Genomic DNA, 243,793 nt, shown 5'->3' with positions numbered 1-243,793 from the left:
ACTTTATTTTATTCGATGAAAGGTCCCATGCCAGGACTGGCTTTGAACTCCTGCCTCAGTTTGCTGAGTGCTGAGATTACAGGTATGCACAAGTGGCTAAAATAGGTATTTTCAAAAAACTTCAAAGACGCTGGATGGTGGTGGTGCATGCATTTAATCCCAGCACTTGGGAGGCAGAGTCAGGTGGATCTCTGTGAGTGTGAAGCCAGCTTGGTCTCAAGTTCCAGGACAGACAGAGTGGTCACACAGAGAAACCCTGTCTTGAAACCCCCCTCCCCCTGCCCAAATCATCTAATCTTGATTCATTTCATTTTCTCCTCTCTCTCTGTTCCTTTCCTCCTCTTTTCTTTCTTTTCAAAAAGGCTATTTCTATCTTCCCCAGGCTGGCCTTTTTAAACTCCATGGGTCCAGCAATCCTCCTGCTTCTGCCTTCAAATGACTGGGGACCGAAGGGGCATGTGACCATGCCTCACACCATTAACATTTCTGATAGGTCTTATTACTCTTCCTCCAGGGCTCTTTACATATGCATATTTCTTCTACATAACTAAGTGAACAAGTGATTGCTCTGACACGGTTTTATAGTCACTGGTGAGTGAGAGGTGATAGGAGGCAGGTTTCCAAATGTATTGTTCTAAAGGTGGCCCAACATTGTTGGAAGGAAAGAAAATACTCTTTTGTAAGGAATAAGCACTGGACAGTTTCATGACAGATATGCAGAGTGCACATATGAATCCAAACAATTACAATGTGCTCTCAATATACTTGGATTATTATGTATGTCATTATGCAGTATACTTGGATCATTACAAATGTGTGCTATGGAGTCAGACATACCTGGGTTTGGAGGTAGACTTTACCACTTTCTAGCCATATGACCCTTAAAAAACTCCTTTGTCTCCCCACCTGAAAATTTGCCATTAAAAAGTGAAGACTGCTGTGAGGGCTGTTGTGTGAATTAAAAATTCACAATTGAAACCCTAGCTAAGACTTAAGTTTACAGCTCTGGCTCATTTGCAAATGTGGAGAAGGGCCACTGGAAGAGCATTAGAACTGCATGTAAATCAACAGGTAACATGTGGCTGAGGCAGGTCCCCTCACCCCCAAACCCACACAATCTGTAAGACTACATTTTGTAAATCTGCTAAATTATATTTGATAAAGAACCATTTTAAGCCAGATGACTGCAGTAACTGACAGAATTTTAATAAGGCGACATAGTCATTTAACACAGCCTTTATTTTTGTTTCAAAACAAAATTCCAGGAAACAAAATACTTAACAACAGTTGGGTAGAAATTAAAATAAAAATCACAGTCTCGAAGAATCAAAACCAGACATCTGCTGAAAGGTAGATCACTTGGCTTACCAAAAATAAAAGTGAAAAAAAGTCAATGTTAAAAAGGGTTAAAATTAGGTTTAACAGCATTCTATATAATGCTACATTCCCGAATTAAGAAAGGAGAGTTCACATATATAACTAAATGTTAAGTATTGAGAATTGGCTGAAATTCTACATATTTCATGGTAAATTATGCATGAAAGTTTAATTGCATAAACTTCCTGAGTGGCTCCCATGCTGCGTTAGGTCTACATGCTTAATATTCGTATTAAACAAATTATAGCTTTAAGTGATTGAGCATGACAGACCTTCAACTGCACTTTCTGATCAGTCACTCTATCCACTGTATCTGCTGAGGGTTCTGGACTACAAATCTCAACCTTAAACCTTAAATTATAGTGGAAAGAAATACAATGTAAAAAGCTAGAGAAGTGACAAGTGAGCGTTTTAGAGCACTGTCCCTTCAGAGCTTAGTCCTTCCCCGCCCTCTTGCCTGACTTTTAGCTTTGTAATAGTCTGTGTTGTTTTACTTCAGAGAAAACCTTCCGGAATCGGAGCTGTTGACCTGTACACTCTTTCAACCATCTCAGTGGAAAAGAACTTTAACCTGGATACTATTTTGGGCTCATTCACATGTTAGCTGTCAAGGTCCCTGATCAATATTTGAATTCATCCTTCATACACACAAAAAGAGATTGTTTCCAGGGTGGTCTGAGAGTATGGCTCCACACAAATTGCATACTAATTTTACTTAAAAGAAATTTTTACTATGTTCGAGTGTTTTCATTTTATAATCTGGATTAGATTTTTAAATTTTAACCCTAGAATTATAGTTATCAAATCAAAAGCCTTTGTTATATATACATATACCTTTCTATTACATCTTCTAAATAAAGGGAGAGAAAATAAATCCCTGATAAACTACAGATTAAAAAAGCAACCAAACAATCTATTCAAGAAAATGGCTTGCATACCACCTCAGAAGGCTCAGATTTTTCTTAATCAAACAGAATATGAGGTAACTGAATCACAAATGGATGGCAAATATACCTCAGGAATGCATTTATAAACGATGACTGAAATATAGTATTTACTAATATTAAAAATGTAGTATTACATGGTAAACATGTGAAACAAGGAATATCCAGTTACAAATATTTGCTGGGTTTTTTTAAGGGGGAAAGGAAATGTATTATTTTCAATGCTTAGAAAATACAGCAAAGAGAGTGAACTCCATAAACTACGGAGATTAGATAAGCAATTATCTAAACCCTTACTACCAACTATGATTCAAATGAAATGCATTCTGCCATTTTAAGATGACAAACTGTCACTGTAAATACCAGGCAATATTTTGACGATGGGTCACTGGCTAGGTCGTCAAGTATTTCACTGTGGTAGTTAAAGCAATTTCAACTCATAGCCCTTTAGAAACCGAGATGAGAAAGCATGGCCAGTACATGTGAAGTTACAGGCACCGGGACTATCTCACTTCAGTACATTTGAGCCATTTGTTTATTGAAAACTAACTCCCACCACTAAGTCTTATATTGCCACCAATTTGATCTCTCTCTTTGCTTTCCATTCCCAAATGCCCTAACTTTATTACACATAGGCGTATGGTTCTCATCGCTTAAACACAGACTGGTGGCAGAATGATGGTTCCTCTCATCTCACATGTATGGTGAGTGCTAGGACGAAAAAGGCAAGCCAGATTGAGAATCTAAACAACATAAAGAATCAAGGCAAAAAAGCAAGTTTCACAGGCAACATTTACTTGTGCACCTAAAACAGTACTGAAAAACGAGGTAGATAAACAAAAGTAACTGGACTGCAATTAAATCTGGGGTTTCAGATGATAACATCCCACTTTATAACCTTAGAAAAGCACTCTACACTCAACCAAAAAAATCACAGCAGAAGTGCCTTTTAAACTTTCACAGTTAGTTTTCCTGTCAAACTATTAGAACTTATGCTTGATATTAAGCAAGGAAGAGATGAAAATGCAGGGATATTTGTTAAGCTACAGCAAATTACTTTAGATTCAAGACTGCTTCTGGTATATGAAGGGTTATCAGCACTGAATACACCAGTATCGGTTTTACAGTCTTATGATGTTACACCCAACTTCACAGACACAACAGCAGTGCTTGATGGTGAAGTGCTCATGTTGCCATACATGAGGACACAACGCTGCTCATCAGATGTGCACTTGGAGAAGTAAACAGAGCGGCTGGACATACAGACTATCTCCCAAGGAAACTTCAAAAGACAGTGGTTAAGCACAATCTTTATGTTGATTACAAGAAAAAAAATGAAAAGGATAGGTTTACGTGCTTTCTAGAAATGAACAGAAGGCCCATTATATGCACTAGGCTCTTTGTTTAAAAAAAAAAGGGGGGGGGAACTTCTGAGCATTATCTGATTCATTATTTATGGGAGAGAAAAAGGACTTCAGGCAAGGATGGAAACAGCACTATTCTATGACTTAGCAAAATTATGAAATAATACAAAATCCCCATCTAGAAAACTAACCAATATTTACAATCAAAGTGACTATAAGTTGAATCAAATCAAAAAGTAATGAGAAAAAGTAAAGAAAACCCCACAGCAAAGTGAATAACATTGTTTTCTTCATTTCTGCATACTCCCTTTTTTTCTGTATGCTTTAACTTCTACACATTACACATACATAATGTATATGTAACATATATGTTAACCTAGATACTGCAGTCAGCATGGAGACAGCAGTACCCTATTCCCCATCTTCAAACTTTAGAAGATGACTTCTCTTTCCAGCAAAACCTGAAAAGATTTTAAGTATTACAAGGCACTGCAAACATCTGCAGGCAAACAAGAACATTGAATTATATGTAAAACTGAGATGTTTAACAAAACACAGAACATACTATGTAGAGCAGCCACTAGTAAATGGGATTGTCCATGTCATATGGGGAGCTTTCTTCATCCTGGGTTACACTGTGTAAAATGATTGCTAGTAGAGAAGATCCAGTCTTAAAACCTGTAGTATTTCCCCTTACACCTTGTTTATCTCAATGTAATTATACAAAACCAACTGCTAATGGAACAGACAGTTTTAAGGAACTATGGATTTTAGGAGCATTATTTTTGTACATGTGGAAAACACCGCAATGCAAGTTAACTGCACTACATGAATATCCTACAAATCATTTCAACTTGCAGAGCAATACCGTAGAAGCAATTTCAGGACTCTGGGCATAGGATCTGGACTCACCCAAAAGAGGATGTCTAGGAAAAGAAATTGTGGCTCTTACCAGTAGCAATCCACAGAATGCCTCCAGTAACAGTGACAAAAATGTGATGGTGGATGGGATCTTTAGGTAAGTAATGTAAGACAACTTTTAAAAGAGGTACTGACTGTCACAAAGTATACTGTATGAAATTAAAAAAAAAGTTTTTCTAACTTCCCGGCAAGCCCATGGGGTAAGTTTTTGAGGAATATGGAGGAAAATCTGTTAACAGAAACACTGACCACAATTTGGAATGATTACCAAGAGAATTCCTAAACAGGAAAACATGTATTAGAAATGACTTTCAAAGCTTCAGTGAATGTGAAGTCATTTGAATATGTATTCTTAGGAGTTGATAAATACCATGTAAAAGTTCTATTTGGGTTTCACAGACTGAAAATTAGGTAACCCTGTGATGAGCCTTTAAGATTACTGAAGTTAACCTTCCTAAAAACCAAAGGCGTACATTTTGACACTGCCTCCCTTCCTCCTAAAACTGGATAAAACCCAGTAAAGTGCAACTTGACAGTGAAATCTCTCAAATTTTCAAGAGGCTGACAAACGCATCTACGATCTAAAATGGTCTAAGACTATAGATATTAGTAAGAAATTATAACAACCAAAAAACTGTCATCAAAAAAGGTTAAAGGCAATTTAAATAATATCATCCTAGGGTGTACTATTTCACTGCAGGATAGTATGTATCCTACATTTCTTAGAACCCTGTAAAGCCAGTGTTTTATGTAAAAGTCTCAAAAGCTACAAACCCTAATGTGTCAAGTACATTTCACTTTAGAAGAATGGATTAACAAGTGTTAACCTGAATCTCCTTGTTTAGGATTACAAGGATTATCCCCAAGTGAGATTCACATCAGCTGCAATACTTAGCAAAAGAATGCAAGCCAAGCCAGTGCCTCTCAGATGCTCAAAACCAATGCAGTGTGCACATGAGAAAAGATAGCTACTTTGGGTTATTACTGGAACCCAAAAGCAGCTCTAGTAGCTGTAGGCTCAAGGAACTGTTACAGTTCTGTTTTTTCCTTTCCCTCCGCCTCACTTAAAACAAGCCCTCACTCCTACTGCTGTGATGACGGGAAGAAAATCACATTCAAAACGTTCATGTTCTGTACTGCTTGACAAAAGTATACTAAATTTATACATCAAAACATCTTCTGCAGCCAGTTACTGCCTTCTGTGAAAAGTAAACAAAAGACAGTTGTGACAAATCCCACAAGACTGGCTATTGGAGGGTCTTACCTCATCCACATTTGGGGAGAACCAATCTACATAGTTTTTACACACTTTAAAGAAAAGTATCATACAACTGCTGGTAGCAGCATAAAAAAGTGGGGCGAGAGCTTCTCAGCAACACATGAAAGTGTCCTGGAAATGGTAACACTCAAGCTGAGCTTATTAAAGCATTCTGAACAGTATTTTTTAAAAATCAAGTATCAAAGAGGATAGGATTTGAAGTGAAAAAACATTTCTGTGTGCAGTATTCTATGTGCAAACTGCACATTACTACAGAAAGATGAGCTGTATCAAATATCACACTGGAACAACACGAAACACAGTTGAAAGTAGACTCAAATGAGAGAAAATATGGCAGAACTCAAGAAGAAAGTTTAGTATTATAGGTGTTCTGAAAGTCCTCTCCCCTTACATCAGCATCTATTTGGATTCATTTAGGACCAGGAGGGATTGATGGTGGATTCTGCATTGGTGGAGCTGGAAATGCCTGCAAATTCATCCCGGGCTGGAAGAGTCCCCCAGATTGGGTAGGAACCACTACAGACTGCTGTGCTGTTCCCGAAATTCCTACCCACTGTACTGGATACCCTGTGGCCCCCACAGCATTATACTGACAAACATGGGGCATTCCATATGATGGTAATGGCCCAGGAAATGAAGGGAGTGGGAGTCCTTGTGGCAAGGGAGTTGGGACAGCTCCACGAATTTGGGAATGAGAAGAAATCCATGTTGATGTGTAGCCCATAGTAGATGGAGTATTCTAACAAAAACAAAAACAAACATAAAAACAAAAGATCAGTTTATTTGGCATATTCTTTTATCAGTCTATATTCCTATTCTTTTAGGCTCACTACGTCTACTACTACAATGAGTAGAGCATCCTTCTGTGAGTTATGCAATGGTAACATTCTTTACCGCAGCTCATTTTCTAACTGCCCTGCCTTGCAGTATAGGCATTTTCAGATGAGGAAACAGAAAATAAAATTGGTAAGTAGCCCAATACCACCAAACAACTTAAGAATGAGGCAGGGACTTCAACACTGTTCCACATAACTCTAAGGCCCATATTAACTCCCTGTTCACACTTTAGTCCCTACTTGACTCGTGCTAGTACTATTCTTTTGCTTTTACTTCATTTTTCCAGCCATGAATGTGCTTTCACACTGTAGGCAATAGATGAAAATAGCCCATCTTACTTATATGATCCTCTGGATACAGAGGATTACAATTAGTGTAACAAGGGGACCTGATGTATAGCAGATGTTCAATAGACATCTTCTTCATTTCCCCCTTCTAATTATCTTGAAATATAACACTTCTGTTATTTTTATTTTATTTTGCTTGTATGGGTGTTTTGCCTGCATGTATGTGTAACATGTGCATGCAGTACCCATGGAGGCCAAAAGAGGGCATTGGATCCCCTGGGGACTGGAGTTAACAGACAGAAGTGAGCAGCCATGTGGGTGTTGGGAATCAAATCTGTCTTCTGAAAGAGCAGCCAATGCTGTGAACCGCTGAATCATTTCTCTAGCCCTTCTGTTATATTCTTATACATTTACTTTTATTCTTGCATGTGTATGTGCATGCAGGCTTATATGCAAATGCAGGCAAGAGGTCCACTTGGGGTGTGGTTCCTCAGGTGCTACCCAGCTTGTTTTTGGAGACAGACTCCCTCATTGGCCAGAAGCTCACTAAGTAGGCAATGCTGGCTAGCTAGCAATCCCCAAGGCTGCTCCTGTCTCTGCCTCCCCAGTGCTGAGAATTATGCATGTATCACACACCCAGCTTTTTCACATGGGCTCTAAGAACTAAATTCAGGTCCTCATACTTGCATGGTAAGTAGTTTACTGGTTAAGCTATCTTCACAGCCCCCTTTTCTTCCAAATTTAAACTGAAAACAGACAATTGTGTTTTGGGCAGTACTGAAAAGATATATTCCTTCCTGCCTAGCTATTCTTAACAGATTATGTTGGGATTAAACACATGTAAAGAGATTTATAATATATTTATAATACACATAGGAATAATAATTCCAATAATGTAAATAATTCTTTTAGCAGTCTCAAATTCTGAATTACCAAGCTAAAACTAAACTTTCAATTAAACTTTTGTTAGAAACTTTCAATGTAAGTTAAAAGTTTTTAGTTTGACCTGAAAATGAATGGCAATATATATTGAGTTACAAAATATTTTATTTAAAGTTCAGCAATCTCAACAGTATTTCTTTCTGTTAAGTAAAATTAAATTTAATGCTTCTGATTCAAAACAGCAATATACTATGATCACATTTCAATAAACTTATTTTTATGCATATAGAAAATGATCTGATATCTAACATTTACCTGAAGTTGAGGACAACCATTTCCTGGTGGTGGGATTTGAAAGTGGTATTTTAAAATTTGTACTTTTTTCATTGGTTAAGTTATGTAATGAGTAGTATTGTTTTAAAAATAATGGTATGTTTTTTTAAAGACTGAATTAGAGAGGTTATAAGTCTACTCTTGAATATTCCTAAGATATCTCTGATTCAAATGCCCAAACAGGCAATCTTCCCCTACCATAACTATCTGTTCATGTGCACCATTTCAGTGATCAGCAGCCACTACCAACCAAGTCATACAGTCATTCAATTACCAAATTTTGTCTATTCTCTCTTAAACATTCCTTGGAATCTGTTCACTTCTGTTCAACTCAACTTCTCATCAACTAGACTAGTGTAACTAACTCCTACTGGTCAGAGAACACTAATCCCACCAAATTCTGTCTTCTTGCTTCAGTCAATGCTGTTCTCAAAAGAAACAATAGTTCAAATGTGATCCTATGAAAGACCTGGGCCATCATAACTGTCCATCTTTCTTAAAATAAATACACCATTCCTCACCATTACCACATCTGCGACCCCATCTACTCCTTATATTCACTGCTCACCACTCCTTGCTCTCTCTGCTTCAGCCAGCCTGGCTTACTCTCAGTCCTTTCATGTTTCTTTCCTCACATCAGGCTTTTGCATATGCTATTAACTTCTACTCTCTAGATCTCAGTCGATTATCACTTTATCAGGAAAGCTTTCCGTAGCTACTTACAATTGCATGTGGAGGTCAGAGAGCAACTTGTGGGAGTCAGTTTGCTCCTACCATGTGGGTTCTGAGAACTGAACTCAGGTAGTCAGGCAGGGTGACAAGTGCCTTTACCCACTGGGCCATCTGGCTAGCCCTCATTGACCTTTTTTAGTAGATCACATTTCTCTTACTACATGGTATCCCCCTATACTTTATTTGTAATTCTTAGTAAAATTGCAATTTAATACTGATTTAATGCCTTTATTTGCTTTTACTCACTAAACTTACGTCTAACAGAGCACTTGGTATACAATAAGTGGTTTGATACATGATTATGCAAACACAAACGTCTAAATAGGGCTACAGGACAGTACCATGCAAGAATAGTAGTTGATCCTCTACACAAATACATAACTAACCAAATCTAAAACACAAAACTAGTGACCATATATAAGAAACCCCTGTGATGGTGTAATTTTATTGGTGCTAGCTAACTTAATCTTCACAGTAATCCTGTGAGGATTATCCACACTGGAAATACAAGAACTCTGAGGCAAAAAGACATGAAGTCATACAACTAGTAAATAACTAGCTGACATCGGGACCCAACTCTGTTAAAAGATCTTTACCACTTTTATTTACACGTAATTTTCTGCTCACTCTTCTTGCAAACACCCTCTTTTATACTCAATAAACCACCATCCAACTAGTCAACAAAACCTCCTTCATACAGCACTCAGAATCTCTTACTGGCAGAACAAATGCATTTCTGTCTTGAAATGCCTCTAAAGGATCTCAGATTTTATAGTAATGATATTATCTGAGCATCAACTGGTACCAGGAATAAGACAAACACATACATCTCCCAAGCAGATATAGTGTTCACTGCTTGAGGAAGCCAAGTTTTGATAGTTTCATCCAACATTAACAATAGATACATATTTTTTAATATGTATCTCATGTATCAACTAAGGATACTCTTGTCTCAGCCTCCTGAGTGCTGGGACACCAGATGTGCATCATCATGTCCTGTTTAAAGAAAAGTGGTCATTTTTCTACCTTTTTTCTCATAGTATAGAGTGCACGGTACCAGATCCAGTGTGAGGCAAATGCTCTACCACTAAGCTACAAACTCAGTTCAATGAAACTCTTTTCAATATGTTCTTTACTTAACTATATTCAATGATGATATATATTATCAAGTATACACACAAGAATAATATACTCAGAGATATCCTCCAATTACAAGGGCTGAAAATCTAACACTTAACATTTTAACAGGTTTGCCTGCTTTGAAAAAATGTTACTTATTTAAAAAATTTGAACACAAAAAAGTACAAGGTAAAATAAGATCCAAATTCCACCATCCAGCACATTGTTCAGTGATTTTCATATTTATATATTCATAAACATGTGTCTAACATATAATTTTGCCTAAATTATATTATTCTATATATTCTGTTGAAAAATCTATCTTATTCCCATTCCAGAATACACTGTGGACTCCCACATATCACTTATATGTACATCTTATCTTGTATGCCACGTGTAATAACTGGCATCTTTTCTATAAACTCAACAGACCTCATAATATTTCACCTTCCACCGCCTTAATTTTTTTTCCCAGAGCTGAGGACCGAACCCAGGACTTTGCACTTGCTAGGCAAGCGCTCTACCACTGAGCTAAATTATTTTTTATGAACTAAACAAAGATAGTTCAGATACCTTATTGGGTTAAGAACATTGATGTGTAGCATAGGACACCTTTTCCTCAACACTTAATTCTTCTTGTACTATCAGATTAACCCTCTCTCCAGGTGAATTCCGTTTGAATATTTTATATTTTTAGAGAGGGAAGAGTGTAAAACTAGAGCCAGCAAATGTTGGCCCACCACCTCTTTTCAGAAGTCTTGTTTGTTTTGTAAGCACAGCAAACTGATTTGTTAAGGGAAACTAAGAACTCCTATGAATGGGAGGGGCTTCAAGGGAGGAACATTCCATAAATCAAACGGTAATAGAACAGAGCCACAACCATTTGCCTACCTATTTTCTTAGACTGCTTTTGCATTACAAGCAAGGTGATTCCTGTAACCCTGTGGCTTGGAAAGCCTAAAATGTTTACTAATTGGTCCCTTCATAAAAATTTGGCAACTCCTAGTCTAAAAGATAATTTGCTCAAAGACATGATAAATCTAGATAAGGATCAAAGTCTCAATATCATATTCCATACCATTTTTGAGCAGTAACTATAATCATAGGCTAAATCAATTGTTATAGCTTTTAATTTTTATAAGGAGGACAGAGGATAAGGGACTTACTTCATATACCTTGTTCCAGTTTTCTGTCTCTAATTTTTGTTGGCTTTGTTTGAGTTGGTTTAAACTCGGCTTACTAGGAAAATGCCCTACTGTTTCCTTTGTCCAATCATCCACCAACTTATGTAAATCATCTGTGAACATCCCCTTTTTACTGGCTGGAGATTGCTGGCACGATACTGTATTACTCTCCACACATAGGGCATCTACAAGAAAAAACAAAACAGGAAAACCATGTAAAGGAATTGCAACTGGTAAGTAGATAACACTCCTGTTCTTAAAATTTTTAGTGCATGCATGCGTGTGTGTGTGTGTGTGTGTGTGTGTGTGTGTGTGTGTGTGTGTGAGAGAGAGACAGGACAGCCTGCAAAAGTGAGCTATTGGCCGGGCCATGGTGGCGCACACCTTTAATCCCAGCACTCAGGAGGCAGAGCCAGGCCGATCTCTGTGAGTTCGAGGGCAACCGGGGCTACCAAGTGAGTTCCAGGAAAGGTGCAAAGATACACAGAGAAACCCTGTCTCGAAAAACCAAAAAAAAAAAAAAAGGTGAGCTAATCTCCTTCCACCATGTGGGTTCCCAGGAATCAACTCAGGTTATCAGGCTTGGGAGCAAGTTCCTTTGCCTACTGAGCCATCTCCTAGTTCTTTGAGCAACATATACGAGATAAGGGTAACCATAAATTATAGTTGACTTGAGACTGCCAATTTAAAGCTGTTCTGCTAGTGTAATCACTAAACTCTTCAATACTCAAAAGTTTCTTAGAGCTTGGACATCAAATTAAATGGTGTAAGTCATGTATGCTAAAAAGGCTCTCCAAAAAATTAGTATAACTTTAATCTTTTTATATGCTTCCTTGAGTAGATATTTGGAGGAGTTACAAAAGACTCACATGTGCTTATAGAAGCCAGGAAATTAAAAAGGGGCCACTAGGGAGAAGAAAGACCTAATAGGACAGAGAAAGAAGAGGGTTATGTGAGAAAATGAGGAGGGGATGGGAGAACAGGGAAATGAGAGGGTTGGCGGAGGGAAGAACTACAATGAGGATGTTTGAAAAAGCTATATGGAAACTACTGTCATAAATTTCCATATGCACATACACATGTAAGAGTTTAAATTAAGTTACCCTTCACAGGGACTAATGTTCCTCTTAGAAGTCATAGGCTGTCAAATAAAAAGGAAGTGCCGAGTATGGGATATCTCCCCTCAAATTTTTCATCAGAGGGATTCCAGAGACACCCAAATCAATACAACCTATTACCATTGCTTTCGGTTGTCCAATAGAACATAATGGTGATAATCCTATTGCTGAAGACACCACACACTTTGGTCACAGGACTTGGAGAAATCAAGCTGGTACTGACTTGGAAACTTATTTCCTGCTGGCTAGTTTTCATACTACAGCAGGTTGCTAAGGAATAAAAGTCATCAAGAGTTTTACCCAGCTGTGACCCCTGCGAAGTACAATAAGGACTGGCCTGGCAAGTATAGTAGTGGTATAAATGTTATGGGAGAAACCAACCACTTTCTGCTCAGATTTAAGGTCTTTTCCACTAGAGGAAACTCATGCCTGTTACTGTAAATCTAGCCAAGAAACCTGGATGGGGAGCTCAGAGGTTCTAGGGGTGAACACACTACTATTATTTTTCTAAATGGACATAGTATTAAAACAACTCCTAATAATTTACTGCTGTACCCATACATTAATGCAGCCCTCAGTCCTCATCAGGGAAGCATCTTTCTGTAGTGGATGGCAGTTAATACAGAGATGCTCAATTGGTCAAATTGAGAGAGTAAGTATCTGTGGAGTGCCCAGCCATAAATGGTACATCTATGCCACACACCTCCCCTCAAGGCTCAGAACACTGCAGAAGAAGGGAAAGAAAGATTCTAAGACCCAGAGGTTGGAGAAGATCTGGGCCAAACTGTCTTAGACATGACAAGATCACTGCATTCACAAACTCACAGCTGGCTGTGGTTGACTACACAAGACCAATAAAAGATCAAACTAGTCAACATTTCAGAACAAATGTGGGAGGGGCACTGTAGTGGTTTGAATGAAAATGGCCTCCATAGGCTCACAGGGAGGGGCACTATTTGAAAGGATTAGGACTTTATGAGCTTGTTGGAGTTAGGTGCAGTTTTGTTGGAGGAAGTGGCTGGGCTTTGGGGTTTCAAACGCTCAAGCCAGGCCCAATGTGTCTCTCTTCCTGCTGCCTGTGGATCCAGATGTAGCACTCTCAACTAACTCTCCAGCACCATATCTACCTGCACACCACCATGCTTCCTGCCCTGATGATAATGAACCAAAACTCTGAACACTAAGCCAGCCTCAATTGAATGCTTTCCTTTATAAGAGTTTACTGTGGTCATGGTGTCTCTTAACAGCAGTAGAACTTTGACTAAGACAGGTACTCAAACTCCCAGGCCTAGCTGAGGATCTATTAGCAACTAGTGGTTTCTAAAAGAGTGAATTTTCTTTAGGGGTGTAGTTCTTGGTAAGTTGACAATGCTCTTAGTGGATGGCCCCACACACATGGCTAGCACTTATTGGACTTTTGGGTTATTTAAAAAGGGAACATTAAGTTGGAAAAGGAATGTAAGGGGATCTAGAAATAGTTGGAGGAAGGAATGGGTCAATATTATTGGAAAACATTCTATACATTTATAAAATTCCCCAAAATAAATAAAAACATTAAAAAATACCCATAGGGCTAGAGATGTGCCTTAGTACTTAGTATAGCTTGTGAAGCATATATGGCCATGGGTTCAAGCCATGCAGGAGGAAGAGAAACAGGAGCAGGAGCAAGAGGCAGCATGATCATATAATGATAAAAATGGAAACAATCTAAGTAATACAGTAAAAGTTTTATTTTTATTTATTTATTTATTTTTAAAGATTTATTTATTATGTATACAGTGTTCTGTTTGTATGTATGTCTGCACACCAGAAGAGGGCACCAGATCTCATTATAGATGGTTGTGAGCCACCATATGGTTGCTGGGAATTGAACTCGGGACCTCTGGAAGAGCAGTCAGTGCTCTTAACCTCTGAGCCATCTCTCCAGCCCAAGTTTTATTTTTAATGGAGAAACTAGACCCAGACAAAGTAACCAATCATATTTAAGTTCTTCCAGAGTCAGGCGTAGAATGCTAATGTATTTAAACAAGGTTCAAAAACATAGAATCACATCTTATTTAATTTTTTACTAATATTTCTGTTTACGATTAAAATTTAAGAAGAACAAGGCATTGTAGTATATGCCTCTACTATCAGTATTGGGAAAGCTGAAGCAGGAATATTCCAAGTTCAGAGCCAGCCTGAGCTATATAGTAACCTTTTCTAAAAAAATATAAAAAGGAAGGCTGAAGAGATGGCTCAGTGCTGAACAGCACTGGACCTGGGTTTGATTCAAAGCACCTACATGATGACTCACAACTGTCTATAACTCTAGTTTCAGGGGATCTTATGCCTTCTTCTGGCCTCTGCAGGCACCAGGCAGGCATGTGATACACAGACATACATGCAGGCAAAACACCCACATACATAAAATAAATTTACAAACAAGCAAATATAAGGCAAGAAGACAATGAAATATCATCAAAATGCTGAAAAACTATCAAGCAAGAAGACCATACTTTCAAAAAGGAAGAGGACCCCCCAGATAAGACTACGCTACAAATTCCTCGAAGGAGATTGACTTTTATTCATTTAGAGAAATGAATACCAGTTTCCTGAAGGTGAATATTAACCTATGAAGAAAAAGGAAGCATGTCTTATAAGAAATGTGTATGTAGTAGAGTTAAAGTCAATCAAACAGTAGGATATTTCTGGGGGACCAACTAATGAATTTTAAGAGTTCAAAGGCAGATAAAGTTGGTTCTACGCATGAAATTAGAAATGAATAAAAAATGTAAATGTGATTAAGATTTAAGAAAAAAGTTATAAAGACAAACTACCACATCTCTGTATTTTACTTTATCTTTTCTCATTTCAGAAACCTAATGTTATAATTGAGGGAAAACTGAAATAAACCCTTTAGCATATTTGCTTTTAGTTGACTTTAATTTCAAAGGTCACAGTTGGCCAATATATTACTAGTTTTTTCTACAGATGATACCTCGGATATGTATTACAGAGGTTAACAGCTGTCTAACTTCCTTTCTAGCGACATGAAGCCCACTTTTGCTGAAAGGACTAGCTTTACACTTGGGTCTACAAAGTTCAATAGTGTTCATATTTTGTTGATGCTGTTGTTTTTAGTGAATAAATTATGAATTTATTTCACATTACCCAAATAATAGTCATTAAAAAAATTGGCCATCCTGTGATGGCACAAATAATTGGCGAGTTATTACGCAATACTGACTTTTCTCTGGATCCTCATATTCTCATATGGAGAAATGATTCCACACGGAAAAAGACATATATACACACATATACATACATATATATACACACATATACATATATATATATATACACATACACACACATACACACACACACACACACACAAATAAAAATAAACTCTTTATAAAGTAATATATAAAGATCAACATGGAAGTATTTCAAAGTTTACCTGAATGATCAACAAACTTTTAAACCAACTCTAAATATAAGACTAGTATTTCTCACTGACTGGAACATTTTAAAAACTATTTAGGGAAATATACTGTAATTCCACCTGTTTGTTTTCCAAATGAAAACATAAAACAAATAAACTTAGTTATTCTCCAAAATCTGTCAATGATAATCATCATTATTTCACTAAAGAACATTTAGTACCAAAAAGACAGGAGTATTTTAGATCAATGTGTACATCATTAAATTATTTCAGCCTAATAAAAAGCAACTTGTACTGCCACTGTTTTTCTAATTTTGCTGTTCTTTGATCAGATTTTATTTCTCTTGAGACAGGTTCTCATTGTTTAGCCCAGACTAGATTTGAAGTCACCATCTTCTTGCTTCAGTCTCCTGAAGTGCTTCAACTCCAGGCATGCTACACTATGCCCAGATCTGATTCGTTTTTTAAAAACGATTATGTTTCTGATTGGTTTACCTTTCACAACAATTAAAATGATTACATTTGTGACTGGTTTACCTTTTACAACAAGGACATTGTCGGAATGTGTCAAGGATTGAGGACGGCCTCGGAGTTTACTTTTGAAAGATCGTGGCCGACGTGGTGATGCAGGTGGCAAAGGAGTCTCTGAAGATTTCACTTTGCTGTCTTTAGTTGCTCGAAGGCGTTCATATAGCTCCTGCAGCTCTTTATTCTGCTGTGTTTGAAGATTGACCACCTCCTGAATGTGTCTGAGTAAAAATTATGCAGAAAATATCTTAATAACTTTGGTGTCATAAAGATAAACTCAGAAACTTTGTAATGGTATAAATAAAGCTTAACGAAGCATTAATATTAAAAATGGTGGAATGTAGAGTATTTTTTTTTTTTGGTTTTTTGAGACAGGGTTTCTCTCTGCAGCCCTGACTGTCCTGGAACTCACTCTATACACCAGGGTGGCCTTGAACTCACAGAGATCCATCTGCCTCTACCTCCCTAGTGCTGGGATTAAAAGCGTGTGCCACCACCACCCAGCTCAATTTTTTTTTTTGACACAAGACTTCACTAAGTAATACTGGCTAGCCTGGAACTCACCAGGTTAGTGTCTACCTCCCAAAAGCTGGGATTACAAGCATGAGCAACTAAGCCTGATATCAAACCCAATTTTAACAATTATCTAAAAGCTTTAAGAATACAGACCTTTTAATGGTATCCCACAGAAATATCTCTGTGTGTAAAAAGATAAGCATCATTTACATAATTAAACATGGAGAAAACGGAAATATCTCTCAAGAAAGGATTAAATAAACTTGGACACACTCATACACTGGAATTGCATGCAGTGATTTTTTTTAAAAGATATGAACATTTATAGACAACATTTTCAAGTAAACAATTTATAAAATAACATGATTTTTTTTACTTTATTACTGTAAAGAACAAAAAAGGGTATGTACAGAAAAAGAACCAGCAAGATACATCCCAAACAGTTCACAGTGAGTACCTCTGAGAAGTAAGGTATAGTATGAGAAGTACAAGGGGTCTTTTGGTTTGCTTTCTCATTACGTGATTTGAATATTACCCTATGTATCACTTCTTTTGAGATAAGTTCTCACTATGTAACCTTGCTGGCCTGGAACTTACTATATAGAGCAGAGATTTTGCCTGCTTCTGCCTTCTGAGTACTGGGATTACAAATGTCTGTCACCAGGACTGGCCTTTATTTTTAAATTTTAACTTTTAAAATACAAACCCCCCACATCTATAGATTATTCAAACTAATTTAGGTTAAAAAAAAGCTCAGCTTACTATTATTGGTCTATAGTATCTACCAATCCTCTGGTAAAATACTATGGACAAACCATAATGTCAAAATAACACTAAAGTGCTGGGGATGTAGTTCAGGGGTAATGAAACAGAAGAGGAGAACAAGTATTCATTCCCTTAGCCACTGGGCAGGTTTTTAAACACTATTAAAATCAGTTAAAGTAGCTACTCTTAGTATTAATGATAAATTAACGTTCCTATTCTAACTCCTCCTGATATTCATTTTCCTATTTAAAAAAAAAAGCCCAGTTACTAGGGGACTATGTAGTTTGACTCCCTAACTAGTAGCTCTTGGACTCTTCCTTGCTGCCCTGGTGGCTTTGTGTACAAAGACTGTCAGTCAGCCAGCTGCACCGCTCTTAGGCTAGCACCAGCAGTTTTGAACACCCCACAGATGCCTTGAGAAAACTACACAATGAACTCAGCTGATTGCTCTAGCTCCTAGAGGTGCAGCCTTAACTAAGACTGTTCCAAACAGTGTGTACTCAGCTTTTTGCTATCAAAAGCCTTGCAGAGCTCTAGAAGACTCTGCAGACATTTTCATCTCTCCCTTGCAAGGCCAAAAGGAAATAACTTCTGGTGGCCTACCAGAGGGACTGCTGTGGCTGTGGCTAAAGGGACAGTGCTATGAAAGATATGCTGTGATTGGTCCAAATACTCCTCTGGCTTTTTAAGCAGGTCCTGTGCCGTCTTCTCTGCTGTAACAACACTAGGCCCAATACAAACCTGCTTCTCCTGGGCGGTCTTGTCTTGCCTACCTTCAGTAGTGGAGGCTGGGCTGGTAAACACAAAGAAGCCAGCAGAGGCATGAGAGCTGACAGTCTCCAGGCCTGAACTATCAAAGTGGCCAGGCAACTGGTTACTTGACAGCTGAAGAAGAGAGCTTGTCAGCAGGCTGCGCTTCAAAATCAGCAAGGCTCAACTGCCTGCCAGCTGAAGGGGTAGCTCAACAGTTCGAGAGAGGCCTGGCAGGGACTAAGGGGATGGTGGAAGTTGAAAGAGAGCTGAAGCAGAAAAGGACTGAAGGCTATACAAACCCAGAGAAAAGAAACTGCTGGTCCTGGTCACTGGGAGAATTTCAGAGAGCTGTCAAGACGTAAGCAGGAGGGTTTCAGAAATTCTACCCTAGGAGCTCTAATACTGGCCATTGCCAGGGGATGAGGAATCCTGATACCTAGGGCTGCCTATCCATTGTAATGCCAGCTGCTGCCAAGAACTAAAGAATCCCAACTTCCTGGCCTTATGTAAGAACTCCGGCACATTTAGAACTAAAGGTCTTGCTACTAGGTCTGCACCAGAGCTATAACTGGCCTGGAACTTGTTATGTACAACAGGCTGGCCTTGAACTCACAGAGATCCACCTGCCTCTGCATCTCAAGTGCGGGGATTAAAGGCATGCACCACTACACCTAGTCTTATTTTGGCTTGATTTTTAAAAAAGATTTTTGTTTTTATTTATGTGTGTGTTTGTATGAATATATGGCAAAAGTGTGTAGGTACCTATGGAGGCCATCAGAACTCTTAGAGTTGGAGTTACAGGTAGTTGTAAGCCACCTGATATGTATGCTGGGAACTGAAGAACAGAAAGTGATTTTAACCACTGAGCTATCTCTCCAATCCCAGAATAAAAAGACCCTTTTTGAGAATCTATGTTTTATAACCAAAATCAACTACTCATAACCAACACAGGCAGCTATAAAAGCCAACAGTCCTTTCAAAATGATTTAAAAGATTTGTTAGCCGGGCGGTGGTGGCGCACGCCTTTAATCCCAGCACTCGGGAGGCAGAGCCAGGCGGATCTCTGTGAGTTCGAGGCCAGCCTGGTCTACAGCACAAGATCCAGGAAAGGCGCAAAGCTACACAGAGAAACCCTGTCTCGAAAAACCAAAAAAAAAAAAAAAAAAAAAAAAAAAAAAAAAAAAGATTTGTTAAATCCCTGTAATCAGGAGGCTGAGGCAGTAGGAAGTTTGCAAATTTGAGGCCAGCCTGGGCAAGACCATATTTCAAACAATAATAATACTCCATAAAACAGAAATAGAATACTAACATCACAAATATTAAAACACTTTAAAAATAAGTATTGTACCATAAAAAATATCTGTATACATAAACTACATAGTACTGAATATATAGAAAAATTAAAATATATGCAATATAATATCAAACATGTATATATGTATATTTTAGTTAACTTTTAATCTTTTGCTATAAGAATTATTATTACATATATATGTGTAAAATATATGTGTGAATGGATGTCAGAGGAAAATTTTCAGCAGTTGGGTCTCTCCTTCCACTGTGGATTCTGGGGATTAAATTCTGGCTGCCAGGCTTGCATGGCACTTTTCAAAGTAGACCAATGGTCAAGTTTTTTTGTTATTGGTGGTGGTAATTTTGTTGTTGCTATGATGGCACATGCCTGTAATTCCAGCCCTTGGGAGGTGCAGGCAACAGGGTCAGGAGTTCAAGATCATTCCCAGCTTAATTTAGCAAGTTTAATGTTAGGCTGGTATATGAAACCAAATACCAACAAAACAAAACATAAAAAAGCACTCTACATGATAAAACATATTGCCATAGTACCATTAGTAAAACTTTATGACCTCATTCACTAAATAACAAGCTTTGATCTTAGAAGGATCTTATATTTTCCTAAAGATGAACTATTCTCTTCAACTACATAAATTAGCTGTCTACTAATAAAAGGTAAGAAGAGTTGTAAATTCTTACTCCAAGAGTCCTAAAAAACAGGACTGAAAAAGCATAAAGAAGTCAATACATCTTGGCATGAGCCTATAATACCAGCATGAAGGAGGCAGAAGCAGGGGGATTATCACAAGTTTGTGGTCAACGAGGATTAGCGCCATTGTTTATTCCAGGCCAGGCAGAACTGCATAGTGAAACCCTGTCTTAAAATGCACTCCTCCCCGGAAAAAAAAGAGCTGGAGAGATGGCTTAAAGTTATGAGTACTCGATACTCTTCCAGAGGACATGGGTTCAATTCCTAGCACCTGTACAGCAGCTCACAACTGCTTGTTAACTCCAGTTCTAGGGAGATATCCAACAACCTCTTTTGACCTCCATGGTCACTGTACACACAGGATGCACAGATACACATGCAGGCAAAACACCCAAACAAGTAAAACAATTTTAAAAACTAAAATAAAATTATTTCATATACAATAATTTTAGCATTCCAAAAACATTTTACAATAGCATTTATTATAGTTTTTAATCACAGTTTTAATCATTAAAATACTACCAATTCTCAATTAGCTACAGAACAAATATTAAGTTGTATAAACCCATAAACAATTAGATTTGTTACAGAAAAGAGAGCGTCCTTACTTTTCTCGTAATCTTTGAAGCTCCACTTTCAAGTCCTCGTCCTCAATTTCTGATTCATCATCACTGCTCATTGGGGAAGATGGAGAATAGAAAAGTGAACTCTGTGTTTGAACACAGGCTTGCTCTTCACGGAGTGGTAAATACTGGTCACTCTTTGAACCAGTTTTTGCCACTGATTTTCTATTACTAGCAAGAGTGGATGAAAATTCATTAGTACATGGCTGCTTCCCAGGAGACAATTCCTCCTTTTCTTTATCTAACAGTTCAGACCCAGAATGCACGCTAATTGTTGTGGTTGAAGTTTCTTCCAAGTTCTTTGCTGTAGTCATTGAAGACACACTGGTCTCACAAGCTGTGCTAAAAGAGAAGATGTCACCTTGTTCAGGGTCTCCTTTATCTTCTTTAAAAGTTTCATAAAGAGTTTGTAACTTCTGTGAAGAAACTGAAGCTTTAGGAGTGGGCATGGCAGGTTCCACTTCGATCAATTGAGACACTGCAGTTTCAGCAAAGGCTAGTGCTTGTTCACTAGCCTGGACTGTTGTTTTCTTGAATGGAGGTCTGTGATCTTTTCCAAAAGAGATCATTTTCACTGACTGCTGCTGAGGAACTGTAATTACCTGAGACATAAAAAAAGGGAAACTTGTCTGGTTTAAACCTCATGAAGAAATTCATTGTCAAAACACAGCACAGACAACTGGAAGGGCTGATTTGACATATATAATACTTGGTAATACCGAAACTTATACTGCCCACAGTCAGTCTTTCAGTTGGGACCCTTGGATAGATTAGTTTCCTGTTACTCAAATAAAATTCCACTGTGAAATTTGCTGAGATTCTAAAGGACATGAGATTAAATTGAGGCAGGAGAGACAGTTCAGCAGTTAAGAATATTTGCTGCTCTTGCAGAGGACCTAGGTTTGGTTTCCATCATCCACATGGTAGCTTACAACCATCTGTAACTTCAGTTTCCAGGGATCTGATACCCTCTTCTGGCCTCTGTGGGCACCTCACGTGGCATATACCCACACAGACACACATGAATAAAATAATAAATCCAAGTGGGAAACTAAATTGATAGAAATGATGACCCCCAAATGATTATCTATTTCTGTGTTCTTTTGCAACTAACATCCTTATATTCTTTAGATTTACCTTTAATGATAACTTTATAAGTTGAAAATATATGACCAAGATAAAAAAACTAGATATGAAATGATTTACAGCTAAAGTAAGGATGATTTACAGATCAACTTCAAATGGTGTCACCTTTTTATACTGTTGGGGATAGAAGCCTGGGTCTCATAGATGATAGGCAAACTTTCCCATGAAGCTCTATCTCTAGCCCTACTGTTTCCTTTCCTAAGGCACCCAATGATAAAGAGACAACCAAAGACACAAACCTGGAACCGACCCCGCTGAAATGATCCACTCATCGCTTTACATCTACTCAAAGCCCTAGTATCAGCTGATAACTCTCGTGGCAGCGGAATGGGATCAGGAGCAATTGCTGATCTTTTATCTTCTGTTTCCACTGTAAGGTTTGTCAAATTATAAGCAGAAAAGAGAAAAATCATTTTTTAAGACTAATTTGTTTACATTACCAAAAATGAAGAAAAGCAGAAAAAGTTTAACCCTTGCTAGATAATTAAAAGTGTTAATGTATAAGCAACATCGTTTAAGTCCCTAACTCTAAATCAGACATTGCAAGATTTATCCCGATACTTAGTATCTATATGAAATGAATAACTGAAAAACCAAATTAGTTACAAAAGGAAAAAAATAAAATGGCAACAACATTAATGGGATATTTAACATACATGAGCTACATGGAAAACATGGCAAGATTCAAATATGAACGACAAAAAAAAAAGTAGATGAAAAATGATGTTACCTAGTCTATGTCCCTGACTGTAAGCACACTACCTTGACGGACTTTTGATCTCTTGAAAAAGCTGGTTGACTGCCGTAGCCTGTATGCCCAGCTTTTTAATTTTCGAGTCCAGGATTTCCTGCTAATAGGATTTTTGAGACTAGGACAAGTAAAGCTTAGGCCAAAATATCCACCTCCTGTCTGCAGATGAATGGTTCCATCGCTTGACACAGCAGCAGGATAGGCCTCTGGATCCCCTGGAAGTGAAGCATCTGGGGACATCTCCTAATGGAGACAAAACCAAAGAAAACCGAAGTGGTAATAATTTAGGCAAGGTGAATAGTTTTTTGGCATACTGGTGTTTCTTAGATTGATTAATAATTAACCAAAAAACAGAAAACTATGCATTGTTTCAGTAATAGTACCACATCAGACTGAAACTGAAGCCTTGACATTTCTCTGAAGTCTTCAGATGAAATAAAAGAGACTATTACTTTTCTAGGCCAAAATATTGTTATCATTATATCAAATTTGTAAACTAAAATTTAAAATAAGTTATTTCTTTTATATATGCCAAATGACTAAAAATACTAGTTTTTTTTGGTTCATTAGACACAAGGTATCATGTAACTCAGGCTGTCTTTGAACTCTGGCTCCTACTATCTTTACCTCCCAAGGGGTGGGATTTCAGGTGTGTAGCACCATGCCTGGTTATAAATGCTATTAAATGAAATGTTAGTTTATTATCTTATTATTTAAGAGATAAAGATGCTTGATATATTATGCAAAAGAAAAACAAGATATTTAAAGCTGTTCGAGTAACAAAGAAATATGAGGAAATCAAGTTTCTTAGTTTATATAATCACCTAAAAATTTATGAAGAAATGAAGAATTACTGTGAATTCATGTTCTAAGAATTTTTAATATCAGACCATGTTTGCTATAAAACCTTCATCTTGTTGTCCTCCTATCCTCCCCAAATACCCATGATTACTTGCTGTGTCTAAATGAGTGCTTTAAAAATAAATTATCTGGGGCTGGAGAGATGGCTCAGAGGTTAAGAACACTGGCTGTTCTTCCAGAGGTCCTGAGTTCAATTCCCAGCACCCATATGGTGGCTCACAACCATCTGTAATGAGATCTGGCTCCCTCTTCTGGCCTGCAGGGATACATGCAAACAGAACACTGTACACATAATAAATAAATAAATCTTTAAAAAAATTATCTGTGGTAATTAATACAAAAACTTAGGGCATGAAACACAGATACTTTTGGACGTAAGAATGGTCACTAATGCCCAGTAGTGGTGGTGCATGCCTTTAATCCCAGCACTTGGCTTGGGAGGCAGAGCCAGGCAGATCTCTGTGAGTTCAAGGCCAGCCTAGTCTACAGAGTTCCAGGATAGCCAGGGTTGACAGAGAAACCCTGTCTCAAAAAACAACAACAAAAGAATGGTCACTAATAATAGAAGATTAAAAGTGAATATAAAAAGCATATAGGATGGGATGTAGCATTCATCTAAATGAAGACAGCCTTCCTACATGACAATAAGCATTATTACAACAAATCAGGAGTTATCAAAAGGGAAAATTTTGGACTAGAGGTGTTCGGTTGATAGAGGGCTTGCCTAGCAAGCACAAGGTCCTAGCTTTGATTCCCAGAACCACATAGAGAATTCATGTGCATACACCCATAATTATAGCACTCAGAAGGTGGAAGCAGGAGTATTAGGCGGAGGCAGGCCATCCTTGGTTATGTAGTAAGTTTGAGGCCAGTCTAGGATACGTGAAAAGCTACCTCAAAAAAAAAAGGGTGAAATTTTGAATAATCAGTAAGCAAGTTTCTGAAGTCTCATTTTGGGTTAGCAATACTATTTAAATTAGGAGAGAAAAAACTTGTAAAAATACTACATTTCAGAAAGTGCTACACTGATCCCATAGAAATGAGATATATCTGTATGTAGCGAATAGAACAAGATGGCATATTTACTATAAACTTTAGTTTCCCTGATCAAGTGAAATACTTATACACAACAACAGCAACAACAAAAATCCAGACATATACATAAGAATTTATGACTGAAGGAAGAAAAGGCAGACTGTACTATATGTATGAAATGAAAAGTTAACATGAGAAAAATAGGAATGAACAAATAAAATTATATTCATTCACAGATGACAAAATTTTATACACAGAAAACCCAAAGATGAGCATTGTGTAATCCCAGCACTCAGGAGACATAGGCAGGTGGGTCTCTGTGAGTTCAAAGCCAGTCTGGTCTACATAATGAGATCCTGTCTCAAACAAACAAAAAAAAAGAGAGAGAGAAAATTCAGGGTTAGAGCTCAGTGGGTAAAGCATTTGCTATGAAAGCATGTGGAACTGAGTTCAGATCCTCTGAGCAAAATATCTAGCTACAATAGTCAATCAGTGATCTTGCCACAACAGAATATGGTGAAGAGTGATTAAGGACATCTACTGTCGACCTCTGGCCTCCAATGTGCACTCATACATGCAAATATACACAAGCATACACATGCAAACACATCCATAAAAAGAGAGAGAGAAAAAGAAAATCCAAAAGAATGTACCAAAAGCTATTAGAGCCAACAAATAAACTCAGCAAAGTTCAAGGACACAATCGTAACACATGAATGCCGGTTGTAGCTAAGAGGAGTGGCTCACATCTATAATCCCAGCATCATGAAGATTGAGATAAGAAGATTGCCATGAGTTTGAGCCAGGCTAACCTGAACTATAGAGTAGATGGCTTGTCTCAAAAAAAAAAAAAAAAAAAAAAAAAAAGAAAAAAGAAAAGTCAGTTGCATTTCTATATGCTAACCAATGAGGAATCCTAAGAGGAATTTGTTATAGTTTGAATGTCCCCATCAAAATCATGTTAAAATTTAATCCCCATTGTGAAACTTTGAGGGGCAGAAACAGGCAGAAACTTTAAGAGGCAACAGAGCTATAAGTTATAAGAACGGCAAAGTAATGAGTTCCATGCCAGCTTCAAGCTACATAGTGAAATACAGTCTTAAAAAGAAAAACACAAAATCACTAAATCAAGAGAGGAACAAATACATGTATTATTTATAAGTTATTAATGATAATGACCAAAGAAACTACAATAGAAACTTGTTTAGGAAGTGTTTAGATTTACCATTCTTTTGAAATGCTTTTGTGCTTACATATTAATTGTATAATAGTTTACAAAAATTTAAAAAATGCAAAATAGCATATATATATAAAGGAATATATGTAGATGAATATTACATCTATCTATATCTATAAAAGGCATAATACATATGCAGAATTATGTTGGTACAAATATTCATACATTAACTAAAATCATATCTGGAAATGCTAACAGCTATGTTTACAGATTTGGGATGTGACAGATTTTATTTTGCATACAAATAGATATTATTTGTACAGCAACGATGACAAAAATTACTGTGGTAGACATTTAGAAAAATATTCATGGCATATGGTAAAATGAAAATTTTCAGTTTGCTGACCAATGTGTTTATAGCACAATATTATTTTGGAGAACATATGTGATATGCATGTAAATAGATCTATGTAATCTTAAGAAAAGTCAAGAAGGACCAGCAGCAAAATTACTAGTGGTTACCTCTGTGACTGAACAAGTAGAAAAGGGAAATAGGACTAGGAGTACGGCTCAGTGGTATAGCACTTGCATAGCATACATTTGATCCCTGAACTTAATATCTAATATTAGAAAAGAAAAAAAAAGACATGAAAAGAAAAAGCTCCTACATTATATAGGTGAGCAATCTCAATAAAAATCTAAAATACAAAATCTGAAACTTTCTGAGTACCAACATGATCCCACTAGTAGTGGAAAATTCCACATCTGGTCAACCTCATCTAAGGAGTTGCAATTAAAATGAAAGTGCATTAATAATACTATATAAAATTGTCTACAGTCTCTGTGTATAAATTAGATTTGGGTACCAGCCCCAAGATACCACATTTGGTATTTACAAGTATTCTAAAATTTAAAGATTCTAAAATCTGGAAACTTGTAATCTTTCAATCTCAACTGTTTTGGAGAAAATTTTTTTCTTCCTGTTCCTTCTCCTCTTTTTTTAAAATTTATTTTTATTTTATTTTGCTAATTGAGTTTATTCTTTGATAGTTTTATAGATGTTTGTAATGAATTCTGATTACTCCATCCCACTTTCTCTCTCATTTCCCTCCCATCCATATCAACTCCTCTCCTCCCAACAAGTTCCTTTCCCACATTCATGTCTTTACATTTAGTTAGGGGTCCACTGAGTTGAATCAGCACCATCTGTGTGACTGTATGTTTGGGACTTTTTGTTAGAGTCTGGTGGGTTCGCCATAGATTACACAACTGAAGACAATGACTGTCTCTTTCCTAGAATTTATCAGTAACCAATAGTTCAGCAGGGAATGGCCAGGACCTATGTATGAGCCCGTCTTACATTTAATTTGTTGTTTTGCAACAAGGTGCCATGTAGTGCAGGCTTGCCACAAACAGTTCGCAGTTGAAGATGAATTTGAACTTTTGATCCTACCACCTCTATCTCCTTAGTGCTAGGATTAGAGTATGAGTTACCATGCTTACTTAATTAAATATTGTACTGTTTAAGGTACTGGGGCAAGCAGCCTATCACTGGCCTATATTTCCGGTCCTTTTAGAGGTTAAGAAAAAAGTCATGGGATTATGGATGATTTTTGCTTTAAAAAAATAAGTTAAACTCATCAAAACATTAAATTAATACTAGAAAAGTGCTGTAAAGAAATAGACAACAGTTTTCTTTTTGTAAATTTTTCTTGTTTTGTTTTTGCAGTTTCTTCTTAAGTTGAAATCAAAAAGCATGTTACTCTTATCCACAAAATAATCTATAATTATATACAGTGTTTGCAAGTTTCAAGCTAACTCAGCAGAAGGCTCTTTTAAATAGACTCAAGACAGATCTGCCAATTTCTAAGAAGTTCTGAGTAGCTGCAGCCTAAGTCATAGTCTTAAATGTTAGTTACTTTGGAACATTTTAGGAAAGAGGGCATTTCTTTAAATTCATAGGCAAAGAATAAGAATTAGAAAGATACTTACATGTAAACATAACTCGCTGGGTACAGAAGTTATCACATTCAAGTCTCTTTTGAACACTGATATATTAGCAGGCTGATTTGCAGCCACATTGGACAGAATCTTAGAGCCTGTCTGTTGGCAATTCGGGGATTGTGCAGGGCTATCTTGAATCCCACAGTGACTGACAGCTATGACTTCTGGCATTGGATAGGATAGTATATCTTCAGCAGAGGAAGAAAATGGAGAGTCTATGCTTTGAGTATCTTTCTGACTCTCAGGATAGATGCTAGAAATGCTGTGCTCCTGATAGAGCAGGTTTCTTAATTTTTCATCCAGTGTTTTAATTCGGTTGTCTGCAAACTCCATTTTTGGAGGTCGTTCCCCATCTGATTCCAGGACAGTAGCAGGTAGAAGCATAGCTGGTTCAAAGCCAGGAGTCTGAGTGGCAATGACTGCCTTAGGAGAACTTGGTTCAGTGTTCACTGTGGTTTCTCCTTCTTGGGAAATGATCTCTGCATCTATATTTGGTTGCTTTACTGATAAGGACTGAGGCTTTTGATCAGAAGATACAAACACTGAAGTTAGAACAGCATTATCACCAATCTGAATCGATTCACCAGGATGGGTCATAAGCACATCAGCCAGAACAGTAGTTTGTTGACATGGATTTGTAGGTATGAACATGCCTGCTTGGCTGGTGGGTGCCTCACATTCAACTGGAACTGGACACACCAAAGTAGCAGAGTAATTGGAATTATCAGTAGCTGGTGCCATTATCTGTCTGTCATCTTTCACTTGATAGAGAATAGTTGGCTGCTCAGTTTCTACACTAGCACATTCAGAAATCTTACCATCAACCACATCCTTGTGTGCTGATTTGGAGGTGAAAAGTACATGCTGGTCTGGATTATTCTCTATAGTGAACAGTGTGTCCTTTGATATTTCCTGATTACCTGTGTTTCTTGAATCTGGAACAATAACAAAAGAATAGCTAAGTTATGATGAGTACAAAGTGCAAACACAAAACTCAAAAGGGACAAGAAAAGTAAGGAACAAATGAGAACCTATTTAAGAGTACACTTGTAAATAAGACCTAAGACATCACAAAATTCAACAGTCAAGAAGAAATGAGTTCTTGTTTTTTTCTCACAAATATTGAATAAAATGGCTTGTTATATAGCGATATTATGTCTTCTAAAATGCTTGTGAAAACTGTCATAAGCACAAAATATTCATGAAAACAAATTAATGAGACAGTCTATAATTTGTAACCATATCATCCAAGTCCATAGAAAACTGGCAGACAATAAAACTTACTAGTAGGCGTGGTGGCCCACGCCTTTAATTCAAGCACGCAGGAGGCAGAAGCAGGTGGATTTCTGTGAGTTCCAGGATAGGCTCCAAAGTTACACAAGGAAACCCTGTCTGAAAAAAAAGGAAGAAGAAGAAGAAGAAGAAGAAAACTTACTAGTAAATGGATGTAACCCAGGAACCATAGGCACAGAAGGCTGAAGGGAAGGAGGAGACTGTGCCTCACGATTTTTTATTGTTTGGTTGATACAAAATCGCCACCTACCAACTGGGGATGACTGAGGAGCAGATTCATCTGTAGGAAAGAATTATCAACAAATTATACACTAAGCAACTGTCAGTGTGTTCATATTAAATAAATAAATCAAGTTAAAAATTAGCTTGTGTTACATTTCCACTTCCAACAGTACAAGGATAATTATAAGCCATAAGAGTATTATCTCAACCTTGACAAACAGTCTACAGAACTAAATATAAGGTATGTATTAATAGTAACCAGAAGCAAAATTTAAATAAGTGGGTCATAGTTTCTCCATTCAAATCTACAGCTGTTGTTCTGCAACCTGATTATGCTTGTGCCTAAGTGGTATCATGGTGGTATATATTGATACAAGTATTAAAATTTACAGAACTATACACCAGAAAAAAGAGAAGTAAATGTAGCTTATGGCAATATGGAAGTTAAGTAAAAGAAATCCCTACATCTGTAACTTTCTCAAGTAATTTCTTTGGAACTTTACCTTACGTTGTCAGTCAGAAACTTGCTCAGATTTCTGCTAACCAACAAAGTAAGATACAGATGTATTCTGGCATCCTAATACAGTTGAACTAAATTTCAGGATAATGGTATCTGCTTCCATTATTCCCACCACCTTTTGCTTCTTCATGTTGTGTTAATTCCTTCTGAGGTCTTCATGTTGCTATGGTTCTTCTCCCCCTCCCAGACACTCTTAATATACCCATGACCAGGGCTAAGAAGAATGAAGAGATAAAGTTGTCAGAAAAGAAAACAGAAGAACCCCTATTTTAGTTTCTGGAAATTTATCTGATGTCTGATTTATAATGTTATCAGTGGCCAGAGCTGGTAGAAGTATTATCATCAGTGAAAAAGTCAAGTTCTGAATGACTACTAAAATATGAGGCAAACTTAGAACACAGTGATTTTAGTTAAAATACCTTTGCCTATCTCATGTCAAAGTAAACAGATTAGCAGTTAAAATTCAAACAGGATGTCAATCAGCATTGTGACTGCCTCTTCTGGTAACATACCATGTAATAACTCAGAACTAAATTACTCAGATAAAGAATCAATATCTGGGCTATAAATTTCTTTCAAGTGTGGAAAAACAATTTATCATCAAATTAATTTATTGGTTAATATCTTTATCTATGAAAGTATATCAAGTCTCCAAAATGCCTTGTTTCAAAAGTCAATGGTAAATTTTATTAAATATACTTACTGCTGGTTTGAGTGGATGCAGAATTTATCAGTACTTGGTCAGATGACCCTATCTGAAATAAAAATGAACAGGTAAATGATGATGTTCCTGACAAAGTCCCCAAATGACCTTCTTACTAAAAAAGTGTTCTTACTTGGTTACTGTTGGATTCCAAGGCAACAGAGTCAACACCAATAGATTTTTCTGCAGCTGAGTGGACATGAAGGATCTCCTGGGCTTGACTTACAATAGCCCTCAATTCCTCTACAAACTTTTCTTTCTCATTTTCCAGCACAAAGTTATCTTCAACCTGCCATCAAGTAAAAGCCAATGTATTCATGAGAATACATTTATTTTCTTCAAAATTATAATTTTTTTTGGTTTTTTCGAAACAGGGTTTCTCTGTGTAGCTTTGCGCCTTTCCTGGGACTCACTTGGTAGCCCAGGCTGGCCTCAAACTCACAGAGATCCGCCTGGCTCTGCCTCCCGATGCTGGGATTAAAGGCGTGCACCACCACCGCCCGGCCAAAATTATAATATTTTAATGGTGAATTCCATAGGAAAACAACAAAATAAGTATGTGCCACAAAAATAATTAAGACCAGTTAAAAGTATTTCATAATGCATTCAATTTTTCTGAGATCACTGATATTTGTCAGAAAAAGCCACTATACTTTGAAATATCTTAGATTTTATAAATTGGCTGTAATTTCAACTGAACAATATGCACAGAGTGAAAGACCTTGGAACACTCAGTCCTAAATGAGTGTCTTCATCAGGCCCCTCCATCAGGGCTCAGGAAGCAGAAAGACAAGACCCAGAGGAGATGGATGACACCAAGGAAACAGTGTCCTCCAGACACAACAGGACTGACACACATATGAACTAATGAGATGGTGGCAGCTTGCACAGGGCCTGCACAGGTCCAAGACAGATGGGGCAGCACTGAGAGGGGGAAGTGGACTCAACCCGACATCACAACCAAGAAGCTATTTCCAATTGACATCTACTTACAACGGAAAGATTACTTTTCTCTAACAGAGTCTTACAATTACCACAGTTAAGGGTAGGCCCTACACCCAGCAGTAGATAGCCAGCACAAAATGAACACAATGATGTTTTATACATTTTTTTTGTCTTGGCTTTGTTTGGCCATTTTTTGTTTTGTTTTGTTTTGGTTTTGAGACAGGCTCTTTCTACATAATCCTGGCTGTCCTAGAATTCACTATGAAGATCAGCCTGACCTTGACCTCATAGAGATCAGCCTGCTTCTGCCTCCATGTTCTGGATTAAAGACATGAAAGAAAAACACTATCCTAAGCCTAGTTATTCAAAGCTATTAAAAAACTAAATGTGGGTCTGGGTAAATGACTCAGTTGTTAAACTGCCTGATGTGTAAGAATGGGAACCTGAATTTGACTCACTAGCATACATATAAAAAGTCAGGCATGGTAGTGTATATCTGTAATCCAAGTGCTGGGGATGGGGTTAGGGGTGATAGAGACAGAAGATTTCTAAAACTCACTGGCTAGCCAGTCTAGCTGAATCAATGAGCTCCAGATTCAGTCAGAGACCATGTCTCAAAAAATAAGGTAGATTGCTATGGAACCATGAGAACCCGAGTTCGGATCCCAGCATACATATAACAAGTTTGGCATGGCTTCATATAAACCTGTAACCCCAGTAATGTGAGGAGACAGGAAGATTTCTAGGGCTTGCTGGCTGCCAGCCTACTTGAAACACACAAGCATCAGGATTAGGAAGAGACTTTGTCTCAAAAGAGTAAGTCAGGGGACGACAAAGGAGGACACCGCTAGCCTCTGCAGGTGAAGGTATGGTTGCATGTACCCGAACACACACTTTTTTTTTTTGCACATACATGACATATACAAACACCACACTTACACATTAAATAAAGAAATAATGTGGAGAGCGGTTGAGGAGGCCACCCAATGTCCTCTGTACTCCATGCACATACCCACACAAACATGTACATACACCACACACAACAACACACTCACACATTCAAAAAACAAAGCTGAATGTACTGAAAAACATAGCTTAAATACTTTTGTGCAGGATGTTAGATACACTAAAATTACTTAGGTGGCTTGATTCTGATTTAATCAGGGGCCTATGCAATGAGATTATCATTTAAAGATTATAGTATTATTTTAACACATAGCCAGAGATTAAAACACAGTGATTAAAAAACAAACAAAAAAATCCTAAAAACCTATTTTCTCAGATAACTACAATAAAACCAGAGGAAATGCAATAATTTATCCCTGATAATCAATTTTCCTCTGTGCAAGTAAAAAAACAAAAACTACACATTCTATCAACAGATGGGTGTAAATGAATAAATGGAGAGAAAACAGAGGGGGAAAAAAGCAAGTGGGATGAGAGAAAGGAGAGAATGAGTACACTAAGGGAAAACCAGTTCTGTCTTACTATACTTACCATATAGTCTGCAATATCCTCAGGTGCATCACCATCAACATCGAACTTGAAAGTGACCATCTTGTTGTTGTGTGTTTCCAGCTGACATTCCACCATGTTGTCTCCAGAGATTGATACCTAAGTATACACGTTTAACCAGTTTAAGAGAAGCAGTCTTGGCTGGGGATGGAACACAGCTGGTAGAGTGCTTGTCTAGCATGCACAAAGCCCTGAGTTCCATCCCCAGCACCACATAAACCAATCAAGGTGGTATATATCTGTAATCTCAGTACTTGGGAAGTGAAGGAAGGAGGATTAGAAATTCAAGGTTATCCTTGGCTATATATTAAGTTTGAAGCAAGTCTAGGCTATTATCAGACTCTGTCTAAAAACAATAAAAATGAAAATAAAATCACAACATTTTACAGGGAGTAACTAGGTGAGCTCACATACAACATATTCAGCAACAGTTACAGAACGAACCTAAAGGAAGAACGGGAAAAAGGATAATTAAATTATATCTCTGTACAAGGGACTATGTATTGCAGACATTTAAAAATAGATTCTTCAAATTATTTACTGGTATCAGAAACATGTACAAAATATATTGTTTTAAAAAAGAAAGGATATAAAACTATATATAAGTTTTTTGGTTTTTTTTTTTTTTTGAGACAAGTTTTCTCTATGTAGTTTTGGTGCCTGTTCTAGATCTCACTCTGTAGACCAGGCTGGCCTCGAACTCACAGAGATCCACCTGGCTCTGCCTCCCGAGTGCTGGGATTAAAGGCGTGCGCCACTGCCGCCCAGTCAAACTATATATAAGTTTTATTTTATTTTATTTTATTTATTTATTTTTTTTGGTTTTTCGAGACAGGGTTTCTCTGTGTAGCTTTGCGCCTCTCCTGGAACTCACTTGGTAGCCCAGGCTGGCCTCGAACTCACAGAGATCCGCCTGGCTCTGCCTCCCGAGTGCTGGGATTAAAGGCGTGCGCCACCACCGCCCGGCTATATATAAGTTTTATAATCCATCTGAAACATATATCATATTGGTTAGAAATACAGGTTTTAAATTCTGATCTGGTTCAGATCTGATTCTAGCATTTGGTAGTTGAATAATTTTATGCAAATTACTTCTCTCTATTTGTAAAGATGGGTATACTACTTTTGGAGGGTCATGATAAAAATAAGTACATAATATTTGGAACACCTACCACAAAATAATTCAATATATTTTTGCTAATATTAGTCACGCTATTACAGTGTTAAAATGTGAGACACTGAACATACATATAGGACAAAAGATGAAAACAAACTAAAAAGATAGAAAGAATAAGCTCTGATTCGTGGTTATAGCGATTTTATGTTCCTCCTTTTATTTACCTTACAATCTCCAAGTTTAATATCTACAATGTAATGTTCTCATCAGAAATTTTGGATGAAAGAGAGGTTAGTTTACAGAAGGTTTCACAATATTGTGCATTTACTTCCATAGCACTGTTCCTTCCTGAGTCTCTAAGACTTCTACACAAACTCTAATCCAGCCATACATACACACTGACCTGAAGGACAATAAGTTGAAATTTAGTCCCCTTCTCTGGCCGAGGACAGGAGGCTCTTCTCTGTTTCATCCGATCCTGTTTGCTATTTCCACTCTGGTTATCAGGGTTATTGGTGGTTTCTTTCATAGCTGTCACGTCTTGATTCAAGCTAGTGATTAAAAAAAAGGTAACTCATTTCAATCCTGATCATAAAATCTAAAGAAAACTTAATATTATAAAATTATAAATTTAAGGAAAACCAGCCAATGATTGTATAACTCTGAATGTACTTAATACCACTGAATTGTACAAGTTAAACAGTTGAATTGTATGATAGCTAAATCGTATTTTTTCTTAAACATTTGTTTTTATTTTATGTGCATGGGTGGTAAGCCTGCATGTATGTCTGTGTACCATGTGATGCAGTGCCTACAGGGGCCAGAAGAGGGCATCTGATCCTCTGGGACTGGAGATACACATGGTTGCAAGTGCTGGCAATTGAGCCACTGCTCTTAACTGCTGAACCATCTCTCCAGTCCCACAAATTATATTTCAATAAAACTGTTTTTAAAAGTTATAAAAAAATGAGGTATCATATATACGTGTCATACATTTTTATCACAGGAGTAAGAATAAAAGAAAGACACTGGTAGTCATAAGCCACTATGAAACCTTTTATTAAGGGATGTTCTTTTTTTTAATTTAGGAGCTACTCTTGATCAATTTTTTCTTGTTTGTTTGGAGATTACTAATGTATTCAAATAAAGCTTCTAAAATGAATACACATTCTTAATCCACAAAGGGGATAGACCTCAACAAAGGATAAGCAGACTAAGTGTAGGAGATAGGAATAATGCAGGGGGTAAAACAAGCAATGAAAATGAATGATATAAAAGTGGTTCAACATGATTAATTGTGACTAGTTATACCTATAAGTTCAAATCAGAAAAAAATATAAAAGACAGTACTAATGAAGTCATGTATCTTAGAAGAGAAACTACAACCACTAATTTACTAAACCAGCATAATCACTAACAGCAATCATAAGCATTTGTCCTTATACCAACATATAAGTATAGTCTTCACTCCTCATCAAGAAAACTTCTCTTTGCAACAGACAGAGCCTACTATAGAAATACAATTAGCCAGGCATAGTGGCACATGCCTTTAATCCCAGCACTCGGGAGGCAGAGCCAGGTGGATCTCTGTGAGTTCGAGGCCAGCCTGGTCTACAAAGCAAGTTCCAGGACAGCCAGGGGCCAGGGCTATACAGAGAAACCCTGTCTTGAAAAACAAAAAACAAAAAACAAAAAAAAGAAAAAATACAATCAAAATACAAAGTTGTAGAGCCCAATCCCATTTGGTACATCTACAGAATAAATACTCCCACATCTAAGGCTCAGGAAATATTGCAGAAGAGGGGAAGAAGAGATTCTAAGAGCCTGATGATCATGGAGTAAGTATCAATAGATCTTTTTTTCCCCAAACATATCTTTTAAATTATTTTTTGGTGAGTCCTTCTAAAAACTCTTCATGAACCATCTCTGTAGATATGTACAAAAAGAGACAAAAACAAAACATAAATTCTTTCTACATCTTCATGTAAAAGAATATACATAGGTACAAGTAGTAAAAGGTTACACATTAATGTTCATAGGGGCTAAGGATGTAACTCAGAGGTACAGTGCTTGTGCAGCATATAAAAGGGCTGGGTTCCATCCCCAGGGCACCCTCCCAATAAACCATTCTCCTGGAGTTCTTAAAATATAGAGAAATGACAGTAATAAGTAATAATCATTAGAGGATAAAAAAGAGACAATTTTAGCTCATGAAATAATACTTTACACATTAAAAAGTTTCTTTAAAGTACTAGCTTAAGACTAGAGAGAGAGTTCCGTGGTTAAAAGCACTTACTGTTCTTGCAGAGGACCTGGATTCAGTTCCCAACACCCACATGTTTACAACTGTCTTTAATTTTAGTTTCACTGAATTCAATGCCTTCTTCTGACCCCTATGGGCACCAGGCACACATGTGGTGCAAATACATACACGTAGAACACTCATTAACATAGTAAAATAAATATAAAAAATAGCTTTTGGAACAAGATGACAGAAACAACTTTTCTTGCTCATTTCCCCCAAGTACAATTTTAAAAATTCTGGAAATAATAAACTATACAACCATAGGAGGGCAACCAAGACTGAAAAACCGAAAGTAAAACTGGCTAAGAACCCCAAAGACTTGAAAAAACAAACAGCAGCTTGACATTTCCCAATTAGCTATCCAGTGACAGAAGGCTTGATCAGGCTCAGTCTCATATATCCTAGTATAGACACAAAAGAAACTCAAACCTAATGTCTCCTGACTTTAGCCCATTAGCCAAAGATAGACTCCTTCCCCAGTAGAACTGGGAGGAGCCTCATCAATAGAGTATGGACTAGAAGGATAGCCTAGAGGAAAACTCTACCCTTTGGTCCCATGGTGGTATTCAATGGTGCCAGGTGAACAAAGCAGACCAGAATAGTACAAGAACTCTAAAACTAAATTTTCATTGGAACCACAGCCCATTAAGAGCCAGAACACATGCACCTAAACACAGGGAATGTCTTCTAAACAGAAGATTTAATTAGAATCCAAACTATCCTTACATAATGCCTAAAATATATAAATAAAAATAAAATTCTAGTTATACCAAAAAACAAACAAATATGAATCAGAAGCTAATTGAAATAGAAAAAAAAACAAACAAATGAAAAACCAAAAAAACCAACCAAACAAACAAACAAAAACAAAATACCCAGGAAAATCACAACTTGAATGCAGACAGACAATCAACAGGCATAGGCTTCCAAGATAAATCAGATATTGGAATTGTCAGACAAGCCATAACCAAAATATTTCAGTAGGCTAGGGTGTATGGAGTTCAGGGATAGAGTACTTGTCAAGTATGCACAAAGCCCTGGGTTTGGCCCCCAACACAAAGGAGAAAGAAATTTTTTTTTGGTTTTGTTTTGTTTGTTTTTTTTTTGAGACGGGGTTTCTCTGTATAGCTTTGCGCCTTTTCCTGGATCTCGCTCTGTAGACCAGGCTGGCCTCGAACTCACAAAGATCCACCTGCCGCTGCCTCCTGAGTGCTGGGATTAAAGGCGTGCGCCACCACCGCCTGGCTAGGAGAAAGAAATTTTAAAAATGGAAAGGGAAGCCAATTTCAGCAAAGGTCTGAGTGGTAAAGTGCTCACCTAGCATATGCAAGGACCCTGTGCTCCATCCCCAGTAATGAAAAGAACAAAAACAAAACAAAACAAAACTTCAACAGGCAATTGAAACTGCATTTGAAACAAACGAGAAAAATAAAGTCAATGAGAAATAGGAAATTAAAAAAGAACCAAATGGAAATTATAGGACTAAACATAGATTGCAGAAATAAAACTTCACTGAATGGGAAAAATGGTAGAATAAACAAGACACGGAAAAGAATCAATAAATTTGAAAAAATAACAGAAATTACCCGATCTGAATGATATATAGAAAAGACTATTTTCAAACTACCAATAATACAATTACTTATCTTGTTATAATTTATTTTATGAGATTAGCTAAAATTTTACTTTACATAATTTTTCATTTACTTTGTAGAACACAATACTATAAACAAAATAAAATATGGTCAATAATTTCACAATCTATATGATCACTAAATATTTAAGGAATAAAATTCATCCCAATTTTATTAATCTTACACATAAAAGATGAGTCTATTCAAGGGACTTTAAGCATACAATGACATGTGTTAGCATGCCACCACTGATTTTTAGGTACTAAGATGATACTTACCTTCGAACAAAATCTGGATTTTGAAGAGCTGCTTGTTGTTCAGCTCCAACTGGTTGGGATACAGGCTGTAAAGAGTGCAGTAATAACATCTTATGATAACAGCAAAGTTCGTGCTAAGATACAATTTGCTATTTCAAAAACCATCATCGTTATATTTCATTTTAACTTTGTAAACCAGATAAAATGCCTTTATGATGCAGTGCCTATATCAACCCTATTACTGACATTAGTACATCAAGTATCTCTTACTCAAGATTTTTTTCATTAAAAGTTAACAGTGTTTTAGCAATCATGGTGGTGTACTCCTTAATCTCAGCACTCCGGAGGTGGATCTCTCTGAGTTGGAGACCAGCCTGGTGCGTAAAGTGAGTTTCAGGCCACTCAGAGCTACACAGTGAGATCCTTAAAAAAAAAAAAAAAAACAATAAATAAATAAATAAATAAATAAATACCACTTAACACTTTTAATTCTTGTTTGTGTTAGTTATCACAGAGAACAGATGAATCCTGAGTTACTTCAATTCCACAAGAAAACAAATCAATGAATCAAATGTCCTTTAATTAAAGAATGCAAATACCAATCCTACTGAAAAATAATTCTAAACATTTATGTAATCTATCCTTTATGAATTGCCACTAGCAACAGAAAAGAATATTAAAACATAAATCTAACAAAAATAATTATTCCTTACCCAATCAAACTTTCTATGATGACTCCTCATGTTCTAAAAAATTGAGTTCCTTCAGAGGGCAAATAAATTCCTAAATGAACTGGTCCATTCCTGGCTCTCTAATTTCGTATCTCTTCTTTAAGCCACACTAGACTGGAGTTCCTTTCCACGAGTTGAGTTCTTCCATACATTATGACTCCACTTACATTCCTCTACTTCCCCACCCTATTCAATCCCTCCTTAGTCCTGTCCATTTAGAAAATATTTGGACAAATTTTCTATAGAAAAATATATACAAAATACACATTTATACTATATACATAAACACATATAAAATGTATATATACCAGGATCTTTAGCAGTGGCTTCCAGAACAAACCAGTAAAATTGCTCATATCTTAGTTAGGAAGGATGGAGATACTTTGGGGAAATTACTACTTCTCACACTGGACTTACAAGATGAATTTTACTGTGGCAAAAAGCAAATAACTCAAAGAGTAATAGGGTGATATCACAAAAATAAATCAAAGGACCACCAATACCCAAATCTTGAACAATTTGCTGTCAAAATAAGTAGTAAGAATATAGTCTATTCAATAAATGAGTTCACACTGATATGAACAAACAAATAAGGAAAAGGCAGTTCTAACTATAACAAGGTAATTAATGAATATAAGAAGGGATATGGAAAAATAATAAATGGATGCTAAAACTAGTAAAAGTTAGATGAAGGACAATGGAATTACATAGTTTCAAAATGTATCCTTACAGATTGCTTTTTAATTATAAAGGCAAACGTGGTAACTTTACAGTGGCAAAATTGTAGAAACTCCCATCTTAACCACATAATCAAATTTAATCCTCTGATGTTGAGACAAACCAGTATGATATAGAAAGAACAACACAACCACACTTACAAGTTATTCCTGACCCCCAAAAAATCGTAACTTGAACTAAAGAGAAGGATGATTTGGACAGAATCAAACTAAAGGATATTCTACAAAAAATAAGTGTTCATTCAGAGAGATCAAAGCAATGAAAGATGAAGGCTTGAGGAACTAGTCTAGATTAAAGGAAACAAAAGAGCTAAGACAAAGAATGTATGTTTGTAAATTAGATCATGAATCAAGGTGGGAGAACTTGCCAATAAATACATCATCTCAATAATTGTTGAAATTATAATTATATGGATGTGTTATGCATGTACTACAAACAATAATACTGTTAGCCTTAGGGCTCTTAATTCATATCCCATTTAATCTCCCTGATGAGTTCCACAAAAATAGTCACTCCAAACTTTCCAGTAGTTTCTCCTACGTATATGTACTCAAAGCTTTAATTTTTAGTATTTATTGGCTATTGGGACTTTGTTCTTATTTTAGAAGACAATTTCTGTTACTTTTAAGAGTACTAGGTGGCTGATGGAAGATATATGTGTTTACTGTTATACTGGATTAGTCTTTTATAATTTTTAACTGCATGAATATAGTGGATCAATGTTGTAAGAGAAAGATAAACAGTAACTTTTGCTATTGCAAACATTTAGCACTGACAGCTCGATACTTTTTAAAGAAGCATAGGCCAGATTTTAGATTTTAAACACATCAGAAATTAGTAAGATATTATCTATTAGTTGGTTTTTTTAATTTAGTAGTTGTCCTACATTTCAACTTGAAATTCCAGGTTACAGTCCATTATGGTGGCAAGGAATTTAAAGTAGCTAGTCACATCACAACCACAGTCAAGAGTAGAGAGACATAAATGTGTACATGCTTACTTGTTTGTGCTGAGCTCAATTTCTCTACTCTTACAGTTCAGGACCTCTTGCCTAGGGAATAGTAATTCCCACAGTGGGTTGAGTCTTCTCATAGCAGTTAATAATTGAGACAATCCTCCAAAGATATGCCCATATAGAAAATAGTTTAGAGTTCAGTTAAGTAAACTATCTACTAAAACAAAAATGTCTTCATCCACTGGAAGACCATAACATAACCCAATAGGCATTGGGCAGTTAAGTTTTTCCATATTTTTATAGCTGTAGCAGAGATAAAGTATTAAGGGTATCAGCATCCTCCTGCTTCCATCTAGCAACATTTGGCAGTATAGAGAATTATCTTACTTTTTAGGAAGCACCAACAGAGACCCAATGAGAGCTGAAACAGAGACAGAAGACTAAGCAGCAATAGATTAAACTAAAACATATTAGCCAGATTATTGTGGCTCAAACCTGTAATCCCAGCACTTGGGAGGTTGAGACAGGAGGATTAAAAGCTGCCCTGGACTATATATTGAGTATACAATAGTGAGATGGTGTTTCAAGAAAAATAAATTTACTTAATTTAAACAATAGAACAGAACTAAAAGAAATGAATAAGGCATCCAAATGAGGGAAGAGCACAATTTCAAAAGAGATCAAAACAGGCATAGGAGCTGAGAATATAATTCAGTTGGTAGAGTGCTTGCCTAGCATGCACAATGCCCTGGGTTTGATCCCAGCAACACATAAATGGGGCATGGTAGTATGTTCCTAGTGCTTGAGAGATAGACAGATCAGGAGTTCAACATCATCTTCCACCATATAGGGAGTTCAAGGCCAGTCTGTGTTACATGAAACTTACCTCTTAAAATACATATTGTAGACTGGAGAGGTGACTTGGCCATTAAAGGCTACGCTTACAATCAAACAGACGAAGATGTATATTGCCTGAGGATATAGCTGAGTCAAAGAGAATGTGTCTAGCATGCATAAAGCCAGTTTGATCCCTAGCACTTCAAAAATGAATGAATGAATGAATGAATGGATAAGTAAACATGTAAATCATCCAGCCAAAGCATTGGAAAGAGATAAGAATATGAAACAAGAAAATCTAAAACATTAGTAGCTAAAACCTTCCCAAATTTGGCTAAAGACCCATAAGACTGAGGGAGTTTTCAACAGGGCATCCACCCCAAATCCATCCTAACATGCATTAAAATTACATTTCTGCAACAAACAAACAAAAACAAAGCAAAACAAAACCCTGAAAATTTACTAGCAGTTAGAAACAAAACTGTGGAATCTATATCCAAAAAGAGGATTGAAAGAAAACTAGGAGAATTTGTTTCTATCAGATATATTAAAGAATGACTAAATGAAGCTCTCCAATGACAAAAGGAATAATTAAAAAAATGCTTGGGACTTCAGAATGGGTTTAAAACTAAGGGCAAATACACTATCCATGTCATGAGTATCTTAAGTCATATTTAATAGTTGAGATCTAAGTCATAATAGCATCTACTATGCATATAAAGAGCAACGTTTGAGAGAACTCTAAAAAGTACAAGTAGGGGCTAGGGAGAATGGCTCAGTGGGTAAAATGCTTGTAGTGTAAAGCATGAGGACTTGAATTAGAATTCCCCAGGACCCATAGAAAGCTGGATTCAGTAGGGCACATCTGTAACCTCAGCATTCCTACAGTAAGATAGAAGGAAGAGATAGGAGAATACCCAGAAACTCATGAGCCAGCTAACCCAATGTATGTGTGCAGCAACAAAAAACAGAGTCTGTCTCAAACAAGATAGACAGTGAGGATGAATAACTGAGGTTGTCCTCTAAATTTGACACACATGCCATGACATACCACACACACAAACACCCATTTGTACACACACACACTCAGCAGTTCAAAAAAATAAAAGTAATAAAAAGACTTAATAGACACAAGTTTTCAATGTTCTACTTGAAATACTAAAATATCAAAATCAGTAGGGAATAATAAGAGTATATGTATATATATAATACATATAGTCATGTAATAATAATTAATTTTTTAAAAAGTCCATGAATTTGAAGGAGAGTGGGGGGAGTAGATGTGAGAATTTAGAGGAAGAAAAGGGAAGGGAGAAATGTTGTAATTAAAATACAATCTCAAAAATAAACAGAAAAAAAGATTACATATATACACATATACATATATATAAGCAGTATTACAGCAATCCATAAGAAACCCAATTATAAGGCATAATTATACTCAAAACAGTATAAATAAAACAAGTTTTAAAGTCCTTGTATAAGGAATCCACAGGCAGACAGAAAAGAGAAACAGAGGAAAAGAGAAATAGAATAAAAGAAAAATCAAATACTTGAAATGCAAGACTTAAGAACCAACATATAAATAATTAAAATGCTAACAGTCTAAACATATAAATTAATAGAACATGGCAGAATAGATTAAAAGAACACAGACTGAAAAACAAACTACATGTTTTCTATTTTTTTTTTCATTTTACTTCAAAACACAAAACAGATAAGTTGAAAGGAATGAGGAAAAGTGCATCATGCTGATATTATCAAAAGAAAGTGAATATCTACACTTCAAAGAAAGAAAATTACTAGGCGTGAAAGGGGACACAGATAAAAAGAGTGATCCACAATTTTGTGGATCTACCAAACAATAAAGCTTCAAAATAGATTGAAAGGCTGCTGTGGTATTCTTGTTACTGTCCATCTCAATGCCCTTGAAATGTTTTCAATAAATCTGTTTTCTTCCTTAAAAAAAAAAATAGCCAGGCAGTGGTGGTGCACACCTTTAATCCCAGCACTCGGGATTTAATCCAGCAGAGGCAGGTGGACCAATGAGTTTGAGGCCAGCCTGGTCTACAGAGTAAGTGCCAAGACAGCCAGGGCTACACAGAAACCCTGCCTCAAAAAACCAAATTAAATAAATAAATAACTGGTCTATAAGAAGAAATACATGAATCTACTTTACTTGAGTATTTCAACACTTTTTCTCAGCAATTAATAGACCCTCTAGATAGAAAATTAAACTGGGTGGCAGTGGCACATGCCTTTAATCCTAGCACTCGAGAGGCAGAGCCAGGCTGGTCTCTGTAAGTTCAAGGCCAGCCTGGTCTACAGAGAGATCCAGTCTCAAAAAACCAAAAAAAAAAAAAAAAAAAAAAAAAAAAAAAAAGAAAAAGAAAATTAATAAGGATGTAGCAGAACAGAACTGCTATCTCTCATGAACTTAAGATTCAAAAATTCTCAACAAAATAGTAGTAAATTAAATCCAGTATTTTATTGAAAATGCCATACTATGTCCAAATAAGTGTATGCCAAAAATACAAAGCTATTTCAATATTTGAAACCAATTGCCAAGTACGGTGGCTTATGTCTGTAATCCTAGCTCTCAGGAGGCTGAGGTACAATGACTGGTAGACGTTTGAATGTGGTTTGGGCAAGTTAGTGAACTCCAGACCAGCCAGAATTACAGTGTGAGACCCTATTTAAAATAATCATTAGTGGACTAGAGAGGTGGTTCAGTGATAAAGAGCATTTACTGCTCTTCCAGAAGACCTGAGTTCAATTTCCAGAACCCACACTGTGCAGCTCACAACTGCCTGCAATAGTGATGTAAGAAAAATCAGTTGTCTCTGTATATGTCAGCAATATACAGTTTCAAATGGTAATTAAGAAAATTATTTCCATTGGGCACGTTCCGTGTAATACAACTTCTTGTGAGATGGAAGCAGAAGATCAAGAAATTAAGGGCAGTCTGAGAAACCAAGTGAAATTCTATCTCAAAATAAAATAAAAGCTAGGCATGGTGGCATAGGCTTTTAATCTTAGCTATTCAGGAAGTGAAGGTAGGAGAATCACAAGTTCAAAACCTGATTCACTTAAAGAATGAGTTCAAAGCTAGCCTGGGCAACTTAGTGAACCTCAATGCTATGGAATGGTCCTTCTATATGATGCTGTGAATATGTATGATAATAAAATTGTGTTGGCCTATGGCAAGACAGGATAAGGCTAGGTGGAGGAATCAAACTAGGACTCAGAGGAAAAGGGGTGGGGCCAACACAGAAGCCATGAGCTGCCCAAGAAGCAGGATGCTGGAGGACTGGTAAGCCACGGACCATGTGGCAATAAATAGATTAATAGGAACGAGTTAATTTAAATGTAAGAGCTAGTTAATAATAAGCCTGAGCCATTTGCCAAACATTTATAATTAATATAAGCCTCTGTATGATAATTTGGGAAGCAGCTGCTGAGTATTTGGGAGTTGTTGGCGGGAAAGAAATTCCCCTCCGATTACACTCCAGTCTCAAAAAATATGGGACTGAGAATGTTTGCCACACAAGTAAGAGGAACTGAATTCAAATCTGTAGCACCCACATAAAGCTGGGTGTGGCAGCAGAGTGTGATGTAATCCCAGTGCTTCTATGGCAAGATGGTAGGTATAAACAGGAGAATCTCCAGAAACTCCTGGGCCAGCTAGCATGACTTACATAGCAGTGAACAACAGAAAAGAACCATCAGGTGAAGATCAAAATCTGAGTGTCCTCTGAATTTCACATGTACATCATGGTACATGCCTGCCCACACTCAACAGACTTAAAACGTTTTTATAAGTTAAGGCTGGCATGTAGTTCAGTGATAAAGTGCTAGCCTATCACGTGTGTGTAGCCCTAGACTGAATCCCTACTATCACAATAAATAAATGAATAATAAATGAACAATTTTAAAAGAACTGACAAAGAAACCATGTCTTGAAAAAGAAAAAGGAAAGAAGTTATAATTTTTTGAAGACTTCAGAAAGCAAGCAGGCTTATGAAACAGCACGGCTAGGGCCAGTACACTACTGTCAAAATAGTCTGAGTAAATGGTCCTTGGAAAACTGAATATGCACGTGAAGAGAGTGAAACCAAACAGAGTAGATCAAAGACCTGCATTTAAGAACCAAAATTCAAAGCTCCTAAAAGAAAATTTACGGGGAAGTATTCATAATTTTGAATTAGGCAATAGCTTCTTAGGTATGACATGGAATTCAGAAAGCAATCAAACTGAATTAAGTCACAAAAGACATCATCAATAAAGACAAAATACATGCAAACTGGGAAAACTGTAAGTAATACATGTCAAAAGTCTAGTATTAAAACTATATAAATAATTCTTACAATTAAATCATATAATTGAAAAAAATTAAAAGATGGGCAAAACATTTCAGTAGGTATTTCTCTGAAGAAGTTAATATATAAAAAGGCCCTAAAATTATATGAAAATGTGTTCACGACCAGTGGTCTTCAAAGATATACAAATCAAAACCACATGGAGACTGCTTTTCATACCTACAAAAGAGGGCCATAATCAAATGGTTTTGTTAAGTATGTGGACATGTCAATGTGTTTTCAATAAATCATGCTGAAATAATGGGATATCAAAAAGTGAACATTCATCTTCACATCATTCATAAAAATGGATTTAAAATATACACAGACATTAACATAAGACACCCCACCCAAAAAAAAAAAAAACTCATAAAACATTACAGAGTACCTTTGGAACATAGGTACAAAGATTTCTTAGGTCATATAAAGCAATAACCACAACAACTAGTTCTCATCAATTAGATTCCTCAAATTAAATACTTTGTCTCATAACTGAGAATGGGCAAACCACAGATTGGAGAATATATTGTAAAGCATGTATCTGAGAAAGGACTGGTATCATGATGAATATATAAATAACTCCTATAAGTCAATAAAAAGACAATAGCAAAATAAAATGGACAAATGAACAAAAGGCTTAACAAAAAAAGTAGAGAATGACAAATACATGAAAGGTTGCTCAATATCACAGCATGTGGAAAACAAAAAGTCAATGAAGGGCTGGAGAGATGGCTCAGTTGTTAAGAGCACATACTGCTCCTGTTGAGGTTCAGTTACCAGCACACACATCAGGCAGCCTATAAACACTAGTGACTCCAGCTCCAGGGGATTTGATGCCTCTGGCCTCCAAGGTCGTCTGCACATACTTGCACATGCACACACATACACATAATTTACAAAAAATATTTTTAAAACCACAATGAGACTCATTAATTAACATCCACCAGAGTCATTAAAACTAGAAACACTAAACTAGACATAGTGGCACGTGCCTGTAATCCCAGAACTTGGTAAGTTGAGGCAGGAGAATCACAAATTCAAGGCCAGTCTCAGCTATGTAACAAATTTAAGACTCTGTTTTAAAAATATTTTTTAAGACACCCTATGTTGGTCAGTGTGAGGAACTCTCAATACATTGCTGATGCTAGTGTAAAATACTGGAGGCAATTTGGAATATGTTCATTTCTTCCTTTCTTTCCTTCCCTTCATCCCTCCCTCCTTCCATCTCTCTTCTTGCTCACTGCCTTTCTCTTCTCTTCTCCTTCTCTTTCCCTCCCTGCCCCTCTCTCTCCCTCTCTCCCTCCCTCCCTCCCCCCCCCCCCCCCGCCCCCTTTTTCTTTCAACAGGGTCTCACACTGCAGCCTTATCTGGTCTGGAATTTGTTAAGTAGACCACGCTGGCTCAAACTCACAGAGATCTATCTACTGTTTCTGTCTCCAGAGTGCTGTGTTTAAAGGCATGTGCTATCATACTTGGCAGATTTTGTTAAACGTACAATGATAAAATAACATAATCACTTACTCTATGTCCCAATGAAACATATCCCTAGCTGTTATCCATAACAAATAAAAATATGCTCACAGAAAGGTTTATATAAGAATGTTCAGAGCAGTTTTATTCATACTAGCCAAAAACTTCAGAAAGCATTCAAGTGTTAAAAAATAGTTGATGGATCAACACATTAAGTATATTCATAACTAGAATTATTCTACAGTAAAACATTGAGCTACTTTTATACAAAAATGGCTCAATATCAAAAACATATTCAATAAGAGAAGCCTTACCAAGTATATATTGTATGATCTCACTTATATGAAAGTCTACAACAGACTAGACTCATCTATGGTTTAAAAAAAATAATGGTAGTTAATATTAGTATGGTGTGTAGAGGACTTACACAGAAGAGGCATGAGGGAATTTTCAGATGTAATAGATGTAGAATTATATTGGCAGGCAAGCTGTGACCTATAGGACAAATCTGGTGAAACATCTGTTTTTGCAAACTAAGTTTTATTGGAACAGAGCCATGTCTGATTGCTTACAATTTATCTATGATTGCTTTCATGCATATAATGGCACAACTCAATAGTTGCAGCAGAGATTGTATAGCATACAAACCCTAAATCATTGTCTAGATTTTTACAGAAAGTTTATCAATATGTGAACTATATCCATCCTGACAATGGCTTTGGTTACATATAGGCTTTTTGGTTGCTTAGCATTTGTCAAAACTTACTGAATTATGATATGTGCCTTTTAATGTATATAAATTTAAACAAAAATACTGAGTCCTAGTTAAGGATTCTTGTGCTGCAGTATTATGAAAATTATATATATATATTATTTTAACTTTGAAATGCATCAGAAAAATAAGATGGCAATAAAACAAAGAAGTAATACTCTGTATAAAGCAGGCAAGGTACAGACTTCAAACTCAATCTGATTATCAAAGTAGTATGTTTGTAATAGAGCACATATAACAAAAATTCATGATAAATTTTAAGTGGTAGATATCAGGGTGTTAATATAATATTTTCACCTATTCTGTATCTCTGAAAATTTTGAAATAAATTGCTGGTTAATATTTAAATTATGGAAGAGAAATATAAAATATATGAAATCTGCCCACAGAGATATATTCTGATTCAAAATACTTTATGAACCCATTTATTTCAAATAACTCAATCCTGGAACAGTATGTCCTGTGTAAAGAAACTACTATTGGAAAGATAAAGTTTTCCCTATTCTTGTTTGGGCTCAGTGTGTACACATTCATTTTCATTTATGTCCTCAATGAACAGGGAATTTTATAAAACATACAATATCTGAGATAGCAGCTGTTTGGAATAGGAATACATCATCACTAGAAAATAACTCTTTTTTTTGTTTTGTTTTGTTTTTGAGACAGGGTTTCTCTGTGTAGCTTTATGCCTTTCCTGGAACTCACTTGGTAGCCCAGGCTGGCCTCGAACTCAGAGATTGGCCTGGCTCTGCCTCCTGAGTGCTGGGATTAAAGGCGTGCGCCACCACCACCCAGCCGAAAATAACTCTTATAGCACAACAAACCCTTTACCAATGGCCTGCAAAGCATTTTATTAACTCAATAATTAATTCAGACTTCCAGATACCTCTAAAGCAGAGCAGAAGAGAAACACAACAACAAAACAACCAAAACCCAGATTCTCCATTCTTTCCTTTAACTAATTAATTAAATCAATTACATGAGTTAACTTTACTAACATTCTGATTCTGGCAAGGGAGGATAACTATCTAACAAAAGGGCTGTGCAGTATGATTGTGTTCACAGTCTCTGAAGCCAGGTAGTCTGGGTTTAAATGCAGGCTACAGGGGATGATATTTAACCTCTCTGATCATTACCTTCATTATTTATAAAATGAGAATGATAATAAGACTCCTATGACTGATATGAGGGAAATAAATGTAATGCTTTTAGAATGAGGGGTGCTGGAGAGGTAGCTCAGTGATAGAGCACTCATCTACCCTATGTGAGGTCCTGTGTTCAATCCCCAGCACCATAAAAAAGAGCAAAAAAGAAAAACTGACCCATTCAAAGAATGGGCTTGGAATCTAAACAGAATTCTCAAAAGAAGAAACAAAAATGGGTAAGAAATATCTTAAAAAATGCTTATGGACCCTAGCAATTAGAGAAATGCAAATCAAAACAACTTTGAGATTTCATCTTATCCCAGTTAGAATGGCAAAGGTCAACAAAACAACCAACAACAAATGATGGAGAGGAAGTGGGGACAAGGGAACACTTGTTCACTGTTGATAGGATTGTAAACTGGTCCAATCACTCTGGTAATCAATGTGGAGAATCCTCAAAAAGCTAAAAATAAATCTACTATATGATCCAGCTATACACTCCTTAGCATTTATCCAAAGGACTCAATGTTACTCCACAGACACTTTCTCAGCCATGTTCATTGATGCTCTATTGACAATAGCTAGAAAATGTTAACAACCTAAATGTTCTTCACCTGATGAAGGGATAATGAAAATATGGTACATATACACTATGAAACACTATTCTGCTGTAAAGAAAGATAAAATCATGGGTTTGAAAGTAAATGGATGAAACTAGAAAAGAGTAAGGCAACTCAGACCCAGAAAGACAAACATCACATGTACGCTCATTTGTGGTTCCCATCTCTAAACCCTTAGATGTGAGAATACAACCTGGAGTTAACTGTAGAAACCAGGAAAGTAAATAGGGTGCCTTGTGTGTGTGGGTGGGGGGGGGGGGGCAGGTTATGAGCAATAAGAGAAGGGAGTAATAGGATACAAGTGATCTGAAGGGGGAAATGGGAAAATGGGGGGGGGGGTTCTTTAATTAGTTAATAGGATGGAGATAAATATGGGAAGGAGGATAAATAACGGTAAGGATGTCTGAAAAAGTCATTATTTTAAGTATAATAAAAGGAATTATACTATCACTATCTACCAAAAATATTTATAATACCTGTAAGTGTGTGTATACATACACATATATAGTTCAAATATAATTTTCTCATCTGAACCCTTGCATCATGCTCCCTTGCAAGAGCCATGAACTATCTCATAAAAACCCCAACACTAGATATGAGAAGCCCTCTTTTGAGCTGTTGGTCAGAGTTGTCCAAGAGACCCCTAAAACATTACAGGCTATCGCTGTTGCCCTTGGATGCCCCAGAAGTGGAAGTCCCTATTGCTGAAAATACTAGGCACCTCAGACACAGGGCCCAGAGGCCCCTGGGTTGGAACTAATACGCAAATCTCCTTCCTGAAGACTAGCCTTCATAGTAGAGGCACCATGCAAACTTCTAACAGAGGGAAATAACCAACAGTTCTACTTGGCTATAACACCTATGAACTACAAGAACCAGCAAGACATGGTATTCTTAAGGGTGCAGTAGTGACATGCGTATTTGGTGATAAGCAACAGCTCTCTAATTGGACTTAAGGTCTACTCAGCCAGAGGAAAATCATGGCTGATACTGGAAACTTAGTCAACTACCAATCAAAATGCAGAGTTGTGGAGCTCAGTCACAATAATATATCTACAATACAACTGCCAAACATAGGCTTGGGAGTCATAGTGGAAGAGGGACAGAAAGACTGTAACAGCCAGAGGATCAGGGAGTTTGCTATGAGATTGTGCCTCCTAGGAATGTCAGAAGCTACACTCATAAAGTCTCACTAATATGACTGCCTAAACACGAGCTAAACAAGGACAACAACAGACATGCCAAAGTGGACAGGGAAAAAAAGCTTCAATGCTGGTCAAAGAACCACAAGCAACTACAGAATGCTGAGAATGGGTGACACAGTTTTCATTCAAGATGAGTTTTCCTAATACCAATGGTCAACCCTGAAAACATATACATACATGTAACATCATATGGACTGAGCATGTCGTATTAATGTATTTAGGAACACACACATATATACTATGGTGGTTTGAATGAGAATGGCCTCCACAGCCTCATATATAATTGGATAAGAAGCTTACATGGAACATGCTGTGACCCCAATGGTTGTACAAAAGAAAGTAGATGCTCAAGGCTGGCCGTGAATAAAACAGTCTGTGTTGAAAGCCTGTGTAGGTTAGCTGTGCTAAGGAAGTAATTTTGTTCCTGGGGATGTATCATACAGGGCAGCTGCTCAGGAACCTTCAGTGGGGAAAGTGGTGCTTCTATAGGTGGTCCTGAATAAATGTTTTGAATAGGGTAAGATGGCCATTCCCAGGACCCAATCACACTTTCAGAACCACCCTTTGGCTGCTGCTGACTTGAAAGAGCTTCAGATCATTGCAGAATACAATCTCGGTGAACATTCTCCTGTGATGCTTCCATATCAAGTTGTGAAAATCAAGGCTGCTGCTGAATAGTGGCTTGGAAATAAGAATACTTCAAATGCATCTGGCTTTGTGGCACTGAAGAACCTGGAGTTACACATTCCTGATGTACCACTGGATAGGGCTCTGACACTGACTGCACTTTTTGCAATGGCTGATGGGTCCCCAAATGCCTCCTCCCAATGGAATTAGAAGGGAAACAGGCTTTGCCAGCAGTGTTCTGTGTACTGCTCACATTTTGGGCAGAAGAATGATTTAACAAAATTTGAAGATGATTAACTGGCAAGAAACAAGAAGTCTGATTGGCAAATGGTGGTTTGACTATTGCCTTATTCCCATTTCTAGGGCCAAACTCAAGTTGAAGACCAAATGTTAGAAGCTGCAAAGTCATCTGTGAAGCAGGCAATGTCTGAGAAGTTAACTGTAGAAAGGGTTGGTTGTGAAATTCCAATAACTAACAAGTCTAAAGTCATGGATTGGGCTGAAGTTTGTCCATCTGCTCTAAAGACCAGCTGTAGTTCCTGGTGTTAGTGTAAAGAAAATTCAAATTGTAAATCCATATACTTTGTCCATTTTAATGAGACTGTTCCAAACAGACTCAAGAAATAATGCTATATGCTAAAATTTTCACCAAGTAATACAAAAGGACTAGGTACAATCATCAGGCATTCATTCTACAAAACTTCTAATACCATGAGTAAATGCTAGTTGAATAAATGAAAGAGATAGGAACAGTCCTAGCAATATATTGCTCGAGGCTTCTCATTTATTGCACTTACCACATAAATTATTCAAACCCTGGTAAAGACAGATTAACTAAATCTGACACTTTCACACAATCTGAGCACACGCTTCAAGAGAAAATACAAAGATTTTCAATATAATAACTAAAATAGGCAGGAGAAAGTTAACAGAAGTAAGTATAGGCTGGTTACAATCAGTCCTAGAGTTTGACAAATTTGCTCAATAAAAAGACCCAAATAGTTGCTGTGGTGGTTTGAATGAGACCAGCTCCCCTTGGCTCATATATCTGGACATTTGGTGCCCAGTTGGTAGACTGTTTAGGAAGGATTAGGAGGTGTGGTCTTGTTGAGGAAGGTGAGTCACTGGGGGTGGGCTCTAGGGTTTCATAAGCCTATTAACAGGTCTAGTCTCCCTCTCTCTCTGCCTCCTGCCTGCAGATCAGAATGTAGAACTCTCAGCTATAGCTCCAGCACCATACCTACCTGCTTGCCACACTCCTCACCATGATGAAAATGGAGAAACCCTCTGAAACTGTAAGCAAGCCCCAATTAAAAGCTTTCTCTTATAAGTTAGTTGGTCATAATGTCATGTCTTTTTACAGCAACAGAACAGTGACTAAGACAGTTGCTTAAGTGTGTTTTATGTAGTAAATGAAATGGATAGGCTACAAAAATAGTTAAGTGCACAATATGCATTTGTGCCTATTATTAATTTTTCTAATACTTGTTTTTATTTATGTGTATGTATCAGTGTGTATGTACACCCACAGAGGCCAGAAGAGGACATTTAATCACAAGGAGATAGAGTTACAGGCAGTTGCAAGCTACCTGACATGGGTGCTAGGAACCAAAGCCAGGTCTCTTCTGGAAGAGCAAGACCTGCTCTTCACTCTGAGCCCCTATATCTATAATTTAAATTATGTATGTATACACTAAAATGACAAATCAAGAGGCCATAGTCTCAAACATAAATAGTTATCTCTCTCTGGAAGGATAACAGCTTAACAGGTGATTTTCACTTTCTTCTTTATAATTTTATGAACGGGATCTTGCTATGTAGTTCAGACTGGCCTGGAATTTGCTATGCAGTCCAGGCTTGGGCTGAACTTGTGGTCCTCCCTCCCTAGCCTCCCAACTGCTGAGATTCTAGGTATGTGCTACCATATTCAGCTTGAGTGTTATTTTTAAATATGCAAATAAAACTTCCAAAAAAATTTAAATACATTTTAAACACATACTTATGCACTTAAAGTTAAGCATATGTTCAGCATACAGGATATGTTTAGAAAGAAATTAATTAAGCCACAATGTGAGCTCAATTGCAGATATGTATCATATCACTTATAAATACTACCCAAATACTCAACTGTATCTATAGACCAAGTTTACCCCCAGCATATTTTAAATGCTTCTGTCATTTTTCAAGTGCACATCTGCTTTCTCCTACAAGATACTGTGCTCTTTGAAGCTTAGAATAATGTCTTAGCTTACTTTATTTTCTCAGAAGGTAGTAGTCATTAAAAGTCTATTGACAGAGCCAGGCAGTGGTGGCGCACATCTTTAATCCCAGCACTGGGGAGGTAGAGGCAGGTAGATCTCTGTGAGTTTGAGGTCAGCCTGGGCTACATAATGAATTCTAAGACAGCCAAGGCTACATAGAGAAACCCTGTCTCAAAAAACAACAACAACAAAGTCTATTGATAAACTGGAACTACCCATGGGCCAATTTCTGAAAAGAAACCAAGGTTCTACATGCTAACTAGAGAATACCCATGATAGAGCCTCTAAACTATGTGACTTATGGAGGCTGGAGAGATGGCTCCGCAGTTAAGAGTACTGGATGCTCTTCCAGAGGACCAGGTTCAATTCCTAGTACCCACATGGCAGCTCACAACTGTCTGTAACTCTTCCTCCAGATTTGATACCCTCTTCTGGCCTACAAGTACCAGGAATGCATGTGGCACATAGACATACATGCAGGCAAAACACTCATACAAATAAATTAAAAATTTACATATTAAATTAAAAATACTTTAAAAAAATGTGTGTCACTTGCTGGGTGGTTGTGGCACACACCTTTAATCCTAGCACTTAGGAGGTTTAGGCAGATGAACCTCTGAGGTTAGGGCTATCCTGGTCTACAAAGTGAGTTCCAGGACAGCCAGGGCTATTCAGAAAAATCCTGCCTCAAAAAGAACAAACAAACAAAAAATGCATCTTACCTTTATCTGTGAGACCTTCTGGATAGTTAGTGGAGAAATTTGGGGCTGTGAAACAACTCCAAGTCCAACAGCACATATGGGCATAACAGAGGACTGACCTTGGACCACAGGCAAAACTGGGGACTGAGTCAACTTTGGCTGCTCCTGCAACTGGTAAATAGAAGAAAACAAATAAACTCTCCAATATATAAAATATAGTAGTAATTCCCTCATCCCTGAAATTTGCTGGCAATGTCCTACTAGTTGGTGAGAAGAATATATTTGCCTGGAACACTTATGTCAGCATACAGAATACTATAAACTACCTGAGAGTGAGTTGTCTGGTTTGAAGAATAGGCTACAGTGGGAAGACTTGAAGTATCTGAATGTAGAACTGGTCCAGCTACCGCCTCAGATGCAGTGTCACCTTTAACAAAGAAAATGAGCAAAAAGTAGAAGGGAAGATATGAAGACCAATGTTCAAGTGATATAAATAACAGTTAAATGTTTCTTTAATGTTTTTCTATGACAATCATAGTTTCAAATAAAAGATGCATAATTAATAATTAATACTTTTAAAAACAACTAATACCAGCATTTGAGAGATAAAAGCAACAAGATCACAAGTTAGAGGCCAGCCTGTGTTACAAGTTAAGTTCAAAGACAGTGTGGCCTACATAGCAAGGCCTGTCTCAAAATCAAACAAATAGCTAACAGGTAAAACTCTTTATGAGTCAACAAAATGTTGACACTGTGGTATAAGCAACAGTTTTTTTTTTCTTTTTCTTAGAACGCAAGGGATTAAACACAGGGTCTTAAACATGATAAATTCATACTCTGCTATTGAGGTGTGTTTCCATCCCTAAATTTTTCTCTTTTTTCTTGTTTTGTTTCTTTATTTGGGGTAGAGAGGGAAAGGGAGAGGGAAAGGGGAGAGAGATGGAGGGAGAGAGAGAATACTCATATTGTGTGCAGGGGTGTACAACCCTGGATACTGGTCCTTAGGACCATTGTTTTTTTTTTGTTTTTTTTTTTTTTTTGAGACAGATTCTCTCACTGGCTTGGAGCTCACCAAATAGGCTAGGTTAAGTAGTCAGCAAACCTTGGGGACCTGCCTGTCTATAGCACTGGGATCACAAGTGTACACCAGCAAAACTGGCTTTTTTTACGTGGGTTCTGGGTAAGGAATGCATGTCTTTGTGCAAGGCAAGTACTGAGTATCTCCTCAGCCTGACATTAAACTCTTGATCCTCCTACCTCAGCCTTAAGAGTACTGAGATTATAGGCAGATGTTACCATGCCTATCTCCCAGAGGCTTAAAATTTTCTTTATAAAACAAACTTAAAACCGGGCAGTGGCGGTGCACACCTTTAATCCCAGCATTTAGGAGGCAGAGGCAGGCAGATTTTGGTGAGTTTGATGCCAGCCTGGTCTACAGAGTGAGTTCCAGGACAGCCAAAGCTATACAGAGAACCTGTCTTTAAAAAAAAAACACATAAAAATAATTCCAGGAGCTGAAGATATAATTCTGTGGTAGATTATCAGTCTAGCATGCACAAGGCCTTGGGTTCTATTCCAATCACTGCAAAAAAGAGAAAGGGGTAGGGAACAAGAGGTAAGATGGTAAGAAAAGGAGAGTAGGAGGGGAAAGGAAAGGCAAGGAAGGGGGAAGGGAAAAGTGGGAAGAAGCAGCAGCTAGGCACAGTGGTAAATACCCATAATCCCAGCACTTAAAAGGGATAGGCAATAAGATCATGAGTTTGAGGGCACAACCTGGGCTCTATAGCAAGATCATTCCCAAAACAAACAAAGAAGAAAACAAGGATAACAAGGAGGAAAGATCAACTAACCCCATTTACCAGTCATTTCATATGTATCCTAACTAATATATACTTGCTGTTATGATTTCAGTAAAATATAAGTGTCATGTTCCACATCTCCTAGAAAATGGGTAGAAAAAAAAAGTACTTCCTTTGCAGAACAATTGGCTATAACTATGTAAATACTGTATTTTTACTTTTTTGTTTTCATTTATTTCTACTTTATTTAAATAATTAATTGGTTGTTGCTATTGTTTTAAGATGGTCTCATTATGTAGCTCTGGCTGGCCTGGGACTCACTCTGTAGACTAGGCTGGCCTCTAAATCAGAGATTTGCCTGCCTCTGCCTCCAGAGTACTGAGATTAAAGGCCTGTGCCACCACACCTCCTACTGTGTATTTTTTAAAAAGATGATATATTATTGCAAAAAAACTAGAGGACTTATGCTTTCATTCCAATCTAAAATCCTAAGGCTCTTAACATCTAGAAAAGTTCTTAAGAAATAAACTATATCTTTAGTTCTAAATTTTCATGGAGTTATATGCTAGATTACTACAAATGTTATTAATATCATTTCTCTGAATTGGAATAGTTGCGTAGTATAATCTTTCTGCAACTAGAACATTGGGCAAGTCACATCAGGATTTTCTTAAATTTATTTTGAGATGAGAACTAGTATTCCAGTCTGGCCTTGAACTAGCTGAGGATGACCATGAACTTCTAATGCTCCTGCTTCCACTTTTCAAACGCTAGGATAACTGGTAAGTACCACCATGCCCAGTTTATATATCAAGCCCAGGACTTCCTGTATACTAGGCAACACTCCCAACTGGAACAAATTCCTAGCCCAGCTTTCTTGATTTTAAGATAGAGAAATCTTGTCTATTTCAAAAGTTTTTTAAAGGATTAATAAAATTATAGATAACAGAATACTCTTAAAATACAAAAATGTTCTTTAAAGACAAAGAACTATAATTAGACATTTGTCTTTACAGTTGTCTTACCTCTAACAGAGGAGCACTGTGGCTGTGGTTTTCCCTGGAAAAGCTGCTGTCGAACATGTTGATCAACTTCTGTTTCTTCACATTCAGCCACAGTGTGTGTACCAGGAGCAGGTGGTGAAGTTAGAGTTTGCTGTGGAGGTAATACATTCCCCACAGGCTTGCACTGGGAATCCCTACGTTCCTCCAAGCATCCAGCAGGCTTCTTTTCCCTTATCTTTTTTATCAGTGTCACACGGTCCCTAATGGACTTAGCAACAGCTTTGGAATCACTTTCATGGAAGAATCCAGATTTGACCTACAAAGAAAACATAATAAACAAACTCAAAATTCTATTAAATAACTAATAATTAATAGCTTGTTTCTATATATCTTTAAAATTGGACATGTGTACATGTGAGAGCTTTTGACTGATACAAGAATAATACTTCAGGGACTGCAGCAACAGGATCTTGTAATGCCAGTTATAAAGTCTATCTCAAAATCCAGTAACAGCATATCCAGTACTGACACCAGAGACATATAGCTACCTAAAATGGTCTTTTGCCTTATATGAGCACATTATCTGATGATATAAGATGGAAATAAGCTTAACATAAAATGAAGCAGAAATGAGATTCTGAAATAAAAACTTAAAAAAATATCTTTCTGGAGGAAACAGAAAAGTTTTGATCTGTATTAACATCCCCAAAATAGGAATATAGTTTATTGAAAAAAATACAGATGAAGTTTGAAGCAGAGATCTACATTCTAAGCATGTATGCTCAGAGCAGAGTACTTGCTACATCTTACTAGGGATTAGAATAGTATGAGAACAGGAAAGGGTTCTTTTTGTCTCTAAGGAACAGAGATGAGCAGCAGAGAACATGATTTGAAGAAGTACCATAGCAATACCATGTTTAGCCCTACAGTCTGCTTGCTTGCTTGCTTTTTTTAATTTTTCACTTTTGCGACAGGGTCTCATGTAACACAGGCTGGCCCATACATAGTAGCCCAAAGTAATCTTGAACTCCTTGATCTCCTACTTCTCCCCTCTAAGTGCCAGGATTATAGGCATGCACCACCAATTCTAGCCTACAGTCTACTATTTAAAATTTGTCTTAAAGTTCTGCAGATCAGAAAATTCATGGTAGTTGAAAGATTATTAAAATGTTAATGGGACTGGGAATCCCAGCACTTGGAAGGTGGAGGCAGGAGGCTTGCCACGGATTTGAGGGTCAGCCTGGGCTATAATGTGATTACCAGGTCAGTCAAAGCTACATAGCACGTTCCTGTCTAAAACCAAACTAAAACAACAACAAAAAAATGGATGAAGTGCACATATCCAATTTTGCCCACCCTAAAGTTCCCAATAAACCCACCTCATAGTAAATGAATTTTAAAGTTACACATCAATAAAAACAAGGCTAGACATAGCAGCACACACCGGAAATTCCAACTCTGGGAGGCAAAGGAAGGAAGAGCTGGACTTCAAGGCCATTTTCAACTACACAATGAATTCTAGGCCCATTTTGGTTACATGAGACCCAGCCTCAAAAATAAATAAATAAATAAATAAATAAGTAGATAAATAGACAGATAGATAAATAAAAGGCAAAGGGATGGATTAAAAAAAAATTAAGAATACTTGAGAACCTATCCAAGAAGCCCAACATTCCAATAAGAGAAGTTCCAGAAATAAAAAATAGCAAATCATCTGATCCTCCTGAGGGCTAAAGATTTATTTTGTAGATGTGTATGTTTATATGAAGGCCAAGGTTCTCTCAGTGGTCCCCAGGAATCCTCCTGTCTTCACATACAAAGAGCTAGGGTTGCAGAGCTATACCACACCACCTTACATAGGTGCTGGAGATCCAAACTCAGGTCCTCATGTTTGTACAACTTTATCAACTGAACCATCGCCCCAGCCTCCAATTTTATTTCAACAAAGGCAGTACGATACAGTTCTTTACAGTGGGCATGCAAACTTAACACAGCCTGCTAGGAAAAGTACTTTGCAATGACATGACAATATAAAAAAGGAAAACAGGAGTCTAGGAGATGCCTTGGTCAGTAAAGTGCTTGACATGCAAACATGGGTACCTGAGTTTGAAATCCCAGCACCTGTGACAAAAGCAGAGCATAAAAGGACACACCGAGCAAGGTGGTGGTGGCACACACCTGTTGTGGGATATTTGTACACCGTGTGAAGGTATATTGCTGTGACTGGTGTAACAAAAAGCTGAATGGCCAATAGCTAGACGGAGAGACAGAGAGGACTCTGGGAAGAAGAAAGGCAGGGTCACCAGCAGACACAGAGAGGAGTCAGGAGGTGCAAGATGGAAGTGAGGTAACACCATGTGGAACACAGATTAATGTAAGTTATGAACTAGTTGAGACAAGCCTAAGCTAAAGGCCAAACTTTCATAATTAATAAGTCTCTGGGTCATTATTTGTGGGCTGACAGTCTCAATGAAAAAGTATTGTTACACACCTTTAATCCCAAAGGTAGAGGTAGGTGGATCTCTGTGAGTTGAAGGTGAGCCTGGTCTACAGAGTGACTTCCAGGACAGCCAGGGCTAAACAATGAAAACCTATCTCCAAAAAAAAAAAGAAAAAAAAAACCAAACCAAAAAAAAAGTATACACCTATAATCCCTGCACTGTGGAGGTAAAAATACATGCCTGTGCAGGCATACATATACAAATATACAGCAAGAGAGAAAGCACACAGAAGAATATGAAAGGAAAGAAAGCAACGAGAAGTAGAAAAGAATCAATCAATCAGGATATGGTAATGTGTAAGGAAAGCATCACTAAGATTTACTTACCATTTCATATGCTACTTCCTCGGGTGTATCTTTTTCTAAATTGAAACTGAATTCAATAGCTTCATTGTCTTTATGTTTGCCTTTTAATTTTTTAGGATCTTCAACCCAGAGTCTTAGAGCCAGGGATGAATTTGAGCAATCATCTTCCTCTGCTAACTCCACCCTCAGTCCAGTATCCTCAGCAAAGAATGCATGGTTTAGTAGGTCCTTAATAGATAACCTAATAAACAAAATATCTCATTATCAATTCTTCCAGTCATAAGCAAGATATGATCCTTTAAATAGTAAAAGTTAATTGCATTATAGTGAGAATCTTACATTTTCTATTAAACCATTAATTATTTTACTATAAAAACTACATCTTATAATCAATTTATTACTAAGGACACAAGAAATGTCAACTTACATGCATATAGAATGATCTTAATTAAGGATTAATAACCAATAACATACTTGATAACGAAGTCTAACATACATAAAAGTATGCCTAAGAGAAAACTGTTAGGTAGATTTATTAGCTTGCCTTAAGCCACTGGTTTATATTACTAAGACTAAAGCAATAGATCTTCAACAAAAGAAACTAAAAACATTTCCCAGATATATAAATTCTAAGGTGAACTGGAAATCCAAATTCTTACAAATGTTTTAAATAGACTACTTCAATTAACAATTATCCACTCAGAAGCTGTGTGTGATAGCCCACTCCTATACCACAGCATTTGCCAGCCTGTGTTATATAGTGAGTTTCAGGATAGTCTGGGTTACAGAATGAGACTCTGTTTCAAAAAACTTAAAAAAAAAAAAGACAATTATTTAATTAGTGTGTACTACATTCTTTAGAAGAATGTCATAGGTGAAGCTAATGTGGTTCAATGAAGGACAGTAGTTTCTTTGTTTTTAATTTGAGGCAGTGTCTCTCTGTGTAGGTTTGGCTGACCTGGAACTTGCTACATAGACTTTAACACAGAGAGATCAGCCTGCCTCAGCATCTCAAGTGCTGGTAAAGTGGTATGCTACTATGTCCTTTTTTTTACCTTTTCATACACACACACACACACACACACACACACACACACACACACACACACACACAGTCTCAATATATAGCTCAAGCTAGCCTCCAAATCTCAGTTCTTCTGCCACGGCCTCCTGTGTGCTGGGATTACAAGCATGCACAAGCATACTCAGCTCCAATAGTTTTCTTGAAGTACTGAACTCTGATTTTAGGCTATACTATACCAATAATGGATATAACCCTAGTTTAATATCAGAGACTGGCCACCTCTGAAGAGAAGCAAGAGGATATGGCTTCAAAGGATTCTTTTGCAAACTTGGGCAAGAAAATTTTTCCTTCACAAACTTTTAATATATGCACATTATAATTAATCTGTCTATATCTATTATATCTATGTAGAGAGCCACAGCTGTAAAAGACATATGGATAATGTGGTGGTTTGAATAGAAATGGCCCGCCATAGACTTATGTGTTTGAATGCTTGGTCATACGGAATGGCACTATTAGGAGGTGTGGCCTTGTTGGAGGAAGTGGGTCACTGGGGGTGGGCTTTGAGGTCTAAAATGCTCAAGCCAGGCCTAGTGTGACTGTCTGCTATGGATGATTGATTGATAAATAAAACGCTGATTGGCCAGTAGCCAGACAAAGAGTATAGGTGAGACAAAGAGAGAGGAGAGGTCTGGAAAGTGGAAGGCTGAGACAGAGAGACGTTGCCAGCCCCAGCCATGAAAAGATGTTAAGATACCGGTAAGCCACAAGCCATGTGACAACTTATAGATTAACAGAAATGGGTTAATTTAAGATATAAGAACAGCTAGCTAGAAGTCTGAGCCATTAGGCCAAACAGTTTAAATAATATAAGCATCTGTGTGTTTATTTTATAAGTGGGCTGCAGGACTGCCAGGGCTTGGCGGGAGCTGGAGAGAAACCCTCCAGCTACAACTGTCCCTTTCTGTTGCCTTCAGATCTGGATGTAAAACTCTCAGCTTCTTCCCCAGCACCATGTCTGCCTGAATGCTGTCATGCTTCCCACCATGACAATAATAGACTAAACCTCTGAGCTGTAAGCCATCTCCAAATAAATGTTTTCATTTATAAGAGTTGCCATGATCATGGTGTCTCTTCACAGCAGTAGAAACCCTAACTAAGACAGGTGCTAGAAGGAAAACTCCAACCTAAAGAGGTTAACTACATCCAAGAAAACACAGTAAATAAATAATCCCACACCACCTCCCCCGACACACACACACACACACACACACACACACACACACACACACACACAAACTAACAGGAATTAACAAATACTGCTCACTGATATTTCTCAACATCAAGGGTCTCAATTATTCTCCAATAAAAAGACACAGACTACCAGAATGGATGCAAAAACAGCATCCATCCCTTCTGCTGCATTCAAGAAACACACCTCAACAACAAAGATAGACATCACCTTGGGGTAAAAAAATGGAAAAAGATATTCCAAGTAAATGTACCTAAAAAACAAGCTTGTGTAGCCATCTTCATATCTGACAAAATAGACTCTCACCAATAGACAAGCCATCCAGACAAAAACTAAACGGAGAAATGCTGGAGCTAACTGATGTTATAAACCAAATGGACCTAACAGATATTTACAGAATATTCCACCCAAACACAAAAGAATATACCTTCTTCTCAGCACCTCATGTAATGTTCTTCAAAAGTGATAATATGCTCAAACATAAAGCAAGTCTCAACAGACAGAAGAAAACTGAAATAATACCTTGTATCCTATAGGACCAGGGATTAAAGCTGGATATCAACAACAGAAACAACAGAAAGCTAATAATGGGGGAGACAGAGTAGAAGATCTAGGTAAAATAAGCAAAGAATATGAAAAATTAAAAGGAAAACACACAGGAAAGGAACATACAGGAAATAAAAGGACACTATGAGAAGACCAACCTTTGAATTATAGACATACCAAAAGCAAAGAATCTCAGGTGAATGTCATAGACCAGATTTAGCAAGATTATAGAAAACTTCCCTGAAATTAAGTTAAGATACACCCATCCAAACACAATGAGAACATAAAACACCAAACAGACAAGACCAGAAAAGAAAATCCCCACAGTATATCATAGGTAAATACTAATTTTTTTTTTTTTGGTCTTTTCAAGACAGGGTTTCTCTGTGTAGTTTTGCGCCTTTCCTGGAACTCACTTTGTAGACCAGGCTGGCCTCGAACTCACAGAGATCCGCCTGCCTCTGCCTCCTGAGTGCTGGGATTAAAGGCGTGCACCACCACCACCGCCCAGCTTTTTTTTGAGCTGAGGATCGAACCCAAGGCCTTGTGCTTGCTAGGCAAACGCTCTACCACTGAGCTAAATCCCCAACGGTAAACACTAATTATACATAACAAAGAAAGTATACCGAAAGCTGCAAGATAAAACTGAAAGTCGCATATTAAGGAAAACTATCAGAATAACAGCAATTTCTAAAAGGAACCTCTGGAAGTGAGAAGGGCCTTGAGCAATGCACTGCAAGTCCTAAAAGACCATGATTGGTCTTGATACCCAGCAAAATTCTCTGCCATAGTTGAAGGGAAAGAAAAACTTTCCATGATATAAACAGGTTAAAAACATTTACAATCAAGAAACCAAACCACAGGAAGCAATATTTTCATCTAAAAGATGAGAATGAGCATAGCCAGGAGACCATACAATGAAATACAAAGCCATAATTACTAAAACACAAAGATATAAAATCAAATGTAAAATATCTGCTTACTCTCAACTACTTAACAAGCAATGTCTTACCTGTTTTACATCTTTAGAAATTTATTTTACCTCACTATTAAGCTGATGGTGACTCAAGTTTGTCACAAACACAAATGTCAGTTCAAATTCAGCACATAATAGTTATGTCTAAAATGTCAAATGACATGCCATGATATACATTACAGTACCCAGGATAAAAATGCATCCATCATTTATGTAATTCTGTTAAAATTCTACCCACCTTTCAGATTTGTTTTGTCGAATACATCCTTCAATTATTTCTTTCACTTCAGGGTCTGTGACTTTATTGAAGCTGGCTGGTTTTATGCCCTGGGAGAAGAAAAGAGTTTCTTGTTATAAATTAAACAATTGAAAGTGCAAATCAACATGGTATTTATTAAACATTTTTTCATAAAAATATCCAATTACTCAATGAGATCATTATACATATATATTTAACTTCTAAAACTTTAAGCAGGGTCTCACTACATAGCCCTGGTTAGGGTGGAACTCTCTATGTCAGTTTCTCAACCCCTTGGGAGGGGGCGTTGAACGACCCTTTCCCAGGGGTCACATAGCAGGTATCCTACATATCAGATAATTACACAATTCATAACAGTAGCAAAATTAGCTATGAATTAGCAACAAAATAATTGTATGGTTGAGCTCACCACAACATGAGGAACTGTATAAAAGGGTCAAAGCATCAGGAAGGTTGAGAACCACTGCTCTATGTAGAACAGGCTGGCCACAAACTCATAGAAATCTGCCTGCCTGTGCCTCCCAAATGCTGAGAATATAGGTTTGTGCCACCACACCCAGTCAAATTTAACTTTTTATTTAATGGTGGGGGAGGGAGGATCTAGCACACATGTGGAAGTCAAGAGAGTAACTTGCAGGAGTAGATAATCTCCTTCTACCATGGATTTTCCAGGAATTGAACTCAGGTTGTTGTCAGGCTTGATGGAAAGATGACCAGCTGTGTCATCTCACCAGCCCAAGTTTAACTTTTTAAAAAGAATTTTATCACAGCTCCATAAATAACTAAAAATTGTGAATAATCTACATTAATAACTGAGGCAAACTTATATTAATATTATATATAGAAACATATAGAGACTAAAAATACTATTATACTTAATAATATGGGGAGTTCTCATAGTTTAATATGAAACAATAGAGGGAAAAGCAAAATGGCATGTATATATACATTATAATCCTAACTGGGAAAACATAATAGGGGCTAGAGAGATGGCTCAGTGGTTAAGAGCAGTTGTTGTTCTTTTAGAGGACCCAAGTTCAATTCCCAGAACCCATACTGAGTGGATCACAATCATATGTTACTCCAGCTCCAGGGGATCTGATATCTTCTTCTGGCCTCCATTGGTAATCATAAACATGTATGCAAGTACCTATTCACAAACACATACATAATTTTTTAAAAAAAGAAAATTTAATAATGGACCTGCAAGATACCTCAGCAGGTTAAAGGTGCTTGTCACCGCATCTGATGACCTGACTTCAATCTCAGAACCCACATAAAGGTAGAAGGAAGAGAACTGACTCCCACATATTGGCATCTGATCCCCACACTCACCATGTGGCACATATGTACCCACACATACACAATAAATAAAATGTAAGGGGGGGGGGAGAAGGCAGTGAGAAGGCTTGACCTGAGTTCCAGCCTCCATCCCACAATGTGTCAGGAGAGAACTGACTCCTACAAGTTGTCTTTTAGCCTCCATACTCAGGAATGTGACTGTAGGATTTGTGCATGCGTGCACACACACAAACACACACACACACACACACACACATACACACACACACACGATGAATGAAATACATTTTTAAAGTAAAACGGAAAAAAAGCTTTTTAAAAAAAGCAAATATAGTAACTATTTTTGAATCAGAGAAAAAGTAGGTTTGTCTGCTTGCTTCCTTTGAGGCAGGATCTCGTTTATGTGCCAAGTTTCATGATCCTGTTTCAAATTCCGAAATAGCTGGGAACACAGACCTGCACTACCACGCCAGGCAAAATGAGTATGGTTTTAATAACCTTTGAAGTCTAGCATAGTGGTCTATGCTACAAACCAGTACTGGAGAGGTGAAAGCAAGAGGACCAGAAGTTCAAGGTCACCTTGAGCTACTTAGTAAGACCCAGTCACAGAAAACATAACTTAAAAATGACTTCTCTATTTCTAGTATGCTGAATTTAATGTAGTTCAAAGTCTTCTAAAATGGCTAGAAGCCACAAACAAACAGTATGCTTGTGTGCACATAGATACAAATGTATATGCTAATGAATGAAAATATAAAGAAATATGTAAAACCTTTTTCTACTTAAGCAATACTAATACACTGAATTTCTCCTCAAGCTAATTATTAGGTTCTTGAATACTAATAAGAAACAAATAAAATCCAGAAAGTGTAAAAAAAAAAAAAAAGCTGTAGCTAAGATGGCAGCTGAGAAGCTACTGCTGTACGACTCACTAAAGGAGAAAAGTCAGAATCGACTATTCTAAAGAGAAAAAGCAAAAGCAATGAGGAACTTCAGAAATTCATAAAGGTGGGCACAAAATACTTGAAAAGTGCAGAGTAAAGGTTGGGAAACACACAGAAAAGAAGCCAAACCCATCACAATTCCAGGAGTGCTGATCTCTGAAAGGAAAAAGAAGCTGAGACTGCTCCAAAAGGTAGGCCAGGTGGCCCTGGAGAAAAGACACTGGCAGTCTTACTTTTAGACTAAGTCCACAGCCCTCCCAAGTCTCCAAAGCAGCTGAGGGGAGACAGTGATTCCTTCAGTGTGTGTGGGGGGGACAATGGTGAGAAATCCCATTCCTGTCACTATGATTTGGAGGACGGACTTGGGCATCATCTTGGGGGGGACGACGGTTATTAGAAACTAAGCTACACTGAGGACCCCAAAATGAAGAAAAACCTGAAGAGAGGAAGCCTGAATTTGACTTGCTGTAGCCATGGAGCAATAGACAGTTCTGGAAAGCTGGAAGGCCATGACCAACAAGCCAAAAAGGGCAGGTGGCAGAAGGCTTGGCTAACGAAGAGAAATGCATAGGGGAAAGTAACCCTGCTCTCAGTTAAATTGGCAAACCTCATCAACTGAGAGTGACCCTAGAGTCTGATAGCCCTGAGCCTTAGGCCAGAAGGTAGATCAATCTCTGCAGCTATCTATCTGCTATTGATTCTATAAAGCTAAAAACCTTGGAGCCTCCAGTGGAATACTTGAAATCCATAGCCTCATCCCTCCAACAGGATGATTAATATTTAAAAGATTTGGAAAGTATGAAGACATGTCTTCCACTTGTGCAGATCTTGACAGCTACACATCAGAAATAGGATATCTAAAATATATGAAGAACGGCAAAATCTAAATACTATCAAAAGAAATCTTTAAATCAATAGATTGGCTAATGATCTGAATAGACAGATCATAAAAGTAGAAAGACAAGGGCTGAAGAGATGGCTCTGCAGTCAAGAGCACCTGCTGCTCTCCAGAGGGCATGGGTTCAATTCCCACCTCCCACATAGTGGCTTACAACCATCTGTAACTCCAGTTCCAGGGGAGCCGATGTTCTCTTCTCACCTCTGCAGAAACCTAGTTATGTATATAGTACACATACAGTACAGATAGGCAAAATACTCATACATATAAAATAAAATAAGTCTCAAAAAATTAAAGTGGAAACACAAATGGCCAATATATATTTGAAATAAAAATGTTCAGCATTTTCAATGCTCTGGGAAATACAAATTAAAAAACTGCCCCAAGATTCTATCTTACCCCAGCCAGAAGGGCTATCAAGAAAACAAGAAAGGGTCTGGAGAGATGATTCAGAAGTTAAGAGTGTATACTACCCCGCTCCCCTACAAAAAGGGTTTCTCTGTGTAGCCCTGGCTGTCCTGGAATTCACTCTGTAGACCAGGCTGGTCTCATTCAGAGATTTACCTGCCTCTGCCTCCTGAGTACTGGGACTAAAGGTGTGCACCACCACCACCACCCGGCTAAGAGTGTATACTATTCTTTTTTTTTTTTGTCGGATCTGAGGACCGAACCCAGGGCCTTGCACTTGCTAGGCATGCGCTCTACCCCTGAGCTACATCCCCAACCTCAAGTGTATACTATTCTTGCAGAGGAGTCAAATTCAGTTCCCAGCACTGGTATTGGGTGTGGCTCATACTACCTATAACTCTAGATCCAAGGGACACAATTCCTTCTTCTGGCCTTCACAGGAACCTGCATTTATGTGCATATAACCACACAGAGACACACACAAATAATAAAAAATAATAAAATAAGACCTGGAGAGATAGCTCAGCAGTTAAAAGCACTTGCTGTTATTTCAGAAGACTCAAGTTTGGTTCCCAGCACCCAAAGGACTCTACATCAATATACTACAAAAGTAACTGTACATCTATGTTTACTTCCACACTATTCACAATAGCCACAGTACCCAGAAGTCAGTCTATATGTCCACCAACAGATGAATGGAAAAAAGAAAATGTACATATACATAATGGAATTTTGTGCAGCCCTAATATGAGATCATGACATTTTCAAGAGAACAGCTATAATTGGAAACCACCATGTTAAATAAAATAAACCAGTCCTGGTAAGACAAATACCACATGTTTTTGCTCATATGTGAAACCTAGACTTAAAATTATATGTGTGTATATGTATTTACATGTGTGTGTTTATAGCTGACAAAATTAGAAAGGATCATGAGAGAAGAGGAAGAGATCTTAAGAGAAATGGATAGTAACAAATACGTGTGATAGGAAGCTGGGTGTGGTGGTGGACACCTTTAATCTTAGCACTCAGGAGACAGAGGCAGGGAGACCTCTGTGAGTTCAAGGCTAGCCTGGTCTATATCCAGGATGGTTCCAGGATAGCCAGGGCTATACAGTGAGACCCTGTCTCAAAATAAACAAACACATGTAATAGGAAAACAGAAAAGGACTAATTGGTGGAACAAAGGAAAACGACTACAGGGGGCAGGGAGACATAGGAGAGGGCCAGGCGTAAGAGAAAAACATGAGAATAAAATTTACTGATGCATATGTATAAAGAAAGTCTGATAAATCCCATTATATTATATTGTAATCTAAAAAATATAAAACAACAACAAAAGAAAATTGGGGCCATCAACATTTCACCATGGACAGAGAAAGGGTTTATAATGCCAAATCCTTCCGTAAGAAGTTAACAGGGAAGTAAGTTAACCATTAACAGGCAGGACTATGCAGGAATTACATTCCTCAGTGGTGTAGCCACTATAAAGGTGCTCTTGCTCAAGTAAATAACACCTCACTCATGCTCATTCAAGGAACCCAAATTAAATGCAGTGCGGTACAGAAGAAAAAGACACAAAATTAGGAGGGTCTCGGGAAGGAGTTTAGTCTGAGGTACAAGGGCATAAGAGAATAATGAGTTGAATAAGATCCAAGTACATTAATATGTGTGTGAAAGAATATAATTATGAAATTGTAAATGAACAAATAAAAGTTTTAGAAGAGAAGAAATACAAATGGCTAATAAATAAATGAGCTATGAAAGTAGAAGGGGGAATACAGAGGGCAGAAAGTTACAGTGGGGAAAGTTGGAAATGAGGGAAGACTGGGAGAAAAGGGGAGAAAAATCAACCAAAATGAAGTATGCATGAAAATGCCATAAAGGAACTTATTCCTTTGTAAGCTAATTTAAAAATATAACAAAATCAAAATAAAACCAAGAATAAACAATAATTTCCAAACATTAGCCACAGATTAAGGAGTCTCTCAACCCTCATCAGAGAAGCCTGTTTGCAGTAGATGAGGATCAACACAATGACCCCCAAGTGGCTCAGGAGCAGAGAACAAAAGACTCTGAAATGTTCAGCCCTAAGTGGGACATCTATATCGCAACCCCTCCTCCTGAGGCTCAAGGATCATTAAGAGGAGACAGAAAGAGCCAGAGGCAGTGGGTGACTACAAGGAAACAGTGTCTTCTAAATAAGGCAGGGCAGCTGCACATATGAACTCACAGTGCTTGTGACAGCATGCACAAAACCTGTGCACGCCTAAGCCAGACCGAACCTCAGCATGGAGAGGGGAGTTGGGCATAAAGTTTCACCCTCAGATGAGGAGCTACTGGAATTTCTTAGCAGTTGATAGAGAATGGATCAGTTTTCTCTAAAAGTGTAGCCTTTCATAAGTCGACCATGCTCCAGTAGAAGCATCCAAGAATATCTGAACAGCACAAAAAGGCCTTGTGGGGGAGGAGGGCATGAACGATGGACAATGAAGTTGAATGGGAAAGGAGACTGTATCTAAGAAGAGTTGGGGGAGGGAGGGTGAATACAATCAAAATATACCACATGATATTCTCAAGAACTAATTAAAATTAAGCAATACAAAAGAAATGAAAACCAGTGCTGGCAAGGATATGTAAAAAGTAGAAACCTTATTAATTGCTGGTAGGAATGTAATGTGTTGCAATCATTATGGATATCAGTATGGAGGCTCCTCAAAAAACTAAAAATAAAACTACCATATAACCAAGCTATAACACTCTAGAGTATATATCCAAAGGACTTAGTCAACATACCACAGAGACACTTATACAACTGCGTTTATTGATACACAATCCACAACAGCTAAGAAATGAACTGGTCTAGATGTCTATCCACAAATAACTATATAATAAAAGCGTGATACATATATACAATAGAATTTTATTCAGCTGTAAAGAATAATGAAATCACAGTATTTGCAGGAAAAGGGATGAAACTGGACATCATATGTTAAGCAAAATAAGCCAGAAAACATGTTTTCTGCATATTTGGAATCTTAAATGTCTCTCTGTGTGTGCATGTGTGTGTGTGTATTGTGTGTCTGTGTGTGAGGATGGGCAAAAAGGGAGCCATGAAAATGGAGGGAGAGACTGGGGGATAATGGAATATAATATAAAAGCAGATTGAGAATTATTAGTGGGGGTAGAAAACCAGCAAGATGTAGACAGGGAAAATAGGAGAGAGAGGATGAATAAGAACAAATTAAAACAATACATACATATGAAAAATGCCAAAAGATAACTATTACTTTATATGCACACTTTAAAAAAAAATACATGTGGTCCAGACAACTTATAATTTTCCTGTAAGCATGTTATCTACCTGAATCTGCTCATTTTACTACCTTTTGTTTATAAGTTTTAGGCTTTTAGAAAATTATCCAGGTATCATTGTAGTCATTAAACAGAAAATTGCATATTAAGCTGAAAGAATAATTGCAATGGATTGAGATAATCTAAGATCTACTTCTACACCTATCATACTACCTTAAAGAATACAGAATCACAAAGTCTTGTTATCTTATACTAATAAATCTGCCAAGATTTGGAATTATTTCAGATCCAAAATACAAGAAGCTTTGAGAGAGGTAGAAATGTAAATTGTGATATGACATTTTTGTATGTTAATATAAAAATAATAGGCATTCAAAATTGCAGTTATGCTTAGGGTATGGATCAGTGGCAGAGCATTTGTGTAGCTTTCATTAGGCCCTGAATTTGATCCCCAGAATCACAAAAAAGATATATTATGCACAGCACTTGGGAGGCGAAGGTAGAAGTGTCAGGAGTTCAAGGCCAGCCTCAGCGACATGGTAAGACCCTGTTAATGTTACTCTATTCATAGAAAAAGTCCTTTATGATCTCTCCACTGACCTCTTCCTGATTTCCTTGGCAATTTATGCCTTTTTCTATATGTAAGTGAAGACAATCATAGAACTATAATTTATAAATGAAGCACAAAATACTTTTGCACTTGGGGCTCTTTAAATAAAGGACACAAACTAAAAAGGCATTGTAGCTCTATTTCTGAGCTCTTATCAGAGGCTGTGAAGGAATTAGGAATTGTTGCTTAATGGGTATAAGTTGTAATTAAACAGCAGGAATAAGCTTTGAAATATACTCCACAGCACAGTGACTATAGTCAATAATACATAGCATATTATAAAGTAATTAAAAAAGTAAGTTTTAAATGTCTCACCACAAAAAATGATAAATAAGTTACAGATAAACTACATTGATTTTACATTGTATATATCATATTGTATCACATAACTGTATACAATTGTCATTTGTCTATTTAAAATAATTGACTCTTTCATGGTCTATCTCAAGTCACCCAGCCATATGTGAAGTAGGCAACCCTAAACAATGAAAACAGTCCAATTCTACTTTGCATCCCTTAGTATACTCCTATCCTTTTATTTTATACTTCTCTTTTTCTTATTTTCAGGATAGGGTTTCATCGTGTAGCCTAGGCTGGCCTCAAACTTGCAACCCTCTTACCTCAGCGTCCCAAGTGCTGGGATTACAGGTGTGTACTGCCATGTCTTGCTAGCTATTTCTTAATTATTATTCTGCTCCTAGAGATGTAAGCTCTCTGAGGGTAGCAAACATTTATTGTCATTGCAGTCCTTGCAATTTCTAACACAAAAAATTATTCATATCAGGGATTCACACGTTTCACCTGTTAAACTACATACTGAATTCTCTTTCATAATTGAGCACTAAAGTATTATAGTCCTTCAAACTCTTGTAGTCAATCTTTACTATCCAATTTTAAAAATTAAGACCAATCAAGCCAGGTGTAGTGTAGCATGCTTTTAATCTCAGCACTTCAGAGGCACAGGCAGATGGATATCTGTGAGTTTGTGGCCAGTCTGATCTGTGTAGTGAGTTCCAGGACAGCCAGAGGTACATAGCAAGATGCAGAAAAAAAAAAAGAGAAAATCAAGAGCAATCTAATATCTGAAACTGTACCACAATTAAGGATGACATACCTGTACATTTTCTCCAAAATAATATAGAGCATTGTGTATGACCCTAATAAGAGTTCAAGTACATAAATAGAAACCTTTATAAATCTAAACCTTTTCTAAGTGTAATTGTAAACTAACATTGTTATATAAAATTAAACCATGGGAGGGGGGAAAGGTTTCTCTTTTCTTCCACTAAGCCACACCCCTTGTCCCATAATTAAATTCGACTAAGTCAATTTTATCAATTTCAACACAAAATGTGGCAATCTGTAAAGTAAAATGAATAAAATTATACCTACACTGGTTACTTTACGGTATATTTGAGCTGCATTCTGGCACTCGGAATACGGATACTCCGAAGTAGCCATTTCCAACATACACATCCCAAAAGCATAAACATCTACAGATTCATCATAGTGCTCTTCATACATCTCGGGAGCCATAAACTCAGGAGTGCCTACAAAATAATACCACAACCGTATTTTTATTAAAGAAAAAGATATATTCATCAAGGTTTCCTTTCCCATTAAAATTATCTATTAATTTCTGTTCCTTCAAAGTAAATCTGTAAGTTAGGCTAGGCATGGTGGTGCACCCCTTTGGTTCTAGCACTTGGGAGACAGAGGTAGGTGAATCTCTTTGAGTTCAAGGCCAGCATATTCTACATAGTAAGTTCTAGGACAGCCAATGCCATGTAGAGACTCTGTCTCAAAAACAAAAAAAGCAAATTTAACATTTTGTCCCAATGAAGCACAATTTAAAGTACAACTCAAGGTTAGGTTAAGGTGTTAAAAACTTTAGACAGGCATGGTGGCTCACACTTGTAATCCTAGGACTTGAACAATAACAAGCCAGGCCATCAGAATTTTAAGGTTATTCTCAGCTACATAGTATGTTCAAGGCCATCCTGGTCTATAATGAAATCCTGTCTCAAGAAAAGAAAAGGCCAGGCACTATGATGCTCACCTTTGATGTCTGCACTCAGGAGACAGTGACAGGAGGATCTCTGAGTTTGAGGCCAGCCTACTATACAGGTAGTTCCAGGTCAGCCAGAACTATATAATAGAGAGACCCTGTCTCCAGAAAAAAGACAGCTATAGATAAAATCTGATTTTATTTTTTATTTGTATCTTTTTAGTTCAAATTTGGATAAATTAATTTAGTAAATTTTGTTCCTTAAGTCCTCAAAATCTTTCAATAATACTTAATAGATGAGACTGGAGAAGTAGTTCAGTAGTTAAGAGCACTTGCAGAGGACCCGGGGTTCAGTTCCTAGCACCCACATGGTGGCTCACAACTGTCTGTAACTCCAGCTCTAAGGGCTCCAACGCCCCTCTTCTGACCTCTATGGGCATTGCAATGCGCAGACATACATGTAGGCAAAACACCCACACATGTAAAATAAAGATAAATTTAAAACATAATAGTCCTTAATACATTCTATAAAATGTACACACTAGGGTGTGATGGAAATAAGTCAGTTTTCATAAGATTGGTATTTCAAATCACATTCACAAATATTTCAGAGAAAATTAACAGCTGAGTGTGCTGGCTGGGTCTTAAAATCCCAAGACTGAGGTGTTCAGGTCATCTTCTATTACATAGTGAATTTGAGGCCTGCCTGGGTTACACAAGACCCAGTCTCAATAAAAAAAATGTGTGTGTGTGTGTGTGTGTGTGTGTGTGTGTGTGTGTGTGTGTGTGTGTAAAACAAAAATAAAACCTTAAAAAACAAGCAGTGGTCAAAACTTTGCCCAAGCCCATAGTTGACTCATCATCTCTGTTCCAGTCCTATACAACTGACAAATCTAATACCCAGACAGTAAACTGTAAAATACTAGTCACCAATGACACTCTTAGCAAATGATGTGCGCATTAAGGTTGCAAGTCCCAGATCACCAATCTTCACAGATCCAGTGGGTCCTGTGATGAAAATGTTGTCACATTTCAGATCCCGGTGAATAATAGGAGGGGTCCTTGTGTGCAAGAATTGCAATCCTTTTAAAATTTGCCTGCACCAGCTTCTTAAGACCTTTGGTTTCATGACTTTAAATCGTTTTAAGTACCTATACAAAGAAACAAAGATCATGTGTAAACAAACATTCCCAGATTATTCTATAAATACCACTATGAGTTGCTCTGCTTATTTACTTACTAGGAATACTACCCTTGAACAATTTAATGTTTTTTATTTTTACTTACATATTTGTTAATGTGTACATATGTGCAACTGCCTGTGGGGGTCAGAAGAGGACACTGGACCCTCTGAACCTAGAGTTACAGACAGTTGTGAGTTGCCTGCCCAATGTGGATACCAAGACTTGAACTCTGATCTCTGGAAGAGCAGCAGGTACTCTTAACCACTGAGCCATCTCTCCAGCCCCTGAATTATTTTCTATTGTCTGCTGCAGCAAAAAAAAAAAAATCTATCTAAAACCTCATTTTCATCTAATCTTTCATTAAAAAAAATGGTATGACCTACACCAAAAGATATGCTACAAAGTCTAGTACTTTTAATTCAAAATAAGAACCATATTAGAATGAGTTTTTGGAATAGAAGCACTATTTTAAAAAGAAAGCCCTTCTCTACATCTAAATAATTACTTATACAGTCACTGGAGGACATAGCTATATAAAATTTTACTGGAAAATGTACGCTTCACATTTAATTATTTACAATACAATCAATTTATACTAAATGAAGAGTTGGTTAAAAACAAAAGACTATAACTATGTAGTAGTTATTCCTTACAAGATGTGTAAGTTTGACCAAACCCTCAGCAAGTCATTATCTTTTTAAAAATGCAATCATAGTCTATAATAATTTTTAACTCAAATGTTATGATATCTCTGAAACATTAACTTTTGTGGGGTTTTTTTCAGATTTATTTATTTTATGTGTATGAGGGTTTGCCTGCATGTGTATATTTTCTAAGTGAGTGCCAGGCACTCACTGATGTCAGAAGAGGTCATTAGATTCCCTGGTTGTAAGCCATCACATTGGTGCTAGGAGCCTCTGCAAGAGCAACAAGGGCTCTTAACTTATGAGCCATCTCTCTACTCCCCTTTTTTATGCTTTTGAGGCATGGTCTCATGTAGCTCAGGCTGGCCATGAACTCATCATGTAGCCAAGAATGACCCTGAACTCCTGATCCTCCTATCTCTACCCCCCCCCACACACACACATAAACTCAGTGCTAAGATTAAAGAAAGGTGGGTGCCACTGTTCCAGGTTTATGTGGTGCTGGGATAGAACCCATGGCTTAATTCATACTAGGCCAGCACTTAACCAACTGAGCTTCATCCCCAGGTCCCCAAACATTACCTTTTCAGCATTGCATAGTTTAATAAACTGCATTAATATCCTGATTTTTCAATCTGAAATAGATTCTACAAGTTCTTTTGTTGTTCTTGTTGTTGTTACAGTACTGGGGATAAATCCCAAGGCCTTGTACATACTAAGTAAGTGCTATTTCACTGAGCTAAAGCCCCAGCCCCTCTACAAACCCTTAAGCCAGAAAGTTTATAAATAACATTTATGATTCCTTAAAATGATTTCCATCTCAACCAGTACTAGCAGAGTCAACTTACGTCTTTAAGGTTCCTGATGTCATTAGTTCAGTCACTAACACAATACATTTCTTTCCTTTTAATATAGACTCCCAGGAATCATAAAATCGAACTATATTGGGATGCTGGAGGCCTTTCAACATCTCTGCTTCTTCTTTGAACCGTTGCTGCTCAGCTTTAGTTAGTTTGCGGTCCTAAAGTACAAGAACAAGTGCCAAATTAATAACACAGACATTTCCATGCACATCTCTCATAGCTCAACTGAGTGCCTTACTGTAGGCATAGATGTCTTACACCTATCAATTTTTTCTCAATATCTATAGAATCACAGCTATTCTTTCTTAGTTAAGTTGGCTCTTTAATAAGGTAATTCAACTATTGTTACATTTCATAACTATGCTATAAACACACCTACAAAACATCAATATCTTAAGGGCTTTGGGATATAGTTTGGTGGTAGAGTGCTTATGTTATCTCAAAATGAATTGACAAAAAGTAATAAAATAGGTAATTGCGATGTTTCCCTAAGAAATCTCCAAGTTTTCATATCTATAAGATCCCTAAAAATCAGAACAAAAATAAACAAATGGTAATGAGACTTAGACATTTATTCCCGTTTAATTTCTGGATTGTTAAAATAAGACTGCTCTAACAGAAATATTGGGCTACTAACGTAATGAAAGACCTTCAAATAGGCACTAGACCTCTAATCTGCTACATTCATTAAAGGCGAAAAGTCACAGGTGCAATGCTTATAAAATCCTGAAGGATTGTGATCCTAAAATTCTGAAGACAAGCCGGGCGGTGGTGGCGCACGCCTTTAATCCCAGCACTCGGGAGGCAGAGCCAGGCGGATCTCTGTGAGTTCGAGGCCAGCCTGGGCTACAGCGCGAGATACAGGAAAGGCGCAAAGCTACACAGAGAAACCCTGTCTCGAAAAACCAAAAAAAAAAAAAAAAAATTCTGAAGACAGACAAACTATCATGTTAAGAAAAGAAAAATGCCTACATTTCTAAAAATAAGGAGAGAGAAAACATCCATCCCATACAACTCTTCTGAAAATATTATTCAAATACTTTCAATAAAAAAAATGGGCCAAGTCAGGTGTACATCTTTAGCTCCAGCACTCGGGAGACAGAGGCAGGTGTATCTCTGTGAGTTCGAGGCCAGCCTGGTCTACAGAGCAAGTTCCAGGACAGTCAGGACTGTTACACAGAGAAAGCCTGTCTTGAACAACACAAAAACAAAAGAATAAAAAGGCCAAACTTTTATTAAAAAAAAAAGGGGGGGCTGGAGAGATGGCTCAGAGGTTAAGAGCACTGACTGCTCTTCCAGAGGTCCTGAGTTCAATTTCCCAGCAACCACATGGTGGCTCACAACCATCTGTAATAAGATCTGGTGCCCTCTTCTGGCCTGTAGTCATACATGCTGTATACATAATAAAAAAAAAAGCCAAACTTTTATCGGGGCCAAGAACCTGTGATGAGACAGGTCACAGACCCTAGAGGAAAACCTCCTAAATGAACATAGTATGAAACCAACTTCTAGTGACTTACTGTTATACCCATAGATTAGCACATCTCTCAACCCTCATCAAAGAAACTTCTTTTAGCAGTAGACGGTGATTAACACAGAGACCTACAACTGACCAACATGCAGACAACAAGAGATTGCAAAGTGTTAAGCCCCAAATGGGACATCTATATCACACCCTGCTCCTCTTAACTAAAGCTCAGGGATCACTGCAGAAGATTGCCGGAAAGATTTGCAAGAGGTGGTGGATGACTAAAACCAAACAGTGTTTCTAGGATACAACAGGGAAGCTGCATAGATGAACTCACAGCAGTTGTGACAGCATGCATACCTGTAAAAGCTCAAGCCAGACACAGTGAGTATTTTTAGCTATCACAGTAGGTATATTGAAGATATCAGATTATGGCATTAATTTTAATTAACAATCAACAACCCAATTAAAAGAAAGATTTGAAGAGAGATTCAGGGGCTATAGCTCAGGTATTGAAAAAAATGATAAAATGAGGCCCTGGGTGTGATCCCCAGCATTGACAGAAACTGAACACATTTCATCAAGTAAGTTACACATATGGGTCAACTTTGTTGGCTGGTTTTGTTTGTTTGTTTGTTTGTTTGTTTGTTTGTTTGTTTGGAACATGGTCTCACTACATGGACCAGACTGGCCTGGAACTCACAGAGATCTGCCTATCTCAGCCTGAGTACTGGGATTAAAGGTATTCACTACCATATCTGGCAACATCATATGATATCATCCTTCGGTTTATCACTGTTGGAAAGAGGTGTATTTTTGTTTTGTTTTGTTTTGTTTTGTTTTTATGAGACAAGTTCTCATGTACCCAGGATGGCACTGAAGAACTGAACCTCCTGCCTCTTGCTAAGATTACAAGCATGTACAACCATACTGTGCTTTGTTTTTTACCCTTTGGAGTGGGGTTCTCTCTCTCTTGCCCAAGTTGGCCTCAAATTCATGATGCAATTACCTCAGTAGCTAAGATTACAGCCTATTCACCAATACTCCACAAGTTTCTTTTTAAATAGATACCTACTTTCTTAAGGTCTCCTACTGCAAATTTGCTTAGGTGCTTTTGGGGTTTTTTTTTTGCAAATAACAATCTCCACTTTTAATTGCATTAAATTTGTATGTACATACTTGTGTGTGTCACAGTGTATGCAGAGGTCAGAGGGTTTAATATTTTAATATTACACTGTACATTTTTTATCTGTATTTGTGGAGAATGCTAAAATTGTTGTTAAATATATTTATTTGGGTTTGACTATGAGTACAAGGGATGCCATAGAATTCATGTGGCGATCAGAGGACAACCCTCTGGAGTCTGATCTTTCCTTCCACCATATGGGTCCTGGGGATCAAACTCAGGTCATCAGGCTTGGTAACAAGTGCCTTTACCCTTTGACTCATCTCTCCAGTGCTGATAGTTTTCTTATAAAATCTTAATCTGCTTTTGGTAGCACAAGTTGGACTCTGATTTGCTTTTTGTTCTGCTGTCTTAAGGCAATCAATGCTCTGGAAAACTCAGTATAGCAAAGGCTTATGCCTCTAGTCATCCTATCCTATGTAACAGAAAAATCAGAGACTCAAATTTTTCAGGAAGATATTTTATTTTCAACAGGAAATAGTAAGTCAATCTCTCTCTTATATTTGTACTGTTCTATTTTCTAACATTATTGATTTTGCTAAAATAGCAGCAATATTGAAAAAAGGTGCTAACAGTCATGATTACCTCCTACTAGATTTTCATAAATAAAACAGCTTTATCAACCTAGAGCTTAAAAGACTATTTTGTTTTAAAGAAATTGTTTAAAATTCAGTGATTTCCATACACACACATATTAGTTTTGCTTTTTAATTAAGAGTATCTGCAGAATTCTACCTATTATCTTCTCAGCACCTACTAATACAATCATATGTTTTATTGGTAAGTTTCCTAGTATGGAATTAGTCTTAAATTCCTTCTTTCTCCTATTCTTGTATTTTGGAGATATTAATCCTAGGGCCCCACACATGCTTAGTTAGTATACTCACTAAGCTACACTCCCCAGCGTGTTTTTAAATTCCTAAAACTTACAGCAAAAAACTATGATTCACTAGTGAATTCTATTTGTTAAAATTTTACTAAATAATTTAATTAGCTACTGCATTCATATATGACATTAAGTTATATTTTTCTGTTTCTTGTACAATATAAGGATTTAGTATTAAAATTACATAGGATTATGAAATTATTATGCCATTATAGTTGTGTTTTTTTTTTTTTTGAGAAAGAGTCTTTCTATGCAGTCCAAGTTGGCTTGAAACTCATGATCCCCCCTGCCTCTGCCTCCTAAGTGTTGGGATTATAGGTATATACCACCTACCACCACATCTAGCTCAGGCTTCATGAATGAGATACAGCAGTTTAACACTGAAATTTCTTGTCATCTAAATTTTACTATGATTTAAAGCTTTGAAGCTACAAGCTCCTGATGTGAGGTTTGAATTTTGTTTTTCCTTTTTTAAATTATAATAAGAGTGGAGACAATGAGTAAGATTGGGGATTTTGTATTCAAAGGATACAAAAATCTCAATTATATGAGTAATTAAGGCTTTCTATGTATAGTATGGTAAATATAGAAAATAATAATATATTGTACATCTTAAATTTGATGAGAGTAAATTTCAAATGTTATCACTACAAATATTTAAAGATATGTTTGGCTTGATTTAATTACTGTGTATTATTTTGTGGTGGTATTTTAAATAAAGTTGCCTGGGGGTCAGAGCTATTAGAGCCATAGCAAGTGCGTGGCAGTGGTGGCGTACGCCTTTAAGGACCTGGAGGGCGGTACATACAGGCAGTGACGAGGCAGTCACATGATTGGGTTTACAACCAATCAGAAGCCAGAACAAGGAGAGATAGAGACAGACACACAGGAAGGAGGGCTCTCTCTTTCGGAGAGCTCTCTTGGCTGAGGAGGATCCCTGAATCAGGAAGGGTGAGGCTCTTGGCTCTGACCTCTTGGCTTTCTTCTCTGAATCGGCTCTGTGTTCTTGTCTGATAAAACCGTTGGCTATATCTACACTGAATTACATTTACATTATTTGTAATTATTGTATATTACTTTGATCAATCATAAGACCACTTCGTACTCTATAAATATACAACTGCAATTTATCATTTTATAATTTAAAAGAACAAAAATTAAACTTAGAAAACTAATGTACTGCAAGGCATGATGGCTCGCACCTGTAATACCAGCACTTGAGAGGCTGAACCAGGAGAATTGCAAGTTCAAGGACATCCTGAATCACATTAGTCACAGGCTAGCCTGAGATACAGTGAGATCATTTTTAAAATAAAAACTGAAAAAAGTACTGATAATAACCTTTGTTGAACCTTAACATCTTACTATATTTCCTTATACTTTTTAAATGATTGAAACTTCACATAGTTGAAGATCCTTGCGTACTCTTCCTTGATCCTACCACTTTCTTCCCTTTCCCAGAAATAAACACTATCTCAGTTCATGAAGGTTTTTAAATATTTAAAAATTACATGTGTTCATAATGCTTTGTTGCTGGAATTGAGCCCAAGGCTAAGAAGTATTCTCTACCACCGAGTCTTCAACAACAGTTTATCAATGTTAACATTTCAAAGCTTTTGTTGTTGCTGTTATTGACACTGTTTCAGGCAGGATCCTACTATATAGCACAGGCTAGCCTCAAACTCATGATTCTCCTGCCTCAGCCTCCCGAGTGTCACCAAAACGTAAGCTATGGGCTTTTAATTGATCTTTATAAACTATTAAATATAATTTCATAATATCACGTCCAATATTTTAATTTTAATTTCCTCTTTTTTTAAAAAACATTTCTATTCTTGCTTCTCTTTGCTTGTTTATATCTTAACTTTTTCCTATCACTGTTTTAAGTTTTGAATAAGCAATAAAATGTGGGTTTTATCTTTTAATACCCTCTAACAGTTTGTGTGTGTGTGTGTGTGTGTGTGTGTGTGTGTGTGTGAGAGAGAGAGAGAGAGAGAGAGAGAGAGAAAGAGAGAGAGAGAGAGAGAGAGATTCTGTTTTGTTTTTGAGGCTTGGTCTCATTATTTAGCCCTGGATGGTCTCAAACTCACATGGATCCACCTGCCCCGTCTCCAAGTATAGGTATTAAAGACATGAGCCACCATGCCCAGTTATTTAAATATGGAAATACAGCATGTCCACATTTGATAAAGTAAATAATATACTTACTTTTACTTCTTTTATCTTATGACCTCTAATTTTTACTTAGTTTTTCATCCATTCTATCAATAAATAGGAACATATGGCATTTTTTCCTTTTTACTAATGGCTTGCCTCCTTTGATACCCATAAATCAGACATATTTCTCTGTAAGTACGGTATATGGTTGAAGAGGTAGCTCAAGGGTTAAGAGCAATGGGTGTTCTTCCAGAGGACTTAGGCTCAATTCCCACCACACACAACCATCTGTAACTTCAGTTCCAGAGGATCCAACACCCTCTTCTGGCTTCCATGGGTACCAAGCACACATGTACAGAGACATACATGCAGGTAAAATACCCATATACATAAAATGAAAAAAAATATATATCTTTTAAAAACAAACAAAAAGAAAGTACAGTATTAATTTGTTTCCCCTTGTGTTTCTAACCCCCCCAGTCACTACAGTAAATAATTCAAAGTACTGAGACACATCATTCCCACACTATCCACTCTCATACTACTGCTGCTCCTCCAACACTTAAGTTCTATTAAAATGGTCTAGAACTAAAAGTAATACATTATTATGTTACCTTCCAAATTTACTCCCTTTTAGCTACATAGTCTTCACTTAGTACTTTTTGTAGTGCTGGGGACGGAATTCAGAAGCCTTGTGAAAACCACTGAGCCCTTTTTAAACTTTTGCTGATATTTTATTTACCCAACGTCTACATGTGTTGGTTATCTAGATCAATCTTCTTTTAACTGTTAAATAATTACACTTTGGTCTTTGTAAGTACACAACTATGTCTCACCTTGCAGACAAGTGATATCTAGACTGGTTGGAGGATCTTGGGTTTTGAAGCCTTTTTCCTTTATTTGTCTGTAGTCTTTTATTTTTTAGGTTCTAGCACTAAAAATAAGAAGTCATGTGCAGGTACAACTCTTTTTGCTTGTGTGTCTAGTTATCTGCCAGAACTTCTACATTCGTTTCCTTAGATGTCTACTTAGGGTACTATTTCTACTTGAATATCCATGTTAAAAAGTGACTACTTCTCCTCATACTCAATTGCCCTCTTAGGGGTCCTTAATTTACTAAAAAGGGCACTAGATGCCTTAATATCTAGTGACGATATCATAAATAATGGAGGTAGAGAAGCCATTCCCCAGGAGCTAGCTCTGTACTAAGATGTTATTAGACACCAAGGAAGACTCTGCTCCCTGTCCTCCTAAACTGCAAAATCTTAAGATCTAAAGATTTTCCCAATCTGTAAACTAAAAAATCAACCAGCCTACCAGTCTTGCAGCTTCCCTCATACTTTTGAGGGGTCAAAACTAAGCAAGGAGGCCAGCAGTTCTTCCTATAAATTATATATAGACTAAATGTCTATGTTTCCCCTTCCAATGGTGATACTTCAACCTGACAACTTTGAGGAGTCGGTTCTCTCCTTTCACCATGTGGGCTTTGGAGACTGAACTCAACTCATCAGACTTGCACAGCAAGAACTTCTACATTCATGGACCATCTTGCTCATCCAGGATATGTGTGACAACATCAATCTTGAGAATATTATGCTAAGTGAGTAATAACTAGACACAAACGAACAAACACTGCTTATTTTACTTCTATGAAATACCTAAAAAGGGTAAATTCAAAACAGAAAGTAAAGCCAGGTATGGTGGCCCACACTTTTAAAAACAGGACTCAGGAAGCAGAGGCAAATGGATCTGTGAGTTTGAGGCCAGTCTGATCTACGTGTGAGTTCCAGGCCAGCAAGGGCTACATATTGAGACTTTGTTTCAAAAACAAAAAAACAAAACCAGTAAGTAGAATCATGGTATCCGGAGTTAGGGAGGGTGAGAAATAGAGAATTATCATTTAATAGTTACAAAGTTTCTATTTGAGATGATAAAAAAAAGTTTTAGAAATGGATTATTAGTAATTATAAATCAGTTTGACTATACTTGATGTCACTAAATTAAACATTTAAGATTGAATTTTATGCATATTTATGCTACAATAAATATTCAGGGCTGGTGAGACAGTACAGTGCCTAAAAGAGCGTGTTGCACAAGCCTGATGACCTTTTGATCTCTAGAACACATGGCAGAAGGAGAAAATCAGTTCCCAAAAAGTGTCCTCTGATCTCCATATGCATGCTATGGTGTGTGTTAATATCTCTCTATCTCTCTCTCTCTCTCTCTCTCTCTCTCTCTCTCTCTCTCTCTCTCTCTCTCTCTCTCTCTCTCTCTCCTCTCCCTCTTTTCCCTTCTCCCCCCTCTCCCATACACAAATAATGATAAACAGAGTAAAAAACTTGGGGTTGGGGATTTAGCTCAGTGGTAGAGCGCTTGCCTAGCAAGCTCAAGGCCTTGGGTTCAGTCCTCAGCTCCGAAAAAAAAAAAATTGAAATAATTTTTAAAAAGTGTTCAAAAACCCTGTGTATGGTGGTGTGAACCTGTCATTCCAGCTTGGGAGGCTAAGACAGGTTATTCAGGAGTTCAAGGCCAACCTGGGCTACATAATACCCTACCTTAAATAAAATCAAAAATAGTTAAGGGACTTAACAAAAGCAAGGAATGTTAAGCACAGAAGATAAACAGAAACAAGTAAAATATTATGTTTTCCTATTATTATATCCTAAATGGTTATAAATTATATCCTAAATGTAATTAGCTAACATCCATACCTGGAAGATCAGATCACTCTAAAGAAAAATTAATATATTTTAAACTTTCTGATTAAATTTGTAGAATATAAGTACTTCTTACGACAAACTCAATTACTCTACTTCATAATTTGCCCCTAAATATCAAAGGTAATTACAACTAGGAGTAAACAACTTTATAAAATTGTAACTGCTGTCTCAGACACATTGCTACAGAGAAAGTCCACTAAAAATGCAGGGTCAGTACCTTTAAATTTCTACTTCTGATTCAGCGGACAGAAAGTAAGTGTGTTAAACTAGCACCAAAACCCAGAGGGAAGTACATACAGTAGAGCTTTCAGCTACTATTGTAATCCCCCCTTAATTATACTGAGACAGACACTATTATATTAATGGTAACGATTTTGATAGAATAACTTCCACCCATCAACAATGAGGAGAGTTCTTGGTGCAAGAAAGGCAAACTAGAGAGTAGCAATAGCTAATGGAGTTAGCATAGAGCCATTAAAATGCTAATCTAAAGACTGGTTATGGTGCTACATGCCAGTAGTCCCGGTGCTAAGAAGGCTTGGGCAAAAGAACACTAAATTCTGAGGTCAGCCCAGGGTACATGGGGAGATTCTACCTTAAAAAAAATCTAGTCTATGGAAATGAGCCATAAATATTGCTGTTCCAAAGAAAGATCATAAGAAAGCAACAAGCATAAAGTTTTATTAGTGTTATACTTACTCATCTATATTGACAGTAAATAGATGTAAAATTCAAATTAAACAAATAGAATTCAATTACTCCACAGTACACTAAAAATACTATCTTTTTATAAATGTTAGCTAAACATTTAATCAATTTTAATATGTAGAATAGTAAAAATATACACAAAACCTTTTCTGAAATGTAGACTAACAGCAAGATGACTAATCACCATAGGTCTTTTACTCAAGATAAGGAACATATGTTTAAGAGAGTGACTGAACAAAGACTGCCTCCAGGGCACCCTGCTCTAGCAGAGCTGCCTAGGGAAGTGTTTTCCCAGGTGCAGCCTGAAGGCACATAGAGTTTACTGTCGCTGTTGTCCCAGTAGGATCTTGGCACTATCTACATGGTGCTGGTTTTGTAGGCATGCAAAATGCAAGAGTTGCAATGTTGGGGAGGCCTTGGCTTTCTGCTGATGCCAGGAAACTCATAGGAGTGTCAGGTGTTCTGCCTGGAGCTCCTGATCAGGCTCTTCATGAAACTGGGAAGGTGAAGCCTACATTTAAACAGTGACTGGAGATGCCAGAGTCATGCAACTACTACTAAGAAGCTATGAATGCTGCAATCCACTGAGTTGAGTCAGAGCTACCCAAGCCTGTTAGAACCCAGATGAAAGAACCATGAGCCCTGAATACCAGATACAGAATTACAGGGTTCGGTGTTTGCCTTACTAGGGTTTTGGTCTTGCTTTGATCTTCCTTGTTATATTCCTTTCAGAATTAGAATTCCTTTCAGAAATGGAATGTTTGGCATGTGACACTGTATATTGGAACTATATAATTTGCATTTTTTTTTTTTTACTTTACAGGAGGTCATAGTTAAGAGACTGATTTGAATCTCTGAAGAGACTGTACTTTGGGATTTTTTTGGACAAATGAACTGTTAAGATTCTGGAGATTCTTAGCAAAGGACTAAATATATTTTACATTATTAAAAATGAGATGTTTGAAGTACTGTGGTTTAAAAGTAACGTGTTTAGATATCAAATTGACAAGAGATGAATTACACTGGTTAATTTTGATTGTAAGGTTGATCAGATTAAACACATATAGGCATCAATAAACCATACCTGTGTGTAAGGGTGTTTCTAAGGAAAAATTAGCTGAGCAGGTTAAGATCTAACCTGAATGTGGGTACACCATTCCATTGCCTGGGTTGCAGACCAGATAAAAAGGGGAAAAAGGGAAAGCCAGCTGAGAATCAGTCATTCTTCCTTTCTCTGCTCCCCAATCTGCCTTCTGGTACCAAGCACAGGAGCTGCTCCCACAGCCATGCATTCCTCATCCCAGTGAACTCTATGCCATGAGTCACATCCAAGATTAGGAACATTTCTTTTCTGAAAGGTAAACTATGGTTTTATAATCTCACTCTCCTAATGTAAACATCAACAATGATCTACAAAACTAGATCAGGCTACGTGGATCTATTTCTACAAATGTAAAAGAAATAACAATGATATAAAAGCTATATAAAATAACTTGTTCAGGTAAGGATAAATAGTGCCTTCCTACAAAGTATCCTATCATTGCTTTTTTTTTTTTAAGTTTTTTTATAGCATAGGCTGGCCACAAACCATTTATGTAGCCTCCACTTCCTAAGTGATGTGATTAAAGGCACTACAACTACCATGTCCAGCTCAATGAATGTTCCTAGCATGAACTTCTTCAGCATTTTACCACTATTATTTATTAAATACTCAAACATGTCCCAAGCTTTACAAGCATTATCTCTATGTTTCATTTCTTTTTTCTTTTGGTTTTTCAAGGCAGGGCTTCTCTGTGTAGCCCTGGCTGTCCTGGAACTCACTCTGTAGACCAGGCTGGCCTCAAACTCACAGAGATTCTCCTGCCTCTGCCTCCCAGGTGCTGGGATTAAAGGCGTGTGCCACCACCACTTAGCTAAAAATAGCATAATTTTGACACATATACATAAAACTATAAATGATAGAATACCCTCTTTGACCAGACTACTTAATGTGCCTGAACCTCAGATCTGCTATCTGAAAATAATAATCTTTACCTCATATAACTATTGCCAAAATTAAATAGTAAGAATTTGTGTCCAATTAAATTTTAATTTTATGATAAATGCAAAGTACATAATACCCATTGTTGCTAACTATACTTAAACACCTCAGCTACAAAGTCTATTGTGAAATTTTCAGAAACTTAACAGACATATTAAACAAAGGCCACACAAAGCTAAGAGGTAATGCCAATTGATAAATGTAGAAGAAAAGTAGGAAATAGAAAGTTGCCATTTGAAGCAGAAGGATCACAAGTTCAAGACCAGTTTGAGCCAGCAAGTTCCAGATCAGTCTCACATAAAAAGCCCAGAACACCATAATTACAGTGTAGATTACCTGTGTAAACACACCAAAGAGCACCAAAAATTAGTGACTGAAGTTCTGAGAAGTATTTCACAGTGTCAAAGTATATATTCCTAAGACACTTAATCGACAAAGGAGGAAAGATAACTTCATAATAGGAGCAATCTGACAGATGATACTATAGTCAAGTGGTCAAAATTGCATTATCATTAATATGTATCAACACCATGTATCCCCTGCTATCACAGCCTGAATAGAGGAGCATCACTTTTGTGGAAATCTTGCCAAAAATTTAGAGCTTAGCTAGCCAACCATGGTAGTGCAAACTGTAAAGCATTTAAGAAGCAGAAGCAGAAGAATTTTATATTTGTGGTCAATATAGTTTACTTAATGAGTTCTTGGCCTTTGTAGGCTATATAGTGAGACCTCATCTCAGAAAGAAAAAGAGAAGGGATGGGAGGGAGAAACTGTTAGTACCCTTTGAAAGTTCAAGGAAAAACTGTTAAATAGGAAGGGGGACCATACAAGTAAACACAGTATAGAAATGTGAATATGATCACAGAACTGAAAAGAGAAGTATTTGAGGGGAAATTGATATATTCTGATTAAGTTCAATATTTTAGTTTATAGTATATCTTTGTAACTCTTTTGTAAGTAGAAAACCATCTGAAAATAAGTGCAAAAAGAAAAATGAGGTAAAGGAGTAGTACCTCTGTTTCTTTCTACTTTGAAGCTTCTCATTTCCTTTAAACAGACCCGTATTTAACAGCCCTTTCAACTTTTGCTAACTACAATCTCCAAAGGTTCTTCATATATTGACTATAAACTCCTAGTATAAGCTTTATGAAATCGGTTGTGTTTGCTTTTTCTCCCTTTTTGTGTCTCTAGCACTTAGTATAAGTCTGGCACATTGCAAGGAGTGTTTATTTGTTGAGAAACCAAAAAAAAAATGACAACTGTATTAGGTTGTATTCATTTCCTATTGCTACAGTAACAAATTAGCATAAACTTAGTGGATTGAAATGCATAAACTTAGTGGATTGAAACACAGACGTATTATCTTCCAGAAATGGGAATCAGAAATCTACAGTGACTAGACTGGAATCTAGACAGCAGCACTGTTTCTTCTGGGGCCCTAGGCAACTGTTTAATTCCTTGCCTTTTCCAGCTTTGTAAGCTATCTGTATCCTTTGACTTGGTGACCAAGTCCTGCAACAGCATCACTCCAAACTCTGCTTCTATTCTTTGATCTTTCTCAAATGATTGTCAACCTGCCTCCCTCCTTACAAAGACTGGTGATTAGATGAACCAAAATAATTTCCCTATTCCCATCTTTAATAGTCTCACCTGCAAAGGTACCTTTTTTGGTTATATTTAGTATGAAACTTGTAGAATTTTCTTCTCTGTCATGTAACTTTGGGTTTTCATGGTTTATAGGTTTTGCTTTTCAGGAAATGGATGTGCTGTGGGATGGTCTGTATGTCAAATGTGTTGCTGATTGGTCAATAAATAAATCACTGATTGGCCCGCAGCCAGGCAGGAAGTATAGGCGGGACAAGGAGGAGAATAGAGCTGGGAAGGAAGGCTGAGTCAGGGAGACACTGCCAGCCGCCATCAGGACAAGGAAGATGTAAAGTACCGGTAAGCCACAAGCCACGTGGCAAGGTATAGATTTATGGAAATGGATTAATTTAAGCTGTAAGAACAGTTAGCAAGAAGCCTGCCACGGCCATACAGTTTGTAAGCAATATAAGTCTCTGTGTTGCTTACAAACTGTATGGCCGTGGCAGACTTTGGTTGAGTCTGAGCGGCTGTGGGACTGGCAGGTGAAAGAGTTTGTCCTGACTGTGGGCCAGGCAGGAAAACATTAGCAACATGGATGTTTTGGTAAATTATTAAAATGAAGGTTGGAATATCACTTGACAATACTCCATCCTTGGAACAAAGATTAAAGAGTAAAATGATTTATCATTCCATCCTTGGAGCAAAGAATAAAATGATTTATCATTTTCTACTCATAAATCTACTGGACAAATCATAAACCTACTAAAAATAATCATAAATACTACTAAAATAAAATATAAAATAATATAATAGAATATAAAAAAATACTAAATAATCATAAATCTACTGAAAGAGACAGTTGGTCTAGATGTAATCAAGGAGAAATGGGTCTCTCTAAAACTTTAAGATAGGGGTAATGTGGAGCACAGGATTAGCTCTCCCAATTCCAACAGTATTAATTTCCCCTGTCAGCGGAGGAACCTACATGGGACCGAACTAGGCCCTCTGAATGTAGGTGACATTTATGTGGCTAGATCTGTTTGGGGAGCCCCTGGCAGTGGGACCAGGACTTATCCCAGGTGCATGAAATGGCAAAGGTACTTTTAACAATGAAAGGTTCTAAGGACAAAGACATGGGCATCTTTGAGAAGTCATTATTCAGCCTACCACACATATCAATTTCTTTGTTTTTCTTTTTTTTTTTTTTTTTTTGGTTTTTCGAGACAGGGTTTCTCTGTGTAGCTTTGCTCCTTTCCTGGAACTCACTTGGTAGTCCAGGCTGGCCTCGAACTCACAGAGATCCGCCTGGCTCTGCCTCCCGAGTGCTGGGATTAAAGGCGTGCGCCACCACCGCCCGGCTTTTGTTTTTCTTTTTAAAGTCTATCCAACAAATAACTAAAAATAACTCACAAAAACTATTTAGAAACTAATATTTCCAAGACCAGAGTTGTCCCCTTCCATCATCATCCTTTGCCATTTTGCAAAGCATTTGTCATTGGTTTAGATTTAATCAAGTTATATGATTTGTTAAACAAAGAGACTAGAACATATATATATTTAAGCAAGATTCATCATACCTAGATTCAAGATAATCTCTTTTCTCTTGGGTCTATACTTAATATCTATGGCTGGATCTGATGAAAATAAAAGGAAATAGGACTAAACAGCATTGTGCATGTGGCAGGGCCTTTAAAGGAATTAAGCATATTCATATTCTTGTGTGGCTCACACAGGATCTAGAGACATTTCTGAAAGGGTAATAAAACTATTTAGGAGAAAAAGTAAGTGCCCTACAGTGAATATTTCAAAAAACTATATTTTTTTTTCAGAAACAAGATCTGGCATCTAACTCAATATTTTTCTGCCTCAATCTCCTAAATGCTGGCATTATAGGTGTTAGCATCATGCTTAACCCTTAAACATGGATTTTCAGTTATTTCTTGGACTTCAACATTACCTTGGCTATAATCACTACTATAAGTACATAGAAGCTGGGCGGTGGTGGCGCATGCCTTTAATCCCAGCACCCAGGAGGCAGAGGTAGGCGGATCTCTGTGAGTTTGAGGCCAGCCTGGCCTACACAGTGAGATACAGGACAGGCACCAAAACAACACAAAGAAACCTTGTCTCAAAAAAACAAAAACAAAACAACAACAATAAGAAGTACATAGAATGTTCACTCAACATGGCAACCTGCTATAGTCGATTGGACCTATTTTTTTTCTTGTTGGTAGTTTTGATTTTCAGTGACATCTTTAGTTCAGACTGTAGATGGAGTTTCTAGATATCTAGGTGCTATTTCAAGGAGGCCTGGTCTAGAGAGATGTAGCTGAGTTGGCAGAGAAGTTCAGTCCCCCAAAATCAAATAAACTGGGCATGGTGGTACATGCCTATATTCTCAGCACTTGAGAAGTGGAGGCAGGAAGCTCAGAAGTTCAAGATCGTTCTCAGCTACAATAGTAAATTTAGGGCTAACCTGGAATATATCAGACCACGTCTCAATTAAATATAATAAACTTCCTACACTAGGCACTTAGATTAAATTCCAGTCTATCTGAATGGCAACCAACAGCACTTTATAATGGGTAGAATCTGGATATTTTGTAGACACCGACACTCAAAGACACCATTAGAATTTAAACAATAATGGCCTACACTTAGTGGCTGTCTTTATTTAATCTTAATTTTGTGGTTTGTTTTTTGTTGCTGTTGTTGGTTTTGCTTTGTTTTGTTTTTTGTTTGTTTGTTTGTTTGTTTGTGGGGTTTTTTTTGTTTTTTTTTTTTGGTTTTTCGAGACAGGCTTTCTCTGTGTAGCTTTGCGCCTTTCCTGGAACTCACTTGGTAGCCCAGGCTGGCCTCAAATTCACAGAGATCCGCCTGGCTCTGCCTCCCGAGTGCTGGGATTAAAGGCGTGCGCCACCACCACCCGGCTGTTGTTGGTTTTATTGATGTTGTTTTGAGGTAGGGTCTCATGTGGCCCAGGCTATAGTCAAGAATGACCTTGAACTGCTAATCCTCCTGCCCCCACTCCCCAGTTACTAGGATTACAGGCATGTGCCACCATACCTGGTATATATGGTGCTGAGATTGAACTCAAAGCTTTGCTCATGCATGTTAAGGCAAGCGCTGTACCAAACTGAGCCATATTCCCAGTCCAATCTTAATTTTAAGCATCCTATATGAATGCTGACCATTTTTTATGAATTGACTGAGGTTACCAAGGCTTGTTCTCCTCCTATTTGCCCTACATCTGCCTGAAACTATTCTCATTATAATACCTTCTATGCTGCTTTGTCCCTCATTTGTTAATAGTACTACATAAAATAGCTATCATAGAACAAAATATATGGTAATTCAGTCATTCTCCCCATTTTTTTCTTTAATTTCTCCTTGACAAACATACTTGAGCTGACTAACCTCTGTAGATTCTGGTGATTTTACTTGACTCTAAATTTCAAAGGCATGAGGATGGAATAGCAATAGAAGTTTTCAAAGAGTCAAGAAAAATCTTTCCTATTTGGAAAAACACCATATGAATTTCACATGTTTTTTGGTATGAAAAAGATAAAGGTAATTATCATACTGAATACATTCCTATCATACACTTAATTTTGTAGTGCAACAATCAACCAATGAGACATATATACTCAATTCTTAAAATGAAGTGTTAAGGAGAATTTGGGGAATTTTCTGAAGCTAATAAAAAAATTTTCCCAAAGAATGTCACACATAGACTTTTTCTTTTTAAAACAGGAAAGGAAAGCAAGCATGGTGGGCATATGCCTATGACCCCAGCACTTGAGAGGCTGCAACAGGAAGAATATCAGTTTGAACCAAGTCTAGGCTACATAGAGAACTCAGGACCAGCTTGTTGGGCTACATTGGAGACCTTGTCTCAAAATAACAAATAAAAATGATAAATGTAGAGCAAAAATTAGTTATATTTCCAAAGGCTGGGTACTTTTTTTTTCTTTTCTTGGTTTTTTGAGACAGGGTTTCTCTGTGTAGCTTTGGTGCCTGTTCTAGATCTCGCTCTGTAGACCAGGATGGCCTCGAACTCACAGAGATCCGCCTGGCTCTGCCTCCTGAGTGCTGAGATTAAAGGCGTGTGCCACTGCCACTAAGGCTGAGTACTTTTTATAGCTCAGAGGTAGAGCATTTGCTAGTATGTACAAGGCCCAAAATTTGATCCTAGCACCATAATATAAATAAACAAATGAACAAATTAAATAAATAGAGAGAAGAAGAGGGGGTATAACTCAACAGCAGAATACTTATATATGGCTCTGAGTTTATTCTTAGCACTGCAAAAATTAAGATAAAAGCAATTGACTAGAAATATATCTCAATGGTAGAGTACTTGCCTAGCATGTAAAAAGGTTCTAGATTCCATCCTCAGCATTGACAATACAAGGAAAAACAAGGAAAGACAATTTTTAAAAAGCTTGCCATGGGCTCCTAGAGATTAGAAAAGAACATAATTTCTAGACAATGGTAGAAGAGCTTTCTTCATCCTGGGTCACTCTGGGGGTCAGGGCAGCTAAATCTGGTACTCATAAAGCCAAGAAAATTATATACCCACCTGTAGTTCACACCAAGCAACTTCAACCCACGTTTCAGTGTCCAGTCCTTTATATACTGTCTTAAATGCTCCTCTTCCCAGCTCTATATCAAATTTCAGGAACCTGCCACTAGGGGAAGTTGCTACAGCCTTCATTTCAGCTTCTTCTTCCATTTCCTTTTCTTTTTTCTCCTTGAAGCAATCTTTTGATGATTCTGAGGTTGCCTTTGAACATTGCTCATATTTAACTTCTTGCCCACCTCTTAGCACATTTGTAGGAAGTTTGTCTACTCTTGAAATATTTGATGCAGCTTTTATTCTTTCATCTCTAGGGGAAGATTCAGCAACTTTGTCATCTTCTGTCATCTCAACACTCTTTCGGAAAAATCTCTTTCTTTCGATGGTTTCCCCTGAAGCAGAGAAGGTGCTTGTTTTTTCCTTCATTCTGGCTTCTACAATCAGAGGTGCAGCAGTCTGAGCAACCCTGCTTTCAAAGGAAACCCCATCAGGTTTCTCAGAATCTTCTGTGCTAGCTGGCTCCCCAGAATCAGTGGCCATTGTAACTAAAGTTGGCACTGAACTTTTTCCTGTTTCACTCTTCAGTCCACTTACATCTCAGGTATCAGAATTATCAGAACACACTTCCTTTTATGTTGTTATATATTCCCATAGCAACCTGAAGGAGGGAAAAATATAATTTTAATATCACCCTACAACAGAAATCACTAAGGAGAAAACAAGTTACCTGATTTTTTTTTTTTGGTTTTTTGAGACAGGGTTTCTCTGTGTAGCTTTGGAGCCTATCCTGGAGCTCACTCTGTAACCCAGACTGGCCTTGAACTCACAGAGATCCACCTGGCTCTGCCTCCCGAGTGCTGGGATTAAAGGCGTGCGCCACTATCGCCTGGCCTAGTTACCTGATTTTTAATTGCTTCTTTCTTAATAAGAAGTTTATTCTTGTTTCTGTATAACTTATCAACTAAGACTCCAGGGACCATGCCTTATCTTATTTAATATAGCTACAGTGACTAATAGAGCACTTGGCTTATAGTTCAGTATGTCTTCATATGCTGGAACCTAGTTCTCATCTCAATCCACCAAATTCAATACACGTGCCCAAATCCTGAATTCACTCAGCTCTGAATTCACTGGCTCTGCCTCCCGAGTGCTGGGATTAAAAGTGTGCGCCACCACCACCCAGCAATTTTTTTTAAAGATTTATTATGTATATAGTGCTCTGCCTGCATGTATGCCGGTATGCCAGAAGAGGGCACCAGATCTCATTATAAATGGCTGTGAGCTACCATGTGGTTGCTAAGAATTGAACTCAAGACCTCTGGAAAAGCAGCCAGTGCTCTTAACCTCTAAGCCATCTCTCCAGCCCGATTTCATCATCTTAAACTGAAAACCTATACTCATTATAGAAAAATGTCCTATCCAGCTGAGTGCTATGGAATGTACCTATAGTCCTAGTTACTTAGGAAGCTGAGGGTGGAGAATCACCTAAGACCTGGGAGTTCCAAGCTGGCTTGGACAAACAGCAAAATTAATTTCTAAAATAGAAAAAGAGCAGTTTTTGGGTTGCTGAGAGTGTGGCTCACTAGCAGATGTATGCTTAGCATGTACAAAGTTCTACGTTTGATCACCAGAACTAAAAAAGAAAACCTTACCCACATCCCCTCCCCAAACCTACGTTCTACTCTCTATTTCTTAATTTACTTATTCTAGATAATTCATGTAAGTGGATGCATACAATATTTATATTTGTGTTATTTCATTTGGCATAATGTGTTCATTTCTTTTTAAGATTGCCTAATACATGAAAAATATTCAATATCTCTAGTCACCAGGAAAATTTAAATCAAAACTACATCAAAATTCCATCCCACCCAAGTAAAAGTAGCTACCATAAACAAAATGCAAAAGACGTCTGGAGAGATGATCAGTGTTTAGGGGCATTTACTGTTCTTGCAGAGGATCCAGGTCAGTTCCCAGAATCCACAGGGTGGCTCACAACTGTCTGTAACTCCAGTTCCAGAAATTCCAAAATCTCTTCTGACCTCTCCAGACTCCTGCACCTGTGTGGTGCACATACATACACTCAGGCACACACACATAAAATAAAATAAATACATTTTTAAAAAGAAAACACAAAATAAATTATGAAGATGGGGGAATTTAAATTAGCCCAGCCACTATGGAACTTAGTACAATGTTTCCTTAAAAAATTAAAAATAGGCCTGGACTACCAGCCTGGACTACCAAGTGAGTTCCAGGAAAAGGCGCAAAGCTACACAGAGAAACCCTGTCTCGAAAAACCAAAAAAAAAAAAAAATTAAAAATAGAACTACCATATGATCCAAGTATAAAGCTTCTGGGTATAAAAATCAAAGTAGCTTACTTTATACAAGGCATGGTGGTGTACACTTGTAATCTCAGTACTTAGGATGGAGGATCTAAAGTTTGAGGTTAGCCTGGGCTACATAGTGAGATTGTCAAAAATAAAGGAGGGAGGGAGGGACTTCTTCCCTCCTTACTACATCATGCATTGGTTGTATGCTACTAAGTTATATGCCTTGAACGACACAAAGTTAAAAATAATGTATATCACTTATTTTCAAATGGCTAAGCAAATGAAACACACCTGTGAGCATTCATGTACATGTGTATGTGGAAAATAGAAAGTTGATGTCCATTGTCTTCTTTAATTGTTCGCTACTTTTTTTTTGACAAGATCTTACTATTTAGTCCTGTCTACCCAGAACTGTGTAGACCAGGCTAGCCTCAAACTTACCATTATCTCCATCTTCTGAGATATAAAGAAAGCAGCTACAGCACTACCAATTAGGAATCCAGGTGAACATCATGCAAAGTTTCATTGTATTACTTTGTTACTTTTTCAAAAACATGTTTGAGATTTTTTTTCCAAATAAAAATATTTCAGGGGGCTGGGAAAATGGCTCTGTTAGTAAAGTCCTTACTTGGCAAGCATAAACACCTAAGTTTAGATCCTCAGTACCCTTATAGAAGCCAGGTACAGCAATGCATGCTTGTAATTCCAGGGCTGGGGAGATGGAGAAGGAAGAATCCTTAGGATGTGAAGCTGCCTAGCCTAGCCAAATCAGTAAGTTTCATCTTCAGTGTCTCAAAATATAAGGTGGAAGGCTGGGTGTAGTGACATATGCCTTTAATCCTACATCTCGCCGCCCCCTGAACTTTCTTTTATAATCATTTGATTTGTATGTAAATTCTTGAGAGCTAAAGAGATGGCTCAGAGGTTAAGAACACTGGCTACTTCTCCAGAGGAACTGGGTTTAATTCCCAGCACCCACATGGTGGCTCACAACAGTTTATAACTGTAGTTCCAGGGAATCTAATACCTCTTCCTGGACTCTGGGTATCAGGCACATATGTGGTAAACAAGCAGATATTTATGCAGAAAGATACCCATACAAATAAAAAATTTTAAACTATATTTTTCTGAATGTATATTTCATAAGTGCAATGCCTTAGGTTTCTATTGCTATGATAAAATGCCATGAGCAAAAGCAACTTGGGGAGAAAAGGGTCTATTTCATCTTATACTTCCAGGTAACAGTACACCATTGAGGGAAGTCAGGACAGAAACCTAGAGGCAAGAACTGATACAGAAACCATGAAGGAATGTTGCTTATTGTCTTGCTCCATGGCTTGCTCAGCCTGCTTCCTTAAACAATTCAGGACCACTTGACCAGGGATGGAACCACAAACAGTGAACCGGGCCCTCCCACACATACCATCAATCAAGAAAACGCAACACAGGCTTGCTCACAGGCCAATCTGGTGACTGCAATTTTTTTCAATTAAAGTTTCCTCTTCCCAGAAGAGGCCAGTTTGCATCAAGTTGACAAAAAAAACTAACCACCACAAGGAAAGAGTTTAAAAAAAATAATAATAATGAATATAAAATACTTTCCAAGAAGATTTGCTGTATACTGGCTACATATGCTTTAAAAAAATAGGTTTTACTTTGTAACAAGCAAATTTAAGTAAAGGATCTTTTGCTAATTGGGCGACTTACTTGATATCAATATAACAAAAGGTACTGACCATGAACTAGTTTTAAGAATAGCTCTGAGAAAGTCATCTTGGTTTTACACATGATAGTTCTGATATACCCACTAATTCCAAATCTTGTTTAGTTTGACATTAGGGAATGCACTCTAAATAATTCCCATGAATGACAATATGATACCAGAATATTCATTTTGGCAAATATTCTAGTACATTCAACTTAAAATTTTATCTGAGATCTATACTTCTCACCTTCCAAAAAAGTCCATTCAAAATGGATCAAAGTCTTTAAATATGACTTAAACTGCTAGAAGAAATTTAGGTAGGTAAAACATGTTAACATATAGGCACAGGCATAGGCATGTGCTTTCTGAAAAGGAATTTAATAACACAAGAAATAATGCCAAGAATTTGTAAATGATATAGTATGAAAGTAAAAAGCTTGTGTCTAGCAAAGGAAACAATCACCAGAGTAAAGAGACAACCTACAAAAATGGAAAAAGAAATCTTTGCCAATAATACATCATACAGTAGAGTAATACCTAGAACATATAAAGAACTACAAAAACTACCAAAAAATCTAAATCATCCTATTAACAAATGGGCTAGTGTGAATAGATAGTTTTCAAAAGAATTTGAATGGCAAAAATACAAAAAAGAAAGTTTGAGATCCTCAGTAATCAGTGAAATATCACTTAAAACTACACCATCTCGCCGGGCGGTGGTGGCGCACGCCTTTAATCCCAGCACTCGGGAGGCAGAGGCAGGCGGATCTCTGTGAGTTCGAGGCCAGCCTGGTCTACAGCACAAGATCCAGGAAAGGCGCAAAGCTACACAGAGAAACCCTGTCTCGAAAAACCAAAAAACAAAAAACAAAAAAAAAAAAACAACAACAACAACAAAAAAACTACACCATCTCGCTGGGTGGTGGTGGTGGTGGCGGCGGCGGCGGCGGCGGCGGCGGCTACAGTGAACGCCTTTAATCCCAGCACTCGGGAGGCAGAGCCAGGTGGATCTCTGTGAGTTCAAGGCCAGCCTGGTCTACAGATCGAGATCCAGGACAGGCACCAAAACCACCCAGAGAAACCCTGTCTGGGGGGGCGGGGGGGACGACAAAAAAAACAACAAAACAAAAAACCTGCACCATCTTACTCCAGTTAGAATGACTATCATCAACAAATTAAATGTTGGTCTGGGCATGGTGTCCCATGCCTTTAATCCCAGCACTTGGGAGGTGGAGGCAGAGGCAATCCATCAAATGAAAGTGATAAATGCTGAATTTATACTTCCATGATTTTTTCAGAAAGAGTAAATCTATTTAGTATACTGAAAAGAGTACAATGGACATGACAATAATCTCCTGCCTCATAGTAGATCTTGAATGTAGTCCTCCTGCAACTTTGTTTTTGAGATATCCCAACTTCATCTTTGCACATGTATTCTTTTCAGTATACTAAATAAATTCACTCTTTCTGAAAAGAAAAATCATGGAAGTATAAATTCAACATTTCTTGCTTTCATTTGATGGATAATTAAGAGTTCAATGAGAACTTTTAGAAACTAGCCAACAAGATTGTACTACTAAGACATATCTGTATTTAATACCAGAGCTAAAAAGGAAACTAAGAATTAATAAAGTGCTCTAGAAGGTTACATTGTCAAACCAATACACTTCCAATGTCACTTACAAGATTATTATTTCCTACAAGTGAAAATAGGTAGAAGTTTTCTTACTTTTTTATACTTATTTATTTACTGTGTGTACACACTTGCAGTGGCCCACCATAGGGCTTATATGGAGCTCAGATACAACTTTCAAGAGTCCGTTCTCTCCTTTAACCATGTGGGTTCTAGGATCAAACTCAAGTTGTCAGATTTGGTAGCAAACACCTTCACCTAGGAAGCCATCTCAAGGGTCAGAGAATTTTTTACCTTAACTACTTATTTTGAAATATTTTTAACTTGAGAAAGAACTTGCAAGAATATACAAAGAATGCAGTACAACCTTCACCCACATTCCCCAAATGCTAAAATTTTAAGTGAGGTATTTTTAAAGTGAGAATAATGATACTTATTCACTTCACCTAACTAAAGGTCACTTATGCAGAAATCCAGAAGACAGATTTCTAAGCAACCAGAAATAGGTAAAGTTATATGATTCTTTACAAAAAACTTTCATATATTTTGGAGTGTAGCACTTCTTTCAAAAACTGAAATCCTAAATAAATGTGATACCACATGACTGCAATGCCAGCATTCTCAGGTAAAGGCGGAAGAATCAAGAATTTAAGCAACCTTCAGCTACATGAGTTCAAGTCCGGTCTGGAGTACATGAGACTCTACAAAAACAAACAAAAAAGAAAGAGAACCCTGAAATTCTGCTGGACATGGTGACACATGCCTGTAATGCCTATGTATAGAAAGGTACTGCTAGGGGTTGGGGATTTAGCTCAGTGGTAGAGCACTTGCCTAGCAAGTGCAAGGCCCTGGGTTCGGTCCTCAGCTCTGGAAAAAAAAAAAAGAAAGACAGAAAGAAAAAAAAAGAAAGGTACTGCTAAATAATCCTGAGTCCAGGGCCAGCCTGGGATACAGAACAAAAGACCCTGTCTATAAAAACATTTTCTAAAGGAAATCCTTGGTGCATGCCTTTTAATCTCAGATACCCAGAGGCTGAAACAAAAGGATAAAAACTGCAAAACCTGCCAGGACAACATAGCAAGACCCTTTGTAAAATAAAAAATTGTAAAGGGCTGGGGATGTAATTCTGAAACAGAGCAATGGCCTAGCATGTGTGAGGCTCTGAATTCAATTCTCAGTACTCAGCAAAACTCTCTGGAATCTTTTTAATACTCTAAAAATTAGATTTTTTAAATTGTATGAATTTTTGCCCAGTGTATGAATGTGTACCACATGCATGCCTGGTGCCAGTAGAGGTCAGAAGACGGCATCAGATCTCCTGGAACCAAAGTTATGGACAGTTGTGAGCCACTATGTAGATGCTTGGAACTAAACCCAGGTCCTCTGCAAGAGCAACAAGTACTCGGAACTGCTGAGCCATCTCTCCAGCCCCCCCAAACCCTGAAATCATGATTTTAAAAAAATGTATTTTATGTGTATGGTTGTTTTGTTTCCATATATATGTCTATATACAATATGCATGCCTTGTGCCCAAAGAAGCCAGAAGAAAGCATCAGATCCCCTGGAATTGGAGTTACAGATGATTATAAGTTGCCACACGGTGGAACCAGATCCTCTGAAAGAGCAGCCAGTGCTCTTAACTATTTAGCCATCTCTCTAAACCCCAAAACCCTGAAATCTTATTTAAGCTCTAATATATTTTTTAAAAGTCCAATTCCCTGATATCAAATAATAGTTAAACTAGAGACAAAGAGCGATAATATATAATTATATAAGCCTATACACACATACATTTAACAATCATGCCCCCAAATACATGAAATAAAACCTAACATACTGAGGAGAGGACCAGACAGTTCAATAACAAAATATCTGAACAATACTATCAAACAACCTGACCTAGCTGACATCTGTAAAACATTCTCTTCAACAAAGGCAAAATATAAATTATTTTCAAGCACAGAAGAGGCATCTCTAGAACACATCATATGCTATGCAGTAAAACAAGTATCAATAAAATATGTTTTCTTTTACAACAAAACAGTTCAATTAAGGGATGGAGCTCAGTTGGTAGAGTGCTTAGCTAGCATGAAGGAAGCCCTGAGTCTGAGCCCCAGTACCACATAAATTGGGCATAGTGATGTATGCCTATAATTTCAGGACTCATACAGTGGCAAGAAGATTGGCCGTTCAAGGTTATTTTCAGCTACATAGAGAGTTGAAGACCAGCCTGGGCTGTGTGAGAAGAGGGAAGAAGAAAGGAAAGAAGGCTGGCTAAGGAAAATAACTAAACTGAAAATTAACAACAGAATGACAATGGAGATCAATAGAAAATTAATGAAAGGGCCGGGTGGTGGTGGCGCACGCCTTTAATCCCAGCACTTGGGAGGCAGAGGCAGGCGGATCTCTGTGAGTTCGAGGCCAGCCTGGTCTACAGAGCGAGTTCCAGGAAAGGCTCCAAAGCTACACAGAGAAACCCTATCTCGAAAAACCAAAAAAAAAAAAAGAAAGAAAGAAAGAAAGAAAGAAAAAAGAAAATTAATGAAAGGCTAAACGTAAGCCTTAATGTTCTTTGTCAGGTGATTTCCAACAGAGAAACTAAGACTATTCAATAGCTAAGTGGCAATCTTTTCAGCTAAAGGTTCTGAACAACTCAAATCAATATGCAGAAGAGTAAACTTGGATCCTTAACCCCACATCATGCACAGAAATTAGCTCAAAATGGACCACAGACCTAAGAGTGAGAGATAAAACTGTAAAAGCTTTTAGAAGAAAACACCAGACTAAATCTTGGTTATCCTGGGCCTGGCAAACATAATGAATAAAAGAGAAAACTGACAGCAGAGCAGCCATCAGTTGAGAGTCAGCCAAAACTAAATAAAGACCAGTCTGAGGTACATAGTGGGAATGTGTCTGGAAACAGTAACCAAGGGGCTGGAGAGAGGGCTCAGCGGTTAAAAGCACTGGCTACTATTCCAGAGGACATAGGCTCAATGCCCAGCATCCACGTGGCAGCTCACTGGAGCTGAAACCCCAGTTCCTAGGAATCCAATTCCCTCTTTGGCCTCCTAGGGCAGCAGGCATGCATACAGTAGACATACATGCAGATAAAACACCCATACACCTCATTTTTAAGCAATTGAGCAAGTCTACAAGTTAGTAAGAGAGGAAGAGGAAGAAATTATCTCATAAAAATGTTAAACCTTTGCACTTCAAAGAATATGATTATGGCCGGGCGGTGGTGGCGCACGCCTTTAATCCCAGCACTCGGGAGGCAGAGGCAGGCGGATCTCTGTGAGTTCGAGGCTAGCCTGGTCTACAGCCCGAGATCCAGGAAAAGCGCAAAGCTACACAGAGAAACCCAGTCTCGAAAAACCAAAAAAAAAAAAAAAAAAAAAAAAGAATATGATTATGAAACTGGAAAGGACAACCCAAATGGTAGGAAAAAATATAAGATGCAGGCAGATCTCTGCGAGTTTGAGACTAACCTGGTCTACATAATGAGTTCTAGGCCAGCCAGAGCAACAAAGTGATACTCTGTTTTAACATAAAACAAGCAAACAAAGAATACATGAAGAACTCTTACAATTTAATAAGGAAAAGGCAAACCAATTTTAAAATGTGCGGCTTAGCATGTTCAAAACTCTCAGTTCAATCATCAGCACTCTATCCCCCGCAAAAATGGGTAAAAGGTTTGAATAAATATTTTCTAAAGAACATGAAGCAAAGTCTTTCTTATCTGTAGTTTTACTTTCCACAGTTTCAGTCATATTCAGTAAACTATAGTCCAAAAGTAACAGAAAACTCTGGGAATAAAGCCAGACATGGTGGCACACGCCTAAAGCCCAGTAACTGGGAAGCTAAGGCAAGAGGATTACAAGTTCAAGTCTAGCATGGGCTACATGATGATACCAAAAAAAAACACCCACAAATAAAAGGGGGGCATGGGTGAGATGGGTCAGTGGTAAAGGCTCTTGCCACCAAGCCTGACAATCTGAGTTATTAAACCCACATGGATCCCAGGACCCACACAGTGGCAGTAGAGAACTGATTCCCAAAAGTTGTCTTTTGGCCTCTATAGTGTGTGCTAGTGCGCATATATGTAAATAAATAAACAAGTAAATAATGTAGTAAAAGTTAAAAGAAAAAATTCCAGGAAGAAGCAAAAACACTACATTTATATAAATGTATTATAGCATTGTCTTACTTTTCTACTGCTGTGATACAAGTGCCACAATCAAGGCAACTTGCGCAGAAAGGGGTTTGTTTGGGCTTATGACTCCAGAGAGCTAAGAATCTATTATGGTGAGGCAGTGTAGCAGCAAACAGAGATCATGTCTCAAACAGAAAGTAGAGAAAAACTTGAAATGATGGAGTCTTTTGAACCCTTAAAACCCACCCCAGTGGCATACTTCCTCCAATAAACCCACAGCTCTTAATCCTCCCCAAACAGCCACCAACTAGGGATCGAGTATTCAAATGCCGAGATTTACGGAGGACAACTCATTCAAACCACATTCCACTCCCTGGCCTCCACAGTATTGTAGCAAAAAAAAATTCATTTAGTCTTATTTCAAAAATCCCTATAGTCTTTCTCAGTCTCAACACAGTTTAAAAGTCCAAAGTCTCTTCTTAGACTCAAAGCAATCTCTTAATTGTAACCCCTGTAAAATCAAAAAGCAAATTACATGCTTCCAACATACAATGGCACAGAATATACATTACCATTCCAAAAGGGAGGAAAGAGATAATATTGGACCAAAGCAAGACCAAAACCCAGCAGCACAAACTCCAAATCCTGTAGTTCTACGATGTCAAATGGCTTAGATGGCTCTACCCTTCCAGCTTTACTGACTGCAACACACTTCCCTCTCTTGGGCTACTCCTACTCCCTACATGTAGCTCTTCTTAGCAGATATCTCAAGATTCTGACATCTCCAAAAATCCTGGGATCTCCAATGCAATCCAGGTTTCATACTCACAGCTTCACACAATGGACTCCCCTGCCACACACCTGCTCTCAGTGGCTTTCTGAACCCTGCTCTACAAGAGCAGCAAGTACTCTTAACTGCTGAGCCATCTCTCCACCCCATGCACTACTTTTTTTTATTTAGCCTCAGGCACATTCTTAGGACACAGGCAGAAAGATCAAGAAGATTCCACAACCCCTTCACTCCTGTATACTTCATGAACCTAAGGCCAGAACCACACAGTCATTTAGGGTGAACTCTAGAGCCCTTGATTCACATTCGTAGCAGTTTTGATTTGTTGTTCCTTTTTAGGAGCAGAAAATTCCTTATGCCTTTTCTTCTTACAAGGTGAAAGCTTAGCTGGGTAGGGGCTTGCTCTGAGGGCACCATTGCCTTTGTCACAATGCAGATCAGGCCTTGCCTTAATCACCTTAGCTTTTTCAGCACAAGCTTTGGCTGTGGTGCTCATTTTCTCTTTAAACTGTACATTTTATATCTATTTCTGCCCCACTTGCTCTTTTTCACCATAGGCCTCCATAAGAGTGGTTACTAAAAGCCGGGTGGTGGTGGCGCACGCCTTTAATCCCAGCACTCGGGAGGCAGAGCCAGGCGGATCTCTGTGAGTTCGAGGCCAGCCTGGACTACCAAGTGAGTTCCAGGAAAGGCGCAAAGCTACACAGAGAAACCCTGTCTCGAAACCCCCCCCCCCCAAAAAAAAGAGTGATTACTAATAATCACACAACAGAGTCAATATTCATGTTATCTTCAAATCTCCTCCACCAAAGAAATTAGTCTACTGCTTTTTTGAGGATTTAGGGTTTTTTTTTTATTTTATGCATATGAGTGTGCCTGGCAACTGCAGAAGCCAGACGAGGGTTCTGGATCCCCTACAACTGGAGTTATAGACAGCTATAAGCTGCCATATGGGTGCTGGGAACTGAACCCAGCTCTCTGTAAGAGATACAAGAATGGTCTCTATCCCAATTGCTATTATTGTTTCCCTCTGAAACTTTTTGATCTGGGCCTCTGAAGTCTGAATAGCTCCCAGCACTACTGGCTTCCAAGGTCCTACGAATATTGAGCATTAAGCTCTGCTTATAGCATTCAACCAATTTTCTAGTCCAAAGTTCCAAAGTCTTCCACATTCCTCAAACAAACAAGAAACTACATGGTCAGATCTGACACAGCAATAGCCAACTCCCTGGCACCAACTTCTGTCTTAGTTTCCTTTCGATTGTTATGATAAAAGATCATGACCAAGGCAACTTAAAAAGAAAGCATTTATTTTGGGCTTACTGTTCCAGAGGCATAAGAGTCCATCATGGCAAGGCAGCATGACAACAAGTAGCAGGCATGTCGGCTGGAGCAGCAGCTGAGGGCTCACATCTCAAACAGGAAGCATAGAGAACAAACTCGAAATGGTGCGAATCTTCTGAACCCTCAAAGCCCACCCCCAGTGGCATACTTCCTCCAGCAAGGCCTCTTCATCCTCTCCAAATAGTCAGCAACTGCTCCAAATATTCAAATGTCTGAGACTTATGGAGATATCTCATTTGAATCACCACAAGCATAGTTTTATAGTAATAGTAGTAAGTCAGTAATCTCAGAACCTAGGAAGCTGAGAAAGAAGGACTGTGAAGTTATGGTGACTCTGGGCTACACAGACCCTTTCTCAAAACAAACAAATGAACAAACAAAAAAGTCTTAGTAGTATTTCATCCTTATAAAACTGTCATAGAATTCAAATCACAACTTGGGTTTTCAATAATTTGAGTATTTTTTTCTTACACAATAAAGGTTTAGTGAGTTTTGTGGAGTTAGTTCTTTACTTTTAATTTTACATAGATTCTGGGCATCAACCTCAGGCCACTAGGCTTGTATAACAAGCACCTTTCTCCATTGATCCATGTTGCCAGCTGCAGTCAGTTTTAAATATAATAATAAGGTAGAATTAAAGTATTTTGTTATAATTGTTCTATCTTTTACTGGCCTATCTTACCATTCAAACTTTATCCTATGTATGAGTACATAGGAAAACAATATTTTTTTATAGGATACAGTACTATGGTTTTAGCCATGTACTGAGGGACTTAGGTCCTGCACAGATAGGGCAGGGACTACTGTCCAATAAACACAAGAAACAATATTCAATATCATTACTCATCTGGGGAATGCAAATCAAACTACAATGAAATATTACCTCATACCCAAGAGGATGGCTACAATAAAAAGATACTGTAACTGGCATTAACAAGGATGTGGAAAAAACAGAGCTCTCATTCATTGCTGGTGGAAATGTAAAATGGTGCAGCTAAACATTGTGTGGTGGTTCTCCAAAAAGTTAAACAGAGTTACCACATGACACTAAAACTTGTCCACAAAACTGGGGAAGCCCTGGATTTGATCCCCAGTATATATAAAACCATACATGGTAGACCAACAAAATGGCTCAGTTTGACAAACCTGAGTTAAAGCCCTGGAATTTATACAGTGGAAGTAGGGAACCAATTCCTGCAAGTTATCTTCTGACCTCTACATGAGTGCTGTGGCACAAGTACACAGACACAAACATACAAAATAAATAAATGTTTATATTAAATAAAAAAGACTGGGCTAGAGAGATGGTGATTAAGAGTACTGGCTGCTTTTCCAGAGGACCTAGGTTCAATTACCAGCATTTACATAGTGACTTGAAACTGTAACTCTAGTTCCAGGTGATCCAATGCTCCCTTCTGGCCTCCACAGGCACCAGACACACAAGTATTGCATAGACATACTTTTACTAACACCCATACACATGAAATAATTTAAAAAATTGAAAATTTTAATTTGGGAAGCAAGAAGATCAGAGTTCAAGATCTGCCTCCACCACATAGCAAATTGAGATCCGTGTAGGTTACAGGGTAAAGGCACTTGCTACACAAGGAAACCTGAGTTCAATCCCTGGAAACCACATAAAGATAGAACTGACTCTAGACTCCACAAAGTTGTCCTCTGACCTCACATGTGCTGTGGCATGCATTTCCCCCCACATCACTCATACACACACACACACACACACACACACACACACACACACACACACACACACACGTATACAATAATAACAAAAAGTTGTACGCAAGGATTCATAGCAGCACTATTCACATAGGCACTTTTCACATAGCTGATTGATGGAATTCTAAAAACATTATAAATATCCAGTGGAATATTACTCAGCAATACAAAAGAATGTCATGCATGCTTACAAAAGTAAGACTTGACAATATTACACTAAGTGAAATCAGTCAGAGGAAAAGCCCACATACTTTATGATTTTGTTTATGTGAATTGTCTAGAAATGAAAATCTATAGGAACAGAAAAGAATTAGTGATTAACTGGGGTGAGAGCAATAAGACAAACGACCATGTATGATCTTTGGGGTAATGGTATACTTTAGTCAGACTTTGCCTTGCAGTGATAAAATACCTTATAATTTAAGGGAAAAAAGATTTATTCTGTCTCATAGTCAGAAGCTTCAGTCTGCCATGGCAGAAGGCCATGGTAGAGCATGACAGTTCACATCACAGTAGCTAAGAAGTTCTAAGAGCTGGTTGTGGTGGCACATGTCTTTAATTCCAGCACTTAGGAGGCTGAGGCAAGAGGATCTCTGTGAGTCTGACACCAAGCTGGTCTACAAAGTGAGTTTCAGAACGAAAAAAGTAGAGAGAATGGCTGTGCTGCACGACTTCTCCTTTTCCCCCTTTTATTCCATGTAGGCCTCAGCCTACGTGATAATACTGTCCCCTTAGTTAATCCTCTCTGGAAATGCCCTCAATGGGCTTCATTGCTCTTGGAGGTGCTTTTACAATCCAATCAAGTTGACAATCAAAATTAAGCATCACCTAGTAACTGAAACTAGATTGCAGAGCTAAAGGAATAGCTAGCTCAGAGGTAGAACATAGGTTTAGCACACTCCAGAGCCTGGGTTCAATGCTCAGTATCATGAAAAGCAGCTTTCGTTTGGTTGGCTTTTCAAGACAGAGTTTCATCTGTGTAACAGCCCTGGTTGTCCTGGAACTCACTTTGTAGACCAGGCTGGCCTGGAACTCATAGAGATTCACCTGCCTAGTGCTGAGATCAAAGGTGTGTGCCACCACACCCAGTGAAAAGCAATTTTAATGTTTGAATAAAAATAAGCCCAGTGTTGTAGAAATGGTTGTAATCCTAGCACTGAGAGACTAAGGCAGGCAGATCTCAAATCCAAGGCCAACCTGGAACACATAAAAAACATAGTCTCAAAAACCAAAAGTAGCACTCAGGAGGCAGAGCCAGGCGGATCTCTATGAGTTCAAGGCCAGCCTGGTCTACAGAGCGAGTTCTAGGAAAGGCGCAAAGCTACACAGAGAAACTCTAAATAAATAAATAAATAAATAAATAAATAAATAAATAAATAAATAAATAAATAAATAAATAAATAAATAAATAAATAAATAAATAAATAAATAAATAAAATAATCTGGCCCAGGATACAGGCCTGTATTGCAGTTAGTTGGTAGGATTCAAGGTCTACCTGGACTACAGGTATGAGGAAATAGTTCAGTGATAGGGTGTTTGTCTAATACATGTAAGGTTTTTGTTTCAACCCCCAGTACCACAAAAAATCCAACCACAATAAAACTGGATTCTAATGAAGGCTATAAAACCTTGTAAATTTACCAAGATAATTAACTATGACATTCACAATGGGAACTTTTTCCCCTTTGAGATGGAATCTCACTATCTCACTGTCTGTACTCAAGCCCTTTAGTAGGTAGGACTCTGGTTCCGCCAAGCTTGACTTTCCAATGGTGAATCTTTTTTGTAATTTTATCTTAAACTGAGTGTACTAGTGCACACCTGTGATCCCAGCACTTGGGAGACAGAGGCAGGAGACTCTTGAGTTTGAGGGAAGTCAGAGGTATACAATAAAACCTTGTCTCAAACAAATATATTTCAATCAAATATTATACCCTCCTTAAATGTCTTAACATAGCCAGCCAGACATGGTGGTTCACACCTTTGATCCCAGCACTCAGGAGGCAGTGGCAGGTGAATCTCTATGAGTTCAATGCCAGCCTGGTCTACAGAATGAGCTCCAGGACAGCCAGGGCTTCATAGTGAGACTCCCTTCTCAAAGAAGGGGAGGGAGAGAGGGAGAGAAGGAGAGAGGGAGGGAGGGAGGGAAGGCAGGCAGGCAGGCATCTTAACACATTTAGAGCTTAGTGTGGTGACACAAACCTGCAATCCCAACACTTGGGAGGTAGAAGCAGAGAGATCAGGCATTCAAGGCCAACCTGGGCTACATGTCTCAAAGCAAACAAACAAATCTTAATATATTTTGACTAAACTCAAAGCCATAATATCAAATATGTTTTAAAAAACTATACTGACCTCTCACTTCCAACTTTCTGGGGTTTCCCTTCTATGTCTGTCTACAATAAAGTATTCTTTTTTAAAAAAAAAATCTTGTTTCAGGAGTGGTTCTCAAACTATGGGTCATGACCCCTTTTGGGGTCAATAGACCCTTTCACAGGGGTTGCATATCAGATATCCTGCAAAGCAGGATTAAGGATTTACATTAAGATTTTTTTAATTAATTTTTTTTTTTTTGGTTTTTCGAGACAGGGTTTCTCTGTGTAGCTTTGCGCCTTTCCTGGATCTCGCGCTGTAGACCAGGCTGGCCTCGAACTCACAGAGATCCGCCTGCCTCTGCCTCCCGAGTGCTGGGATTAAAGGCGTGCGCCACCACCGCCCGGCTAATTAATTTATTTTTTTAAGATTTTATTTTTCATGCACTAGTGTCTTGCCTGCCTCTATGTCTGTATGAGGGTATCAAATCCCCTGGAACTGGAGTTAAAGACAGTTGTGAGGTGCCATGTGTGTGCTGGGAATTGAACCTGGGTCCTCTGAAAGAGCAGCCAGTGCTCTTAACCTCTGAGCCATCTCTCTAGCCCTACATTAAGATTCTTTTTCTTGCCGGGCGGTGGTGGCGCACGCCTTTAATCCCAGCACTCGGGAGGCAGAGCCAGGCGGATCTCTGTGAGTTCGAGGCCAGCCTGGGCTACCAAGTGAGTTCCAGGAAAAGGCGCAAAGCTACACAGAAAAACCCTGTCTCGAAAAACCAAAAAAAAAAAAAAAAAAAAAGATTCTTTTTCTTTTAAGATTTATTTATTTATTCATTTACTTTTTATTTATTTATTATGTACACAGTGTACCCCCTACATGTATATCTGTAGGCCAGAAGAGGGCACTAGATCTCATTACAGATGGTTGTGAACCACCATGTAGTTTCTGGGAATTGAATTCAGGACCTCTGGAAGAGTAGCCAGTGCTCTTAACTGCTGAACCATCTCTCCAGCCTTACATTAAGATTCTTTTTTTTTTAAAGATTTATTTATTTATTATGTATACAGCATGTATGACTGCAGGCCAGAAGAGGGCACCAGATCTCATTACAGATGGTTGTGAGCCACCACGTGGTTGCTGGGAATTGAACTCAGGACCACTAGAAGAACAGTCAGTGCTCTTAACCTCTGAGCCATCTCTCCTGCCCCTACATTAAGATTCTTAACAGTAGCAAAACTACAGTTAGGAAGTAGCAACAAAAATAATTTTATGGTTGGGGGGGTCACCACAACATGAGGAACTGGATTAAAGGGTCACAGCATTAGGAAGGTTGAGAACCACTGTTTTAGAGGGAAAAGACTCAACAATAACAAGATGCAATAACTAACAACTTAAGGACAAATAATGAATAAGAAAAACGAGTTCTAGGACAGAGGTATAGCTCTGTAGTGGTACATTTGTCTAACATACAAAAGACTCTAGGTTTGGTCCCCAATGGCACAAATAATAATAACAACAATAATAATAATATTTTTTAAACCAGGCAAAGGACTTCACTAAGCATTCTTTTTCTGATCTCTTCATCATGGATTCAATAGTAGCTCCTTTTCCTCCTTTTCAATTATTTTTCTCATGGATCCAATAGCTGCTACTGTTGCTCTCCCTCTTCCTCCTCACATCCCTGGGGACTGAACTTAGGGTCCTATGCATGCCAGGTAAGCATTTTTACAAAGGATCTAAATGCCTGTGCTTTCTTTTTATTTTCAAAACAGGATCTCAGTCAGTTGCCCAGGCTTGCTTCCAACCCACTGTATAGTAGAGACAGGCCCTGAACTTCCCAGGGAGCTGGGGTTATAGGCCTGTACAACTAGGCCTAGCTTCCAATACTTTCTTGACCATAAAAAACACAGGCATAGTTTGGAGTCAGAGAAACCTGCGATCAAATCTTGGTTTTGCCCTGCAGCAAATAATTTAACCTCACTCATTTTTTATTTCATTTGTGAATCTCACAGGACTAATATGAAAATATAAAGTACTTAGCACAATGCCTGGCACAATATAACAATCAATAGATAAAAGCTTTTATTTTCCACTTCTTAATATCCCCTAGGGCAGTACTGTATTAAAGTCCTATTCAAGACCATTGAAACGGCTCTGTGAGTAAGGGTGCCTACTGCCAAATTTGACAACCTGAGTTCAATCCCCAGGGCCTAGGGAAAGAAAGAACTGAGTCATGTAAGCTGTCCTCTGACTTCATGATAAATGCACACCTACCTCCATATATAAATAGATAAATAAATAAATGTAAGAATGTTAACAAAATAATGCACTATTCAATAATACTGACAAAAACATTAAATGGCTATTCAAAGGAACTCAATTCAGGAAGTCAAAAACATAATGTATTTTTTAAAGACTTTCCAGTAATAAACCATGTTGGCATTGCTGAAGAGATATGCTGCAGTGAACAAGTTATGTGTTCCATATTCAGCAACATAGAAATACAGTACAACAAAAAAAGTCAACAAAAAAAAACTGGGCTTCAAATCTGGAGTTTCCTCAGGCCTGGAATCAACTATTAAGTTTACAGCTATATAGTATAGCCTATATGTAATAATTTTTCTTTCATAAAATGGTAATATAGTAATCTAAGCCTAGGAATATATATAAAGGCAACTACAAAAAACACTTCTATAGAGACTCAAATTATAAGGGGAGATTCACAAATTTGTATCCCACCTCTATTCCCTCTACACATGGAAATCCAACCTGGATCCAGTACATTCTTGCAAACCAGTAATCCCAACTACTCAGGAGACTAAGACAGAGAGATTGAGCCCAGGACTTAAGAAATAAATGTAATAAGACTCTCACCTCAAAACAAGATAAAAAGTCGTTGCTATAAAAGTTAAAGAAATCCTAAAAAAAGGAATATTTAAACAGTAAAAATTGTCCATTAACAGTATTATGTGTCATACATACATTTTCATAACAATAAACACCAAGTACCAATGTACAACCACTAAGTCAACATCTAAGAATAAAAGAACAAAACTCAGTCCTTGTTCTCAAGGATTTTACATTTTATCCAAAGTTATAACATATTATGATTATTTGCTACACTTTCATATCTATTTTTTCATTTTCATTTCTATTTTTTTTTTGCTTTTATCTTGTGTGAACTACCTGTGTTTTAGGTGTTTTGTTTGTTTCTTTTCATTTTCTGAAAGTGTATTGTTATGTAGCCCTGGCTGGCCCAGTACTTGCTATGTAATCCTGTCTGATCTTAAACTCAAAGCAATCAATCCTCCTACCTAAGCCTCCTAAATGCTAGCTTTACAGGCCATGTGCCACAATGCCTGATACCATATTTCTTTTTTTTTATTTATTTAAATTTTTTCATTTTACATACCAATCACAGCTCCCCTTCCCATCCCTCCTCCCATTCCCTGCTCCCTCCCATTCTCCCCAACCCATCCCCCATCCAGTCCTCCAAAAGGGTAAGGCCTCCCATCGGGAGTCAACAAAGCCTGCTACATTCAGTTGAGGCAGGCCCAAGCCCCTCCCCGCTGTGGCCAGGCTGAGCAAGGCATCCCACCATAGGAAACCTCCAAAAAAACCAGTTCATGCACCAGGGATAGATCCTGATCCTACTGCCAGGGGCCCCTCTAACAGACCAAGCTACACAACTGTCTCCCATGTGCAGAGGTCCTGGTTCGGCCCCATGCAGGCTCCACAATTGTCAGTCTAGAGTTTGTGAGTTCCCATGAGCTTAGTTCAGTTGTCTCTGTATATTTCCCCATCATGATCTTGACCGCCCTTGTTCATATAATCCCTCCTCCCTCTCTTCAACTGGACTCCCAGAGCTCAGCCTGGTGCTTGGCCATGGATCTCTGCATCTGCTTCCATCAGTTAGTGGATGAAGGCTCTATGATGAGAGTTAGGGTATTCACCAATCTGATTATAGGAGAAGGCCAGTTCAGGCACCCTCTCCACTATTGCTAGGAGTCTTAGCTGGGGTTATCCTTGTGGATTCCTGGATTTCCCTAGCACCAGGTTTCCCCCTAACCCCATAATGGTTCCCTCTATCAAGATATCTCTTTCATTGTTCTCCCACTCCATCCCTCCCCGAGCCCAACCATCCCATTCCCTCATGTTCCCATCCCCCACCCCCACCCCCACCCCCTAGTTTACCCAGGAGATCTCATCTATTTTCCATTCCCAGGGCGATCCATGCGTCTTTCTTAAGCTCCTCATTGTTAGCTAGCTTCCCTGGCACTGTGGGTTGTAGTCTGGTTATCCTTTGCTTTTCATCTAGTCTGATATTTCTTCATTTATTTGTTTTGCAATGCTAGGGATAGAACCTAGGGCCTCAGGACACATGCTAGGCTGAGCTATTATACTCCAAGCACCTTCAACATTTCTTTATAAAATATGTTTATATTTGCACCCCAAAAAAGTATAGTATACAGTAAGTTTTTTTGTTGTTTGCAGTACTAGAACCTGGGTCTTCTACATGCTAGACAAGTATTCTACCCTGAGTTCTTTCTGCTTTTTATTTTGAGACAGGTTCTCATTAAGTTGCTCAGAATGGCCTTGAATTCAGTCTGAAGTCCACTGTCTACCTTGAATTTGCAACTCTATCTCAGCCTCCTGAATAGCTGGGATTATAGGACTGCACCATCTGGCCCAGCCTACACTAAATTTGAGGCATTTTGTTTGTATTTTGAGGCAAAACATTACTCAATCTGGCACAAAATTCTGGGTTCAAGCCATCCTTTTGTCCCAGTCTCCCAAGAGCTGTGACTACAGGTGAATAATACCATGCCCAACTCACTAAGCTTTTTTCTTCTTTCCTTGTTTTGGAATTTTGAGACAAATATGCCTATGTACACCAGGCTGTCTTTGAATTCTGAATGCTAGAATTGCTCTTTTTTTAAGTCATGACTTAGGATTTCTTTTTTTCTTTTCAGAACATAGAAGGCTCTTATTCTTCTTACTCTGTAGCATTAAATGTTTTGCTACTATAAATATTTCATTACACATGTATAGATACGTATATATATACACATTTGTAACAGGCATATGTATATGTATATATATTTTTTAACTTTCATTGAAATATACTAACATATCAAAGTGAATGGATGTAATCTTTATACAATGCTAAAAAATTGCTTCCCATGACCATCATACCAATTTAAACTTCCACATACAATATGTATCTTTTACCTTACACCCGTGACAAAAAAAAGTTCTATCAAACATTTTTATTTTTAACATTCTAATAGGATTTTAAAATCTCAGTATGTTTTCTTTTTATGCAGCACAGAGGATCAAATCCAGAGCCTTGCACATTAGCAAGTACTCAATCACCAAGCTACAGCTTCAGCCCTCAGTATGCTTTCAGTTAACATTTAACTTACAAGTGAGGTTAAGCCATCTTCCATATAAATAATGATTAACAAGTTAACAATAAGCCAGGACTAGGGATGTAGCTCAGCTGATGGAGTGCTTGCCTAGCATGAATAAAGTCCTAGGTTTGATCCCTAGCATCTCATAAACCAAGCATGGGACCCACAACTGTAATCTCAATACTCAGAAGGTAGAGGCAGGAGAATCAGGAGTTCAACTTCAGCCCTGGCTACAACAGTAAGTTCAAAGCCAGCCTAAGATATATGAGACTTTATCTCTAGTCGGGCGGTGGTGGCTCGCGCCTTTAATCCCAGCACTGGGGAGGCAGAAGCAGGCGGATTTCTGTGAGTTCGAGGCCAGCCTGGTCTCCAAAGCAAGTTCCAGGAAAGGCACAAAGCTACACAGAGAAATCCTGTCTCGAAAAAAAAAAAAAAAAAAACCAAAGAGAGAGAGACAGAAAGACAGACAGACAGACTTTATCTCTAAAAAGGAAGAAGAATTCAAAAATTCCTATTATCACTGCTACCAATGAAGGAAGTAAAGCAAGATGAACAAATATTAAAGGAGATGGAGCATAATCATGCACTCCCGTAATCCTGGCATGACAGAAACTAAGGCAAGAGAACTACTAGCTTGTGACCATCCTAGACTTCATACTGAACTGAAATTCTGGGTATGGTGATGCATACTTTTTAATACCAGCACTGCGGAGTGAGAGGCAGGAGGCTCAGGATCAAGGCCAGCCAGAGCTACATGAGACCTCTTCTCAAAACAGAAAGAAAAAAAAAAAAGCACTCAGGATGTCGAAGGCAAGAGGATTCGAAGTTCAAAATTATCCATGGTTATATAGCAAATCTGAGATCAGCCTAGGCTATGAGAGACCGTTTCAAAAGGCCAAAATATTCAAAAGTAAACAGAAATCAAGTAAACTGAACTAAAATGGCACAGCTAGAAAAAACAGCCAGGAGGTAGGAGAAAGGAACAGCTCCGTGACAGAGAACTTGTCTAGAATGTTCCAGGTCCTTAGTTCCGTCTCTTGCCCCACAAAAAACAAGCCAGAGGTCAACACCAGTATCTCACTCTCAACCCCACTTATAACTACTCCTAATAAGGGGCCCCTTATAATACATGTAGTCATATAACACTAAGTTGCACAGATATATACACTGAAAAAGCATATTACATTCTTTGGAAATAAAGTCTCTGCAAGAGATTGATTTGATAGATAGATAGATAGATAGATAGATAGATAGATAGATAGATAGATATTAGTATATATTAGTGAAGAAGTCAGGTGAAAGTCAGGTATGTTGACATTATTCCTACAATCTCAATACAATAGGAGGCTGAGGATTATAATTTCCAGGCTATCTGGGGCTAAATTAAACTCAAAAAAAAAAAAAACTCAGTGAAAATAAATGTAAGCCATAATTATCTATCATTTAACCAAAAATTGACACTGTATATATCTAAAAAAGCAATTATATCTGTTATATAGTTTATGGTTGTCCAGATCAGGAATCTTATCTATCCAAATAATTTGAGTCAAATTCTTTTATTCTTTTGATGATGTTGTTTGTTTTGGTTGTTTGTCTGTTTAGCTGGCTGGTTGGTTGATTGGTTGGTTTCAGACAAGATAAGCCCAGACTGGCCTAGAACTCTCTGTGTAACTCGTCTGCCCTTGGACACAAACTAGATCTTCCTGTCTCTGCTTCCATAGTGCTAGAATTACTGGTCTGCACCACCATGCCCAATTGTTTTTCTCTAATTTTAAAGGAATATTTCACCTTACACAATGTAGACCAGGCTGATTTTGACCTTACAATACTCCTGCCTCGGTTTCTTGAATGCTAGGATTTTAGAAATGTACCACTGTGCATGGCAAATAATCTTAGTTCAAAAAGGACACTGGAGAAATGGCTCAGTAAGTAAAATGCTTACTATACAAGTATCAGGACATGAGTTCAGATTCCCCAGCATCCATGTAAAATAGCTAGGCATGGTGGTTACTTGTAACCCCAGCACAGAGTCAGAGACAGGTAGATTCCATGTGCTTCCTGGTCAGCTAGTCTATTAATTTGGTGAGCTTCATGTTCAGCAAGAGACCCTGTCTCAGAAACTAAGGTGGAGAACTATAGCAGAAGACACCTGGTATTAACATCTAGTCTCCAGACACACTGGCATGAGTGAACACATTTACACACACATGAATATCCCACACAGAGATATATAAATAAATAAGTAGGCAAAAAGCATCCCTATAATTTTAACCTAAGGATTTTTTTTAGCTCATCATATGAAGTTTAATCATATAAAAGCTTCCCTGGGGCTGGTGTGATGGTTCAATGAGTAAAGGTGTTTGCTTTGCAAGCCTATATAATGATCTGAGTTCAACCCCTGAAATCCGTATCAAAGGGGAAGGAGGGAACCAACTCCATAAAGTTGTCTTCTGACTTAAACACAGACACACACACAGAGACACACACACACACACACACAAATAATAATAATAATAATAATAATAATAATAATAATAATAATAAATTTTTAAGAAATATAAAAGTCTTTCTGATAATACAGAGCTTTGGAACATCCCCACACAACCAAGTACAATGTACAATCTTCACAAATGTAAAGTTTAAAAACTTGTAGTCAATTCACATGTAGAAGGGAGGAGACAGGTATAAAATCTTACCACTAGTTGAGAAGCTACTGGTATTTGATAACTGCTGGGATAGGAAGTGTCAGCCTTTTTTACCGGTGTGACCCCTGGTAGGCTGACTCCAGGGCAGGCCACACATCCAACAGAAGTAGGGCAAAACAGAAAGACTCCATGGGGGAAAAAAAAGAAAACTCATTGGATGGGAAGAGAGGTGAGGGTGGATATGGGAGGATTGGAGGGGGGGAGGCCGGTAAATATGATCAAAATATATTTATGAAATTCTCAAAGAATTAATAAAATATCGTTTAAAGAAGTTCAGAGCTGGTGGCCTAGAGTGCATACTACTGCTCTTGCAGAGGAGCCAGGTTTGGTTTCCAGCACCCACATGACAGCTCACAATTCTAAGCTATCAAAGCCCCCTTCTGGCCTCCATAGGAACCAGGCATGCATGCAGTATACATGCAAGAAAAACGTTCATACACATTAACACTTATAAATCTTTTAAAAGAATTGTTCAAGGTCATCCTTGGTTACACAACTTTGAGGCCAGCCTGAGGTGGGTTTAAGAATGAGCAGCAAATGGCATAGGCAACAACAACAACAACAAAATAGATAACTGGACTTCATGATGCTTCAAGAAAGACTTCAGTGCCTCAAAACACACTATCAAGATAGCAGAAGGAGTGGTGCATACCTATGATTCTAGCATTTAGGAGGCTGAGCCAGGGGGAATCAAAGGTTCAAAGCCCTGCCTGGGCTACACAGCAAGACTCTCAAAATAAATAAATGAATGGATGGATGGATGGATGAATGAATAAATAAATACCAAAATCCTTCAATCAAAGTACAAATTCAGGGCTGTAATGTAACTCAGTGGTAGACTAGCTGTCTAGCACATAAGAGACCTTACACCATAAAAAAAAAGACAACTCAGACAGAATGGGAGAAATTATTTGCAAAGAATATCACCTAGCAGAGTCTAGTATCTAGAATACAGTTTTTAAGAACCTTTATAACTCAGCCGGGCGGTGGTGAGGCACATCTTTAATTTCAGCACTCGGGAGGCTGAGGCAAGGGAATCTCTGTGAGTCTGAGGCCAGCCTGGTCTAGAAAGTGAGTTCCAGGACAGCTAGTGTGGTTTCACAGAGAAACCCTGTCTCAAAAAACAAAACAAAACAAAAACAAAAAACCTCTTATAATTCAATAAAAAAAAGTCAAATTTTCAAATGAAGATCTTTTAAGATATAGAAATGTTACCTTTGTTGCAGGTGGCTGAATGAAAGCTCTGGAATAGATTACATTGATTGATTTCTATTTTTTTTCTTTTTGAGACAGGGTCACACTATATCATTGGCTGACTTGGAACTCTCTATGTAGACCAGGCTGGTCATGAACTCACAGAGATCCTGCCTCTGCCTTCTCATTGTCTGTCTCAATGGCTTTGCTGGGATTAAAGGCATGTACCACCACACCCCATAAGACTAATAATGTTTTACCACCATAAAACTAAAATAAATTTCTACAAATCATCAAAAAACCCTCCTATAATTCATAAAAAAGAACCAAACTTAAAAATGAACAAAGGGGGTTAGAGATTCAGCTCAGTGGTAGAGCGCTTGCCTGGCAAGCACAAGGACCTGGGTTCAGTCCTCAGCTCCGGGAAAAAAAAGAACAAAGGTCTTAAATAGCTCAAAACACTTCTTCAAAGAAGAAATATAAATAGACAAAGCACAAGAAGAGATGCCCCACATCATTAGTCATTAGGGAAATGCAAATCAAAACCACAATGATACCACTTCACACTCACCATGAGGCCATTAAAAAAAGAACAACAAGTTTTGGAAGGAGATACAGAAATTGGAATCCATATATATAATTGGGTATGATAATGTATAATGGTGACACCTCTGTAGAAAACAGTTTGTACGTGATCCAATAATTTCTTTTCTATTTACATACCAAAATAAGTTAAAATGGGCGTTCAAGCAGAATCTTACATGTGAATATCTACAGCAGCACTACCCATAAAAGTTTAAAGGTGGGTAGAAATATTCATGAACTCATGAAAGGATTTTTAAAAATCTGATATACTCTACAGTAGAATATTACTCAACCACAGAAGGCAATGAGACATGTATACTGGGTGAATCTCAAAAACGTGCTAAGAGAAAGAAGTTGGGCATCAGAGCTGGGGATATGGCTAGTGAGGACCTGAATTTGGATCCCCAGAACCCAGGTAAAGCCAGATGCTGTAGCATGTGTCTGTAATTTCAATATTCCTACAGCAACTAGGGAAGTGGAGGCAGGAGAATGCCCAGATGAAATACCCTGCCTCAAACAAGATCAAAAGCAAAGACTGAAACCTTAGGTTGTGCTCTGATTTCCCTATGTGTGACATACACACCCACATTCACACAAAAACACATGGGGGGGGGGGGCTCATGCAAAGACTTAAAAGAAAAAAGTCCGACATAAGAGGTTTGGGGTTAGTATTATGATTAGAGACTGAGCAAACCCATTGAGACAGGCAAATAAGGGTTACTAGGTGTTAGAGGGAGGAAAATGGAGAGTGAGTACTTACTGAGTAAGTACAGAGTTTCCTTTCAAGGTGATGAAAACATTTTGGAATTAGATACTAGCCCCAAGTACAGTAAAGTTACTTAATGTCAAAGACATATACTTTAAAAATGATTTAAAGCCAGGCTTAGTGACTCAGACCTATAATCCCAGCAACCTGGGAGACTAAGGTAGGAGGATCACAAATTCAAGGTCTGCCTAGGCTACAAAGTGAGTTCAAGGACAGCCTGGGCAACTTACTGAGACCCTCTCTCAAAAAGTAAAGAGGGCTGAGGATTTGTTGGCCAGGGCAGAGTGCTTTCTGGACATGTACAGGGCTGATTGTTCAATCCCAAGTACCACAAAAAAATAAAATCAATTTATTAAAAGGTACATTTCTTACTGAGTTTTATCACAATTTAAAAGTACCGATGCTAAAAGACGGCAAAGATCTATTTCATTTCTCCTAAGACTTTTTAAAGGAGCCTGAGTGGGTATGTGGTTCCCTGCTAGAGTGTTTAAGTAGCAGGCAGGAGACCCTGGGTGCAATTCCAAGCACAGTTTCTTTTAAAAGGTAAGGGAGAAGGGCAATGAGAAGGGAAAGGTTTATATGGAAGGAAGGGAAGGAAGGGAAAAAAGAAAAAAGTGTCAGAAGAAATATATATTCCTGAAAGAAAGGGTATGAAAGGCTCATTTCTACAATAAGTCACTCTCAACAACTTCAACATTCTCCAAACCAAACATCTCATGATATTTATAGAACAACTATAAATACAATACTTATATATGAAGCCCAAAAATAAAAATTAAATTAAAAATGGCATCAATACTAATTTCTAAATAAATACCTTTATCTATGTCCTTTACAGTCATCTAAATTAGTCATTGCCTAACAATATCACAAATTTTATGATATCTCAAATAAAAATGGGCAAGACACACTCCTGTGAAAGAATCTTGGCTTTTAGCCATGAGACCTAAGTATATCCACAAGTAGAGCTGAATACTTAATACTAAAATAAGAGACAGAAAGGGTTTTTTTTTCCTTGCACACAGTTCATCCTCATACAAAAACATGTACACAAAAATTTAAACTCTCTTCTAATTACTTTTTGTTTGGTTGGCTTTTTTGAGACAAGGTCTCTCTGTGTACCCCTGGCTGTCTTGGAACTCACTATGTGGACCAGGCTGGCCTTGAACTCACGAAGATCCATCTACCTCTGCCTCCTGAGTACTGGGATTAAAGGTATGTGTCCCATCTTCACTAGTTTTAATTCTGTTACCTAACTAGAAATGTGTTACTACTATATAACATTTTCTTATTTTCTGTATTTCTATCTATTATGTTTCTTTGCAGTCTTTGGCCTTATTAATTACTGACTAAGCAATGGACAATTTAGTGAAAACAGAAACTCTTCAGCTTTACAGAGAAAAACTTAAGGCAATACTACAAACATCTAATGCCTGAAACACTAAGAAATAATTATGGCAATGAATGTAGAGTTGTGATGGGAGCATTAACATTGCTCCAAAGTCAGAAGTGCAGGGTCCACTACTTACTAAATCAAGCATTTTGTTTTCTTTGTTGGTTTTGAAGTGTGGTCTCACTAAATAACTCCTAGATATAGACCAGGCTGGACTAGAACTCACAAACATCTGCCTGCCTCTGTCTCCCAAGTGCTGGGATTAAAGGTACTGTACCAGACTTATCTTTGACCTTTATACTCTCTTTCAAATATGAGGAAGATACAGAAAGATAATGTGAAAGTACGTGTAAAGTATGTAGACAATCTAAAGAGGGGCACAGTGGAGAAGGCGGCAAAGGGAAGAAAGGAGGAGCAGAACAGGCTTTAGGGAAATAAATCTAGTACTTCTCTTCAGCCTCAATCTCAGCATATGATTGCAGCCTTATCTCATCCCACTCCTCAAATACACTTCTATACTTATATACCCTTCCACTCCAGGAATATCTAGTTAAAAACTAGGAGACCACCTTTCCTGGAAGAGTTGCACATTTCTAAGCTCCCACTGTATCTTTATACTTGTACTCTATTTAATGTGTGTTTGATATATACTAGTATATATGCATATATACTACCCAATATAGTTATATACATATACAAAGACTTCATCTCAATCTCAAACTAAACACAATATTAATCTTTGCATTAAAACTATAAGTAGTCGCCGGGCGGTGGTGGCGCACGCCTTTAATCCCAGCACTCGGGAGGCAGAGCCAGGCGGATCTCTGTGAGTTCGAGGCCAGCCTGGGCTACCAAATGAGTTCCAGGACAGGCGCAAAGCTACACAGAGAAACCCTGTCTCGAAAAACCAAAAAAAAAAAAAAAAAAAAAAAAACTATAAGTAGTCAAAGAAAGGATTATATTCTTTCCAATTTCAAAACAGAATGCAAGAAATGTTCTCAAATTTACAACATTTCTAAGAACTCAATGTATCTCAGCAAAACTTGTAAAAATAATCATCAAAAGTTAAAAATCCATAATCATTAATTTTGACCCAGAATAGAATGAACATATTACAAGATCTTACCAGAAGCTAAGTAACATATTCAGAGAACAAAATGTCCAAGTATTCTATTGTAATTTAAAGTTACACCAGCTGCAGATGCAGCTCAGAGGTAGAGGGATTACCTAGCATACTCAAGGCCCTGGGTTGGAGCCTCATCGGACAAAGAAACAAAAACACTGAAAGCAAGTGTCAATTTTCAAATAAAACAAATTCAAGAACAACCAAAAACATCAGTTATCACTATTAAACACTCAAAATCGAATTTTGTACAATCTGACTAAAATTTAACACAAGGTATCTTTCCCTCAGGCTGATCAGTTTAAATAAATTTTAAATTTAAAAAATCCAAAGAGTTACAGACTGTCTAAAAACACCTCCAGTTCTGTATCATACACTAAGATCTCTTGAAAAGTTCTCTTTATATTAAAACTTAGGAGGCAGAAGCAAGCAGATTTCTCTGAGTTCCAGGCCACCCTGGTTATCTTGCAAGTTCCAGGTCAGCCATGCCTTCATAGTGTGACCCTGTCTCAAAAAACAACAAAACAAAACACTATTCATGAAAAACGGTTAACAACGCCTCCAAATATTGGCTGCAATCACTACTACACAGATTTTTCACAACTCAAGACTACTGATTGATTCATATGACTGTCTCAGCAGTAACCCTTAAGGAATCACACCTGAAGGCTGAGGCAAGAGGATAGAAGGGAATTCAAGACCAACCTTGGCTACATAGTGAATTTCAGGCCAGCCTTCGCTACAGGACGAGACCTGGTCTGAGAGAGAGCAGGAGATGGGGAGGGAGAGAGAAGGAAGAGAGAGAGGGGGAGGGAGGAAGAGGAGCAAGAGACACAAAACTCGCACCTCTTGAAGGCTTAGTCTTGTTTTAACAGTGTATCGACCAGCAAGATAGAGACATACATACACCCTGGGGGTTTCCACCCACATCCCACAATATAAATGTTTCACAGCGCTTAACTAAACAAAACCTCTTTCAATACAGGGAAATCACCTCATGACTTTTATCCTTACCCTATCATACCCTCTCCTCCCCATTCCCAGCAAGTCAGTCACAGAACACAAACCACACCTCTCAATTCCCTTGCACCTAACACAATTTACACAATCAGCCTGCTATATCCCTCACCCATATTTCAGTCCTATCAACCCTTCTACATCAAATGAACCTCTAAATTAAGCCTACTCTTTCCCCCACTCCATTTCCATCAATATAACACACCCAAACCGTGTTGAACATCCCACACCCAAAGCGATTCTTTTAGTAGCACCAATCTCACTTAAATGATCTCTCAGTCCCTTTGTCAACCATCTCCTGTAGCCTCACCTTCCCCGTCTCTTCGTCTTCCATCAACTGCCAAAGTTGCCACCCTCCCCAACAGAAACAAAAAAGAAAAAGAAGAAAAAAAACGCACCTTAACCTCAAATCTGTCCTTCTCCACTTTCCTCACCTCTTAATTTTCCTCTCCGCACTCGGTCAGTTAGACTCAAGCTCTTCCAACCCCAAGACCTGAGTCCGGCCTCGTCCGGTACCTTCGGGTTGACCGCACGCACCTTGCCTGGGTCAGGCAGCTCCCCCTCAGCACACACACACACTGGGGCGCTTACTCTGAACAGACTGTTGGCCGCCGCTGCCTCCTTCCATTCATCCTGGGCCCATTCATCTCTCAGCCCGATCCCGGACACGCCCCCCGGCCTCCTCCCTCTCTCGGGGTCCTGGGCTGGCCGGGACCCTCACCTCACTAGAGACTCTGACGGACGGAGACCCACTCTCCTCACTTCTCCCTCGCTGCCTCTCAAGCCTCCTCCAGCCCCCCGCCCGGCTACCCCGTAGACTAGACACACACACATATACCTCCTCCTCTAACGCCTCCTCCGATGCTTCTTACTCCCCTCCTCAGTGGCTCGAGCTCGTCTCCGAGTCCTGTGCGCGTGCGCGCGTCTCCCCGCGAGCCCACCGAGCCAGCAACCGCGGTTGGGGAAAGAGCGGGCGGGGTTAGGGGAGCAGGGTGCGAGCCCAAGCTCGCGCTCGCCCCGCAGCTGACCGGGCGCAGGCGTACTGAAGCCGGAGAATTCTGATGGACTGGAGAGGGGCGGGGAAGGGAAGGCCAGGGAAGGGAGGGGAAGGGAGGGCAGAGAGGGGGAGGGGCGGAGAAAGCCAGCGGAGCAGCCCCAACTCGGAACGGCCCCTATCACAGCGAGGTGCCCAGAGACGGGCCAACTGGCGCTTGCGCACACCTTCCCCCGCACTCAGCGCAGCAAGGTGGATGCGCGCGTCGAGGAGAGAAGCGTCTCCCCATAGCAAAGAGAAAAATCTCAGCGAGGAGCCACGCGAGACACCTCAAGTGTGTCCTGAAGCGCTCGGCCCCAATGCCGCTTTCCCCTTTCCCCTCAGAAATTTAAACAAAAAAACAAAAAAACAAAAACAAAAAACCCCCCAAAAAACAACTAACTGAAAAGAGATCCAATCACACACCACTTCTAGCACCGGCAGACCGCTTTCAACTCTTTGTTAACCTTAAAATGAACCAGCTCTATGGATACTTTGTACCCACCAGTATCTTTTTTCACCCGCCACCCCTTACTCACTTTTTCCAGTTCCCGGTTTATCTCGCGAGACCGATACCTGCCGGCTTCGGGATTAGAAGTCGAAGCACAGATTTACAAATACCTGTCTCCTGGTTATGTTGCGAGGGCAACGGCCACGGCATATACCACCGCCGCCCCCCCGCCCCCAGGACCTTAGTGCGCGCGGGGGAGGGGGGGCAACAACCAAAGCAGGGATGGGAAAGGGAGCTAACCGATTTTTGACGGCGTGGAACCGCTAGGCCTAGGCACGTGGCCTGTCCCTCACAGGCGGGTGCGGTGTACCCTGGGAATTGTAGTTTTTTGTTCCCACCTCATGTCCCACTCCCATCCTCAGCCATACATAAGGCCTCAGACAGGGAGGGGGATTGCCGACGCCATTTTGTGGGGAACAATGGCCAATGGCCCTGGTGATGACGGGAGGGGGAGGGAGCAATGGTTTAAGGGTTCAGTTAGCCTCCTCTGGCCCCTCGGTATCATAGCAACCCCTTCAGAAGTCTGGCCCCGCCTGCTTGCTACTCTGCCGGGCTTGGACTGCTAGCCAAGGAAAAAGATACTTTTTCCCAGATGCTGACTCTTATCACCCATTATCCACCTCCCTGAAAAACTCTCAGTTCCTCGAATTAGTGAGTGCTGTCTTCATCAAGCTTTCATTGCATGTTAGCCTCAGCTCAGTGGCTTTAAGAAGTGCTCCATATGCTGTATGAGGCACAGTGAGGAATTGTTTCTATAATACATAACAATCCTGCCTTGATGAAGGAAGAAACTGAGGCTCAAGGAGGAGAAAACAGACATGACTTGCTGAAGGGTAGCAAACAAACACCAAGCAGCAGTTTCAAAGATTACCAAGTTACTTCAAGTCTTAATCTGTCCTTACTCCCATGAGACAGTAACTAGAAAGCGTGACCACTTTTTTGCTTCTCTGTGTTGACTAGTCCTACTACTGCCACACAGTACCTTCAAAAATCAGGCTCGCTTGTGGCCCTGCCTCTCTGCCTTCTCTGAGCTTGATGATACAATCAGCACAGAACAATGCTTAGGAATGCTAGCCCTTCAACCTGCTATGATGCAAACTCTTCCAAGTAGTTTGTCTTTGACTACCTGTTCAGTAATTATTAAGCATTGTGACACACAAACACATACAGCTTTAGAAATCTGAAAAATCAGATGAGTCTGTTCCCATCCAAGTACAGATCCTTCTCAATGTAGAAATAGTTTAAAAATTTTTTAAATATTTTTATTCAATGCTTTTTTGCAAGTAATTTTGAAGAATTCTTATGTGTATGAGTGTTTTACTTGCATGTATGTGTGTGCACCACATATGTGCCTGGTGCCCAAAGAGGTCAGAAAAGGGTATTGAGTTACCTGAAACAGGAATTACAAACAGTTATAAGCTACTGTGTGGGTACTGGGAACCAAACCCAGGTCCTATGCAAGAGCAGCAAGTGCTCTTAACTGTTGAGCCTTATCTCCAGCCCCTTGTAGACCTACTATTGATATATATGCTGTCCAGAGTTAAGCACAAATGCCATTATAAGCAGAAATGAGAGTAAGCAATCATAGCTAATCACTTATGTATGTTAGAAAACATTCCCGTTCTGTCCACTGGTTTCCACTGTCAAGTGGCAATTGTGATATTCCCATTCATCTATCATAAAAGTTGAATGATTATTAACCACTTCTAATTTGACTTTATATTATCCCATAAAATCATCTAATAACCCAGTTATTTTTGGAAGCACTACTGCCAAGAAACCACAACAATTTTCACTGGAATTATTTTTGGTGGATTTTTTTTCAGGGAGGATGTTTGAAACAAGGTCTTATGTACTCAGGCTGGCCTTGAGCTCACTATGTAGCCAAGAATGACCTTAAATTCCTGATCCCATTACTGCGACTATAAGATGTGACACAATACCCACGTGGAATCAGTTTTAGATGTCAGCATCCCAAGGCATATTCTTATATTATTTGTTTTCCTGCCTTGCCACCTCCTCCCTTGAGATATCACAAAACAGACTATGGGAGAGGTAGAGAAAATACAGAGAAAGAACTATTTATATCTCAAAATAATATTGAGCCACACATATTTTCTATTAAATGTCAGTATCCTGATAAAGGGCATGAAATGTATTTCTTATCCAATCGCTCACTAGTTAAGACCATGACTCTAAGGGCATGAGTGTCTGGATGATCTTTTCGCTAAGCAAGCCTAAAATTGGGAGGATTCTAGGGACTTAGATCATCTAGGGACTATCAGTGTCCACCCCTCCCCCCACCCCCCAACACAAGTGAGTAGCTCCTTTGGGCTTAGTGACTTAGACACATGCAACAGCACAGTTTCTCTAGTTTCGTTACATTGTCTGGTCTTCTCTTTAAAGATACAGTGTTCCAGCCGGCTGGTGCTGGAGCATGCCTTTAGTCCCAGCACTTGGGAGGCAGAGGCAGGTGGATCTTTGAGTTAAAAAAGATACAGTGTTGCCGGGCGGTGGTGGCGCACGCCTTTAATCCCAGCACTCGGGAGGCAGAGCCAGGCGGATCTCTGTGAGTTCGAGGCCAGCCTGGGCTACCAAGTGAGTTCCAGGACAGGCGCAAAGCTACAGAGAGAAACCCTGTCTCGAAAAACCAAAAAAAAAGAAAAAAAAAAGAAAAAAAAAAAAAGATACAGTGTTGCCGGGTGATGGTAACTCACGCCTTTGATCCCCAGACTCGGGAGGCAGAGCCAGGCGGGAGCTGGGTGAGTTCGAGGCCAGCTGGGGCTACAGATTGAGTTCCAGGAAAGGCGCAAAGCTACACAGAGAAACCCTATCTCGAAAAACCAGAAATAAATTAATTAATTTAATTTAATTAAATTTAAAAAGATACAGTGTTTCCACGTGTGCCCAGAGCATATGTCAGGGCACTGTTTGGGCACCTGACTCTTGGAAACTACACGTATGAATACACCCACATCACTTCTCTGTAACCATGAAGTGTCACAAAGCTGACCGCCTCTGTGAGGTATCCATGGAGCAGAGCTCCTAAACCTGAGTTGCTGAAACAACTGACCATTCTGTTCAAAAGCTCATACCCTGGGGTCCATTCTCATCCACAGCATCGCACAAGCAAGGCATTCTTGGGAAAAATCTTTTGCAGAGCAGATATAAATCATAGTCTACTCACTCAGGCAGGTGTATAATAATAACAGCTAGCAGCCGGGCGGTGGTGGCACACGCCTTTAATCCCAGCACTCGGGAGGCAGAGCCAGGCGGATCTCTGTGAGTTCGAGGCCAGCCTGGGCTACCAAGTGAGTTCCAGGACAGGCGCAAAGCTACACAGAGAAACCCTGTCTCGAAAAACCAAAAAAAAAAAAAAATAATAATAATAATAGCTAGCAATTAAATAGCATTTCCTGTGTGCTTTATATGAATCCACTGAATCATAAGTATCAGTCTTAACACTTTTTTTTGTTTGTTTGTTTTTTCGAGACAGGGTTTCTCTGTGCAGTTTTGGTGCCTGTCCTGGATCTCTCTCTGTAGACCAAGCTGGCCTCAAACTCACAGAGATCTGCCTGCCTCTGTCTCCCAAGTGCTGGGATTAAAGGCGTGTGCCACCACCACCCGGCATGACCTCTTTTCATAACTGTTCACCATTTCCCTTTAGGTTGTAGTAAGATGGGAGAGCAGAACCGAAGTTCTAAGCACAAAGGGAAGAGTCAACTATCTAGTCTCTAGTTTAGACTATAAACTGGATAGAACCATCAACTTTGGACTAAGTTTGGCTCAAGTATAGTAGAGTACTGGAGTAGGTACTCTATTAAGCTCCTCATACTGGAGTAAGAGCTGGAGATGTTACTTGTCCTCCATTGCTGCATTTTTCTCAGAGTTTACAACTGTCACTTAATGTAGTACAGTGGCCCGTGGTAAGTAAGTACATGCACACATGTACAATGTGATGAGAACCAGTACCTCTGTTTACTATCTGGGGCCAGTAATTGGATGCCTCTCAATATCCCATGAAGGTGTGGAGGTGGCCAGAGATGATGGAAAGGGACCTAATGATGTCTCTTTTCGTTAGTGAATTATCTCCCAGTTTGTAGATCTTGCCATCTGACATGTCTCAGGGTAGAGATGTGACTATTGAAGTCCATCTCAGTGTTAGAGGTCAGCATGGCTGAGGCCCTGAACTCAATTCCTATCCCGAGTGAGGGAAAAGCTAAGTCTCTCTGCTTCCTGAGATTCGTTTCCCAAGGACAAACAAAATAGCAATACGAAAGATGCTTCCAGCAGCAACAGATTTGGAAATGCAGAATAGCCCCTAGATCCCCTGATTGAGAAATAAGAAATAATGCTTGGATATATTCAGTGCTTTAATTTTCCCATGGAGGAAAAAGACTCACTTATTAATAGTAAACACTTGATATCATAAATTTTATCAAACATTGATTGTATATGACATTGTAGTAATATTACCTTGTGAAATCCAATGTATAAAGCTAGGTTGGAGAGACAATCCATTGTTTTCAATTGCCCTCTCCTGTGTTCACTTCTCACAGGGTTTCCAAGACCCACTCAGTGGGAAACGGGCCACATTCTCAAGCTACCACTGACTGGACCAGAGTAGATAGCTGGGTTCATCAGTATCTTATTCCCAAGAATTTGGATGGGAAAGAATGCATAGAACAGATAACTGTAGCACTGAGCTACACTCTCATGCCCCAACTGCTTTTCGTTTCCTGAGACAAGGACTCAAACACAAAATTGCAGCCAAGGATGAGTTTGTAGAGGCAATCCTTTTATCTACATTCTAAGTGCTGGAAATACAAGTAAGCACTACCAGACTGGGTTTATGAGGTGCTGGGGATCTAACCCAAGGCTTCATGCATGTTATGCAGGCACTCTACCAACTAAGTGAGCTACATTCCAGCCTTAATCGCTTTTGAGTAATGGGGGTGATCAGTCTTTGTTTGGAGGTCTCTGTTCTCCATAAGATAAACTCTAGGCACTTTCTCATTCCAAAGTGGTGAGTCCTATTTACAAGCTGTAAACTCTAGGAGGTCTTTGTAAAACCTGGTGAGGGAAACTACTCAGTCCAGTAACCCAGCTGCTGCCTTTGCCCTCTGCCACTGGTCCTGCAAATACAAGACCCTAGATTACTTAAGTGAACAGTTATCTGCTACAGAGTCTCCAAACACCACAGTGCCTGGCAAGTTCAGGCTCTGGTTTTTAAGCCTCAGAACTGATCCTTGAGCTCAAGGGTTGAGGCCATCATATAAGTAGTACAGATTCTTGCTGCCCTTGGGGTAGTTTCTGTTTGGGGAATACCAACAGATTTCCAAAACCTTCACTCTATAGAACAGGTGGTGTTCTTTGCGGCTTCATTCTGAAGAGCCCCTTGTCTTCTCCTGCAAATTGTTCTGTGGCTCCTTCCAAACTCCTGACCCTAAATAAAATCACTAAAACAAAGAAAATGAGAGGGGAGAGGAGAGGGGAGATCTTGTAATCTTTGACTAAGAGGGCCTTGCTGCCCTCTGTTTACATAACTAAGGGAGCTGGTCAAATGATTTTTCTGGATAAGAAGTCTACAGTGAGTCACAAATCTGCATTTCTAGACTTCAAAGGCCTTAAGACAATTTTTTAAATTCCACTTTACTAGGCATGAAGTTATATTTGAGAAAAAAAAAAAACAACCAAAACCAAAAGCCCCCAGGAAGGTGCAGTTACGAAGAGTGTACCCCTTTCAGCACGCCTTTGAGGAATTTCCAGAGGGAGCACGTCAAGTATGTGGGTCATCAGGGTTCTGACTGTCCCCTGAACTTCTAATAACATAGCGTGCAAGGGAATGGGGGCTATGCTAACTTGATTACATCTGCCCAGACCTTATACCTAAATACGGTAACTGCGAACAGAAACTCCTGGAAAGAAGCTGTGTCTGCAGAGACTGCCTGACTCATTAGAGCTGGGGTACTGTGCAGAGATTAGAAGGTTGCAGGGCCAGAAGCTAATTACCTTATCTCAGGCTAGCTTTAGGTCCCAGAACAGCCATTTCTTGCCCAGCTCTGTGCTGGAACTAACATCCTGTGACTAAAAGATAAAAACCTTTTGAAATCTATTAACTTACCAGACCACCAGCTTCTACCAACGCAGAAGCTAAAAATGTTATAGATAGCATCTTGGGCCTATCGGAAAACTTCCCCCATCTTGCTGTGACCACTTCTTTGATGTACCCATCAATGTATTTTAAACTTGCCTTTATTTATGACTATCTTTGGATATAAAGATTACAAAAGTCCATGAAACTGCTTCCACATTGGCACATGGAATTTGGGCTAACCTAAAGCTGTGTTCCTGGGCCATGGTCACTCAAAATGGCTCCAGAAGAAATTATCTTTCCTTTAGGGAAATACAATTTACCCGAGAACAGAGGCTAATAACTAACATGTATGTCAAGGCTTAAATCTGTCCTTCCAATGTTTTTGGTTATAAGCCTAGCCTTTACTAGCTGAGCCTGTTAGTTGAGCCTTGGAAGATGCTGAAGTTATACTGTGCTCTGCACACAAATGGATATAAGCTCTGTCTCCTACAATCTGAATATCACCTTTTGTCCTCCCGTATCTCATAGAGTTCCCTATAAAATTAGCTCTCATATTGTGCCTGAAATCACTTACTCCATAAGGCTCAGACACTAGTTCATGGAGTTCGTCAAAAAAGGACAATACAAGGACTGGAAAGATGGCTCAGAGGAGAACCCTGGCTGATGTTCTTGCAGAGGGCCTAGGTTGGAGTTCTAGCACCTACATGGTGGCTCACAACCATTTGTAACTCAATTCCAGGGGGATCTTATGGCCTCCACAGGAACCAGATACACATGTGACATACACACATACGTGCAGGCAAAACATTGTACACATAAAATATAAATAAATGTTTTAAAAAAGAAACAGGAGTTGGGAATTTATCTCAGTGATAGAGCGCTTGCCTAGCAAGCGCAAGGCCCTGGGTTCGATCTTCAGCTCAAAAAAAAAAAAAACAAAAAGAAAAAAAAAGAAACAGACAATATAGATAACAGTCAAGAATATGGTCTTTAAGGCCAGGTGTGGTGGCACCTGCCTTTAATCCCAGCACTCAGGTGGCAGAGGCAAGCAGATCTCTGTGAGTTTGTGGCCAGCCTGGTCTACAGGGTGAGTTCCAGAACAGCCAGAGCTGTTAAACAGCAAAACCCTATCTCAAAAGAACAATACAAAACAACAACAAAAATAATGTGGTCTCTGCTGTTAGATGTATCAACTACCATGGGTGGTGGCTAAATTATTTAATATTTTAAGCTTTAGCCTCACAACATGATATGCTGGGGTTATGGCTCAATGGTAAAGTACTTGACTAACACTGTTCAAGGCTCTGAATTATCCCCAGTACCACCTGAAATTTTTTTTTAAAAAATGGAAAAGGAAAGTGAGCGTGAATCATATCTATTTAGTTTGAGAACTAAATGAGATATAAAGCATATAGAACATTTATCAGCAGGCGTGGGAGAGGGTAATGCAGAGTGAATATGATCAACACACATTATATATGTATAGCCTGGCGGTATTGGTGCACGCCTTTAATCCCAGCACTCAGGAGGCAGAGGCAGGTGGATCTCTGTGAGTTCAAGGCCAGCCTGGTCTACAGAGCGAGATCCAGGACAGGCACCAAAACTACACAGAGAAACCCTGTCTCAACAAAAACAAAAACAAAAACAAAAACATTATATATGTATGTTTGTGTCATTGTGAAACCTATTAATAATTGATATATGCAATAAAAACTTTTTTAGAAGATCATGAACCCGCCTCTGAGATTAAATGTGTTACTATGTTTCTATAATTGCTAGAGATAGAACATTTAACAACATTCTTACCATTTATAGGACCATGTAGGGAGTAAACAGTTGCTGGAAGGTGGGGAGGATCTTGACATCCAATCCTTCCTTGAGAATCTACAAACAGTTGGTGGCTACTGGGTGGAGAAGACATTTTCTTCAGTAGTGCAGCCTCTGGTAAGGTACCCATACTCTTGTAGGTCATTCCTTACTCATACTCATGTAAGCAACCCAGTCAGTCACCACACACACACACACACACACACACACACACACACACACACACACACACACACACACACACACGAAACAAAAATACAAAGAGAAAGACATGAAAGTAGAAGGGACACTAGTTGGGGAACAGAAAGGAATCGTGGGAGAGGGACATGGGAGTGATGGAGAGTAAGTATGATCAAAATACATTACACCTATGTATGAAAACGCCATCCTGAAACCTATTATTATGTATAACTAATATAAGCAACAAAAACTTTTTTAAAAGACCAGTAAACCATCATTGAGATTAAGCATGTTACTATATTTCTATAATTGCTACATCTTTTTACTTTTTTATTTTTATTTATTTATTATAGTCTTGTGGATCAAATCTAGGGACTTACATAAGTTGGACAAGCTCTCTGCCCCTGAGGTAAAACCCCACCCCAAGTAATTGTTTTAAATTTTCTTTATTTCTTGTGTTTTTCTTTTAAAATCGTTTTATGTGTGTTTTTTTTTAGTGAAACTATGGAGTTGAGAGTATAACTCAGTGGTAAATGTGTTATCTAGCATGCTCAAAGCTCTGGGTTCAACTCCAGCAATGAAAAAAATAAATGAAGGAAAGAAAAGAAAGGATAAAGAGACCAAAGCATGACAGTTGTCTTTAGTTTGAGGCCAGCTTGGATTGTACAATGAGCATCAGGCCAGTCAGAACTACAAAGCAAGACCTCTCTGAAAATAATAAATAAAATACATAAATAAATAAAATGCAAAAGAAAGGAAGAAAAGAAGGAAGGGGGAGGGTAAAAACAGTTTCACAATCCTATGCCCATTTCCCTGTTTCCTCCATTCCTCCTCTGCAGTAACCATCATTCTGACAGTTCCAGCTTAGTCTGAACTACATATGGACACACTCTCTTGAGACTAATACCATGTCCAGAGAGATGGCTCAGTGGTTAAGAACACTGAGCTCTCTTCTAGAGAGCCCTAGTTCAATTCCCAGCACCCACATGGTGGCTGATAGTCAGGCATAGCTCTAGTTCCAGGGGATCTGATGTCATCTTGTGACCTCTGAAGGGACCAGGAAGGTACATACATGCTGCATAAACATACATGCAGACAAAACACTCATACACTTACACATAAAATAAATAAATATAAAAAGTAAAAAATTTGACTCCAAACACAGAAATTTACAGAAAGTTCCTCCAAACCTCTTCCCAGTGCATTCTTCTCTACCACCATTACAAGTAACCACTGTTGGGATTTTTTTTTCACCATAGAGTAGCAGAGGTTTTTTTTTTGGGGGGGGGTTGTTTTTGTTTTTGTTTTGTCTGTTACAGAACTTCATTAAGTTGAAACACACAGGGTATAAAATTCCCTTTACTTGATCCTTTTCTATTCTACTGTGTGAACATACCACGGTTTGTTTATCCCACCATTGAAAGACATCTAAGCTGCTTCTGATTTGGGGTTGCTAATGAATGAACCTGTCATGGTGTCCAACTTTCTAAAGTGTTCATAAAGCATCACTGTCACCTGGTGTACATTGTGCCCTCTTCCGTAGAGATTTCAGATGGGACCATTCCCTCCCACTGATGCCTTGACTATAGTCCTGTGAGGTATCCTGAGACAGAAACATTCAGCCAAGACATGTTTGGACCCATCCAAAAATATTTCTTGAGACAGGGTTTCTCTGTGTAGCTCTGGCTGTCCTGGAACTCGCTTTGTAGACCAGGCTGACCTCGAATTCACAGAGATCTGCCTGCCTCTGCCTCCCGAGTGCCGGGATCAAAGGTGTGTGCCATCATGCACCTATGCAAATTTTGATTGTAATAAGTATTTGATGTTTTAAGTTACTGGATGTGTTTTATTTTGTTGAGTTTCTAGGGCTCAAATTCAGGGCCATGTACATGGTATACAAATACTCTACTAGTGTTTTCAACACAGGGACTCATGTGTCCCAGGCTGTCCTCAAATTTGCTATGTAATCAAGAATGACCTTGAACTCCTGATCCTCCTGCTTGCATCTCCAAAGTGGTAGGAGGCTGCTATGCCCATCCAGCACTTATGTGGGTGCTGGGGATCTGAAATCCCGTTACCACACTAATAAAGCAAGCATGAGATCTACTGAGCCATCTGCCCAGCCTCTAGGAATATTTTTTACTGAAACATTATATTCATATATTGAAGTAAGCAATTTTTTTCTTTGAGATAACATCTTGCTATATAACCCAGGCAGGGGTCCCTCAAACTCACTATGTAGCCCAGACTGACAAGGACTTGAGATTCTCCTGTCTCAGCCTCCTGAGTGCTAAGACTACAAGTATAAGTCATCATGTCTGGCTTTTTTTAGTCTCTCTCTTTTTAAAATGACTTTCTTGGGGGGTGGTAGGTTTCAAGACAGGGTTTCTCTGTGTAGCCCTGGCTGACCTGAACTCATTCTGTAGACCGAGACAGGATTTCTATCTGCAGTTTTGGTGCCTGTCCTGGATCTCGCTCTGTAGACCAGGCTGGCCTCGAACTCAGAGATCCGCCTGGCTCTGCCTCCCGAGTGCTGGGATTAAAGATGTGTGCCACCACCGCCCTGTGAAACCCTGTCTCTAAACAAACAAACAAACAGCAATAACAACAAAAAACAAATTGGCTTGTAAAATATTTTAATTTCTCTTTTCCAAGCACGTTGAGGAGAATTGGGCTTGAAGGGAAAAAAGAAATATCCCCTGGGTTGTCGAATGAAGTGAGTGAGAAGTCAGCTGGGGCCTGAGTCTTGCTTCCCATAGCCTCTTGGTGAGGCCCTAGAGAGGAGTCAGCGCTTAATTCACTGGTCAGGCAAGAATGCTCAGCCTGAGGCTACAAATACTAGAAGGGATTTCTGTGTACAAAGTGTGCCACAGACCCCACAGAGAGCTTGCCAATCTAAAGATGCCAAATGAACTATGTTCCTCAGTGATAACGTGGAGGCACATGACTGTCTTCAACATTTTTCCAAGGTTTGACATAGCATTAGGTCCCAGAACAAATTAAGAGAGTCCCAAGAATGGAGCTGAGCCTGGCCCTCCATTTGGAGCCCTGCAGAAAGAAGTACCTGTAATTAGTTAAATATTTTCTGAGACAAGATCTTGCTTTGTAGCCCAAGCTGGGCTCAACTCACAGCAACCCTCCTTTCTCAGCCTCCTGAGAGGTGGGACCACAGATCTGCAGCACCACCATCAATCCCTCCCACCACCATCAACCCCCACCACCACCATCAGCCCCCACCACCACCATCAACCCCCACCACCACCATCAGCCCCCACCACCACCATCAACCCCCACCACCACCATCAATCCCTCCCACCACCATCAACCCCCACCACCACCATCAACCCCCACCACCACCATCAGCCCCCACCACCACCATCAGCCCCCACCACCACCATCAGCCCCCACCACCACCATCAACCCCCACCACCACCATCAGCCCCCACCACCACCATCAACCCCCACCACCACCATCAGCCCCCACCACCACCATCAGCCCCCACCACCACCATCAGCCCCCACCACCACCATCAGCCCCCACCACCACCATCAGCCCCCACCACCACCATCAGCCCCCACCACCACCATCAGCCCCCACCACCACCATCAGCCCCCACCACCACCATCAGCCCCCACCACCACCATCAGCCCCCACCACCACCACTGTGTTTGTTTTATGCAGAAGTTCATGAGATTTCAGACTGAATTAGAAAAGAGAACATTAGAAACTAATTAAGTCTATAGACACAAAAAGATGGAAATGACTTGATGTGAACTGCAGGTGCAGTATAATCTTCTTAATAAATTCCAGTTTTAGCCAGCACAGCTTCCTGAGTGATCCAGGATTAAAATAAAAACACAGTTTAAAATGGAGGATCCCCTCCCTTTTTTCCTTGAATTGTAGTCCTTCTCTTGATCCTCTTAGGAGCACATCAAACTTTTCTTCTTCCTGTATTTTTCCTTGCTATTAAAAGAAAATGAATTGTATTGCTTTCTTCACATGCAAAAATGCTCCTAATGTCCACAACAAAAAAAGTTTCCTAGGGTTGAGACTACAACCCTGTGTGGATCACTACACCCATCTTCCAGTAGTTTCTTTTTCTCTTATAGATATCCAGGGTCTCACTACGTAGCTCCAGCTGTCCTGGAACTATGTAGACCACCAGGCTGGCCTCAAACTCACAGAAATTTGCCTGCCTCTGTCTCTGGACTGCTGGGATTAAAGGCGTGTACCACCACAACTGGTCCCTGTATTTTCTTCCAGAGGTTTTCAAGTTGCCAATACCCCCAACCAAAGACTGCCTAAAGCATATGCATGACTGAAGAAGTCAGGGGGTGTTTTCTTTTCGAGACAGGGCTTCTCTGTGTAGCTTTGGAGCCTGTCCTGGAACTCGCTCTGTAGACCAGGCTGGCCTCGAACTCACAGAGATCCACCTGCCTCTGCCTAGTGTTTTGTTTTTGTTTTGTTTTAATTCATTACAACAATCATGATCCTTCTGCTTCAGGCTCCTGAGTGCTAGGATTACAGGGATGTACCATCATACCCAGTTATGCCATACTTTAAAAAGCTAGTCTGGACTACACAGCCAATTCTAGGCCAATGTAGGCTACAGAATGAAGCAATTTCCCAAGAAACAATAAATGCCAATGAATGAACAGATAGATAGATAGATAGATAGATAGATAGATAGATAGATAGATAGATAGATAGATAGATAGATAGATAAATGCTAAACCAAGCCTGATGACACTATTCAGAATGTGGAGGCAAGAGGATGACAAGTTCAAGTTCTAGGCCTGGCTGGGCTACTGAGTGAATTTAAGGACAACCTGGACAATTTAGCAAGACCTGTATCCAAATAAAATGCAAAAGCAAGGCCGGGCGGTGGTGGCGCACGCCTTTAATCCCAGCACTCAGGAGGCAGAGCCAGGCGGATCTCTGTGAGTTCGAGGCCAGCCTGGTCTACCAAGCGAGTTCCAGGAAAGGCGCAAAGCTACACAGAGAAACCCTGTCTCGAAAAACCAAAAAAAAAAAAAAAAAAAAAATGCAAAAGCAAAAGCTGACTAAAGGCCAGGGATATAGTGCTTGCCTAGCTTGTGTGAGACCCTAGGTTTGATCCCTAGCACTACAAAAAGAAAAGAAAAGAATAGCTTTAGATAGATGTGGGTCAATTAGAAGGAAAATCTTTGTGACCTCTATCAGCCTATAGGAAATCAGTGTTCACAGGAAGTGTTTAAAGACTGAATAAAGTCAATAGTTAAACACAGATTGGGAGGTGTTGGTAAGAGAGAGAGATGTGAAAATTCAGGGTCTGGGAAATAGATACTGTAACTTGTCTGGATACAGTAGCTGATGATGCTAAACCGAGACCTTATCATGATATTATGTTATTATGAGCTGCTATGTTGGAGCAGCAGGTGCAAAGTATTTCTCTTATACTACTGTGTTTGATTGCCATAGCAGTCCTCTGAAAATTAGATACTCTGTTGTTAACATGATCCTGCTAAAGAAGAAAAGCTCAGAGAGATGGAACAATTTTCCCAAGATCCCTTACTTAGCAAGTAGGTCCATGACGGAGAAAAGTACAGTGGTGTTGAATGAGAATAGAAGAATTGAAGTTCTGATCCTTCTGTTTAATGGTTATATTGCCTTGAATCAATTATTTGGCGTCAGTTCACTATCTCAGAAAGGACCTTGGAGCTTTTCTATGAAAATGCATGGCTGAGCCCAGTGTGGTGGCTGATGTCTGTAATCCTAGCACTTGGAAAGTGGAGGCCGGAGAATCAGGAATTCAAGGTCATCCTGGGCTGCCTTGAAAGTTCAAGGACAGTCTGGAGTACAGAAGACCTTGTCTCAAAACAGTAACAACAACAATTATTTGGCTGGTCTGTGCAGACACTTCAATCAGAATGTTTCAAATTGTTTCTCTCTCCTCCCTCCGTATCCCAGATAAACCCACCTTTCACTGAACCGCAGCCTCCTCTATGATATCACATTAAACCTAACAGCAGAAATACAAATAACCCCAAGAGGAAAAAACCACTTTAGCAGCTAATGTTGCCTTGTTTCTGGCCCGTTAAATCATCGTGGTCTTTGTTATATGGATGTCCATATACAAAATTTCATGATTTTGCCCATTCTGAATTTGCTGACTGACATTCAGATAGGTTGAAATTTAGTTTCATTCAGTCTTTGGATTTCTGGGAATCTTATCTTTAAAAACAAAACCGAAAACAACACGGTCTCCTGAAGCCTGGGCGGGCCTTCAACTTTCTATGTAGCTAAGCCTGACCATGAACTCCTGATTCTCCTGCCTCTGCCTCTCAAGTGCCACCAAACCTAAATTCTAAGAAGGTTTTCTTTTATTTTTAAGTTATTTTTTCTTTTAATATTTAGATTATAATATAATCACATTTTCTCTCTTCCCTTTCCTCTCTCCAAACCACCCATATACTCCTTACTCTCTTTCAAATGCATGGCCTCTGTTTTCACTAATTGTTATTTATATGTGTGTGTGTACATATATATGTAACATATATATGTATATATATATGTAACATATATATTCCTAAATATACCCTGGTCATACGTTACTCATATGTATGTTTTCAGGAGTGATCTAAACTAATTCATGGAGATATGATAGACATACCAAAAGGTGTGTGTATTTAATGTATGCAACATGCTGAGTTAGGAGATACATATATACCTATAAAAGTCGCCACAGTCTATGCCATAAACCTGTATCTTATCTCCACAATTTTCTTCCTACCCTCTGTTTAATTTGCTTTCTCTAGTTATTTGTTTATTTATTTACTTCTTTCTCCCTTTCTTCAGTGCTGGTGAATGAACATGCTAAACAAGTGCTCTAAGCTGGGTGGTGGTGGCACACACCTTTAATCCCAGCACTGGAAGCAGAGCCAGGCGGATCTCTATGAGTTTGAGCCCAGCCTGGTCTACAAAGCAAGTTCCAGGACAGACTCCAAAGTTACCAAAAAGAAACCCTGTCTTGAAAAACCAAAAAAAAAAAAAAGTGCTCTAGAGCTACATCCCCAGTCCCCTCCCCCATTTTTTGACTTCAGGTCTCACTTCATAGTCTAGACTGGCCCTTCAAACTCACTCTGTAGCCCAAGCTGACCTGGAATTTGAGATCCTGCCTCAGCCTCTTAAATCCTGGGATTACAGGTGTTCACCACATGCCCAGCTTTACTGTTTTCTGTTTGCTTAATTGTTAATTTTTTCACTGTAGCCCTGGGGGTTGAACCTAAAGCCTCAAGCATGCTAAACAAGTGCTCTACCACTGAATGATATCACCACTCCTAACTTTTATTTGAAGCAGGTCTCACTAAATCCCCCAGACTGGCCTCAAATTTGCAAACTTCCTTTCTCCAGTCCAACAGCTGAAATTAAAGATATGTGTCACTCCCTACCTGGCCTCTTCCATATTTTCTACCTTAATTTTACTGGATTAATTAGCAGCACTTTTTTTTGTTCTTGTCCTGGAACTTGCTCTGTAGACCAGGCTGACCTCATATTATTTAATATATTTCTTTTTCCCACAACACTTCTGATTTTCTCTATTTTTAAATTGTGGTATTGGGGCTGGAACCTAGGGCTATAGGCATGCCATACAAGTGGTCTGCCACTAAGTTCTATCCTAGGATTCCGAATTTTAAATAATTTTAAATGAAAGAAATGGGGTGAGGGTCTCGTTATTGTTGCCTAGGCTTGTTTTGAACTTGTGAACTCAAATAATCCTCCCATCACACCTGGCATAAAATAAAAAATAAAAATAAAAAATTCACAAAAGAGGGGGCTGGAGAGATGGTTCAGTGGTTAAGAGCACTGGCTGCTCTTCCAGAGGACCTGAGTTTGATTCCCAGCACCCACATGGTGGCTCACAGCCAACTGTATAGTGAGATCTGATGCCCTCTCCTGTCATGCAGGCATACAGGCAAGTAGAGCATTCATATACATAAAATACAGTTTTAAAAAAAATTCACAAAAGAGATTCTTCTTCAACCTGCTAGTACGTGGCCTTTACATTCTTTGTATACTTCTTGCTTCCTATGAAAGAATATACTTTTTTTTTCTTTTCTTTTTGAGTCAGGGTCTCTCCATGTACCTTTATCTGGCTTGAAACTCACTTCTGAATCAAGCTAACCTTAAAACTCACAGAGATCCATCTGCCTCTGCTTCCCAAGGGCTCAGATTAAAGGCATGGTACACCAGTCTCTGCTCAACATAAAGATTTCTTAACTGGTTCTAACACTTGATCAGGCTTTGGATTTGAATTTTCTGGGAAAGTGGCTTTGCTGCCACCACTTTTAAGGCTCACATTCCCATTCCAGTTCCTCGTGAAAATTTTCAATGACTGCTTCAGACTAAGGCTCCCTTTTCGTCACCCAAAAACATTACAGCTGTTTTCTGCGCTGACTTTCCACTGGGCAGAGTCTTGGCAAGAAGTGATTCCTAATACCAGCTCCCATTACAAAAACTGAAGGGGCCAGTGCTTTTCTTCCTCTGACTTTTCAAACATTGTGTGGTATTTGGCTCAATTTAGGACCTTGAATCCTAGCTGAGTGATGTAATGATGGAGGAAACTTTAAAAGCAAGACTGCACTAATTTCTGCAGTTGTCATGGCATCCCATATCTTCTTTTTTCCTTTTCTATTCCTTCAGATTCAAAATCAGGCCTGGAGAGATGGCCAAGCAGTCAAGAGCACTTGTTGCTCTTGCAGGGGGCCCTGGTTCAATTCCCGTACTCACATGGAGGCTCACAGCTATTCATAACTCCAGTTCCAAGGGATCCAACAGGCATGTGCATGTGATGTACATGTATGCGTGAGGGCAAAACATTCACACATGTAAAGTAAATAAGTCATTCAAAAGAGAGAGAGATAATCAAAGGAACTTGTGCTCCAGACTCTTATGTGAGAGTCATAGAAAGGAGGATATTCCAAATCTGTTTCCTAATGTCAGCTTTGTTTTACAAGGGATGTGATTCCATTATTTGGGACCTTTTAACTGGTACCAGAGAAAAGTCATAGAGCCGTTCATTCAACGACATTCGTTCACAAAAGCCTACTCATTTTTGGAGCAGTCAATATTTAAGATAGTGGTTATCAATGATGAGAAGTGCTTATACCTGGGCTTGGCTTTCATTAGTTTCCATTCCATGTGGCAAAAGAGAAACTATAAGCAACTTCAGATAGTAATAGTTATATGAAGAAAATCAAACATGAAAATGTAACAGAGTAGGACTTGGGGTGTTGTGTGGAACAGAGCATTAAATATTGTGGTTGAGCAAGACCTCTTTAAAGATATGGTATTTGAGCAGATCTGAAAGATATGTGGACATTTGGAGGAAAATAAGTCTAGGCAGAAGGGAAAACAAGTACAAATAGCTAGAGGTGAAATGGGTTTGGTGTGTTTAAGAATCAGAAAGAAATAAAACAGAGGGAAAATACAATCAGAAAGAAACAAAATCTGGGACTGAGGATGCAGCTAAGCATCTCTATCCCCAGTATCACAAATAAAACAAAACCAATCAACCAACCAAAGAAACACAAAAACAACAGAAAGGTCCTCGAGGCTGAGGTAGATTGGGTGAAAAGTAGAAGATGAGGTCTCTTAAGAAACAAGAATGAGGTAAGGCCGAGTAAGCCAGTAAGTAGAAGGACTTTTTCTTGGGGTTAAGGATTAAACTCAGGTCCTCACACAAGCAAGTATATACTTGTACACCCAGCTACACCCCTAACCAGTATTTTGGTGAATGGGGAGACATAGGACTATTTTGTGTCTATTGAAGTATCTAACTGATCCATCCAAGCAGGCTAGGTTACCAACCCAAGTGATAGGAGGGTTTTCTTTTGCCTTGGTATTCTCTGGCATCCCAGGTTGTCCTCAAACTCTCCAAAAGCCTCTCCCAGACTTCAAGTATGCCTCCACACCTGGAACGGGAGGACTGTTTTTGAAGCAGGGTCTTGTAATGTAGCCTTGGCTGGCCTTGAATTAGCCTCCAATTTACTGTTCTCTTGCCTTAGCTTCCAGAATGTTGGGATTATAGTTGTGTGCTACCACGCTTATCTCAAAGGTGGGACTTGGTTAAAGTTAGTTTACTGGACTCCGTTGGCAACTTCAACAATAGACAAAGGGCAAAGGTGAAAACAGAACAGAAGAAAGATAGCTGATTGCTTACTGTTTAGCTGTTACTGTGTAACCTTGAAAAGGAGGGCCAGGCATGGTGTTGCAAGCCTTTAATCGCAGCACTTCCCAGAGGCAGGCAGATCTATGTGAGTTCCAGGCCAGCCTGCCTGATCTACATAGTGAGTTCCAGGCCAGCCAAGGATACATAATGAGACCCTGACTCAAAAAAAAAACCCACAATAAAATAAGTTAGAATAAAAGCTATGAAACCTCTCCAGAGTGAACACATAGTCCCCTAGCAGTTGTGTTGGAGAAGGTGCCACTGCCTAAAGGGTAAGATTATTCTTTTCCATGTAGATGCGAGCCCACACTAAGGCTCATGGCATGGTAACAGAGTGCAAACTGGATTGCAGCCCCTACTGACTCCAGCATCTGCTTGCCCAATAGTCAGCTATACCTGTTCAGCGAGTAAACCACAGACAGCGCTATCTACAGTCTTGATGAAAGAGATTTGCAGGTGACCTTTGAGGCATCAGGGTAGCAGCAGGATAGAGGAAAGGTCAACATGTAAAGGGAAAAGGTGAAGAGATCTTTTGTGCTAGGAAGCTGGGAGGCTGGAGCATTAATGCTCATCTTTTTAAGCAGCTCTAATGTCCACCAAATACATGGACTCCAACTCATCCCAAGCCTAAACAACTCCCAAAGAGAGGATTTGGGCACATTACTCTGGAAATCAGAGGATGAGGTCCTTGCCCTAGACTCCAAGAAGGATGGCAGCTTCCCTCCCAAGGGATTACAGAAGCAGCTGTGGCTTTCTGTGAATTGTGAAAAATGAAGATATTAATCCCTAGAGTGGGCCTGGCACTCAGTGGGCACTCAGCAGACCTCCACTCTAAGTATAATTCTTCCATGGGTTCACTGAAGGATCATAGATGAAGCCTTTCCCCTTTGTGAGATAGTTTGTTCATTTGTACAAAGTACCATTCCCCGCAAAGAGGAGTGGAGGAATCACTTAGGGTAAAACATTTACCTAGTTTGCAAGGTCCTAGGTTCAATCTCCAGCACTGAAAAAAGCATTATCCATACATCATCTGTCTATCTATCTATCTATCTATCTATCTATCTATCTATCTATCTATCTATCATCTGCCTACTTACCTATCCCCTTCAATGAAAAGTTTCTGAGCCAAGCATGGTGGCTCATGCCTGTAATCCTAGCCCTTGGGGATGCTGAAGCAGGGCAATTGCCACATGTTTGAGGCCTGCATCAGCTACATGGTGAGTTAGAGCTTAGTGTGAACTACAGAGTGAGACCCCGCAAAGAGAAAGGGGGGAAGTTTTTGGAGAAAATGGAATGAAGTCTTGAATATGAAGGAAACCCTGGGAAAGCTAGTCAGTAAAGTGCTTGTCTTGAGAGTGTGAGGATCTGAATTGGATTTTTTTATTTTATTTTATTTATTAATTTATTTATTTTGGTTTTTTGAGACAGGGTTTCTCTGTGCAGCTTTGTGCCTTTCCTGGATCTTGCTCTGTAGACCAGGCTGGCCTCGAACTCACAGAGATCCGCCTGCCTCTGCCTCCCGAGTGCTGGGATTAAAGGCGTGTGCCACCACCGCCCAGCTGAATTGGATTTTTAAAGCTGAGTGTGGTGGCATGTGCTTTAATCCTAGTGCTGGGAAGGCAAAAATAGGTGGAACCCTGAGGCTCCCTGGCCAGCCAGTCCAGTCTACTTGGTAAGTTCAAGGATAATGAGGAATACTCTCAAAAACAAATGGATACAATGACTGAGGAATGACACCCAAGATTGTCTTCTAGCTTAAACACACATACAGAGAGAGAGAGAGAGAGAGAGAGAGAGAGAGAGAGAGAGGTACATACACATCTGAACACATACTCTGAAACCGCCATGCACACAAATATACACAAAGAAGCCCACATAAAATATGTACACTAATAAAAAGCTGGGATGTGGGGGGCTGGGAAGATGGCTCAGCACATAAGCTATTTCAGAGAACCAGGTCTGATTCCCAGCACCCACATGGTGGCTTACAATCATCGTAACTCCAGTTCCAGGGTATCAGATGCCTTCTTCTGGTCTCCACAGGCACCAGGCACACATGTGGTACACAGACATACATACAGACAGAACACTTAGACACATGGAATAAAATAAATAAATCTTTAAACAACAAAATCCAGGCATGGTAGCACACAACTGTAATCTCAGCACTCAGAAGGCTGACAGGAAAATCATAGTTTAAGGATGGCCTGGGCTACTTGGTGGGCTCTGGGTCAGCCTAAGCTGCAAATCAAAGCCCTATCTCATAAAAAAGGAACAGGGCAGTACCTTAGTACTGTGTGTGTATGTGTGTGTGTGTGTGTGTGTGTGTGTGTGTGTGTGTGTGTGTGTGTGTGTGTGTGTGTGTGTTGAGACAGGGTTTCTCTGTGTAGCCCTGGCTGTCCTGGAATTCACTCTGTAGACCAGGCTCCTCAACCTCACAGAGCTTTGCCTGACTCTGCCTCCTGAGTGCTGGGATTAAAGGTATGTGCCACCACTGCCCGGCTAGTACTGCTTTTATATGAGAGAAATAGAGGCTTCTGTGGCTACCACAGCACACTGTAATTTCAGCATAAAGGAGGCTGGAGACAAGAGGATGGAAAGTCAGCATAGGCTAGGTAGGGAAACACTGTCTCAAAAAGTTTAGTTGAATAGTAGTACTTAGATAATCCCCCCACAAAGGAAACGGTCCCTCCAGTTTCCTGATCCCTCTACTTTTCTTTGTTCTTTCCTTTTTTTTTCTTAAGGACTCTCCCTTTGTTTTTCTCTTTTTCTCCTTTCTTGGCCTCCCTCTGTTGCATCCTTTGTAGTCTTTGGTAATTTGGATTTTCTGGATGTTTCCCTATTTTCTTCCCTTCAGTCATTCCCTTCAATGCATGGAGTGTATCTACCTGTCTTAGTGTTCTATTGCCGCAAAGAGACACCATGAGGTTCAGTCCATTATCATCATGTGGGAAGCATGGTGGCACCCAGGCAGACATGGTGCTGGAGAAGGAGCTGAGAGTTCTACATCCAGATCCACAGGCAGCAGGAAGAGAGAAACTCTGGGCTTGGAATGGCCTTTTTTTTTTTTTTTTTACCTCAAAGCCCACTTCCATTGACAGCTTCCTGCAACAAGGCCACACCTCCTAATCCTTTCAAATAGTGCCACTCCCTAGTGACCAAGTATTCAAATCAATGATCTGAAGCAAATCAAATCAAATCAATGTGGGGGGCATTCTCACTCAAACCACCACACTACCTCTCTACCCCACAACTCTCTCAAGTTTTGTACCCTTCCACACAGTAAGAGTCTAACACTCTCACAGGTCTGAAGTGGATGCTGAGACCTCCCACCTCTAGACCTGAAGAAGGCCAACCTGGCCCTCAGGCAGGATCAAGAAGTAGCAGAAATGGGGGCATTGCATTAACAGCACCACACACTTTTTGTTGTTAGTGAATAGTCATTGTATAACACAATGGGTTTCATTATGACATTCTCATAAACATATAGAGACATCTTGATTTTTTTGTTTTTGTTTTTCCAGACAGCATCTCACTGGGTAGCTCTGGCTGTCCTGGATCTCGATCTGTAGACCAGGCTGGCCTTGGACTCACAGAGATCCACCTGCCTCTGCCTCCCGAGTACTGGGGTTAAAGGTGTGCGTCACCAGCAGCATCTGGATCTTATCTGCCCTCCCTTTACCTTCTTTCCATCCCTATTGCTGTTCCCATTGACTCCCTTCCTCTTCCCAAGAGCTTCTCTTTCTGCTTTCATGTCTTATTATTAGTTTTGAGACAGTCTCACTCTGTAGCTCAGACTAGCCTTGAACTTGCAGCAATCTTCCTTATCTTGCTCTCGAATAGTGGGATTGTCGTCTAGGGACCACACTCAGATCTTTCTTTTTTTAAGGTCTTCATTTTTTTATTCTTTTTTCTTTTTGGTTTTTTCGAGACAGGGTTTCTTTGTGTAGCTTTGCGCCTTTCCTGGAACTCGCTTTGGAGACCAGGCTGGCCTTGAACTCACAGAAATCCGCCTGGCTCTGCTTCCTGAGTGCTGGGATTAAAGGCGTGTGCCACCACCGCCGGGCCCATTTTTTTTTTAAATTCTTTATGTACAAAGATTAGCATGATCCATTTCATTGTGTAGACAGTCTTGAATAACCCATTCAAGGTCGCTTAGTCCAACTTAATGAAGTCTATGAGCGAGCTCCACACTCAGGTCTTAAGTCTTATTTTTTATTTTGTGCCAGGGGGAGGGAGGGAGGGAGGCATGTACATACCATAACAAATGTGTGGAGGTCAGAGATTAACTTGTGGGCTTGGTTCTCTCCTTCTACCATGTTTGTTCCTGGGAATCGAACTCAGATCATCAGGCTTGACAGCAAGCACCTTTAACCACCGAGCTCTGTCACTGGTTCCACACTTGCTCTCTTTCTTTGCTCCACATACAATTAATGTTCGTCCAAGAGCTTGGTTTGCCTTTCTAGGAAATAAAACTCTTCTAAGAAACCACACCATTTAAGCACTTGGTTTGCCTCGAATCAAGCAACTGATAAGAAAATGAAAACAGAAAGGGCTTTTAAAACCAATTTACTCCACACACAAATGTAATTCTAATGAATAATCAATATAGCAGTGGATCATTTTTCCTATGACTCCTTGGAGAAGCTTTGAAGAGCATTTCAATCAGTGGAATGGGTAAGGTTAAAATGTTCTTTTGGAAATAAATCCAACTGATTTAAAGATGAAAGTACATAAATAAAAGCCAAGGTGCCATTTGATCTTCACAAATATTCAGTGATGTTTCTCTGTGGCTACTGTAAGGGAAACACTGATGGAACAAGACCGATATGTAGTGGGAAAGGGTCAAATGCCTGCAGATTCAGCATGGCTAGGAACCAAGCCGAGGGAAGAAGAGTGCCAAGGGACTGGCGTGTTTAGGCTTGAGAGGCGGGTGGCCAGAAGCTGGGAGTGTGGCTATGTTGCTTGCTGCTTTTTCCTTCTCCAGGCTTATTTCTCCCCCTTCCTTGTGCTGGCTGGTTTTGTGTGTCAGCTTGACACAAGTTAGAGTCTTCACAGGAAGGGCCCTCAGCTGAGGGAATGCCTCCTTGAGATCCAGCTGCAGGGTATTTTCTCATTTAGTGATCAATGGGGGAGGGCCCAGCCCATGGTGGGTGGGGTCATCCCTAGAATGGTGGTCCTGGGTTCTATAAGAAGGCAAGGCTGAGCAATCCATGGGAAGCAAGCCAGTAAGCAGCACTCCTCCATGGCCTCTGCATCAGCTCCTGCCTCCAGGCTCCTGCCCTATTTGAGTTCCTGTCCTGACTTCCTTCAGCAATGCTGAAGTGTAAGCCCAATAAACCCTTTCCTCCCCAGCTTGCTTTTTGGTCATGGTGTTTCATCACAGCAATAGAAACCCTAAGACACTAGTTATATGGTGGTTGCTTTGGAGAAATTTCCTCTGGCCACACTGTGGTAGGCCTTGTCAGTTTCCCTCTTTTTTTCCTTCACTGTTGGGGCCCTGCTTTGGCTCCAGGGCTTCCTCATCTCCTATGTGACCAAGAACTAAGTCTTCATTGGTTAAAGCCGGTGGGTTTCTATGTGTAGTCTAGAAATCCTAGGGATACCCCAGTGCCCTTCAGCCCAATAAGATCAATTTCCTTTTAGCCTGTGATTTGTCTTCCTCGCTCTCTCGTTTTCTAAATGTATATGGAGGGGCTGGAGGGATGACTCAGTAGTTAAGAGCACTAGATGCTCTTCTAAAGGACCTAGGTTTGATTCTCAGAACCCACATCGAGACTCATACCCCTCTGTAACTCCATCTCCAGGAAATCTGACACCCTCCTCTGGCCTTTGTGAGCTCCAGGCATGCACATGGTACACATACATGCATACAGGCAAACACCTACATACATAATACAATAAAATTAAAAATTTAAAAAATAAAGTATATAGAGATGGGCCTCAGAGATGGCTTGGTAGTTAAAGTGGTTGCTACATAAATAAGAAGATTGGAGTTCAGATCTCCAGAAACCCAGATAAGGGGTTGGGGATTTAGTTCAGTGGTAGAGCACTTGCCTAGCAAGCACAAGGCCCTGGGTTCAGTCCTCAGCTCTGGGGCGGGGGGCAAAATAACAGAAATCCGGATAAATACCAGGTAGGTGTGTCAGCCCACCTGTGATTCCAACTTTGGAAGATGGAGACAGGGAATTCCCAGAGCAAGCTGGCTAGAGACTAGCCTTATTGGTGAGCTCTGGGTTTGATTGAAAAATTCTTCCTCAATAGTTAAGGTGGAAGGGTGATAAAGGATGATTCCCAACATTGAACTTAGGCTTCTACATGCACTCCCCACACATGCAAAAATGTGTACCACACACACATGAAAAAGAGAAAGAAGCACATGAAGATGTTCTGAGGTTACATGATAGTCAATACAGTGTGTATATACTTTATTTTCTGGAGTTTTCTAATTATTGTATTTTAAAAACAATGGGAAGCAGGGAGTGGTGGCACATGCCTTTAATCCCAGCACTCGGGAGGCAGAGCCAGGAGGATCTCTGTGAGTTCGAGTCTGGCCCGGCCTGGTCTACAGAGCGAGATCCAGGACAGGCACCAAAACTACACAGAGAAACCCTGTCTTGAAAAACTAAAAAAACCAAAACCAACCAACCAAACAACAACAAAAACAGTGGGAAGGAGTCACACCATACAACAGGGCCCATGTAGGTTTATTGAGGAGATGGGAGAGAAGGGGGCAGAGACTGGTCCCTGGGGATGAGAGCGAAGGAACCAGAAGGAGAAAGGGACAGGAAGTGGGCAAGGCCCGCCTTTTACATGGAAATGTAGCGAATGCCCACAGGGGGTGCTCTTAGTGGCTGCAGCTGAGGTATATCCTGTCAGGACCCTGAGGGCAGGCCAGCACAGATGCCTAACTGCCAGCAATAATCATGTCCATTTCAATGATCTCGTCAATGCCAGCTGCACTGTAACTAGTTGCTATAAACTCCCTGCCTTTGTTAGCATGCAACACCTCATCTCATTTACTTCCCAAAGTTTTGATTCGTCTATATGAAAACATGAGAATTTGGTACATTGATTTTGTTTTGTGATCATATTTTAAAATTTCTCATACCTAACTCCTAAATACAGACCTATAACACCCCTCAAAAAAAAAACACACTCAAAAATTTATCTCATTTTCTTTTCCAAGGCTTTTCTCTCCTTTTTCAAATTAGCTTTTTAGTTCACATACAATATAATGGGTTTCATTATGGTATTCTCATATACTTGTATCACCATACTTTGCTCATGTTCACCCCCATTACCCTCCTCCCCAACTCTCACTGCTCCCCATCACCCCCCAGATAGTCCTACTGCTGCCTTCATGGCATGTACATGAACACACACGCACGCACGCACGCACGCACGCACGCACGCACGCACGCACGCACGTTCTTCATATGAAAGAAAATGTGTTTTTCTTTCTTCACTCCATTACTTTCTTGTTTGCCCCTCACCCTTCCATTTAGAACCTTTCACTCTCTCATAGTTCCCCATCTATTTTCACATCATGTATGTATGCATGTATGTACGTATGAATCCAGACTCTGCATATGAGAGACATATATAGTGCTTGTCTTTCTCAGCCTGTCTTACTTAGCTTACATAATGACTTTCTGATACCGTCCATGTCTTGCTAATGTCATAATTTTATTCTCTATGGATAACTAGAACTCACATCTGTATAAATGGACATAGACCTCATTTTTTAATTTTTTTTTCTCCTGAGCTTATATGTACACGTAAACACATGTCTGAGGCACAAGTGTGGAGTTCCGAGGAGTGCTCTTTGCGCTGTGTGGCTCCTGGGAAACTATCTCAGGTCATCAATCTTGACAGCAGGGCTTTTACATGTTTGGACCGTTCCCTGGCCCACATCTTCTGTTGGTGGGTATCTAGGCTGTCTCCATATCTACGCTGTCTCCTTATCTTGGCTATGGTGAAAGCATGGAAATGCAAGAAACTCCATGGTATGTGTTGACTTCAAGTTTTCATGGACATACTCAGTAATTATTTAGCTGGGTCATCTGATAGTTCTATTTGTAATTTTTTGAGGAACCCTCAAACTGGGTTCCATGGAGGTTCTGTCATTTCTACCAACAGACTATGAGGGTTTCTGTTTCTCCACAGCTCTACCAGCATTTGTTGTTTTCTTGAATGATTGCTATCTTGAGTAGGGTAAAATGGAATCTCAATGTAATTTTAACCTGTATTTCTTTGACGGCTAATGATGTTGAACTTTTTTCATTTTTGAGAGATTTTTTTAAAACTCCTGTACCTCAATGTGGTGATATATTGTGTACCTGAATAAACTTGCCTGAGGATCAGAGGACAGAGCCAGCCACTAGATTAGTCATAGAGGTCAGGCAGTGGTGGCACACACCTTTAATCCCAGCACTTGAGATCCCATGCCTTTGCTTGGGAAGCACACATGCCTTTAATCCCAGGAAGTGATATGGCAGGGCAGAGAAAGGTATATAAGGCGTGAGGAAACAGGAACTCACTCTCTTTAGGTTGAGGATTTCCTAGAGGGAAGAACTAGTGGCTGGCTGTTCTTCTCTGATCTTTCAGCTTTCACTCTGATATCTGGCTTTGGGTTTTTTATTAAGAGACTAAGATTCGAACAACACCTCAAAACATGTCTTTCTCCCATTTTCTGTTCTCTCCTTCTCCCTTTTCTTTTATAAAAAGATTGATTTTATTTGTATGAATGTCGTGCCTGCATATGTGTCTGTCCACTATGTGCATTCCTGGGTCTGCAGAGGTCAGAAGAAGGCATCCAATTCTCTGGAACTGGAGTCACATGTGGTTGTGAGCCACCCTCTGGGTGCTGGAAACAAGACAGAAGTCCTCTGTAAAAAGTGCTCCTAACCACTGAACCATCTCTCCAGCCCCTCTTTTCTTTTCTTTTTAAAATGTAGTCAAGATTAAAAATGTACACCACTACATTTGTCTGGATTTCTATTTTCTTTTCCTTTTTTTTTTTTTGGTTTTTTGAGACAAGGTTCCTCTGTGTAGACCCAGGTGTCCTGGAACTCACTCTGTAAACCAGGCTGTCCTTGAACTCACAGAGATCCTCCTGCCTCTGCCTCCTGAGTTCTGGGATTAAAAGGCATTCACCACCACAACCTGCTCTTTTTTCTTGATAGTTGGTTTTAGCCAGGTGTGATGGCTATAATCCCAGTGCTCAGGAGATAGAATCAGAAGGATCAGAAGTTCAAGGTCATCCTCAGCTTCATAGCAAGTTCAAGGCCAGCTTGGGCTATGTGAGACCTTGTCTCAAAAAAAAGCCTATTTTCATGGAATAGTGATATGGAAAAGGGTAAACTGACTCTGAAATCCCACTACTTAAGACTTCTTGAGTAAGACACTACATTTCCTATGATTTAACTGAATTGAGTGATATTGGAAATTACTTTTATTTATTTTTGAGAAAGAATCTCATTCTGTAGCCCAGTCTCCCAAGTAGTGGAATGAGAGATGTGCAGTATCATGCGCAGCTGCTTGGAAATGTCTTGCCTCTTATTTAATTAATTCGTTGTTACTCCATTGTATATTGTCTTTGTGGACAGCAGTAGAGAGACAGGCAGGTTTATGTGTCTGGGGTCAGCCTTGGATGCCACAGTCGGTTCCAGTCCAGCCAGGGCTTGATAGCCAGACTGTCTCAACAACAAAATCTAAAAAATTCTGAACAGACAAGATAACACCTGTTTTCATCTCTGCTATGTCAAGAGGACCCAGTTTAAAATCTGAAGGCATCTTGGAGTCAGGAACGAAGAATGCAAGAGTCGAGGCAGGAATGGTGGTACATGCCTTTAATCCCAACAATCTGGAAGCAAAGATGGCAGATCTCTGTGAATCTGGAACCAGCCTAGTCTACTTATGGAGCACCAGGCCAGCCACGGATACATAGTGAGACCCTGTCTCAAAAACAAACAAACCAACAACAACAACAAAAATACAAGAACAGAGGAAAGAGTTTTAAGTTGACCACTCTATTCCTACAGTTGCCTTACTTCAACATCCAATATCACTTAGAATGTTCCATCTCTCTTGGATATTTCATTAATCAACCATGTAGCCACTCAATTAATTAAACAGCACTTTTTGGTTTGGTGGCATATTTGAGTTTATAGTTTGCTTATCACCTAGCTCTGAGGTAGACCAGTTTTGTGTTATTTTGTGTAAATTTGAGACAGTTACAGTGTGTATCTCAGGCTGACTTCCAGTTTGCAATCCTGCCCCAGCCTCAGGAATACTAGGATTACCAGTGTGCACCCACCATGCTTTCAAAGTCAGGTTTCTGGGCTGAGGCTAATGGGTCTTGGATATGAGGACCCTTTTTACGCCAGTGCCGGAGATGGAACCCAAAGCTTTGCTCACACTAGATAAACACTCCATTAACTGCGGTCCGTGTCCAGCCCTGGAGTCTGAAAACCCTTGAATCAGCAAAGCAGGTCACCCATTCAGACAACGAGCAAATATTTATTATCCAAGTGCTTTAGGATAAGGCTGCAGTAGTAAACAGAACAGGGAATCTGTCTTTGTAGACCTGACATTCTAGTTGGAGATACAAGCATTAATCAATTCTACAAGTATTTGACTATGACAAACATTGGAAAGCAAAAGTGCAAGGTAAGCTTGAGCATGGACAGCTGGTTCCCAACCATTCTCTAGTGTCAGGGAAAGTTGGTCCCGTGAAAGGTACACTGAACATCAGGCAGACGGTGGGAGGAAAGTTCCAGGCAGAGAAAACAATATCTTATCAAGCTCCAGAGGTGATATGCTAGGAAAACAGGAAAAAAGGGACAGAAGTGCAAATGAAGTCCCATATGGCAGGGACCAGATGCGGCTCTGTAGACCAGCCCTGCTTTTAACACTTTTTAAAATGTGACAAGACGCAGATAACATAAAATTTGCCTGTTTTGTGGCCCTAGGGAGCAAACCCAGGACCTTAAGTCTGTTAGACAAGGGCTCTATTGTTGTGCTTTGGTCTCATCCCCCTCTCCTGCACTTCAAAGAATCTAAAGGAGTCAAGTGTAGTGGCTCATACCCGTCACCCCAACATTCAGGAGGCCCAGGCAGGAGAACGGCCAAGAGTTTGAAGTCACACTGGGCTACATAGTTAGCTCCAGGCCAATGGAAACCTTTGCTTCAAAAAATCTCAATCAATTGCTAATTGGTGATGGTGCAGGTCTTTAATCGATGCCCTCAGGAGGCAGAGGCAGGCACATCTTCAAGTTCCAGGCCAGCCTGGTCTACAGAGCGAGTTCCAGGACAGCCAGGGCTGCTGTGGGATGGTCTGTATGTCAAATGTGTTGCTGATTGGTCAATGAATAAATCACTGATTGGCCCGTGGCCAGGCAGGAAGTATAGGCGGTTCTAACAGAGAGGAGAATTGAGAGAACAGGAAGCTGGGTGAGGGAGACACTACCAGCCGCCATCAGGATAAGGAAGATGTAAAGTACCGGTAAGCCACAAGCCACGTGGCAAGGTATAGATTAATAGAAATGGATTAATTTAAGCTGTAAGAACAGTTAGCAAGAAGCCTGCCTGGCCCACAGTCAAGACAAATCTCTCTCACCCACCAGTCCCAATCCGCTCAAACCCGATCAAGTAAACACAGAGCCTTATATTGGTTACAAACTGTATGGCCGTGGCAGGCTTCTTGCTAACTGTTCTTACAGCTTAAATTAATCCATTTCTATTAATCTATACCTTGCCACGTGGCTTGTGGCTTACCGGTACTTTACATCTTCCTTATCCTGATGGCGGCTGGTAGTGTCTCCCTCTCCCCTTCCAATATAAGTCTCTGTGTTTACTTGATCGGGTTTGAGCGGATTGGGACTGGCGGGTGAGAGAGATTTGTCCTGACTGTGGGCCAGGCAGGAAAACTCTAGCTACACAGGGCTACATAGTGAGAAAAACAAAACAAAATCTCAACCATTTTCGGATTATTAATACAATGTGAATGCTATATTCATTTTTTATATTAAAAAAATCAATGTTTTTATTATAGAAAAATCCTGACATATAAAAGAAAAGGAATATGATGTGCATTACTACAAAACAACTCCCAGTATAATTTTGGTGTTTATCTTTCTAGTCCATTTTCTACATATAGACTCATTTTGATATTATTTATTTGTTTGTTTTGGTTTTTTGAGACAAAGTTTCTCTGTGTAACAGCTCTGGCTGTCCTGGAACTCATTTTATAGACCAGGCTGGCCTCGAACTCACAAAGATCCACCTGCCTCTGCCTCCCGAGTGCTGGGATTAAAAGCATATGCCACCACACCCGGCTGGTATTATTTTATGTATTTTATTTTTAAATAAAAAGTTTGCCTTAGAAGATTTCTTTTTTTTCCCCTTTTTCCCAGAGCTGAGGACCGAACCCAGGGCCTTAGCGCTTGCTAGGCAAGCTCTCTACCACTGAGCTAAATCCCCAATCTGCTTTAGAAGATTTCTACAAACCTTTCCATGCAATTTACAACTTACAGGTTTTTTGTTTGTTTTGTTTTGGTTTGGTTTTGGTTTTTCAAGACAGGGTTTCTCTGTGTAGCCCTGGCTCTCCTGGAACTCACTTTGTAGACCAGACTGGCCTCAAACTCACAGAGATCCACCTGGCTCTGCCTCCCGAGTGCTGGGACTAAAGGCAAGTGCCGCCACAACTTACAGTTTTTAAATGTTCACTTAGTAGCCTGTTTTACATATATAATGGTTTTATTTTTAAAAATTATATGTGTCAGTATTTTATTTTATTTTCAATTTAGAAACTTTTTCATACACTATATTTTGATCATATCCCCTCCTCCAATTCCTCACATATCCTACCCTACCCATCCACTTCATTTTCATTCTCTCTTAAAAAAAATAAAACCAAATCAGTTAGTGATGGCACATGACTTTAATTTGAGCACTCAAGAGGCAGAGGCAGGTGGATCTCTCTGAGTTCCAGGCCAGCCTGATCTACAGATTAAGTTCCAGGATAGCCAAAGCTACACAGAGAAACCCTGTAAAAAAAAATAAATAAAAATAAAATAAAATAATAGAAACAAAAACCAGTAAATAAATAAATAAAACCAAAGAAAAACAAAACAAAAATAAATAAAAAGCACACACACACCAAAACAAAACAAAACACCAGAAAAAAAATACAAACAAAACCCAGGGAGTTCCTTTTGTGTTGACTAGCTATTCTTGAGTGTGTGGCCTGCCTTGTGGTGTGGTCGTTATACCCAGTGTCAACTCCATTATAGAAAAACTGATTTTTCCTCTTGCAATAGCTTCTTGGTGGGGATGGGGCTTTGTGCCTATTTCCCCTTCTGCGTGCTAGGATTGTTTTCTGGGTTGAACTTGTCCGGTCAGCATATTTCCGCATGCTGTCACAATCTCTGCGTTCATATATGCACCAACCTGCTGAGTTAGGAAAATGCTGTTTCCTTGCACTGCTCCACTACCTCTGGCTCTTAAAATCTTTCCGCTTATTTTTTCTGCCTCGATTCCTAAGCCTTGAGGGGGGATGTTTGATAAAGACCTAGGGCTGGGTCATACATATGGTCTCACTCTCTATGGTGTCCAGTTGTTGTGTTGGTCTTTGTGCTAATTACCATCTATTGCAAGAAAAATCTTCTTTGATGAGAGTTGAGGGTTGCACTAATCTATGGGTGTAGCAATATGTCATTAAAGTATTCCTATGTTTGTTCATTTAGTAGAATAACTGTAGTAGGTTTTCCCCTAGAGCCAGATACCTATCTAGTCTCAGGCTCTTGGCCTCATTGACAGTGTCAGGTATGGGTCCATTTTATGAAGTGAGCCATATATATAGCAAAATAGAATATAATAAGACAAAACAAAATTATTACACCAGAGTTGGATAAGACAAACTAACAGAAGGAAAAGAGCTGAATAGAAGGCACAAGAATCAGATCAGAGACCCATTAGTTTGCAGTCTCAGGAGTCCCATTAAAAACACTAAACGGCCAGGTGGTAGTGGCTCACACCTTTTATCCCAGCACTCTGAAGGCACGGGCAGGTGGATCTCTGTGAGTTTGAGGCCAGTGTGGACTATAGAACAAGTTCCAGGAGGACAGCCAGGGTTACACAGAGAAACCCTGATTGAAAAACCAAAAAACCAAACCAAACCAAACCAACAACAGAAATCCCCACTAAACTGGAAACCATAATAGATACACACAGGACCTGGTGCAGACCCGTGCAGACCTGTGCATGCTGCTCTAGTCTCTGTGAGTTCATATGAGCTTTGCTCACTTGATTTAGAGGGCCTTGTCCTCCTGCTGTCCTCCATCCCCTCTGGTTCTTACACTCTTTCTGCCTCCTCTCCTGAGTGATTCCCTGAGCACTGAGGGGAGAGTTTTGATGGAGACATCCCAGTTAGGGCTCACTCACTCTCTATATAATGTCTGGCTGTGGGTCTCTGTATTTGTTCCCATCTGCTGCAAAAGGAAGCTTCTCTGATGAGAATGTCACTGATCTGTGAATACAGCAGAATTTCATTAGGAGTCATTTTATCACTACTTTTTTTTAATTAAGAACATTATTATTTCATTTGACCCTAGGATTCTGGGCTATCTAATCTCTGGTTCTTGCTCACCCAAGCAGTGTCAGTTCCATCTCCTGTAGTGGGCTTTAAGTCAAATCAGACATTTGTTGGTTACTCTCACAAGCTTTGTGCCACCATTGTAGATTAAAAAAAAAAAAAAAAGGTTTGTGGCTGGCTTTTTTTTTTTTTTTTTTTTTTTGGTTTTTCAAGACAGGCTTTCTCCATGTAGTTTTGGTGCCTGTCCTGGATCTTGCTCTGTAGACCAGGTTGGCCTCGAATTTACAGAGATCCACCTGGATCTGCCTCCTGAGTGCTGGGATCAAAGGTGTGTGTCACTGATGCCCGGCCAATTTTTTTTTTAGCATACAGAATACCCTCCTATACCAAAGACTCTAGCATATAGGGGTGAAGGCTCCTTGTAGGCATCATCTCAACATCTCCATGTTTGATGAGTTGTGTGGGTGTTGTCTTCAGCAATGGGGCCTTGCTGTCAGTTTGTGGAGATCAACCTATAGTCTTAGAAACAGCCTGGGTTGTTTGGGGGTTCCCATGGGACCCCTTTGGCCAACAGCTCGGATGTAAACCAATTCTGGTACTGGAAGCTTCATTTGATGACAAGAGATAGCCAGCTGGGGCTCTGTCTCCCCCATTATTTGCTTTCTGTTGTTTCTGCTGTTGTTGATATCCAGCTTTAATCCATGGTCCTAGATGCAAGGAATTATTTCAGTTTTCTTATATCTGTTGAGACTTACTTTATGTTCAAGTATATTATCACTTTTGAAGAATGTTGCAGAGGTGCTGAGAAGAAAGTATATTCTTTTGTGTTTGGGTGGAATATTCCGTAAATATCTGTTAGGTCCTTTTGGTTTATAACATTAGTTAGCTCCAGCATTTCTGTGTTTAGTTTTTGTTAGGATGACCTGTCCATTGGTGAGAGTGTGGTATTGAAGTTTCCCACTCTCACTGTGTGAGGGTCAATGTGTGATTTAAGCTGTAGTAGTGTATCCTTTATAAACTTGGGTGCCCTTGTGTTTGAGGCATACATGTTAAGAACTGAAATGTCCTCTTGGTGGATTTTTCCCTTGATGAGTATGTAGTGTCCTTCCCCATCTCTTCTGATTAGCTTTGGTTTGAAGTCTATTTTGTCAGATAGGAAAATGGCTACACCAGCTTGTTTTTTAGGTCCATTGGCTTGGAATATCTTTTTCCATCCTTTTACCCTGAGGTGATGTCTATCCTTGATGTTAAGGTGTGTTTCTTAGATATAGCAGAAGGATGGATCCTGTTTTCCCATCCATTATGGTAGTCTGTGTCTTCTTTTATTGGAGAATTGAAACCCTTAGTGTTGAGAAATATCAATGAGCAGTGTTTGTTAATTCCTGGTTAGTTGGGTGTGTGTGTGTGTGTGTGTGTGTGTGTGTGTGTGTGTGTGTGTGCGCTTCCCCTCTGTTGATTTGAGCATCTGGGATTATTTAGTCCCTGTGTTTTCTTGTAGCAATTGTCTTAGAGTTTCTATTGTTGTGAAGATACACCATGACCACAGAAATTCTTATAAAGGAAAACATTTCATTGGAGCTGGCTTACAGTTCAGAGGTTTAGTCCATTATCGTCACAGTGGAAAGCATGGCAGTATTCAGGCAGACATGGTGCTGGAGAAGGAGCTGAGAGTTCTATATCTTGATCCATAGGCAGCAGAAGTGAAGACTGAGACACACTGGCCAGACTTGAACTTCTTAGACCTTAAAGTCCGCCCCCAGTGACCCACTTCTTCCAACAAGGCTACACCTACTCAAACAAGGCCACACCTCCTAATAGTGCCACTCTCTACCACCAATCATTCAAACACATGATTCTCCTATTCAAACCACCACACACCTTCTGTAGGGCTGAATTCATAGAGAGATGTTATTTAAATTTGGTTTATCATGAAATGTCTTATTTTCTCTATCAGTTGTGATTGAAAGTCTTGCTGGGTTTGCTGGCATCTGTGGTCTCTGTAGTTTATCTGTTCAGGCCCTTCAGGCTTTTAGAGTCTCCATTGAGAAGTCTGCTTTTATATGTTACTTGGTCTTTTTCCCTTTTAGCTTTTAATATTCTTTCTTTGTTCTGTACATTTAGTATTTTGATTATTATGTGCTGTGGGGACTTTCTTTTCTCATCTAGTCTATTTGGGGTTCTCTATGTTTCTTGTACTTTGATAGGCATCTTCTTTAGGTTAGGGAAATTTTCTTCTAATGATTTTGTTGAAAATATTTTTGTACCTTTGACCTGGTTTCTTCTCCTTCCTCTATTCCTATCATTCTTAGGTTTGGTCTTTTCATGGTGTCCCAGATTTCCTGGATGTTTTATACCAGGAGTTTTTTAGATTTAATATTTTTTTTACTTAAAAAATGAGAATATCTTTAAACAAATAACTTGGCAAATTTTGATACATAGATACATTTGTGAGACATCATCTTAGCCAATATAGTAGACATTGTTGTCACTCGCCAAAGTAACCTTGAGTCCTTCTCTAGTCCTTCCTCACCCCACTCCTAGATTTAATATTTTATTTGACCAAAGTATCCATTTCTTCTATCGTGTCTTCAATGCCTATGATTCTTCCTAAATTTTTATTTCCAGATTTCCCTCAGTTTGGGTTTTCTTTATGGATTCTATTTCCATTTTTATGTTATGAACAGTTTTATTCATTTCCTTCTACTGTTTGTATTTTCATAGATTTCTTTTTATTAATTTTTTATTTATTTTACATACCAGTCACAGTTTCCCCTCCCTCCTCTCCTCCCCTTCCCTCCTTCCATCCCCTTTCTACCCCCACCACCAACTCCTCAAAAAGGGTAAGGCCTCCCATGGGAGTCAACAAAACATGGCATATCAAGTTGAGGCAGGACCAACCTCCCCCCTACATCAAGGCTAAGCAAGGCATCCCACCATAGGGAATAAGTTCCAAAAAGCCAGCTCATGTGCCAGGACAGGTCCTGGTTCCACTGCTAGGGGCTCTACAAACAGACCAAGCTACACAACTGTCATCCATATGCAAAGGGCCTAGGTTGGTCCCATGTAGGCTCCCTAGCAGTCGGTCCAGAGTCCATGAGTTCCCACAAGCTCGGGTCAGCTGTCTCTGTGTGTTCCACTGTCATGATCTTGACCTCGGCTTGCTTATATGATCCCTCCTCCCTTTCTTCAACTGGACTCCTGGAGTTCAGCCCAGTGCTTGGCTGTGGATCTTTGCATCTGTTTCCATCAATTACTCGATGAAGGTTCTATGATGAAAATTAGGGTAGTCACCAATCTGATAACAGGAGAAGGCCAGTTTAGGCACCCTCTCCACTATTGCTAGGGGTCTTACCTGGGGTCACCCTTGTGGATTCCTGGGAGTTTCCCTGGCACCAGGTTTCTCCCTAACCCTATAATGGCCCCCTCTATTAAGATATCTCTTTCTCTCCCTTTCCATCTCTCTATCAACTCGACCATTCTGATTCCTCATGCTTCCATTTCTATCCTCTCCCCTATACTCCCCCCTCAATTTACCCAGGAGATCTCATCTATTTCCCCTTCCCAGTGTGATCCATGTGTCCCTCTTAGGGTCCTCCTTGTTACCTACCTTCTTTAGGGCTGTGGATTATAGCCTGGTTATCCTTTGCTTTATATCTATTATCCATTTATGAGTGAGTACATACCATGTTTGTCTTTCTGAGATCTGGGTTACCGCACTCAGGATGATTTTTTTTTCTAGTTCATCCATTTACCTGCAAATTTCATGGTGTCATTGTTTTTTACTGTTGAGTAATAATCCATGGTGTAAATGTACCACATTTTCTTTATCCATCTAGGTTGTTTCCAGGTTCTGGCTATTACAAATAATGCTGCTATGAACATGGTTGAACAAGTATTCTCGTGGTATGCTTGAGCATCCTTTGGGTATATACTCAACAGTGGTGTAACTCAGTCTTGAGGTAGATTGCTTCCCAATTTTCTGAGGAGTCGCCATACTGATTTCCAAAGTGGCTGTACAAGTTTGCACTCCCACCAACAGTGGAGGAGTGTTCCCCTTGCTCTGTATCCTCTCCAGAAAAAGCTGTCATCAGTGTTTTTGATCTAAGCCATTCTGACAGGTATTAAATGGTATCTCAGAGTCCCTTGATTTGCATTTTCCTGATGACTAAGGATGTCCAGCAATTCCTTAAATGTCTTTTGGCCATTTGGGATTCTTCTGTTGAGAATTATCTGCTCAGATCTGTAGCCCATATTTTAATTGGATTGTTTGGTATGTTGCTGTCTAGTTTCTCGAGTTCTTTACATATTTTGGAGATCAGCTGTCTGTCAGATGTGGGGTTGGTGAAGATATGTTCCCATTCTGTAGGCTGCCGTTTTGCATTATTGACTGTGTCCTTTGCCTTACAGAAGCTTCTCAGTTTCAGGAGGTCCCATTTATTAATTGTTGTTCTCAGTGTCTGTGCTGCTGGTGTTATATTAGGAAGTGATCTCTGGTGCCAATGCGTTCAAGGCTACTTCCCACTTTCTCTTTTATCAGGTTCAGTGTAACTGGATTTATGTTGAGGTCTTTGAGCCACTTGGACTTTTGTTTTGTGCATGGCGACAGACGGATCTATTTGCAATCTTCTACAGGTTGACATCCAGTTATGCCAGCACTATTTGTTGAAGATGCTTTTTTTTTCCTATTGTACAGTTTTGGCTTTTTTGTCAAAAATCAGGTGTTCATAGGTATGTGGATTAATGTCAGGGTCTTCAATTCAATTCCATTGATCCACATGTCTGTTTTTGGTTTGGTTTGGTTTGGTTTTTCGAGACAGGGTTTCTCTGTGTAGCTTTGCGCCTTTCCTGGAACTCACTTGGTAGTCCAGGCTGGCCTCGAACTCACAGAGATCCGCCTGGCTCTGCCTCCCAAGTGCTGGGATTAAAGGCGTGCGCCACCACTGCCCGGCCACATGTCTGTTTTTAATGCCAGTACCAAGGTGTTTTTATAGTAGAGCTTGAAGTCAGGGATGGTGATGCCCCCAGAAGTTCCTTTATTGTACAGGACTGTTTTAGCTATCCTGGTTTTTTTTTTCCATATGAAGATGAATATTGTTCTTTGAGGTCTGTGAAGAATTGTGTTGTGATTGTGATGGGGATTACATTGAATCTGTAGATTGCTTTTGGTAAGATTGCCTTTTTTTTTTTTGAGACAGGGTTTCTCTGTGTAGCTTTGCACCTTTCCTGGAACTTGCTTGGTAGCCCAGGCTGGCCTCTGCCTCCCAAGTGCTGGGATTAAAGGTGTGTACCACCACTGCCGGATTTTTGTTTTTACTTTGTTAATCCTACCTATCCAAGAGCATGGGAGCTGGTTCCACTTTCTGATCTCTTCCTCAATTTCTTTCTTCAGAGACTAAAAGTTCTTGTAATACAAGCCTTTCACTTTTTTTTTACAGTTACCTCAAGATTATTTGTGGCTATTGTAAAGGGTGTTGTTTCTCTGATTTCTTTCTCAGCCCGTTTATCATTTATATATAGGAGGGCTAATGATTTTTTTTTTAGTTAATCTTGTACCCCACCAAATTACTGAAGGCGTTTATCACCTATAGGAGTTCCCTGGTCAAATTTTTGGGGTTACTTATTTATATATACTACCATATCATCTGCAAAAGTGAAAGTTTGACTTCTTCCTTTCCAATTTGTATCCCCTTGATCTCCTTTTGTTGTCTTATTGCTCTAGCTAGCACTTCGATTACTATATTGAATAGATAGAAGAGAGTGGACAGCCTTGTCTTGATCCTGATTTTAGTGGAATTGTTTTGAGTTTCTCTCCATTTATTTTGTTGTTGGCTGTTAGCTTGCTATATATTGCTTTTATTATGTTTAGGTATGTTCCTTGTATTCCTGATCTCTCTAAGACCTTTATCATGATGGGATGTTGGATTTTATGAATGGCTTTTTTAGCATCTAATGAGATAATCATGTTTTTTTCTTTCAGTTTGTTTATATGGTGGATTACATTGACAGATTTTCATATGTTGAACCATCCCTGCATCTCTGGGATTAAACCTACTTGACCATGGTGGATGATATTTTTTTAATGTGTTCTTGGACTCAGTTTGCTAGTATTTTATTGAGTATTTTTGCATCAATGTTCATAAGGGAGATTAGTCTGTAATTCTCTTTCTTTGTTACTTCGTTGTGTGGTTTGGGTATCAGGGTAACTGTAGCCTCATAAAAAGGTTTAGCAATTTTCCTTCTGTTTCTATTGTGTGGAACAATTTGAGGAGTATTGGTATTAGCTCTTCTTTGAAGTTCTGGTAGAATTCTGCATGGAAACCATCTGGCCCTAGGCTTTTTCTGGTTGGGAGACTTTTAATGACTGCTTCTATTTCCTTAGGGGTAATAGGTCTATTGAAATTGTTTGTCTGGTCTTGATTTAACTTTGGTATGTGATACCTATGCAGAAAATTGTCCATTTCTTTTAGATTTTTCCAATTTTGTGGAGTACAGGTTTTTGAAGTATGACCTAATGATTCTCTGGATTTCCTCAGTGTCTATTGTCACATCCCCCTTTTCATTTCTGATTTTGTTGATTTGGATATTCTGTCTCTTCCTTTGGGTTAGTTTGGATAGGGGTTTATCTACCTTGTTCTTTCTAAAAGAACAAACTCTTTGTTTCATTGATTCTTTGTATTGTTCTCTTTGTTTCTATTTTATTGATTTCAGTTCTCAGTTTCATTATTTCCTGGTGTCTACTCCTCCTGGGTGAGTTTGCTTCTTTTTGTTCTAGAGCTTTCAGGTGTGCTGTTAAGTCACTAGTGTGAGATTTCTCCAACTTCTTTACGTGGGCACTTAGTGCTCTGAACTTTCCTCTTAGCACTGCTTTCATAGTGTCCCATAAGTTTGGGTATGTGTGCCTTCATTTTCATTGAATTCTAGGAAGTCATTAATTTCTTTCTTATTTTTTCCTTGACCCAGTGGTGATTCAGTTGAGCATTGTTCAGTTTCCATGAGTTTGTAGGCTTTCTGTAATTTGTGGTGTTGTTGAATTCTAACTTTAAGCCATGGTGAACTGATAAGATACAGGGGGTTATTCCAATTTTTTTGTATCTATTGAGATTTGCTTTGTGATCAAGTATGTGGTCAATTTTAGGGAAGGTTCCATGAGGTGCTGAGAAGAAGGTATATTCTTTTGTGTTTGGGTGAAATGTTCTATAGATGTCTGTTAGGTCCATTTGAGTCACAACATCTGTTAGTTCCCTTATTTTTCTGTTAAGTTTCTGCCTGGCAGATCTGTCCATTTGTGAGAAGGATGTTGAAATCTCCCACTACTAGTGTGTGGGGTTTGATGTGTGATTTAAGCTTTAGTAATGTTTCTTTTACAAATGTGGGTGCCCTTGTATTGGGGGCACAAATGTTCAGAATTGAGACTTCATCCTGATGGACTTTTCCTGTGATTAATATGAAATGTCCTTCTCCATTTCTTTTGATTAATTTTAGTTTGAAGTCTATTTTGTTAGATATTAAGATAGCTACACCAGGGGCTGGAGAGATGGCTCAGTGGTTAAGAGCACTGACTGCTCTTCCAGAGGTCCTGAGTTCAATTCCCAGCAACCACATGGTGGCTCACAACCACCTGTAATGAGATCTGGTGCTATCTTCTAGCTGACAGGGACACATGTAGGCAGAATGCTGTATATATATTAAATAAATCTTTAAAAAAAAAGCCAGGCGGTGGTGGCACACGCCTTTAATTCCAGCACTCGGGAGGCAGAGGCAGGCGGATCTCTGTGAGTTCGAGGCCAGCCTGGGCTACCAAGTGAGTTCCAGGAAAGGCGCAAAGCTACACAGAGAAACCCTGTCTTGAAAAAAAAAAAGATAGCTACACCAGCTTTTGAAGTTGAGGAGTGTTTCTTGTATGCAGCAGAAGAATGGATCCTGTTTTATTATCCATTCTGTTTTTCTGTATCTTTTTTATAGGTGAATCGAGTCCATTGATATTAAAAGATATTAATGAACAGTGATTGTTAGTTCTTGTTATTTTTGGGTTTGGTTTTGATGTTGGTAGTATATGTGTGTGTTTCCTTTCTTTGGGATTCGCTGCTGTGGGGTTATCTATTTCCTATGTTTTCTTGGGTGCAGCTAACTTCCTTGGGTAGGAGTTTTCCTTCTAGTGCTTTCTGTTGGGCTGGGTTTGTGGATAAGTATTGTTTAAATCTGGTTTTGTCTTAGAATGTCTTATTCACTCTGTCTATGGTAATTGAAAGTTTTGCTGGGTGTATTAGTCTAGGCTGGCATCCATGGTCTCTTAGTGTCTGCAAAACATCTGTCCAGGACCACCTGGTTTTTAGCGTCTCCATTGAAAAGTCAAGTATAATTCTGATAGGTCTGCCTTTATATGTTACTTGACCTTTTTCCTTTGCAGCTCTTAATATTCTTTTTTATTATGTATGTTTAGTGTTTTGCTTATTATATGGTGAGGGGACTTTTTTTTTTGTTTTTGTTTTTGTTTTTTTCGAGACAGGGTTTCTCTGTGTAGCTTTGCGCCTTTCCTGGGACTCACTTGGTAGCACAGGCTGGCCTCGAACTCACAGAGATCCGCCTGGCTCTGCCTCCCGAGTGCTGGGATTAAAGGCGTGCGCCACCACCGCCCGGCAAGGGGACTTTTTTTTTTTTTTTTTTTTTTTTTTTTTTTTTTTTTTTTTTTGGTTTTTCGAGACAGGGTTTCTCTGTGTAGCTTTGCGCCTCTCCTGGAATTCACTTGGTAGCCCAGGCTGGCCTCGAACTCACAGAGATCCGCCTGGCTCTGCCTCCCGAGTGCTGGGATTAAAGGCGTGCACCACCACCGCCCGGCGACTTTTTTTATTTGGTTTTTTGAGACAAGGTTTCTCCGTGTAGCTTTGGAGCCTGTCCTGGAACTCACTCTGTAGCCCAGGCTGGCCTTGAACTCACAGAGATCCACCTGGCTCTGCCTCCCGAGTGCTGGGACTAAAGGCGTCCACCACCACCGCCCGGATAGGACTTTTTTTTTTTCTGGTCCAGTCTATTTGGTGTTCTGTAAGCTTCTTGTATCTTTATAAGCATGTCCTTAATTGCCTTTGAGCTGGAATTCTTCTCCTTCTATCCCTATTATTCTTAGATTTGGTCTTTTCATGGTGTCCAGATTTCCTGGATGTTTTATGTTAAGAATTTGTTGGATTTAACATTTTCTTTGACCAATGAATCTATTTCCTCTATCGTATCTCCAATGCCAGAGATTCTCTCTTCCATATCTTGCATTCTGTTGGTTATGGTTGCATCTATAGTTCCTGTTTGTTTACCCCAATTTTTCAATTCTAGAATTCCCTTAGTTTGTATTTTCTTTAAATCGCCTCTATTTCAATTTTCAAGTCTTGAACTGTTTCCTTCACCTGTTTGATTTTTTTTCTTGGCTTTCTTTCAGGGATTTATTGATTTCTTCCAATTTTTGTTTGTCTTTTCTTTGATTTTTTTTGTTTTGTTTTGTTTTTTGAGCCTGTCCTGGATCTTGCTCTGTTACCAGGCTGGCCTCAAACTCACAGAGATCCACCTGCCTCTGCCTCCCAGGTGATGGGATTATAGACATGCGCCACCATTGCCTGGCTTTTCTTGATTTCTTTAAGGGAAAATTTCATTTCCTCTTTAAGGGCCTATATCATCTTCATAAAGTTATTTTTTTTTGAGACAGGGTTTCTCTGTGTAGCTTTGCGCCTTTCCTGGATCTCGCTCTGTAGACCAGGCTGGCCTCGAACTCACAAAGATCTGCCTGTCTCTGCCTCCTGAGTGCTGGGATTAAAGGCGTGTGCCACCACCGCCCGGCTTTATAAAGTTATTTTAAGGTCATTTTCTTCTGTTCCATCTGCATCGGGATCTTCAGGTCTTGCTGTTATAGAACCACTGGGTTTTGGTGGTGCCATATTGTTCTTTATGTTGTTGAATTATTCTTACACTGTCATTTACCCATTTGGGTTTGGGATAATTATAGGAACAGGTGTTGATTCTTGTGATATCTTAGTTGAATTGGTCTTTTGTTCGTTTATTGTCTGTTTCCTTTATTGTCTTTTGGCCTCAATGGCCAAGGGTTCTGCTGATTGACTGGTTGTCAGGGTTGTCTCAGCTGAGGTTTGTGGGAGTTTGGGTGCCTAGATCCAGTGTATTGTCCAGTTCTTCTGGCTCATGTGGGCTTTACTCATGCTATGGGATCTGTTCTTCCAACTGGTGTAGGTTTTGCCTGTGCCCCTTCTTCCAACTGGTGTGGGTGGCACTTGTGCCTATAGGGTCTGCTGATGTTGCTGGAGAGAGCTGTTCACAGGGAGACTGCTCTTTTTCTTTTCTTTTTTTTTTTTTCTTTTTTTTTTTTTTTTTGGTTTTTTCGAGACAGGGTTTCTCTGTGTAGCTTTGCGCCTTTCCTGGGACTCACTTGGTAGCCCAGGCTGGCCTCGAACTCACAGAGATCCGCCTGGCTCTGCCTCCCGAGTGCTGGGATTAAAGGCGTGCGCCACCACCGCCCGGCCTTTTCTTTTTTTTTTTTTTAATCCTTATTTATTGATACATGTTTATGAGTATATGCCACATGTGTGCTGGTGCCTGAGAAGCCCAGAAAAGTGTGTCATATCTGCCAGAGCAGGAATTACAGCTGGTAGGGAGGATCAGGACTCAAGCTGTGTCCTCTGTAAGGAGACTGCTCTTTTTCAATGGATGCAGGTGGTGCTTGTGCCTCTAGGGGCTGGCTCTTCTTCCAAAGCTTGCAGGTGGTGCCTCCTGGGGCTCTTCTTCCAATTGGTGCAGGTGATGCTCCTGCCTCTAGGGGCTGGCTCTTCTTCCAGTTGGTGCAGGTGATGCTCCTGCCTCTAGGGGCTGGCTCTTCTTACAATTGGTGCAGGTGGTGCTTGTGCCTCTAGGGGCTGCTGGTGTTGAGTGGGGTGGGGGAGGGCATGGTTGTCCAGGGGGAGGATGATGGGTTCAGCGGACTTTTGGCGGCAAAGTGGGTTTTGTAGATTACAGAGCCCAATGAATGGCAGACTCTTACCTGCTGGCCTGCTGCTGAGGCTCTTTCATAGATTTCTTTAAGGTATTTATTTATTTCCTCTATAAGGACCTCTGTCATCTTCATACAGACAGTTTTAAGGTCTTTTTCTTGTGCTTTGGCTGTGTTGGAATATTCAGGATCTGTTGTGGTGAAATAGCGAGACTCTAGTGCAGATATACTGTCCTGGCTGTTATTGATTATATTTTTACACTGGTGTCTCAGCATCTGGGATTGGGCAGAATGCAAATTTAGGTGCTGATATCCGACCTTTCTTTGTTGTGTGGGTGTTTTGTTCCTTGGTTTGTGTTTTTCTCTGTGGCTCTTAGGAGAGCATTATCACTATGTGTTGCCTGGTAAGAAATTTGTTTGGGGTTCTGATAGTTATGGCCACTAGTGGTTCCAGGTAAAACATGTTTCTGGGTATTGGAAGCTGACATTTAGGAATGGGGATGGCCTGGGGAGGGGGTAAAGGGGGTTCACAGGATGGGGAAAAGCAGGGTGTTCCACCAGCATCTGCTTAGTCCCCTAGGAATGGTGGTGGAGAATGGGGAAAAGCCATAGAAGTGAGGAGACGCCACAGCAGAAGGTCTGCTATAGAGTGGGGAATGAGACTGGGGGGTGGACTTGGAGGAATGGAGGGAGAGGTGAAGATCTGAAGTTATCCAACTTGTTTCCCAAGTCAGAGTGGCCTGTGGGTTCCCAGGGAGTGCCTGCTGGAGGCTGGGACAAAGTGATTATTAGGGGTAAGGAGTTTGGAGGGGGCAAATATGTGTAATCCCCTGGAGATAGGGTAGGGGGAAGGGAGGCTGCAGCAGGTGTTCTGCTCCAGAGCTGGAGATGAGACTGGGGGAGGGTTGGATTTTGAGGAGCAGAGGGAGAGCTGCAGATCTGCAGGTAGCCTACCTGCTTCCCAGGCTGGAATAAAGCTGTATTCTTTAGGGAAAGAATGTGTGCTCAGTACAGGTGCAGCCACTGAGGGTCTTCCTACATTGTATGTATCCCCAACAGCTGATTTTTCTTTTCTTTTGTTTACTTCTGGTGTTTTGAGACAAAGTGTCATTTGAGAATATCCCCCCCTTTGCCTCCCACCTTCCCTTGTCTCATCTCCCCCCACCAAAGTGAATATTTTTGATATACAGTTCATCAAATTCTCAAATGTTATACTTGTGATATGAGGGAAGCAACAGTACTCTGAGCAAATCAAATAAAACAAATCCTTGCCAGGTATGGTGCACACACCTTTAACCCCGTCACTGAGGAGTCGGAAGCAAGAGCAGCAGAAAGAGCAGCAGAAGTTTGAGGCCAGCCTGGGCTACATAGAGAAGTCTAGGCTAGCCTGGGCTACATGATACTGTGTTTCTAAAATGAAAAATAATCCTTGAGTAGACCACAGCACAGTATACTAAAGATTGGAAGGAGAGAAAAGGAAACTAGAGGTCACTTTTGGAGGCTCTTCCCCTTACAGAAACTATTTAAGGACCACTGGATCTGGTAAGGGAGAGTTAGGAATGGTGTTAGTGGCATTACGGGAAGTTAAGGGTTTTTAGGAAAATGGTATTGAAAAAAGAAAACAGTGTTGGATGAGGGAGAGGATCGGGAAAAGGGCAGAAGCAGGGCAAGTCTTGGTGACAGCTCAGGGGAGCCCCCAGTGGAAACGAACTGCTACTGCAGTAAAGACGAAAAAGACCACGTCAGGCTACTTTTGGATTTGTATAATTACCAATGCCTTATGTTACTTCTTCTTAGAGTATTGAAGCACCTATCACATTCATTTATTATGCATTTATTTGAACTGGTGGTGGCTCACGCAGGAAAACTACCACCAGTTCCAGGCCAGTCTGGGCTGCACACATGCAGGCAAAACACCCATACACATAAAATAAAATTAAAACAATGGAAAGCAAACAAAATCAAAACGTATATTGAATATCTACCATGGGCTAGGTTCTTGGATGGCGGGCAGAAATAAGATGAACTGGGTCCCTGTTCTCTCCATGTATTCTGGTTGGGGAAAGAGAACTAACAAGCATGAATGTGTAGGCTGACGAACAGTTCACCATTTGAAGATGATGTATTCATGGTTTTATTTCTCCAGCTAAATGAAAACAAGCAACAGGTTTGCACTTTTATTCACCAGATTAGTAAGATGTTTGGAGTTTTCCTTCCTTGGATGTATCCAGTAATCTATACACTCTGCAGACGGAAGCTCTCCGGATAGGAAGGGGTGGGGACTGAAGGATGGTCTACTGCCACGACTGTCATTGTATGTCATTGCCACAACGTGTCGCTATTGACCACTAGTCAGTTTCCTTTCGAGGCTGCTGGCCTATCTGGCCACCTTTCCTAGCATACTACTTTTCTCCTCAGGAGACATTATTTGCTCTGTAGCACTGGGTTCAGACTGAGGAAGGTGTTGGCCTGTCATAAACTCTCACTCTTCCCATTCCCTAGGGTACACTCCAAGAGTTGAGGGGCATTCTCTTTCAAATCCCTGAAATTCTTTGTCTTGAGGAAAAGAATTTAGTTGCCTCCAGTATAGGGAGAGTCCACATTGGATGAATACACAGGGATTTGTTGTTGCTGTTTTTAATTTTTCATTCAGAAAAACTATCTCCCAAACTTCATTCACCCAAGGAAGAACAAGGTTGAGGTCATTTATGTGGTTCTTGGCTACTCAGCATTCACTCACTATTCTTTTGATAACAGAATCATGTGTTGGGGAAATGTGGTTTTTTTTTTAGAGAGGATTTTACTGTCTTCCATAAGTTGGCCTGAAACTGGAGATCTTCCTGACTCTACCCCCTTGAGTTCTGGGATTGTATGCAAACCACCATCTCTGATAGAAGATTGTCTTATTCCCTGGTGGAATCCAGAGCCTTGTGCATGATAAATGGGTGCTCTACCACTGATCTACACCCCCAGGCCTTACTGGGTATATATAAATGATAATTTCTTTCTACTGGTTATAATCTATCAGGACTGTCAGCTATGGTATCCTGCCCTCTAGTCAAAGACGGGAACATGACCCAAGCCAGTTTAGATAAGGTAGTACATCTCCAAATTCGAATGAGCATACAAATTACCTTGGAATCTTATTATAACATAGTTTCTGAGTCAGTGGGGCTTGAGAGCCTTTAGTCCTCCTAAAGCTCCCAAGTGATACTAAGTTGCTGGTCCACAGATCATCCTTTGAGTGGGCAATGGCTAGTGTGCCTTCATCCAACCACAGCAACCTAAAACCACACTCTTCAGTCTTTCCTTTCATTCTGTAAACTCCATGTGTGTGTGTGTGTGTGTGTGTGTGTGTGTGTGTGTATGCGTGCGTGCATGCATGCATGCATGTGTGTGTGTGTGCTTGTCTGTCTGTCTATGTGTCCCCCAAAACACCAAATAGCCATGTTTAGTGGCTCACACCTGTAATCCAACTACATGGGAGAGGGTGACAAACTTGCTGGGAGTTCAGCAAGGCCTGCCTGGTCTGGTATTGAGTTTCAGGCCAGCCTGAGCTACAGAGTGAGACCCTGTCTCAAAAACAAACACTCGAGCCAGGTGTGGTGGTGCACACCTTTAAACCCAGAAGCGGGAAACAGAAACCTGTCTCAAAAAACCAAACCAATCCAAACAAACACTTGATAGCACATTCCTCCCGACAGTTGGTTGGCAGAGGCAGAAAGATCAGGAACTCAAGGTTATCTTTGGCTACATAGCAAGTTTTAGACCAGACTGGGCTACATAAGACCCCACCAATTATTATTGTTGTTGTTCAATTATTGGAAGGCCATGTTCAAAACATTAAAAATGCAATAGTTTACTAAAGGCTTGAGGGAGATGTATTTAAGAGGTAATCAGAGTTTTTTGACCCAAACTCTTGTCATAAACTTAATCTTCTAACTTCCAATATCAGGCTGTAACAGAGTACTACAACTGATATGATTATTTCAGAAAGTTCTTCCAATAAATAAAAATGAAACAGACTTACCTCTATGAGCATTAATCTTTTATTAAAACCCTCATATGAATTTATTAGAGATAGAACTTGGGGTCATGGATACCATTATGGATAAGACCCAAAAGTTAGGAATTCTGGGAGATTTTAAGCCCTGGCTTCTCTTCATTCTTGTGGGGTTTCCACCTAGGCCAATTTCTAGTGGGGATGAATCAAGTACCTGGGTAACTTCCCTATTCTTTTTTTTTTTTTTAATTAATTTATTTTGCAATACAATTCAGTTCTACATATCAGCCATGGATTCCCTTGTTCTCCCCCCTCCCGTCCCCCTCACCTTCCCCCCAACCCCCCCCCCCCCATTCCCATCTCCTCCAGGGCAAAGCCTTCCCCACAGACTGAGGTCAACCTGGTAGACTCAGTCCAGGTAGGTCTAGTCCCCTCCTCCCAGGCCGAGCCAAACAATCCTGCATAGGCCCCAGGTTTCAAACAGCCAACTCATGCAATGAGCACAAGATCTGGTCCCACTGCCTGGATGCCTCCCAAACAGATCAAGCCAATCAACTGTCTCATCCATTCAGAGGGCCTGATCCAGTGGGGACCCCTCAGCCATTGGTTCATAGTTCATGTGTTTCCATTCATTTGGCTATTTGTCCCTGTGATTTATCCAACCTTGGTCTCAACAATTCTCGCTCATATAAACCCTCCTCATTCTCGCTAATTGGACTCCCAGAGATCCACCCAGGGCCTAGTCATGGATCTCTGCATCCAGATCCCTCAGTAGTTGGATGAGGTTTCTAGCACAACAATTAGGGTGTTTGGCCATCCCATCACCAGAGTAGGTCAGTTCGGGCTGTCTCTCGACCACTGCCAGCAGTCTGTTGTGTGGGTATCTTTGTGGATTTCTGTGGGCCTCTCTAGCACTCTGCTTCTTCCTATTCTCATGTGGTCTTCATTTACCATGGTCTCCTATTCCTTGTTCTCCCTCTCTGTTGTTGATCCAGCTGGGATCTCCCGCTCCCCCAAGCTCTCTTTCCCTCAACCCTCGCCTTTCATTACCCCCACTCATGTCCAGGCTGTTCATGTAGATCTCATTCCATTTCTCTGTCATTGGGTGATCCCTGTGTCTTTCTTGGGGTCCTGTTTTCCAGGTAGCCTCCCTGGTGATGTGAAACTTCCCTATTCTTAGACTGGCCAATTATTTACATGGCTTTGTCTCCAAGGTTCCATATATTTCTTGGTAGCAATAGTATGAGAAATTATGTTCCTTCATATGTTAGTTTACAATAGGCTTATTATCCCATATCCTGTCATAACCTAATAGGGCCCACCTATAAATTAAAAAAAAACTTTAATTGCTGATACTTCATTCATTAGAATTTGGAATACTAATCTGGGCAAATAATCCCTCAGAATCATTCTGTCAAGACTGGCAGAAATCTAGCCCAGCCTCATGTCTACACTTATAACTGTGGCTTTTAATCAGAATGAATTCTTTGGTTAATCCCCACAGCAACCCTGTGATATTTATGTGGATGTCCCTTGCTTGTTCATTGAGGAAACTGGGGCACATAGGAGATACTGCTCCCTAGAAATTGTTTAGCTGGGAGATGGTGGAGATTTACCTCATAGTGGTCATTTATATGATGCATGCTGTCTTGGTACAGTATATGGCTATACAGTTTATGCATGGCATAAAGTTGCCCAAACCAGAGGATAAGTGTGCTCTAAGCTGAACCTATGATACACTCAAAAGAAGACTGCCTTGCTTTTTGAGACAGTGTCTCCCTAAGTAACTCAGGCTGCTCTCAAGATAAAGTATGGTGGGAGCTCCAGGTGGGTACTCATATCATGAACTTTTGTAGGAAAAGAACTCTGACAAATCAGGAACATAGCCTTTCCCTGGGAGTTTACTTGGGCCCATGTATACTTTCTTCTAGGTTCACTTTGGGACTTGATCTGGAAAGCCATGAAATCTGTGGAGCTGTACCTTAGGATCTGTTTAAGGGCTCTAGTTGAGAGTTCACAGAGCTCTTCTGAATGCTTAAGACTTAGCTATAGATGCCTAATACATCATCCTGCACTGTTAGGCTCAACTTCTCCATGAGCAAACTTATCTTCTGGCCAAGTCAACCTCTTGCTACCATGGTGACATCTAAGCCCTTGTTCTCAGCAAAATGGGCCATCTCCTCAAATTCCAGTCCAAGCATACCACTGTCCATCATTTCCTAGTCCAAGTTGACTTAACTATTTTATAAAGAAAAAAATTTCTTGTTTAAGTCATATTTCCTTCTAGAGAGGGTCATATGAAAGACAGTTCCCAGGATTTGAGGGTATTATTTCTACACCTACAATTATGTAAGCTTGAAAGAGGGCCCATATGCCTTACAAGATTGTAGCCTGGGCCTAGTGTGGTGGTGCATGTCTTTAATTCCAGCACTTGGAGGCAGCAGCAGGCAGATCTCTGTGAGTTGGAGGCCAGCCTGGTCTACAGAGTGAGTTCCAGGACAGCTAGGTCTGTTACACAGAGAAGGCCTGTCTTAAACAAACAAACAAAAAAAAAACAAAGACTGTCACCTGAGCCACATACAAGATGGTAGCCTGTAAAATCCTGCACAGAGGACCTAGCTAACCTGTACCTAAACTTGGTGGTGGTGGTGGTGCTGAGACAGACTCTCACTGTATAGACCAGGATGGCCTAAAACTCAGGATTCTCCTGCCTCTGCTTCCTGAGCACTGGGGTTGCAGTAGTATGGCATCCTGCTGAACTTCATTTCCTTACTTACTGGTGCTGGCTATTTTTGATGGCTAATATGATTGTCAACTTGACAAGATCTAGAATGTCTGTGAGTGACTTTCTAGATTCGGTTAGTTGAAGAGGGAAGACCCCATTCCATGGGCTAGGGTCCCTGACTGAATAAAAATGAGAGACAAGGTAAGTACCGACTTTCATCTATCTGCTTCCTGAGTGCGCACGCAATACGAGCAGCCACCTCCCACTCCTGTCACCATGGCTTCCCTGCCACGATGTGTTAGACCTTCGAAATGTGAACCAAAACAAAGCGTTCCTTCTTGAACTTCTTGAATTTGATGGGTATTTTGTCATAGCAATGCAAAGAGTACGTAATACAGACAACTGGGACCAAGATGGGGAGAGCCATTGCCGTGAGAAACCTGATGGTACTTGTTAGATTGTTGTCAGTTGACACAAACTCAAGTCAGCTGGCAAGAGATCGTCTCAGGTGGAGAAAATTGTCCTGTGGGCAATGTAAACATGAATCTTCTTGATTAATGATTAATTAATGGAGGGTCCAGCCCACTGTGGGCAATGCCACCCTTTTGTGAATGATCTTATCTGGGTATGATAAGAAAATGAGGCTGGGGCTGGAGAGATGGCTCAGAGGTTAAGAGCACTGGCTGTTCTTCCTGAGTTCAATGCCCAGCAACCACGTGGTGACTCACAATCCTCTCTAGTGAGATCTGGTGCCCTCTTCTGGCCCGCAGGCATGTATGCAGGTAGAGCACTGTATGCATAATAAATAAATAAATCTTTTAAAAAAGAAAAAAAAATGAGGCTGAGCAACCACGGAAAGCAAGCCAGTAAGCAGTGTTCCTGTATGGCTTCTGCTTCAGTTTCTGCCTTCAGGTTCTTGCCTTGAGTTTCTGCTTTGTCTTCCCTTCAAGGTGGACTGTGTAAGCCACATAAATCCTTTCTTTCTCAAGTTACTTTTGGTCGTGGTCTTCATCAAAGCAATAGAAAACACACTAGGACACCGACTGTAAATTTCTTAGACCTCTGGGGCTTGTTTGCGAATAAAATATGAAAGAGTTTGGGATTCAGGGCTAAAAAAGCCCAAGGATGCTATAAGTAGAGCTTAATGGGGCATTCTTGTGGAAGTTTGGAAGGCAAGAATACTGAGGAAAACCCAGGCAGTACAGGCCCAGCTCATGCTGTTTCAAAAGGGAATAAGAACTCTACCAGGAACCAGGCTGGAGATCATTGGAGTTGTGTTTTAGCAAAGAATCTGGCTTTGTACGACATGTGTCCTGAGAACTGGAGTGACGCTCAATTAAAAAGTAATGGACAGATTTGTTTCGTGGAGGAGCTCTGGATGGGAGTATTTGGGCTGTGTCATTGTCACTGCCTAGCCAAGCCTACCGTCAGAGCAACAGGTGGAACAAAAAGATAGAAAATGTGATGTTTGGTGGGGAAAAGTGAAAGTTTAAAGGTGCAGACAAGATGGATCATGAGAAAGCACCTTGTAACTGCTAAAGAGGTTGGCAAATGGTCAACCCTGAACATATACATACTAGTAACATTATATGGACTGAACAGGCTATAGTTAGGAATATATATGTATATACACAAACATCTATCCATGCGATAACAATTAGTGAAAAAAGAGACCATGACTTTGAAGAAGAGCAGCGGGGGGGGGGGGGGGGGGGGGGGGGGGCATATATGGGAGAGTTTGGCAGGAGAAAAGGGAAGGGGAAAATGTGACTATACTATAATCTCAAAAATAAAAACTTAAATTTAAAACAAAACAAAAAACTGAAGGAAAAAAAGAATGAAAATCTAAGAGATGGAGAGAGACCGAGAGACAGACAGACAGATAAAAAGGTTAGCACCATTAACAGAAACCCCCTGGGGCTGGAGAAATGAGTCAGTGGTTAAGAGCACATGTTGCTCTTGTGAAGGATGGGACCTCAGTTCTCAGCACCCATGTCGGGTGGCTCACAGCCACTTGTAACTCCAGCTGCAAGGGATCTGACATGCCTTCTTCTCTACTCCACAGGCACCTGCACTCATGTGCACACACACACACACACACACACACACACACACACCCCATGTGGGGAGGAAGAGATTTTAAAACTGAGATAAGAAAGATGCTCTGGGGGCTGGAGAGATGGTTCAGTGGTTAAGAGCATTGACTGCTCTTCCAGAGGTTCTGAGTTCAATTCCCAGCACCCACATGGTGGCTCACAACCATCTGTAATGAGATCTGGCACCCTCTTCTGTATACATAATAAATAAATAAATCTTTAAAAAAAAAAAAAAAAAGAAAGATGCTCTGGCCGGGCGGTGGTGGCGCACGCCTTTAATCCCAGCACTGGGGAGGCAGAGCCAGGCGTATCTCTGTGAGTTCGAGGCCAGCCTGGGCTACCAAGTGAGTTCCAGGAAAGGCACAAAGCTACACAGAGAAACCCTGTCTCGGAAAAAAAAAAAAAACAACCCCCCCCCCCAAAAAAAAGAAAGATGCTCTGAAGCTCCATCTTATGAAACTGGTGAAATTTGAATAGCAAATGCTGTCAAGGGGTTCCCTGCTGGAAAAACAACCTCATAGGAAAGTGTTGCCCAGGGTCAGCCTAGAGGCTGTGGTCCAAAGTGGGGGGGGGGCGGGGGCAGGCTATATATCAAATTGGCAGCAGAATTTGGCAGCTCCATCCACATGGTACTTGTTGGTTTTATAGGCATGATAGATGCAAGAGTAAGGATGTTCTTGGAGGCTTATTTCAAGGTTCCAGAAGACCACAGAGGCCAAGCAATGTAACTCAGGATTGGATTGCCTTCAAGGAGGCCCTCAGAGGCCATTGTGTAAAGTTGTGAAGGTAAAGCCTAGATTTCAATGGAGATCCCGGAGTATTAGAGATGCCAGGACTGTGGGGTATCTACTGATGAAACCTGCAGGCACGGAGTAGAGCTGGCTTAAGACAGAGGCCATGTGTGTTGCAGGTACCAGGGCTGAATGTGCAGCGCTCCCTTAGTAGCACAGATAATACCATAGCCAGCCCCAGATGCCCAACATGGAACTACAGGACTTGGAGTTTCCCTGCTGGGTTCTGTCTTACTTGTTTGATATTTCCTTGCATATTTTCCCATTTCTTTTTAGAAGAGAAATGTTTACTCTGTGTCATTTTATGTTGAAAATATGTAACTTGGTATGTGTGTACCTGCACATGCACATGTGTGTGTATGTGTGTGCATGCTGGTACTCAGAGGTCAGCCTTGGGTGTCCCTCCTTAGAAGCTACCTACTTTTCTTGAAACAAGGCTTCATATTAGTCTGAAACTCTCCAAGTAAGATAGGCTGGCTGGCCAGAGAGCCCCGAGGATCTGCCTCCCCATGGCTGGGAGTACAAGCATGGGCCACCATACCTGGGTTTTCTTTGGTTGGTTTTGTTTCAGTTTTTTTGGTTTTTGTTTGATTTGGTTTTGGTTTGGTTTGGTTTTCTTTTCTGAGACAGGGTTTCTCTGTGGAACAGTCCTGGCTGACCTGGAAGTCGCTTTGTAGACAAGGCTGGCCTCGAACTCACAGAGATCCGTCTGCCTCTGCCTCCCAAGTGCTGGGATTAAAGGCGTGCACTACCACTGTCTGGCATTTGTTTGTTTTTTTATTGTGGGCTCTTGGGCTCAAACTCAGGTCTTCCTGTTTATAAGGCAAGCACTCTACTAAGCCACCTCCCTAGCCCATGCAAATTTTTAATGTTGTTGGAGCTCAGAGTTAAGAGGCTACCTGAGTCTTAGAAGAGACTCTGTCCTTGCACTTTTGAACAGTCCTGAAGCTGTTAATGACTATGGCGATTTCTGAAGTTGGATTGGATGCATTTTGCATTTAGAGATGACCATAAGTATATAAGGAACAATGGGTGGGAGTTGTAGCCTAAAAACAACATGTTTAGGTGTCAAATTGGCAAGTGGTGACTTTGTGATGATTAATATTGTCAGCTTGGCAGTGTATAGAATCACCTTGGGGACAGACCTTTCGGCCGGTCTATGAGGACTTTTCTACATCGGGTTAATTGAGGAAAGACATGCCCTAAATGTGGGCAGAACCATTCCATGGGCTTGGGTTCCAGCCTGAATAAAATGGAGAAAGAAAAAAAATTGAAATAGCAGTGATACTCAGTCATGGTCTGCCAGTGTCCCCATGGAATAATCTGGGAAAAGCTGAAAAATAGCTGTCATAAGAGTTAACAGACACCCTGCAGCTGGACAAAAGGCCATTCCCAGGCGGCAGCAGCATTAGCAGAAGGAGACCCTGGGGTAGGGGGGCTCCTCCCCTTGGCACTGGGTGCCTGGCACTAGGCAACTGACGGAAAAAAACAAGATGCCATTGCAAAAAGACTTCTGCTGTGTCGGCAGCTCGGCAGCTCGGCAGCCCAAGGCCTTCTGTGAGAAATTTAGACCAAGAGTCCTGGGGCTGTGGAAAAGAAGCATTGAATCAGATCCACATAATATTCAGCGAGCTGACCACTTCGTGGGAACTAAAGACAACAGTAGAACTATTGCACAGAGTCCAATCAGTTCATGGGACACTGGGAAAAACTGCATGGGGTAATGCCAGCATTTGCCACCGGGACCGTGGTGGCACTTGTGGAGGTGTCCCCACCATCTGAAACTGTGCCAGTAGAGCACTGCTCATAGGCTGGGACAGCAGTGTAATTCCATCATCCAAAGCAAGATTTAGAGAGGAAAATGGGACTGCCCATTGCAAAGGGCCTCAAAACAGTAAGACAGGATTCTAGGAGCCAGGAAAGGAACACAAGAAAATACAGATAGAATCCAGTTATCAGGGCCAGGTGGTGGCGGCGGCACATGCCTTTAATCCCAGGACTTGGAGGCAGAGACAGGCGGATCTTTGCAAGTTTGAGGACATCTTGGTCTACAAAGCGAGTTCCAGGACAGCTAGGACTGTTACACAGAGAAAACCTGTCTCAAAAAATCAAAAAAAGAAAAAGAAAAAGAATGCAGTTATCAGGCCAGGCAGTTTATATGTCCTGTATCTCCACATAGCTCTCCCTGTCCTTCACATATATTCTTTTTTTTTACATTTTATAAAATCTTTATTGACAAATAATTCACATAGTATACAATTTGCCTGTTTGCACAATTTGATAGACTTTAGTCCAGCATCCTCAGAGGCCCATGACACCATCACCACTTTCTATTTTAGAACATTGCTGTCTTCAATTTCATACACACATATAATGTATGGTGATTACATTCCACCTTATTTTTTAAATGAACATAATATTTGCAATCGTAACCATTTTAAGTTCACAATTCAGTGGCATGAATTACATTCAAGATATTAATTACACTCATGATATTAATTACATTTGTGGTATTCATTAATTACATTTGCAGTATTCATTCAATAACTATATTTATGATATGATTTATTATATATATATCATGATATTATGTCCTGATACTACTGTCCATTTGTGGGACTTTTCCATCACACAAAACAGAAATTCTGTACTTAGGAAATCTTTGCTCTATATTCCTTTCTTCTCCATCTTGAGATAACGTCTAATCTTTCTGTCTCTATGAATTTGTATATTCTATATATTTCACTTCACATATATTCTTGCTTTATTTAACTCAGTGTCAAATCAGCACACCGGTATGGTCCTGCTCTGTTCTTGCCCCATATTTCTCCCCACCTCCTTAATATTTCCTTCTACTCTTTCCTCTCCCAAAGCACAAAGATTGGCATGGTTTGCAGGATCTCTGCGGCTCAGCCTCCTGAGAGATGGGGACAACATAGCTTTAGTTGTCTCTTTTAAGTCTACCTTTAGCCAAAACATCTTCATCTCTTGCCTCTCCTTGCCCCTACAGTTCTCCTTTCTACATTCCTCTCTACTTTCATCAACTCAGTACTAATCACTTGTCATATTGTCTTCTTTTTATATTTTCTTTAGAATCTTACCCACAATAACCAATATGTTAGCACACACAGTACTATCAATGTCCCTTACTCCCCCTACAATGAATGGCACTTAAAGAGTGTTTGTTTTGTAGTTGACTATTCCTCTATTTTTAAGTGGGTCTGTCTCTGGATAGTAACTGTTGTCAGAGACAGTATTCCACTCGTGGGTGGGGGGAGATAGAGCCTGATGTGCTAAATACCAGTGTAACAGAGGAAAATTATACCTTAACCCGACTATAGAACACAAAATTGACAAATAGGACTAGAAAAGAAACTTCCCACATCATATTATAATTAAAACACTAGCTATACAAAAAAGTAGTGTATTAAAAGCTGCAAGAGTGAACTGCCAGAGGGGGAGGAAGGATTGTAGGAGCCAGAGGGGTCAAGGACATTACAAGAACTAGGGCAACAGAATCAACTAAACAGGGTTCATAGGGGCTCACAGAGACTGACGCAAAAAAAGTAGACCCTGTATGGGTCTGAGCTAGGTCCTCTGCATATACCTTATGGTTGTATAGCTTGCTGTTCTTGTGGAACTCCCGAAAATGGGAGTGGGGGTGTCTCTGACTCCTTTGCCTGTGTTTTCGACCCTTTTCCTCCTACTGGGTTGCCACATCCAGCCTTGATATGAGGGTTTGTGTCCAGTCTTACTGTATCTTGTTAGGCCATCTTTGGTGGATATCCCTGAGAGGCTTTATCTTTTTTTTTTTTTAAAGGAAAACAGAGTAGTTGTTGATCTGAGGGAGGCAAATGGCAGGGGAAGGGAGTACTGGGAGGACAGGAGGAAAGGAAAGGGATACTGCTGTCCAGATGTAATGTGTGAGAGAAGAATAAAAGTAAAAAGAGAGGGAGCGAAATACCAAGTCATAAAGGGAGGCAGGCTTATCAGAACAACAGCTGACTTCTGAATAGACATTTAAAAGCCAGTAGGACTTGGGATAAAGTGCATCAAGTTCTGAAGGGAGATTTTCCACGATCAAAAAAGGCTTAAAGAATTTATGACCACTAAGCCAGCTCTACAGAAGACAGTGGAAACAATTATTTGGACTGAGAAGAATGATGAATTCCAGAGTCTACAGGGGAAAAACTGGAGGCTGGGGAGGTGCTTCAGCCAGTGAGAGCACTTGCTAAACCTGATGATCTGAGTTTGATCCTCAGAACCCACAGGGTAGAAAGAGGTAACAGGTTCCCCCTGTCCCCCCAAGAATCCTCTGACCTCCACACACATTCATCAACTACATACAAAAATAAATAAATAAATACATTTAAAATTTTAAAATTAAAAATAAAAGAGGAGCCAGCGAGATGACTCAATGGTTGAGTACTTACAGCTCTTCCAGAGGATGTGAGTTCCCAACATCCACATAGTCATAGTAAGTGGAGACAGAGAGATGGGGATAAAAATATAGCTTTAAAAATAAATAAAAGAGCCGGGTGGTGATGGTGCACACATTTATTTCTAGCAGTCGGGAGGCAGAGGCAGGTGAATCTCAGAGTTTGAGGCCAGCCTGGTTTACAGAGTGAGTTCCAGGACAGCCAGGGCTATGTAAAGAGAGACCCTGTCTCAAAAAACAAATAATAATAATAATAATAATAATAATAATAATAATAATAAATTAAATTAATTAATTAAAAGGAAATAGACACATTCTGTTAGGTATTGGGACCCATACCTATAATCCCAGCACTTGCAAAGCCAAAGCAGGAGGATCAGAGTTCCTACTCGTCTGTGCTACTTAGATCTTGTCTCAGAAGACACAAAGAACAACAACAAATAGACACACTCAAATGAGAATTTCCTTATCTCATCAGTCTACAATGTTTCTACCACCTAACTTCCTTTTCCTCTGACTTATCACATGAATGAAGAGCTGTGCCACCTCATGTCAAAGACTACCCCCTCCACTTCTGCATCTTTGGACTCCCAACCCTCTTGATTCTGCCTCTTAGGTTCACGGATTGTAGGAGTGAGCTGTGATGCCAGGCTTCCATGTCTATTTCTTAACCACTGAAGGACTTAGTTCCTTCAGAACTCTATTGCCACTAGTTTCTCCTCCCTGGGACCACCAGCACACCCTCTGTTATCTCCCACCATTAAGATCCCAGCTGGGCTAATGGTGCACACCTGTAATCCCAGTACTTGGGAGGTAGAGGCAGGAAGATCAGGAGTTCAAAGTCATCCTCCACTACTTAACAAGTGTAAGACCGGACTGGGCAATATGAAACCTTGTCTCAAGAAAAATATAATAGCCAGGTGGTGGTGGCACATATCTTTAACCCCAGCACTCGGGAGGCAGAGCCAGGCGGATCTCTGTTAGTTCGAGGCTAGCCTGGTCTACAGTGTGAGATCCAGGACAGGCACCAAAGCTACACAGAGAAACTCTGTCTTGAAAAACAAAACAAAAAACAAACAAAACAAGACAAAAAAAGAAAAATATAAAATAAAATGAAGAACCTCCTCTGAAAACTGCCCATTTTCTTTCACAGCCAAGCTCTTCCAACTACAAGGTACATCTTATTGCTTCTTCATCCTCCATTTCCCCTTCAGGCAACTCCAGTCTCCTTTTGTATCATTCCACAGAACCTGCTCTTGTTCAAGTCACAAAAGAATTCATACGACCAAATATGACGGGTGCTTTACTCTGCTCATCCTACAAGCAGTAGTGGGAGATTGTAAATCGGTGTCAGCTGTGAGCCTGCGCTCTGGCTCAGACTGCTACTCAGAGCTGACATCTGTTTAAGGTTTATTTATTTTGATTTTATGTGTGTGAGTGTTTTGCCCAAGTGTATACCTGTGCACTGAATATGTGCCTGGTGCCCTCAGAGGTCAGAAGAGGGCAGTGGATCCTCTGGAACTGGAGTTACAGACGGTTGTGAGCTGCCATGCGGGTGCTGGGAACTGTACCTGGGTCCTTTGCAAGAGGAGGAAGTACCAAGCCATCCCTCTAGCCCTTGTGTTTGTTTGCTTTTGTTTTGAGACAGGGTTTATGTAGTCCTGGTTGACCTGGATCTCGCTCTGTAGCCCAGGCTGGCCTCAAACTCACAGAGAGCCGCCTGCCCCTGCTTCCCGAGTGCTGAGGCAGGCACCACCATACATAGCCCCATCTTCTTTACTTTGGTTAACCTTCCATTCTTTGCTTTCTTTTCCTTTTTCTGTTTTCCTTTCTTTTTTTCTTGACAGTCTCATGGGGATCAGGTCACCCTCAAACCCACTAGATAGCTATGTAGTTGAGAGTGGCCTTTATCCTCTTGCCTCTGCTTTATGGGTGCTGTGATTCCAGGCATGTATCACCATGCCTCAGCTCACCTCTTTACAAACTTTTTCTTACATTTTTTTTTATTTAGTGGTGTGTGTGTGTGTGTGTGTGTGTGTGTGTGTGTGTGTGTGTGTGTGTGTGTGTCTGTACATGGGCACACACATACATGTCACAGCACATGTGTGGAGATGAGAGAACCATTGGTGGTAGGTTTTTTTTTCCTCCTCCATTGTATGGGACCCCAGGATCGAACTCAGGTGGTCAGGCTTGGCAGCAAGTGTCTGAACTCACTGAGCTATCTGGTCAGGCCCTTACGTCATACACATACATACATACATATGTGTGTATGCACATATATATATAATTGAAAATAATTTTCATACGATACATTCTGATCACAGCCTCCCTTCCCCCAGCTTCACCCAGATACTCCTTTCCTCCTCACCCACCCACCCAGCTCTTCTTCCTTTCTTTCTTTTTCTTTCTGTTTAGAAAACAAACAGGTAAACAAACCAGAATTAAAAAACAAACAAAAAACAACAAAGAAAAAGCACAAGAAACACATACAGACACCCCGACACAAAAACAAAACCCGAAAAACACAAAATCAGAAACCATAATATACAAGCAAAAGGCTAGCAAGACAAAAAAAAAAGCCCAAACAAATCGATATGAGAAAAAAAGACTATAAAAAATACCATTGAATTCCTTTTTTTTTTATTGGCTGTCTACTGCTGGGTGTGGAGGCTGCCCTTAAGTGTGGTCTGAGACAAGTGGTTTTTCCTTTCTGAGCAGTTAGTTATCAGTTGGAGATACCTTCTGGATTAGGGATGGGGGCTTGTATCTATTTCCCCTCTAAGCACTGGAATCCCATCTGGCTTAGACTTCTGCAGACCCTGGGGATGCTACGCCAGTTTCTTTGAGTTCATATGGGCATCAGTCCTGTTGTGTTTAGAAGGCCTTATCTCCGTGATGTCCTCCATCTCTTCTGGCTCTTATAACCCTTTTGCCTCCTTTTCTGCAGAGTTTTGAAGAGGGGTTTGATGAGGACATCCCATTTAAGACTGAGTGTTCCAAGCTAGGAATGGTGGCACAGGCCTTTCATCCCAGCACTCGGGAGGCAGAGGCAGATGGATCTCTGTGAGTTCGAGGCCAGCCTGGTGTACAGAGTGAGTGCCAGGACAGCTAGGACTGCTACACAGAGAAACTATGTCTGAAACAAAAAAAACCAAAAAATAAAAAATAAAAAAAGACTGAGTGTTCAAAACTTCCCCACTCTCTTCACATTGTCCAGATGGGTATCTCTTTAGTAATTCCTATCTACTGCAAGAGGAAACTTCTCTGATGTTGGCTGAGTGAGAGAGACACTGATCTATGGGGCCAGGAGAATGTCATCAGGAATCATTATATTTTTATGTTCAGCAGAACAAACCCTTCCTTTCCTAAGTGTTCCTCCTCTAAATGCTTGTAGTTAAACAAGCCCTAACTTTGCTTATCATATATCATAATGACCATGTCATAACAATCATATAAAACTGGATGATTATATCATAATGCTGGCCCATCCTGAATCTCTTTCCTGCAGTGTAGTCAAGGGTCTGGCTTTACCTGGGCGGGGGTGGGGGGTGGGGGGGTGGGGGGTGGGGGACGAGAACTCAGGCTGCTGGGGGCGTTGCTGTATGTCCCCACTGGCTCTTTTAAAAATATTTACAGCTTGAACTTTCTTGTTTCAAGCTAAAAATTTGCCCTCTAAGTACTTCAGCTGCATTACATAAATTTTGGTATGCTGTGTTTTTCAAATTCATTTCCGTGTGTTTTCCAAGTTCCCATATGTATGGTGTGTCTTGGAGAATGTTCTTGCAAACTTCAGGAAATGTGTATTCTGTGTTAAGTGTGGTGGTGCATCACTAGTCCTAGGATTTAGGAGGGTGAGCTTAGGAGGATCAGCATGCAATACCAGTCATGGCTACACAGTGTAAACTGAAGTTCCCAGAGAAGAAAAACTGCGTCTGTATAGAAGGTTCTACAAGGCCAAATGACTGAACCTTGTGATTATGGACAGTTAAAATGTTACAGTCGAGAGACAAATCACCTTGAGCTACTTTTGGTGCCTTTGAAAAGCATCCCTTGTCTTCCCTTGTGTCTGAACTAAAAGCCTTGTGACTACTAAAACTTTAAAAATATATGCTTGGGGGCTGGAGAGATGGCTCAGCAGTTAAGAACACTGACTGCTCTTCTGAAGGACCTGGGTTCAATTCCCAGCACCTACATGGCCGTTAACAATTGTCTATAACTCCAAGATCTGACACCCTCACATAGACATACATGCAGGCAAAGCACCAATGCAAATAAAATAAATTAAAAAATAAAATAAAATACATACTTAGCAGACAGTGAGCATCCACAAATCCAAAAGCTAAGAATGTCATCAGATAGTTTCTGAAACCTATGCAGAATTTCCTTCACCTCACTACTTACGGTCCCTATCAAAGGATTTAGTAAATGCTTTGACTTATGGCTTTCTTTGTTCTGTAACTACTAAGATGTCATTTAAACACCTACACAAAAGAAAATATCTTTCTGGGCAACCTGAATCCTGGCCGTGGTAACTCATATTTGACACAAGAATGAACTGTCTCTTGTTGCCTCTGAGGTAAGAATAGTGTTTTTGTGTTGATAATAGCAAGCCTCTAGAAGAAGGGGGGCAGAAGGAGAAGGTGAAGAGGAGGAGGAGGAGGAGGAGGAGGAGGAGGAGGAGGAGGAGGAGGAGAAGGAGAAAGACTCAGGGAGTACAGCCATCTGCCACAAGCTTGAGACCAGACCTGGGTTCTATTGTGGAACCCATTTGGTGAAAGGAGAGAAACACACACACACAAAAAAAAAATGAAAAATATGTTTGTATGTGTGTTCTGCTGTTAAAATGTGCACCCTAGTTCTCTGACTGGGAGCACCTCTTACCTCAACCCCTCACCTCTGAAAACATGCCTGCTCCAAGTTCATTCCTACCAGCTCCTTGCTGAGGAGCACCTTCTTAGCTACCGACCAGAGACCATGACAAGTGAGAACCTTGGCAGCTTGACCATCTCACATCCCTTGACCTTATTTCTCTGTATCCAATGCTTCCAAAGTGGAGCCATTTCAAAGGACATCCACACAGGAGGCAAGTCCATTGTGGGCTGGGACATAGGATCTGTATTTGAGAAGGGACATAGTTGAGTGGCTGGCTCTGGGGCTGGAATTGGATCTGTATTTGAGAAGCTTTATCATTGGTTATGCTGAGAACCCTTTTCTGAAACAACAGCTGTTGTGTTACCATCTGGGGTTTTGACTGGGTTTGTTTTTCTCTGTCACTTAAAGAAGTAAAAAGTAGGAAACGTCTCAAGCTCGAAGGGTAACCTCTAGGAAATTCTCCAACACAGCAGGCTAAACCAGCCTGGTGAAGAGAAGCTTTGGTTAGGGGTGAGGAAACATGTATACAGCAAGCACACAGAGCAAGGCTGATGGGAAAAGAGAAGTCCAGCTTCTTGCCGGCTTTTTGTTGGTGTTGGTGTTGTTTACATCTTTGAAGGGTCTTTCTCCCCTAACTCAGGGTTGGTCAGTTTGAAGAAAGACAGGGTGGCTGATTGGCCCACAACTGTAGTGTAACATGTTCTGATCTGGCCTTGACTTTGTTGAGCCAGGCCATCAAGCAGGGGTCCTACTGGCAGGAGAAAAAGCCTACCAGGCCTCTAAGTGGTCAGGCTTTTCTTTCCGGTTAGGGTGAGGAGGAAGCCAGTCATGTTGGAAGGTGAAGAAGCAAGCTGCTGTCTTGGAAATTCACCATCTTTATTACCTTGTCATGGCATCTCTCCCAATCTGTCCGCCTGTCAGGAAATCTATCCTCAGTTCTATGACTCCGGGCTTTGCCCTCTCAGAAGCTATGGCATTCTTTTGCCCTTTCTCATTCTCTTTGCCTTACAAAGCAAAAGTAGCCATATCCTCTTCTACTTTCCCTAGTTTGACCTTGCATGCCTCCTCTGTCCTGTGTGTTCTGAAGAACCAGCCTGCCTCCATCTTAGGCTTAAAAGCCATTCTTTTTTTTTTTTTTTTTTTTTTTGTTGTTGTTGTTGTTGTTGTTGTTGTTGTTGTTGCTGTTTCTTTGTTTTTTGAGACAGGGTTTCTCTGTGTAGCTTTGCACCTTTGCTGGAACTCACTCTGTAGCCCAGGCTGGCCTCGAACTCACAGAGATCTGCCTGCCTCTGCCTCCTGAGTGCTGGGACTAAAGGTGTGTGCCTCCACTGCCCGGCTTTTAAAAGCCATCTTATAGTAAAGACAAACTAGGTTCATTCCTGTATATGATTAAATCTGTTTCTTAAGGATTGGGCTATGCCCCACCTGTCACCTTAACTACAAATGGTTCTGAACTGCCTGTTCCAGGAAGTGGCAACCATGTCTTTGTTTCAAATAGCTGTTTATAACCATCTTGCAACCCTACCTTTGTTTCAAAAGGTTGTTATGACTACCTGTTGTTATGGCTACTTTATGACCACCCTGCAATCAGGTATGTTTCAGGAGCTTGCTATGACTAACTTGTTATGCTTATTCTGCTCCTGTAACCCCACCTATTTTCTCCCATTTAGAAACTCTCTACCCCTGAACTATAAAAACCTTGTCTTCTTCACATCCAATGCTGACCTCTCAAAACCCATCTTACAGGGAGGCAGCCCATGTGCACAACTGAAAAAAAAGCTTGTTTTAATTAATTGCTTGCTTTAATTAATTTGGCCATGATGATTTGAGTCAGTGGTCTTTCTCCTCCCATCTTTAGGATAAACAGTTCTGTTTCCTGTACCTTCCCAGGAAGTCTGGGGAAAGCAGTTTTTTCAGGGAAGACAAATAGTGTATTAATAATACAAAAAAAATGTATTCTGCTTCTGTTGGTGGCAATGTTCTATACAGGTGTTATGATGCTGTTTGAAATGTAGCATTAAATTTTGAAAATTACATTTATTTATTGTATGTGAGCGCATGTACCTGTTCATGCAACGAAGGATTTGGAGGGGAACGGGGAAACTGCAGGAGTCAGTTCTCTAATTCCATCATGTGGGGCTTAGGGCTCTAACTCAGGTCATCAGGCATGGCGGCAATTGCCTTTAATGAGCCTCTTACGGGCCTTCAACTGTAGCTTCTCTCTCTCTCCCTCCCCCTTCCTCCTCCTCCCTTCTCCCCTCCCTATTTCTCCCTTCCTCTTTCTTTCGGCTACCCTCCCTAAGTCCTCGGCTCCAGGTTCAACTTTTAATTATTAAGATTTACTGTGGTAAGTGGCATCATCTACCACTGAAATTTTTCAACTGTTCTGGTCTTGCTGCCAGGTCAGCAGAAAACGAATCTGCGTTCTGAGAATCGGCTCTGGGCTCATTTTGCCTGGCGAGATCTGCCGCGCGATTGGGCTTCCTGGGAGCCACGTGATCTAAACGGATGATGGCGGGCGCTGGAGAAGACGTGCGAGTGCTCTTCGGAGCTGCTGTCCGCGCGGCTCTGGATGCTTGGCCTGCTTTACAGGTGAGTGAGACCACGGCGGGGGTCACAATTAGGGCTGGGGCAAAATAGGAGCTGGCCAGGCAAGGCGCCAGAGCCTCGTCTGGGCGGTGTAGGCGGCAGACTCCCAGGCCAGGGCAGGCCGTGCCGTGCCACGCCACGCCACTCCGGTTTCCATGCTGTCATGGTTGGCTTGGGCCTGTGTTCACAGATCGCTGTGGAGAATGGCTTCGGGGGCGTGCACAGCCAGGAGAAGGCCGAGTGGCTGGGGGGTGCAGTGGAGGATTACTTCATCGCCAATGGTGAGTGAGTGTGAGACGTTGCTGTCTGTCGGGTTTTGGAGCGGCGGAGCCTCGTCCTAGAGAGCCCGCGCTTTCTTTCTCTCTCTCTCTTTTTTTTAAAAATTATTATTTTTTATTTTTTTCGAGACAGGGTTTCTCTGTGTAACCGTCCTGGCTGCCCTGAAACGTGCTCTATAGACTAGACTGGCCTCGAACTCAAGAGATCCGCCTGCCTCTCGAGTGCTGGGATTAAAGGCATGCGCCATAACCGCCTCCGCGCTTGTCTTGTCGAATGAATGGTGACTTTGGAATTAGAATCGTGCGTTTCGGGTGCTTTGCAGGCAGTAACACTATATAGTGCTATGATCCTGGACAAGACATTTTACCTTCCAGAGAGTCTCTTAATTCCTAAAATGGTTATGAAAAGATCCGACTAATAGAACTGTGCGAGCCATATTGTAAAATTGCTGGGTCAGGGGAGGGAAAGATGGCTCCGTGGGCAAAAGCCAACAAGCATAATGATCCGAATCTGATAGATGGGACCACATGGAAAGAGAGAACTGAGTCACTTAAGATGTCCTCTGACTCCCCCTACTCAAGTAAACGTAATTTTAAGATTGTTGGGTGAAGCGTGTAGCCCAATGGTAGAGCACTTTCCTAGCATGCTCATGTTTCTGAGTTCCACCTCTAGTACCACCAAAAGTAAAAGTAGTGCCTCTAATAAAAGGCAGCCAAGCCCTGTGGTACAGTCCTATAATCGGTTGCTCCTGAGGCAAAAGGACCTCAAGTTCAAGACTAGCCGGAACAACATTACCATGACCTTGTCTCATAATAAAAAATGTTGGGGATATAGCTCTATGGAAGTGCTTACCTACTACATGTGAGACGCTAGGTTCAATTCCCCACTACCACGAATGAATGAATAAATGAATGAATGAAGCAAATATAATAGTATTAAATTCACATCCAAAGCCTAGCATATGGGCCATGTCTGTAATTCTAGCACTAAGGAGACTGAGGTAGGAGAACTTGGAGTTTGAAGCCAGCCTTGGCTACATAGCCAGAACTTGTCCTTAAAAGGAAGGGGCTGTAGAGATGCTTAGCTTCCTGCTCTTTCAGAGGACATGAGTTAGGTTCCCAGTACCTGTGTCCAGTAGCTCACAACCACCTGTAACTCCAGCTCCAGAGGATGCAGTCTTCTTCATTTGCACACATGTACATATACATATAATTGACAAGTAAGTAAAACACAGCTGAAAAGATGGCTCAACATTTAAGAGTATTTGCTTTTTACAGATGACTTGAGTGAGTCTACATGGTAACTCATAACTGTCTGTAACTCCAGTTCCAGGTGATCTGACACCATCTTCTGTCCTCTGGGCACCAGGCATGTACATAGAGAGTGCAGACATACATGCAAGCAAAACACCATATACATAAAATAAATAAAACAAAATCCTCTTCCAGAGTATTTTGGTGTGTCATAAGAATTAAGCATTTTATACATTTTTTTTGTTTTTGTTTTTTCGAGACACAGGGTTTCTCTGTGTAGCTTTGCGCCTTTCCTGGAACTCACTTGGTAGCCCAGGCTGGCCTCGAACTCACAGAGATCCTCCTGGCTCTGCCTCCCAAGTGCTGGGGTTAAAGGCGTGCACCATCACCGCCCGGCTCCATTTTATACATTTTTAGAATTAAGTTTTTACACTCTGGAGTTTTAAAGGTCTTAATGGGCGTTTCTTAATTGAGACTAGCACCATTTCAAGTGCTTGTGCTTGGTAACCACATATGGCTACTTCTACAGCAAAGATGTACGCCCTCCCTTCGTTTTGTCTTTGTGGGGATAAGAGAACACGAGGACCCAGTAGGAGTATTACATGCAGTAGTTTCGAGGGTGTATCTCGTGAGTGACTTCAGATAAGAAAGTGGATAGTTAAAATACTGGATGATAAGTGTCTTGATAAAGAGGTACTTAGAGTTCTTGAGTTATCTGAGCCTGAGGAGAAGCCCTTTTTTGGTTTTTCAAGACAGGAGTTCTTTGTGTGGCCCTGGCTGTCCTCTTAGAACTGGCTCTGTAGACCAGACTGGCAGTCTTTTTTTTTTTTTGGTCTTTAGCCTTTAGTGATTGGGGTGGGTCTTAATGAATGAAAAGGGGTGAAGTAGGTAGAAACATAAAGCACACTCAGAGGAGTTAACTGTTGGATTTTGAAAGCCCCCCCAATGTAGTAAGGGAATGGAAGAGTGGTAGAGTATATGTGCATGTGCATGTACAGAGACAACCCTTACCCTAAAGGGTAAGAGATGCGAGGCCTTATGTGCCTTTGATTATATCCTTTAGGCCAGCGTTTGTAAAATTCAAGCTATAGAAGACTTGTCCAGTTAGATGTTGAATGCAGAAAAAGTTTCTCCAGTCAAATTACATAACTTTCCCCCCCCAGCTGATACTTTATTAATACTGGTGGTGGTGGTGGTAATTGGGAACAGTATCTCCTTTTATAGTCCAGCTGTTGTGGAATAGATGTTCCTCTTTCGTCATTTTCCTGAGACTGCAGGGATTATTGGTGTGTGTTATCAATCCTAGCTTTGTTTGCCATTAGCTTTCTATGGAAATCCTTGTTAAAACTCAGCAAAATTGAGCTGGGGATGTAGCTCAATTGGAAGAGTACTTGCATGACATGTAAGAGGCCTTGGGTTCAATCCCCAGAGCCACATTAATCAGGCATGGTGATGCATGCTTGTAATCTTAGCACTGAGGAGGTAAAGGCAGGGGGATGACCAATCATCAGGAGTTCTAGGCTAGCCTTGGACTACACAGTTTGATGCTAGCCTGGGCTACATGATACCTGTAACAAAAACAAAACAACTCCTTAAACTCAGCAGAATATTTATCAAAGACAAACTTCACAATAGGTGATAAAATTCATGAGCAGGTTCTAAAGTAAGTAATAGGATGGTGTTTGCTAGAAAATTCAGAAAGTAGTTAGTGTAGATTATGAGAAGGAAACACTCATGAGAAGGCTATTTGGGTCTAGAAAATAAGGTCTAAAATAGAGCAGTGGCAATGGTCAGGAAAAAGAGAATACTTGTCCATACAGGGGGTTGGGGAAAGAGACAAATTTGTGGTGAGTGGCAAGGTAGATTAAGAAACTTCCTTTGGATAGAGGGACCTTGGAGGATGAGATACTGGTTTGGAAGGCAGGATAATAAATCTGGCTTTGGAAATGGGGACTTGAGGCACCTGTTTAACATCTGGATACATAATTAGCCTGAGTGGAAAAGAAATTTGGAGGCTGTTAGATTTCAATGGCTTGTAAAAGCACGATTGTAGAAGAGTTATGTCTGGGAGAAGGCGGCATGTAGGGAAGAGAAAGCTAGTCTTTCATTCAGAAAAGACAGAGCATGGACCTGTAAGATAACTGAGGTCCAGTGAACAGGGCTTAGCCAGAAGGTGGTTGTTAAGGTTATGATTTCATTTTTAAAAGTAGTGCATCCAACTGAGGGTGTAGTTCAGTGGTTGAGTGTTTGCTGAGCATGTGCCAGACCCTGGGGTTGATCCTCAGCACCAAAAAAAAAAAAAAAACAATGAATACCATATCCATTTCTTCTTACCCACTACCCTTGAGTCTCTGGACTCCTGTATTAGTGGAGCCACAGCTGTGAAGGGTCTCTATACTTCAATATTTCAGCTCTGAAGTGATGCAAATTAATATTAGAGATCTCATCTCCCTTGTGCCAAGCATTGTGTTAGATGAGTCCTCCTAACAGACCCTCCAGGGGGCCCTATTAGCCTCTCTTTAGAAATGAGAAATTGGAGGCTCTGAGGCTATTTCAAGGTCACCTTAAGCTGAGGTCAGTTAGAATAGGCCAAGTGAAAGAGGGTGTTTTAGTGAATAAAGGCTCACTGCACCTTTACCTCCCAACCATATGTAGCAGATACGTATTGAAGAATAGTGGGCAGGGCTGATGAAGTTGATCTTTGTCTAAAGGGTCCTATCCTTTCCTATTTAGCTGACTTGGATCTAGAAGAGGTGGAAGATTTCCTTGGGGAGCTGATGACCACTGAGTTTGATACAGTTGTGGAAGATGGGAGCCTGCCCCAGGTGAGCATATGGAAACTGCTGTCAGCCCCCTGCCTGCTCGCTCTTCTCCCACTGTTTGGGACAAGATTCTTGGTTGTAACCATTCTTTTCTTGAGGCATACACAAGATTCCCTATTGCATTTTCAAATATTACCTTTATTTCTCTTGAGATCATTCTCAACCAACGATTTCCCCCACATGCCACAAGCTGGGCCAGATCAAATTCCATTCCTGTTCTGATTAACACTGCTCACCCTGGTGAGATTATCTTTCATTTGCATCTTCTCTCCCTTTTTCTTTTTTTGAGACAGTTTTTTTTTTTTTTTTTTTTTTTTTACTCTCCAGCCTAGGCAGCCTGAAATACTATGTAGCCCAGGCCAACCTCAAATTCATAGCAGTCATCCTGCCTCAGCCTCCCAAGTACTGGGATTATAGGTGTGCAATTCTAATACCTTCTCTTCCGGGAGACCCTCACCCAAGCTCTTGATTTGTGGTTGCTCCACTGGACTTTGTTGTTGCTTTATTTTTTGTTGCCCTGGCTTGTCTAGAACTTGCTCTGTAGCCCAGGCTGGCCTTGACCTCCAGGAGATCTGCTGCCTCTGCCTCCTGGGTGCTGAGACTAAGCACAGGGGCCAGCACTCTCAGCTGTTATTTTATTTTGACAGTGTCTATCTCAAACTCACAATCCTGCCTCAGAGGCCTCCCCATTATATGCATCTACCACTGTTCCTAACTGCTTAGATGAACTTCTTAGGGAGAAGAGAGCCCCACTTTTTTTCTGGAAAATTCCAACCCCCTCTAATCTGCTGTAAACAGAGGCTGGTTTTATGATAGATTGTCTGAAAACTCCAAGCTGTTTGGATGTTTCCTTGGTAGGTGAGTCAGCAGCTACAGACCATGTTCCACCACTTCCAGAAGGGTGATGGGGCTGCTCTGCAGGAGATAACGGCTCAGATCAACCAAAAAAAGTGCAAGGCCACGGCTACTCCACTTAAGACAGCCGAAAAAACTGATGTGGCTGAAGATGATGTGGACAGCGTGGAAGAAATGGAGGTGAAAGAGGTGCCTGTGTGCGGGTTGGGGGTGGGGGTGTTGCAAATGTTAAGTTTTTAGAAGAGTAGCTAGGTTCCCAGGGAAGTGATGATGGTTGTAGGTGGTGGTGGTGGTGGTGTTATCAAAAAAGATAGTTCATATAGTCATGGGAAAGTTGGGAGCAGAGCATGGGTAATTACTTAGTGCTCTCTCTTATATTTTCCCTCTAGGTGACAGCTACAAATGATGGGGCCACAACGGATGTGGTCTGCCCCCAGCCTCAACCCTCTGATCCAGACCCGCAGACTATTAAGGAAGAGGATATAGTAGAAGACGGGTGGACCATTGTCCGGAGAAAGAAATGAGTAGGGCAGTAAATGGTTTGGGCCCTTGTTAAGTGTTAGGAGAGTTATAGGGGCGGTTTTAGAGGGCTATATACACCTCTGTCCTGATAACCATATTCCTACCTTGTTCCCCTGTCCTTCCCTCCAGGGGAAGAAAAGCCCTAGGATCCTTGGTTGTGTTGATGGGACCTATTCCAGCCCCTCGAACCTTAGGTACCATATGAGAGATAAGACCAGGTTTCCCAGCCTAGTGCCTCCTAGGTGCAGTGAATGTGAACATGGACGGTGAGTGTGGCTGTGGTTGGAGTAGAAGCCAGACTTGTGGACAGCAGGCAGGTCAATTTGTGGAAAGGACGAGAATTCCAGTGGTGGGAGGCCGGCTGGGTTGGGAATGGTGAGATCAACATGCAGTTGGAAGAGAGTAGATGTAAGTGTGGTACCTCCCCAATGTCCCCACCCCAGCCTCCCACAGAGCAACTCTTCCCCTGCCCGGAACTTGCATCCTCCTGTGAATGCTCCCACCCTGAATACTCTTGAGAGTTCGAAGGACTTGACTAAATGGTGAACTTGGGAAAGTTGGGCTGTTTTAAGTCCAGGGATGAGGCTTAAGACCTTAATAACATAACACCTTCTTGTTTAATCCATGATTTAACCTTGGAATCAGCCTTCTGAGAGCTGAGCTTCAGAGTTCAGTGAAAGAGTAGTTTCTGCACCCCACCCCCCCACCCCCAGTAGCCTTGGACTTTGGACAAACGGACGGACCATATCAGTGTTCTGAAAGTTACTGTAAGCCTGAAATAAACTGTATTTTTCTTTAAAAAACAGTATCCATTGTCCTCCCCCCCTCCCATTCCCGTCCTGCCCCAGTGGCCCTGCCATGGGTCTGGACGATAAAATACTGGATTGCTTTGGGGCTAGGTAGAAGCTATAAGCCATGGGAAAGGCAAGAAGGGTCTAGTCACCGCCCCATGTAAAGTCATACATGTGAAGACACTGGCTGAGGAGACAAGGGTAGGTTGGGGTTCCAGGGTCAGTAACAGAGCTGGCACTTGAATCCAGGTCTCCTGCCTCTGGTGCTTTTGTGGGGAACTGGGTGGAAGTAGGATCTGTGGGGTATTGGGAGGAAACAGCCTAATTCAAGTGAGTCTAGCAATTAGCTCCTGCCCTCCCTGGGGACAGGGATTTAAAAAATTAACATCAATGTAGGAATAGTTTTTAAAAAGCCCACATTTTGTGAAAAGATGAATTAAAAAACCCAAGACCCAGCATTCGGGATTGAAAGTGCCCGTGATGGGAATTCAAGTATTGACTGCATTGGGAGTGGGCTGGAGCCCCCAATTGAACATGGGCAGCTGGAGTGTGGGGCAGGAGTTTCTAGTTCCCCCCAAACCCTCTAGGTCTTGTCTCGGGTCTGGGAGGCTTCAGGAGGTTCAGCAGTGGCTCCTGTGGCTGCCACTGGTGTCTCCTCCGTCTCCCTGTCCTCAGACAGTGTGGGCCCTGGGCAGAATGTGTCCCCACGGCCCGCCCTGCCGAGCACAGCCATCCAGCGCCGCTGGAGTTCTTCCGTCTCTGGGCTGAAGTACCAGCTTAGGTGGCTCTGTGTGATCTTGAAGACGTGCCTCCTGTCAGGCCGCTCCCCTGCCTCAGGAGGCCCCACCTCAAAGCCAATGAGGGGCAGGCTGCGCTGGGCTTTCACATCCTGGGGAGGAGGGACAGAGCTAATGTCATCTAGGGGCTGGACCGTGCCCTCTACCCAGTGAAACAACTTTGTTTTGTTTCCTCTGCTGAAGACCCTTGCCTTCACTGTAATGAACAGGAAGATGTCTGAACTAGGACTAGAAGGCAGGCTGGTTTACACATCTGTCTCCCCCATGCCCAAACCAACTGCTAGTCTTTACTATTATTACAGATTCAGGTCTTTTGACAGTTTCCTCCGTGCGCACATTCTTAAAGTCAGACCTAGAGGTGCCTGTCTCCGCTCCTGTTTTCTCCACAAAGCTAGACCTCCCACTTCGCCCTCATTTCCCCTCCATACCTTGGCCCCCAAACACTTGTCTCTACATACTCTGTCACAAAATGATGAGGGTTTTGATTTTTCCCTTTGCTAGGCTCACCCTGTCCCCAAAGGACAAGGCATACGAGGAAGGGACAAGCCTGGCTTTGTCAGATGGTTGGAAAAACCTGAAGGAATGGGATGCACACCTGAGGGGCTCCATAGATGTACAGCACCAAGGGTTCATTCTCAGGAACCACAAACCATGCCTTGTGCCATCCTTTCCCACCCTTCTCCATGTAGTGCAGGAAGCTGCAGATGACGCTGTTCTCAGCAGCCACCGAGGCCTGTTTCTGTGATCAGAGAGACACAGGGTACATCAGTGTTGCCAGAAGGCTGCTTCTCTTGGCTTAAACAGGCCCGTAGTGTATGGATTATGTCTCAGACAAAGGTAGCAAAGCTAGGCTTGGCTGCTGCCTCTAACAGCTAGACCTCAGTGGGAACACTGAAATGCTGGTCAGGCACTCTACAGTCCAAGTGCCATTCACAGCTCACCTTTTTTCATCTTTCATTATACACTCATTGCCTGCTCTGAGAAAGGCCTTCTAACATTGTGATTAAAGGGATGGGTGGGCGGTTAACACCATCTGTCCCACAATCCTAACAATAGATGAAAATGCAAGACTTGTGAGAAGAGCACAGAGGGTGTTTATGAGGTTTAAATGAGCATAAACAAGGCATTTAAAATAGTCCTGGTGCAGAGTAAGCTCCCTTACATTTGGGATACCTTGATTTATTTAAGAAACAATCACCCCAAACTGTCCTAGAAAGATAGGAAGCATCAGTATTAACAGTGGCAGCTTCTGGGTAAAGGGATATGTCTTTTTTATGTTGTATTACTTATCCTATTTCATAATAAAAAAAAGGTAATTGGTTCTTTAAAAAGAATCCTATAGGCTGAGGCAGGAGAATAGGAAATTCAAAGCCAGCCTAGGCTATGCAGTGAGACTTTGTCTCAGATAAAACAAAACCTAGCAGTTTTTCTGCCTTGCAACCTAGCCAAATAACCTCTCTGAGTTTCAGTTTTTCCTCACATGTAAATTAAACATTAGAGTATGGGTTGATTAGTTACTGTGAGGGTGAAATGTGTAAAGTACTTTAATAAAAATGACTCTTTTAACCCTTATACTCATTTTCCTTGTCTCAAGCCTGGATCACCTGATTAGTGAGTGCACACAGCACCCTACTGTCTAAGAGATGTTCAGACCTCAACCACACCTGCTCAGTAACCGGGGCACACTTTGGGGATTGTGGTTAGGAACTCTTACCTCTAGGATGGACCTCCTGCGCTGGGGTGTATGCTGGCTACAGGCTGGGCTGCTCCCAGGTGCTCCATGCAAGGCCACATAGCAATCAGTGCACACACGGTTGGAACGGTTGTTGTCATAGATGAGGCGGGCCCGGAACTCGGAGCATTTTCCACAAACCACCTGGGGCAGCAAGTGGGCAAGAACAGCCTAATTGTCTTGGGCCTTTCCCTTCAGTGTATCAACTACCACAGCCAACTTGCAGCCTCCCCCTACTCGGAGGGTACCCAATTAGAAGTGGGCTTTTAGGCTGTCAGCCTGCCCCCACTTTAGCTTTGCCCCTGCCTCCCAACACTCACATGCCCACAGGCCTTGCAGTGATGCCTGCGCTTGGTGATGGAATTGAAGGGCTCCTGGCAGCGCATGCACATGGTGACTTCCTTTTCCCGGATAGGCGTAGGTGCCCTCTTCCCAAGGTCCACGTTCTAGGGGGAGGGTTAGGTCTTGGTCATTGACAGCTCCTCAGCCCAGCCCTCCTTGCCTCTTCTCCAAGGCTTGAATCACAGGGTTGGGGAGCACACACATACAGAAGGTCTGGCTCTACCCTACCGCACTGTTATTGGAGGTAAGTCATTTTTACTTTCTGGAGTACAGTCTGCAGCCCTACCGGCAGAAGACTGCTCCTAGGGGCCTGCACTGCTCTCTAGTCCCTATTTTCTGAGAAAAAGATCACCTCAAGGGAAGGTGGGAACATGCAGCCTCAAAGGGATCCCAGTACTGTGAGGAGGGGGGAGGGAGAGTAGAACTCTTACTGGAGAGTTAGGGGGAGTATCCTCATCATCCCTGTTTGTAGAATTCAACAGTTTGAAAGTCTCCAGGGTCTGTTCATGCTTCAGGAGGGTGGAGTTGATGGCCTGGTGAAGAGGTGTGAGAAATGAGAGGTCAGATCACACCACAAGACACTTATCTCTACCCTCACACCTTCATATGTCTTAGCCTAGAGTTCTAAACCCAGCTCTGCCCTTGACACACTCAGGACTCTGAGAAAATCCCTCCCTAAATCCAGGTCTCCATCTGGTAATTATAAAATGTGGAAAAAGGAGTGGTGGCTAGAAAACCTCCTCAGACCGCCTTCCTGACAGCTGGTTAGGTGCAAGCCTTTGGAAAGTCTGATTCAGGGGAGCTGCCTTTTGAAAAGAATGCTTCTATCTGACCTCAGGGCTTTGGCTTGCTTCTCTGTAAGAGGGCAAAAATAGCATCTGCTGGAAGGCTGGTGTCCAAGCCCATTCTGTTTTAAGGGAAAGTATATCAGCCCCTAAGAGACCTGTTAATACCCTTCCAGACCCCTACCACAAAACCATGGGTGTTACCTGGACCCAGTCTTTCTTCTCCTCCTCAGTCCTTGTAGGGGAGAAAAGAAAGGTGTTGGGTTAGGCAGGTCAACAAAGGGCAATTGGAATGGTGTTTTCGAATTCCAGGACCTAGGTTCTACTCCACTTCTTCACTTAAGATTAACCTCTCATGAACTTTAGACCAATAGCTGTGGAGCCTCCATGGGCCTGGACTAGGCCCTCTGCATAAGCGAGACCATTGTGTAGCTTGTTCTGTTTGAGGAGCCCCTGGCAGTAGAATCAGGATCCATCCCTGGTGCATGAGCTGACTTTTTGGAGCCCATTACCTATGGTGGGACACTGCACAGTCTTGATGCAGGGGAAGGGGCTTAGACCTGCCTCAACTGAATGTACCAGGCTCTGCTGACGCCCCATGGGAGGCCTTACCTTGTCGGAGGAGGGAATGGGGGGTGGGCAGGAGGAAGGAAGAGGGGGATCTGTGGTTGGTATGTAAAATGAATAAAAAATTAAAAGTAAAATTACAAAAAATTAAAATACTTGAAAATAAAAAAATTATGTAACCTCAGACAAGTCACATAACTTTTTTAATTCAACAATGTCTCCAGATCCCAGTACTAGGAACTTGGGCCTCAGAGAAGTCCCTGCCCTCAAGGAGCTCATGGTGTACTAGAGGAGTCACATGGGGACAACACAGGGGGATCTGTGCTGAGACTAGATGAAACAAAGATTGAGGAGTCCAGAGAAGGGGACCTGCTTCAGCCTGAGTCTGAGTGGGGCTTTTAAGAAAGGGTTCCAAAGGGAGGTGCTAGGCCTCAGACAGAGGGTAATGGTGAAGTGGATGTGAGAGTATGGAACACACACGAAACTGTATCAATGACTGCTAACATGTCAGCTTTGCAAAGGGCAGGGTTTTCTTTCCTTCCACGAAGATAGTGCTTCTCACTCTGTTCTGAGCATTGCTAACATGATACTTGAGTGCCCAGCATGATGTCTGCTACAAAACATGCTTTGACTTCCTCTGCTCTTCTTCCCTGGTTCTTCCTCAGCCTTGTGTTCTCCAAGGCCTCTGCTCTGGTGAAACCTTATCAAGCACCCAATAGGAATAGGACCCTTCACTCTCTGCTCTCTCCCATCTGGACTCTTACTTTCCTTCCACATCCATATTGAGAAGCTTTAAATGTATTTTTCTAATAGGAAAATCTGACTGCATCATCAAGACCACCGTATAAAAAAGTAAGGATGTAAGTCAATACTGAGGGATGTGGGGATGTAGGTTAGTGGCTGAATGCTTATCTATCATGTGAGGTCCTATCTCCAGCACTTGCAACACACACACACACACACACACACACACACCTTAATGAATGCTCATTGCAATCAAATGTTTGTCAAAACTCATCTGTGGTACACTTAAGACCTGTGCATTTCACTATGAAGAATCTGCCAAGAAAAGGGTATGGTGGTGGTACTGAAACAAGTACTAAACTAGTTCATGTTCATGCCAGACTCTTGAGGGTGATGTATGGTAAAGCCTGCAACTTACTGGAAATGTATTAAAAAGTCATTGAGCCAGGCAGTGGTGGCGCACACCTTTAGTCCCAGCACTCAGGAGGCAGAGACAGGCGGATCTCTGTGAGTTCGAGGCCAGCCTGGGCTACAGAGCGAGTTCCAGGACAGGTTCCAAAGCTACGCAGAGAAACCCTGTCTCGAAAAAACAAAAACAAAAACAAAAGTTATTGAAAGGGCTCAGTGGTTAAGGGCATGTAATCTTGCAGAGTTCAGTTCCTAGAATCTACACTGAGTACTTCCTACTGCATGTAACTCCAATGCCAAGGTGATCCAGTGCCTCTGATCTCTGCGGGCAATTGCACTGACATGCACAAACCCATACACAGATACACACTCATATACATAGTTAAAAATAATTTTTTTAAAGTCACTAGATACTCAGTTTTCTCGGCACCATCTGTTGAAGAAGCTGTCGTTTCTACAATGTATGTTTTTGGCATCTTTGTCAAAAATCAAGTGGCTAAGTAAAGCATGATGGCACATCTGTTAAGTAGAGACAGGATCAGGAGTTCAAGGCTGTCTTATGCTACATAAGACCCTGTCTCAAAAAACCAAAAACTAAGCAAATTAGTTGGGTATGGCTGTGTGTGTTTTTTTTCTAGGTCCTATTTTCTATTCCATCAATCTACATGTCTGTTTTTGTGTTAGCACCATGTTATTAATTATGGCTCTGGAGTATAAGTTGAAATCGGGTATGGTAATATTTCAGATATTGACCCAGCTCCTAGGTATATACTACATATATGCCCATCTATGTTTATTATAGCACTATTCCCAACAGCCATTATGAAATCTGCTCTGGGTTGTGTCAACTGACAAGTAGATAAGAAAATGTGTACGCGTGAATGAGTGTGTGTGGGGGGGGGGGGGCGAGGGGTATTATGGAGTTTTTATTCCATAGGAATAAAATTTTGTCATTTGCCAGAAAATGGATGCAACTACAGATCATTATATTAAGTGAAATAAGGCAGATGCAAAAAAAAATACGTGTTTTATCTCATTTGTGGAGTCTAGATCTTACTATACATAAAATCATTTATATATATGACATCAAAGTAGAAAAAGCAAGACTGTTGGGGGGAAGGATGGGAAGAAGCAAAGGGAGGGTCTGAATGGAAAGTATGGTCAAAGTACAGGATATTCATACTTGTATGAAAAATGTCTTGCCAGATGTGGTGACTCATGTCTTTAATTCCAGCACTTAGGAGGCAGAGACAGGCAGATCTCTTGAGTTCAAGGCCAGCCTGGTCTACAGAGTGAGTTCCAGGACAGCCAGGGCTACACAGAGAAACTCTGTCTCAAAAAACAAAAGGGTCTTTATGAAACTTATCACTATGTACAATTGACATATACCAATAAAAAATGAAAGCCATTGGATTGGTGGGTGGCTAAAAGGATAGATATTGAGAAGCTAAATACAGTACCGTCTTAACCCTTGTCAACTAAATGGTGGCTTTACTAGTGTTCGCTGTGATTCTCTGAACTTTTCTGTATTTTGAAAAATGTTCATAATACAAGGTGGCAGCAGGGACTAGGAAAATGGCTCAGTGGGTAAAGTGCTTGCTATGCAAGCATCAAGACACGAGTTCAGATCCCAGTAGCCACACAAAAGCTAGAAATCATGCTAAATATCTGTAACTGCAGCATAGAGGGGTTTATTCTGACTATATCCATATAAAGATTTCTTTTTTATAGTTTTCAACTTGTAATTTCTTGACAGTGAACACATTTTGCTTTGGGTTTTTAAGAATTATGGTGGAATTTGTGGTCAATACATAAAGTGTATAAGGATGAGGTTCTTATTTGTTAGTCCCATTTGGCGACTAAGGCAGGAGGACCATTTGAACTCAGGAGTTCCAAGGATGGCCTGGGGGAAAAGGTACCAAACCAAACCAAAAAGGATCTGTCTGGTAAAGTGTCAATAACTGTCTTCTGTATGTGGAAGGGGAGAGATTCTGGGGGTGGAACCCAGGTCCTTATGCATGCAAATAAGTTCTCTGTTCCTATCCTAGTTATGGGCTCTTAAATCAGTGGTTCTCAGTCATGGTACACACATCAAATCACCTGAGGAGCTTTGTTCAGAATACACGCAGACCAAACAAATCAGAATCTTTGCGGATGGAACCCAGGCATCAGTATTTTTTTAAATCTCTCAGCTGATTCCAAGATGAGAACCAGCTAAGCTATGTCTTAAGAATATGGGTGCTTATTGTACTATTCTTTGTATATTTGAAATCAATCCCTAGTCTCATTTTTTTCCAGACAAAGTCTCACATTGTATCCCAGTCTTGCCTTGAACTTCTGGCAATCTCCCTGCCTCAGCCTCTCAAGTGGTGGGATTATAGGCAGAAGCCACCACAACGGGCTGAAATTTTTCATTTAAAAAAATTCTAAGTGGCTGGAGAGATGGCTCAGCAGTTAAGAGCACTTGCTGTTCTTCTAGAGGACCCAATTCCCTGCACCTACTTCACAATCATATGTAACTCCAGTTCCAGGGTATCTGACACCATCTTCTGGACTCCTCAGGCACCAGGCATGCACATATTGCCAGACATACACACAGGCAAAACACCCATAAACATTTAAAATTGTTAATAAATACAACAATCAACTAATTTAAATAATTAATGGAACCAGGTTTGGTAGTGCACACTTTTAATCTCAGCACTCTGGAGGCAGAGGCAAGTGGATCTCTGTGAGTTTGAGGCCAGCCTGTTCTACATAAGCAAGCCTGCCAGCTTACACATAGTAAAACCCTATCTCAAGAAAAAAAATTAGTTGGCTGGAGATGGCTCAGTGTGTACTGCTCTTGCAGAGAACCCAAGTTCAGGTCTTAGCACCCATGTTCTGAGTTTACACCTGTCAGTTCCAGTGGACCTGATGCTTCTTAAAGACTCCAGAATCACCTGCATTCACCATCACATCCCCCTGCACGCGCGCGCGCACACACACACACACACACACACACACACACACACCCCATTTTAAAATAATTACAATAAAATAAACCCTTCAAAAGCTTTAAGAGCCAGGTAGTGGCAGCATACGCCTTTAATCCCAGCACTCAGGAGGCAGAGGCAGGTGGATCTCTGTGAGTTCGAAGCCAGCCTGGTCTACAAAGTGAGTTCCAGAACTGCCAAGGCTACAGAGAAATCCTGTCACGAAAAAACAAAACAACAAAAAGTTTTAAGAAACTTGGTATGTGGCTCACACCAGTAATCTGAGCACTACAGAGTCTAAACCAGGAGGATTGAGTTCAAGGCCAACCTGGGCTAATTACAAACAGTAAATATGATTACATGTAACCTCTCCATGTCATTCTATTGAGACTAGGAGGAAAAGAAACACTGCTTGGTAGGACCCTCTGTACCCAGCATTATTCTGATGCCCCCGAACTCTAGGCAGATACCATGTCCCTGTGGTGTGTCCCTTTCCTAGATGGTCCTGTTTTCTGTCTTGGGGAGTGTGTTGCTCCTTCCTGCTTCCCCCACTGCAGGCCTCAGGGAGGTTCAAGGAACTTCAAGGCCCAACTACTATGTTTCTTTACCCTTCTCCCTTCTCCCTCCATGCAATCATCAGTCACCTCTCACTTCCATGTAGCCTATCAGAAAAGGGCCACGTACTGATGTGCATTCACCCTCCAGCCCTGATCACAACCTTGTTACACACTGTCACCTGTCCGAAGGCAGTATGGACAGTGGTTAGGAGCCCAAGTGACAAGCTGAGGTGGCCTAAGCTCCAATTTCAGCTCTGATCCTTGCTAGCTAGATCTAGAGCAAGGTGCTTCAATTTCTTCAGCTTTAAAATGGGCTGATGGTAGCCAGGTGTGGTGATAGCCATTTGCAATTCTGTTATTCATGACAGGGTTAAGTAACCCACTCTACGCTGCGTATTCATTCACCAAAATGCTTTCTTGACAGAAGTGCCACCTTTTCCCATACCATGCGTCTAAGTGTGTAGTCTTCAGGATCTCACACACACATAGCTCAAGAGCAAGTCCACATCTTTGGGGAAAGGTGTTCACTCTCTCTCTGGAAAGATCTCTAGGCCTGGAATGTGTCAGCATATCTGAAGTAAAAAGTGAGGTACCTGGCCTGGAGTTCCAGAGAACGCTGCTTTCCTGACACCAGGAAGGTCCGAGGCATGTTGAGGTTGGAGCTCTCCTTTAGCTGAATGGAAGAGGGAAGGGTCATGGTGAAGCCTACAGAGCTCCACAGGGCCCGGCACATACGCACACACAGACTGGGGTCAAAGTAGACATGTTCTTCCCAATGCCAACGCCCCACCCACATTTCCACTTCTCATTTCATGGTGCTCACCTCCATGCCATCTACATCAATGCGTGCCCGCACGCTAAACTTCTGGCCAAGGAGCCGCAGCCTGGGCACGCAGTAGAGGAGGCGGTCGTTGAACTAGGAAGGAAAGGATTTGGGATGCATGTGCAGGGCCTTAGTGTGGCTGGTGAGTCCCCCCCCCCCCCCCCTACCCTCGTACAACTGCTAAGGATCTAAGGCAATAAATGGAGGAAAGATTTCAAATTGGATACAGCAATAATGAGGAAAGAGAAAGGATGTTACAAAGAAATGTTATGGGAGTCACTTCCTAGTGGACTTGGAACCTTGGCCAAGTCACTTCTAAATTGCAGTTACATAATCCAAAAAGCAAAAAAAAATTCTAGCTCACATAGTGAAAATACAATGGAAGAAAGGACAGCTGGCTAGAGGTCTACTCTTGAATGACTACCAGGTCATCTGTGTATTAAGGAAGGACATGCCCACCCACAAGCCCACACCTGGCACTTACTAATATGAGGTATCGATCTTGAGTGGTCCCATTCTTTGCTGACAGCTTAAGGATATGGCCTTCTTTTATGAGCTCTTTGGTGGGACTGACAATGTCCTCCTCACCCCCTAGCAGCTCATAGACCTTCAGCAGCTTGTGCATTCGTTCCTGGCAGTGAGCAAAAGGTAAAGCTTGGGGTGAGCAATACCTCCCCTTGGGTGTCATTAAGTCACAAGCTCCCGCCCTCCCCATCCCAGGACAGAGTACCACAGAGGATGGCCAAGGAAGGGCAGGGCTAGAAGGGCCACTTACCATTTTTCGGATGGCAGCATTAGAGTGCTCTGCTGCTGTGGCTATCAGCTCCAAAGACTCTATGGCACAGAGAAGTGTGATCAGATGGGAGTTGGGCAGAGAGGAAGCTCTGGGGGACTTCTCTCCTCCATGAATATCTCGCCCCTTCCCAGCAAATGCCAGTCTCAAAAGATGTTCATGGTCACATCATTTCAAATCAGAAACTGCCCAGACTAACATCACAGTAGCAGAAATGTGGGATAGTTGGCAGCCAATAAGACGTAAGCTTGGGGTTGGGGATTTAGCTCAGTGGTAGAGCGCTTGCCTAGCAAGCACAAGGCCCTGGGTTCGGTCCTCAGCTCCAGAAAAAAAAGAAAAGAAAAGAAAGAAAGGTAAAAGAAAAAAAGAAGAAAAAAGCTGAAAAAGACATAAGCTTGGCAAAATGATTATGACCCTTAACTGGCAGGAAACCTGGTCGTGTTTAGACAGTTGTTTCTGGCTATTGGGACTATAGATAGTTCTTGTTTGTTTTGTTTGCTTGGTGTTTTTGGTTTTGATTTTGTTTTCAGACAGAATCTTGCCATATTCCCCTGGGTGATCTCAAACCAAACCGAAACAACCACAGCAACAAAAGATTAAAAATCAAGAGGGCTGGGGATGCAGCTCAGTTGATGGAGAGTCTGCCTAGCATGGGAAGGCCCTGGGGTCCATCCCTAGCATCACATAAACAGAGTGTGATGGTGTATGCCTATAATCCTAGCACTCAGGATGGAGAGGTAGTAGGATCAGAAATTCAAGGTCATCCTTAGGTACAGAGTAAGTTTGAGGTAAGACTACGATACATAAGACCCTATCTCACACATGCGCGCGCGTGCGCGCGCGCGCACACACACACACACACACACACACACACACACACACACACACACACACACGAAGACAATGATGATGATAAAGATAGGAAGGCAGCAGCAGCAGCAGCAGAAAAACAAAGGAGTTAGGAGTGTGGCTTGATGTAGAGCACGTGCCTTGTATGTCAGAGGCCCTACGTTCAATTCTAGTGCACCAGTAAGGGAAGAAGGAAGAGATTCTATTGTTTGTCTTCCTGATTCTGATTACAGGCACATGTTCTATGCACAAATACACTTTCACTGCAGTGGTGTTTTAACAATACCTAAATGTCCAACCATAGGCACTCAGTTACATAATTTACAACACACTCATATAATGGAATATCAGTCTTTCCCAGTAATACTTATGTAAGGTTTTTACTAATATGTGAAATGCTTAAAACATTCTTAAAATGTTTTAAGAAAAGGATACAAACTTAAATATTACAAAATGATCTAATTCTTGAAAATACATACGTCTAAAAAGAATGTATGCCTAAACATTCATCATGGGGCTCAGGTCAGGGGTGGCTTCTTAGCCCTCTATTTCTGTCTTTTTTCTGTAATTTCCATATTTCCTACCATGACCAGGTGTTATGAAAAAATGAAATGAATTTCCATAAGCCTCCACATATTAAACAAACCCTGCCTCTGCTTACAGTCTGGCTGCAGCTTCATGGCGCTCACTCTACACAGTGGATTCCCTACTCAGAATTTATGCCTGGACTGGAGAAGCACATGTCCACATGGATGGCAAGCCAAAACCTGTTTCCTAAGATGAGCGCATTCTGGTACTCAAGCAGATCTGTGGCCACTGCTCCAGCTCAGGTCTCCATATGCCTTTCAGGTGCTGGGCCTTTCTCCAACTCTTCCTTAACTCTGGCAGCCAGAAGGCGCTTTCTTGCACACAGTTTACTGTTTCCCCTCTGCTTAAATCTGCCAATGTTTCACTCTGTGCCAGCAGAGCAAAGACCCGGCCCTTTTGTCTAGCATTCAAAGCCCTTGGTTACTGGCTTCTATGGACCGCCGAGGCTTCCTCCACATGCACCTCCCTAAACATGTCCTGTCTTGCTTCATCTGGCCAACTGCCAGTCTTCTGGATTCAGCTCACTGTGTCTAGCAGCCTTCTCTAAGTTCCAAGGATGAGTTAGGACACTGTCCTTGCCCCTCTGTCTCACTAGTCATACTGTGCTCATCACTCACTGTATCTGAATCCCCCAGTACACCAGAAGCTTCCTAGGACAGGGCCGAGTTCCCACTGCCTTCCTCAGGGATTCCAAACAGATGCTTACTATAACTTAGCTCCTCCAATAGAAAGAACCTCAGAAGACAGGTGGTACTGTGCCCCATTTAGCTGAGGACAAAACCAAGACTCAGAGAGGTGGTTATCTAACTGGAAGGCGGCAGGTGCCATGAGAGCTGCTTTTTCTCCTACATATGCTGCATCTCTCGTACCCCAGTAGAACCCAAAGGGACAATAAGACTGGCAAGTTAGGGGCACGTAAACCTAGGCCTGATACGTGGCTGGGCTCAGACTGGCGGCTGTGTTTGCTATCAGGACCTGTGTAGTGATGTACCATGCAGGAAACAGATCAACCTAACCAGGAATCCCATGTGTACAGTCTCTGTTGTACATGTGTACAGTTGGTTGTGGGGATGTTAGTCTGAAGCTAGAAGCTTTAGTGGGGCCTAGGCTGGGCTTGGAAGCCTGGGGTCTCAGTCTCGAAGTTCAGTCTTGGGCTTAGTGTAAGTAGGTAGTTGAGGGCAGCAGTCCCAAGCAGGCAGTTTGGGAATTGAGTCCAGGTTCTCGAGTTTAGTCTGGGACATAAAAGTAGGGGAGTCAATCAGCAGAACCAGAAAGATGACTCAGTGGGGCTCAGCTTATAGATTTTACTTTGAAACATAAAATAGAGAGCTGGGGAGCACAGTGCACAAATCTTAGCTGGCTCTCAGTCAGAGGTCCTCACTTAAAACAGCTCCAAAAGCCATCATACGAAGCTTGTGTGTGTGTGTGTGTGTGTGTGTGTGTGTGTGTGTGTGTGTGTGTGTGTGTGTGTGTTGGGGGGAGGGCTCACATTTGCAGTCAATATAGAGAACACTGAGATTTGTTCTAGAGACTCAGATAAGATTGAGGCTGTACAGAACAGGAAACTGAAGTCAATAAACTCATCCTGGTGGCTGATGCAGTATGGATGACATTAACCATCAAAAATAGCTAATGAAGGGGCTGGGGATTTAGCTCAGTGGTAGAGCGCTTGCCTAGCAAGCACAAGGCCCTGGGTTCGGTCCTCAGCTCCAGAAAAGAAAATAGCTAATGTTTATTGAGTCTTTGCCATGTGCCAGGTACCGTGCCCACAATTTGAACTCGATTCAGCACTTCAAATCAATTCTATGAGGCAGGCAACAACACTGTGAGAAAAATGAAGCTGAGGTTTGCTGGAAACCACACATGGTTTTATGTTGTATTGTTTGGTTTGGTTTGGGGGTCTAGGTGTTGGTGTTTTTGTTTTCGAGACAGGGTTTCTCAGTGTAGTCCTGGCTGTCCTGGAATTCACTCTGTAGCCCAGGCTGGCCTTGGACCCACCTACCTCTGCCTCCAAGTGCTGGGACTAAAAGTGTGTGCCACCCCATCCAGCTGGGTTTAGGGTTTTTTTTATTGGAATTACTGGAGATTTAACCTGGGGCCTCACACATGCTAGCTAGTGCTCCACGGCTAAGTACATGCCTGCCCCTACTTTTTTCCTTACTAAGTTTTAGCTCTCCAGGTTGGCTTTGGATTTACCTTGTAGCCCAGGTAGTCAATTCCCCTGTCTTGGCCTCCAGAGTAGCTAAGATTTCAAACATGTGCCACCACAGTACCTGGCCTAGAAGGCACTTTTTGTTTGTTTGTTTTGTTTTTGTTGTTTTGTTTTTTGAGACAGGGTTTCTCTGTGTAACAGCTCTGGCTGTCCTGGAACTCACTTTGTAGACCAAGCTGGTCTTGAACTCATAACACCTGCCTCCTGGGTGCTGGAATTAAAGCTGTGCGCCATCACTGCCCAGCTGGAAAACACTTTCTTGAGGATTAGGATTTTTTTAAAATAATTTATTTATTTTTATTCTATGTGCACTAGTGTTTTGTCTGCATGTATGTCTGAGTGAAGGTGTCAGATCTTGGAGTTACAGACTGTTATGAGCTGCCATGTAGTTGCTGGGAATTGAACCCAGGTCCTCTGGAAGAGCAGTCAGTGCTCTTAACCGCTAAGCCACCTCTCCAGCCCTGAAGTTGAGGATTTATGGCTTACTATGGCACCTCAGTGGTACTCTTATTTGGGAGAAGGACACGGTACTTAGTATGCAGCTGTCTGTTTGCGGAGCTTAGTTACCAAACTTTCTAGAGGTCTAGCTCTACTCAGAGGTCCAGGCTGGGTAGCGAAGTGCCCGCAGTAAAGGGTTCGGGAAGTGTGCATAGCACAGGACCCAACCGTTCGCTCCCCATCCCTGTGATGTGCATGCTTTCTGTTTCCCTGCCCCCTTCTGCCTGCTTCTTCATCTCCTTTGCTGATCCCACCTTCCTGAGCTCTGAAGCTCGGCCTCCATTTCCCCTTCAATTTATATTCCACTCCCTTTGGCAAGTCCCACTTGTACCATGGCTTTGAATACTAACCATGGACTAATGACATTCAGATCCCTCCCTGGAATTCTCGACTCATCTGTCTATCCCCACAGCTCACTGAGCAGTCTATCTCAAGAACTATCATTCAAACAGCTCTCATGATGCAGCCTAAGTTGGCCTCAAACTCACGAGCCTCCTGCCTCTGCCTCCCAGCTGCATCACCACACCCAGCAAGAACCATCATTCTTTTTTTAAATGATTTATGTTTTCATTGTGTGTGCACGTGTGTACGGAAGTGCCCATGGAGTCCAGAAGAGGGCATCTGATCCCACTGGCGCTAGAGTTACCAGTGCTCGCCAGCTGCTTGGGTGTGGGCGCTGGAAACTAAACTTGGGTATATAAGGCGGTATATGCTCTTAACCACAGAGCTATCTCTCTATCCATGGTATCCTAGACTTTTCAGCCACTTCCAAATAGAATATACACTGAATGGAACCACTTCTCATCACTTCTGCTACTATCTTCATCCAAACCAGCTGCTGTCACTCAAGAGTATTTATTGCAAAGCCCTGTTTATAGATTTCCTGGCTCCTTCTTCTACTCTTCAGTTAATCCTAACCATGACCTTCCTATGACTATCCACTGCACTCAGAATAAATCAATCACCTCATCTCAGCCTCCAAAGCTTTGCTCCACCAACCTCTCTTCTATCATTCTGCCCTTCCCTGTCATGCTCAGGTCATGCTGGCCTTCTTGTTGTCATAGAGAGACACCTACCTCTACCAGCTTGCCCATCTCCCCCTGCTTTGGGAACCATTGGGAACTCTACATTTGCTACTGCAGCTGCCTGGAACATTCCCCTCCCTTTGGCCCGTGGCATCTTTCTCGTTATTCAGGTTTTGGTTCAGCCATCTTCCCTGCATAGAAGTGACCCATTTAAAGTAGACTGCCTAGGTGCTGTTACATCACTCTCTTCTACTTCTCCAAGTCACGCTTAGCACCGGGCAGATACTTTGCTGTGTACCTGTCACATTGGTTTATTGGGTCTCCCTGAGTCAAGGACCTCATTTATTTGGCTCAGCTCCCTGTGCCTAGAACAGTGCACAAACACTTAGCTGCTTTGTTAACGATGAAGAGATGGAAGTATGGGCTTAAGGAAGAGCAAATGGGCTGGACTCCAGAGTTCTAACTGGGCTCTGGCCCTGTACATGGGGTGAATATGGAAGGAATCTAAACTGAACGCTTTTCTAGTGGTTCAGTGAATGGAGACCTGGAGATCCAAACCTGAGAGGCACAAAACATGGGGACACGAAGTCTGGAACACTCAGTACTAGAAAGGCAATTATCGGGCTTCCGGTCAGGCTTGAAATTCTTTTTTTTTTAGGCTTGAAATTCTTTAGGGAGGCTCATTCTTGGGAATGGCCAGTGGGCCCCAAGTGGAGCTCTAACTCTGGAGGATGGAAAATCAGAAGTCTGACTATATGGAGAATTCGTGACACGGGCTTGGCCCTGGAGATTTAAGCTCCCTTTCATTTTGCACTCCAATACAACCTCATCCAGAGATGACTATTGAGTTCAGCCTAAGAAATGCATGGCCTCCTGAGAGGGTCATACTGGGCATGCCCCTTAGACTGTATAGTTCCAGCCAGAAGTTCCTAACTGGGTTCTTTCTAGGAAACAAGGTAGAGTAATGCACTTGGAGGTTCATCCTGAAATCTCACCACAGAGCCTCAATGTAGGTCCTTCAGTTTAGAGATTCTATTCTGGGATTTTAATTACACAACGTTGGAAGGCCAACCCTGTGAATGAAATGTGAAGTCCTGCCTCAGATGGCTGGCCTAGAGCTACCAGTATGGGGAAAGTAGGGAAGGCCTAGGGGCGCACACTCACTCTGGGCATCCTTGCTGTCCGGGGAGCCATGAGGCAGCTTTAACAGATAGTCCTTGAGAAGAAGCTCATAGCGGGGGATCCGCTGCACAGGCTCCAGCATGTGGTGCTGCAAGGTCAGGTTGCCACAGGCTTCTTCCTTCTACAACAGAAACAGAAAAGCTCAGGTCCGCTACAAGACCTCCCCCAGGTCCCTGCTGTAGCGTGTTTCATCCAGTTTCAGCTCTCACCTGCACTTCATGGATGATGCCTTTAAACTGGGTAGAGCGCTCTGTCCATGTGTTGACCAGCTCTACAGCCCGGTCGAAGTTTTTCACATACTCGCCATACATCTTGAGAAAAGGTGCCAACTTCTGAAGGATGTCACCAATGCGTGGATAGCGGTCCCTAGAGTAGAAGCAGGGGCTGACATGGTCCCACTGATCCTCCCACAAGTCTCCAGCCTCAGGAAGAAAGCCATTTTTCAACTGGCTTACTTCTTTGGAAATGCTGCTTATATGACAGGCCAAGGAAGCTGAGAGACTCAGCTTGATTCTTGGCTGCAGCCTGGGTAACACCCGGCCCAACTGTCCTGCTTAAGTACCAGAAACTAAACCACCCTGGAACACCCACTCTTGCCATACTGTAAAGGCCACTCATACACTGATCATTGATCCGTGCCCAGTCTTGAGCTGCGTAGTGCCAGGGACACGGTGCTGAGCCATACCCAGTCAAGCCCTGAGAACTTTACTGCCTTGTAGGGTAGGAAAAGTAACCAGGTTTTGCTGAACTCTTCTTGGCCACAGTGTGATGTGAGAGACCAAGAAGATTTCAGGTCACAGGATGGTAAGGGAGATATGGGAACTGGGATTTATGCTAGCCCTCTGCAGCCACAGCTTTATAAGAGAGGCATGGGCTGGAGAGATGGCTCAGCAGTTAAGAGCACCAGCTGTTCTTCCAAAGGTCCTGAGTTCAATTCCCAGCAGCCACATGGTGGCTCACAACCATCTGCAATGAGATCTGGTGCCCTCTTCTGGCCTGCAGGCATACATGCAGACAGAACACTGTATACATAATAAATAAATCTTAAAAAAAAAGCGGGGGGGGGGGGGGGAGGCCCACTTTATCCTGTGAGTGTAGGGAACATGGAGACAATTTTAAGCAGGTAGTTTGGTTGTTGTTTGGGAAGACCATTCAAGCAGGTGGTGCAGACACTATAGATTGGAAGAGGAGAAGCTGAAGGCCAGTCAGTCCCTAACCCTGGCCTGCTCTTGGGCATTCGCATCCCCTTGAATCACTCTCTTACTCCTAGGCTAGGCTTCGGCCACTTGTCTGCATCCCCAGTCTCCCATTCTCACCTTTACCATGGCACTGATAAGAACACCAGCTCAGGCCAGACATGGTAGTGCACACCTTTGATACTAGCACTTGGGAGACAGAGGCAGGGGGATCTTTGTGAGATCTAGGCCAGCCTGATCTACATAGTGAGACCCTGTCTCAAAACAGAACAAAAGAACAGCAGCTCATAATCTTCAAACACTTACATGCCAGAAATTTTGGTAATCTCTGAACATGTATTAACACATTTAATTCTTAAAATAAAGCTACAAGGTAGGCCATTATTATCATCCCTATTTTAAAGACAAGGAAGGCTTGAGTATAGCCCACTTACCTAGCATGTGCAAGGCAGTGGTGGTGCACGCCTTTAATCCCAGCACTGGGGAGGCAGAGTCAGGAGGATCTCTGTGAGTTCGAGGCCAGCCTGGTCTACAAAGTGAGTTCCAGGACAGGCTCCAAAGCTACACAGAGAAACCCTGTCTCGATAACAACAAAAACAAAAACAAAAAAAAATGAATAAAGATGAAGAAGCCAAGGCACAGCACCTTAAGAAACTTGCTTAAATTTAGCAAGCAGCAGAGGCAGAAGTTGAAGCTAGCCATTTTAGCTCTTTTTATTTATTTGTTTTTTCAAGACAGGGTTTCTCTGTGTAGCCCTGGCTGTCCTGGAACTCACTCTGTAGACCAGGCTGGGCTTGAACTCAGAGATCCACCTGCTTCTATCTCCCCAAGTGCTGGGACTTAAGGGCGTGCGCCACCATGCATGGCTCATTTTAGCTCTTAAACTCATTCTTTTTGCTGTTTTTGTTGTTGTTGTTGTTTTGTTTTGTTTTTGAGATGGAGTCTCATTATGTAGCCTAGGCTGGCCTCAAATTCATTGATCTGCCACAGACTCTATAGAGCTGGGATTATAGGCATACAATACTGTAACAGCTAAATCTCAACATTCTTTTTTTGTCTTAAATTTGATGATGATGAGTGGGTGTGTGTGTGTGTGTGTGTGTGTGTGTGTGTGTGTGTGTGTGTGTGTGTGACAGACACAGAGCGGGGGAATGTGGGCACACTCAGCATGTGTGAGTGTCAAAGGACAACTTTCTGGAGCCACTTCTTTCCTTCCATCTTTCTGTGGGTTCCAGGGATTGGACTCAGCTTGCCAGCAGCAAGCACCTCTACCAATGGAGCCATCTCATGAGTCTTCTCATACTCGAGAGGACTCTGCTATTCTGTTGTAGCATTCTAGATCCTGGTTTATGTTCCACATTAGATTGTGAGGACCTAGAAGGCAGACATGGTGCCTTTTTTTGTAGAAAAGAAGGCAGGTAAGAATGAACTTATTTTCAACAGGTGGTGGTGGCACATGCCTTTAATCCTAGCACTTGGGAGGCAGAGGCAGGCGGATCTCTGAGTTTGAGGCCAGCCTGGGCTACAGAGTGAGTGCCAGGACAGCCTGGACTACACACAGAGAAACCCTGTATAGAAACACACCCCCATACCACCCCCCCCCAAAAAAAAGATGAACTTATTTTCATGATGCCAGGGATGGACTCCAGGGCCTTTCATACTCTATGCAAGAATTCTGCTACTGAGCTACATCCCCAGCCCAGGAATGAAATCCCATGTATACATCTGCGCTTAGCATACAAGTTGATGCCAGAATAGGCAGCCTGAGTCTGGCTCTGGAGTCCCTCACCATTCCTCCATGCGCTTCTCTAGCTCAGGCAGCAGGAACTGCTGGTGGAAGCAGTAGATGGAGCAGATGTTAGAGAAGATGCCGTGGACAACATCAGCAGGGAAGGAACTGCGGTTCCGAGCTTCTTCCAGCAGCCGGGCACAGAACACCTGTGGAGCAAGGCAGAGGTGCTCAGCCCAACTGAGACTAGAGCTCAGCTGGGAAAGGGGCAGCTTGCAGGTAAGGGCAGTATTTGTGGGCAGCTCTGCGCATTTCTGAGATCAGTCCTGGTCTTGAGACTGAGGAGAGTGGGAACGGAGAGAACTGTGGGTCACCAAGATTAGGACCTGGAGTTAGGAACTGAAACAATGCCAAGTTAGGACCTGGAGCAAGATCAGAGGCCGATCCAGGTTCAGAGAGAAAGCTGGAATTAGATCCCTTTATTTTAACAAATATTTATGAGTGTCTACTGTGTAAAGTACTGTTGTGAAGGCTAGGATGGAACAGAGAAAACAAAAGATCCCTACCCTCAGGGATTCTAGTGGATACAGGGTCAAGAAGAGAGTCACGAGTCAGAATGAGGTCCATGAGGAGGGCTAAATTCAAGATGTGGGGAAAAGTGAGCAGTGTCAGGGTCACAATCATAGGGCTGGTACACATCTGTTAAGAGTTAGGAGTGAGGCTTAAACTTGTAAACATAATCAGAATTGGCTTCAAGGTCAGCCAGAGACCTTACCACTTCTGGATTCTGCTCCTAATGGTAGAGTTAGGCTCAGGCCCTATCATTTCCTCTGTGGAACCTACCTACCACATCCTAGGGCCCTGGGACCCCAGAGGGGCCATTTACCTGATCCAGGAGATGAAGCCTGGAAACATAGGCCTTCTCGGTTTGTAGGAGCTCATTGGCAATATGGAACACCTTCTGTTGTACAGTCAGCTGGAAAGGAGAAGTGACCCTTGAAACATCATCTCCACCCTAACCCCGGCTCCTTCTATCCATTTTCTCCCCCCCCCTCATCCCTCCCATTCTCTTATCAGGTATTGTTGTGTATCTCAGGGTACCCTCAAACTCTTGGACTGAAGTGACCCTCCTACATCAGTTTCCCCAGTAGCTGGACTCCAGGCAATGTCATCATGCCTGGCTCCCCAGAGAGGGCACATGATGCTCTGACCTTAGTGCCACCCTGAGATAACCCCAATCTGATTCATAAAGCTTCCTGGAGCTTCATCCTTGGCTCCTAGTCAGTCGTAAAGCTTGCCCCTCAATTCTGAAGACATGAACTCCCTCATGCAGACACTCATATACCCACTCCTCTGCTTTCTCTACTCATTGAGCATAGTCTGGTGGTTAAACATGAGAACTAGGAAGTCTGACTTCCTGGGTTCAAATCCTAGTCTATCATTCACTTGCATGCGTGAGTTGTCTAATTATTTCTGTATTTAAGAGTCCCATTATAAAGACAGATAATAACAGAGCCTATGTCCATTTGTAATGGAGACAATTTCATTTATTTTAATTTAATTATTGCAATGTTGGGGATTAAACTTGGGGCCTCATGCATGCTGGGCAAATGCTCCACACTAAGCCGCACTCCCAATCCTAAAAGATTTCCTATAAATAAAAACAGAACAGACTGCAGATTACAGTCTCTAAATATCAGCTATTTCTTCCCTCATTGAGCTCACTGTCAGCAAAGGCTTGCTGAGTATGTGGGGTGTGAGAAAGGCACAGAAATATAAAAATGGCTAAGATTATGCCTGTCGGCTCACTTGGTTTGCGGCTCCACACTTGCTGAGTGTCGCTCCATCTCAGCACTCCCTGGCCCCACACGAGCTTGGTTCTGGCCAAGCAGGTAGCTATTCTGGCTGAGATCTTACTTGAGTGCAAGGATACCTTGTGAAGAAACATTAGGTAGACAGGGCATGGGAAGTGCTCCTAACCACCGAGGGCTCCAGGCCCCACTGGGGCTCTGGCTCTCTGCCCCTCCTCCAGTTGCTGAGAAGTCTCTCCAGCATGAGAGAGTTTCTGTCATACAAACAAGGAAACTGAGGCCTGTGGTGAGGCGTGGAAAGAGACATCCCCAGTGTCACACAGCTACAGGGTCACAAAAAACCTGAGGTTCATTAGTGGTTCTCTGATGAAAATGAAACCACCTTCCTAACAGGCATTTAGAATGAGGCATGGCCACCTTGGTGGTCACAGTCATCTGGGAGACTGGGAAACCAGGAGTGCTAAGTAGACTAAATGGAAGCAATGCCCTGTTTTGAGAAATACCAGGCTGGGGGAAGAACCAAGCACAAATGCCTGGCTCTTCTTTCTCTGCATGGTCCTCCCTCTTGGGTAACATAGGTCAGTACCTCCACAGACTCCTGTCTCTCCAGTGGGGGCACTGGAATTTCTCTTTCCTTCTCTTCCTCCTCTTCCTCCTCCTCGTCTTCCTCTTCCAGGTCACTGTCAACCTCCTGGGAGCCAGGCCGGTGGGGGTCGGCCAAAGCAACTGGCATACTAGCCAGGGCAGGAGGCCCAGGACAGAGGCTGTGGCTGGGGGGCCCGTCATCACTGACGAAGCAGGTCTCTTCACTGTTGGATGGCGAGCTGATGCTGTCAATGCCGCTGTCCCGGTTAGGTACCTTCTCACCATCCCGGGGCCCAGGAGCCAGCAGGAACAGGCAGCGTGAAGCCTCACCCTCAGGGAGCTGGGACACTGTTGGCTGCGGGGGTGGCTGTGGCAACATGGCTGGCTCTGGGGGAACTGGGCAGGGGCCAGGGGCTGGCCTATCCGAGGCGACAATCACAGGCTCTCTGAGGTGGGTGATGGACACACATGGAGGCAGGGTATGAGCTTGACCAAGAGGCCTCTCCTACAACTCTCCCTTCCTGCCCAGATCCACCCTTCCCTCCCAGGGTCCTCTAGGGATCAGACTCACCTTTCAAACTTCTCAATCAATGACGACACTGCTGCGGAACTGGGGCTGGCCTCAGCTCGGGGGGCAAGACCCTTGGCCACTCTAGGGTCTGCAGGCAGAGGGCGCGATGGTGGTGGAGGAATGGGCTCAGGTGGAGGAAGCATCCGGGACATCTGCAAGTAGCTGGGCTTTGGGGGAACTGCAATGGTGGATGGGGAAGAAATGGAGCTATCACTGAACTGGTTGTAGACGTGGTTATCAGAGCCAGGCTATACCTAATTTCACAGACCCCAGAATTTTCTCTTCTGTGCTAGAGATCAAACTCATGACCTTGTGCATGCCAGGTAAACACTTTTCCATCGAGCTACATCCCTCTTTTGAGACAGTCTTGTTATACAGCCCAGCTTGCCTGGTACTAATGGCACTAATAACAGAGCCCCAACTGACCTTAAACTCAAAACAGCGATCCTGTCTCAACCTTCTGAATGCTGGGAGTAGTGGCAGGTGCTGCCACCATCGCTTTTTTTTTTTAACCTGAGGTAGGCACAGAGCAGGACTGAGGTGAAATCCCAGGAGGATATGTAAGCCACAGGCAACACCTTTCTGGCCATCGGATAGGTATCACTCACTGCCCCTTGAGATAAGGGCACTTCCCTGTTCTTCTGCCACCATTAATTTCTCCTTTCCTTTTGTACACCTCTCTGGCACATTTCTCTGCTCTTAATGGAAGCACTTACCCTGTGGCTTTGGGCCTGGTGCCCGCTTCAGTGGTGAAGGACGTGGGCCGGGGGTTTCAGTGGGAGGGCCTGGATCTGAACGGAGTCGTTGGGGGCCTTCTGGATGAGGCTCAATACTCTGGCCAGGATCAAGGGACAAACTTTTAACCAGGATCCGGTTTCCCTGGTGCAGTCCTATAGAAAGAGAGAAACTGGTCATGATGTGACTGATTTTACCCTAAGGGAAAATAGGAAGTAGCATATCTTAGCAGGTATCTAGGGCTAGGCTCCTCTGAGCCCTTCACTGGCCACAGTTTTGCCAGGAAGCCCTTCTCCCAGGCTTTAGACAGAGAACCAAGCCAAGGTGGAGACTGGCTATTTTCATCAAGAAATAATTATTCTCTGTGATCAGCATATTGACTCCATGCATGTCTGTAGATAATTAAGGACTTAAACCAAACTCAGGAATTTAACTGGGTTAGAAGTAAATATCCGAAAGTTTGTGTCTGTGCCTATATCTCTTGTTTATATAGCCAGTCTTCATTCTATTAATTATTTTATTATTTTTTTGTTTTTGTTTTTGTTTTGGTTTGGTTTTGGTTTTTCGAGACAGGGTTTCTCTGTGTAGTTTTGGAGCCTATCCTGGATCTCACTCTGTAGCCCAGGATGTCCTTGAACTCACAGAGATCCGCCTGCCTCTGCCTCCCGAGTGCTGGGATTAAAGGCGCGTGCCACCACCGCCCGGCTATTTTTTTGTTTTTTTTTTGAGACAGGGTCTCACTGTGTAGCCCAGGCTGGACTCAAACTCATGACAATCTTGCTTTAGCTTCCCAAGTGCCAGACTCATAGGCATAAACTACCATTCTTGTCTTCTTCATCCCATTTCTTTTTTTTAAAAGATTTATTTATTATGTATACAGTGTTCTGTTTGTATGTATGTCTGCACACCAGAAGAGGGCACCAGATCTCATTATAGATGGTTGTGAGCCACCATGTGGTTGCTGGGAATTGAACTCAGGACCTCTGGAAGAGCAGTCAGTACTCTTAACCTCTGAGCCATCTCTCCAGCCCTCATCCCATTTCTTAAAGCCCCAAGAATATCTGAACTTTCTTGTCTACAGTTTTGTAGAGCCAAGTGTCTTTAACATGATGAAATTTGGACTAGGGAGTTAGCTCAGTGATGGAACACTTGCTTAGCATTTATAAGGCCTGGGTTCCAATCCCATTGCGCGCACACACACACACACACACACACACACACACACACACACACACACACGTAAAACTATATTTCATAAGTAAACATTTTGCTTCTTAAAATCTCAGGGTCTTACCAATTTTTTTACCTTCCTCTACTTCCACATCCACCTCACCTTCCCCCACGCCCCCCACCAGTATCCAGAATGCAGGCACAAGAACGGCTTTAAAGCAGCAAGTAGCAAATTCTGAAAAGGAGGAATCCTTTTCTTACTTTCTCCTTCCTTAGCATAAGGACCCCTAAACCCTAGTTTGGGGCCCTAGAGGATATGATGATCACACTTACAAGGGAAGATTTAGGCTTGGGGAACAATGATGGACCCCCCCCCCCCACACACACACACAATTCACATGTCCCAAATGAAAGAGTACAGGATTTGTGTGATTGTGGTTGGGTAGGAGGCTGTGGGGGTTGCCTCCGAGATAACAGGGAAGTCAGGTAGGGCTAGAGATGAATGGGAAAGTCTTGGATGCCAGAACGAAGAGCTGCTCATCTTTTCTGTAATGAAGGGAGTCATGAAAAGCCCTGTGTAGGAGAGATGCATGCAATCAGGTGTGAGGACAAGGAGTGAGTACTAGTCAAGAGCTCCTGGAGCACCAGGCACAGTAGTACATGCCTATGAGCTCAGCACTTGGGAAGCTGAAGCAGAACATCCAAACACATGCCCTCACCCTCCTGAAAGCCTGGGCATACATACACAATTTCATAGACTAGCAGCTACAATTCCATATACGATCACACAGCCTTATGGAATCATTAATAATAAGGTCAAGCACAGTCACAAAGACATATAATGAAGACATAATGACAGTCCTATGGTCTTACACCAAATCACTTAACCACATGCGGTCATATAACTTTATATAGCACTCTATATTACTCGAGCACAGTTTCACCAAGTTACAAAGGTACATTACATTACAGGATCATGGAGTTTCAAATATATCATTAACATGTCTTTGAATACCTACAAATATAGTTACAAACAAATATCATAACCACATAGGATCCACTATACCAGGTCAGAAAAAAGCTACACACACCATCAAAACAGAATAAGGTCATAAGCCACTACATACCCAGAAACATGGACACAAATCGGATACATTTCATAATTTACTAGGTCACATTCCTTTTTTTTTGGCTTTTTGTTTGTTTGTTTTTTGAGACAGGGTTTCTCTGTGTAGCTTGGAGCCTGTCCTGGAACTCACTCTGTAGCCCAGGCTGGCCTCGAACTCACAGAGATTCTCCTGGCTCTGCCTCCAGAGTGCTGGGATTAAAGGCGTGCACCACCACCGCTCAGCATAGGTCACATTCTTGCAACAAACATGTCCATGGTATCTGGGGGTCTTAGCTCAAGGATATACACAAATATAGTCACAAAACACAGGACACTTGTCTCTTCCTGCTCTAAACAAAGTGTCACATGCTGTCTTCACACACTGAGACATCCATACCCTCCCTTACAAGGTCACACATGCAGACAGAGTCGCAGGGGATTTTAGGTCTCTTAGTTGTTGGAGGGAACCGAGGGATTCTACAGCAGCTTCCCTGAGCTCCTGACCTTATCCCAGCTACAGACTGGCCAGGTAGTCATGGAACCTTCCCAGTCTGAAGGAACACGTGCTCTAGATCCTGGTCCCAGTGGGTTTTTTTCTACCCTGTCCCTGGCTTTGGGTGAAGTTTCCTCCTGTGCCTTCCCACCTGAGCGGGCAGGGCCCAGGCTGTGCCTATAGAAAGGGTGTTCTTCTCCTCACCTCTGGCCCAGTAGAGCGGCTTATCCTGCCCAGCTCAGCACATCTTGCTTGGCCCTGCCCTGTCCTCTCTCTGGGCACAGGGTTGAGGAGGATGAGTCACCTGGAGGGTGGCACAAGTGTAGACACAGTTGCCAGAGAAAGTGATGATGATGGCCAGAGAGCTACTGCAGCACGCCAAATACACTGCCATGTTACAGTGGGGTATCCGGCGCCTTCTGATGGGTTTAGTAAAGACATGGATGGCCAATAGCTAGGCAGGAGAAAATAGGTGGGACTTCTGGGGAGAGAGAGGAAGGGGAGATGAATCTAGGCACACAGGAGACACCAGTCAAACTCTGAAGAAGTCAGACATGCCATCTTGAGGAAAGGTAAAGAGGCACATGGCAGAATGTAGATTTAAAACGGGTTAATTAAGTTCTAAGAGCTAGTTGGAAAGAGCCTAAGCTAAAGGCCAAGCTTTCATAATTAATAAGAAGTCTCCGTGTTGTTATTTGTGAGCTGACAGCCCAAAGAAAAGTTCGACAACACTGCCACGAAGACCTCCACAGATAGACACAGGTACCAAGGTCCCAAGGGCTCTCCATCTGCTTCCCGGATCTTAACACCTCAAAGCAGGTGAGCTGCCCTGGGCAAGCCCTCCCCGCCAGGCCAGCAGGGGGGCAGCAGGGCTCTTGTGGGGCTTCTGCCCTTATGTCCCCTGCTGCTTCTCAGAGTGGGGTGGCCTATCATTCTCCAGGGCTCTGCCCTGGCCCATTCTCTCCTCTCATTATCCAACTGACCCTCACATGGGAGCTACACGGGCTGCCTCTCCATTCTGTGCCTCCTTGTAAGCAGTCCTATAGAATAGACAGCTGGATGAAATTCAGACTCAGTGATACCCTGGAGTCCCAGATGAGGGAGGCAGAGATTTTATGTCCAATTTCTTGTGCAGAGATGAAGACAAAGAGAGACATGGTGACTAGCTGAAGGTCACACAACAAGGTAATAGCTGACTTTCAGGAAGACTGCTTCTGGTCTGGGGTCTTTTCCTAACCGTGCTCTCCAAAGCCACAGGCGACATGAGAGGACCCTAGTATTATAGAAAAGCAGTGTGGCTACTGAAAGGGATACCCCTAACCCTGTCCACAGGGCAGCAGGGTTTTAGTTCCGGAGTCTGGGTATGGCCAAGGTGAGGTCCTACTGAAGGCAAAAAGATTCAAGATCCCTGTCTCCTCCTTCTGTAGACTCCTTCTTCTCAGTTTCTCCTATTTTCCCTCAGTAGGCTTTGTCCCAGACGTGCTCTTTCTTGGTGGCATCTTCTTCACAACCTACTGGCAGAATTTTCCATAACTCTCTTCTACCCATCTTCACTAGCTCTCTGTGGCCTTTATGGCCCTGTTGAAGTCTCTGGCTTCCCTCAGTTTGGTTAAGTAAGTTATCTAACTGTATTTCACAGCTGCTAGACCCCCAGCTGAGACTGAGAAAATCTCATTCCTGCCCTCAGGGGAGCTGCTAGAGTAGGACCCACTTCCTCCTTTCTGAAAACCACAGTGTTTCCCACTTCCCCATCCATCCCACCCACCTAGATCCTAAATTGGTTTTCTCCAGACTACTTTTCTTACGGTTGATAATTGACAACATTGGCTAACACACATATACCCACATCCACGCCCCCATTAAGGCTCTACCAGTGCTGTTCCTTCCACCTCTGCTTCTACCAGAGCCCCCACTTTTTCTCACTCACACATAAAGTCATCATAAATCTTACAATACCCCATACACCATCTGCCAACTATGTACAGCCATCTAAGACCCAGAGAGAACCACAGAGCCACCCCATGTATCCTATCGGTGCGCAGGGTGCTCAGCACAACATGCACTACACAACCACTACTGTATTCCTCTATCTCTTAGCAATGACAGGAAGCATATACCCTGAGCATCCTAGGAGTTGCCCACATACTCCCAAGCTCAGCTGTGAAAGTGGGGTATACACTCTACTTTACCTCTACAACCCCTAGGCCCTCAACTGGCTACAAGGGCAATGATTTTTGTTTTTTTTTGTTGTTGTTTGTTTGTTTTTTAGTTTTAGTTTTTGTTTTTTTTGGTGCATGCATGTGTGTGTGTGTGTGTGTGTGTGTGTGTGTGTGTGTGTGTGTGTGTATGTGTGTGTATGTGTGTGTGTGTGTGTGTGTGTTTTGTAACCTAGCACACACTAGCAAAGAGCTTTACCATTGAGATCCAGCTCAAGAAAAATGACCCTTACCCTTCAAGTTATACAACAAAAGTATAGTAATAACAACAGGATGGTACTGGCATTGAGAACTCACATAAAAGCCCACACTCCTATAGATACCTGAATTTTTGACAAAGAGGCCAACAATACACACTGGAGAAAAGACAGAAGAGTCAAACTGGACAGATGCATGTAGAAGAGTGAAACTGGATCCTTATCTGCTGGCATGAGTGTGGGGAAAGGGGAATACTGATTCACTGATGGTGGGAGAGCACACTGGTGAGGCCATTGTGGAAATCCTTGTGCAGGTTCCTCAAAAACCTAGAAACAGATCAACCATACGATACAGCTACATCACTCTCAGACATCTACCCAAAGGATTCTATATCTTACTGTAGAGACACTTGCTCAACCATGCTTATTGCTGCTCTATTCACAACAGCCAGGAAATGGAAGCTGCCTAGATGTCCATCAACTGATGAATGAATAAAGAAAATGTAGTATATTTACACAATGGAATGTCGTTAGGAAAAGTGAAAATCATGGGTAAATGAACGGAGCTAGAAAGAAACATTCTGAGTAAGATAACCCAGAACCCAAAAGACAAACACCAAATGCTTTCTCTTACTTCTGAATGCTAGCTTTGAATCTTCAGATCTGAGTTTCTTTTGGAATATCTGTGGTGGTTAGGAAATTAATAAGAGGCCAGGGCAGGGGGCTTTCAAAGGGAGACAGAACTCAGTGATATAAAGGGTTAATGGGGAATAATGGAAGATGAAGGGTTAAATTAGGATTGGTGATGGAACTGCAGGGCATAGGAGGGAATAATTCGACATGATATTAAACTGATTCCTAAATCCTTGTCAATGTACTCACAGATTACTGTACCTATCAACCCTCATCAGAGAAATATATATATATATTTGAGACAGGGTTACTTTGTGTTACAGTCCCGGCTGTCCTGAACCTTGCTCTGTAAACCAGACTGACCTTGAACTCAGAGAGATCCACTTCCCTCTGCCTCCCCAGTGTTGGGATTAAAGGTGTGAGTTACCACCACCCTGTCAAAGCTTCTGTTTTTGTTTTTTTTGGTTTTTTGAGACAGGGTTTCTCTGTGTAGCTTTGCGCCTTTCCTGGATCTCGCTCTGTAGACCAGGGTGGCCTCAAACTCACAGAGATCCACCTGCCTCTGCCTCCCGAGTGCTGGGATTAAAGGCGTGTGCCACCTCCGCCTGGCCAAAGCTTCTGTATTTAATAGATGGTGATTGACACAGAGACCCACAACTAGTCAAGGTGCAGAGAACAAGACAGTGTGCAGTGTTCAGCCCTAAATGAGATGGATGGATAGCTAGATGGAAGGCTCAGGGATCATTGTAAAAGAGGGGCCAAAAATATTTTAAGAGCCAGAGATGAGCTGGGCGGTGATGAGCTGGATAGCTGCTAGAAAAGGGAGAGACTGATTTCTTTTAGACTGTAGTCACTGGTAGATCAACCATACTCCAGGGGAAGGCCACAGATCGAAGAATATATGGGCAGCACAAATTGGATTTGATGGGGTTAATCAAAAAGGACAGAAAGCTGGGTGGATAGGGAAGGGGGTGGCTCTGGGGGGAGTCAGGGAAGAGGGGTGAGGAGGATCAAAACACATTGTATGAAATCTGCAAAGAACAGAAAAAATAGCAAAATATTCCAAATATTGGTTTTGATCTTTGGCATGTGCCTGTTTGGCAGGTGCCCTTAGGACATGTTTCTGCGTTTATATGGCAGAGCAGGTCTACCTTCTAGCTGAATTTGAAGACAAAGACTCCTCCTCTGGCCCATTCTCACTGGAACCTGACCCTGCGTCTCCCGCATCTCTTTCTGGAAAGTTCAGCTGCCAACTCTCCCTCCTTCCCTGGCCAGCAGCATCCTGTCTCCCTTCTCCCAGCTGTAGCCTTGGCTTAATCTCAAGACAACCATTAGAGCTGCAGACTGGGCCTTGGCTGTTAACTCTCTGATAACCTGGGACGAATAGCTCCACAGCTCTGGACTCACTTTCCCATATGCAAACTGGGGACAATGCGTGTGTGCTGGCCCATGTGAGAAACTGGTGAGAACTAGGGAGAGTAAGAGAGGGCCCCAGCAGTTGGGGCTCCTCAAAGATGATGCAAACTCCTCTTAATAGCTCCCCAAATTTTGTCTTTCCCAGCGAAGAGGTGCTGCCTGGGGAGAGCTGGAATTTCTGAGGTCGGAGCTGGGCAGAGAAAGAGAACAGAGGGAGTGGAGGAGACAGAGCAGTAACAAAAAGGAAAGCACTCTTCGGGCAACCAGGTCTGCAGGAGAAGGAAGAGTCCCAGCTGGAGGGAGAAAGGAGAGGCTGAAGGCATAGCTGCCCCAACCCTTCCCAGCTGCCCATGAACATGAATGGGCTCCAGCTCCACTGTCTTGGGCCACCTTCAGGGTAGCACCGCATCCAGACGGTGCTTGGTCTAGCAGACGTCCCCTCGGAAAAATGCAAGCACACAGCTCTGTGAAATGTGTTCTTTACAGCAACAACCCCAAGGGGAGTCCAGCAGTTCCTTCTCAGAAGTCTACGAGTCTCCTGACTAAAAGGGGACTGTATAAAATGGGGTAATTTCGGTAGTGCAAAGATACTTTCAGAAAGCAGGAGCTGTCTGCCAAGCAAGGAGCTTCCCAAGGACTGCACCCTCCTGCAAAACAGGTTTCTGTAAAAGGTCTCTTTGATTCTTAGTTTTGGTTTGTTTTTATGAGACAGGGTCTCATTAATATAGCCCAGGCTGGTTTAGAACTCATTTGGGCTGGGCGGTGGTAGCGCACGCCTTTAGTCCCAGCACTCGGGAGGCAGAGCCAGACAGATCTCTGTGAGTTGGAGACCAGCCTGGGCTACAGAGCGAGATCAGGACAGGTACCAAAACTACACAGAGAAACCCTGTCTCGAAAAAACAAAAAACAACAACAAAAAAAATAGAACTCATTTGGTACCCTAGACTGACCTCAGACTCATGATAATTCCCCTGCTTCAACCTCCCAAACACTTGGTTTACAGTTGTATACTGCTGTCCTCCTTCAACTTTTTGTTTATTTGTTTTTGAAACAGGGTCTCATGTAGCCCAGGCTGGCCTGAAACTTAAACGAGAACAAACTCGAACTCCTGATCTTCCTGCTTCTACCTCCTTGTTTTTGTTGTTTTTAAGGTTCCTCTGTAAAAGGAAGAATTTGGGTAGAATAGAACTGCTTTCTTCCAAGTGAGAGATATTGTGTAAGTGAGGAGAGTTCTACAGAAACCCGTTATAAAGCAGATGGCCTGTCAGTAAGGGAGAAAGCTTGTCCATAAAACAGAGGAACTTTTTTTCTTGTGAAGGGTTTTCTATAAAGGGTGCACCCTTGTGTGAAGTGAGGAGCTTTCTGTAGAAGAAGACAGGATAAAGTAATAGGGAACGGTGGGAACTAGGTAAACTATAGAGCACATGCCTCACAATGCAACAGACACCGTCATCCCCTCCATCCTCACAGGAACAGTGCCCTGTATTTCAGAGCTTCCGATATTTCATGAGTTTTATATGGAATCCCCTAGTGAGCAGGCTGCCAGGCAGTGGTGGCGCACCCCTTTAATCCCAGCACTCGGGAGGCAGCAGCAGGTGGATCTCTGTGAGTTCGAGACCAGCCTGGTCCACAGAGTGAGTTCCAGGACAGCCAGGGCTACACAGAGAGAAACCCTGTCTCGAAAAACCGAAAAAAGGGAGCAGGCCAATTGAAACAAACATACGGCTTCTCATGTTAAGTTGTTACTTAGGCCTCTTATACCTGTGGTGTTTACCTTTTTAAATTTGTTAATCTATTATTATTATTATTATTATTATTATTATTATTATTATTATAGAGGGGGTCAGAGGACAACTTTGTGAAGGTAGTTCTCTCCTTCCCCCTTTACATGGGTTCTGGGGGTGAACTCAGGTCAACAGGCTTTCAAGGCAAGTGTCTTTACCCACTAAAACACCTTGCCAGCCCTGCTGTTTACCCTATATTGATATGCTCTGGCCCTTGGGTAGCAGCCTTAGAGGCTCCTTGTCCCAACTCTTGAAAGGGCCGAACCTCTTCTGGACCTAGAATGTCAAGGAAGCTATTTCATATAATTGTCAGGCAGTCCCTGAATTGAAATCTGCTTTTGAGGACTGAAGAATATATAGAATTCTCTAGAACTTAAGCTGTCATATTTTTTTTAAGACAGGGTCTCTAGCCTTGACTGACCTCAAAAATCCCTATGTAGTCCAGAATGACCTTGAGCTTATGATCTCCGTCTCCATCTACAGAGTACATGTCTGACCTTGCAGCAGGGACCTCTTCTTCCTCAGCCTCCTCAGCCTCTTCCTCCTTTTCTTGTTCTTCTTCTGGCAAGGTCTCACTTTGTAGCTGAGGCTAGCCTGGAACTCACTATGTAATCCAGGCTGGTCTTGGACTCCTAGTGATCCTCTTGCCTCCACCTCCAGAGTGCTGGGATTACAGATAGACACCAGTGCACGGTGTTCATGCAGTGCTGGGGGGGGGGGTGCCCAACACAGGGCTTTGTGCATGCCAATCAAGCACACTACCAATGGCGCTACACTAAGCTGCTATTTAATAGATGCTATGAGGTATGGAAATTCAAATGCTTAGTGAACATTTATTCTAGGCCGGGCATCGTGTTGACACTTTCCTGTGACATGCTCCTAATAACTCTATGAGCTATTAATTCCATTGTATACATAAAGAGACAGGTACAGCTAGGTGCGGTGGTGACACACACCTTTAATCCCAGCACTCGGAGAGGCAGAGGCAGGTGGCTCTCTGTGTTGAAGGCCAGCCTGGTCTATATAATGAGTTCCAGGACAGCCAGACCTACACAGTGAGAACGTGTCATTTAAAAAAAAATGACAGAAAAGGAAAAGGAAGGAAGAGAGGAAGGAGTTAGGGAGGGAGGACAGGAAGGAAGGAAATGAAAGGGAGGCATAAAGCAGCAAAGTAACTGACTTGAAGCTCCACAGCTGGAGTAACTGAGCTGCAGCTGGATCCTAGGTGTGTCTGTGTGTAGTCACAGAGCACGGTCCGTGGGGCTTTGCTGAGCTGGGAAGGAAATCATACTTGGAAGGAGGAAGAAGACAACTTTATAAAGGAGGTGGTTTCAAGTTGAGCTGTCCCAAATAGGGTGTGTTTTTGTTGTATACACAGATGGACTCGGAATGGTCCTACAGACAAGAAAAGTGGACAAAAGTATAGATACCCGGAGAGGTGTATAGATGATGAAAGCAGGTGACTAAAGGATAGAGTGTGCTGGGTTTGCAAGAAGGTTCCAGAATAGGAAGGACTGGCAGGGAATGCCAAAAGATGCAGGCCGCCACCCCCATCTGCTACCCCAGCCACACTCTTAGAACACTGACTTAGGGGAGCATAGTGGCAGATACACAAACAGATAAGACAGGCAGACCCATACAGAGAAGCAGCCAGAAACTTCCAGGGCTAAGACCGAGCCAAATGACATAATCTACAGCACACAGTGATGCAAAGACCCACATGCACATATACAGATGCACAGACAAACGTAGACACACGCATCCAGAAAGAACAGTAAGACAGAAAACAACCCATGGAGACAAAGACTGTCAAGAGGACAGGCACACAAGCATGTGCCAAGCGCACACACATTCATAGAGAGAGAGAGAGAGAGAGAGAGAGAGAGAGAGAGAGAGAGAGAGAGAGAGAGAGAGAGAGAGAGAAAGGGGGGGGGAACCGACCACTGCCACTGAAGAGCACACGTGGCCCATCCCTTTTCTATCTGCTTGATTGCTATTAAGGCCTGGCCACCTCCTCTGGTCTTCTCTGGACAGAGGGGGTAGCTCCACCCCTGGGAGGAGCTGGGGACTTCAGAGGACAGGAAGGGAAGGGAGTGGAGCTGCAGCTGGGAGCACTGGGGACAGTAATTACCCAGTGCTGGGGCTGCCACGCTGGCTGGAATTACCCTCCCAATGAGGACAAAGCCACTAGAGGGATGATCCCTCTGACCCCTGTCTTGACCCCAGGGCTGTCCCCCTAAAACCAATGCATCCACCCTCCTGCCCACTAGAAGCCTGGTCCAATCTGAGAACCGCATACACAGAGGAGTTAGGAGAGGAAAAGCTATAAAAAGAAAACTGGGCATGATGGTACATGGCAGTAATCCTAGCACTTGGGAGACAAGAGGTAGAAGGACCAAGGGTTCAAGACCAGCCCAACTACATAGTAAGTTTAAGGCCAGCCTGGATTACACGAAACCCTGTCTCAAAACCCAAACAAACAAACCTCAATAAAGAAAGATTCTGGGAAAAAGACAAGGAAGCAGGAGGCAGGAAACCTTCAGAAACCCAGATAGATATAAGAGGAAAGACAGAAATTGGGACAAGTCAGAATGGAGATGGACACAAGGTGGTCTGCACGGGGCGTGGAAGTCACCGAGGGATGCAGGCAAAATGGCAGGCGAGGGCTATCTGTTGAACATGGCTACAATGGGCCTCTGGGCTTTGCCTGTGGCATTTAATCCATACGATAGCCCTAAGAGGTGGGATTGCAGGGCATTTTATAGTTAAGAAAACTGAGGCACGGAGAAGCAGGACCACAGGAAACTTTCCAAGGTAGCAGACGTGGGTCTGGGAGGGGGCCTCTCCCCATCACTGCAAGAGACACGGCTCAAAGATCCTGGAAGGCATTCTCCAGAGAGAGAAAGTCCCAGAGACTGGGAAACTCACCCTAAAAGACGCACAGCCCGAGAGACTTCCACCTTCCCTAACTCCCTCCCTTGCTGCTGTGTGAGAGGGGTTGTACCTACACCTGGAATGTATTAGGTGGGGAGGCCCAGGCTGGGGGAGCCAGGAAGAAGCTGGGGGGGGGCAGAGAAGGTGAAGGCAAAGCAAGGGAGGCAGCGTGGGCGGCTGCAGCGGCAGGCAGCGCTGGCCTTATGGGCTAGCGGAAGGGCTTCTATGCCAGCTGCAGCTCCCAGGGGCCAGCCCTGCCAGTCCCGCCTTTCCCACTTTCCAGAGCAGACTTTTGCTCAGCGACTTAACCCTTTCCCTTTCAGGGCCACTGTGAAGCATAAGGCAGGAAGTGGGGCAGACAGCCGAAAGGGAAAAGGCAGCGGGATAGCCCACTGTGCTCTGGCAGCTCTAGTCACACACCTGTGACTTACATCCTGTCCTTCCTTTGGGGCCCAGGAAGATACATCTGGTGCCTGTTGCACACTGTTCTAGATGAAGTCTTACATCGTCGGGGCTCCTAAGACCCAGTGTATCCTAAAAACAATAAACATCCCTACCCCAGCCAACAGTTAGCTCCTCCTCTTGCCTTTCCCATTCCAGGAACAGCAAGCACCTCCATTCACCCAAGCGGTTCAAGTCACAGACTGACCTTTCTCCACCACTCCTTAACCCACACAACCAACCAACTCCCAAGTCCTGCAGACAGGGGCCCTTTAGTAGCTCTAGAGTCCATACAATGTCCGCTTCCAGTCTCTGTTTCCCTCCATCCTCAGGGCCCTCACTCTCCATAGTCCAGCCAGGCTTCTTCTAGCCTTGGGGTGAACTCTGAACTCCAGAAAAGAGGAACAAGAAAGGCCTAAGCTCATGAACACTGCCCCACACCCATCCTTGAGCCACAATGGCCTCTTGTCTATTCCTCGAAAGTGCTTTCTTCCGCCCGGGGCTTTGGCGCATGTCGTTCGTTCTGCAGCTTGAACTCTTTCCCCACGTCTTCTCACCTCTGGACATCTAATTATCCTTCAGGTCTGAACATTAATGTGTCACCTGCCTCCTCTCCAGGTGTCCCTGAAACACCTGTGCTGGGAATGACTTGCAGCGTGTCTTTCCTGCTAGATGTGAGCTCCATGAGGACAGGGACATATCTCAGCACACCTCACAAAGCTGAGCACACTGGAGGCCGTCGACAGACATGTTAAGGAAACAGCCTCCTTTCCCCACCTTTCTCTCTTAGAGGTTCACCAGGTATTTATGGCTGTCATGTGATAGCCCAGGCAAATGGGATAAGCCATATTAGAGATGGGGAAGCTAAAGCTGCCGGGAGACGGGAAGTGAGGATAAGGAACCAATGGCAGGTCCGGGAGTGCTGAGGTCCTGTCAGTGCTGAGGTCCCATCAGTGCTGAGGTCCCGTCAGTGCTGAGGTCCCGTCAGTGGACGCCCTAGAACCGTGACACCAGGTATTCTGGAGGTATAATGCCTTCCAAGTTGAAGGAACTGGACACTAGAGCCCTGGAGGGCTGGATCTGTGGCTCGAGGGGTGTCTGTTCTCTCTGCATTAAGGAACTGAAATCCAAGAGGCTAGCCAACGACAGGCTATGCTTCCTGCCCTCATTCCAGACAGGTCCTAGCCCCACCCAGCCAGCGTCTGGCCAGCACCACATCTGCCTAAGGCATTTAGTTAACTGGCTGCAGAAAGCCACTGCTTGTGTCTGTGTAGGGTACTGTTAGTTGTCACTCACTCTGGAGGGAGGAGGGAGCCCTCACTGGGCCCTCCTTGGATAGGACATCTGAAAGGGTTGAAGAGTGGAGTGCCATGCAGCTACACTGGAAACTTACAATTCCTTTAATCTGGGGAAGCCCTTTTGCCCACCTGCCCAGTCTTGACATTTTGTTGTTTAATTGAAAAGCTCCAGCTAACTAGGAACGGAATCTAAGATGTTTCCCAAATCTAGGCTCTCCAAAAATCCTGCAAACCTCACCACCTAGCTCACCACTGTTCCTAGGCTGAGACCCCTCTGTTTTCCCCCAAGGAACCAAACCAAACCAAACCTCCTGAGGCCTCTCAGATGCCCTCACCATGGAAAACAAGGAAGGGGCCACCCAAACACTTTTCTGGTAATGTTTGATATGCCTTTCAGGAGTTCTTTGCAAAAGTCAGCTATTCTCAATGTGTGTGCAATAGGCCTCAGCTCCATGCAAATGGCTTTTTTTTTTAAATCCTGATGTGATCAGACACCAGCCGCCCTGGGAATTGAACCCGGGTCCTCTGGAACATCAGTCAGTGCTCTTAACCGCTGAGCCATGTCTCTTCCCCCATGCAAATGTTTTTAAAGCTGCCACACACAAAGAGACTTATCAGAATGTGGCTTTACTGACCTCAGCATCTGTCTCCAAGGATGCAATAGAACCTCAGACTCATACCCTGCATTAGAGCCACCTTGTGGTTTACGGTATATGTTGGTGGTGAACACTCCCAAACATCTCTCACATAGAAATCTTTCTGGAGATTTATAACCCTAAATCCCAATGTCTGCTGACCATCACTACCTAGCTATCCTCCTAGGTCTCAAACTTGGCGAGTCTCAAACACAACCCATCACTTTCCCCTAAACTGGCTCCTTCTCTTGTGTAGATGGCTCCACTATCATCCACTAGGTCACTCACTATAGCTGGTTTCAGAAAACTACCCCAAACCATCCTGGAGTTTTCCTCCTTTCTTGACCTCTACAGCCATTACCAAGGCTTGTCCATGTTGGAACTTAAATGTTCCTCCAATCCACCTTCCACCTGCTACAACTTTAACCTACGCTACCATCACCTTTCACAAAATACATGACCCTCACAAGTTTGTCCCCTCTGCATGCTTCCACTTTTTGTTTTGTTTTGTTTTGTTTTTCGAGACAGGGTTTCTCTGTGCAGCTTTGCGCCTTTCCTGGAACTCGCTTTGGAGACCAGGCTAGCCTCGAACTCACAGAGATCCGCCTGGCTCTGCCTCCTGAGTGCTGGGATTAAAAGTATGCGCCACCACCGCCCGGCAAGAGACAGGGTTTCTTTAAGTGGCTTTGGCTATCCTGGAATTGGCTCTGTAGTTCCAGGCCAGCGCTGGGACTAAAGGTGTGAGCCACCACCACCTGGCTTAATGCTTCCTGAATTGGCCTGTTATCCTTGCACAGGGCCATGTTATTCTTCTCTGTATCATTCCAATTTTAGTATACATGCTGCTAAAGCAAGCATACACTTCTACTCTTAATCCCTTCCATCCATTTTCCATGTGCACTTAATGAAACTTTGAAACACCAGCACCTAAGCACATCACTTCCCCATGAATAAGCCCTCAACCAGCCTGCTTGCCCTCAGGACAAAGTCCCTTTGCTAGCCTTATCCCTCCACTCTTCCCCAGTACTGGTCCTCTAATCAGTGCCTCTAATCAGTGCCTTGTGTTTGCTTTTCTTTGCTGACACCAGATCTTCTAGCTGAACTGACCTCCATGTTTTCTAGGTCTATGAGCCTTAATAGACATACTTCTAAGTCCCTTCCCTTGAGATAGGATGGAGGCTTGCATTGGGCACTGCTGATACCAAATTTCCTATGCCCAAAGTTCCAGAACCTCAACTGTCTTCCAACTTAACAATAGTCAAATGTCAGTCATCACAAAAGCAGGAGAGAAAGGTAAACTGAGGCACCCAGTGTTTGTGTACATAGGGGCAAGGGATTAAGTCCCTTTCTTAAAACCCATGCTTCCTTTCTGAGCTTGGAGTGAGTTGAAGGACATTGATATGTGACTCTAGGAAGAAGACTTCAGAGACAATGCTCACTCGCTACAGGACCATGGCTGAATCACCGCCTCGCTGAGTCTCCATTGACTCAATCGGAAAATAAGCCTGGCTTCTTTCTACCCCTAGGCTATGCACCAAAATCACCTGGGAATCTTTTGTTGCTGTTGCTGAGACAGGGTCTCACTATGTAGTCCTGGCTGGCCTGGAACCCAGAGATCCTTCTGCCTCTGCCTGGGATTAAAGGTATGCACCATTACACCTGTCCCTTATCTGGGAATCTTTTTTGAAACCAGATTCCTGGATTCTAACTCCAAGACTCTGGAGCTCTGAGAATGACATTTACTCTTTAAGGTCAACAAAGAATTCTACTGCTTACTGAGGGTAGAAAGCCCAGAAGCAGCCAGTGTCTAGGGACTTAGGAGCACTGAACAATTGGAGTCTCTAAAGATGTAACCAAGAACGAACCAGTTCCTTCTGCTACTTTCATTAGCTGTTCTCTCACCCCCCACAAAACAGCTGATCCCAGCACTGGGGAGGCAGAGGCAGGCGGATCTCTGTGAGTTCGAGGCCAGCCTGGGCTACAGAGCGAGTTCCAAAACAGCCAGGGCTGTTACACCCTGTCTCGAAAAACCAAAAACCAAACCAACCAAACCAACCAAACCAACCAAACCAACCAAATGGCCCTAACATCAAGTCCAACTCCCTTGACTGAGCTAGAGTCAAGCCCCAAGCTCTCGCCAACCCCCAGCATGTGGGAAGACACTGTGGGCCTCAATTCTGAGGACTCAGTAGGATTCTTCCAAATCCCTGTGCATAACCCTGCACTGGGAAGTCCTTCGCTAACCCTCTCCCCAACCTCTCTGGTATCTCACTTGGTTATCCCAGTGACCCAAGGAAGCCTTGGGCTTCATCAGCCTAGGAAATGAGCATAACACTTTCCACCAGAAACTAGACAGAATAACAAAAAGAAAGGGCCCAGAGGTAACTCAGAGCTCTTCAAATGGATAAGACATAATTATTATTTTCACACCACCCACCCCCCTGCTGCTCTGGGATATGCCACTGGGACCAAAGGCTGGTGATTCAATAAAAGCCTCAGGAGAACGAAGGAGGAAGTCAGCAGGCACATGAATAGCTTAACATGTGGACTAAAATGTCTCCAGCCCTTTCATTGAAGTTCAGGTCTCTGTCTCTCTCTGTGTATCTCTGTGTTTCTCTCTCCCTCCTTCCTGCTCTCCCTCTTATACACACACCCTCCAACCACCAATCCTGCCCATTTTGAGCCAATTACAGGCAAGTCCTGTGGAGAGAGAAGCAAGTCACTTGTGCCTACCCCTGGGCTGGCTGTGCAGAGGGGGAGGCGGGCCTCTCACAACCCATGCTACTGTGAATCATATGGCTCAGTGCCCGCCTTGTGAGGACTTGAGAAATTCCTCGGCCTCTTCTTCAGAAGGGTTTTCTCTCTTCATACTTTATTCTTAAGTCCTCAGTGGCTGAGGGCTTTGCAAACAAGAACCTTACAGATTCCTAGATATCATTCTCTAGATGAGGGGAACTGAGGCACCAAGAACTGAAGCCATTCATCCAGGGTCATACAGTAAGTTAGGAATGGCTAGATGGGATAGCAAGTCTTTCCCTGACACCGCTTTTATTCCCAATCTTTACCTTTTATTAAAATAAAAGACACCTAGCTGGGTGGTGGTGGTGGTGGTGGTGGTGGTGGTGGTGGTGGTGGTGGTGGTGCACGCCTTTAATCCCAGCATTTGGGAGGCAGAGGCAGGTGAATCTCTATGAGTTGAGTTCAAGGCTAGCCTGGTCTACAGAGCAAGTTCCAGGACAGCCAGGATTGTTACACAGAGAAACCTCTTGTCCTAAAAATTAAAAAAAAAAGATATATATATATATATGAGACACCTGCCGGGCAGTGGTGGTGCACACCTTTAGTCTCAGCACTCGGGAGGCAGAGGCAAGCAAATCTCTGTGAGTTCAAGGCCAGCCTGGTCTACAGAGTGAGTTCCAGGACAGCCAGGGCTACAGAGAAGCCCTGTTTCAAAAATCCAAATTTAAAAAAAGCTAAAAAAATAAAAGACGCCCATCATGCTATTATAGAGGCAAGGACTTAACTGGGGCAAAGGATCCTGAAAACACTGTGTTGATTTGGGGAGAAGAGGAGAATGGTTTGGGAAGGGTACTCTGCTTTGGAATTTGGAAGAACTAACTGGTGGAGTAGAAAAAGCAAGCTCAGTATCAACTCCATGTTGACTAGAGAGGGCAGAGGCCAAGGGTCAAGACCTTCCTAGCTACTGACTCCCAGACCAAGAGTATTTGCTGAGTGGGAACTCAGTGTCCTCTTAGGCAATAGTTACAGAGGGTCTCCTGTGGATTTCCTTACCATCTATTCAGACGTTTGTTGAAGAAGTATTTACTGAGTGCCTGCCATGTACTAGGTACTACACTAGTCCCTTAGGTATACAGTACAGAACAAAATAGACACACACCCCTTGCCCTCAAGGAGCTCACATTCTGGTGGCATAAGAACAGCCATAACCAAGTAGACACATATAAGAGGGGACTTTCAGCCGGTATTAAATGTAAGGATAGACACGCACTGGCAGCTGTGACGGAGATTCAGAAGAGGGGCCCTACTTAGAAGTGGTCAGGGAAGGTCTCTCAGAGGGGACATTTGAGCTGAGCCCAGAAAGATGAGGAGCAAGCCAGGTGGAGGGCTGAGGGAAGGGCTAGCAGGCACAAGGCAGAGCAAATGCAAAAGCTCTGCACTGGGTGAGTTGTGGGTGTTCAGGGATCTGAAGGGAGGAGCTAAAATAAAGTCAGTATGCAGGAGTAGCCCCCTCTCCGAAGCATGTGTCCAGGGGAGTTTGGAAAGCCAGCAGAAGCAACAAGCAGAGCATTAAAAGGGTTGTCAGCTGGCTATCTCCAGTTCACAATGCGGGGGGGTGGGGTGGGGGGGTGGGGGGTGGGGGTGGTTGAAATCTCCCAGAGGTTCCATAACTATCCAAACAACAGACAGCAGTGAGAGGCACATCCTGCCCATGTTTTATGCTTCACTAATTGTTACCTGGTACTGAGCCATAGTCCTAGTGACCTGTGGAAGCTGAGATAGGAGCTCTGGAAACAGCTAGATGCTCAGCACCTCCTTCAGTCGCAGTGAAGACAGGGCGGGTATGCACTGCTCTTCCTTCAAGGCTCCTAGACTCAGGCCCACGTGAGAATATCCTAGAGGCTCTCTTTGCTAGGCTGCTCAGATACTCAGGGCTATGAAAAGGCCCATCCAGGTCTGTGGCCCCAGCCTGACCTAGAGTTGTTCCACCACTGCAAACCCAAGCAACCATCCTGATTATCTTTCCAAACAATCTGCTGGCCCTGCAGCTCTCCCTTCTGACCTTTCTGTTCTCCTACCTACCTGCCCCTTCAGTCCTTTCCTCCAGGCTCATCTCCACCTTTCTCTCTCATCAGTATCTCCTATTTCTCCCCCGCCCCCTTGTACTCTGGCCACACACACCTAGCAAGAGCACAATCTAGGGTCAGTCCACCATCTCCCGCTCTCTTTTTCTCATACTTCAGGGCTACTGAATAGTATAGGGGGAAATCACTTAAGTAGAAAGCTTGGCATTACTCTCCAGCTTCAGTTTGGGGAAGCAAAAAAGACCACGGATTCCATAATGACCGTGTGACCTTGGACAAGTTACTTCCCAGAGCCTCTATCTACACCCCTAAAAATGTGGTTGATGATATTCACTTCAGATGGCTCCTGAAGCTGAAACAAGAATCCTCGAAAAAGTACCCAGTTCAGTGCCATGCACAAATGTAGGCACTTAGCTAGTGGGAGACTTCTTTTCTCCTATTCCCCCAACCACATCCCCATTGCTGCCTTGAAATCCTGCCCCCTTTCCTTGGGAGTGCTTCCTCTCCTGTTAGCCTCAGCAGTTGGAAGAGAAAGGAGTCTTATGGATTGAGGGCGCAAGGGACAGACAAGAGCAAGGAGCAAAAGGCTGAAAGAACCGGACTGAAGGCTACCGGAGGGGGAGGAATAGCGTTTGAGGGGACCCAAGGGGCTAGGGTGAGCACGTCGGCCCCAAGCCCTGGAACAAGACCCCGTTCCCAGTACCAGGCCCGTGGCCCAGGTTCCCATGCTGTCTGGATCACTCACCAGGCCGAGGCTGCGAGCCCTCCAGGTGGTAGGAGAAGCGCAGGGCCCGGTGGTGCTGTGGACTAGGGCCGCAGGGCAAGACCCGGGAGCTTGGAGGAGCTCCCAGGCTGGCATCCGAGGGTCCGACAAACTGCGGATCCAAAGGGCCTCCAAGAGCCGAGCCTGAGCCCCTGCGCACCGGCAGTCCGGGTTCCAAGGCTCCAGGGTCCGAGTCGGCACAGGCCAGTGGAGCGGCGCCAGGGGTATTCGCCGCCAAGCGTTCGGGATCCGAAGGCCCAGGGCCCCCCGGGACTCGGTGGCCATGCATGGTCCGGGCCTGGGCGCGGGGCCCGGGCTCCCCGCTTGGCTCCAGTTCCTGGGGCGGAGGCGCGGGCGGAGAAGGCCCGGCGCCCGGCGGAGCAGCGGCCTCAGGCTCGGGGGGCGGGGCTGCGGGCTCAGCCCCACTGCGGAGACTGGAGCCCCCGACCCGGGCTCCGGCCAGCAGCCGTGGCGGCAGCAGCAGCAGCAGCCGCGGCCACTGCCGTTGCCGCGCCAGGCATCGCCGGCCCTGGCCCCAAGCGGGGAGTGGGCTCGGCGGGGCCGGGGGCCCGCGGGGGAGCGCTGTCTATGCGGCTGCGGCTGGGCGAGGGTCGGGGGCTGCGCTAGGCGCGGGCTCTCCTGATGGACCGCCAGTCACTTCCGTGGCCGGGGGCGAGCGGCCAGCAGGATCCCAGTGCGGGGGTCTCTCCTTTCGCCCGGAATGAGAATCGACCTGGGTTCTCTGGGCTGGTCGGGAAGGGTTCTTCCTCCCGCCGCAGCGGAGGCTGGGGGCGGAGGAGAGGGGAGGGGAGAGAGGAGAGGAAGGAGGGAAGAGAGGACGGCCGTGGCCGGGAGGCGCGCGTGTGCGCCGCGCTCTCCGACTATGAGGCTTGCCTTCGGGCAGTCCTCCAGGACGATGCTCCAGCCGTGCGGGCAGAGGAACGGGCCAGACCGGGCTTCCCCGCCTTCGGCCTGGATCTCCACCGCGGCGGGCGGGAAGAGCCCTGGGAACCGGGGGGATGGGGAGGCGCGAGCCGTTGCTGAGACAGCCGCAGCCACCGCGGCGCTGGGACCCAGTTACTAGAGTCCCGCCCCCTCGTCGGGATTTGAGCTTGGCCACGCCCCCTCGCTAGGGCCAGTTTCACCTCTAGCAGGAGCTTAAGGCCCTCCTTCTGCTGGCCCTGAACTTCCCTTCAGCTTTCCTTCCCATCCTTCCCTGGTCCCACAGAGGCAAATCTCCCGGCTCAATTTCCCAAATCTACCCTTCCGTCGCATCTCATGTCTTCTTCCGCTCTCCCATCACTCTCTTTCCCAGAAGCCTTTCCACGTATTTCAGAGTTAAGCTAGGCTTGGCTCATGGTGATCCTTCGCAACTCTTCTTTTCCTCAGGCCCGATCTCACGGTCCTTTACTTTCCCAGTCTTTTAGCCTTAGTTCCTTGTTTTGTCCGTTATTCGACTGGCAGCAACCCAATCCTGAATCGGTCCAACTGTTTGCCTTTTTTTCTCCCATACTTGTGCCCAGGCAGCTGAACACTACTGGATAATACTACAATTTTCTAGATTTGTGTCACGATAAACCCTCAGTTTCCAGCTTCTACAAGTCCCTCCGAACTGGACCTGTTGCTCTATTAGTAGTCAACTTTCTCTTCCACTTCCCACCATTCCCTAGTTAACGCTCACCCACAGTGGCCATTTCAAGTCTAGTCTCCCCAACATCTTGATTTGTCCCCCAGTACTTAACCCATTTTGAGGCAATTATAGGCAAGTCCTGTGGAGAGAGAAGCAAGTGACTTGTGCCTTACCTCTTACTACAGGGAATAAACAGAAGACACGAGAGAAGAGGTCTTGAATTCTTACCGCCGAACCTCTGGATTTGTCCCGGGTTCCTTCTCAACGACTTTAAATACATTCAGGTATCTTTCATCTAAAAAAACAATCACCAAAAATGTTCTTTCTACATATGACTCAAGACTTGCTCACACTCAAGTGCCTCATTTCCTACCTCCTACTGATCTTTAACCTTGCTCCAGATCACCTTGACTCCTTCCCCCAAACGTCTGCCATGGCTTATTGTCACGAAATCCAAAAGACTCTTTTCAGAGGTCATCCTACTTGGCTTTGGGGTAGCATTTGGGTGGTGACCACTCTCTCCCCCTGAAATTACTTCCCTACGACACAACACGATGTTTATTTTTCTCCTTTCTTCCTTTTCAGGTCCTTCCTTGTCTCTTGGGCTCTCTGGTCTTTTCCCTTAGTATCTCATTTGTTCCCCTGGTTTAGGTTATCAGTTCTTTGCTGATGACTCTAAAATACTTCATATCCAGACAAAGTAGAAACCCTAACCCTAACTATACCCTGGCTCTTCTCTCTCTCTCTCTCTCTCTCTCTCTCTCTCTCTCTCTCTCTCTCTCTCTCTCTCTCTCTCTCTCTCTGTCTCTCTCTCTCTCCCACACCCCCCCCATGCAATTACCAAGGCCTGTCATTTACAGGACTATCTCCAAAGTCTATTTATACAGTCTCTGGATTTCCATTGCCACTGCCCCGGTTTAGGCCAGCACAATTTCTAATGTGCATTACCTTCACAGTTTCCCTGTTTCACTCTTGTTCTCTGGAATCTATTCTTAATT

General features: G+C 41.5%; 3 protein-coding genes and 1 non-coding gene across 5 annotated transcripts; 1 reads left to right on the top strand and 3 right to left on the bottom strand.

The window, feature by feature from the left end:
- Positions 1 to 1,220: 1,220 nt before the first annotated feature.
- Wnk3 (WNK lysine deficient protein kinase 3) lies at positions 1,221 to 126,109 on the bottom strand. Its single transcript, XM_052758196.1, has 23 exons — positions 125,851 to 126,109; positions 94,074 to 94,728; positions 76,724 to 76,896; positions 74,978 to 75,198; positions 73,432 to 73,589; positions 64,542 to 64,630; positions 60,527 to 60,746; positions 57,721 to 58,015; positions 55,223 to 55,323; positions 54,918 to 55,067; positions 38,498 to 38,562; positions 34,684 to 34,831; positions 33,146 to 33,262; positions 30,837 to 30,992; positions 30,704 to 30,755; positions 29,401 to 29,538; positions 27,954 to 28,900; positions 22,900 to 23,131; positions 22,377 to 22,507; positions 20,977 to 21,593; positions 16,342 to 16,553; positions 11,242 to 11,444; positions 1,221 to 6,624 (listed from the first exon to the last, which is right to left on the bottom strand). Exons 2-23 carry the CDS (start codon positions 94,608 to 94,610, stop codon positions 6,295 to 6,297), a joined length of 5,292 nt encoding a protein of 1,763 aa, XP_052614156.1. The 5' UTR covers positions 94,611 to 94,728; positions 125,851 to 126,109; the 3' UTR covers positions 1,221 to 6,294.
- A 64,988-nt stretch (positions 126,110 to 191,097) lies between these two features.
- Positions 191,098 to 197,650, top strand: Tsr2 (TSR2 ribosome maturation factor). 2 transcript variants are annotated; one of them, XM_052757997.1, is made up of 5 exons: positions 191,098 to 191,231; positions 191,419 to 191,509; positions 195,494 to 195,585; positions 196,441 to 196,626; positions 196,827 to 197,650. In XM_052757997.1, the coding sequence occupies exons 1-5, from the start codon at positions 191,148 to 191,150 to the stop codon at positions 196,959 to 196,961; spliced, it is 588 nt and encodes a 195-aa protein (XP_052613957.1). In that variant the 5' UTR covers positions 191,098 to 191,147; the 3' UTR covers positions 196,962 to 197,650. The 2 variants fall into 2 exon arrangements, with proteins under 2 accessions (XP_052613957.1, XP_052614036.1); XM_052758076.1 differs by having other exon boundaries at positions 191,099 to 191,231; positions 196,441 to 196,617.
- A 71-nt stretch (positions 197,651 to 197,721) lies between these two features.
- Positions 197,722 to 241,797, bottom strand: Fgd1 (FYVE, RhoGEF and PH domain containing 1). Its single transcript, XM_052757876.1, has 18 exons — positions 241,148 to 241,797; positions 221,236 to 221,409; positions 220,520 to 220,697; positions 219,950 to 220,394; positions 218,439 to 218,528; positions 217,613 to 217,761; positions 214,837 to 214,993; positions 214,610 to 214,748; positions 208,256 to 208,314; positions 207,965 to 208,111; positions 207,481 to 207,573; positions 207,251 to 207,330; positions 201,611 to 201,641; positions 201,053 to 201,154; positions 200,600 to 200,725; positions 200,262 to 200,423; positions 199,143 to 199,286; positions 197,722 to 198,639 (listed from the first exon to the last, which is right to left on the bottom strand). The coding sequence occupies exons 1-18, from the start codon at positions 241,452 to 241,454 to the stop codon at positions 198,334 to 198,336; spliced, it is 2,889 nt and encodes a 962-aa protein (XP_052613836.1). The 5' UTR covers positions 241,455 to 241,797; the 3' UTR covers positions 197,722 to 198,333.
- LOC128117944 (U6 spliceosomal RNA) lies at positions 236,332 to 236,437 on the bottom strand. Its single transcript, XR_008220956.1, has one exon. It is a non-coding gene; the product is annotated as a U6 spliceosomal RNA (small nuclear RNA).
- Positions 241,798 to 243,793: the final 1,996 nt, after the last annotated feature.

Source organism: Peromyscus californicus, unplaced genomic scaffold (genome assembly GCF_007827085.1).
Source record: "Peromyscus californicus insignis strain IS unplaced genomic scaffold, ASM782708v3 Scaffold_10__1_contigs__length_136768540, whole genome shotgun sequence".
Lineage (NCBI taxonomy): Eukaryota > Metazoa > Chordata > Mammalia > Rodentia > Cricetidae > Peromyscus > Peromyscus californicus.
This window is presented reverse-complemented; position numbering and strand designations above follow the sequence as displayed.

Excerpts from the sequence above, each read along its gene's own strand:
- Wnk3 (XM_052758196.1), bottom strand. The coding sequence starts at position 94,610 with ATGGCCACTGATTCTGGGGAGCCAGCTAGCACAGAAGATTCTGAGAAA. Across the intron at positions 21,594-22,376 it reads TTCAGCGGGGTCGGTTCCAG|GTAATTACAGTTCCTCAGCA; the intron begins GTTTGTGTCTTT and ends TTTATGTCTCAG. Across the intron at positions 6,625-11,241 it reads ACTGGAACAAGGTATATGAA|AATACTCCATCTACTATGGG; the intron begins GTAAGTCCCTTA and ends TGTTTTTGTTAG.
- Fgd1 (XM_052757876.1), bottom strand. The coding sequence starts at position 241,454 with ATGCATGGCCACCGAGTCCCGGGGGGCCCTGGGCCTTCGGATCCCGAA. Across the intron at positions 220,395-220,519 it reads TTGATTGAGAAGTTTGAAAG|AGAGCCTGTGATTGTCGCCT; the intron begins GTGAGTCTGATC and ends CACCCACCTCAG. Across the intron at positions 207,331-207,480 it reads TTGATGTAGATGGCATGGAG|CTAAAGGAGAGCTCCAACCT; the intron begins GTGAGCACCATG and ends TCTTCCATTCAG.
- Tsr2 (XM_052757997.1), top strand. The coding sequence starts at position 191,148 with ATGATGGCGGGCGCTGGAGAAGACGTGCGAGTGCTCTTCGGAGCTGCT. Across the intron at positions 191,232-191,418 it reads ATGCTTGGCCTGCTTTACAG|ATCGCTGTGGAGAATGGCTT; the intron begins GTGAGTGAGACC and ends CTGTGTTCACAG. Across the intron at positions 191,510-195,493 it reads GGATTACTTCATCGCCAATG|CTGACTTGGATCTAGAAGAG; the intron begins GTGAGTGAGTGT and ends TTTCCTATTTAG.